At 42.0% G+C, this 288358-nt stretch overlaps 1 protein-coding gene across 3 annotated transcripts; it reads left to right on the top strand.

Moving 5' to 3' along the window:
- The first annotated feature begins 54556 nt into the window (after positions 1 to 54556).
- Positions 54557 to 274619, top strand: cacna1ib (calcium voltage-gated channel subunit alpha1 Ib). Of its 3 annotated transcripts, none has more exons than XM_084340936.1 (38): positions 54557 to 55164; positions 108749 to 109175; positions 138196 to 138307; positions 144092 to 144225; positions 161035 to 161132; positions 170592 to 170751; positions 180335 to 180677; positions 181377 to 181469; positions 190760 to 191099; positions 191192 to 191586; positions 198764 to 198915; positions 200875 to 201060; positions 202877 to 202994; positions 203361 to 203516; positions 206049 to 206136; positions 208168 to 208334; positions 211900 to 211970; positions 212206 to 212704; positions 213359 to 213459; positions 216836 to 216959; positions 217777 to 217845; positions 226160 to 226338; positions 228253 to 228379; positions 229850 to 229975; positions 230755 to 230844; positions 233490 to 233682; positions 234742 to 234893; positions 237697 to 237806; positions 241341 to 241474; positions 243590 to 243660; positions 248616 to 248694; positions 250013 to 250134; positions 252182 to 252625; positions 261155 to 261295; positions 264448 to 264582; positions 266283 to 266457; positions 268546 to 268760; positions 270709 to 274619. In XM_084340936.1, the coding sequence occupies exons 2-38, from the start codon at positions 108763 to 108765 to the stop codon at positions 271342 to 271344; spliced, it is 6948 nt and encodes a 2315-aa protein (XP_084197062.1). In that variant the 5' UTR covers positions 54557 to 55164; positions 108749 to 108762; the 3' UTR covers positions 271345 to 274619. The 3 variants fall into 3 exon arrangements, with proteins under 3 accessions (XP_084197062.1, XP_084197061.1, XP_084197063.1); XM_084340935.1 differs by having other exon boundaries at positions 216836 to 216971; XM_084340937.1 differs by lacking the exons at positions 54557 to 55164; positions 108749 to 109175; positions 138196 to 138307; ... (1 more) ...; positions 161035 to 161132; positions 170592 to 170751 and adding an exon at positions 175176 to 175246 and having other exon boundaries at positions 216836 to 216971.
- Positions 274620 to 288358: the final 13739 nt, after the last annotated feature.

The raw sequence follows: 288358 nt of genomic DNA, 5'->3' as shown, positions 1-288358 counted from the left end.
GGCCGAATTTTTCAATAGCTTCCAGGTCTTTGGACCGATTGACTCAAAATTTCTCCCAAACGTGGCCCTATACTGGCTGAACGAGACACAGCAGTCCGCATTGAATTCGGGTGGAATTTGTATTTTTGGTGAATATTTTAGTGAAAGGGGGCCATTTTTCATGAAAACCTCGGCCGATTTTTTCAATAGCTTCCAGGTCTTTGGACCGATTGACTCAAAATTTCTCCCAAACATGCCCCTATACTGGCTGAACGAGACACAGCAGTCCGCATTGAATTTGGGTGAAATTTGTATTTTTGGTGAATATTTTAGTGAAAGGGGGCCATTTTTCATGAAAACCTCGGCCGATTTTTTCAATAGCTTCCAGGTCTTTGGACCGATTGACTCAAAATTTCTCCCAAACGTGGCCCTATACTGGCAGAACGAGACACAGCAGTCCGCATTTAATTCGGGTGGAATTTGTATTTTTGGTGAATATTTTAGTGAAAGGGGGCCATTTGTCATGAAAACCTCGGCCGATTTTTTCAATAGCTTCCAGGTCTTTGGACCGATTGACTCAAAATTTCTCCCAAACTTGGCCCTATACTGGCTGAACGAGACACAGCAGTCCGCATTGAATTCGGGTGGAATTTGTATTTTTGGTGAATATTTTAGTGAAAGGGGGCCATTTTTCATGAAAACCTCTGCCGATTTTTTCAATAGCTTCCAGGTCTTTGGACCGATTGACTCAAAATTTCTCCCAAACATGCCCCTATGCTGGCTGAACGAGACACAGCAGTCCGCATTGAATTCAGGTGGAATTTGTATTTTTGGTGAATATTTTAGTGAAAGGGGGCCATTTTTCATGAAAACCTCTGCCGATTTTTTCAATAGCTTCCAGGTCTTTGGACCGATTGACTCAAAATTTCTCCCAAACGTGGCCCTATACTGGCTGAACGAGACACAGCAGTCCGCATTGAATTCGGGTGGAATTTGTATTTTTGGTGAATATTTTAGTGAAAGGGGGCCATTTTTCATGAAAACCTCTGCCGATTTTTTCAATAGCTTCCAGGTCTTTGGACCGATTGACTCAAAATTTCTCCCAAACGTGGCCCTATACTGGCTGAACGAGACACAGCAGTCCGCATTGAATTCGGGTGGAATTTGTATTTTTGGTGAATATTTTAGTGAAAGGGGGCCATTTGTCATGAAAACCTCGGCCGATTTTTTCAATAGCTTCCAGGTCTTTGGACCGATTGACTCAAAATTTCTCCCAAACGTGGCCCTATACTGGCTGAACGAGACACAGCAGTCCGCATTGAATTTGGGTGAAATTTGTATTTTTTGTGAATATTTTAGTGAAAGGGGGCCATTTGTCATGAAAACCTCGGCCGATTTTTTCAATAGCTTCCAGGTCTTTGGACCGATTGACTCAAAATTTCTCCCAAACTTGGCCCTATACTGGCTGAACGAGACACAGCAGTCCGCATTGAATTCGGGTGGAATTTGTATTTTTGGTGAATATTTTAGTGAAAGGGGGCCATTTTTCATGAAAACCTCGGCCAATTTTTTCAATAGCTTCCAGGTCTTTGGACCGATTGACTCAAAATTTCTCCCAAACGTGGCCCTATACTGGCTGAACGAGACACAGCAGTCCGCATTGAATTCTGGTGGAATTTGTATTTTTGGTGAATATTTTAGTGAAAGGGGGCCATTTGTCATGAAAACCTCGGCCGATTTTTTCAATAGCTTCCAGGTCTTTGGACCGATTGACTCAAAATTTCTCCCAAACGTGGCCCTATACTGGCTGAACGAGACACAGCAGTCCGCATTGAATTCGGGTGGAATTTGTATTTTTGGTGAATATTTTAGTGAAAGGGGGCCATTTGTCATGAAAACCTCGGCCGATTTTTTCAATAGCTTCCAGGTCTTTGGACCGATTGACTCAAAATTTCTCCCAAACGTGGCCCTATACTGGCTGAACGAGACACAGCAGTCCGCATTGAATTCGGGTGGAATTTGTATTTTTGGTGAATATTTTAGTGAAAGGGGGCCATTTTTCATGAAAACCTCGGCCGATTTTTTCAATAGCTTCCAGGTCTTTGGACCGATTGACTCAAAATTTCTCCCAAACGTGGTCCTCGGCCAATTTTTTCAATAGCTTCCAGGTCTTTGGACCGATTGACTCAAAATTTCTCCCAAACGTGGCCCTATACTGGCAGAACGAGACACAGCAGTCCGCATTTAATTCGGGTGGAATTTGTATTTTTGGTGAATATTTTAGTGAAAGGGGGCCATTTGTCATGAAAACCTCGGCCGATTTTTTCAATAGCTTCCAGGTCTTTGGACCGATTGACTCAAAATTTCTCCCAAACTTGGCCCTATACTGGCTGAACGAGACACAGCAGTCCGCATTGAATTCGGGTGGAATTTGTATTTTTGGTGAATATTTTAGTGAAAGGGGGCCATTTTTCATGAAAACCTCTGCCGATTTTTTCAATAGCTTCCAGGTCTTTGGACCGATTGACTCAAAATTTCTCCCAAACATGCCCCTATGCTGGCTGAACGAGACACAGCAGTCCGCATTGAATTCAGGTGGAATTTGTATTTTTGGTGAATATTTTAGTGAAAGGGGGCCATTTTTCATGAAAACCTCTGCCGATTTTTTCAATAGCTTCCAGGTCTTTGGACCGATTGACTCAAAATTTCTCCCAAACGTGGCCCTATACTGGCTGAACGAGACACAGCAGTCCGCATTGAATTCGGGTGGAATTTGTATTTTTGGTGAATATTTTAGTGAAAGGGGGCCATTTTTCATGAAAACCTCTGCCGATTTTTTCAATAGCTTCCAGGTCTTTGGACCGATTGACTCAAAATTTCTCCCAAACGTGGCCCTATACTGGCTGAACGAGACACAGCAGTCCGCATTGAATTCGGGTGGAATTTGTATTTTTGGTGAATATTTTAGTGAAAGGGGGCCATTTGTCATGAAAACCTCGGCCGATTTTTTCAATAGCTTCCAGGTCTTTGGACCGATTGACTCAAAATTTCTCCCAAACGTGGCCCTATACTGGCTGAACGAGACACAGCAGTCCGCATTGAATTTGGGTGAAATTTGTATTTTTTGTGAATATTTTAGTGAAAGGGGGCCATTTGTCATGAAAACCTCGGCCGATTTTTTCAATAGCTTCCAGGTCTTTGGACCGATTGACTCAAAATTTCTCCCAAACTTGGCCCTATACTGGCTGAACGAGACACAGCAGTCCGCATTGAATTCGGGTGGAATTTGTATTTTTGGTGAATATTTTAGTGAAAGTGGGCCATTTTTCATGAAAACCTCGGCCAATTTTTTCAATAGCTTCCAGGTCTTTGGACCGATTGACTCAAAATTTCTCCCAAACGTGGCCCTATACTGGCTGAACGAGACACAGCAGTCCGCATTGAATTCTGGTGGAATTTGTATTTTTGGTGAATATTTTAGTGAAAGGGGGCCATTTGTCATGAAAACCTCGGCCGATTTTTTCAATAGCTTCCAGGTCTTTGGACCGATTGACTCAAAATTTCTCCCAAACGTGGCCCTATACTGGCTGAACGAGACACAGCAGTCCGCATTGAATTCGGGTGGAATTTGTATTTTTGGTGAATATTTTAGTGAAAGGGGGCCATTTGTCATGAAAACCTCGGCCGATTTTTTCAATAGCTTCCAGGTCTTTGGACCGATTGACTCAAAATTTCTCCCAAACGTGGCCCTATACTGGCTGAACGAGACACAGCAGTCCGCATTGAATTCGGGTGGAATTTGTATTTTTGGTGAATATTTTAGTGAAAGGGGGCCATTTTTCACGAAAACCTCGGCCGATTTTTTCAATAGCTTCCAGGTCTTTGGACCGATTGACTCAAAATTTCTCCCAAACGTGGCCCTATACTGGCTGAACGAGACACAGCAGTCCGCATTGAATTCGGGTGGAATTTGTATTTTTGGTGAATATTTTAGTGAAAGGGGGCCATTTGTCATGAAAACCTCGGCCAATTTTTTCAATAGCTTCCAGGTCTTTGGACCGATTGACTCAAAATTTCTCCCAAACATGCCCCTATACTGGCTGAACGAGACACAGCAGTCCGCATTGAATTCGGGTGGAATTTGTATTTTTGGTGAATATTTTAGTGAAAGGGGGCCATTTGTCATGAAAACCTCGGCCGATTTTTTCAAAAGCTTCCAGGTCTTTGGACCGATTGACTCAAAATTTCTCCCAAACGTGGCCCTATACTGGCTGAACGAGACACAGCAGTCCGCATTGAATTCGGGTGGAATTTGTATTTTTGGTGAATATTTTAGTGAAAGGGGGCCATTTGTCATGAAAACCTCGGCCGATTTTTTCAATAGCTTCCAGGTCTTTGGACCGATTGACTCAAAATTTCTCCCAAACGTGGTCCTCGGCCAATTTTTTCAATAGCTTCCAGGTCTTTGGACCGATTGACTCAAAATTTCTCCCAAACGTGGCCCTATACTGGCTGAACGAGACACAGCAGTCCGCATTGAATTCGGGTGGAATTTGTATTTTTGGTGAATATTTTAGTGAAAGGGGGCCATTTGTCATGAAAACCTCGGCCGATTTTTTCAATAGCTTCCAGGTCTTTGGACCGATTGACTCAAAATTTCTCCCAAACGTGGTCCTCGGCCAATTTTTTCAATAGCTTCCAGGTCTTTGGACCGATTGACTCAAAATTTCTCCCAAACGTGGCCCTATACTGGCTGAACGAGACACAGCAGTCCGCATTGAATTCGGGTGGAATTTGTATTTTTGGTGAATATTTTAGTGAAAGGGGGCCATTTGTCATGAAAACCTCGGCCGATTTTTTCAATAGCTTCCAGGTCTTTGGACCGATTGACTCAAAATTTCTCCCAAACTTGGCCCTATACTGGCTGAACGAGACACAGCAGTCCGCATTGAATTCGGGTGGAATTTGTATTTTTGGTGAATATTTTAGTGAAAGGGGGCCATTTGTCATGAAAACCTCGGCCGAATTTTTCAATAGCTTCCAGGTCTTTGGACCGATTGACTCAAAATTTCTCCCAAACGTGGCCCTATACTGGCTGAACGAGACACAGCAGTCCGCATTGAATTCGGGTGGAATTTGTATTTTTGGTGAATATTTTAGTGAAAGGGGGCCATTTTTCATGAAAACCTCGGCCGATTTTTTCAATAGCTTCCAGGTCTTTGGACCGATTGACTCAAAATTTCTCCCAAACATGCCCCTATACTGGCTGAACGAGACACAGCAGTCCGCATTGAATTTGGGTGAAATTTGTATTTTTGGTGAATATTTTAGTGAAAGGGGGCCATTTTTCATGAAAACCTCGGCCGATTTTTTCAATAGCTTCCAGGTCTTTGGACCGATTGACTCAAAATTTCTCCCAAACGTGGCCCTATACTGGCTGAACGAGACACAGCAGTCCGCATTGAATTTGGGTGAAATTTGTATTTTTGGTGAATATTTTAGTGAAAGGGGGCCATTTGTCATGAAAACCTCGGCCGATTTTTTCAATAGCTTCCAGGTCTTTGGACCGATTGACTCAAAATTTCTCCCAAACTTGGCCCTATACTGGCTGAACGAGACACAGCAGTCCGCATTGAATTCGGGTGGAATTTGTATTTTTGGTGAATATTTTAGTGAAAGGGGGCCATTTTTCATGAAAACCTCTGCCGATTTTTTCAATAGCTTCCAGGTCTTTGGACCGATTGACTCAAAATTTCTCCCAAACGTGGCCCTATACTGGCTGAACGAGACACAGCAGTCCGCATTGAATTCAGGTGGAATTTGTATTTTTGGTGAATATTTTAGTGAAAGGGGGCCATTTTTCATGAAAACCTCGGCCGATTTTTTCAATAGCTTCCAGGTCTTTGGACCGATTGACTCAAAATTTCTCCCAAACGTGGCCCTATACTGGCTGAACGAGACACAGCAGTCCGCATTGAATTCGGGTGGAATTTGTATTTTTGGTGAATATTTTAGTGAAAGGGGGCCATTTGTCATGAAAACCTCGGCCGATTTTTTCAATAGCTTCCAGGTCTTTGGACCGATTGACTCAAAATTTCTCCCAAACGTGGCCCTATACTGGCTGAACGAGACACAGCAGTCCGCATTGAATTCGGGTGGAATTTGTATTTTTGGTGAATATTTTAGTGAAAGGGGGCCATTTGTCATGAAAACCTCGGCCGATTTTTTCAATAGCTTCCAGGTCTTTGGACCGATTGACTCAAAATTTCTCCCAAACGTGGCCCTATACTGGCTGAACGAGACACAGCAGTCCGCATTGAATTTGGGTGAAATTTGTATTTTTTGTGAATATTTTAGTGAAAGGGGGCCATTTGTCATGAAAACCTCGGCCAATTTTTTCAATAGCTTCCAGGTCTTTGGACCGATTGACTCAAAATTTCTCCCAAACTTGGCCCTATACTGGCTGAACGAGACACAGCAGTCCGCATTGAATTCGGGTGGAATTTGTATTTTTGGTGAATATTTTAGTGAAAGGGGGCCATTTTTCATGAAAACCTCGGCCAATTTTTTCAATAGCTTCCAGGTCTTTGGACCGATTGACTCAAAATTTCTCCCAAACGTGGCCCTATACTGGCTGAACGAGACACAGCAGTCCGCATTGAATTCTGGTGGAATTTGTATTTTTGGTGAATATTTTAGTGAAAGGGGGCCATTTGTCATGAAAACCTCGGCCGATTTTTTCAATAGCTTCCAGGTCTTTGGACCGATTGACTCAAAATTTGTGAGATTAGTGAAAGGGGGCCATTTTTCATGAAAACCTCTGCCGATTTTTTCAATAGCTTCCAGGTCTTTGGACCGATTGACTCAAAATTTCTCCCAAACGTGGCCCTATACTGGCTGAACGAGACACAGCAGTCCGCATTGAATTCGGGTGGAATTTGTATTTTTGGTGAATATTTTAGTGAAAGGGGGCCATTTTTCATGAAAACCTCGGCCAATTTTTTCAATAGCTTCCAGGTCTTTGGACCGATTGACTCAAAATTTCTCCCAAACGTGGCCCTATACTGGCTGAACGAGACACAGCAGTCCGCATTGAATTCGGGTGGAATTTGTATTTTTGGTGAATATTTTAGTGAAAGGGGGCCATTTTTCATGAAAACCTCGGCCAATTTTTTCAATAGCTTCCAGGTCTTTGGACCGATTGACTCAAAATTTCTCCCAAACTTGGCCCTATACTGGCTGAACGAGACACAGCAATCCGCATTGAATTCGGGTGGAATTTGTATTTTTGGTGAATATTTTAGTGAAAGGGGGCCATTTTTCATGAAAACCTCGGCCGATTTTTTCAATAGCTTCCAGGTCTTTGGACCGATTGACTCAAAATTTCTCCCAAACCTGGTCCTCTGCCAATTTTTTCAATAGCTTCCAGGTCTTTGGACCGATTGACTCAAAATTTCTCCCAAACATGCCCCTATACTGGCTGAACGAAACACAGCAGTCCACATTGAATTCGGGTGGAATTTGTATTTTTGGTGAATATTTTAGTGAAAGGGGGCCATTTTTCATGAAAACCTCGGCCGATTTTTTCAATAGCTTCCAGGTCTTTGGACCGATTGACTCAAAATTTCTCCCAAACGTGGTCCTCGGCCAATTTTTTCAATAGCTTCCAGGTCTTTGGACCGATTGACTCAAAATTTCTCCCAAACGTGGCCCTATACTGGCTGAACGAGACACAGCAGTCCGCATTGAATTCGGGTGGAATTTGTATTTTTGGTGAATATTTTAGTGAAAGGGGGCCATTTTTCATGAAAACCTCTGCCGATTTTTTCAATAGCTTCCAGGTCTTTGGACCGATTGACTCAAAATTTCTCACAAACGTGGCACTATACTGGCTGAACGAGACACAGCAGTCCGCATTGAATTCGGGTGGAATTTGTATTTTTGGTGAATATTTTAGTGAAAGGGGGCCATTTGTCATGAAAACCTCTGCCGATTTTTTCAATAGCTTCCAGGTCTTTGGACCGATTGACTTAAAATTTCTCCCAAACGTGGCCCTATACTGGCTGAACGAGACACAGCAGTCCGCATTGAATTCGGGTGGAATTTGTATTTTTGGTGAATATTTTGGTGAAAGGGGGCCATTTTTCATGAAAACCTCTGCCGATTTTTTCAATAGCTTCCAGGTCTTTGGACCGATTGACTCAAAATTTCTCCCAAACGTGGCCCTATACTGGCTGAATGAGACACAGCAGTCCGCATTGAATTCGGGTGGAATTTGTATTTTTGGTGAATATTTTAGTGAAAGGGGGCCATTTTTCATGAAAACCTCGGCCAATTTTTTCAATAGCTTCCAGGTCTTTGGACCGATTGACTCAAAATTTCTCCCAAACGTGGCCCTATACTGGCTGAACGAGACACAGCAGTCCGCATTGAATTTGGGTGAAATTTGTATTTTTGGTGAATATTTTAGTGAAAGGGGGCCATTTTTCATGAAAACCTCGGCCGATTTTTTCAATAGCTTCCAGGTCTTTGGACCGATTGACTCAAAATTTCTCCCAAACGTGGCCCTATACTGGCTGAACGAGACACAGCAGTCCGCATTGAATTCGGGTGGAATTTGTATTTTTGGTGAATATTTTAGTGAAAGGGGGCCATTTTTCATGAAAACCTCGGCCGATTTTTTCAATAGCTTCCAGGTCTTTGGACCGATTGACTCAAAATTTCTCCCAAACGTGGTCCTCGGCCAATTTTTTCAATAGCTTCCAGGTCTTTGGACCGATTGACTCAAAATTTCTCCCAAACGTGGCCCTATACTGGCTGAACGAGACACAGCAGTCCGCATTGAATTCGGGTGGAATTTGTATTTTTGGTGAATATTTTAGTGAAAGGGGGCCATTTTTCACGAAAACCTCGGCCGATTTTTTCAATAGCTTCCAGGTCTTTGGACCGATTGACTCAAAATTTCTCCCAAACGTGGCCCTATACTGGCTGAACGAGACACAGCAGTCCGCATTGAATTCGGGTGGAATTTGTATTTTTGGTGAATATTTTAGTGAAAGGGGGCCATTTTTCATGAAAACCTCTGCCGATTTTTTCAATAGCTTCCAGGTCTTTGGACCGATTGACTCAAAATTTCTCCCAAACGTGGCCCTATACTGGCTGAACGAGACACAGCAGTCCGCATTGAATTCGGGTGGAATTTGTATTTTTGGTGAATATTTTAGTGAAAGGGGGCCATTTGTCATGAAAACCTCGGCCAATTTTTTCAATAGCTTCCAGGTCTTTGGACCGATTGACTCAAAATTTCTCCCAAACATGCCCCTATACTGGCTGAACGAGACACAGCAGTCCGCATTGAATTCGGGTGGAATTTGTATTTTTGGTGAATATTTTAGTGAAAGGGGGCCATTTGTCATGAAAACCTCGGCCGATTTTTTCAAAAGCTTCCAGGTCTTTGGACCGATTGACTCAAAATTTCTCCCAAACGTGGCCCTATACTGGCTGAACGAGACACAGCAGTCCGCATTGAATTCGGGTGGAATTTGTATTTTTGGTGAATATTTTAGTGAAAGGGGGCCATTTGTCATGAAAACCTCGGCCGATTTTTTCAATAGCTTCCAGGTCTTTGGACCGATTGACTCAAAATTTGTGAGATTAGTGAAAGGGGGCCATTTTTCATGAAAACCTCTGCCGATTTTTTCAATAGCTTCCAGGTCTTTGGACCGATTGACTCAAAATTTCTCCCAAACGTGGCCCTATACTGGCTGAACGAGACACAGCAGTCCGCATTGAATTCGGGTGGAATTTGTATTTTTGGTGAATATTTTAGTGAAAGGGGGCCATTTTTCATGAAAACCTCGGCCAATTTTTTCAATAGCTTCCAGGTCTTTGGACCGATTGACTCAAAATTTCTCCCAAACGTGGCCCTATACTGGCTGAACGAGACACAGCAGTCCGCATTGAATTCGGGTGGAATTTGTATTTTTGGTGAATATTTTAGTGAAAGGGGGCCATTTTTCATGAAAACCTCGGCCAATTTTTTCAATAGCTTCCAGGTCTTTGGACCGATTGACTCAAAATTTCTCCCAAACTTGGCCCTATACTGGCTGAACGAGACACAGCAATCCGCATTGAATTCGGGTGGAATTTGTATTTTTGGTGAATATTTTAGTGAAAGGGGGCCATTTTTCATGAAAACCTCGGCCGATTTTTTCAATAGCTTCCAGGTCTTTGGACCGATTGACTCAAAATTTCTCCCAAACCTGGTCCTCTGCCAATTTTTTCAATAGCTTCCAGGTCTTTGGACCGATTGACTCAAAATTTCTCCCAAACATGCCCCTATACTGGCTGAACGAAACACAGCAGTCCACATTGAATTCGGGTGGAATTTGTATTTTTGGTGAATATTTTAGTGAAAGGGGGCCATTTTTCATGAAAACCTCGGCCGATTTTTTCAATAGCTTCCAGGTCTTTGGACCGATTGACTCAAAATTTCTCCCAAACGTGGTCCTCGGCCAATTTTTTCAATAGCTTCCAGGTCTTTGGACCGATTGACTCAAAATTTCTCCCAAACGTGGCCCTATACTGGCTGAACGAGACACAGCAGTCCGCATTGAATTCGGGTGGAATTTGTATTTTTGGTGAATATTTTAGTGAAAGGGGGCCATTTTTCATGAAAACCTCGGCCGATTTTTTCAATAGCTTCCAGGTCTTTGGACCGATTGACTCAAAATTTCTCCCAAACGTGGTCCTCGGCCAATTTTTTCAATAGCTTCCAGGTCTTTGGACCGATTGACTCAAAATTTCTCCCAAACGTGGCCCTATACTGGCTGAACGAGACACAGCAGTCCGCATTGAATTCGGGTGGAATTTGTATTTTTGGTGAATATTTTAGTGAAAGGGGGCCATTTTTCACGAAAACCTCGGCCGATTTTTTCAATAGCTTCCAGGTCTTTGGACCGATTGACTCAAAATTTCTCCCAAACGTGGCCCTATACTGGCTGAACGAGACACAGCAGTCCGCATTGAATTCGGGTGGAATTTGTATTTTTGGTGAATATTTTAGTGAAAGGGGGCCATTTTTCATGAAAACCTCTGCCGATTTTTTCAATAGCTTCCAGGTCTTTGGACCGATTGACTCAAAATTTCTCCCAAACGTGGCCCTATACTGGCTGAACGAGACACAGCAGTCCGCATTGAATTCGGGTGGAATTTGTATTTTTGGTGAATATTTTAGTGAAAGGGGGCCATTTGTCATGAAAACCTCGGCCAATTTTTTCAATAGCTTCCAGGTCTTTGGACCGATTGACTCAAAATTTCTCCCAAACATGCCCCTATACTGGCTGAACGAGACACAGCAGTCCGCATTGAATTCGGGTGGAATTTGTATTTTTGGTGAATATTTTAGTGAAAGGGGGCCATTTGTCATGAAAACCTCGGCCGATTTTTTCAAAAGCTTCCAGGTCTTTGGACCGATTGACTCAAAATTTCTCCCAAACGTGGCCCTATACTGGCTGAACGAGACACAGCAGTCCGCATTGAATTCGGGTGGAATTTGTATTTTTGGTGAATATTTTAGTGAAAGGGGGCCATTTGTCATGAAAACCTCGGCCGATTTTTTCAATAGCTTCCAGGTCTTTGGACCGATTGACTCAAAATTTGTGAGATTAGTGAAAGGGGGCCATTTTTCATGAAAACCTCTGCCGATTTTTTCAATAGCTTCCAGGTCTTTGGACCGATTGACTCAAAATTTCTCCCAAACGTGGCCCTATACTGGCTGAACGAGACACAGCAGTCCGCATTGAATTCGGGTGGAATTTGTATTTTTGGTGAATATTTTAGTGAAAGGGGGCCATTTTTCATGAAAACCTCGGCCAATTTTTTCAATAGCTTCCAGGTCTTTGGACCGATTGACTCAAAATTTCTCCCAAACGTGGCCCTATACTGGCTGAACGAGACACAGCAGTCCGCATTGAATTCGGGTGGAATTTGTATTTTTGGTGAATATTTTAGTGAAAGGGGGCCATTTTTCATGAAAACCTCGGCCAATTTTTTCAATAGCTTCCAGGTCTTTGGACCGATTGACTCAAAATTTCTCCCAAACTTGGCCCTATACTGGCTGAACGAGACACAGCAATCCGCATTGAATTCGGGTGGAATTTGTATTTTTGGTGAATATTTTAGTGAAAGGGGGCCATTTTTCATGAAAACCTCGGCCGATTTTTTCAATAGCTTCCAGGTCTTTGGACCGATTGACTCAAAATTTCTCCCAAACCTGGTCCTCTGCCAATTTTTTCAATAGCTTCCAGGTCTTTGGACCGATTGACTCAAAATTTCTCCCAAACATGCCCCTATACTGGCTGAACGAAACACAGCAGTCCACATTGAATTCGGGTGGAATTTGTATTTTTGGTGAATATTTTAGTGAAAGGGGGCCATTTTTCATGAAAACCTCGGCCGATTTTTTCAATAGCTTCCAGGTCTTTGGACCGATTGACTCAAAATTTCTCCCAAACGTGGTCCTCGGCCAATTTTTTCAATAGCTTCCAGGTCTTTGGACCGATTGACTCAAAATTTCTCCCAAACGTGGCCCTATACTGGCTGAACGAGACACAGCAGTCCGCATTGAATTCGGGTGGAATTTGTATTTTTGGTGAATATTTTAGTGAAAGGGGGCCATTTTTCATGAAAACCTCGGCCGATTTTTTCAATAGCTTCCAGGTCTTTGGACCGATTGACTCAAAATTTCTCACAAACGTGGCCCTATACTGGCTGAACGAGACACAGCAGTCCGCATTGAATTCGGGTGGAATTTGTATTTTTGGTGAATATTTTAGTGAAAGGGGGCCATTTGTCATGAAAACCTCTGCCGATTTTTTCAATAGCTTCCAGGTCTTTGGACCGATTGACTCAAAATTTCTCCCAAACGTGGCCCTATACTGGCTGAACGAGACACAGCAGTCCGCATTGAATTCGGGTGGAATTTGTATTTTTGGTGAATATTTTGGTGAAAGGGGGCCATTTTTCATGAAAACCTCTGCCGATTTTTTCAATAGCTTCCAGGTCTTTGGACCGATTGACTCAAAATTTCTCCCAAACGTGGCCCTATACTGGCTGAATGAGACACAGCAGTCCGCATTGAATTCGGGTGGAATTTGTATTTTTGGTGAATATTTTAGTGAAAGGGGGCCATTTTTCATGAAAACCTCGGCCAATTTTTTCAATAGCTTCCAGGTCTTTGGACCGATTGACTCAAAATTTCTCCCAAACGTGGCCCTATACTGGCTGAACGAGACACAGCAGTCCGCATTGAATTTGGGTGAAATTTGTATTTTTGGTGAATATTTTAGTGAAAGGGGGCCATTTTTCATGAAAACCTCGGCCGATTTTTTCAATAGCTTCCAGGTCTTTGGACCGATTGACTCAAAATTTCTCCCAAACGTGGTCCTCCGCCGATTTTTTCAATAGCTTCCAGGTCTTTGGACCTATTGACTCAAAAATTCTCCCAAACGTGGCCCTACACTGGCTGAACGAGACACAGCAGTCCGCATTGAATTCTGGTGGAATTTGTATTTTTGGTGAATATTTTAGTGAAAGGGGGCCATTTTTCATGAAAACCTCTGCCGATTTTTTCAATAGCTTCCAGGTCTTTGGACCGATTGACTCAAAATTTCTCCCAAACGTGGCCCTATACTGGCTGAACGAGACACAGCAGTCCGCATTGAATTTGGGTGGAATTTTTGGTGAATATTTTAGTGAAAGGGGGCCATTTGTCATGAAAACCTCGGCCGATTTTTTCAATAGCTTCCAGGTCTTTGGACCGATTGACTCAAAATTTCTCCCAAACGTGGCCCTATACTGGCTGAACGAGACACAGCAGTCCGCATTGAATTCGGGTGGAATTTGTATTTTTGGTGAATAATTTAGTGAAAGGGGGCCATTTTTCATGAAAACCTCGGCCGATTTTTTCAATAGCTTCCAGGTCTTTGGACCGATTGACTCAAAATTTCTCCCAAACATGCCCCTATACTGGCTGAACGAGACACAGCAGTCCGCATTGAATTTGGGTGGAATTTGTATTTTTGGTGAATATTTTAGTGAAAGGGGGCCATTTTTCATGAAAACCTCTGCCGATTTTTTCAATAGCTTCCAGGTCTTTGGACCGATTGACTCAAAATTTCTCCCAAACGTGGTCCTCCGCCGATTTTTTCAATAGCTTCCAGGTCTTTGGACCTATTGACTCAAAAATTCTCCCAAACGTGGCCCTACACTGGCTGAACGAGACACAGCAGTCCGCATTGAATTCTGGTGGAATTTGTATTTTTGGTGAATATTTTAGTGAAAGGGGGCCATTTTTCATGAAAACCTCTGCCGATTTTTTCAATAGCTTCCAGGTCTTTGGACCGATTGACTAAAAATTTCTCCCAAACGTGGCCCTATACTGGCTGAACGAGACACAGCAGTCCGCATTGAATTTGGGTGGAATTTTTGGTGAATATTTTAGTGAAAGGGGGCCATTTGTCATGAAAACCTCGGCCGATTTTTTCAATAGCTTCCAGGTCTTTGGACCGATTGACTCAAAATTTCTCCCAAACGTGGCCCTATACTGGCTGAACGAGACACAGCAGTCTGCATTGAATTCGGGTGGAATTTGTATTTTTGGTGAATATTTTAGTGAAAGGGGGCCATTTGTCATGAAAACCTCGGCCGATTTTTTCAATAGCTTCCATGTCTTTGGACCGATTGACTCAAAATTTCTCCCAAACGTGGCCCTATACTGGCTGAACGAGACACAGCAGTCCGCATTGAATTCGGGTGGAATTTGTATTTTTGGTGAATATTTTAGTGAAAGGGGGCCATTTGTCATGAAAACCTCGGCCGATTTTTTCAAAAGCTTCCAGGTCTTTGGACCGATTGACTCAAAATTTCTCCCAAACGTGGCCCTATACTGGCTGAACGAGACACAGCAGTCCGCATTGAATTCGGGTGGAATTTGTATTTTTGGTGAATATTTTAGTGAAAGGGGGCCATTTGTCATGAAAACCTCGGCCGATTTTTTCAATAGCTTCCAGGTCTTTGGACCGATTGACTCAAAATTTGTGAGATTAGTGAAAGGGGGCCATTTTTCATGAAAACCTCTGCCGATTTTTTCAATAGCTTCCAGGTCTTTGGACCGATTGACTCAAAATTTCTCCCAAACGTGGCCCTATACTGGCTGAACGAGACACAGCAGTCCGCATTGAATTCGGGTGGAATTTGTATTTTTGGTGAATATTTTAGTGAAAGGGGGCCATTTTTCATGAAAACCTCGGCCAATTTTTTCAATAGCTTCCAGGTCTTTGGACCGATTGACTCAAAATTTCTCCCAAACGTGGCCCTATACTGGCTGAACGAGACACAGCAGTCCGCATTGAATTCGGGTGGAATTTGTATTTTTGGTGAATATTTTAGTGAAAGGGGGCCATTTTTCATGAAAACCTCTGCCGATTTTTTCAATAGCTTCCAGGTCTTTGGACCGATTGACTCAAAATTTCTCCCAAACGTGGCCCTATACTGGCTGAACGAGACACAGCAGTCCGCATTGAATTTGGGTGAAATTTGTATTTTTGGTGAATATTTTAGTGAAAGGGGGCCATTTTTCATGAAAACCTCGGCCGATTTTTTCAATAGCTTCCAGGTCTTTGGACCGATTGACTCAAAATTTCTCCCAAACTTGGCCCTATGCTGGCTGAACGAGACACAGCAGTCCGCATTGAATTCGGGTGGAATTTGTATTTTTGGTGAATATTTTAGTGAAAGGGGGCCATTTTTCATGAAAACCTCGGCCGATTTTTTCAATAGCTTCCAGGTCTTTGGACCGATTGACTCAAAATTTCTCCCAAACGTGGTCCTCCGCCGATTTTTTCAATAGCTTCCAGGTCTTTGGACCTATTGACTCAAAAATTCTCCCAAACGTGGCCCTACACTGGCTGAACGAGACACAGCAGTCCGCATTGAATTCTGGTGGAATTTGTATTTTTGGTGAATATTTTAGTGAAAGGGGGCCATTTTTCATGAAAACCTCTGCCGATTTTTTCAATAGCTTCCAGGTCTTTGGACCGATTGACTCAAAATTTCTCCCAAACGTGGCCCTATACTGGCTGAACGAGACACAGCAGTCCGCATTGAATTTGGGTGGAATTTTTGGTGAATATTTTAGTGAAAGGGGGCCATTTGTCATGAAAACCTCGGCCGATTTTTTCAATAGCTTCCAGGTCTTTGGACCGATTGACTCAAAATTTCTCCCAAACGTGGCCCTATACTGGCTGAACGAGACACAGCAGTCCGCATTGAATTCGGGTGGAATTTGTATTTTTGGTGAATAATTTAGTGAAAGGGGGCCATTTTTCATGAAAACCTCGGCCGATTTTTTCAATAGCTTCCAGGTCTTTGGACCGATTGACTCAAAATTTCTCCCAAACATGCCCCTATACTGGCTGAACGAGACACAGCAGTCCGCATTGAATTTGGGTGGAATTTGTATTTTTGGTGAATATTTTAGTGAAAGGGGGCCATTTTTCATGAAAACCTCTGCCGATTTTTTCAATAGCTTCCAGGTCTTTGGACCGATTGACTCAAAATTTCTCCCAAACGTGGTCCTCCGCCGATTTTTTCAATAGCTTCCAGGTCTTTGGACCTATTGACTCAAAAATTCTCCCAAACGTGGCCCTACACTGGCTGAACGAGACACAGCAGTCCGCATTGAATTCTGGTGGAATTTGTATTTTTGGTGAATATTTTAGTGAAAGGGGGCCATTTTTCATGAAAACCTCTGCCGATTTTTTCAATAGCTTCCAGGTCTTTGGACCGATTGACTCAAAATTTCTCCCAAACGTGGCCCTATACTGGCTGAACGAGACACAGCAGTCCGCATTGAATTTGGGTGGAATTTTTGGTGAATATTTTAGTGAAAGGGGGCCATTTGTCATGAAAACCTCGGCCGATTTTTTCAATAGCTTCCAGGTCTTTGGACCGATTGACTCAAAATTTCTCCCAAACGTGGCCCTATACTGGCTGAACGAGACACAGCAGTCTGCATTGAATTCGGGTGGAATTTGTATTTTTGGTGAATATTTTAGTGAAAGGGGGCCATTTGTCATGAAAACCTCGGCCGATTTTTTCAATAGCTTCCAGGTCTTTGGACCGATTGACTCAAAATTTCTCCCAAACGTGGCCCTATACTGGCTGAACGAGACACAGCAGTCCGCATTGAATTCGGGTGGAATTTGTATTTTTGGTGAATATTTTAGTGAAAGGGGGCCATTTGTCATGAAAACCTCGGCCGATTTTTTCAAAAGCTTCCAGGTCTTTGGACCGATTGACTCAAAATTTCTCCCAAACGTGGCCCTATACTGGCTGAACGAGACACAGCAGTCCGCATTGAATTCGGGTGGAATTTGTATTTTTGGTGAATATTTTAGTGAAAGGGGGCCATTTGTCATGAAAACCTCGGCCGATTTTTTCAATAGCTTCCAGGTCTTTGGACCGATTGACTCAAAATTTGTGAGATTAGTGAAAGGGGGCCATTTTTCATGAAAACCTCTGCCGATTTTTTCAATAGCTTCCAGGTCTTTGGACCGATTGACTCAAAATTTCTCCCAAACGTGGCCCTATACTGGCTGAACGAGACACAGCAGTCCGCATTGAATTCGGGTGGAATTTGTATTTTTGGTGAATATTTTAGTGAAAGGGGGCCATTTTTCATGAAAACCTCGGCCAATTTTTTCAATAGCTTCCAGGTCTTTGGACCGATTGACTCAAAATTTCTCCCAAACGTGGCCCTATACTGGCTGAACGAGACACAGCAGTCCGCATTGAATTCGGGTGGAATTTGTATTTTTGGTGAATATTTTAGTGAAAGGGGGCCATTTTTCATGAAAACCTCTGCCGATTTTTTCAATAGCTTCCAGGTCTTTGGACCGATTGACTCAAAATTTCTCCCAAACGTGGCCCTATACTGGCTGAACGAGACACAGCAGTCCGCATTGAATTCGGGTGGAATTTGTATTTTTGGTGAATATTTTAGTGAAAGGGGGCCATTTTTCATGAAAACCTCGGCCGATTTTTTCAATAGCTTCCAGGTCTTTGGACCGATTGACTCAAAATTTCTCCCAAACGTGGCCCTATACTGGCTGAACGAGACACAGCAGTCCGCATTGAATTCGGGTGGAATTTGTATTTTTGGTGAATATTTTAGTGAAAGGGGGCCATTTTTCATGAAAACCCCTGCCGATTTTTTCAATAGCTTCCAGGTCTTTGGACCGATTGACTCAAAATTTCTCCCAAACGTGGCCCTATACTGGCTGAACGAGACACAGCAGTCCGCATTGAATTCGGGTGGAATTTGTATTTTTGGTGAATATTTTAGTGAAAGGGGGCCATTTGTCATGAAAACCTCGGCCAATTTTTTCAATAGCTTCCAGGTCTTTGGACCGATTGACTCAAAATTTCTCCCAAACATGCCCCTATACTGGCTGAACGAGACACAGCAGTCCGCATTGAATTCGGGTGGAATTTGTATTTTTGGTGAATATTTTAGTGAAAGGGGGCCATTTGTCATGAAAACCTCGGCCGATTTTTTCAAAAGCTTCCAGGTCTTTGGACCGATTGACTCAAAATTTCTCCCAAACGTGGCCCTATACTGGCTGAACGAGACACAGCAGTCCGCATTGAATTCGGGTGGAATTTGTATTTTTGGTGAATATTTTAGTGAAAGGGGGCCATTTGTCATGAAAACCTCGGCCGATTTTTTCAATAGCTTCCAGGTCTTTGGACCGATTGACTCAAAATTTGTGAGATTAGTGAAAGGGGGCCATTTTTCATGAAAACCTCTGCCGATTTTTTCAATAGCTTCCAGGTCTTTGGACCGATTGACTCAAAATTTCTCCCAAACGTGGCCCTATACTGGCTGAACGAGACACAGCAGTCCGCATTGAATTCGGGTGGAATTTGTATTTTTGGTGAATATTTTAGTGAAAGGGGGCCATTTTTCATGAAAACCTCGGCCAATTTTTTCAATAGCTTCCAGGTCTTTGGACCGATTGACTCAAAATTTCTCCCAAACGTGGCCCTATACTGGCTGAACGAGACACAGCAGTCCGCATTGAATTCGGGTGGAATTTGTATTTTTGGTGAATATTTTAGTGAAAGGGGGCCATTTTTCATGAAAACCTCGGCCAATTTTTTCAATAGCTTCCAGGTCTTTGGACCGATTGACTCAAAATTTCTCCCAAACTTGGCCCTATACTGGCTGAACGAGACACAGCAATCCGCATTGAATTCGGGTGGAATTTGTATTTTTGGTGAATATTTTAGTGAAAGGGGGCCATTTTTCATGAAAACCTCGGCCGATTTTTTCAATAGCTTCCAGGTCTTTGGACCGATTGACTCAAAATTTCTCCCAAACCTGGTCCTCTGCCAATTTTTTCAATAGCTTCCAGGTCTTTGGACCGATTGACTCAAAATTTCTCCCAAACATGCCCCTATACTGGCTGAACGAAACACAGCAGTCCACATTGAATTCGGGTGGAATTTGTATTTTTGGTGAATATTTTAGTGAAAGGGGGCCATTTTTCATGAAAACCTCGGCCGATTTTTTCAATAGCTTCCAGGTCTTTGGACCGATTGACTCAAAATTTCTCCCAAACGTGGTCCTCGGCCAATTTTTTCAATAGCTTCCAGGTCTTTGGACCGATTGACTCAAAATTTCTCCCAAACGTGGCCCTATACTGGCTGAACGAGACACAGCAGTCCGCATTGAATTCGGGTGGAATTTGTATTTTTGGTGAATATTTTAGTGAAAGGGGGCCATTTTTCATGAAAACCTCTGCCGATTTTTTCAATAGCTTCCAGGTCTTTGGACCGATTGACTCAAAATTTCTCACAAACGTGGCCCTATACTGGCTGAACGAGACACAGCAGTCCGCATTGAATTCGGGTGGAATTTGTATTTTTGGTGAATATTTTAGTGAAAGGGGGCCATTTTTCATGAAAACCTCTGCCGATTTTTTCAATAGCTTCCAGGTCTTTGGACCGATTGACTCAAAATTTCTCCCAAACGTGGTCCTCCGCCGATTTTTTCAATAGCTTCCAGGTCTTTGGACCTATTGACTCAAAAATTCTCCCAAACGTGGCCCTACACTGGCTGAACGAGACACAGCAGTCCGCATTGAATTCTGGTGGAATTTGTATTTTTGGTGAATATTTTAGTGAAAGGGGGCCATTTTTCATGAAAACCTCTGCCGATTTTTTCAATAGCTTCCAGGTCTTTGGACCGATTGACTCAAAATTTCTCCCAAACGTGGCCCTATACTGGCTGAACGAGACACAGCAGTCCGCATTGAATTTGGGTGGAATTTTTGGTGAATATTTTAGTGAAAGGGGGCCATTTGTCATGAAAACCTCGGCCGATTTTTTCAATAGCTTCCAGGTCTTTGGACCGATTGACTCAAAATTTCTCCCAAACGTGGCCCTATACTGGCTGAACGAGACACAGCAGTCTGCATTGAATTCGGGTGGAATTTGTATTTTTGGTGAATATTTTAGTGAAAGGGGGCCATTTGTCATGAAAACCTCGGCCGATTTTTTCAATAGCTTCCAGGTCTTTGGACCGATTGACTCAAAATTTCTCCCAAACGTGGCCCTATACTGGCTGAACGAGACACAGCAGTCCGCATTGAATTCGGGTGGAATTTGTATTTTTGGTGAATATTTTAGTGAAAGGGGGCCATTTGTCATGAAAACCTCGGCCGATTTTTTCAAAAGCTTCCAGGTCTTTGGACCGATTGACTCAAAATTTCTCCCAAACGTGGCCCTATACTGGCTGAACGAGACACAGCAGTCCGCATTGAATTCGGGTGGAATTTGTATTTTTGGTGAATATTTTAGTGAAAGGGGGCCATTTGTCATGAAAACCTCGGCCGATTTTTTCAATAGCTTCCAGGTCTTTGGACCGATTGACTCAAAATTTGTGAGATTAGTGAAAGGGGGCCATTTTTCATGAAAACCTCTGCCGATTTTTTCAATAGCTTCCAGGTCTTTGGACCGATTGACTCAAAATTTCTCCCAAACGTGGCCCTATACTGGCTGAACGAGACACAGCAGTCCGCATTGAATTCGGGTGGAATTTGTATTTTTGGTGAATATTTTAGTGAAAGGGGGCCATTTTTCATGAAAACCTCGGCCAATTTTTTCAATAGCTTCCAGGTCTTTGGACCGATTGACTCAAAATTTCTCCCAAACGTGGCCCTATACTGGCTGAACGAGACACAGCAGTCCGCATTGAATTCGGGTGGAATTTGTATTTTTGGTGAATATTTTAGTGAAAGGGGGCCATTTTTCATGAAAACCTCTGCCGATTTTTTCAATAGCTTCCAGGTCTTTGGACCGATTGACTCAAAATTTCTCCCAAACGTGGCCCTATACTGGCTGAACGAGACACAGCAGTCCGCATTGAATTTGGGTGAAATTTGTATTTTTGGTGAATATTTTAGTGAAAGGGGGCCATTTTTCATGAAAACCTCGGCCGATTTTTTCAATAGCTTCCAGGTCTTTGGACCGATTGACTCAAAATTTCTCCCAAACTTGGCCCTATGCTGGCTGAACGAGACACAGCAGTCCGCATTGAATTCGGGTGGAATTTGTATTTTTGGTGAATATTTTAGTGAAAGGGGGCCATTTTTCATGAAAACCTCGGCCGATTTTTTCAATAGCTTCCAGGTCTTTGGACCGATTGACTCAAAATTTCTCCCAAACGTGGTCCTCCGCCGATTTTTTCAATAGCTTCCAGGTCTTTGGACCTATTGACTCAAAAATTCTCCCAAACGTGGCCCTACACTGGCTGAACGAGACACAGCAGTCCGCATTGAATTCTGGTGGAATTTGTATTTTTGGTGAATATTTTAGTGAAAGGGGGCCATTTTTCATGAAAACCTCTGCCGATTTTTTCAATAGCTTCCAGGTCTTTGGACCGATTGACTCAAAATTTCTCCCAAACGTGGCCCTATACTGGCTGAACGAGACACAGCAGTCCGCATTGAATTTGGGTGGAATTTTTGGTGAATATTTTAGTGAAAGGGGGCCATTTGTCATGAAAACCTCGGCCGATTTTTTCAATAGCTTCCAGGTCTTTGGACCGATTGACTCAAAATTTCTCCCAAACGTGGCCCTATACTGGCTGAACGAGACACAGCAGTCCGCATTGAATTCGGGTGGAATTTGTATTTTTGGTGAATAATTTAGTGAAAGGGGGCCATTTTTCATGAAAACCTCGGCCGATTTTTTCAATAGCTTCCAGGTCTTTGGACCGATTGACTCAAAATTTCTCCCAAACATGCCCCTATACTGGCTGAACGAGACACAGCAGTCCGCATTGAATTTGGGTGGAATTTGTATTTTTGGTGAATATTTTAGTGAAAGGGGGCCATTTTTCATGAAAACCTCTGCCGATTTTTTCAATAGCTTCCAGGTCTTTGGACCGATTGACTCAAAATTTCTCCCAAACGTGGTCCTCCGCCGATTTTTTCAATAGCTTCCAGGTCTTTGGACCTATTGACTCAAAAATTCTCCCAAACGTGGCCCTACACTGGCTGAACGAGACACAGCAGTCCGCATTGAATTCTGGTGGAATTTGTATTTTTGGTGAATATTTTAGTGAAAGGGGGCCATTTTTCATGAAAACCTCTGCCGATTTTTTCAATAGCTTCCAGGTCTTTGGACCGATTGACTCAAAATTTCTCCCAAACGTGGCCCTATACTGGCTGAACGAGACACAGCAGTCCGCATTGAATTTGGGTGGAATTTTTGGTGAATATTTTAGTGAAAGGGGGCCATTTGTCATGAAAACCTCGGCCGATTTTTTCAATAGCTTCCAGGTCTTTGGACCGATTGACTCAAAATTTCTCCCAAACGTGGCCCTATACTGGCTGAACGAGACACAGCAGTCTGCATTGAATTCGGGTGGAATTTGTATTTTTGGTGAATATTTTAGTGAAAGGGGGCCATTTGTCATGAAAACCTCGGCCGATTTTTTCAATAGCTTCCAGGTCTTTGGACCGATTGACTCAAAATTTCTCCCAAACGTGGCCCTATACTGGCTGAACGAGACACAGCAGTCCGCATTGAATTCGGGTGGAATTTGTATTTTTGGTGAATATTTTAGTGAAAGGGGGCCATTTGTCATGAAAACCTCGGCCGATTTTTTCAAAAGCTTCCAGGTCTTTGGACCGATTGACTCAAAATTTCTCCCAAACGTGGCCCTATACTGGCTGAACGAGACACAGCAGTCCGCATTGAATTCGGGTGGAATTTGTATTTTTGGTGAATATTTTAGTGAAAGGGGGCCATTTGTCATGAAAACCTCGGCCGATTTTTTCAATAGCTTCCAGGTCTTTGGACCGATTGACTCAAAATTTGTGAGATTAGTGAAAGGGGGCCATTTTTCATGAAAACCTCTGCCGATTTTTTCAATAGCTTCCAGGTCTTTGGACCGATTGACTCAAAATTTCTCCCAAACGTGGCCCTATACTGGCTGAACGAGACACAGCAGTCCGCATTGAATTCGGGTGGAATTTGTATTTTTGGTGAATATTTTAGTGAAAGGGGGCCATTTTTCATGAAAACCTCGGCCAATTTTTTCAATAGCTTCCAGGTCTTTGGACCGATTGACTCAAAATTTCTCCCAAACGTGGCCCTATACTGGCTGAACGAGACACAGCAGTCCGCATTGAATTCGGGTGGAATTTGTATTTTTGGTGAATATTTTAGTGAAAGGGGGCCATTTTTCATGAAAACCTCTGCCGATTTTTTCAATAGCTTCCAGGTCTTTGGACCGATTGACTCAAAATTTCTCCCAAACGTGGCCCTATACTGGCTGAACGAGACACAGCAGTCCGCATTGAATTCGGGTGGAATTTGTATTTTTGGTGAATATTTTAGTGAAAGGGGGCCATTTTTCATGAAAACCTCGGCCGATTTTTTCAATAGCTTCCAGGTCTTTGGACCGATTGACTCAAAATTTCTCCCAAACGTGGCCCTATACTGGCTGAACGAGACACAGCAGTCCGCATTGAATTCGGGTGGAATTTGTATTTTTGGTGAATATTTTAGTGAAAGGGGGCCATTTTTCATGAAAACCCCTGCCGATTTTTTCAATAGCTTCCAGGTCTTTGGACCGATTGACTCAAAATTTCTCCCAAACGTGGCCCTATACTGGCTGAACGAGACACAGCAGTCCGCATTGAATTCGGGTGGAATTTGTATTTTTGGTGAATATTTTAGTGAAAGGGGGCCATTTGTCATGAAAACCTCGGCCAATTTTTTCAATAGCTTCCAGGTCTTTGGACCGATTGACTCAAAATTTCTCCCAAACATGCCCCTATACTGGCTGAACGAGACACAGCAGTCCGCATTGAATTCGGGTGGAATTTGTATTTTTGGTGAATATTTTAGTGAAAGGGGGCCATTTGTCATGAAAACCTCGGCCGATTTTTTCAAAAGCTTCCAGGTCTTTGGACCGATTGACTCAAAATTTCTCCCAAACGTGGCCCTATACTGGCTGAACGAGACACAGCAGTCCGCATTGAATTCGGGTGGAATTTGTATTTTTGGTGAATATTTTAGTGAAAGGGGGCCATTTGTCATGAAAACCTCGGCCGATTTTTTCAATAGCTTCCAGGTCTTTGGACCGATTGACTCAAAATTTGTGAGATTAGTGAAAGGGGGCCATTTTTCATGAAAACCTCTGCCGATTTTTTCAATAGCTTCCAGGTCTTTGGACCGATTGACTCAAAATTTCTCCCAAACGTGGCCCTATACTGGCTGAACGAGACACAGCAGTCCGCATTGAATTCGGGTGGAATTTGTATTTTTGGTGAATATTTTAGTGAAAGGGGGCCATTTTTCATGAAAACCTCGGCCAATTTTTTCAATAGCTTCCAGGTCTTTGGACCGATTGACTCAAAATTTCTCCCAAACGTGGCCCTATACTGGCTGAACGAGACACAGCAGTCCGCATTGAATTCGGGTGGAATTTGTATTTTTGGTGAATATTTTAGTGAAAGGGGGCCATTTTTCATGAAAACCTCGGCCAATTTTTTCAATAGCTTCCAGGTCTTTGGACCGATTGACTCAAAATTTCTCCCAAACTTGGCCCTATACTGGCTGAACGAGACACAGCAATCCGCATTGAATTCGGGTGGAATTTGTATTTTTGGTGAATATTTTAGTGAAAGGGGGCCATTTTTCATGAAAACCTCGGCCGATTTTTTCAATAGCTTCCAGGTCTTTGGACCGATTGACTCAAAATTTCTCCCAAACCTGGTCCTCTGCCAATTTTTTCAATAGCTTCCAGGTCTTTGGACCGATTGACTCAAAATTTCTCCCAAACATGCCCCTATACTGGCTGAACGAAACACAGCAGTCCACATTGAATTCGGGTGGAATTTGTATTTTTGGTGAATATTTTAGTGAAAGGGGGCCATTTTTCATGAAAACCTCGGCCGATTTTTTCAATAGCTTCCAGGTCTTTGGACCGATTGACTCAAAATTTCTCCCAAACGTGGTCCTCGGCCAATTTTTTCAATAGCTTCCAGGTCTTTGGACCGATTGACTCAAAATTTCTCCCAAACGTGGCCCTATACTGGCTGAACGAGACACAGCAGTCCGCATTGAATTCGGGTGGAATTTGTATTTTTGGTGAATATTTTAGTGAAAGGGGGCCATTTTTCATGAAAACCTCTGCCGATTTTTTCAATAGCTTCCAGGTCTTTGGACCGATTGACTCAAAATTTCTCACAAACGTGGCCCTATACTGGCTGAACGAGACACAGCAGTCCGCATTGAATTCGGGTGGAATTTGTATTTTTGGTGAATATTTTAGTGAAAGGGGGCCATTTGTCATGAAAACCTCTGCCGATTTTTTCAATAGCTTCCAGGTCTTTGGACCGATTGACTCAAAATTTCTCCCAAACGTGGCCCTATACTGGCTGAACGAGACACAGCAGTCCGCATTGAATTCGGGTGGAATTTGTATTTTTGGTGAATATTTTGGTGAAAGGGGGCCATTTTTCATGAAAACCTCTGCCGATTTTTTCAATAGCTTCCAGGTCTTTGGACCGATTGACTCAAAATTTCTCCCAAACGTGGCCCTATACTGGCTGAATGAGACACAGCAGTCCGCATTGAATTCGGGTGGAATTTGTATTTTTGGTGAATATTTTAGTGAAAGGGGGCCATTTTTCATGAAAACCTCGGCCAATTTTTTCAATAGCTTCCAGGTCTTTGGACCGATTGACTCAAAATTTCTCCCAAACGTGGCCCTATACTGGCTGAACGAGACACAGCAGTCCGCATTGAATTTGGGTGAAATTTGTATTTTTGGTGAATATTTTAGTGAAAGGGGGCCATTTTTCATGAAAACCTCGGCCGATTTTTTCAATAGCTTCCAGGTCTTTGGACCGATTGACTCAAAATTTCTCCCAAACGTGGCCCTATACTGGCTGAACGAGACACAGCAGTCCGCATTGAATTCGGGTGGAATTTGTATTTTTGGTGAATATTTTAGTGAAAGGGGGCCATTTTTCATGAAAACCTCGGCCGATTTTTTCAATAGCTTCCAGGTCTTTGGACCGATTGACTCAAAATTTCTCCCAAACGTGGTCCTCGGCCAATTTTTTCAATAGCTTCCAGGTCTTTGGACCGATTGACTCAAAATTTCTCCCAAACGTGGCCCTATACTGGCTGAACGAGACACAGCAGTCCGCATTGAATTCGGGTGGAATTTGTATTTTTGGTGAATATTTTAGTGAAAGGGGGCCATTTTTCACGAAAACCTCGGCCGATTTTTTCAATAGCTTCCAGGTCTTTGGACCGATTGACTCAAAATTTCTCCCAAACGTGGCCCTATACTGGCTGAACGAGACACAGCAGTCCGCATTGAATTCGGGTGGAATTTGTATTTTTGGTGAATATTTTAGTGAAAGGGGGCCATTTTTCATGAAAACCTCTGCCGATTTTTTCAATAGCTTCCAGGTCTTTGGACCGATTGACTCAAAATTTCTCCCAAACGTGGCCCTATACTGGCTGAACGAGACACAGCAGTCCGCATTGAATTCGGGTGGAATTTGTATTTTTGGTGAATATTTTAGTGAAAGGGGGCCATTTTTCATGAAAACCTCGGCCGATTTTTTCAATAGCTTCCAGGTCTTTGGACCGATTGACTCAAAATTTCTCCCAAACGTGGCCCTATACTGGCTGAACGAGACACAGCAGTCCGCATTGAATTCGGGTGGAATTTGTATTTTTGGTGAATATTTTAGTGAAAGGGGGCCATTTTTCATGAAAACCCCTGCCGATTTTTTCAATAGCTTCCAGGTCTTTGGACCGATTGACTCAAAATTTCTCCCAAACGTGGCCCTATACTGGCTGAACGAGACACAGCAGTCCGCATTGAATTCGGGTGGAATTTGTATTTTTGGTGAATATTTTAGTGAAAGGGGGCCATTTGTCATGAAAACCTCGGCCAATTTTTTCAATAGCTTCCAGGTCTTTGGACCGATTGACTCAAAATTTCTCCCAAACATGCCCCTATACTGGCTGAACGAGACACAGCAGTCCGCATTGAATTCGGGTGGAATTTGTATTTTTGGTGAATATTTTAGTGAAAGGGGGCCATTTGTCATGAAAACCTCGGCCGATTTTTTCAAAAGCTTCCAGGTCTTTGGACCGATTGACTCAAAATTTCTCCCAAACGTGGCCCTATACTGGCTGAACGAGACACAGCAGTCCGCATTGAATTCGGGTGGAATTTGTATTTTTGGTGAATATTTTAGTGAAAGGGGGCCATTTGTCATGAAAACCTCGGCCGATTTTTTCAATAGCTTCCAGGTCTTTGGACCGATTGACTCAAAATTTGTGAGATTAGTGAAAGGGGGCCATTTTTCATGAAAACCTCTGCCGATTTTTTCAATAGCTTCCAGGTCTTTGGACCGATTGACTCAAAATTTCTCCCAAACGTGGCCCTATACTGGCTGAACGAGACACAGCAGTCCGCATTGAATTCGGGTGGAATTTGTATTTTTGGTGAATATTTTAGTGAAAGGGGGCCATTTTTCATGAAAACCTCGGCCAATTTTTTCAATAGCTTCCAGGTCTTTGGACCGATTGACTCAAAATTTCTCCCAAACGTGGCCCTATACTGGCTGAACGAGACACAGCAGTCCGCATTGAATTCGGGTGGAATTTGTATTTTTGGTGAATATTTTAGTGAAAGGGGGCCATTTTTCATGAAAACCTCGGCCAATTTTTTCAATAGCTTCCAGGTCTTTGGACCGATTGACTCAAAATTTCTCCCAAACTTGGCCCTATACTGGCTGAACGAGACACAGCAATCCGCATTGAATTCGGGTGGAATTTGTATTTTTGGTGAATATTTTAGTGAAAGGGGGCCATTTTTCATGAAAACCTCGGCCGATTTTTTCAATAGCTTCCAGGTCTTTGGACCGATTGACTCAAAATTTCTCCCAAACCTGGTCCTCTGCCAATTTTTTCAATAGCTTCCAGGTCTTTGGACCGATTGACTCAAAATTTCTCCCAAACATGCCCCTATACTGGCTGAACGAAACACAGCAGTCCGCATTGAATTCGGGTGGAATTTGTATTTTTGGTGAATATTTTAGTGAAAGGGGGCCATTTTTCATGAAAACCTCGGCCGATTTTTTCAATAGCTTCCAGGTCTTTGGACCGATTGACTCAAAATTTCTCCCAAACGTGGCCCTATACTGGCTGAACGAGACACAGCAGTCCGCATTGAATTCGGGTGGAATTTGTATTTTTGGTGAATATTTTAGTGAAAGGGGGCCATTTGTCATGAAAACCTCTGCCGATTTTTTCAATAGCTTCCAGGTCTTTGGACCGATTGACTCAAAATTTCTCCCAAACGTGGCCCTATACTGGCTGAACGAGACACAGCAGTCCGCATTGAATTCGGGTGGAATTTGTATTTTTGGTGAATATTTTGGTGAAAGGGGGCCATTTTTCATGAAAACCTCTGCCGATTTTTTCAATAGCTTCCAGGTCTTTGGACCGATTGACTCAAAATTTCTCCCAAACGTGGCCCTATACTGGCTGAATGAGACACAGCAGTCCGCATTGAATTCGGGTGGAATTTGTATTTTTGGTGAATATTTTAGTGAAAGGGGGCCATTTTTCATGAAAACCTCGGCCAATTTTTTCAATAGCTTCCAGGTCTTTGGACCGATTGACTCAAAATTTCTCCCAAACGTGGCCCTATACTGGCTGAACGAGACACAGCAGTCCGCATTGAATTTGGGTGAAATTTGTATTTTTGGTGAATATTTTAGTGAAAGGGGGCCATTTTTCATGAAAACCTCGGCCGATTTTTTCAATAGCTTCCAGGTCTTTGGACCGATTGACTCAAAATTTCTCCCAAACGTGGTCCTCCGCCGATTTTTTCAATAGCTTCCAGGTCTTTGGACCTATTGACTCAAAAATTCTCCCAAACGTGGCCCTACACTGGCTGAACGAGACACAGCAGTCCGCATTGAATTCTGGTGGAATTTGTATTTTTGGTGAATATTTTAGTGAAAGGGGGCCATTTTTCATGAAAACCTCTGCCGATTTTTTCAATAGCTTCCAGGTCTTTGGACCGATTGACTCAAAATTTCTCCCAAACGTGGCCCTATACTGGCTGAACGAGACACAGCAGTCCGCATTGAATTTGGGTGGAATTTTTGGTGAATATTTTAGTGAAAGGGGGCCATTTGTCATGAAAACCTCGGCCGATTTTTTCAATAGCTTCCAGGTCTTTGGACCGATTGACTCAAAATTTCTCCCAAACGTGGCCCTATACTGGCTGAACGAGACACAGCAGTCCGCATTGAATTCGGGTGGAATTTGTATTTTTGGTGAATAATTTAGTGAAAGGGGGCCATTTTTCATGAAAACCTCTGCCGATTTTTTCAATAGCTTCCAGGTCTTTGGACCGATTGACTCAAAATTTCTCCCAAACATGCCCCTATACTGGCTGAACGAGACACAGCAGTCCGCATTGAATTTGGGTGGAATTTGTATTTTTGGTGAATATTTTAGTGAAAGGGGGCCATTTTTCATGAAAACCTCTGCCGATTTTTTCAATAGCTTCCAGGTCTTTGGACCGATTGACTCAAAATTTCTCCCAAACGTGGTCCTCCGCCGATTTTTTCAATAGCTTCCAGGTCTTTGGACCTATTGACTCAAAAATTCTCCCAAACGTGGCCCTACACTGGCTGAACGAGACACAGCAGTCCGCATTGAATTCTGGTGGAATTTGTATTTTTGGTGAATATTTTAGTGAAAGGGGGCCATTTTTCATGAAAACCTCTGCCGATTTTTTCAATAGCTTCCAGGTCTTTGGACCGATTGACTCAAAATTTCTCCCAAACGTGGCCCTATACTGGCTGAACGAGACACAGCAGTCCGCATTGAATTTGGGTGGAATTTTTGGTGAATATTTTAGTGAAAGGGGGCCATTTGTCATGAAAACCTCGGCCGATTTTTTCAATAGCTTCCAGGTCTTTGGACCGATTGACTCAAAATTTCTCCCAAACGTGGCCCTATACTGGCTGAACGAGACACAGCAGTCTGCATTGAATTCGGGTGGAATTTGTATTTTTGGTGAATATTTTAGTGAAAGGGGGCCATTTGTCATGAAAACCTCGGCCGATTTTTTCAATAGCTTCCAGGTCTTTGGACCGATTGACTCAAAATTTCTCCCAAACGTGGCCCTATACTGGCTGAACGAGACACAGCAGTCCGCATTGAATTCGGGTGGAATTTGTATTTTTGGTGAATATTTTAGTGAAAGGGGGCCATTTGTCATGAAAACCTCGGCCGATTTTTTCAATAGCTTCCAGGTCTTTGGACCGATTGACTCAAAATTTGTGAGATTAGTGAAAGGGGGCCATTTTTCATGAAAACCTCTGCCGATTTTTTCAATAGCTTCCAGGTCTTTGGACCGATTGACTCAAAATTTCTCCCAAACGTGGCCCTATACTGGCTGAACGAGACACAGCAGTCCGCATTGAATTCGGGTGGAATTTGTATTTTTGGTGAATATTTTAGTGAAAGGGGGCCATTTTTCATGAAAACCTCGGCCAATTTTTTCAATAGCTTCCAGGTCTTTGGACCGATTGACTCAAAATTTCTCCCAAACGTGGCCCTATACTGGCTGAACGAGACACAGCAGTCCGCATTGAATTCGGGTGGAATTTGTATTTTTGGTGAATATTTTAGTGAAAGGGGGCCATTTTTCATGAAAACCTCGGCCAATTTTTTCAATAGCTTCCAGGTCTTTGGACCGATTGACTCAAAATTTCTCCCAAACTTGGCCCTATACTGGCTGAACGAGACACAGCAATCCGCATTGAATTCGGGTGGAATTTGTATTTTTGGTGAATATTTTAGTGAAAGGGGGCCATTTTTCATGAAAACCTCTGCCAATTTTTTCAATAGCTTCCAGGTCTTTGGACCGATTGACTCAAAATTTCTCCCAAACATGCCCCTATACTGGCTGAACGAAACACAGCAGTCCACATTGAATTCGGGTGGAATTTGTATTTTTGGTGAATATTTTAGTGAAAGGGGGCCATTTTTCATGAAAACCTCGGCCGATTTTTTCAATAGCTTCCAGGTCTTTGGACCGATTGACTCAAAATTTCTCCCAAACGTGGTCCTCGGCCAATTTTTTCAATAGCTTCCAGGTCTTTGGACCGATTGACTCAAAATTTCTCCCAAACGTGGCCCTATACTGGCTGAACGAGACACAGCAGTCCGCATTGAATTCGGGTGGAATTTGTATTTTTGGTGAATATTTTAGTGAAAGGGGGCCATTTTTCATGAAAACCTCTGCCGATTTTTTCAATAGCTTCCAGGTCTTTGGACCGATTGACTCAAAATTTCTCACAAACGTGGCCCTATACTGGCTGAACGAGACACAGCAGTCCGCATTGAATTCGGGTGGAATTTGTATTTTTGGTGAATATTTTAGTGAAAGGGGGCCATTTGTCATGAAAACCTCTGCCGATTTTTTCAATAGCTTCCAGGTCTTTGGACCGATTGACTCAAAATTTCTCCCAAACGTGGCCCTATACTGGCTGAACGAGACACAGCAGTCCGCATTGAATTCTGGTGGAATTTGTATTTTTGGTGAATATTTTAGTGAAAGGGGGCCATTTTTCATGAAAACCTCTGCCGATTTTTTCAATAGCTTCCAGGTCTTTGGACCGATTGACTCAAAATTTCTCCCAAACGTGGCCCTATACTGGCTGAACGAGACACAGCAGTCCGCATTGAATTTGGGTGGAATTTTTGGTGAATATTTTAGTGAAAGGGGGCCATTTGTCATGAAAACCTCGGCCGATTTTTTCAATAGCTTCCAGGTCTTTGGACCGATTGACTCAAAATTTCTCCCAAACGTGGTCCTCCGCCGATTTTTTCAATAGCTTCCAGGTCTTTGGACCTATTGACTCAAAAATTCTCCCAAACGTGGCCCTACACTGGCTGAACGAGACACAGCAGTCCGCATTGAATTCTGGTGGAATTTGTATTTTTGGTGAATATTTTAGTGAAAGGGGGCCATTTTTCATGAAAACCTCTGCCGATTTTTTCAATAGCTTCCAGGTCTTTGGACCGATTGACTCAAAATTTCTCCCAAACGTGGCCCTATACTGGCTGAACGAGACACAGCAGTCCGCATTGAATTTGGGTGGAATTTTTGGTGAATATTTTAGTGAAAGGGGGCCATTTGTCATGAAAACCTCGGCCGATTTTTTCAATAGCTTCCAGGTCTTTGGACCGATTGACTCAAAATTTCTCCCAAACGTGGCCCTATACTGGCTGAACGAGACACAGCAGTCTGCATTGAATTCGGGTGGAATTTGTATTTTTGGTGAATATTTTAGTGAAAGGGGGCCATTTGTCATGAAAACCTTGGCCGATTTTTTCAATAGCTTCCAGGTCTTTGGACCGATTGACTCAAAATTTCTCCCAAACGTGGCCCTATACTGGCTGAACGAGACACAGCAGTCCGCATTGAATTCGGGTGGAATTTGTATTTTTGGTGAATATTTTAGTGAAAGGGGGCCATTTGTCATGAAAACCTCGGCCGATTTTTTCAATAGCTTCCAGGTCTTTGGACCGATTGACTCAAAATTTGTGAGATTAGTGAAAGGGGGCCATTTTTCATGAAAACCTCTGCCGATTTTTTCAATAGCTTCCAGGTCTTTGGACCGATTGACTCAAAATTTCTCCCAAACGTGGCCCTATACTGGCTGAACGAGACACAGCAGTCCGCATTGAATTCGGGTGGAATTTGTATTTTTGGTGAATATTTTAGTGAAAGGGGGCCATTTTTCATGAAAACCTCGGCCAATTTTTTCAATAGCTTCCAGGTCTTTGGACCGATTGACTCAAAATTTCTCCCAAACGTGGCCCTATACTGGCTGAACGAGACACAGCAGTCCGCATTGAATTCGGGTGGAATTTGTATTTTTGGTGAATATTTTAGTGAAAGGGGGCCATTTTTCATGAAAACCTCGGCCAATTTTTTCAATAGCTTCCAGGTCTTTGGACCGATTGACTCAAAATTTCTCCCAAACTTGGCCCTATACTGGCTGAACGAGACACAGCAATCCGCATTGAATTCGGGTGGAATTTGTATTTTTGGTGAATATTTTAGTGAAAGGGGGCCATTTTTCATGAAAACCTCTGCCAATTTTTTCAATAGCTTCCAGGTCTTTGGACCGATTGACTCAAAATTTCTCCCAAACATGCCCCTATACTGGCTGAACGAAACACAGCAGTCCACATTGAATTCGGGTGGAATTTGTATTTTTGGTGAATATTTTAGTGAAAGGGGGCCATTTTTCATGAAAACCTCGGCCGATTTTTTCAATAGCTTCCAGGTCTTTGGACCGATTGACTCAAAATTTCTCCCAAACGTGGTCCTCGGCCAATTTTTTCAATAGCTTCCAGGTCTTTGGACCGATTGACTCAAAATTTCTCCCAAACGTGGCCCTATACTGGCTGAACGAGACACAGCAGTCCGCATTGAATTCGGGTGGAATTTGTATTTTTGGTGAATATTTTAGTGAAAGGGGGCCATTTTTCATGAAAACCTCTGCCGATTTTTTCAATAGCTTCCAGGTCTTTGGACCGATTGACTCAAAATTTCTCACAAACGTGGCCCTATACTGGCTGAACGAGACACAGCAGTCCGCATTGAATTCGGGTGGAATTTGTATTTTTGGTGAATATTTTAGTGAAAGGGGGCCATTTGTCATGAAAACCTCTGCCGATTTTTTCAATAGCTTCCAGGTCTTTGGACCGATTGACTCAAAATTTCTCCCAAACGTGGCCCTATACTGGCTGAACGAGACACAGCAGTCCGCATTGAATTCGGGTGGAATTTGTATTTTTGGTGAATATTTTGGTGAAAGGGGGCCATTTTTCATGAAAACCTCTGCCGATTTTTTCAATAGCTTCCAGGTCTTTGGACCGATTGACTCAAAATTTCTCCCAAACGTGGCCCTATACTGGCTGAATGAGACACAGCAGTCCGCATTGAATTCGGGTGGAATTTGTATTTTTGGTGAATATTTTAGTGAAAGGGGGCCATTTTTCATGAAAACCTCAGCCAATTTTTTCAATAGCTTCCAGGTCTTTGGACCGATTGACTCAAAATTTCTCCCAAACGTGGCCCTATACTGGCTGAACGAGACACAGCAGTCCGCATTGAATTTGGGTGAAATTTGTATTTTTGGTGAATATTTTAGTGAAAGGGGGCCATTTTTCATGAAAACCTCGGCCGATTTTTTCAATAGCTTCCAGGTCTTTGGACCGATTGACTCAAAATTTCTCCCAAACTTGGCCCTATGCTGGCTGAACGAGACACAGCAGTCCGCATTGAATTCGGGTGGAATTTGTATTTTTGGTGAATATTTTAGTGAAAGGGGGCCATTTTTCATGAAAACCTCGGCCGATTTTTTCAATAGCTTCCAGGTCTTTGGACCGATTGACTCAAAATTTCTCCCAAACGTGGTCCTCCGCCGATTTTTTCAATAGCTTCCAGGTCTTTGGACCTATTGACTCAAAATTTCTCCCAAACGTGGCCCTACACTGGCTGAACGAGACACAGCAGTCCGCATTGAATTCTGGTGGAATTTGTATTTTTGGTGAATATTTTAGTGAAAGGGGGCCATTTTTCATGAAAACCTCGGCCGATTTTTTCAATAGCTTCCAGGTCTTTGGACCGATTGACTCAAAATTTGTGAGATTAGTGAAAGGGGGCCATTTTTCATGAAAACCTCTGCCGATTTTTTCAATAGCTTCCAGGTCTTTGGACCGATTGACTCAAAATTTCTCCCAAACGTGGCCCTATACTGGCTGAACGAGACACAGCAGTCCGCATTGAATTCGGGTGGAATTTGTATTTTTGGTGAATATTTTAGTGAAAGGGGGCCATTTTTCATGAAAACCTCGGCCAATTTTTTCAATAGCTTCCAGGTCTTTGGACCGATTGACTCAAAATTTCTCCCAAACGTGGCCCTATACTGGCTGAACGAGACACAGCAGTCCGCATTGAATTCGGGTGGAATTTGTATTTTTGGTGAATATTTTAGTGAAAGGGGGCCATTTTTCATGAAAACCTCGGCCAATTTTTTCAATAGCTTCCAGGTCTTTGGACCGATTGACTCAAAATTTCTCCCAAACTTGGCCCTATACTGGCTGAACGAGACACAGCAATCCGCATTGAATTCGGGTGGAATTTGTATTTTTGGTGAATATTTTAGTGAAAGGGGGCCATTTTTCATGAAAACCTCTGCCAATTTTTTCAATAGCTTCCAGGTCTTTGGACCGATTGACTCAAAATTTCTCCCAAACATGCCCCTATACTGGCTGAACGAAACACAGCAGTCCACATTGAATTCGGGTGGAATTTGTATTTTTGGTGAATATTTTAGTGAAAGGGGGCCATTTTTCATGAAAACCTCGGCCGATTTTTTCAATAGCTTCCAGGTCTTTGGACCGATTGACTCAAAATTTCTCCCAAACGTGGTCCTCGGCCAATTTTTTCAATAGCTTCCAGGTCTTTGGACCGATTGACTCAAAATTTCTCCCAAACGTGGCCCTATACTGGCTGAACGAGACACAGCAGTCCGCATTGAATTCGGGTGGAATTTGTATTTTTGGTGAATATTTTAGTGAAAGGGGGCCATTTTTCATGAAAACCTCTGCCGATTTTTTCAATAGCTTCCAGGTCTTTGGACCGATTGACTCAAAATTTCTCACAAACGTGGCCCTATACTGGCTGAACGAGACACAGCAGTCCGCATTGAATTCGGGTGGAATTTGTATTTTTGGTGAATATTTTAGTGAAAGGGGGCCATTTGTCATGAAAACCTCTGCCGATTTTTTCAATAGCTTCCAGGTCTTTGGACCGATTGACTCAAAATTTCTCCCAAACGTGGCCCTATACTGGCTGAACGAGACACAGCAGTCCGCATTGAATTCGGGTGGAATTTGTATTTTTGGTGAATATTTTGGTGAAAGGGGGCCATTTTTCATGAAAACCTCTGCCGATTTTTTCAATAGCTTCCAGGTCTTTGGACCGATTGACTCAAAATTTCTCCCAAACGTGGCCCTATACTGGCTGAATGAGACACAGCAGTCCGCATTGAATTCGGGTGGAATTTGTATTTTTGGTGAATATTTTAGTGAAAGGGGGCCATTTTTCATGAAAACCTCGGCCAATTTTTTCAATAGCTTCCAGGTCTTTGGACCGATTGACTCAAAATTTCTCCCAAACGTGGCCCTATACTGGCTGAACGAGACACAGCAGTCCGCATTGAATTTGGGTGAAATTTGTATTTTTGGTGAATATTTTAGTGAAAGGGGGCCATTTTTCATGAAAACCTCGGCCGATTTTTTCAATAGCTTCCAGGTCTTTGGACCGATTGACTCAAAATTTCTCCCAAACTTGGCCCTATGCTGGCTGAACGAGACACAGCAGTCCGCATTGAATTCGGGTGGAATTTGTATTTTTGGTGAATATTTTAGTGAAAGGGGGCCATTTTTCATGAAAACCTCGGCCGATTTTTTCAATAGCTTCCAGGTCTTTGGACCGATTGACTCAAAATTTCTCCCAAACGTGGTCCTCCGCCGATTTTTTCAATAGCTTCCAGGTCTTTGGACCTATTGACTCAAAAATTCTCCCAAACGTGGCCCTACACTGGCTGAACGAGACACAGCAGTCCGCATTGAATTCTGGTGGAATTTGTATTTTTGGTGAATATTTTAGTGAAAGGGGGCCATTTTTCATGAAAACCTCTGCCGATTTTTTCAATAGCTTCCAGGTCTTTGGACCGATTGACTCAAAATTTCTCCCAAACGTGGCCCTATACTGGCTGAACGAGACACAGCAGTCCGCATTGAATTCGGGTGGAATTTTTGGTGAATATTTTAGTGAAAGGGGGCCATTTGTCATGAAAACCTCGGCCGATTTTTTCAATAGCTTCCAGGTCTTTGGACCGATTGACTCAAAATTTCTCCCAAACGTGGCCCTATACTGGCTGAACGAGACACAGCAGTCCGCATTGAATTCGGGTGGAATTTGTATTTTTGGTGAATAATTTAGTGAAAGGGGGCCATTTTTCATGAAAACCTCGGCCGATTTTTTCAATAGCTTCCAGGTCTTTGGACCGATTGACTCAAAATTTCTCCCAAACATGCCCCTATACTGGCTGAACGAGACACAGCAGTCCGCATTGAATTTGGGTGGAATTTGTATTTTTGGTGAATATTTTAGTGAAAGGGGGCCATTTTTCATGAAAACCTCTGCCGATTTTTTCAATAGCTTCCAGGTCTTTGGACCGATTGACTCAAAATTTCTCCCAAACGTGGTCCTCCGCCGATTTTTTCAATAGCTTCCAGGTCTTTGGACCTATTGACTCAAAAATTCTCCCAAACGTGGCCCTACACTGGCTGAACGAGACACAGCAGTCCGCATTGAATTCTGGTGGAATTTGTATTTTTGGTGAATATTTTAGTGAAAGGGGGCCATTTTTCATGAAAACCTCTGCCGATTTTTTCAATAGCTTCCAGGTCTTTGGACCGATTGACTCAAAATTTCTCCCAAACGTGGCCCTATACTGGCTGAACGAGACACAGCAGTCCGCATTGAATTTGGGTGGAATTTTTGGTGAATATTTTAGTGAAAGGGGGCCATTTGTCATGAAAACCTCGGCCGATTTTTTCAATAGCTTCCAGGTCTTTGGACCGATTGACTCAAAATTTCTCCCAAACGTGGCCCTATACTGGCTGAACGAGACACAGCAGTCTGCATTGAATTCGGGTGGAATTTGTATTTTTGGTGAATATTTTAGTGAAAGGGGGCCATTTGTCATGAAAACCTCGGCCGATTTTTTCAATAGCTTCCAGGTCTTTGGACCGATTGACTCAAAATTTCTCCCAAACGTGGCCCTATACTGGCTGAACGAGACACAGCAGTCCGCATTGAATTCGGGTGGAATTTGTATTTTTGGTGAATATTTTAGTGAAAGGGGGCCATTTTTCATGAAAACCCCTGCCGATTTTTTCAATAGCTTCCAGGTCTTTGGACCGATTGACTCAAAATTTCTCCCAAACGTGGCCCTATACTGGCTGAACGAGACACAGCAGTCCGCATTGAATTCGGGTGGAATTTGTATTTTTGGTGAATAATTTAGTGAAAGGGGGCCATTTGTCATGAAAACCTCCGCCGATTTTTTCAATAGCTTCCAGGTCTTTGGACCGATTGACTCAAAATTTCTCCCAAACATGCCCCTATACTGGCTGAACGAGACACAGCAGTCCGCATTGAATTTGGGTGAAATTTGTATTTTTGGTGAATATTTTAGTGAAAGGGGGCCATTTTTCATGAAAACCTCGGCCGATTTTTTCAATAGCTTCCAGGTCTTTGGACCGATTGACTCAAAATTTCTCCCAAACGTGGCCCTATACTGGCTGAACGAGACACAGCAGTCCGCATTTAATTCGGGTGGAATTTGTATTTTTGGTGAATATTTTAGTGAAAGGGCGCCATTTGTCATGAAAACCTCGGCCGATTTTTTCAATAGCTTCCAGGTCTTTGGACCGATTGACTCAAAATTTCTCCCAAACGTGGCCCTATACTGGCTGAACGAGACACAGCAGTCCGCATTGAATTCGGGTGGAATTTGTATTTTTGGTGAATATTTTAGTGAAAGGGGGCCATTTTTCATGAAAACCTCTGCCGATTTTTTCAATAGCATCCAGGTCTTTGGACCGATTGACTCAAAATTTCTCCCAAACGTGGCCCTATACTGGCTGAACGAGACACAGCAGTCCGCATTGAATTCGGGTGGAATTTGTATTTTTGGTGAATATTTTAGTGAAAGGGGGCCATTCTTCATGAAAACCTCGGCCGATTTTTTCAATAGCTTCCAGGTCTTTGGACCGATTGACTAAAAATTTCTCCCAAACGTGGCCCTATACTGGCTGAACGAGACACAGCAGTCCGCATTGAATTCGGGTGGAATTTGTATTTTTGGTGAATATTTTAGTGAAAGGGGGGCATTTTTCATGAAAACATCGGCAGATTTTTTCAATAGCTTCCAGGTCTTTGGACCGATTGACTCAAAATTTCTCCCAAACATGCCCCTATACTGGCTGAACGAGACACAGCAGTCCGCATTGAATTTGGGTGGAATTTGTATTTTTGGTGAATATTTTAGTGAAAGGGGGCCATTTTTCATGAAAACCTCTGCCGATTTTTTCAATAGCTTCCAGGTCTTTGGACCGATTGACTCAAAATTTCTCCCAAACGTGGCCCTATACTGGCTGAACGAGACACAGCAGTCCGCATTGAATTTGGGTGGAATTTGTATTTTTGGTGAATATTTTAGTGAAAGGGGGCCATTTTTCATTAGATTTTTTCAATAGCTTCCAGGTCTTTGGACCGATTGACTCGAAATTTCTCCCAAACGTGGCCCTATACTGGCTGAACGAGACACAGCAGTCCCCATTGGATTCGTGTGGAATTTGTATTTTTGGTGAATATTTTAGTGAAAGTGGGCCATTCTTCATGAAAACCTCGGCCGATTTTTTCAATAGCTTCCAGGTCTTTGAACCAATTGACTCAAAATTTCTCCCAAACGTGGCCCTATACTGGCTGAACGAGACACAGCAGTCCGCATTGAATTTGGGTGGAATTTGTATTTTTGGTGAATATTTTAGTGAAAGGGGGCCATTTTTCATGGAAACCTCGGCCGATTTTTTCAATAGCTTCCAGGTCTTTGGACCGGTTGAGTCAAAATTTCTCCCAAACGTGGTCCTATACTGGCTGAACGAGACACAGCAGTCCCCATTGGATTCGGGTGGAATTTGTATTTTTGGTGAATATTTTAGTGAAAGGGGGCCAGTTTTCATGAAAACCTCGGCCGATTTTTTCAATAGCTTCCAGGTCTTTGGACCGATTGACTCGAAATTTCTCCCAAACGTGGCCCTATACTGGCTGAACGAGACACAGCAGTCCCCATTGGATTCGGGTGGAATTTGTATTTTTGGTGAATATTTTAGTGAAAGGGGGCCATTTTTCATGAAAACCTCGGCCGATTTTTTCAATAGCTTCCAGGTCTTTGGACCGATTGACTCGAAATTTCTCCCAAACGTGGCCCTATACTGGCTGAACGAGACACAGCAGTCCCCATTGGATTCGTGTGGAATTTGTATTTTTGGTGAATATTTTAGTGAAAGTGGGCCATTCTTCATGAAAACCTCGGCCGATTTTTTCAATAGCTTCCAGGTCTTTGAACCAATTGACTCAAAATTTCTCCCAAACGTGGCCCTATACTGGCTGAACGAGACACAGCAGTCCGCATTGAATTTGGGTGGAATTTGTATTTTTGGTGAATATTTTAGTGAAAGGTGGCCATTTTTCATTAGATTTTTTCAATAGCTTCCAGGTCTTTGGACCGATTGACTCGAAATTTCTCCCAAACGTGGCCCTATACTGGCTGAACGAGACACAGCAGTCCCCATTGGATTCGGGTGGAATTTGTATTTTTGGTGAATATTTTAGTGAAAGGGGGCCAGTTTTCATGAAAACCTCGGCCGATTTTTTCAATAGCTTCCAGGTCTTTGAACCAATTGACTCAAAATTTCTCCCAAACGTGGCCCTATACTGGCTGAACGAGACACAGCAGTCCGCATTGAATTTGGGTGGAATTTGTATTTTTGGTGAATATTTTAGTGAAAGGTGGCCATTTTTCATTAGATTTTTTCAATAGCTTCCAGGTCTTTGGACCGATTGACTCGAAATTTCTCCCAAACGTGGCCCTATACTGGCTGAACGAGACACAGCAGTCCCCATTGGATTCGGGTGGAATTTGTATTTTTGGTGAATATTTTAGTGAAAGGGGGCCAGTTTTCATGAAAACCTCGGCCGATTTTTTCAATAGCTTCCAGGTCTTTGGACCGATTGACTCAAAATTTCTCCCAAACGTGGTCCTATACTGGCTGAACGAGACACGGCAGTCCGCATTGAATTCGGGTGGAATTTGTATTTTTGGTGAATATTTTAGTGAAAGGGGGCCATTTTTCATGAAAACCTCGGCCCATTTTTTCAATAGCTTCCAGGTCTTTGGACCGGTTGACTCAAAATTTCTCCCAAACGTGGCCCTATACTGGCTGAACGAGACACAGCAGTCCCCGTTTGATTTGGGTGGAATTTGTATTTTTGGTGAATATTTTAGAAAAAAATGACCCGGTTGGCACATTTAAGGGCAGAAAGACCCACTAAACATTTTTTCGACTTGAAATTCAATGACTTTTCCTAAAGGGATCCCAGCAATAGAAAAAGTAAAATATTTCATTTGTTTATATTTCCATCAAAGCTGTACACCTGGGTACAACAGGGTACATTGGTTGTCTTAGGGTCATTTTTGACCCGCCAGTTAAAATCACCTCCAAAGTAAATTGCACACTCACACACACACACACACACTGCATTTTTCCACACTGCCAGCCAGTAGCTCAGCATTTCTGAGTGCAGAGCAACCTCACCACTTGGCCCGCCGGCATTACCGCAAAGCACCCTTTAACCGCATGTGTGTGTGAGTGTGTGTGTGTTTTGGTGCATGTGTACATTGTGTGTGCCTGCTTCCAGGTAGGCAAAGTCTGTATGTGCTGATGAGTCTGCAGTTGGCAACATGTTGTGAAACAACATGTGGCGTATATCTGTGCGGGCAACATTTAGCATCCATTAAGTTTCCATTTGAGCATCATCGTGTGTTGAGTGCATCTTGAGTCAATTTACCCATTTTATCCATCCATCCATGAAAACATGGCACACGGAGAGAAGCGGGCTAATCCACGTCGCTCATAAAAAAAACCCACAACAATTAACATACAGGGTATAAATACACAGAGGGAACACTGCAGATCCTTGACATCAGAGGAATGATTATCTGCCGTGCTGATACATTATCACATTATCATAACCGCTAAGCTGCAACGACTGAGCTCTGAAGCAGCAAAGCACTCGCTTATCAGGCCTCCTGCCTACTTTGAATGGCTGTGGAGTTTCCCCCCCGAGGAATCTGTCACAAATCACTGACAGAAATCTTTGAGCAGAGCGCACACGCACACACACACGCACATGCACACGCACACGCACACACACATACACATACACACAGGCACACACATCTTGTATCATAAGGCTCAAAACTCATAAATTTGTAATGTATTTAAACTTTACACCACTATTTTTCAGCCCACATGTACTTCAGCTGAACCTTCCTGCCTCACACCCTTCCACATCTATGGGTCAGCACAAAGGTAACGCCAGGTTGCTCCGCTGTCCTGCGTTTTAGGACATTGAAGTTCTGGAAGTTTGTTGTGCCATCGGCTGAAAATTAAGACTTTTTAATTGGTCAGTTCAATTTGATTGGCGTGAAAAGACCTGTAGATGATAATGCCCACATACAAGACAAGTGTTAGAGGTTTTCTAGTCTTTGTTATTCTATAGGGATATGGAGTTGAAAATGGAGTTTACTCTACAGCTGCAGAGGGGCTACTTTACATTACTCAGATTTTTAAATACATTTTATTGTCAGATCTCTACGGCTTTTGAAAAACCTAAAAAAATCTAAAAAAGCGTTAAATTGATCATGTAAAGACATTTAATCATTCTTTCGTAAGTTTGTTTCCATCCAGGTGAGTGCAAATGTTTGAAATCTCAGAAGACTTAGCTGAAGGTTGAATAGCGGCTGAATTTTGGTCGCAAAAACACAATGCGACCAAGTGTAATAGAAGCAGAAATAGCTGATGTATCGTGACGCGCATGAGTCCTGTGACTGAACATCACTCAAGTTTCCGCTTCAGAGATGACAAATGGCTGCGGTGAAAAATATCAGATGTGGACCGTCGAAGACTTTAGCCTTCCTGAAAATAACTCATGTAACGAACACGAATGCCACATTTTCATCATGTTTTCTTCATGATTTTCCTTTGTTTGAGGTTGGACTGGTGCTCTTTTAACTCCGTCATTTTCTTCTGCAATGGTTTCACGGCACCCTTGTGGAGAATTGGCACCACCAACTGATCATCTTCATGTGCCCAACTCAGTTATGTTGAACACATCCAATATTACACATTTTATTTTGACAATTTTCTGGAAATTTGGGGAAAAAAACCCCAACAATGTTCTGGTCTCTTCCATAGCTAAGAGTCCTCCCCTGCCGCAAGAAAGAGCAACATGGTCTCCGAAGGAACTCACAGATAGACAGATGGACAAAGAGCAGATACAAGCACACTACACACAGACCAACATGTACCATCAGGGCCTGGAGAGCACCGGAGAGCTGCATGAGTCTCACATTTAATTATCTACCTAATGATCTCACTGTAGTGCCATTAGACAGAGGAGAAGAGAGAGGGGGAGCGAGAGGGATGAAGACGAGATGGGGAAGAGATGGGTCCTCTGAGGAAGAAGGAAGGAGTTTCAAGCGTTGTGTTTAGAGACTAAAAGAGGTTAGAGAGAGTCCTCTCAATGTTCTGGTAGATGGAGTCTTCTACAGCGTCTGTCAGAGTGTTTTTATGTGGATATACAGTAGCCCATTTACTGCATTTAATGGCAGCGCTCAGCTCCGGACATGAATATTTTATTTGTTCCTAATAAATGCTATGGATGTATCTGGGCAGATGATTAGGCACTGAATACATAAAGCTGTCACACAATGCCGCGTTACATAAGAAATCGAATCAATGAAAAATGATATTATCGCTAAAAGAATAATCCATAAGAATAAACACTGTTTGTAGCCATTAATGAAATTACTGAACAGATAAAACAGCAACAACTTGAAAAATCAAACATGTAATGATCTGTCTGGGCTGCATGTATGCTATAACTAATGGAGCCTTCCTACTGAGCAGAAACATCCAAAAGACGTCTATTCAAGCCGGCAAGGATGTTGAAAAGACGTCCAGTAGAGAGCCAGAATTAAAGTTTTTTTGACGTCTTTTTTAGATGTCTTTTCAAGGTTCACAAGTGATGTCAAAGTGACTCATAAATGTTCAAAATGACAGTTTTTGCAATGTAATTTTAGACGTCTTTTTAATTAATGGTAATGTGTGAAAAAACACTACAAACAGGGAAGGAGGGAAGAGCTAATAAAGGAGATGCAGTGCAGGTGTGGATGGAGGGCAGACTACGGAAGAAGTCAGGTAACATGGCTTTGACCCTGACACCAGAAGGTGAACATCTTCCACACTGCTAACATCTTTAGCAGCTATCTTTTGTAGCAAAGGCTTACATGCACCCACACAAATACTTTTTTATGGTTGTGCTGACATCTAAACAAGACATTTCCTTTGCACAGAAAAGTTTGTTGGAGTGTTGTTTCTTTGTGTCTCACTTGCACACATCATTGTTTTTTGTTTTTATGCTTTTATATTTGATGTCTGTCATCAGCGTGGCGCTGTAAAAACCAAATACCTCTCCCTCCGTCTGTAGATCTGCGGATCTCAGCGGGTACTTTTTTTTAAAAGTGCTATCATTTCCTTTCTCGCTGCATATCGATGAGGGGATTAGAGATTAGGGAGTTGTGATGATGGGAAAAGAGGGAGAGAATGATGAAAAAGAGGTTCAGCTAGGGGCACGAAGGGGAGGATGTGGCCAAAGCATTTTCAAAGTCATAGATAATCAATAAGCTTATTAAGTGAAACTAAACTGATTTATCACACTTATGGATGACTTTCAGTCATTTTGGGTTGTTGCATTAGAGATCTTTCTTACTTAAATACTTCACTTGGAAGATGTTAATACTTTCTAATTATATGAAGGCGTTTAAGGTCAGAGAAAATCTCACATCAGTACCAACTTAAAATAACTCGGAGCTATTTTTTGGATTAAGTACTCTATCTGTCTCAATCATCTCTTTTCTCTGGTTAATTTTCCTCTTTTTTTTTCTCTCATCTCTCGCCGCCTTCTGTCTTCCACAGCTAACATAAAACAGACAGAGCAGACTGATAAAAGAAGTCAGGATGACGACTGAAACCACCGTCCCCTATAATTTCATGTCACTTTGGGTAGCTTTCATAACTCCCAACTGCTTAAGCATTACAGAAGACATTTCAGACTAAGTATCTGTCTTTCTCCTCTGTGCCAGGAATAGCACACAGCGGCGCTCCACACTGGTGGGTTGCACCGTGCAGCATTTGAGAATGATAGCTGACCTTTAAAGCACTGATGCGTGTACATAAGCTTTTGTTTTTTGGTGGGGCTTAATTGTCCTCGCGGTGGTCATCGATTTTCAGTCAAAATGGCATCGGCGAAAGAGTATTTTGGGACTGATTACTTCATAAAGCGAATCTCATTTGTAGTGCGTCAAGCAAAAAAAAAAAGTTCTCGCCGTGGTTTGGAATACAGAAATAGTCCGAGGGCGATGTGTCAAATGCCGGAAAGGTCATAATATTAAGAAGTAACTTTTTCTGGTCGATAGCTCACCTGAGCCCGTCTGAATTGTTGCCATAAACCCCTTCTCTGTGCAGTCTTCGACAACCCATGTTGTGGACCTCATTCAACCTCATTTTTTTGCTTTGTTGTGACATGATCAGGCCCATTTGTTGCAGACGCATCACTTCTACATCAAGGTCACTCCAGCTGAACCACAAGTGAGTTGAAATGGAGGAGGAACAGGCTCATCTGCAAAAGATCCCCCCTGCTGCAGGCTGCTCCACGGCCCATCAAGCCAGCTACAGCCAACATCTTTCAACATGGAGTGTGCTGCATCCTTCCAGGTAAGAAAAAAAGAAAATGCTCTCCACTTTTTCTACATTTTTCTTAGTGCCTGAGCTTCACATTGACTCTACACAGTGCAACAACATACTTAAAGACAGAAGACCTTGAATTCAGTGAATGCTTGCGTCAAAGTGCCGTTCTGAAGTGGCCTCAGCGATAAAAGCCTTGTCTAGCTGAGGTCTCAGACTGACAGAGTGTCGCAGTCACATAGTCAAAGGGTGAAAGGACGACCTAGTGGAGGACAAACTGCAGCTAGTCCTTACTTTCATGAGGACTTCTCCTCAGGGGGCCTTTCTTTATGTGTGATCAGCACTTCAACGTTCGTGACTAGAATACTGTACGCGTGTGTGCAGAGCAACGTCGAACGACATCCAGTTTTCAGATCAGGAAATAATCTCCATACATTTCTGGGATTTATAATTGTTATCATGGTGTCGTAAAAATATTGGCATGAGTGCGTCATTGTAGTCGGTGCCAAATGTCTTTCTTTTGATTCTTAAATATTAAGCTAACCTTGATTGATACTAAGCTCATTAAATTAATTAAAGCTGGCACTTATCTCGATCCAAATTAACTGGCTGGCTTTCATTATTTCCCTGAATTAAACAAACAGCTAGGAATGTTATCAGTTTTATTCACCTGACTTTTCTCAGCAGCAACTACAAACAGTGCTGCAAGAGCCAGTAAAGTGTGAGATAGAAACAGAACAAAAGAACATGACACATTTATGATGATGGTCCAAACGATATGACTATTTCTAGATATCTTGTAAAGACACCATCCATAGCTATTCCAAGATGTCCATGTGGTTACATGTGCATACTTGGATACCTCAGGTTTGCTTACATATACTATAACTTTATCAATAAGGCAAGGAAACCATGATTTATAGTCTATTTGGCTGCTTGTTTTTGCCTGAATTAATGTCCATAACTCAAATTTTTTCTCAGATGTGATTCAAATAGGTCTCATTCTGCGTTAAATGATGACTGTTGGAAAAATGACTGAGCCTGGGATACCTGTGGCAGAGCTAGAAAAATGATAACATGGATGTGTAACGGGTATGGAGTGAACCCAATTGCAGCACAAATGAACCAAGTATTAGTTTTCAAACAGTCTTTATTCAGCAGTTTAAAGCAGGCACACAGAAGACCAGAGGATGTGAGCTGGAGAGGTGAAGCTGACCAGGTGGGTCTTTTGGTGGAGCAGGGACTGGCCTGATTGGAGATGGCGAGCAGGTGAGAGCAGCAGGTGAAAGCTGTTAGACTGTTAAGGGGTGTGGCTGAGCAGCAGAGCAGGGGAGTAGCAGAGCAGACTGTGACATGATGAAATCAATTCAGAGAAACAGATTGTTGGGCAGAAATATCAACTCTTAAATGGCATTTTTCTTAATTAACATAGAAACGCATTAGGTTAACTGCTGCTTGCAACCGATACCCCAGCGTCCATGTCATCTGAAACTGAACTCGGCAAGACATATACAACACTGTCCGGAGCAAGGGAAACAAATATGGACCTGATGCCAGACTGAATATTGGCATTAAATGACACGGCAGGTACATTTTCAGGCCACTTTCTGCTCTTTTATCAAACCCTACACGCTGCTGCTAGGTCTTTTTCCTCAGCTATAGAGCTGCTTTATCATTATTCTAGTGGCACTCAGATGTTACATCTTTTCTCTGGATGTTGTAACTCAGACCTTCACAGCCTGCACTACCAGTTGCTTTTAGCTCATTCTACTATTGCTGTCCTTGTAAGTTTGCCCTGGACGAGCATGTGTGCAGAATACTTGGAATAAAAAATCAATCAGGATGTGTACTACCATGTCATGCTGCCTGCCATATTTCAGTGGGTCTACCTTCTGCTATTCCTTGTGGTCCATCACCCGTATGTATGAGGACCTGATGTGAAAAGAGACAAGTGGGCATTGAGCGGACAGCTGGAACGTGACCGAGGTGCACAACGACCTCTCTGCCTCTGGGGTGGGATTGCTCTCGAGCATCTTGGAGGCTGCTTGACCTTCCTTGTTCTGTTTGCAGTAGCGGGGGCCAAGGTGAAATCCAATAAGATTTTGATAAACCACGCTGTCACAGCCGCTGTGCTACTCTGTGTGTTTCTGTGTGTAAGATAAAGAAGAGGAGAGAGACTTGATGTGCCTGAGTGCACTAGTACTATAATGTAGGCTCATCACCTGCAATTGTGTGTTTTTTGTCCCTTCTTTGGTCTTACAGGAAAGATTCAACCATGAATTGAAGTTCCAGATTCATCCTATGTTTTAGGATACTGCCTAAATTTGAAGATCCTATGCATGATTTCCTGTCAATCATTGTATAGAGTCATATAAAAAGAAACATTACTTATGACCCACTAGAACTGTGTGGAAGTGATTTTCTGCAGAAACTCTTTCCTTATGTTTTTGTTAATGCTGCGTTCGGGACATTTCTTGGCATCAGCTGTTGGGCAGTGGTGTGTAGCCCCCAGCCAATAGCAGCAGACTGAATGTGAGGTCAGGGATCTATAAGTTAAGACAAGTCAAATGCATTTCGATGGCACATTTAGTTGACCAAAGTACCATACAAACAAAGGCAAAAGCTGTGTGTGTGTTTGACTGAGGGCGGGGCTGAGATACACACACTTACACACAGAGCAAAGAGGCAATCTATGGAGAGGATGAATTTGGATAAAATCCTGCATAGCGGCACCTTCCTGCAGGGCTGTGTGGAGGTTTAGGTATATTTATGTATTTATGGGTAACACCGCTCCCTCTCTGCCTTCACTCTCTAGCTCATTTGACCAACACTGCTCTCTGTCTTGTTGAGACGGAGACGAGTGGCCATCTTTGAATGGTTTGTTTTTTGAAACAGCATAAAACAAATTCTGTGATCAGTAGTATACTTTTTAAACAATCAATTTTCATGCTATAACATGAAAGATAAAATCAGAAATATAACACGTGGAGAAAAAAGGAAAACTTCTGAAACTGCCCCACCTTATTTCTTTTTTAATTTATACTTTTTTATGTATATCACCAGATAAAAGCGTGTATATGTGTTTGTTTTCACTTTTGTGTTGACAAAATCTTAAATAACCGTATAAATTTACGAGTAGTCCATATCTCTTCTATCACCCCCTGTTTGCCACCAGCATAGGAAATGCGACAATGGACAGATCTTTGGCACGACACCCAGACATGTCATTTGCTTTACCGTCTGTGGAGTGTAATATGTTTCAGCTGTCTGTGTTTGCTCATAACTCACTGCCCTTTACTGTCGAGCAGCTTAAAATGTAAGTAGCCAGGGGGAAAAAGATACAGAGTGTGTTGAAATGCCAAGAAGTTGGCAGTTTTGGTCCCCAAACTGAGAAAATATGTTATGAAACACACAAAAAAGTCAGCACCTGGTGAATTAACTGTTGGGTTATTGGCACATATCAAAAAAACAGACAATGAAATCCTATTTCCCCTTTAGAGTGGAAGGTTTTTAAGTATTGGATTGGATACAAACAGCTTTCAGAGTGACATGAACATGTTACTGAGGCCTTAGAGTGGATGTTATGTTTCTGACAAATAAAGAAGCTTAACTGCAGTAATTGTCTGCAGGCCAGCAGAAAGAGGGCCCAAAAAGAGAATAATAGATTTTGCTGAATAGAAATAAATAAATGTCTTCATCCTATTAGCTTGATTACATGCTATCTTTTTTTCTGCCATTGCTGCAAGAGAAGGGAATAAATGAACCAAAATGACCCAGGTCACACAGTAAAGTAAACTAGGAGAGAGGATTTTGTAAAATATAAACATTTCTATCAAAGAATTAACTGCTGCTAGTTTTTGCTGTTTGCTTCACTAGCGCTTGTTGAGCTTTGGGGCAGTGGGAATAGTGCAAACATTCGCTTTATGGGCAACAACTGCAGCGATGATGGGGCTGCTGGGCCAAGCGGTGCGTGAAGCCAAGAGGAGGCACACATTGCAAATAGTTGTAATGATGACAGATATTAAGAGGAGAAGATGACCAGCATCCAAATGCCTCAGGAGAACCATGTGCTGTTCAGTCAGCAGAGATTAGCTCCGTGTTCCCATCAGTGATCTGGATCGCAGCACAGTCACGGTGGACTTTCTTATGTTGTACATTGCACGCCGTTCCATCAATAATGGATTGGCTCTTTGTAATGTATTTGCATCTCATCTCTGTAAAATGTGCATGCAAAATGAGAATTCAGACCAGAAATAACAAAGCGTTGTCAGGATGAATCAAAATTCTGTGTTGTATTTTCATTTTAATCTGTCAAATCAAGACCCCCAAAGACTCTAGCGACTATTGAAGAACAGTTGATCTTCTGCAGACACTGGAATCAATAATCAGCTTGTCAAACTGAATTGGTCATCGATAGGACAATGTAGTGGCTGACATTTATTTACAGTCACGAGGTAAATTAATTGATTTGAACACAGCTTGCACACACTTCTATCTTTTATAGGAAGTGACACGTTACTCGTGGGATGGTACTAAACTATAGTATTTACAATTTGAACCTTAAAACATATAAAAACGACTTGACCTTTATTTGGTATTTTATCGGGTTGTTTACTCAGATTATCCCAAATGTTCCCACCAATGTTCAAACCCAGAGGACCTGCAATTTCATTCAAGGTAGCGATGAGTTTCATCTGGTCACCTGTCGCTTAACTTCCGGGTAAACGGCGGATGATTCATCAGTGACTGAGGATGGAAGTCATTGAACATGACCAAACACAGCTTATAACTTTAATGCATTACCTCGTCTGTGCACCTGATGTCTCCCTGAGTCACGTCAGATCGATTTCTTGCATCTGCAGTTGTTTACTCACCAATGAAGTCATCGACTCTCACAACGCACGCAACTACTTCTTTTGTTTTCATTGTTTTGATTCAAAGAGACCCTCGGCAGAAATTAAACACAAATTGCAACGTCCCGCTCGGTACCAAACATTTTGTCAATGAGATCAGCCCCGGTGGAGGCATTGAGAGGTGATGGATCAGTCGTTCATCCGTCTCATATTGATACATCCCAGCAAGCAAGCAATATTGGCTGATTATGGTGTACCATCAGCTGGTAGGCCGCAGGCAGAAACGAGCCAAAACCACTCTCCACGTATTGACGGGACATCACAGGACAACATGATGCTGATGTTGTGCTTATCGACTGCGCTGAAAATGTTCAAAACTCAATTAAACACAAAATCAGAGGCCTAATTAGAATGTAATGATGAAATGAAATCAATATAAAACAGGAACACCGATGACTCTCCAGTGGTCCTTCATCAGGCTGCTGAATTATCTGACTTTAATAGTTTGATGGTTTAAAAAATGTGGGCGTTCCGTGTCGGTCACGGTCTTGAAACTTTGCAGTCTTGGCTCACAACTTTCCTGGCGTACCCTGGCTGACCTCACATTGTTCTGTTCTCAGTTTTAAAAGGATTTGTCGCAGTGGATCTAGTGGGTCAGCCATGCGGTACCCATTCACCCATTTGTATCTACGCCCCACAGCATCCTGTTGGTGCCAAGACTAATTATTAAAAAAGTTATACATGGGAATGCACAGGGGAAGGAAAAATTTAAATTATTTCTGGTCCTGGTATGAAAAAAGTGGACAAGATGTTTGGCCAATAAAGTTCATTGTAGGCAGCGTCACTGTTCATCTGGTCCATCAGGTTCATCGTTTGCTTCAGGCTGTACAAGCAAACAAACCAGTGCCGGATGATTTACAAGTCATCCAGTCAGAAAACTTTGGCAACTTCCCTTTTTGCTCTATGTCTCTGCAGAATTTATCAAAAGGAGATGTAGTGAAATAGATGCTACATTTTATCTTTATTGTTTGAAGGCCTTAGTTTCATAGTTGATTGCTATTTTTTTGCTGCCCAACAAAGACTTCTAATGCCTTTTGTTTATCTACCTCTGCTCACCATCAAATTCTTAGTCTCTGATTGTTTTATGGTGTCATTATGAGACTCTAATGAGCCCAGGTTGTAGATTGCTACATTGCTATGTCTTTGTTTTCAGTCTGTCATTCCCAGCTGATGTAAATAAGTTGTTACATTAATTATATATTTTTAAAGTGAGCTTTAAATTGTGCTTGTTTACATTCATTGCAGCCTGTTTACTTGTGTATATCTGGATATTCAATGACTGTTTTTCCTGTCAGCAGCTCAGAGCTGAAGTAAGAGGGACTCGCTGTCATTGGACTGGATGGGAACAGCTCAGTGGGTTTGATCCTTCCTGAGGTTGAAGACGGCAGGCTGGTTTTTACCTGTGAAGCTGGATCTTTTCTCTAAAGTTTATGGCCGGATGAACTGGAGGGAAGTGGCTCAAGCTAAAGTACACAGCAAGAACTGAATAAGTAGAGCAAGAATACACATCATCTTTAAATGCTAAATCACAGGATTATTATTTAAATTGTTGCCTAATTGCCTGTAAAGAAGCAAAAAGAAGAAAACTTCAGGCTGAAGGCGATAATGGGTGGCTGGACTGAAAGCAGAACAGTCCTGGTTGTGACTTGTCATTTGGATTTTGCCTTGAATTCATGCTTCGATACAAAAACTGCTAAACATCTTCATCCTTTGCTGGCTTCCAGCTCTCAACTAATGAAGTACAGTATGTGTTAAATGTCAGACCACATACTGCGTTCATAATCAGATTTGTAAAGTTGCAGTTGTGTGTGAAAACACCCATATTAGTGCTAAAATTAGCCATATTTGTCCTGGCTTGTATTATGTATATTTGTACCCTTTTATCATCTTAAATTAAAATAATAATAATTATAAAAGATAATGATGTGCCTGTTTTTAATGAAGTAACATGACAGGTCTGTTGTATCTAAACTTTTCATAATGCAGCTAATTAGATGGTTGGCTATATCTGACAAAAATAAAACAATGTCTTAATTTATTCAGATAATCAGTGGGGGGAGGTGGGTGTGACTCACAGTATTTGCATAATAAAGCAGGTTGAAGCTGAAAGGAAAAGCAGAGGCTGGTTGTATTCCCCAGCAGCATGCTGACATGGGGGGCCGGTCCAGAACCGGTACACGCTGTCTGTACTCTGGGGCTGAATGTACCGAAGGTTGAGAACAGTGAATGGAAAACAAAAGTGAACCGGTGCCATCAGATCTGCTCCGCTCGCTGTCCGTGGTGCTGATCTGACAATCTGTTTTCTCTGCCCACACAGTCCAGCTCCCTCTCCCACTCTCCTTCTATCACAGATACCGTGCGTGTGTGTGTGCGTTTTTATCTCTCTCTCACTTCCTTTTTTGCTTTTTCATTCCTCTCTCCACCACTCTCACTTTGTCTTGCGCGCATTGCTCACCACGGACTCTGATGCTCTCTCTCTCACACACTCACACTCACTCACACACACACACACACACACACACACACACATATATAGCGCTCACACACGCACGCGCTCCTGTTAAAATATTTATTTCCGACACCTCAAAGGCCCCTCTTTTTCCTCCCACCTGTATCCTCCGCTGGAGACAGGTGTCCTCATGTGGAAAGTAAAACGCAAACACGTGTCATTTATCATCCCAACAGTATTTATTAAATGTAATTCTGGTCATTGATGACTTTACGACATCTTGTGTTTGTCTTTTAAAGAAACATATCGATCACACAGTGACTCACAGGCTGTCAGGCCAGTTTCAGCTTTTTTTCTCTCTCTCTCTCTCTCTCTCTCTTTCGCTTAGAGGAAATCACCCGCGGAGCCCGTCGATGTTTCGTGCGTAGGCTCAAGCAGCGACTGGGCAAACTGTTGATACAGCCCACCCTCCACCCTCCCCGCTTGGAAATGCACAGGGGACCCGCCAAACAACCGCAACAGGCAGGTGTAGTCTCCACTGCCTGGTTTTTCAATCTCCGCGAGGGTTTACCAGCTCCAGTGAGTCGCATTTGCGCATCAGTTGAGGAATTCCCCGAGTTTGGAGAGACGAGCTGCGCACGGAGACACCTAGTTTAAAACCAGCTGTCGGCGCGGGCGGTGGACGATAACCTTCAGTTTATCTGCTTTGCCTGAGATTCAACAGGGGACATCGTTTTGGAGAAACCACCTGAGGGTCGTGGGGGCATTTATTGTAAGTGGAGAGACGGGGGGGCACAGGGGGCTTGACGGGAGACACTCATGCGTGTCTTCTCCGATTATTCCCCCCTTTCTCTCTCTGACGGTTCGGCGACACCGACCTGCCATCTAGAGCCGACTGTAACCTCTTCAGACTCCGGAGCGCAGCGCGTCTCTCTGCGCTGATGGAGCGATTACTCCCCTGGTCAACTTGGATACCACTTCTGGGCCCCTCGTCGACATCAGGCCCCCTGTTTCGGTGAACATAAGAGTGGAGAGACAGACGGGAGAGGAGGAAGGACAGGGAAAGACACGTGGATTCCCGAGGCGCACCGTTCGGATCCGGTTTTTGATGCGCGCAGGTGTCCAATTCATCAGCGTCTTTTTCTGCCTCTCCGCTTGAACTGCTATCTTCTAGAGTTGTGCGTAAAAACTGAAAATGTTCAAGAGGAAGACGTTCAGCCACACAGGAATGCTCCTGCTCGGATATTTGCTTTTGGTTTAAGAGGAAATCGCTCGGATATCAAAAACCTCTCCAGCGGAGACGCAGCAGAGGCTCTGGAGTTACAGAGAGCAGGGGAGGAGAATTTGGAAAGTAGATCTTTATAATTACGGATTACCAGGCTTTTTTTCTTCTTCTTCTTCTCCTGAACTAACTGTCGACGCTCTTTGATGTCTGAAAAGGTAAAAGCAACATTTATCTCCATATTCCCCTGGCGCTTATCTAATGTTTCCCAGAACAAGCAGTGGTTGAATGTGATTTGAAGTCTGTGATGAGGAATGTTACCGTCAATACAAACAAGAATCAATAAGAAACGTTCATTTCGGGTTGTGTGAATGCAATGTCTGCTCACTTTTCAACATCAGCTTGACACCAAGCAGCTATGAAAAAAAACCCAAATGCGCCTTCAGGTGGCAAAATGAGAAGAGGCAAAGGCTTACACACACACACACACACACACACACACACACACACACACACACACACACACACACAAAAGCAAATAACAACACAACTTATTTCATGTCCAAAGACGCAAACACGACATAAACACTCTGTTGTGAGATCATTTAATTATCTCGTTAATTATTCAGGGGGCAGAGTGTGTTCAGGCTGTCACGTGAGCCTCGAATTGAAGAGAAACACAAATTAAATAAATAAATAAAAATAAAAAAATGAAGGCTGCCCATGCTATGTCAATTTCTTTTTTTTATTTTTATGTGATGGCTCTGGGTCAACAGGTCCGGGGGCGCGTCTCTCTCTCTCTCTCTCTCTCTCTCTCTCTCTATCTCTCTCTCTCTCCCCCCTCTGAAAAAAATAAAAATGAATACTGAAGAAAATATTGATCCTGATTCCTTTGGATCGGTCCAATACCGACACGGTTGTTTAGGCAAATCTTGGCTCTCCTGCCTGTATTGATTTCCAGCAGCAAGGCGATCAACAGGGGACGCTCTTTCAACTGATTTCCAGTAACCCACCGCCTTTCTCTCAAATCCATGAGGTTTTATTGCCGCAGGTTATTTCTACAAGGTATTTTTATATCCAGCTTAAAACTGCTGCACAATGGCATGGATGGATACAATAGATGCACAGATGGTGAATAGGCAGTATCAGTGTTTTTGATCTATAAACATACAGACAGGTGACAGAGGGAAAAAAAAAACATGAATAGATGAGTGAAGAAACAAATGCAGATGTGTCCATACAGGTGCACTACGCGGCACTATTAAGCAGATAACATCCAGTTATGATTTAGGCGAAGTTGATTTTAGATTTTGTATCCAGATGGCAAGAGGGAAAAAATCCAAGTGACATAGAGAGAGGATTCATGGATGGGGCACAGGTGACAGGAGCTTCACTCACAAAGGCTGCTCAACTGGCCAGTGTTTGAACAAGGAGATGTAACTAAATCAACATCTGCATTTCGATCTATGGAAACAAAATCAATAACTAGGGTCGGAAATTGTGGCGAACCCGCATATTTAATGAGTGTGATGCTTCTGCATTAGTGCCATAATGGAGGAAAACCAGAAACTCTTCCTCAGGTGACTGACTGTCAATGCAGGATGTGATCAGACCGTGCCAGCAGGAGCAGCCCGCTGACAAATCACACAGACGGGCATATTGTGACAGGGTGGCAGTGCATAACCATCTCATTACAAAGATGAGTGCACATGTTAGAGTTCAGTAGTGCAAAAATCCACCGGTTCACAGACATGTGAATAAAGGGATATGATCAGATGAGTCATCCTTCAACACATTCTCAACAAGTGGGCGAGTGCATGCGTGGCGCACAGAAAGAACAGTACAGGCCCGAATGCTTGACCCTCCAGTGAGGGAATCCACTGGCTCTGATGTGCTGTGGGGGGGCGTTCGCCACCATTGTTTGGATCCACTAGAGGGAAGGACCACTGCAAATCAATACCAGGTTGTTCTGAGTGATCGCCTTCATACTGTGATGAAACATTTTTATACTGATGGAAGTGGTCTCTTCCAGGATGACGGTACTCCCATCCATAGGGCACAAGGGGCAGGAAAATGTTGTTAAAGAGGTATTTCACTGCTGGAAGGATGGCTCTTGCATAAAATTGGGCTGTTAATACAGAGAAAGAAGGAGTGGGGTATTCCCTTTTGCTCAAAAGGTGGAAAACTTCAACCACGCTGATTGGCGACGTACTGCGAGTTGGGCGTTTTGGTTCATCGTCCGTTTTGAAACAGGAAACTGTCAACTGTATCATGTCACAGCTTAACAGAACACTAATATGTGTTTTTAACAACAGTTTAGAGGAGAAATAGACAATAAAGGGGATTGTGGTTCGCACAATACAGGAACAATACGGCAGGTGATGCTGGTTCACAAACGTTCTCAATTGCGGCTTAACATTATGCTAAAATATGTTTCTGAAAACACTTTAGGCGAGAAATATGCAGTGAAATAACACAATCTTTGGTGAGATGCTCCTCACTCGATCCAGTAGAGAGAGAGGGGAGTGGCTGGGTGCAGGCAAAATGGAGATAAGTTTACCATTGTTAATTTGCATACACTACCAACATTTTTAGTGATACATATCTGGTTGAAAATTGGCAAACTGCCCGATAATCATATGCTATGGCCTGCACAGTCACCAGATCTCAATTGAACCTCCAATCCATCTCTACTATCATCAAAACACCAAATAAAAGGGGAATATCTTTTGGAAGAATTGTGTTTTATCCGTCAAGAGCAGCAGGAACTTGTTGAATCAAGGTCGAGGTGCTGAAGCTGTCGTGGCGACACGTGGTGGCCCGATACTTTACAGAGAGCCTTTATGTTGGTATTTCCTTTTATTTGTCACACGTCTGTATATATTAAAACGGACTTGATGTGATGCATTCATTTGTGCAGTGACTGGAGTGCGTGTAAGGATTGGTATGGAGGCGGAAGGAAGGGAGAGATGGAAAGATAGATAGATACTGACTGCAGTTTGGCTCCTAATAAACAAAACACTTTGTGTATCATTGCCGCTGGAGAAATCTGATTAAAGAGTGAAGATGCAAGAGGATGAAGGCAATTAAAACCCAGAGGATGACATTTCATCTCATCGCTAAGCCTGATCAGAAGGAGGGGTGTAATTGGCTCATTACTTGTTCCCTTGTGCATGCTTGGCCTATCAAATAAGTTCAATATTTATGACAGCAGCATGACATCTCTATCTTAACCCCGATACCACTTGATACCTTTCATTTTCTTTTCTATTCCTTATAGTCACCCCTCCAAGGTCCAAGGTGGGTTTTTTGCTGACAACTCATGATCTTGATTCACATTCACATGCTTGATTTTGTAGCCTGCAGGTGAGAGTAGTGAGCTCGTGACCACAGGGCTGCCAGTTCAAAACCCCAGGAGAGATTTGTGATTGGTAGGAGAAGACTAAGACTTTCATCTTACCACTGTTGCGGTGGCCTCAAGCAAGGCACTAAATTCCCAACTGCCTCATTGGAGCTGCTGAGCTGAAACCACATTGTCCTGGGTGTCTCCCAGTCATGAATGTGTTGAAGCATATGATTTTTTTAAGCAGAGTAATATTGGAAGAATCACTGACACCGATAAAAACAAACATGTAATACAAACATAAAACTTCCCTCATTTACACGTGGGAGTTCACCCAGTATAACTGGGCCTTGGATGTGTCAATCAACTGTACTTGGTAAGTCAAATTTAATTGGTGTTACCCATTTGTCTTGATTCTTCCAGCCAGTGTGGGGATTTGAACCGGTGGCCTTGAGTCATTAATCATCACCACCTCCATCATCTAAATCCCAAAAGAAGCGGATACCTCCGTATGCCGATGACACCTCACCTTTCCCAGGATTTAATTTACCCTCAGGCTACACCAGGCTGATGTGTGCACAGCCTTGAAAAAAGCCTTCTCTTCTGAAATTAGACATTGCTCATTCATCCTAGAGGAATGAGACCTTCCTCACAGAGAAGTGATTTATTTGGCTGTTGTAATATAAAAAATAAATATTGTCATACATAAATACAGATAGGACAACATACCTGCTTGTCCCTAGTGGGGCTGCAACACTGTTCCACGTTTCCTCCTTCACTATTTTGTCTTTATAATCCACCTCTCTACGATTACACGGAGCGGGGGATGGTTTTGCACTGCACTTCTTCTTCTGTGGATGGGAAAGGCCACCGATGCCAGAGAGCTGTGAGGTCCAATCCATTGCTAAATTTATTGGCAGAGATAGTCCCTCAAGAAATTGATGTCACAACTTTTAACATCTACAGTACACTCCATTTTAAATTGAATTTTGTGGTTATTCAGAGGGGATCTCAAACACAGCTCTTGGTGCAACTGCAAACATGACTGGAATCCTGTCCCTCCACATGATGGTGGACTTGAAGGAGATGAAGGATGAAGGAGATGATTATGGCTTTCATGACAATTACGATAATTCTGATCTTCAAAAGCTCGCACTCATCACAGACTTATGCTGGCGCGACCACATCATATGCAAAGCAGAAATGCTCCCTTGCAGCAGGGACTCTTTTCTATTTCCAGATATGGTTCTGTGTGTTCGTGTCACGTGCACCTACCTTGTTTTTATGTACGTATGTTTTAAATCAAATTAAACTTCATAGAGGTGCTCCATTTCGTGTCTGTCTCTTCTAAAAACTAGAACAAACAATAAAAACCAACATTTGAATACTGATTTGGACATCTGTTATCATGGCAAGGGTAGAAGCTTTCAAGCATCGAAACATTCAGGTCAGCTCGAGAGATGATGTAGGAAACACAACCAATTGTTGACATATAAAACCAAAGATGTGTTGCAGTTCAAAGGCTGGATCCTTCAAAGGATGATGCTTTGGGGGCATTTGGGGTGAACAAAGATGTCTGGGTTGAGCCAAGGCTAATGCAAAGTGTTTTTTGGTTGCAAGCCTGCGCAATTCCCTCTGAGAATGCACACATTTTCAAATTTCATTTGAAGTTCACTGCTTGTTTAACTCCGTACAGCCCACAGTTGCAACATTACATCATCACACTTCGGCTTCGTTGGTTGTATTTCTTTGTGTGAACGCTTAAAAGTAGATTCCAACTCCATCCCACTTCCTATATGCATTAAACTCTTACTGTAAGTCTCATGTGGCTTGACGCTGTCGTAGACCTTTAGCTGGATGATCTCTGGATGCCTGGATGACACGGCTGCTGAGGGTTTAATAGAAGAATCATACGTTTAGTGTGTGAGGGAGAGAAACACAACACGTGAACACAAAATACAGTTGTAGTTGCAGGGTCCAGAATATCCATGGCTGTAAACGGAGTGACAACTTTCCGTGCATTTCAAAGACGTCCTTGATTATTGTAATTACTGTTACCAGGAGACAACTGAGAGCATTTTTATCCCTGGATTTTGTAGAGTTTTTTTGTTGCTGGAGATATTGCCTAGCTACATTGTACAAACAAAGAAAAAATGTACAGTATGCTTATTGCAGCCTGACCGCTGTCCCCAGTGTCTTAAACAAGCTGACATTGAACAGGTATGTTCAAGTGTGTGACAGTGTAACAAACATTAATCATTTTAGAAAGCGGAACAAAATGTGATGGAAAGTGTTGGTTATGGTGTTGTTGTGGAGACCAGAAAGCACATTGCGTTCTCTGACAGGCTTACAGCAGGAACAACAGGACTTCCCATTATAATACTATCCATACAGTGCAGCATGCAACAAATGGTGGGCTGTAATATCACTATAAAAACATAGACTGAGGGTTTGAGAGTGCAAGAAAAGCAAGAAAAGTGAGCACCAGAGCAAATTGACATTCCCTCAAGGTCAGGCATCCCCCCCCCCTCCTTCCAATCCAATCCCTTTATCCACTGAATTGACTTGGTCCGACACCATTTCTCTGGCCAAGGTGCTGGTGCCGCGGGGGGTGGGGGTCTGAGGCCAGTGACCATGAGCCAATCACGGTCAGTGGCTGAGTAGGTGTGCGTGACCTACAGTGCAGCGCTCGATACTGTCTTGGAGGAAGGGTGAACAGGGGTCGCCTCAGGATTGGTGGCACCTCTGCAAGTGTGTTCGTGCTCTTGTTTAGACTTTTTTTCCTCTATTGGTCACTTCTTTGCCGCAGAACATTCATTTTTTTGTGTGTGTCTGTGGTTGTGTGTCCCAAATATTTCTACAGCATTTGCTTGCTTTGTATGTACCATGCAGAGTGTCTCAGCAGTACTGGTGCTGTGGAGCAGTGTTTTGATGAATGGGTCCCCGTTTGTTTGTGTCTTAGGCTATCAAATAGAGCACATAGGTACCATCACAAGCACCTGGGTGGCACAATACATTTCATAACAAATGCAGAGGGTGGTAATGCAAAATAAAAACAAAAATCCAGTGCATGCAAGCCATTTCACATGAAGAAGCAGAAGAGAAAGAACACGACAAATCACCAAACGTAAGGATAAATGTAAGTGGAATTAATGAAGATTTGAGAGTCAATCAAATATAAGAGGATTACATGACGTCCTTTACTTTTAAACAATTACATTGCTCAACAGTTGGTGGTGTAAAGTGCCAAGACACACAAAAGACAGGAGAGAAGGTTTTAAAATCATTTAGAGATTCCTCTTTTGTGGTGTTTTTATAAGGAAATAAATACATAATGCTGGAGGATACACAAATTGTGCTTAATTGTGAGAAACACTGATGTAAACACATCTTATTCTAAAAAACAGAATGCAGAGTACCTGGAAGAATTTTTCTCTCAGCCACCATCTAAAATATTGACTTTACGTTGATTTATCTTTAATGAAATTCATGTCCTTTGACAGTATGTATAGATACTTGACATGGGGTCATAAGTGTAGGAGCTCACTGGCGTAAATGATTACATGCTGAGTGTGAAGACACAAAACACACAATAGAGTAGAAATCACACCACATTCAGCGTTCAGGAGCAACGTGCTGCAGTTTTTTCAGCAGCAGATACACAATGCACTGGATAAACATGCCATTATCTGGCTGTAGCGCGCAGAATGGAAATAAATCCTCGGGAGACAGGCCACTCTCTTCAGAACGGTGTCAATCCTCCTGAAAAGGCTGTCATACCTGTCCTGAACTATGTCAGAACATATCAGATCAGTCCTTACCAAGAAATGCTTCCAGTACGTCTGGGAGACTGAAGGAGATGGGAAATCTACTTGGCTTTTTCTTGGCCTGAGAACTTCCCATCAAGATTTAATGATGTTTGGATCTGGTTATAACAGAGTCAGGTGTTTTGACTTCATCATGCTGGTCCCGAAAGCAGTGTTGAAGTTGTTTAGCCATGTGTGCAAGGGGAAATTATTTGGAATATGGCATCGGGGAGCAGTGCTGAGTCTTTTGACCTAATGACTCCCAGGAGATTGCCGTTTCCACAATCACAGATCCATTGTTAAACACACAGTAACAGTTCACTGTGGTTGAGGAGACCCTCCGGCTTTCTGCAAACGTAAACCTGTCCAGATGAAGGGGAAAGGATGAAAGAGAATTGTATTACTTTTCGTCGCTGAAGGCTCTAGTTTTTATGCTCCCGATATGAGGTTATATGTCATTCTTGCACCAGCCTTGGATTTTTGAATGGCAGCCATGCTTTGAAGAGCAGGTTTGGGAATCTCTTCATGTAGAGTTTTTTTGTCACAGAAGTGTTGATTTGGTTCCATAATTCACATCTTGAGTTTGTACGTTCATGCTTTTAGCTATCTTCCTGTTAAAACTCCATCTGTCCCTGTCAGCGAGCTTTGACTTGTAACTCCCTTTCGCTCGTTGCCAAAGACTGTTTACTTCCGTGCCATGTTGAATAATTTAACAGTTTTTGTGACAGATTCACCTTCAGTTTTGAACACCAACTGTTTGGCTTGTTTGGACCTCGGTTCCCTCGAGGTGTTTTCAGAAATCTTGCATAAAGGTGGTGACTGTCAAATTTTATCAAAGGCTGACACATATTTCTTGTGGGTATTTCATTTAATCACAAACCTGTTTGGCAGTCCTCATACTTCTGATTTAGTTAGCGCACACGTCTTATAATGGGATTATGTCTTATCGGATTTACATCATCTCTGTGGACCTATGTAACAGTTGCACAGGGAAGCATAAAGACATGTGAGATGGAGGATTTGCTGCTTTTTTGCTGTTTTATTTACTTCCTTTGGATTTTGCATTGTTGGTCGGACAGAGTAAGCAATTTGAAGACATCGCCTTGACCTCTGGGAAATCATTATTTTTTGACATTTGCTTGACTAAACAATGAATTAATGAGAGTCCTACTGATATATCGGTCGATATTATTGGCCAATATAGGCCTATCACAGATGTAATGATGTAGATAGACGGTTTCCCACAACATTTTAGCAGAAAAGGCACTCCGCCACATGTGAAATAAAGAACACCTCCGCTAACATCAGTTTGATGAAATATTTATCACGCTCTTGAAGCTTCAGGGAAAATGAGCCGCGGAGCTACGTTCCACAGCAAAGGCTATGTGCCGAATGGGCGAGGAGATTGTTTAAATCATCATCGAGCAACCAGTTTGATAACAAGATGAGACGCCTCAGGATGCCTGCTTCTGCTCGGCAGGTGATTGATGAATCAATCGCATTGTGTATTAAGTAATTACGTAAGGCGGGACTTCTCCGACCATCTCTGCTAACCAATTTCCTGGGGCGAGCCTTGATTAAACGAAGCGTTGCGCCGTCCCAGGTTGTACACAAGACCATGCGCTACTAGAGTGCATGCACTTCGGGACAGTAGAGTAGTGTGGTGTGCTCTGTATCACCTGTGGGAGACGGACTGGGAGGTTTCAGAGAGGTTTCGGAGTTCAGTGATGGGAGCTACTCTCCACACAAACAACCCTCAATCACTGCAAGACTCACTGGGATCAATATGTTCTCATAACTCCGGGCCCCTGACCCTGACCGCAGATCATTATAGTCCCCTGGAGACGAGGCTCACACACACACACACACACACACACACACACACACACATACTGACACACAAACACACACACAGGTGTTGTCTCTGCTTTCCTGCCAACCATCCCAAAAGGCTTTAAACCTCCACAAAGGGAAGGTTGGGGCCACACACACACACACACACACACACACACACACACACACACACACACTCAGTGCAGCTCAGTGGTGCACGGAGAATTGAGTGCCGGGGGGCTGACAGGTGCAGTAGATGCAGTCAGGGAATACAACTGATGAACAGAGCAAATGACAAGGAGATTTGGGACTCCCTCGCTGTGAATATTATTTCTTTGTGTTTTCTTTTTATTGTCATCATTACCACCATTATATGAGACATTTTATAGTAGAGTAAAATACTGTAGAAACATGACAGGGTCAGAAATTAATCCGACAAATGAATCAAGAGGGTGCAGGCCAACAGCTTTATGAGACAGTAAAGTTTAAAAGGGATTTACACACATTGCTTTTCTATCCTTGTCCCTGCTATATACATAAATGTTAAACTTTGTGTCGATCAAATCAAACCAAAATATACAGTTTCTCTGCGATGCTATCTGATGTACACTGAGGAGACTATTGTTGAACTGTGAAATATCCTGCCTTCATTACAAATCTTTGTCACAAATGTCTGATAATCAAATTTGAAGGATAATTGCAAAAAATCATTACCGTTTCTCTGCGATGCTATCTGACGTGTGCCGGGGAGGCTCTGAGCGAGGAGCGCACTGGACTGCATTTGCCAGGTCAGTGAGAGCTGTCCGGCAGTTGGTGGTCAGAACTAGCTTGTCAGCCCTGGCCAGCTTTACTTTTGGCTCATCCACCTTCTCCTAAAAGTGTTTTCCAATGTGTTTAGTCACAGTAGCTCTCAACAGCGTAACATACTCGGGCACAAGGCACCCAACTAACTCTTTGAACCCCTCTACCACACCAAATACCTGCAAAACAAATTACGTTTCATCCTCAGCTGCACTTTGTGTGTAGTGGGAATTAGGAAGTGTGCACAAACTAAACTAAGATGCTAAACATGTTAAACATTGCACTGTTAAACTTTAGCATGTTATCATTGTCATTGTGACTTTTTTGCCTGCTAAATCTGGATTTACTACTTTGAAGTACTTCTTCACAGAGCCGCTGTAGCATCGCCGTAGAGCCTTTGTCTTGGTAGTTTACTAGTCCTGGAAAATAAGTTTCCAAATTTACATGGGCTAGTAACCCGGGGCTGCAGCTACCGATTCATTTATTGATTCATTTGTCAGACCAACAGTCCAGAATCCACTGATTTTCAGTTTACAGCAGTGCAGAAAGAAGAGAGTGCTTGTTTTTGCTTGATAATTGTCTTTCACGATTAATCGGTGTCAATTAACTTCATTTTGATCGATTAATTGACTGAACGACTGATTGTTTGAGCACTGCACTGAACCTGAAACCTGATTTAACAAGCATCTTTCTGTGTGGATCGGTGGCAGTTCATACATTCATTCGTTCATTCATCATTGAGATCGCGTTTTTTTCCTCTTCTTTGTTCGGGGTCTGAGTGTGAAGTGCTATTCCCGTCCTGTGTTTGGCCCGGCCTTAATAGTGTTTGTCGTGGAGTGTTTGTGCTTCTCCCCTCCATCATATCTATATTTAGGCTTCTGTCTCCCTCATTTATGAAGGCTGTGCTCCTTGGACACACAAATCGTTATGACGAGTTGACAGCAGCAGAGCACTCCCTCGACTCCCAAACTGCTCCGAGGTGGTTGGTCATTTGGAGACAAAATGCAGAGCCAACAGAGCAGGGGATTAACATTTTCCTTTTTTTTTTACAGTGACTGGTGGTTTGTGCAGCTTCTCAACTGTGTGTTACAACGCCTAAATTGAATCATTCTTACTCCACTGATTCTGTTCCTTGTACAATAGCAGTACTTTGTTACTTAAAGTGTTTCTTTTTAAACACTTTATTTTGTCCAGAGGAAATTTTCCAGTCCATATTTTTAAATTATTCTCTGGCATTCGGTGTAACTTTCCCCTTCTGGGTTGAACAGCCCCTTTTCTTGAGTCAGTCAACAAGCTGAGCCAGCACTTCCTCCGTCACTGAAACGGCCAAGTGGGGACAAAACTTGGCCATTTCAATGAATGATGAATCTTAAAACACATTACAGCATTTTCAATTGCACAGTAATGAATTAAGATGACAAAAAAACCCATTAAACTCAAAGCTACCTCATTATTAATTCTTGGTTTTATTGAACTTCTCTGTGGGGTATGTGTACAATTGTACTGCGGTACAAGTAGAGCCCCCCTAAATGTCTTTATTTCTTTATTCTTAATATTAAGGTCCTTGTAGCAAGCATGAGTTAATAGGTAACACGGCCTTTATGAGTCCTTATAACATTACTTGATGAACATGTTTATGATGCTATTATATGCACTTATATAGTCCATTAATGTTGCATCTTATGAGCGCTGATATGGGCCTTATCCTATTATCCACTGGTTGTTACAATAACCTTTATGGAAAGCGTCACCCCAGCATTTAAACCTGAGAGTTCATTCTTGACCCTTGAAATAATAGTTTGACTTATCTTAACTGATTAAATCTTACATCTTAACTGGAGGTTCGCTTTGTAGCTTATTCCAGGGCTTTAAAGCACATCTCACTGACTGATGGTGTTGAACAGACCTTACCTCCCTCATCCGTGAGAAAAACTTGTAGTTTAGTTAGTTAACTGAGGCTAAACTGGCAGTTCATCAGCAGTTTTTTTTACTATGAGAAAACTGGTGGAAACGAGGGCTGAAGCGTTTTGTTGCCGCAAGAAAAACATAATGTTGATGTGCAGGATCTTGAAAGGGATTCACTCTTCTTTAAAAATCCACTGTTGAGAGGTTGAAAAGAAAGGATTACGGTTAGTTTTGGGATTGGATGATTGGAGTTTCATGTCAGACTGTTGTTTCTAAAAAATGTCAGTTCCAGCTGAAGTGAACTGAATCTGAGAAGAGCACATATTTAAAATACGCTTGGTGTCACAATAACACAAAGAACAACACTGTCAAAAGGAGAAGCCGCACAATGAGAATCACATTAATCCAAGTGTGAGTCTGTGCATCAGATGATCATACTGACTAGATCATAACTGGTGGAGATATAAAACAGTAAAGTGCTGCAAGGAACATCTACATCTGCCCCACTGTACCATGAGAAGTGAAGCTTATTACTGATGTGGGAGTAATGCAGGTTTTTGTGTTGTTAACGTCATTACATAAACCTGAGAACAGGAAGGTGGTTTGTCCTTTTTCAAGTGTCCCTTTGTGCTTTGAGACTTTGGATAATAATGCAGCACCTCTGGTGTGTGGTGTGTGGTGGATCACACACAGACACACACACTGATGCCTGCAGCTCTGGGGATTGTGTGTGTGTGTGTGTGTGTGTGTGTGTGAGTGTGTGTGTGTGTGGTGAATATTACATTTTGTGCCTGGAATGAGATAAGAAGATAAGAAGTCATGCAAAAGCGATTAAAGTAAAGTGAAAGCCTGACATTTACGGTCCTCGAACGCAGCGGTAATCACACACACACACACACACACACACACACACAGAGGGAATAATTGACTAGTTGTCTCTGACCAGCACCTTAATCAACTGGATTGATTGGACCTTTGCATGTGTGTGTGTGTGTGTGTGTGTGTGTGTGTCTCCAGAGGACTTATGTAGGATAATTGGTGGAGAAAAAGAACAAGGAATTATGGGATACATGATAATAACATCTCCATTTCTTCTTCTCCTACACTTCCTACATCCTCTTGCTCTCGCTCACTCCTTCATTATACACTTTCACCATCTGCTTCGTTTACAGTAAGTTTGGCAAAGAAGTAACTCGGACGACATCGTTGCTCAGGCAGTTCCTGTTTTTCGAGTGCTCTTATTGTGAAAGTGGAGCGGAGGGGAAGAGGCATCTGTTCAGCTTCGTCAGTATGCGGCGAGCCTCGTTGTTTGTGCCAAACTGTAAACAAAACCTGAGCCGAGGCATCCCACCATACACCCACAAGTAGACGCCAGAACTAAGAAGTGACTTCACAGTTATATGTTGTTTTTCCCCCCCACCCAATGAAACATACTGTATTTTAATGTTTTATTTTATTTTTGGTAATTCAGAATTTTTACTCATTACTCCAGAGAACAACCAGTTGTGAACTTTTTGCTGCTCATTATTCCAATGTGGAAAACTTGAAGAACTTATCTTTGAAGTTTGGCACTTCCGCCTGATGCAACACAATGAGAACACAATGCAACACAGACAGAGTGCAGCACAAATGCAACACAAGCACAATATGAAGCACAGACATGGGACAAAGTTAGTCTAACTAACTGTCCCAAAGTATAACAATCACACATGAGGAATGACAAATTAGTTTGGACTTGGCGTGAAACAGGACACATCTAATTGTGACCCTAAAATTTATATTATTTTAAATTAGATATAATAAGACATTTTCTTGGTGAAGTAATCTCTGCTTGGAGCTTATTGTCATTGGTTCACATATTCTCACACAGTCTGACCTTTTCTGCACAGCCCTGCAGCAGAGGTGACTTGTTTTTCAGTGGAACATTTGCATGTTCGGAGGTGAGCGCTCGCATTAAAAATGGCAAAATCCCTGCAAAAGAAAAAGGGAACAGTAACCTCCAGGTTAGGGTGATTTGCATTTTTTTCAGCATGTAGGTTGCTAAGTCAGAGGTTCTTGCTGTTTTCATGATGCAGCAAAGACTTTGGGCAACTTTATCCTTCCCTCACATTATCTGCACATTCTTCAAACGGTCAGCCAATGGCTAAAACCCTCAGTCTACATCTGGTGAGTTGGGCTAGGGTTAAAATAACTTGTCACTGAGGTCAGTTTGTTGATGGTGTTTTGTTAAATATGATTTGCATGTTCATTGTGTTGCAGGGGTTATATGTAAAACCAGATGCTACATAGAGTATTATATTCCCAAGTCGGAATTGAAATGAAATGGGATGTTTCTCAAACTCAATTTCTGCTTTTGCAAACTTTTTACTCAATCAGTGGCATCTACTGAGCTCTGGCTGGAGTGTGTTATTTGCTTGTGTGTGTGTCCGCTGTGATGGGGAAGCCTATATCCTCGTTTCTCTTGTTCCACGCGCTTCCCCTCGTCCTCATATTTTTCTCCCCGTCCTCTCCTCTCTCTATTTCCTTCGTACCTGTAATTAATCCCCGCTCGCCCCCACTCTCATTTCCAACCAGCCGGCAATATCGCCGTCATTGTTTGCCGCTCCCGACGCTTCTTTTTCAAGAGTGTGTATGTGTGTGACAGCGAGTCTTATTGTTCATATCTGCTGGTGTCTTCCATTGTTTATGTTTGTAGAGGCACATGATTGCATGCATACTGTTAAGTGTGAGTGTATGTGTGTGTGTGTGTGTGTGTGTGTGTGTGTGTATGTGTGTGTGTGTGTGTCTGGGTGCAAAACTGTGTGTGCGTCCCTGTCATTCCACACCTGGCTGTCAGGAGCGGTTACTCTGTGTCGGTGGCAGCCAGCTGATAATTAAAGCAAAGCCGAGCGCAGAAAGATAGACAGAAGAGAGGGATGAGCAACGAGAGGAAACAAGGGAGCCATGAAGCAAAAGAGACACATGGCCTACAGAGACAGAGTGTGTGTGTGTGTGTGTGTGTGTGTGTGTGTGTGTGTGTGTGAGTCTAACTGTCTGTGGTTTTAATTTTCTTTAGTGATTACCACTGGAAGCATGTAATTTGTGTCCTCGAAACCCTTTTTTTTTTTTTTTCCCTGTCTATTTTATTCCTCTCGTTCTCTCCCGGTCTCCGTCTCTTCCTTTGCAAACCGAACCAAATCCACCCACCTCTCACTGGCACAATGCATCCTGTTATTTTTGCTCCCGTTTCTGAACCATCTGTAAAAGCTGTTGCATCACTTCACCTGCACGCCGTCAACAACCTCGCTGTCTCTAATCCAAGTTTTTAGGAATTCCATTTATTAGAGGGAACATAGATTCTTCTTAAAGGGTTTACGTGCACCTAAAGCAACAACTCTGGTCTAAAGGGCGACCAGTCATTCGATAGTTTGATGCAGATATCAACCTACTCCCCGCCTCCTGAGTCTGGAACTAAATATCTAAGTCAAGATCTGGAAAGGAACATCAAACTAACTAAAAAATACCTGGGGTGGTATCCCTCAAAGTCAGTTATTCCAGTTGAGAAGCCTGTTATAGAGATGCAGGAAACAGAGCTGGTCTGCAGTCTCTCCAGAAAGCTCCTCCACTTGTTGCATAGGATCCAAACCCAGCTGAACATTTGTTCTTTTGCTCATTTGCCCATTAAACTCCAGCCATCGGCCAACTATCCAAGCCAAGTTCTACCGATGGTTAACATCCAGTCACCGCAGATTAATTGGATCAACCCCTACTTTGGTCTGTTTTTGGTAGTAAAGGCTATTGTTATTGCTAGTGACATTGCTAAAAGTCTCAAATATATGAATTAATGAAACACAGCAGTCAGACGCTCCATCGTAAACATCCATCAGACTTGATGACTGACTTCCTGGTTCAGATTTTGCTCACTACTTACTTTTTTGCTGTGTACACGCACCGTTTTCCATTAAACGAGGGATTACTTCTGACATTTCAAGTTCCCTCGGGATAACATTTTTCTCTAAATAAAGTGGTTCACATAATCTGGCAAGCTTCTGGCTTCTTTACAACCTGTCCGATAGACAAACTGCTCGTGGGTTTTGCTCTGTCAATTTTCATCATGCCGTGTTCTCAGGTCTTAGCAATAAAGTTGTAAATATAATGTCGACATAAATGGTGAAAAGACAGAACTAAGAAAATAAGTTGTAAAAAACTAGAACCGTCCTTTAAGTAATGGATAAGTGCTGGTGTACGACAGCAAGCCCAGTCTTCAGAGTCAGGTTGAGGGATTGAGAGCACAGCTGGATTATTGTCGAAAAATCTAATATCTTGATTCCTATAAGAGCACAGGTGTGTGATTAAGACTTCAGACATGTGCAGTGTACCATAGTTGCGTTAGCAGTGTGAATGAATGAAAGAGAGGCTGGAAAAACGATCATTATTGCTGCTGCAGACATGAATATTCATCAGTAAATCAATGACTGCTCTCAGCACTAATCACTGCTACAGTGCTGTGTTGAGATACATCTGACAGATGGACCGAACAGATGCAACAAAAGAGAAGGAAATAAAGAACAGCAGCTTTTAGAAGTCTCAAAAATGCACATCGAATGATTGTGAAACATAAAAAATCCACTCTCTGACTATTGAGCCTGTTCTGTACCGACACTTTGAGTCAAAAATAAGCCGGCCTTGGGTCCAAACTATGCTTGTTTTTAGGGGGAGTAATGTGATTACTGAGCGGCTGCATGTAAACGCTGGCTCTCACAGTAACCAGCTTATTGCAGGTTGTGGAGGTCTCACTTGTTCTGGGATTTCCTGCTTTAACCCGATTTCTCCCAGTAACCCGTTTTCTTGTGTCCAATGTTAACAGGATCAACGGTACTGTGATGGAAATATGAAATATAAATATGAAGTAAGTCTTCAACTAGGCAGACACAGAGACACTTAACTCACTCTGACAGAGGCAGAGAGTCAAGAATGAACTATTGTTGTGTTTTTCTTTGAGAGCACTTTCAGTTCATCGTTGTGACGTCTCTCAGGTCTGAGGTCTGAGGTGATCTTTGCAGCTCAGTTGGCAGCATCACCTTTCGGGTGACGGAGGTTGTTTTCGGAGAATGGCCGAGCTGACACCGTGTGCTCAGAACAGCGGAGGTAAAAAAGCATTAACAAACTGGAGGAACGGTTGGTTGATTCACAACTCTGTGTGGCAAAAACAGAGCTTTTTCTGCATGAGATTTCATGATTATTACTTTAACCTCCTCTGTGTCCCTGCACTTTATTCTCTTCCTCCCCGCCTTCCTTCATTTGCCACGACTCTACCATCTCCTACCATCCATCACCTGCTGCAGCGTTTCACTCAGCCTCACATCCTCTCACTCCTCTCGCCTTTTGCCCTCTGCGCCTCTGTGATAACCCGTGTCAGTCAGCGATTATAGATCTCTCCCTTATCACTTCTCTGCTGGTTAAATGGATCCAGCTCGCAGGCAGAGTCATACTGCGGCTCGTGATTCACAGCCCCCAAAAAAACAGGATGGCAGAGGTCTGAGGAAGGAGTTATTTCAAACCAGGACATGAGACGTCTGTCACTGATTGAGATATGTGACAATCTGTCATATGTGACATTAAAAGGCAACAAGATGTGAGTTATAGTCATGATAGTTTACTCTGCACTTTACATTTGCAGTTAGTGTAGATTCATTTACTGTAGTTTCTTATGTTAAACTGGTGCAACCTGTGTGAATTACAGCATATACCATCATGTATTTGTAAGTTTCCCTGGCAACATGAGGACCTGTGTGATAAATAAACCACCAATACATCGGTTTCCACTTTGTTGTTATTTATTACGTCCTTAGTGAGTATATAGATACCTCGAGTCAGACTACTGTGTTATCACATTCCCCAAGTGGATATAAACACCAATGAGGGGGAAAACAAGAACATAGCAGAGAACAGTGTACGTTTGTTGTTGATTTCATTATTATAAGTATTTATTCTTATAGTATTTATGTGGCCTACCCACAGCGGCACCTGGGGAGTGTCTGGTATTAGTGGCGTTCTCACATTACTACTCTCTGGTTACATCTATGTGCACGGTGACTTCCCTGATCCTCAAAAGTTTAACAAATCGTGCCATTTTCTTTTCCCTCGTGTCACTATTGCCAACTTTGCCACTGTTTTTTCACTTCTAAGACCCTCCCGGCCTCTTTATTTCTGCTATTATTTCCATAATCAAGCACTCGTTGAGAAATTTTTAGGCAAAAATGGGAAATATACTCTGGTTCAAAAAACTGTGAAAACATTTAAGGCAAGAAATAAATCAAAGAACATAAAACAGAATCGCGATTCATATCCAATCAGCACTGCCTGACAGTTTGATCAGAGCTTCTTGAGCTTGGATGGACCTAAAGACTGAGGATGGACCTACAACCAATCGTGATGAGTGACTTTTCACTCACATTAGGTGGGAATTTGTTGGGGGACCAGACACATCTGCCAGAGCCGATAACAAACCAGCGTTCCCAAGTTTAAAAATCATACGTAATTTCCCTTTTAAGTCCTTTAAACCTTTTAAAGAAGCTTCTAGTGGCTGTTGCCAAAGTCGGACTTGTTATGCACGGTATAAAAACGCATCACGAGAGAAAGCTGGCTGCAGGTGGCTGATGACCACGGAGCGCTCTGCTGTGGCCTACGTTTCTTGGCCGACTCGCTCATTGACTAATCGCACGCTGGCTCAAGCCAACGGTTGTTAAGCGACAAAGTGAACAAGTGGACTTGAGGGAATTTGTTGAACCTGTTGCCTGCAGTCGTGAAGTGATCGTAAGTGTTGAAGCGCCTAAAATAACAAGCCAAAACTTGGGAGGTGAAACGTTGGCCTCTTGACCTCGAGACAGAAGAAAAACTGTGTGAAAACATCGCCTGCGTTTTCTTTGATCGGTCTTATTTGGCTCCCCGATGCGCCAAAAACTGCCAGCCTGCTGGAGTGCAATGACAGCGCTGCGGTACAGCGAGGCAACTATCAAACTTAAAAAGAGGAAAGTCGCCTCAAAAAAACTGGCAACAGCTCACTGTAGTCCCAAGGTGCGCCGGCTGCCAGGCAGTTGGAGAGCAGAAGCATAAGAGAGAGTTGGCTCGCCGTCGGGAGCGAGGGAGAAAGCCTGTGATTAGGATGAATGGTAGCAACAGAGGAAGAAAAAAAAGAAGAGGAGGGGGGACCGAGATGAGAGGGGATGTCACACTCCAGATGGAGGAGGTTGACCCTCTCGACCTCGTTGAGTGTGATCCATCATGCGCACACAAACGCACACACACACACCAGTAAGGGCAGCTTGCTCTGGGCTTTGGTTTTACTTTAGTATCACTGAAAACACACAGGTGCTTGTTGAGTGCCGCCGCTCGCTTTCGTGCCTCTGTTCTCCAACTTAACCTCAACCGCTGACAATCAAATGTTTCCCGTCCTCGGCGCAAATTCATCCAGATTCCCTTCTTCGCTTCCTCTCTTGTACGTCTCTCTGTGCTTGGACCAGCGCACTAGTTTTCTTCAGCTTTTTTTCGTTTCCCCCGGAGTGCAGTTATAAAGGCTGGCAGCCGGCCTAATAAGCAGCGGTTGCAAGAAGGAACATTACAAGGAAATTGGCCGTGGGGAGTCCAGCAGGCCCGGCCGGGGGGATGCGCACACCGACACACACAGACACACACAGACACAGATCCCCATTGGTATTACAGTTTGGCTCATTGGTATCCAGCTGTCATAATGGTTTCGCCCTGAAAGGAGGAGGAGAGGTGATATTTCCTCTCTTTTCCCTTCTTTGTCTTTTTAGCTTATTCAAAGCCGGACAGTGCGGAGGGTCATAATTAGCGGCGCTAGCACGCTTCTTTCTTCCTGCTCTAATTGCTGCTGTTTGCAAGTGTATTTTTATTAGCAGTCATTTTTTGTTTCTCTCGTTGTTGTTGTTGTCATCGCTCTGATTTTTATTCTCATTCATTATAATAATTTTTGCCTGGATCTATGGAAGGAGCCAGAGGCATTATGGGTATTGGTGAGTGTAATAAGCCCGTCAGCCAGTGAGAATGAAAGTTTGTCTCGTAAAGATCAAGGAAATAATTTGAATGTTTTGTCATTTTGTCTACAACATTTTGCCCCGTTGTCTTAGGAATTATCACAACCTGCCTACATGATAACTTTATTTTTGTTTTATGACAAATGTAGTCCTGTTCTAACTGAAACATCATGTCGTTTTCTATAGGCATGCACAAAGAGGACATCTGACTTCCTTTGAATAAAACAAAACTGCAAAAGCCAACTCATTTGTTCCACTTACTTTAAACACAACTCATACCAAACAATGTTTACGCACTCTAATGCCAGCGCTTCAACTATTACTTCATGTTTCTTCAGCCGTTCGCTGAAATATGAAAATACAAACACAATCCAAGATGTGCCTTTTATGTGCGCTGCCCTTTGAGTGGCCTCTCGGGCTTCCCTTAGAAGGAATTTACTCCTCTGAGTGCAGCCATCGAGGGACACGGAGCCCTTTGTTGTGTTAATTAAAGCTAGAAAAATGATGAAATGCAGATTACAAAATAGTAGCTTCGAGTCAAGGTAGGTGGGGATTGTTCCTCCATATTCAAATTTTAGCATTTGCATTCAGCGTAGTCACAGACACTGGTGTTATTAAGTGCACAATTCATCCTCTTGTTCTGCAGTTGAATCTCTGAGCTTCACTGTGCAGAAGGCTGTTTTTTTACGTTTATTGCTGAAAGTGTAGATTTCACTGAAAATCAAATTTTAAGAGGCGGGCTTACAAACCGATGGAAGCCAATCCTGGTCCAATATTCAGCCTACATAAGTGTAATGTAGAAACTTTAAAAACAACTTTGGGAAGGAATTTTTAATGAGGGCGAAGGAGTAGGCACCATTTTTTAAGGATTTCTAATGTGGTAATAATGCATTTGTATGTACGCTGTCACACGTGTGTGGAGGGGATCTCCAGGTAATATCTGACAGGTGAACACTGTGTGATATGTGGCTAATTTAATGTGATGTACAAAGCATCCGTAGGTGCTGATACCTGAATATGTTGACTGAACTGACAGGCTGCATCTCATGTTGTTCAATTATTCTCGCTCGACTTTGTATAGAATTGGTGAAGTGCAGTGATTGCAGCTCATCATTAGTTTCAGCTGCACTTGTTGTACTTGCAAACCCGGCACAATAGTTTCTAAGTAGCCACGTGAGTTAAAGCGGCCCGGCGAGCAAACTTTTATTCTGCTCTGTTCTTAGTTTTTCTTGCCACTTTAGTATCTGATGGTTTACCTCAATAATAAACTGCTCAGCTGTATCAGTACAGCAGTAGAGACCTATTATGTTTGTCTTTCTGTTTTTTTTTTTGTGAAGCAAAATATTGTTAGCACACCCACGAGGTAATCAATGGCTCCTGCGTAGCTCCACTCCCACAGACTGTTGCATCAAGCTCTAGTGGAGGCGTTTGAATGTCAGATAAGATCCAGTATGATCCAGCGCCGGGACTCGCCCGCTGCTGATGGCTCATCAGTGACATCAGATCTGTCAAAAGGTGAAACGCTTCTCACCATCATTGTAAAAAATGTGATATCTGCAGTTTGGTTTCAACAAAGCAATAGAGAACAATACAGGTTTTGTTTGCTGCATGTGTATTTCAGCTATACAGTGTTCAAGTTTAGGGAAGTTACACAGTGTTTAACCACAAGTGCATTGCACAATCAAGTTTGTTGATGAATCAGTCAAGAAATACTCATGAAAACTTTCCACTGAAGGGATAATATTTGCAGTAAAGTGTTTTTTTTCTTCTTCCTGGACTCGAAACAAGTACTAAAAATATCCCTGACAGAATATTTTGGCCTGCAGCTACAGCAGATAGCTCATGTACATTTTTCAGTTCAGTTGTTTGATTTCATTTTATGTTTGTACAGTGTCCTTCTTGAGACGAATGGCGTGTACGTGGTTCACGACTCTTTTCAAAAACAATACAGACACAGAAGTTATCATCTGTGACTCCTCCAAAATGTGTCGGTTCATCTTTACACACTTTGCCAAGTCTGTCAGGATGTTCTGGACAGCCTAGTGTTCATCTACAGCACTTGTCATCAACCACAAAGATGTTCGGATGCAGTTTTTTTCCAACACGCAGCAGCGTCTCACATGTCGAGGCCCCGGCCTCGTAAATTACATTGTGTAATTCTCGACAAGTACGGATGATTTGGTCTCCCCATGTGACGATAATTGGCCGCGTTAAGAAGCAAGTGACTCACTCTCACTTCTCAAATGTCACGAGGATATCAAGCTAATTTGTATTTCTCAGCAAAAGCCATTATCTCATTACAATTGTCAGTTGATTAGCCTGCTGCGATCACTAACTCACCAAACAGAAAAATAAGAAATCCTCGATGGTGCTGAAACATTTCGTTGTCTCACAGCAGACAGAGAAGTGAGGCTCATGTAGATGCTTTTGATCAGGTGTATCCTCTGTCTCTTTATTTTCTTGGTTTAATCAAATTGTTTTTTTTACCTTGATCGTTGGTGTCTTTTTTTATTTCTTGCTCAGCCTGTGTAATCTCCATCTGTTCGTACCCTTCACATCTACCTCCTCTCTTCTCCCTGTCATTCTCTGGCAAACACAACAACGTTTTATTGGCAGTGCGGTCCAGAATGACTTAACGCTGCCAGGGTGCTTTTTGTTATATTACAACACTCAACAGCCGTATGAAACCGGCACAGAGATGATTTATCTCGTATTTTTGGAGGAACAAACGAGAGCTAAATTTAAGAAACGTTTGAATGAACAAGTGCATGCATACAGTATATTATTGTGAACATAACAATCCATTTTACTACTCTGTTTTGAACAGTTTTGTATCCGTCTCGCTGTCTGCAGTCATTTTCTTGATATCAGTCTTCTTGGTTGTTGAATTGTTGATGTTTTTCTATAATTTCTTTCCGACTGCTGAGTTAGAATTGGTAATTTTCAGGCTGAGGGCAGTAAGATAAAGATAAATACTTCGAGGATGAGCATTCTCAGCAAAATTGACTGCAGTCTGCATTCATGCAAAGATGAAATTATTCATTAGATGGCAAAGGAAAGGGTTTATTTTGACGTTTTTGTAGACTGTAGATTCTTGAGGGCTACAGTGGAGCTATGGAGCAGCATAATGTTGACCTGAAAGTGGCACCACATGAAAGTTGAACCATCGCTGAGCTACTATAAACCTAAATCATTTCAGTCTTTATTGAAGTTAGTAAAAAAAAGAAAAAGGGAAAGGTGTACTTGAGGAGCTGGAACATATGTGCGACTGCTGGCGAGTAAAGTGAGGGAGACGGATATTGGAGCGATCCCTCTTCAAGTGGACGGCTGTTAAGTGAGAAGAGCTTCTGAAGTGCCAGAGAAAATCAAGCTTCCCTGAGGACAAAGAGATGATCGATGTGTACGGTGAGGACGTGCACGTGTGTCATGATTACTGAAAACAGAAACCAAATTGACAAAAATGGCCTCCCTGTGCTCGGACTGAATAACATAATTATCTTTATAATCAATATTCTTGTAATAAAATCTGTCAAATGTGGAAGCGGTTGGTTGCAGTGATGAGCCTCCAGAGATTTATCACCTGAATCTGCTTTATAGCTTTAAATGGTCATTTTACACATTAAAGTGTGTTTACAGGTCTTGGGGTGGACTAATATATCCAGAGAAAGCTGCATGTAATATCATAAATGGCATGCAGTGATGTCACTCAGTGACCGAGCTGCATTGTGGGTAATGTAGGCGCCTCTGGAGCCACAAAAGACTTTAAGCTACTTTTTTCAGATATACAAAAACACTCCCCTGCACCTGTAAACACACTTTAATTTGTACAATTGGTGGTGTTGACAGTGGTTCTGAGTTTTTGTGGATAGGTCCCACCAGCGCTCGCTGTTGTAAAGATCTTTGCTAGTGCGTGCCAGAGAGACCGGAGGATGGATCACGATGAGGTAATGTATTTATGTGTGATTTTATATGTGATATATGCGATTGGACCTGAGCACAGGCGTTAATAACAACTACATAAAATCAGCAGTGTTTTCGCTGATGGTCTCGTTTGCTGTTAAAGGTCATTTATAATCATCAGAGGCGTCACAAGACTGTTGCATAAACACTGAAAAGTTCCCCGTAGTCACTTTAAGTTACAGCCACCATCAAAACTGAAGAGAGATAGTTGTTACTGGATTGGTCAGCAGTATTTCCTTCCTTGCCAATTGACGATGGGGAGCTTTGGTGACCAACAGCTGCCTCTAACAACTAATGAAATGAAAAGGACCTCATGTGATTGCTTTTATGACCTTTCCCCCTCTTTGCTTAACCTTAACCATTGCTTAGCTGCCATGTGCACACATCGTAGAAAGTGGTTGATAGGGTTGATCAGAATATGGCAATAAACGGTGCAAAATATAAAAGGGTTGGAGAAAAATCACAAGAATTTTGTGGAGCAGGAATATTTTTTTCCTTTTATGTCCAATTAATCATCTTGTGAATCCCTTTAAGTGTGTTGCAACCTTTAGTAGAGGTCACAAACCCAGGTTTTGAAGGTCTATAAAGTATTGAGAGAAAAAAAAAAGTATGCACTGCTCGGCTTGCTCTGGTGCACTGAACATTGGACAGGCTTCAAAAACGGGAGCGAAAGAGAGACTACAAAATGTGAAAATCACAGGGAGGCGGTCAATGAAAGCAGAAGAAAAGAGGCAAAAACTGATAGAGGATAAACGCATCAGAATAAAAATGGGAAACTGAAAAAAGGAAGACAGTAAAGTGAAATGAAAGGCAGGAAAACAGAATTGAAAGAAGGGCGAGGAGCCATTGTGCTGCAGCTTCACAGAGCAATAAAGGCAAACGGGAACAGAGAAAATGGAAAGCAGAGAGAGAAATGGGGGGGAAATGCTGGAATAAGAGGAGTGATGAGAAGAGATGGAGGCTTTGAAAGAGAGCAGGTGAATGTGTCGCACCCTTTAATGATGGCGGAGCGTTTTAATTTAGCTGGGAACACACAAACGAATGCACGGCGAGGATATCACAGATGTTTTTTTGCTTCTTTCATGTCTTTCTTCTCTCTTCGTTTGTCAATCTGTGGCGCTGTCATCAGGGCGGGTTGCACTGCATTGTGAATTCACATTAACACAATATTGAAAGGGAAACTGATGGCAGCAGATAGTTCCTGGCTTTGAGTCTCCTCTCGTGTAACAGCCCAACCAATACCGATGTAAAAAAGCTAGTCAGTGTGCATGCATTAATGTTGCGGTAAACAATGCTATGACCTTTTAAACAAAGACAGCATTTCCTGCATGAATTAGTCACTTGAGCTTGTTTTAAGTGGTATACAGTAATGTCATGGAGCCCCTACCCCTTTGATTACTATTAGAGTTATTAGATGTAGCTGTGAGACAATGATTACGATCCAGGAAGTCAAGCTGGACTTACAGATTAATTAATTTTAAGGCGAATCAGATGCCGAAACACTGCACAATAAAATTTATATATAGTAATAGGATTCAACATCTCTGGAAAGTTATCACGGTGGCATGTATTTTATTTTTCGTACCAACGATCACGAGGTCAACAGCAGAAATATGAAGTTCACATTACAGTACCAGTGATGTTCCCTTGCATGTATTTGATTGTCCAACAAAGCACGTGTTGTTAACGTTGTCAAACTGTCACGGTTTGGATAGTTTTAGGCACAAAGATTACTCGGTTAGGTTTAGGACAGCATCCTGCTTTGTGTTAAAATAGCATTCACGTCAACTTATGCTACGCAATTTAGATAAGTTAACTCGCTTATGCAACATGACTTAAAAGGAAATCAATGTCGACGACTGGTCACACACAAGACACAAACCCCAGTCTCCTGGGAGAAAGCCCTGTCTACGATCCACCCAACCTTCCCTGACTTGGATTTCTCCTGCTCTTTAAACTACTATGCTAGAAGGATGAGCATCAAACAGACCAGGCTGCTGTATTTGAGAGTGAGAGTGAGCAGAACATAAACAAATTAGACTATTGCATCATTGAAACCTCTTCAACTACGGAGTTAAATTCATGGAATCATCTCGAATGATTTTTAAGCCATGGGAAACTCAAACTGTCTTTGTAGATGGAAGTCCAAAAGTGAAATCCTCAAAATAACTGGAAGTAAAGAGCCAAAACACAGAGTCCTTAGCTACAATATAAAAATGCCCCCTCTGAATTCTCGCTCTGTAAGGGAGATAGACTCAGGCACACACCAAGCACGCTTCGTAATTGTTTACACATGTTACCTTAGACGTCTTTTCCGGGCACAACGTCGCACAGCTTGAGCAGAAGCATCCGGCTAAATGAGAATCTGTGGTGATAGATGGTGGAGCGTCACATATTTCACTGGGAGCAGATGGAAGGAAACGCAACACCCTGCTTGGTGTAAAATGGATGATGCAATCGCTTCGCATTTTCTGCTCCATCAAACTGAAGGGGAGCATTTGAATACGCCTGTTGGTGTCAGACGGATCACTCAGAGCGTAGTACATTTCATTCATGTGGTTTTTTTTCCACGCTGTGGTTGGTGGAAAGCAGGGAAGAGCTCTCATCAGGGCTAACACGGCGGCAGATGAACACACTCGTGCGCATACCTCGAGGCGATTTTTGAAAAATCTCCAGACAATGAACGGAAATCAACACAGTGGCAACCCAGGAAATCTGTGTGAACACAAGGAAAACATGCAAACGCCACGCAAAAAGGAAGCTTCCTGCTGTGAAGCCATTCAATTCACAACACTTCCAGGAGCATCTAGTCGTGTGAAGAGATTGAAAGAATTAAGAGAAGGCACACTGTATCAGTAAATTGATTCAGGACGGCAACTGATGATTATTTTTACTCTCATTTTAAGGACATTTTCAAACCTGTGTTGTCAAGTCAGGTTGAATCAGAATCTGGTTTATTTTCCGCCCGGTAACAACTGCTCCGAGAGGACTGAACATAGCATTTGTACTCAGAGATGCCTTATAGTGAATACATACCGGGATGCAGATGAGTGAAATCAACAGCTACTTGCAGCTAGCTGGAGAAAGAATCAAGGTCTGACCTGGTTTACCGATGAAGCATGTTGCCTTTATGATATGTGGCTAGAGAGCAACTTCTTAAGGACCATCACCTTGTACTTACTTTCTTGCTCCCGCCACAGACACATCTAACCAATGAGCAGAGCGAACAGTGTCACGTGGTTTCAGTGATCCAAACTAGGGGAAAGCGCAACAGGTTTACCAACATATCAACCGAGTGCGATACAGAAAGAGAGAGTGGAGCGTACTGACTCCAGAAATTGAAAATCAATACATGGCAGCCAATGTTCATATCATGGCAGGCCGCCATGAATAAATAAATGTATGGGAAAAGCTGCATTTCATTAGGATGTTATCATTTCTTACATAGTCTGAACAGAACTTGAAAAACACAAAAGATTCATAATATCCAATAAAAAAATAAATAAGGTGACATTAGCAGACATTTAACAAAGAAGCATATCTGTAGCCCTCGACATGTGACATCATAAATGTGTTTTTCAAGATTAAATTGCACATTTTCGGAGCGGTCCTTTTCTGTGACCAATCCGAGGCACACATCATGCTGTTTAACTGGCATCTCGCCACATCTGTTACTAACAGATTCAAACAAATCTGTGAACACAATGTGAGAGAAATCAGCATTCGGTGTGCAAAGAAATCGTCTTGGAACTTTTATTTCAGCCCACGAAAATATAGATGAAAAAAACAAATGTTGCCCTTTTTTATTTTTGGCTCCGTGTTTGTCTGAGCCATTCATGCATTTTTTGCACATCCTGTATGTCCCCGTTGGAAACAAGTGGGACAGTCTTGATGAATTTGCTCTGTTGGACTACATTTCCATTTTTTTTTGTAGCTCCCTCTGTCATGGTTTCCCTTCATCTCCCTCTCTCTCTCCCTCCTCTTTACCTCAGTGCTCTGCAAACTGTCAACTCCCAGGGAGTGGGTGTGCGACACACTTACATAAAACCAGCATGTTACACAATTGTAGTGCTCTGTGTATCTGTGTATGCGCTCACACATGTGTGCGTGTTTGCATGTTGCCTCCATGTGGGCCGTGGGGCTAAAAAGTCTTGACGAAGCCCAATATAAAAGGATCCGGCCGATTATAGCTCTGCGTGTGAATGTGTGGGTTTGTGTTCATGTGCAGAGCTGGTGTGTATTTTCCTGCACTGCTTCCTCAGCTTCACGCCTAAGCAGTCTGTAGCCTGTTTAACTGTATATAGAGCATGAATCCTAATCCTCATATCTAACAGGGTGTTTCTTTTTTTTAATGAACACTGTTAGTACAGCGCTGCATAGATTCCCTCTGAGCTGACTAACACGCTGTCCCGCACTGCATGGGCGAGTGGCAGCTGCACATCACTCATCCTGCCCATTCAGGTGTCGGAGCGAGCAGATGAGACGTCTTCACGTTGAAGGTGGCGCTAGTTTCCTGTCTGCCTCACTTATTCCTTACTAATTCCTATCTTATTGTTTCTTTCTCGCCCCGTTCTCTCCTTCCCTCCCTTCTCCCTCACCTGTTTGGCTTCCTGGCCTGCTTTCTTTCTTCATCCCCAGTTTTCTTGCTTCCTAATGAACGTCTAACTGCCCTGGCTGACTTTGCTTTGACTCCCACCAGCTTTCCTCGCCTTGCTTCCTTTGTTTCCAATTTTCATCATCTGTAAATTCACCCACATCCTTTCTATCCTTCTCTTTTATCCTGACTTTCCTTGGTGCCCAAGTGTCAGTCAACAATTCCCTTTTTTCTTTGTGCACTCACCCAGTTTTCTCCGTCTTCCCTTCTTGTCCTTCCTGTCCTCATTAATTTCTTGCTGACGTCCACATGTTTGCAGCATCCTTTGACTGTGCAGATTCACTGGAATACACACTTTCCCAGTTATAATCTGGTTTTTGGATTATCGTCGTCATACACATGCACACCTTATTCCCATTTCGCATACCCGTCTATGCTATATCCCATTTTGGAGATACCCAAAGGGAACTCCACTGGTGGTTCACTTTTTAAAGGATTTTCTATGGAAATGGTGAATCATATTTTAATATAATTTTAAAATATTTTGGGATATCAAGTGGTGCAGGATTGACTAGTAAGATAAGAAAAATTGAAGAGTCAGAAGCTGGACACTGTGCAAGAAAGTATCAGGCTGGACACACTGGATGCCTGTGAGCTGCTGCTGCTCACTCACATGTTGATGTTCACATAGGGCAGGCAGGAGTCGCACTGCAGCTGCTAGCAGCCTATCTGTTTACACAGAGATTGCATTTGATAATCATCAATAAATATGATGACGTGAGTTTCCTTAACCCCCTTTGAAAGAGCGAGAAAGCAGGAGGGGGAAAGAGCGGGAGGGAGGGAAAGAAAGTTAAAAAAAAAGTGAAAGTGAAGGAAAGCAAGCGCACAGGAAAGAAAGATGCCCCTCACCTGTTGAGTGTGTGTTCGCTTCATGTCTGTGAAATCCTCTTTCAAATGACCCTTGCCTCATGAACTACAGTAATATCAACTGTTGCCAATAAGCTCATGAGTGTTGATGCGACACGTGACAAGTGACATTGTTGCGCGGTTAGATATACACTAACACAGACAATCAGGATCCTGGATGACATGGGAGGCTTACAGGGAGCTAATAATCAGGTATCTGAATGTTCCATGTGAACATCAACCAGGATGAGACATGCGTCCCCTGCTTCCCTCACCCTGCAGCTCCGCTCACTTTCCTTTCATTTGTCCCTCCCTTCCCTCCAGCTCAGATTTCGCATTTTATTCACTCTAGACCACCAGGGGCAGAACATGCACCTAGTTTATATGCTGTCTGTGGCGTATCCGCTAGCAACGGTGTACAGTTAAACATTGACAGATGATTTATAAAGTGTTTTGGCAGGATTATCGACCGTGCTTGTGTTTTTACACCAAAACAAAACATGGTATTCATCCCCCAGGCAGGTGTCAATCCATAAAATACAAAATCTTTTCTCAGCTCAGGATCTGTAAGTTTCAGGCCTACACCATCTTCCTTGATTCAGTCTGCCGTGGCTGTATCCCTGCCACCCTAACCTTCTTTGTGCCCATCTATCTCATCCCTCTCCCTCCGTCTCCCCTCTTGTTCCTCTCCCTCTTTAGTCCAGTGATGTAGTATGATGACCCTGCGCGTCTGAGTATGTTGAAGGATTAGTCGCCGTCGCGAAAGGTGCACAGATTCTCACCTGCAGGCCACTTGTGTCAATACCTGATTATCTGTCAGCAGGAGCGTAACTGCGTGTGTATGTATATGTGTGTGTGTGTGTGTGTGTGTGTGTGTGTGTGTGTGTGTGTGTGTGTGTGTGTGTGTTTGTGTGTGTGCGTGCATGCTCTTCATAACTCACCTTAGGACACCTCTTTATCTCTTTACAGTTGTTTTAGCCTCCCTGTTGCCCTCTTCATCTTCTTCTTCCTCACTTCTTCTTTTTCTCAGCCCACTTATCTCCTCTCTCTCTCTCTCTCTTCCTGTGTGTGTGTGTGTCTCAGGAGTGTGGTTGTCATCCTGTCTTCTCCCTCTGCTGGCTGGCTGGTGCCGCTCCTCCCTGCACGATTCCTTGCACCCATCTTTGCAGAGATGTAGAGCACCTACAGAAATCTACATGCACACACATATATATATATATACAGTATGTTCCACAGCTTCTGTAAAGCACACTCACCCTCACACACTCTCACAGTGAGGGCTCCCCTGTGTAATTCTAGCGATGAGTTATTTTGCCCCGAGCCCGCCGTTACTCACGAGGTATCTGTCAAATCACCCCCACGCACCCTCCCCTCTCTCCCCATCCATCATCTCACACCCCCGCCTCTCTCTCTCTCTCTCTCTCCCCCTTCATTCTCATCCTCTCGCTCTCTTTCACTCTGACATGCACACAACTCTCACGTACTCACACCCTCATCCTCTGTCATTTCATTGCTCTTGCTCTAAAGCTTTCCCCTGATCCCCGTCTTTACCCCGCCGCCGTCTCATCTGATCCCACAATTTCTGACCTTCCACACCTCACTCACCCACTTTGCCCTCTGACCTTCCTCATCAAGCGCACACTCCTCGTCGTTGCATTTGCCTCTCTGTCGATATTCGGCGGCTATTGATTCATTGGTCTCAAAGCTGTGGCCGCGAAGGTGTGTCTGACATTCCCCTCTTGTTCTCAGTGACTGATTTGAAATCAAAAGCTATTGATATGCCACTGTTATGTTTGTGTATACGTGTGTTGAAGGGATTGAATCCAAGCCATTAAAAGCCCTGAGGGGGGTGGTGACTCACTGATGTGATGAGCTGTCATTTGTTGCAGCAGAGGAGGGCCTGCTTGTTGAGTTCACAGATGGAAAAGATTGTAATTTAGAATAAATGAAGGAAGAGAAACCAATAATTATGTTTCTGTCACAGGTGAAATATACCGTTATGTCAGGTATTCTTTATTTTCTGTCTGTCAGTTGGTCGGTCCTTCACGTCGGTCTGCACAATCTTTGGTGTCTCAATACTGCTAACTAATTACGTTTCCTAGTCCTAGTGCTAAATACTACATGTTTGCTTGCCTATATGCTAAAGTAAGATGGTGAACATGGTAAACATTATACCTACTAATGATTAACATGTTAGCATTGTCGTTTTGAGCATATTAGCACGCTAAGATGAGCCTTTAGCTCCTAAGCGCTGCCGTGTTTAAGTGCAGCCTCACAGAGCTACTAGCTTGGCTGCAGGCTGAGTCTCATTAGGGTGTTTTATTGCAAAGGTTTATTCTGTGTAAGTAATCTTAAATTATTCATCTTTAAATCATGTTGGCATGAAAAAAGGCTTAACATATCACAGTGTACACCTGCTGTATTAAGCATTAAGTGTCACAGTTTCACATAATCCTTTGTCCTTTCTAAAAATTATATATTTTCTCAGTTGCAACATCTAAATGTTGTTTCCCAATTTTGCAAACCAAGAACATAAGCTACTACAACCCTTAGTATCATTAAATCAAGTATCATTTGGTAATTACCTCACACTTATTTTCGAAATTGCAGGACATTTTTCGATAATGGATGTTTTGTTATCAGATTGTTCTTCATTATACAGCAGGCAGCAGCTGACTCCATCTCATGTGTTCATTATGACTAATTATGGACCCGGACTATCTTCACACCAAACTTTTTAAATCAACCATAAAGTATTAGAGAAGGCTTTTCAGAAAGCTGCCCTTTGACATCGCTGGTAAGAAAACAAACAAGGCCATTAGAGATGATGTTTCATTGCAGTTAAATGAACAGCTCTAGTGTATTTTCAAACCAAAAATGCATTTGCATGAACAGTTTGAAACGCTAAAGCAGCAATTTGCTCTTATTTGGCCCCATTTCAGCAAATTAACATTACCATAATCTGCAAATATTTTGTGAGTCGTGTTGCATATTCAGGTTCTTATTGTTTGTTTTTTGTAAAACCTCAAATTACATTAGAAAGCCACTGAAATAAAGAGCAATAAACATATTATATATTACAATACAATTCTTTAAAAGGTCATGAATTATAGGTTTCTTTCCATTTAGTTTGGGATGATGCAAATAAAGAGTGTCATGTCATTTACAAGCCATATGTCCTGTAATTAATGTTGTTCATTCTTGCATTTAACAGATTAAACTGTGTGGCGTGTGTTGAACGTGTGTAATGAACCGAAAAAAACAGGCAAATTATAAAAATGAATCATAATTTATCTGGAATGCATTTGCATCACACTAAAACTATAATCTATAGATCCATCATGTCACTAAGTGCTGCAAGTTAATCATTATCATGAATTTATGTATTTATTTCTTGTCTTTTTCACTAACTGAAATTATATTATATATATATTACAACTCACTCCTTGATTACCTCTATAAAAGTCCCCTACTCAAATGTAAACTTTACTTTCACAGTCAACATTGTTTTGTCTAGATGCCGTTATACATGTTCCCATTGAATGTAACACAACTTCCAGACACTTTGAATGTAAAGTTGGACAAAAACGTATATAAAAAAATCTGTTGTTTATATTGTGTCTGTATAGATAGGGTCTGAAGCACTTAGACACTGGCCACATGCACTTTGAATATAGTTCTGATAGTCTGTGCAAGCAGCTTCTCACAACCTATATATTTACACTTATTGTAATGACGGGGCAAAGAAGGAAGTCGGGAGACGTAGAATGACGCTGGAGGGAGGTCAAGGTATGGATCAAACACAGGACTTTCACCCAGAGGGCTGTTGTTGATGTCCCAAAAGTCAGTTTATGTTAAGGGTTAGTTGACTTATGTAACGTACTAAGCTTCCGTCAAGTATGTAACATAAATTAATCTTACATAAATAACTTTATATAGGTAACTTAACTTAACTTACTTATTTTTAACCTAACCGAGTAGTTTTGGTACCTTAACCAAACCAAAAGTTGCACAATGTTAACATGGTCTGTGTCCAGTACAGCTGTAGCTGGTACTCTCCAACACTCACACAGTATACGTATATAGTTTTGGAGAACATGGATGTCATTGGTAAAATTACCTAATATGTCTATTAGTGCATATAAAGTCCATGATGTCCATCCGAATATCAACTATTTGTTGGCACTTTAACGCGGATATTACTTTGAGGCAATGAAAGAAATAATTTGAGGGCACAATTAAGTAATTAGATGGCACAGATTATTACAGTACATCAGGGGAGAAAATTAAGTAATTTTCGGGTGCAAATTTGCTCATTTGAAGGAGCAAATCAGTCATTTTCTTTTTCCTCCCCAGAGACTAATCAGGCTCTGTACCAAACAAACACTGTTAAAATGTTGTATTACTGAGTTCTATCATTTTGTATGTCCTCTTCCAAATCAAGAGCAGAGGTTATTTATTGTGCGTTCAGTAAGCCAAAGCCAAATTACGCCAATGACAATATCAATTTGGAGGCAGTTTTTGGAAAACACACACAGTGGCTCAGCTTAGAACAAACTCTACAAATTGGAGCTGTAACACGCTGCTCACTTCCCAGTTCTCCAAGTCGCTGACAGTGACGCATCGCTCACACTAACTAGGTTATGTATATTCTCACTGCGCCTTACAGCTCTCTTGTATATGTGGATGTTTTAACCCAGGAAGTAAAAGCGTGATTTATGGACATGGCTTCCTGTGTCCCTCAGCAGCGCAGACCGATATATGGTGTGACTACAGACAGATTGTGTTAGTACCAGCCTACAGAGCGCTACAGCTGCTTCACAGTCTATTTTTACCAGCCATAGATCCTAGTGGTCTGGTACTGTCACACCCTCACATCAAGACTAATGGCGGACACACTGAGAACCACACTGGTGATACTACGCACACACAGAGTAGGAATTGTACACACATGTAATGCAAAACATGCCAACACAGATATACACAAAAGCACACTGGATTTGCACGAACTGAAACACGTGTATTTATGGTATTCACAAGTGCCTGACTTGTGTGAGTTTGCAAAGCCGTTTTCAGCTTCTCAACTCATTTTAATGAATGTGTCATCGGCGTTCTTCAATTAAGATGAGGAAACTAAATGGTCTAAATTACATCTGCAGCACATAATCTAACCCTAAATTGTTACATTGTGTACCATTACTGAGTACTGATTGGTCCTGCATGATTTTCAACGTTGTTTTAGGGACACTATTGAAAATATATATAGCACTGATGCACACTGTCGGATGCAATACTTTCAAATTTAAACAACTTCATGGCACCTTGGTGATCATCCTCACTCACCCATTTCCTATTATGGTAGCTAGCTATGCAGTTAGTTTTGGTTTTATTAAGATATCCATCTTTGAGGCTTCTGCCTCCACCCTGATGCAATGGAAGTGATTCTCATAGCATGGAAATTATTTTATTGGCAATGCCTCTATCTCGAAATAATGGTGCTGTTTTATTGGATAAACTGCAGACCTCATGGCTTTTATTGGAGGTAACAAAGAAGTGGTCACTAATACCAATTTTCCCACTATCACCCACTAAAATCAGGCTTTTGTCTTTGTCTGAGCGTGAAAGGATACAATCGCCATTCTTTTTAAGCTCAAATGACGTATTAGTTAGGTAGTACAAGTGTGTATTTATCGACATTGATTGACAGTGATGGAAACATGACAACTGGATGGACGGACACATTCTCGCCCTTTTTCTGGTGCAATGACACGTGTTGAAGCTCCGGACACTGGCGCGTAAATTTTTTCCATTCGTCTTTGTTCAAGCAGTGCCTGACAATTGTTAAGTCAGCGTTGGGTTTGAAAGAGAAACTTAAAGTTAATGATATTTAAAAAAGTAAACACTAGGCATTGTCACTGGTCTCTTTCTACTGTTTTCAAGTGCATTTGTGATGTTGTACATGACACACCATAAAAAAAACTAAAGAAAACAGAAAGGCAAACTTACCTACTGGCAGAGAGAAAAGAGTCACTTGCCTATTTTAAGTTGGTCTACCAATGCTTAATAAAACCACATATACAACCACATTTTTGGAATAAATATGGTTCACAAAAGGTTTTGACAGCACGATCTGTGGATTATCCAGATCGGTATACGATACGATATACTTTATATCGTAGATGTAGAGACAGAGATGTTGCTTATAATGGATCTATACATTGATACTGGTATCACAAATATAATTCCATTCATCTCCATTGTTTGGGGGGTACATAACCAAAACCTGGACAATTCAATTGTCTATTGTCTCTATGCAGTGCTGAATATATGTTTATTTCTTACTTCCATGTAAGAATTTAAGAAATAGCTTCCATTGTTTAAAAAGGTCAGAATCAGTGCAACAGTATCACTGGTTAGAAAACACTCTTAAAAAGTACTTATTTAACACTGCAAACGTTTTTTATTGAACTCAAAGTTTACAATACATAGAAAGCGTAGAAGAAGAATAGTTTAGTTTAAATGGTGTGGCTCAAAACAGAAAATCATATTTTTGTTCTAGTCTAATTGAGATTCATGTTTATCTGTGATCATTTGGGAAGCTGTCATCAGCTTCATTATATCCACATAATAAAGCTGGATGATAGTGAGAGAGAAATCATAACAAAGTCCAGCTGACAGCAAGTCATGCTGCACTTACTCATTACTTACTATCTTGATTTTGTGTTTGGCTATGACCAACAAATCTGAAATTAATGGCTTCATTGGTCTTAAGTTTGTTATGCTATGAGGAAACAAACCCATTGATTATAATATCAGTCATGACCTTTGCTCTTACACCACCATCAGCCAAACCTTTGACTTTCATCAACCTCATCACTGGAGCTCTGAGTTGTGAACTCAGAACATGTGCTGCACAAATTCATACTCCCAACAGGAACAAACCTTGTGATTGCTGACGACCCCTGTGAACTCCTCTCTTGAGCCGTGACCAGGCCGACCCTCATGTAACTACTCTGTATTCCACCCAGTACAATGTTGTCTTTAAAACTAAGGCCTGCTGCCATTTGAATATTCTGTCCTGAGAGCTTTCGTATTATTAAAATCTTCGATACGTCTCTGATGGTTTTCTGCCGGAGTACACAAATCTGATACATCGGATTGGTATACAGATTGTCAATTTAGGAAACAAACAGAGCTGGTAACGGATCAGAACTTGCTATTGGCGAATACCCAGAGTTGAGGTATTGGAACGGATATTAAGAGTGACAAAGCTGGATCAGTGCATCCTTAGTTTTTTTTCTTTAATGTAAGTCATTGTTCCATGTCCTTTTATTCCTTTTGAACAAATGTAGATTTTTAATCCAGCATATTAAACTTCTGAAAGCCTATTAATATACTTACTGTCACACACGCCCACTCAACTCCAAACCATCCAAGAAATACTTCTGCTGAATAGACCCTTGTAGAAAAGTGCTGCTCTCTGTTAAATGTAGATGTTTTTTCTTCTCCACGCAGGCCAAAGAGAATATTTTGTTCCTGTCTCTGTTATCATCAGCTCACAAAGAACTAAAACAGAATAAATGCTGAAATATATCACATGTGGCAGCTGGTCAGCCTGTTTCTTTAGCGTCTGTTTTGGTCAATCTGTCGACAGCTTTGGTTCAGACGGAAAGGTCTCAAAAACTATTACGATCAAGTTCTGTGCAGACGTTCACAGTCCTGTGAGGATGAAGCTGACTGACATGTGGTGCTCTCTTGGCTTTTTGTCTCGTGTCACCAGCAGGCCAAACTTTTCACTTATTCAGTGAAGCACCTCAACTTCTATTAGCACCAAACATTGTACAGACGTTCATGGTCTGCAGAGACTGTTTCCTAAAGACTTTGATGATCCCCTGACTTTTCTTTTACTCCCGCCATGAGGCTGACATTCGTGGGCACAGAATTTGGGAATAGCATCTTTTTTTTTAACCCGGGATGCCCTGAACGCCAACAGATTCCTTAAATTTCTCTCTCTTCATGCCTTTTAGCTCTGTCATTTTTTTTCTCTCTACTTCAATTCAATCTTTCACAGTCTCTCCCTCTTGCCCTGTTCCACTTAAATTCCTCTTCTCCCTCCATCTTTAATGGACTCAGGTCAAACAAATGCTCATCTGTACTTACTGTCAGCGCTGTCATTACGTGACGACTGAATCAGTGAAAATAGTCAAGTCTGCTTCGGGCATGGAGAGACGGCCCCGGGGGAAGCTTCGGGCGTTGCAGAGAACACACAAACAGGGGCCGGCCCGGGTCAACGATGGAAGCTCAAATGAACGGCCTCGCTTCGTGGCGAGCAGGTTTTTGCCCTTGAGCAAGGCACTTAACGCTCAGCACGTTCCTGTGAAGCTTGTGGCAGGTGATGGCCGTGGGCTACCGGAAATGTTTATCTAGTTATACAATTTTTTAAATGCACATGCTGAGTCAACCTTTCTTAGATAAATCAAAGTGCAAACACGAACTCACCGAGACACGCACGTTCAGGTGTCTGTCCCCGTCAGAAGAGAACACAGACGGGCGAAAACAGTGCAGTTGAAAAAGTTGAACAAGGAGCTGAATAATTCAACAGGCCCTCAACTAGTCACCCTGTTCACCGCAGTGCTCTGTTATTGTGGAGGCCCCACTGTTTGCCCCCTGAGCAGACTGGTGCTTATGTCAGCCCCCTGTCGTGTTTGCCATGTCTCTACGCCTCGATTTGACAAGACATCTTTTTCTCTACTCATTCACGCTGTACCCCCCGACTCCTTCCTCCTTCCTGGTCTCATCCATCCTCCTCTGTCTTCTTTTTCTTCATCTTTGCCTCCTTCTTTATTCATCTCACTCCTTTTCTCTTCCTCCCTCTACCGTGTAAATGCTTCAGTCCTTTCTCTTTTCTCTCGTCAGGGCAATCAGAGTACACCGCTGTGTTTTGTAATGTCTGGCTAACTGAACGATGGCTACCTGCTGAATGAATCTGTTAATTATAGAAGCTGTAAAGAGAGCAAGAGAGTGGGTTGAGGCCATTGTAAAAACTAATTTGAGGCAATGATATGTAAATCCTTTACATAAATGTCTATTTGCTTCCCTCTGTTAGCCGTTTATTGCCACAGATTCCTTCTACGTGCTGGATTAAACGGCGTCTGTTTGACATTGTGTTTTGGGAGACAGGGAGGGATGTGTTTTGTGTATCCAGCGGTAGTTTGTTTGGAATAAACTGAAGGAAGAATGTGTAGTTAACAAATATTAACAGTACAATCCAAGCACCCTAAAACTTGAACTTTTCTTGCTTCTCTTCATGCTACTGGACTAGATAGGCGCTTCAAGAAGCGAAGATAAAGGGGAGACTACAGCTCAAACTTTGAAGTGTAGGTTGCGAACGGGCTGAAAGGTGACAGCGTGGTTGTATAGACAAGTACAGCATCTAAACCAAACAGAAACACAACTGTTACACAAACTTTACTCTCTCTTGGGGTAGTTGCTTGGAGCTGCCTGCAAAGCGACAGTGATATCACTAAACGCTGACATCATGGCCGTTTGTGTTTATGTATTTATTTCGTTTTGCTTGACAGTGCAGGCTAACGATAGCGTGGTTGATCTAAGTTGCAATTGCAATTTGATACAAATACAATGATATGCAGCACAGTGTTGACTGTAAGTCTTAAAAAGGCTCAGTGTCACACAGACGCACTCAGCTCAGTGAGATTCATGTTGGACAGACATGGGAAGCAGTGGAGGTTAATTACAGAGAAAGGGTGGGTGGTGACGACTGTGCAGATTATTAGACAGCGGATGGAGAAAGGCTGCTGGTTTGTGGATAAGAGATTGGAGTGCATAATGTAAATGACATAGTAGGTCCATACATAATAAGAGATGATAAGAGCTTTGGAAAATCCCTCTTAGTGTCTATGATCAGCCATAAAATGTCCATTCCTCACACGGCAGGGAGGAGGTGGCTTGGATGTTTGCTTCATCTATAACTCCTGTTGTTTTCTTTCAAGATACATTTGCTCAATAAACATATACAGCGTTGTCAGAAATGGCTTTTGTCAGCTGGACTTTCAAGCCACCACGATGGTGTCATTGTTCCTGTGGGACCTTTACTGCACTGCTCGGTCTTTAAGTTTGCTGCTGGTTGCAGTGCTAAATATGTTTCTTGATACTTCATATACTTTATTGCAATAAAAATGGTAATTCGGTAATGGGACTACCACTCAAAGCGCTTTACAACATCAACCCATTGATACACTGGTTGCAGAGGCTACCATGCGAGGTGCCACCTGATCACGAGGAGCGATAACCATTCATACACAATCACACACCAGTGGAGCAGCAACTGGGGTTCAGTATCTTGCCCAAGGACACTTTGACATGTTGACTGCAGGGGCTGGGGATCGAACCACCGACCCTCCGATTGATGGATGACCGCCCTACCTCCTAACGACAGCCACTCCATCGGAACAGGCACCAGTCTTTATCTCACTTTGTGTTTTAAAGAAAACTACACCTACATGGTGCTGTTTTGGAGGCTGCACACGCACGTTTTTAATGACATCTCTCGTTCCCATTAAGGTTGAATGCACTCATTGTATTGTTGCTTTGGGCAGAAGCATTTGTCATATGAATGTCATGTGTTGTAATTCACATTTGCAATTCATTACATTTCACATGCAATCACTTGTTTCTATAACTCGTTTTCTAACTCTATGACCTGTTGTCATTTGATTGCCAAATGAACAGAGGTTTTTATGCATTGTATTTACAGTATATATGAACATAAACAGTATACATGCAGACATGCCCATAAATCTAGGGTTGTGATTCATTCTTTAAGAATAATGTTTTAGTCAACTCCTTCCACTGTCTTTAGTGTGAATATGTTCTGTGTTTTTTTAGTTTTCTTGTGATAGTATCTCTGGGTCTTTTACATTTTAAGATACTACCATCCTGAAATTTTATTAATGAGCGATTAATGAACGAATCGAGAAAATGATATATGGACTCATTAATAAATGAATAATAGTTAGTTGCAGCCTTAAATCAGTCATAACTTTAGTAATGAGCTTATAAAACCTATAGTTTGAGTCGAATCTTTATAAGTAATCCTACAAATTAAAATAATTTTAACTAATGCTAATTTCTTTCTAACTTAACACAACCCAACATTGTCATATGTAATATTTTTGTTCAAAGACAAAATTAATACCTTTTTTAAGTTAAATGGGTTCATAAAAAAAAAAAACAATGCAACTTTTGTTCTCCTGATACCAAACCATCTTCCTCAGTTCAAGCTATCTGCCAATACTAACCAACCAGTGATTTGATTTCCACAAATTTTAAATCTGTGTGCAACACTGCCAATGAATCACTGGGATTGTTTATGTATGTGACACTGAAAACTCGACTGAGTGTTTGTAATTGGTGTTGGACACACTGAATTTTACTGTTACATTAGCAGGGAAACTGTAATGTGGATCCTTCAAGTCATGGCCAGAACCTGATCAGCTTAGTAAGCTCAGCATCAGTGATTCAGATCAGTGCATCAGTTATAGTCAGAACTAGGTTTTATAGGCATCTATGGTAATAAGCAACTACTATCCATTGTGAATAGAGTGGTTGAGTATACTCTAGCATGACTAATACTGCAATAACTGACTCATAAATCAATGCTAATAGTCTGTATAAGTTAATTATGTAATGCTAGTAGTAGCATATTTGCCATGGAATCGTAATGGATAGCCTAACCAGTTGATTTAGGAAACATTACAGACCTTTACGCATTTTTTGTGTGTTTGCTGGTTTTATAATTGAGGGCATGTGGAAGTGTGTGTGTTTACTGCTCGTCGCACTATATATATGAGGCAGGGGGTAAAGGGCAATAAGGAGAGTTACGGTAAGACAGCATGTGTTTCGTGTGCAGCGTGCCGTGGCAAATTGGATTCCTGTTTGTGTGTGCTTCTCTGTGTGTTGTCAACAAGCCCATTTTCGAGGTAGGTGTAAAGGTGTATTTGTAGTACGTGTGTGTGTGCGTGAGGGAAAGAGAATAGAAGTGACAACGATACAGAAAGTGTGAAAGAGAGAGACTGAATGCAAAAAAGTGGATGGCAAGAAATGCAAAAAAGGCTGTTTTCTTGGTCTGTGATGCATAAAGAATAAATAAATGGTATGGTTTGGAAATAAATTGATTTCTGTTCTTGTTGCTATCTGCTTTAACAAAAAGAAACCAGAGCACATCAACTACTAAACAGCGGCTCTGAGGAGGTGAGGTACAGCAGAACTAGAGAGGCATTGTCAGAGTAAACAATAAAGAGATTGAGGTATGAGCAGTAATGCACAGATACAACAGTCTAATGTAGGGGAATATTGATGTGAACAAGTGGAATGGAAGATGTGATATGGAAGAACAAACAAGGGGAGAAAGACAGAGATAGCATTTCTCTTCTCCTGTTGCAGATGGACATTTTAGATTATACATTTATAGGATGCAGAACTGCTCTGTTGGCAAAAGAAAGCACAGTGGTTGAGTGGTTAACCCTCGTTGAGTGAAGTGTAGGAAGAGGGTTATGTGACCGGGCATACAAATGGCAAAAACACACGACCTTGACTCTGGAGACTGGGCTTGGTTTTGTGCAACATGTGTGTCGTTTGGTTTAGGGATTGTAGTTTTGTCCAAACATTAGAAAATCTGGATATTAACCGTATTTAACCAAATGAAAGAGTTGGAATTAGATTACAGGGTTTCATTCTTTGCACCACCAACAGAGATAATATAAGCGGTGTGCTTGTTACCTTCAACTCATCACATATTTGCATTTAAACATCATTTCAAGGAGATATTATTCCCTAAAAAAAATAACTAGCTCCAGCAAATGATGCACTGTGCTAGACGGCAGTAATGCAATTTTTAACAGTACAAGGGGAAACAAGGTTTACACTGCTTGATAACATAAACCATATGCTTTAAATCTTTATCATTTCTTGCTTTTTCAGTCGGCTTCAGTTCAACTTTCACTGACAGTTATGCTTCCTGAATAGCTCCTCATAGAAATTAACATTTTTAAATAATCTCTCTCTCACCGACACCCTTCTCTCACCCCCCTGGTCGTCCTCCTCTTCTTACACTGGCAGTAAATAACATCAGCTCCACAAATTAATTCCTCCTCAGCCCCTCATTGGCCTTCTTCATTGTCTCTACCAGGTTTATGGGATAACTCCCCTATCAATTAAGGGCTAATTCTGTTAGCTGTCATGTATGGAGCACCAGGGTATTTCCTCAGCTTATGAAAATGTCAGCTCATTTTAAGAAAGTGTCATCTCTAGTACTACCTAAGCATTGTGGGAGTTAAGATATTAAATTTATAGCAAAGTTTAAAAAGATTAAGCAGATGGAAACAATCGGGTGTAAATTTAAAATCCAAATAAATGTAACAAGTGAACCTTTGCTCTGTGTCAATGCTAATCTGCTTTAAAATGCTGCCCACATGGTCTGTTTCACTATTGGACTTGAAGTAATCCATTGGTTTTATGTCAGTTTCCAGTCATAATACACTTTCAGCGCAATATTTCAGATTAATAGTTTGCATAAATGTTTTGCACGAATGGTGTTAACTGCCATGTATTGTGTTGTATGTCCTGGTATTAATCTGATTCATAATTTCTGGTCAGAAAATCAAGACCTGAGACATCAGTGTTGCTCGAAATGCATGCATGGCTACACAGAGAGAAGAAAACTGGCCTCTACAGGGGCCCTGCAGCCAGAATGGGCAACTACATCAAACCCCCAAAGGGCCAAAAGTCCCAAGTTGTCTCTTTGCATATCAGTGGTTATAATTGATGGATTTGCAAATCTGAATCCTGATGCAATTTGCCCAACTGAAGTACATCAAGCATGGCTGGCCATGCATAATTTTGTGGCTCTGTCTGGCAGAAGAGGCCTGTGTCACAATTAAAGACAAATTATTATATTGACATGGTGCATATTCTCGAATTGTGTTTAGTAAAAGCACCACAGACGTCTGATACACAGAAAACTGTGGGCCAGGATGTATTATTTCACTATCAGGTTCCTGGGTTTCTGGGCTTACAGTACTGTTTGATAAAGCTGCCAATGTGTATTCTTCTGTGTGCACTGTACTTAACAGGATCTTGGAGGCCAGTGAGTACATACAAGCAGTGTAAACAGGTACAATCTATCCAGCCATTTTCATGTGGTTGGGTAGCACTGACAGCAGGTTAGACAGGGTATTTCAGACCTCCTTCTCCTCTGAAAGGTGTTCCCAAGCCTGAGATGAGATATGTATTTCCTCCAGTGAGTTTTGGTTCTGGCCCAGGATCTCCTCCCAGTTGGTAGCATCCAGAAAGCATCCAGAGGGAAGCGTCCAGGAGGCACCCTAATTAGATGCCCAAAGCACCTCATCTAGCTCATTTAGACACAGATCAGTGGCTCCCACCAGATGTCCTAGCTCCTCAACCCATCTCTAAGGCTAATTTTGGCTGCTTATATGTGTCATCTCGTTCATCGGTCACTACCTAAAGCTCTTGACCATAGGTGAGGATTGGAGCGTAGATCGACCGGTAAATCTCAAGCTTTGCCTTCTGGCTCAGCTCCCTCTTTACCATGATGTTCCAGTCCAATGCCCGAATTACTGCTGACACCTCACCACACCGCCTGTCCAAGTCACGCTCCATTTTCCAGTAATTCGTGAACAAGACCCTGAGAAAGTCCTTCCCTTAGGGCAGGAGCTCACCAACCATTGGAGGGGGCAATCCACTGTTTTCCAGCAGAGGATCACGGCCTAAGACTTGGAGGTGCTTACTGTCATCCAGGCCACTTCAGATTTGTCTGCAAACTGCCCCAATGCCTGTTGAAGGTCACAAACTGATGAAGCCAAAAGGTCCACCTCATCTGCAAAAAGCAAAGACAGCCCCAATTGTTGACACTAGAGAAAAAATGAAGTGCTGAAGCATGGGAACAACTGAAGACAAACTGGCCAAGGGAGTTGCCAAATACAATTATCAGTGCACAGTTTAAGGAGAGCAGTGGGTGGGGGTTGGGATTGGAAAAGACATTTTTTGGGCAGAGAAGACACAGAAATACTTGCTGATGTTGAAATTGACAAAGAGAAAATTTTCCTACACACATAAACCACGTGTAGCCTCATAAAGCCTTGCCAACTGCGGACTCATCAACTCCTACAGAGCTGGCATACCTGCACACATCAGCAATACAGTCAAAATGCTTTGAGCGAATCACTGAAGCCCTAACTGGTAGTACTTACTCCCTGAAAAGCCCAGAGGCCATCACACGTGCTTCACATCTGAGTAGGAAAATGTTGCTGAGGTAGAGACGGCACAGAAATGATTTCTTTACAGCACAGCCACTGTAGCCAAACAAATACTTAGCACTCAGCAGCGTCTCTTCTGAAAGACGGAGAGATGAGATGATTGCAGTTTATGGATGGGAGCCAGCTGGCTGATGTAGTATCTACAGTGGGATATAGACATAGTGTAGTAGATATGACCAACAACACATATATATATATTCACCCACAGCCCCAATTCTGCTACAAATGGTGCAGCATCTGTGGACAGAGTACATAAGGTTGTTGTTGGGAACATCTTATTATCATTTTACTAAAGTACACTATACAGTATATTTCTAAGTGACTAGAAGGTTCTTTGTGTTTAAAAAGCACTTTAAGCATTTTAAATGTCAGCAGCTGTAATGAAAAGCTTTGAGCTGGAACTCACCGGTAAAATCACAGACGACTTTGGTTGCAACTTGCGAAAATGGCTCCTTTTAACAAGTCTTTAATGTTTTTTCCTAAGAATCCTTTTCTTCCTCTAGTAGCCTCTACCTTTAAGTAGTTTTTTCAGGGTACAATAGTTTATTTTGCTGTAAAGTATTATCTTGAGTAGATTTCCTGTGAACATCTAGCTTGTCAGCCCACAATATGAAATTAAGAGGATCAGTTTTCTAAACAGATAAACATGAGTCTTTCCCCTTTTTTAAATTATAGTGGTAGACTTGGTAGATGCTTGTGATAAGTCGATTTTCTTACTCACTTCACTATGGTCGGTACTACCACTCCCCTAGGCTCGCTAAAAAACTTGCTCGGCTAAGGAGAGGCAGCCATTTGTGTGCAAAACTTGAGTGCACATACATAAAGACACAGCCGGAGAACACTCCAGTGCAAAACTAGAACCAAAGAAACACCAATGACTCATCTTCAACCCCAAACCATTATGTGCTCAAACACCCCCCATTCACCCATTTGCATCATGAGCCTAATATTGATCCGCCATCCAGCAGCATTCGCACTCAGATTTTAATCATCCAATTAATGCTTTATGTTGTGTCTCACAGGGACTCATGACCCATCAGTTGTGACACAGTGAATTAATTTCACAGTCGGCTTATTTGGATCTTTTCATGGTTACACAGATGGATCACTGATTATAAATATTACAACTGATTGGGGAGAAACAGGTTTCTCTGTGTTCTGCTTGTTTTGTGTTTTCCAATTAAGACTGAAAGAATTTAATATTTTGAATACATGAGCCAGGCATTCATATTGCCCCTTACTGTCTGGAAACAATACATGAACAAGCAATCTCCAGCAATCTCTCGCTCTTATTGGCACTCATTTTTAAGTCAAAATAGACTCTAATTAGATTGAAAATTGCCTGTATACACTGGCACTTAGCTTTTTAAATTCAAATGGGACTTGAGTGTAATTTGTCAACAAGTAATGAGTTCTTTGGAGCACAGAGAATTTGCTTGACTATGCCACAGAGCTGTTTGTATAGCGCTAAACATTTGTATGGTTTGGATATTTAATTTGCACGTACAAGTCTCAACATGAATGATAAATCAGCTGTCAGGAACAGACAAAATCACTGCATATTCACTCAAGTGGGAGAGCAGATCATGTGAGACAAGCAACAAATCAAGTTCAAATAATCTCGTTTCTCTTTTAAGTCTCTTTACCAACTTCTGATTACTGTTAAATACTGAGGAGATGAAGATGTGCCAATCAAAATGCCACGTAAAACACATTTATTTTATTTTGTGTGGGATTTTAGTGCCTTGCTCCACCTGTACAACTCCCAAGTGAACTGAACCCCAAACTGTCAGTGCTCCTCCCTTGCTCTGCTCCTTCTTCAGTAACGTCAAAATCAATTTCTGAACCGAGCAAGTGTGCGTGTTTTGTGTGAATGGGGATAAGCGCTCGTTTGTCAGCGTTTGTTTCCTATGGGAAAGTCGATGAGCAAGTGGCTTGTGTTGTTAGCTGAGGGAAATGTCAATGGGGGGACAGTGGGAGCAGCAGCGGGCTCTACCGGGCCTGCTAAAGCCTTTGATCTAAGTTAGCCAACATCATTAAGAGCCTTCCATGTTTGCTTTTGGTGCCTGCAGTTGGATTTGTGTGCTTGTCTGAGGCTGTGTGGGTATGAGGTACAGGCTTAATGACTGTGTACGGGTCTGTTTGAGTGTGTTATTGCTCATCTGTCGACCAATGTATGTGTTATAATTCCACTGAGTTTGGTCTTGATGGGTTTGTGTATCGTAATATAATAATATTTATATCCGTGTGTGTGTGTGTGTGTGTGTGTGTGTGGATGGCTGTGTCTGAGCGAGCCTACGGACCATTAAGCCTTCAGCACGGTCTGGAGCTCGCTAATGAGGATCTGTGTCACATCAAAACACATCAACACCAGACCTAGTTAGCTAGCTGTTAGCTTCCGACACCACTAGCTTAAAGTGTGTGTGTGTGTGTATGTATAGATATGCGTGGGTACGTGGGTTGTCTCTTTGCATTTCCTCTTACAGTGCATCACTTAATTGCTGTGTTAGCCGTAGATGCTACTTGCCTCAAACTATCTGTATGTATGTGTTTGTTTGCGAACAGTCCTAACCTTTTGTCCTTTTTCCATCAGTTCTTTGCCGTGTATACATCTCGTCTCCTCAAGCCCATTCAGTCACTGATGTGCTATGAGTTGTTCAGCGTTTAGGAACATAAAGAGATGCTACAGCGCTAGCTGGACATAAGACTTCCTGCTGAGCTTATTTAGATTGCCGCTGTCCAGGAGAAGTTCACTGGATGTGGCAGATGATTGCCTTTTGAATTGAACATCAACACAAATGAGGCGAGAAATTGTTTTAAAGTAGCAACTCGTAGCACCTCCAAATATGTTGTATGCCAACTGATGTAACACAAGGGCACCACATTCAGCATTTACCCAGCCATTTCCCAGAGTGTTTTACCGTGTTAGAAAAGGTGTTTCTCAGGAGATACAATGAGTCATCAACTACAGCGGCGTATGTTGAATATAAGTATTTGGTAGGTTTGAATCACGGACGTATAAAGGAAAACTGAATACTGTTTTCAAAGATGGCACCCCATTTATTTCTACGACAGCTCCTCACTGTACGCATATGCCAAAAAAGCATCTGCAGGCTTCCTTCTCCTGCCAAGGTTATTGAGCGTGTCACGACTTCCACTGGCCAAGCCGTCTGACTACCCCACACACATGAATGGGATAAAAGGATTTAATGCTCCTCTAGGCTGGAGGCCACCATGCCAAAATCTCTCCATAGCCCATCGCCTTCCTTCAGGCTCGGTTAGAATAAGCTCTAACAGCCCCAACAGCTGGAGCTCCACCTATAAAACATAGTGACACGGATGCTGCAGAAGTTATATCCAAGACAAACAACAAAATGGTTCAGATCACACTGTATGCCCAAACAAAATTAGTTTAAAGGGCCACACCACCGATTTTACACATCGAGATCAGTTTACCAGGCCTGGACAGTGTTACTCGGTTTGTAAAGAGTTGTTTCTTTCTTTTTAGCTTGGGTTTGTGGGGAGATGTGAAAATTGAAAGATGTGGATGTTTACCAGGGGAGGTTGAATCTCTGTCCTCTGAATTCGTCAAGATGTGATACCAGATACCGGAGGGTTCCTTTAAAGCTAAAATCAGTTTTTATTGTAGTCAATTCGTCAATTTATGGTCATTTTTATTATGCTGTGGTTGGAGGCAGATCAGATTGGTCAGGTTGCACCTCAGAGATTCGGTCAATGCAGAGAAATCTCACTGCAGCATTACGACGTCTTTAATAATGGATGCTTTGTCATCTTTACTTGAGCCTGAACATGAAGTGTACATTTATGAAGAGTGCAGCTCAAAAAGGATAATAACCCCTGACATTAACGGCTCATTCACTTGTCATTGTTTAAATCTTTGTACTAAATGCTCCGATTAGTACTTTTCGATGTGAGGCTAGTTAAAATTTACAAGAAACCACTTATCCTAAGAACTTGAACTTGCAGCATCGATTATTCTACAGGCCAATTCATACAGTACATCAGGATGTGCATATAAACCCACTAAGCAAATTGCCTAAATTCTTCTAAGCATTGCCAGTAGGTTGCAAGTGTGTATGTGCAGTATACATACATACATATATAGTGTAGCTCTTATGCATTAGCCTGATTGGTGCTCAAAAAATAATAGATCAAATTTATGTGAAGAAAAACTCAATCTGTTTTTTTTTTTATTTTCTAAGAAATAAATCACTGCACAGACTAGTCTCTGTGAGTGAGTTGTGTGTCTGTGTGTGTGCACATTTCAAATCGCCCTCCCCTCTCGTGCTATCACGACAGCTTATAGTGTTCACCGTGACCGTTAGCTTTGCACAAGACTGTGATATACGAGCCGGCTGCTGACATGTGATCAGTAAAGGTCAATCCGTGCCTGACACATGCTGTTAATCACACATATACACCACTCAGAGTAAACAACACCACCTAGGATATGGCTGTGTAGTTTTTATTGCCTTTTAGCTGAGTGCCAACCCAACACACTGAAGGCAGGAAATTAGCTTTGTTGTCCGCAGAGCACAGTGGCCGGTAAATCAGCAATTTACCAGCGAAAAGCAAAATGTACTCATACATAACCATCATGCTTTGGGAGAAAATAAAAAAAAGACTGTCTAGTTTGGTTTCCTTTTCTTTGCTCGGTTTACAACTTCGTTAAAAAGCTTTACAATTCCTGAACAATCCCTTTTTTAGCTCTTGAAACTTCAGTACCACGGCTTACTTATCACTTTAAAAACAATTATTTTGTCCCACCTTTGCATAAGGTATAATTACCTTGACTCCTCACGCTGTCAAAAAGGAACGACTGTTATCCAACAGTGTGATTCACTAACATGGATCATTAGGTTAGATTTAACAAAGTGGCAGACGTGCATGCAGACCATGATGTTCTTCAAAATTGATTATTCATTTTTCAGGTCACTGGCAGTGGCAGTAATGTTGATGTGTGTGCTTTCTGTATGATTTCAGAACAAAACGGTGTTGCATAGCCTTTGACTTTTGGGAATCTAATGACATTTGTTTTGAATCAACTAATAGTACACCAAAGAGATTATTCTGTGATAATATTCATTATATATGATAATGATTCCCCCTGTTCCGACTGTTGGAAAGCCTGTTCTACCATTTAGACTGATTTTTATGTTTCATAGGGCAAAATCATTGTCATTATATCGGAGCCTGTGTTTTTATTATGTCGCTGACAGATTAATGGGAGCCATGCCCCCGTGATACATTACCTCTTTAGTGAACATCACCTCAGGGTTAATGATTGGGGAATTTGATCTTTTGACTGACCATTAAGTTTCTTGTGTTATGGATTCACTGATGCTTAAAAGTCTTCATTTTGGGAAACCTGGAGATAGAGATTTAGTTAATTTAAGCACCGCAGGAGCGACAGCATGTAGATGTGTGTCAGAATTGGATGGAAATTGAACTTTGAGACTTTCTCCCTATTTCTGAGTTTCTTATTGGATTATCGAATTTGAAACTCCGTCTTTCTTCAAATGTAAATCATTTCAATCTAACGATTGGTGGGTAAGACTATGAGATGCTTAAAAATGCACTGAATTGATGAAAAAGTACTGCTGTGTTGCTGAACCTTGATACATCGCTGGCGAATACGTCACAACTTAAAATTCCTCAGTCGTCTTCACCGATTGTGTATTATTGGCTGTTAATGGTCTGTGATCTATCAGAGGAGATAAAACCTACTGTAACAGAAGACACACTATATGTCAGTTATCATTTTCAGGTATAGACAAGTCATTGTGCACTAGTCTATGCAGCCGAATGCAGAAAACCATTATGCAGTGTATCAATACTCCACAGACTTTGGATTCACAGAGCAGTCATGCTTGATTAAGTCCCTCTGCACTAAAAAAAGTTGTGAGTGTTAACTCGGTAATAAAGGCAGAGAAACTTCTGGACACATTCACGATACAAAGCACCTCACTTGCTCCCGCTGCAAAGGACAATTCACAACAGCTGCAAACACAGCAGTGAAGCTGAAGCAGTGTGTTGCCGCAGACAGTAAACAGCAGCCAGCCTGTCCCACTGGCCCTAATGAGCACTAATGTGTCACCGAGTCCTGCACTTTGCATTTTAATAGGAAAAGGAATTTTAAAAGGAAAAGGCTGTCCGGATGCACTTTCTTTGTACTGAAGGTTTATTATCTGCCATTCTCCTGTAGCATTTTATACATGCTGAAAAACATCTTACATTTCTATATGATTATGTCTCTATGTGTCCTGCAAAGAAACTGGATTTGCAGCCTACGGACATAATGCCATGAAGACCTTATACAGTCAGTCATCATCTGTTCTGCCACATATTCCACCATTTGGCTTGTTTGGACATTACGTCCTGGCCAATTATTTTGGAAAACAATGAATACAAAGCACTTATTATATTATAACATCTGTAGGTGAATTTTTTCTGTCCGTAGCCTGGCATTAGGAGATAATGACATCTCCGCTGGTCCTTAGTCTTGAAGCAGGGCTCAAGAATGGCCTCAGAGTAAAACATGCGTGTCTGACATTTAATGCTGAATGGCGAATTTCCATATTGCAGCAATAATAATGTATTGTTGCGATATACCTTGCGACTACCATTGGCAGCACGAAGCACATTCGCTGCTTAGCATCACTGCAGCATCCAACTTCATGCTCCCCCCACCAAAGAACTTAAACGTTTAGTCCAGTATTTGGTTAAATATACCTACTTAGTATCTTTCTACGCGTTCCCTATTGGCTTGTAGACATAAGTACCCAGCAGTGATGCAGTTTGGAGTAAGGAGGAAATAGAGAGTTTAAAAGAGTCAGGGTGAATCATGTTCTTTTTAATTCATGAATACAGCAAATATCAAAGTGAAATCTTACAACGCCCTTGAAGTAGGTTCAAATCTTTATTTTTATGTCTAATTTATTCAACTGTACGAGCACAATAATCCACAAATAGATTCTTTGATTAATTGGCCTTCAATCCTGCGTCAGCACCAGCCGTTACAACGCTTTATGCAGTATGCACATCATTTTAACACCTTCTTTTCTATGAATAACATAATATTGACATAATAATCAGTTATGATGGAGCACATATTCGTTTAAATGCAAGAAAATACATTGCAGTTTACTAAACATATATAAAGTTATAAAGAACAGCCCCATAATGCACAATGGATGAGGTCCTTATAAAAAGTGTAAGCAAATATTTGTGAATACCAGAAAATCTGGTCAAAACATATAGTTGTGTAGGATAAAAAAAAAAACATCTTGCTTATAGTTTGGTGTTTAAGGAATAGTTCAACATTTTTGAAAATTAACTTTTTTGCTTTCTAGTGTCAACTTTCTCATCTAACAGCTTCCCAAGATGTCAAACTATTCCTTTATAAGTGATCGACACGTATACGACACGCGTGACAGGGATATTTCTTTTCATTTCTACTCAACACATTGCTTGTTTTTATGTTGTCCTTGTGTTCATCTTTTACTTTCCTTACAGGGGTCCTAATACTCTGCTGCTGCTGCTGCAGCAACCTAATCTCTCCACTGGGCTCTGTAAAGTTTTATCTCACCGATGACTCGACGGTTACTCGGCCAGATGCTGAGATCTGTTGCATTAGGAACTTCTTTTTCTTCAGTCCTTTCTGCGGTTTAACAATATTAACTCAGTGCTCGTCTTTTGCTAGAATGCAGTTATCCTCATTACGAGACATCCCCCTCCTCCAATTAGCTGGCTTTCCTCTTCCTGTTGAGTAGATGTAACTGTAAGCTTCCCTGGCCACGATAAATTGATTCCATATTGACCGCGTAATAAGCAAACACAAATTAAGAGTCCACCCTGAAAACCAACTGGTAATTCAAATGGACACAGTCTACTTTATGGACCTCCGGAGGCTCTCGTGTATGATGGAAGCGGACTTGAGCTTTCAGAGGCTTTTTATTACAAACTGTACGCTCAGCCCGCTCATTGGAAATCTATGGGCAGGTGCCACTCAGTCATATCAGGACTTCTGCTCCCTTCTATTCCCTCTCCAGCTACACAATATTGATTCCTCTAAACACTAAGCCGCTGACTAAACCACTGAAGTCTCCCTCCTAACACTCTCCAACCCTTTCAGCAGTTTCCCGCCCCTCTCTCTTCCTACAACCTCTCATTTGTGCTCCCGTTTCCTTTCTGCCAGCGATCAGACTTTAAAGAAACGTTTGAGAAATAATGCATGTCACACGGGTGCCTTGTTTAATTGTCTTTAAGTACAAAAACTCAAATGAAAGAGATTGGGTCGTCTGTCAGCTTGATGGTATAATCATTATGTCATTAAACCGGTCTGCCGTTTACTTTTAAAGCACTGATTTGTGTGACGGGGGAATTGTACACCATAAAAGTCTGTTAGCACGTCCGCACTAAGACGATTGAATTGGCAAAGGCATCATTTTGTCTTTTTTCAGCCCTCCGTCCAGACAAAAACAGCATTTTTCTCGCCCCAAAATTGAGCCTTTTCCGAAAAGGGTTTCAAAAGTGTGTAAATCTTGAAACACTGGCTTGGTGAAACAGAGCTTTTTGTCAAAACGGTGACACCAGCCAGCCCAGGTGAAGTTGAACCAGAACACCTCTGTGATTACTCTCTTTAATAAATGCCAATGTATCCAAATACAAAGCAGAGCCGCTGTCAGTGACATCGATTCATGCTGATGTTGACAGTGTTGCCAATCGGGTGTGAACATATATAATTCATGCGTGAAAAAGTGGAAAAAAAAAAACACAGGTAAAAGTTTCACATGCTAAAGTTTACAGTAAATTCACATGTGAAACAGGGAATATTCAACGGGCATGAGAACCAACAGATGGGTAGCTGTAGCTCATGAGGTAGAGCAGGTCATCCACTGATCGGAGGCGTTGGTGGTCACCTTGCGTGGCAGCCTCAGACACCGGTGTGATTGTGTTTTTCAGATGTGAAAAGGCAAATTTCAAACTCAAGACAAAGTTAACACATTATATGTGACCACAAGGAGCTGGAGGTGTAACCAACTGTCACTTGGCAGAGTCAGCAGCTGTGTCTGTAGCAGTCCAGTCACGACTGACTCTTACTTGTGTAACTTGTGTTGGTAAATGTAAATGTAAGCTTATAATGTTCTTCCTCATCCATGAACTGCTGCTTTTGTAACCTGAAGTCAATGAAGTGGTTTATAAATTTCAAATCGTCTCTTCCTCTCTGTTTCTCTCATCCCAGACTGTTGCGTTGCCATGACGAGCGAGGAGGAGGAGGGCCCCAGCGTTGCAACACCAACAGCAACAACATCGTCAGCGGCAGCAATCTCCAGGGTAACAACAGCCATAGCCAGGGGCGATAGCAATGATGCCGTCACTTCCTCCTCCCCCCGCCGGCCCTCCCCGCACCACCGCCTCCCACGTCCCGAGGAAAAGGAGGAGAAAGAGGTGGAGATAGAAGAGGAAGGGATTATTCAGGAAGAGAGGATCGTAAAGGAGGAGGAGGAGGTGGCAGAGTGTGAGGCGGATGATGAAGATGATGATGACGATGGCAGCAGTGATACCAGTGTGTTAGTTGTGCCCTACCCTGAGCTGGTACCTGTGGTCTTCTTCTGCCTGAAGCAGACAACCTGTCCTCGCAGCTTGTGCATCCGCATGGTCTCCAGCCCATATCCTTTAAACGCTGTGATCAGATGATTATTTGATCGTGCAGCAGTCCCCCGTTACTAGGCCATAAAGAAAACAGTAAGAAAACATCAGCATTTCTCTCTGAAGATTAATTGTCTGTTAGTGGGCGACAGATTCAGCTGTGAATCAACGTCAACTTTGGCTTTTGGATGTTTCACCTCACCCATTTCTAAGCTGGACTTCTGTTTAGCTTTATTTCACTGACCTTGCAGCGATGGCCTTTGGTTATTTGATAGACGTGTTTGGTGCATGGGAGGCTGGATCCAGATATTTAACATCAAGGTGCAGATTTACTGATACTTTTGCGTCTGTTTTTCCACCGCAGATCTGACAAATTCTGCAGAAGTTGATAATGTATTCACTCTATATGCAAATGTCATACAGTATGCAAAGGTCAGTTTGGCGGGAAAACATTTTCATCTCTGAAAAAACATTTGTAAATAAGATTTACAAAGCCACAGTGATGATTGTGGTGATGAAAATTAATTGGCTTTACCGTCTTTCGAAAGAAATCTAACTGATGCTAGAAGTCAAGTCACCACAAACATCTCCAAAGAGCAGCACTAAATCAGTCCTATTGGATTAATAATAAAAGTAGTCATGAAGGCTGTAATATTATAATTTTAACTCAAAGCAAATGTTGTATTCAAGATAACTATGTTAACACCTACACCGCCGACCTAATATTGTGTCTGTCTTCCTCTCATGCTGCTGAAAAAGCTCCGACCCATCTAGGCATGGACACGGGACCTATTAAGGGTGTCCTTTGGTATCCGGCACCTGGATTTTGGTAGCAGATCCGTTGAGTCCTGTGGGTTGCATGGAGTCCCCAATGGATCGGACTTGTTCAGGCACGTCCCACGGATGCTCGATCGTATAGGGTGCGTGTCAGGGTGGTGTCCAGGACCCAAGGTTTGCCAGCAGGCTTTTTTGGGGTGTATGTGTGCGTGAAGTGAAATAGTTTTGGGGCCTTTTGTGTGACCAAAACTGACTGATGCACTGATCTAGTTCTCTGTAGGGACCTGAACTGTGAGGACCCAGATTAGGAGGTGATCCAGTGCCAGTTGTGAGTGCTGTAGGTGCTAAATGTTTGTTTCAGGGGTCACAGTCTCCTGTTAAAAAGATTTGCTCTACTCCAGGTTATGAAATACTTGTCAGCCTCAATCTGCAGGACTCACGTCTCCATGTGTTTGTGCGGTGTTTGCGTGTTCTCCCACACCAGTGTATTCACACAAACACACACACAAGCACAAATTGTTGCTATGCCTATATAAGAAATGACAGGAGAGCTAAATTACAGTACGAGCAGTGCGCAGCATTAGCCGGCCCCGGGTTTCAGCCGACACTTATCAAGCTTCCTAAGAGCAACACTCACAGTGTAGTCATGTGTGACTCATACACTTGGGCTCAAACTCCTGAAACACAGAGTTATATATCTGTAAGTAGTAACACCGCTGAGTGTAAAGAGTGAGAATGAGTGTGTGGAAAAGCAGTGATGTGACTGACTGGGTGAAGTTCATTGAAGCAGAGATGGAAAAGGAAGGAAAGGGGAAACGGCAGAGACGGACACATAAAGGGAAACGAGATGCAGGGAGGAGGAGGGAAATGAGAGGAAGGTTGACGAGAGAAAAAGACTAAAAGTGAGATTCTCAATTGATGCAGCAAATATATACCTTTTTGTTTGTTTGCATGCGTGTGAAGAGGTGTGTGGCTCAGCCTTGATTTATGTTTTCAAAATAGGAGACGGCATTTTCTTCCCAGGGATGAAGCCAGCTGTGAGTCCAGTAATAGTCGGAAAGACTGAGATTGATAGAAACGTTGTGTTTGTAGACACTCTGCTTTCTTACCTCCATTAGGGAGGCATCACATCAGCATCTAGTCGGCCCTGACGTGAATTTATAACCAACTAGAGCGACAGAGGCAAAAGAATAATAGAGAGAGAGAGGAAAACAAGAGTTTGAGACTTGCTAAATAAGCAATCCACCCCGTCAGGCCTAAATGAATGTCTTCCTAAGGAAAATCTCTTAATTAAACGAAAAATACACTTGGCGTTGTCTACGTGTTGATCCTCTATCTTTGATTCTTCGCTCTCTCTTCTGCCGTCTCTTTCTATATCTCTATTCCAGCCCCGTCTCCTCCGTGTTACCGTGAAAAAGCTCACAAGTGAATTAAGTATAATTTACTCCACTGACTAAGCTCATGTGTCGTCAAAAGACTGACTGCCGGGAACAAACACAGGTTCTGTTACAGTCCTGTGGCGCAATTATGGTGATGGGACATTAGTAAGAGATTTATGTCAGAGAGCTGAGAATATGATCTCAGCAGTGGGGCTGTTTATCTGGACTCAAGACGTCAAGCCTGGCAAGCTTTACAGCCATGTATATGTGATATAATGCTACTTTTGTTAACTGGGGGGTGCTATGCTTGCTAATGTGATCTGAAAATCAAATGTTTGAGCAGTCTAGGTTGTTGATTTTCTTACCACTGAAATGGTAGCCTACTATTTTTTGCTCTGGTAGCAGCCCGGTCGGTTGGTTAGCTGGTTGGCTATAGCGCCAGGAGGATAAAATCCAATGATTTTCTTCATTTAATGCCACCAACAGGTCATGATATTCACTTGTTTAACACTTCAGATTCATCTAAAATATTGATTGTTGTGTTTTAATTCCCTGATAATGAGCCTTTTATATTTACGGACTGAGCGGGTCCTCTTTCATGGAGTCTGCCATGTTGCACCATCATGTTTTCTACAGTAGCCCAGAACAGACAAACCAAACAGAGGGCCTTTTTAGCAGCCGCTGTAGGGGAGGATGAGATCAGAAGTATTTCGTTCAGCCACTCTGCTAGACGCCAATAAATCCTACAAGCCAAATAAGCTGAGCCAAATACGAGCATGCCCCTCAGGCCAGGCTTTACATTTTTTTAGCACCACTACTGGTTCGGGTCTGAGGAGAGTAAAATTGTCTCAGCATTTCTTATCATACAATTCTGTGTTTTTACTGTGGTGGTGAGTGTTGTGATCCAGATGTGCCAGATGGTTTGTTTCACAAAAGCATCTGGAAAGTAGCTGCTAGAAGCTGTCTGGGAAAGGGCAGGCACTTACACAAAAAATACTTGACAGGTGATGGATGAACCAGCTGTCTATTGATGTCTATCATGGACTAACATTAACCAATCAGATCAACAGCAGGGGAGCGCTAAGGTGGAGCCGGTTGGTAAATCAAACTCTCCAGTTCTGATATAACCGATGATATATCAGCATCTATGCTGCTAACCTCTGGCTTTCTCTTGCTGTTGTCACACCTAAACTACGTCTCTGGCTTCCAGTAGTTATTCATAAGACACTCTTGGTGTTTGGACACAAGCACATCCACATATGGTGATCTTGCATAGCCAGCTGCCTCACAAGGTTAGAGTACCGCAGCCTTGTTGTGGGTCTGAAGGGGGTTGGCTGTAGCTTGTTTTGCTTCAGGAGGTACTAGGAGGTGTAAATGTGTTGTCATTCAGAGAATGAGTGCGAGTACAATGTCTGTCTTTGACAAAGCTGCTGGTTTACACTCAACATTCAATCAAATCACTGGTACTCAAGGAGGAAAATATGAGTGAATATTGGCATTTGTGCCTGTGTACTTATGTATGTGTGTGTGTGTCCTTGTTACTTTTCAGAAAATGAAAAGGCTTGTATTGACCCGGTCCACTTTCTCGTATAGTGAGTTCAGATTGAGCGGTGCTGTGGATTGATTTGCGAGTGAAATCCTCTTTGTGCGTATGAATGCATTCAATCCACTCCCTGAACTACGTGTATGTGTGTGTGTGTGTGTGAGTGTGTGAGTGTGTGTGTGTGTGTGTGTGGCTAAGCTTCATTTTACTCAGGAGGGATATTGGCAAAATTTGGGTGATGACAGAGCATAGTAGAGCACCTTTATTTGAGAATAAAAGAAAGAAATCCAATAAATAGGGATATATGCTGCTAGAATACTTAGACCTACTATGTTGTACAACTGTTTATAAATGTCTGAATGAAAGTACACTCCTTTGGTTGGTTAGACTTGAAAAAAATCATTAGAAATGTTAAATGCCCTTTGTATGATGTCTTGTGTTAAGCCACATATGCAGATTATTTTTTTGCTTTAGAGCTCCACGTCTCTCTTCAGTCTCTAGACCCGCCGACAGTCAGACGGGCGAGGTTGAGAGCGGTCAATGAATCTGTAGTGATACGGGTTGAAAATTGGAAATGTAGCTTCACAGTTGAGTGAAGCGTAGAGGCCCTGGGAGAAAAAATGTTTAGGGCCCTCGAACAAAATCAAGGAGTGTAACTTGAAAGAAGGAGTTTTTTATCAAATGGAAGTTATAAGGGCACGGTCAGAAAAAGATGGGGTTCAAGTTTAAAGAGCCGATACAAAGAGGACTGAAAGGTCTTTAAAGAAAAAAGCAGACTCAAGAGTTTTAAGGAAACAGGGGAGGCATTGTTAGCCAGTTAAGGAGTTTCTGTGATAGCTACTGGCTCAGCTCCCACCTCTATCTAATCCCTCTGTCTCCATCACTCCTCTTCACCTCCTCCCTTCTTGACAGTAAATCACTGGTAGCTTTCATTGTGTTAAATCATTTTGCAGAGGCAGAGTGAGGGCGTCGCTGAGGCATATTGGGATGGTTTTAAAAACAACACCTCTGGCTATCTGCCGTGATGGACGGATCAAACTTTTTGTCGCTCTGCACTTAATCGCTGTCTGACATGGGGTTTTTTTTCCGCTTCGCCCCCATATTTCATTTGTGTATCACTTTTCATTGTTTTGCGTGATGTGGCCGGTCAGCTTATGTGTTACTTTTTGTATGAGTGTGCATTCTCTTACTGTGTTTGTCTTCAACACTGATGCACAACAAAATGTAAATTTCACAGTTGTTTCATTCTGTTGTTGAGAAACAACAGATGTGTAATACAAAGGGCGGATACTGTGTATTGTAGTTTTAATTATACCTAATGAACTGGAAACTGAGTCGAAATCTTTCGTAGTTTGGTTCTCTGGTCTGGAAAAGGGGAAATAAAAAAGATGAATTGTTGCATTTCATTTTCCGTTCAGTTCTTGTTGTGAACATGAAGTTACACAGACTGACAGGTGATTGGATAGATTTGATGATTGACATCAGGACCCACTTTGGGAAAACCAAATTCAGGTGACTGACAAAAGTTTGTCGAGCACTGTAATGCTTCTGATGTGGATATTTATTTCTTTGGTGTCACAAAGAGCTCACAAAGAAAGTAGTGCCTTTAACATTATTAGTATTATTAGACTGCAAATCAACCACGTTATGAATAAAGACTCACAGTCTCGAAATGAAATGACACTGATGTGTTACCATCATGATTTCGAGATGCTACGCATAAATATATACATGCATTACACAGATGATTCATTATTAGACTGTGGTTGGTTTGTTTGCTTTGTTTCGCACTGATTGGAAGCGAGCCGAGAACCGCCAACAAACGTCGGCCCTCTTCCTTGTCCCACATCTGAGTGCAGTTGGTGCGTTCCCTTTGGGGCGAAATGCTCCTGGTTTCGAAAACACCTGCTTCAAGAGCCAGGTGTGAACACCAGCTTAAAACATTACAGTTCCTCTCATACATCCGCATACAGTATGTCAATGGAGTTGTATTAGTTTCAATTGTTCAAGTGCACCACATGCACTGTTATACTTCTTCAATTTTTAATGAGTCGCGCTACATTTCACCTGTATATACTTGAGAATTGTTCATGAACTCTAGGAATGTACTTCTGCTCTCCCTGACTGTAAGTGGGCACAAGTGTATAAACTTTAATTGTATTTTATATGTAAGTGGCCTTTTTTTCCAAGTCACGAAACAACAGCCCGCACAACTGGGAGCACGACGTGGCTCTAATAACAAACTATGAATAGCAAGAACATGTCTGGGTAGGTGCACGATACTCATTATCACAGGAATAATGTTACAGTAATGTTATTCAGTGCCCAATAGAAAATTGTTGTTAAGGTCCACAAAAGGAATATTTGGGATATTTTTCAAACTGTAATGAACTCAAAGGACTCTCTTTGATGTAAAGCGTTGATCCCACTGAGAACCAACAGCCTGGTCTGCGACTCCACGCTCTATTGGTTTAGTCTTCATGAATAAAACATTATAACAATAGTTTGTTAATCTTCGTGAACCTCTGGAAGTTTGTGTATATTTACGAATATCATTTCTTTAAATGAACAAAAGTTTCATACATAATTTAAGCAAAGTTTAAGTGTATGTTTTCGTGTACTTGCAAAAATATAAGTAAATAAGTTCTGACTAGTTAGCGTTCACATTAACATTCACTATTCAGTGAACATAATGTGAATGTATACACAGATACCTACAACATATTGATGGCAGGTTAAAAATGTACTTATGAGCGACAGAGGACCGACCAACCAGTTTTTGTGGTTCCAGTACAGCAGCTTTCTATCAGAGTTGTATTTCTGGCGACCTTGTAAATATAAATCTGGTATTCAGTACCTGTTGTGATCAGCTGCTGAGAAACTATTTGTATTTCTTGGCTTTCCAGATATTTAACTTCCTTCACCGACCACCAGTTACTGCCAGTGTTGCACATTTAAGATTTAAGAGCTCATTTATGCAACTGACCCGGGTTGCTTTTGTACCGTAGGGTCAGCGCCTTTGAAACTCGACTGTTAACTTGATGAAACCTGCCACTGTTGACTGTTACAATTGATTCAATTTTCTAATATCAAAAATGATCTTTAATACCATTTTAAAGACATTTTGTTTCTCTTCTAAACCAGTGAGCTGCTTGGGCGGACCTGACAAAAGGCACCATTAATTAAACTGTTGTCAGAGGAAAAGGGGCCAAATAGTTTCTTCCAGTCACAATTTCCAGGAGTTTACTTTATGTAGCTGCAACAGCAACTTAATCTTATTAAATCTCAACCATATTCCTACCCAAAGGCACTATTCCCTTTTGTATTATATTAAAAGAAGTGGTCGGAGAGCAGTAAACAATAATTTTACTGAATGTAAGAAATAGGGAAACAGGAAAAAAAGTGGTTTATAGTAGTTTTCTAGCCGTACACAGTATAATGTATTCAAACTGGGGTGCTGCCAGCAGTCCTACCATCCATGGAAAATTGCTGTTTGTTTCTTCTAAATTGTACATTTCCCATGCCGAATCAACTGCAAAGTTGCATAAGAAATGAAACGTCAAGGCAAACTTGTCACGGTCTGCGGTTTCTCTTCCTCTACTTTGTACAACAAAGCTGTTTCCAACTGGGAGTACCGTCATTGTATCCACACCTGTGTGATTCCACCGACGCCGGGCTGAAAGTAGAGAGCGGAGCCGCACATATCACGTTCACCAGCTCTCAGGCACAGCTGAGTTCATTCATTTGGAGAAGGGATAATCAGAGCGGCAGGGGTGTGGAGAATACTAGAGATCGTTTCAAAAAAAGGCTGAGATGTAAAAACGCTGCTCTCCACGTCGTACCTGGGAATTGAAAAGAAGTAAGGGCAGAGGGATACAGGTAGAGATAAAGACAGAGAGAAGAGAAGCCGGCTGTGCGGGGAGAAACAGAGCGTGTGGAGTGAATATATATTCCCCTCCAAACCAAATCTGAAAGCAGGGGAAGGTCAGATTAATAGCTTCCAATTCACTTTCAATCTCCTCTGGACCAACACATGTGGCCCTCAGTGCCACTGGCATTATTGCACACACACACACAAACTCTCACATGCAGGGATATAAATACACGCACGGTTGTATTCGGTGTGTAAATAGAGGCTTTCACAGTCGGCACCTTGAGTGTGAATATTTCTATAAGTGCATTTTTGAACTTAATGAGAGGTTCGTCAGAAAAAAAAGCTCAAGATACCTGTTTGATATTTTACCTTTAGTCCTCCACGCAGCTGCTTTCCCGGAGTGTTTACTTCTGATTTGCATCCCGCTCGTTAAACCCACTCGTCATTTAATACCTAGTCTGGCTTTGCTGATTGGTTTGGCAGTTTGACAACATCTGATGCCAGTAATGGACCATTTGGAACAAGGTCTTGCTACTAAAAATGGTGTGAGTTTCAAGTGTAGGATGCAAACGTTACATCAAGGTAATGACATTTTAATTAACGGGGTGTCTGTGCGGCGGTCCTATGTCGGCTTTTTCCGGCGCGTTGTATCAAGAAAATGAGATTCAGCTCAATAAAAGCAAAATGAACAGTTCTGAACTGAGCTGGGAAATATTTTATACAAGATGTCTGCTCAACAAAATCAGTTTAAGTGGTAGATTAATTTCCTGGCAGTGGCTGCAGGTGTCACTTTTTAAGGATGTCTGCAGGCACTTCTTGCTGAACAGTGGTTGGCAGGCAAAGCGTTCTGCCTGGTTGTGTATCATCCCCGATGAGCACCACCAGCCAACTGGTTGTGTTTCAGATTTGGTTATCGTCATTAAAGGGTCAGAGGTACCGTAGTGACATGGTTGAGGTTATGGTTCACGATCGTTGTGAAAGAGCCAGCGTTGGTGTACTGCGTAATTTGAAGGGGCGGCAGCCCGATTGGCCGTGCTGGTGTTTTCCCACTTGGCAGCAGGTAAGAACGTATGGTGTCTTTTTTTAAAAAACAAAAAAAAAACAGATGTTCTTGTTTTCTTGTATTACATAGACTCATGAAACCCTTTGAGACTGTAACTGCGGTCTATATGAACGAATTGGACTTGAGAAGACCTGGCACTGTAAGATGGCGTGGCATTGCTACTTTTCTTGGCATAAATCTAAATAACCTCCATCTGCTTTGGTTAGATGTTTTAGTTTTTTTGCATCCTGGAGGATTTTGAAGTCACATTGGAGTTGTCAAGGATGAAACATGCGTCTTTGGGCTGCATGGAGGCGTCTGTGCTTGGTGTTTATTTGGATAATGGGTGGAGAAGAGTAGCATTGACTTGTTTTTTCTTTACTTTTTCAATCAGCTTACCTAATTAGAGCCCAACTGGAGTTTTGGGTTCAATGTCGTTTCCGATATTAGGGAGTAAAAACATTCCAGTATCGATGTATTGGCTGATATTCTTATGTGCAAAGAATGAATGTACATAATGACTACGTTTGTGCAGTTATGCCCCAAACTTCTGACAAACTTACGTATGAAATGGCTCAGCGACCTATGGTTACCAGTCACACCCTTCTCTGCATTAGCCCATAGAGACGTTTGGGTACTTTCAGACATGGGGTGTTAACGCTGTGGTCTGCATTTTAAATCTACAGCAGTTGGTTGCAAAGTGGCCACTGCCGCTCAACAGAGCAGGTTGTGAGTAATTTCTACAATTAATACAGTTGCAGTTTTGCAAGTTTGTAAGTTTGCCTAATTAGTATCATAAAGGTTTCTTATTTTCCTGTAAAGTATAATCAGACTCCGAGGCTGATGCTGCTGCTGAAGATGTGTGGAAGTCAGATACAATTACGTCAGCTCCTGTATAGGTTCCCCTCGCTGTAGTGTCTGTGGTTGCCATGGTGACACAGCGAGCAAGCCGGAAAGAAAGTACAACCAGCATAAACTTTGAATGCAAGGGCAAAAAGATGTGTGTGCGTTTACAGAGAGCATCAGCCGCCCACCCGCTTGTTGCAGCTGACCACAGCCGCATAGTTTACATTGAAGACAGTGGAGGCGGCAGCAGGAACCACTCGCTGTCTGAAAGCCTGTAATGCTTCCTGCGTGTGGCTGGGCTATCCATTCCACAATGTATGTCATCTGTATTTGCTATAAACAGCAGTATGAATCCACACTGAGGCACAGTGAATGTGAGTTTGTCCTCGCAGTGTAGGATGAGGAGTTTGCATATCATATACTGCATGCGAGCCGATGGACTTGCGACAGCATAGTTTCACTATCTTCATATATCCCTTTGTATTCCCAGCAGGGAAATCTTATAAAAGACTGTAGATCAGATTCAGGTCACCCAACCTTATCCACTGATCTGATTTGGTGACCATGCGTATCATTGCTCTTCTCTGGCATTTTCAATTACACCTAACCTCCAGCCAGCAACACTTACTGGCTGGTGGTGCGGCAACATGCATGCAACAAACTTTGAGGAAGGTTGCATCTCCGACTGCTGCGTTCCAGCATTCAAAATTAAATCCTTGAAATCCCAGGGGGAAATACAATTGTTGCCTGAAAGTAAATTCTTACCAACTGAGCCAGATGATGTGTTCATCAGTTAGGAAGGGATGACATCTTAATTCTCATTGTGCCTGCTTTGTGAAAATATTGATTTCTTGCTGAGCTCCTGCCAAAAATCCTTAAATGTCTGTTTTTTTATTCTTTTAAGATATTAATGTAATTGATATTTAGCTAATATTAGGGTAACCCTCCCTTTTACAGTCCCTTCATTGACCCAGTAAATATATGGTGAAGTTATAGTATATTATTGGGTAATTAATACTGGTAGTAAGTAGGTAATTACACTACACTTATTTATAAAATGGTTTAGTAGATTTACCACAGAGACTATTGAATTGTACATCTTCATATGCTTTTTCAGAGTGTTTGTATGCAGCGGTCGTTGTTTCTACCTATAGAAATGGATCCGGGTTATGGATGTGTTGCCGTTGGGGATAAAACTGACAGCTTGTCTCCCTCTTTGGGACGTTCCTCTCTCATAACTGGACATACAGCATGGGTGAAGAGACAACTTATTTATGAAGGCATGCTGGAGTGGACAGTGCTGAAGCTGTCAACAGCTGTGATAGGGGGGAAAAAAAAGACATTGTCTGTCTTCATCCATTTCTCCACATGTGTACTTTTTCTATGCCCTCTCTCTATTGCTGTTATCTCTGGCTCTCTCTCCCATGCTTCGCCCAGCTGTGGCTCTTATGCTAATGCTGGTATTAATCATTATGCTAATGTGACTGTTAATCACTATGCTAATGTCACTGTACCTTCCTGTCAAACTGGCGGACAGGCTGCATACAAGGGACCTGTCCTTTCCTCTTCACTTTTACTCTCACCTTCCATTCATGTTTTTTAATACTCCCTCTCCTGCTTTCATGCTTCATTTCCTTTTTCCCTCACCGGACTGTTCCTCGCAGCCATTTCACCGTTTACCTTCTGCTTCTTTTATCGCTATTGTTTTCAATTTCACCGTGACTGCACAGACACAACAGTGCCGATGTGGTTCACGTGCTAAAATAGCAGCTAGAAATACTGAAAAAAAGCTTCATTCGAGTGAAAATTGACATGTTTTGACCTCTTCGCTGGACAGTTTTGCTCTGATAAGCTGGTTTACTTTTATTTTGTATTACCTTTCTCTCTCTGTCTCGATCATTGTGTATTCTCCCCCTTACTCCCCGCTCTCCCTCCTCTCCCTTTGAAATGTTTGCTGCCCTATATTGACAGAGCAGTGTGACACAGACGGGGAATAGTAGTCCTTGAGGAAATCCCACTGATGGTGTGTGTGGCAGTTTGTGTGTGTAGAAGGATGTGTGTGAATCAGATTATGTATTAAAAAAAATCGTGTGAGAGGGGCAGGGACAGTGAGAGCATTCATGTGTGGCCGTATGTGCAGCCATGCGTGTTTACATGTGTGTGTTTGTGGGAATGTGTGTGTAGCAAGTGACTGCCAGCGACAGCGGTCATCAAAACGAGGCACAACCGGTCCTGTACCAGGCTAAGAACAACAACGATGGCCAAAGTTAAAGATCCAAGGTTTTAGTTTTCACCAATTCTCAACAAAACAAAGTGTTTTTATGAAATGAGCTGATTGGTTAAAACTTATTTTCACCCAGATGTTTTGTTTCCATTCATAAAAAGCTTCTTCTGCTTTATGTTCTTCAGCTTTGAGAATGTTTAAGGTGATAAAAAAGGAAGAAAAAAGAAGGAACACGTGCAAACGAGCTGCTGAATATGCACCTGGGTAATAAAGTAACAATTAGCTCTGTTATTATGACAAAGAAACATGATATGTTTCTTAATGTTAATTGTTATTTATATTAATCATCAATCTGTCATTAGACAAGTTATTGCTTGTATTTATCATACTGGAGTTAACGTTGATTGCACGATGAAATGGATATAGAATAATGACATTATTTAGATTGTTTTCCAAGTGTTGCTGTTGCTACAGCTTTTTTGTCTGCAACTAGACATGAAATGAAGGCTGACTGGTGATCCAGTCTAGCTGGCAGCCTGGCTCAATCTCTATTTCGCGTCTCCATTAAAGACTAAATGAATGAACAGACTCACAGTTTGTCCTCTGTAGTTGGTAGCTGCTACTCTCAGGAAAACAGAAAGCAATCTGAAAGCAAGACTTTCCAACAGCGGTGCCAACAGTAATACAACTTGGAAACGTTGAAGGGAGAAAAACTGTCTGTTTCTCTTATTCTTAACTATATTAAGTGTCTTCACCCTTATTTTTACCCCGTTCAGGTAATGCTTTTGTGTTTTTTGCGCCAAGATCTGGTTTCAACCTTCATTTATTAAGGGAAGGTTCACTAAAAGCAACGCTTTCTTTTTCAGGAACCCCCTGATCACACAACTACACATTCACACCTGGAAGCTGCTCAGTACGACCACAGTCTCATGTTTTGGCCCATGTGCTGCTCCACTGGAGTGGTTGCGGTTAAGAGCCCTTGCTCAAGGGCAATTCAGTGGTAGTAGTGAGGGAGGGGCATGTGCTGCCTTTCACTTCCCCACCCTTCCCAAACCCTCTGGTCACTTGTTTGCTTGCTTCTCTGACCTTTAGGCCAACTGGCCTTTAGACAGATGTGAACCTTCACCCTCATCAATACACAACCTTTACCTTTGCCTGAAGAAATAAGTGAATTTAAGCTAATTAACTACAAAAGTAACTGCGAACCTTTAACTATGAACACATTGTATCTGCCATATATATATATTAAAGCCCAAAAAGCAACCACAGGCGCTGAACAAGTACAATGACATGGATGAGTGTCATTACTTAATAGATTAATGCAGCCTGAGGAAATAAAGACATTTATTGTGAAATCCTCCATTTACTCCTAAAATGTTTCGATTTGTCTCTACAAGATACGTCCCTGAAAAATAGCAGCATGTTTCCAGAAAGAATAATCCAGGTTTTTGAAATGAAACCTGCTGAATTAGAAAGCAGCAATTTATTTTCCAAAATGCAGATAAGTTGTTTGGGAATGAGCACCTTCATCCAATATATTCTCCAGGCTCTACACCATCTTTTATCGCAGAATTGGCGGATCCTATTTCACTGAATAGACAATTTGTTCCTTGGCAGACGCTGCATTTCATTTTAATGGCCAACCTTTCCCCATTTAACTGTTCTGTTACATCTTTAAGTCTCACTTCTTACGGCAGTTAGAGCCAGCATTGGCGATGGCGCGGACAAATGAGATTGCTTAATAAAATTTCAGAGGGGCGATGGAAGGAGCAGGAGTACTTTTCCGTTTAATTTGCTGACTCTCATTGGTGTGAGTTGGGGGGGTGACTTATGCAGGAGAGAGACAGGAAGGTAGAGATAAAAGAAATAATTTGAAATTGGTAACCTAGAATATCCTATTCTCAGTCTGCTTTCTTTAAAAGTAATGTAGCTACCTTGATTGCATTAGTTCATTAATTTTGATGGCAGCTTCTTCTTCTCTGCTGCATTTGCACATCCTGAGTCAGGGGGTTGGATTTGTTGGGATATCTGTTTGATTGCTTCGTGGCACCAGAGTATAAAAAGGTCACAGCTCTTTAACATTTAATGAAGCTACAGCTTTCATTTTTCTTGCAATGGTACTGTAGATGGTGGAAGAAGTCGAATAGGACAGAAAAATAACCTCTCTTTTTACAAAAAAAAACAGATACAGGTGAGTCGCTAAGTCAACCCCTAACCCTAACCCCAAGTCTCACCCTGTCTGTATATTCAGCAGGTCAGATAGATGGTCATAAATGTCCCCCATCATCCATGGCCCATCTGTACCTCTGCGTCTAAAAGAGCTCAGAAAAACACCTCATATCCACCTTTTTTCCCTTTGGTTTATAATTCCATCACCTCATCATGTTTTCAAAGATCAATTATTCTGTCCTATTTTTTGCCCCGGCCTCTTTGCAGTCCTTCTGCGGCGAAACTCACCCTATTGTGCTGAATGTCATCTATAATACCATTTGTTTAGAGGAAGCGGTCAATAATTCAATAGCGACATCAATAGTTCTCGACACAATCAGATGGATGGTATTGATTGAGGGTGGATAGATGTGGTTCGGCTGGATTTTTGTGTTCCTTCGGGACTGAGACGGGGCCGCAGTGGGTCACTGAGCTCTGTCTAAAAACCATTAATAGTGAACTCCTCAGGTTCTTTAAATGAACATTTCCTCTCCTGCTGTGATCAATAACAGGAGACGCACATGTGAACGAAGACTTTAAGTATAAGTTCTTGGTTGTATACTGCTTGAATGTTAGCCACACACCGAAAAAATGTCAAAAACGAGCATACAAAATCTACTTAACAGTGCGTATACCTATCTTAACATACTGCTATTTGATAATTAGACAGCTACAGACTTGTTTTACATGTCTACACTGAGCAAAACTAGTGATTTCGAGGAAAAGCACAGGTGGAACTGGGACACTTTAAGAGAATGGAGCCATCGTTAACATTATTGGTCACACCTTTGTTTTTTCTGCTTTCACAGGACAAAATGTCCGACGTGGAGAGGGACTGTTGCCTGCACTGCTGTGTTAAGCTAATTACTCACACCTGTGCTTAACTACCTAGCCTACTAGTTGTTTTAGTTCATAAAGATAGCTGCTAGCCTGTTGTTGTCACACTGGGCCGCAGGATGCTCACTTTAGCAAGTCTCACAGGCTGCTAGCTAGCAGCTCGGTATTAATGATGCTGCTTCTAAGGTTGGAGCAACATTAATGAGCAGCTGGGTGGTGAGTAAGTTTCTGTTTATAATGGTGTGTGTGTGTATGACTAAAAGACATGTTATTTGCCCTTTTTAGATAGTTGATATAGGCGAGCTAACATTAGTAAATGGCAGCTAGCTCGCAGAGCTAATATGTGGATAGAAATTGCTTTAACTGACAGTTCCCTCTTGCACCCTTTGTTTAGTTGGACAACAATATCACAATTTTCTTTTGTTTTGTCGATATGCTTCACTATATCGCTATTTTTACTTTTTTTTTTTTTTGACTTGTATTTTAGCCTCTACTGCTAGCAAGAAAGCAACAATGGTTTCTTGGTTGTCTCAAATTGGAGGCATAGTTTTACCACAGTCTATGGACTTTGGACATTATTTTGCAAATGTATGTGAAGTTGACAGTTTGACCTGATGGTTAGTTTCTGTTTCACATGACTGGCATTTGTCCTATTTCTTAAAAAAAACCCAAAAGAAGCAATGAACCTACACTCTGTCGGAACGAGGATATTGCTAACCCTTGTTTACTGGTATTGCATCCATTACGGTGTGGATGTATCATATGGCCCTTGTAGTTATGGCCCTTGTATCATAATAAGAACCTCTGAACATGGAGCTATTTATTGCACTCGGAGCACATACTTCTCCAGTCCAATGGCATAAATTTTAGCAAATCCAAACCCAGTGGCAAGTAACATAAATCATGGTCTGGAAGCAAGGGGAGGCTGCAAGACCCAATAGTCCCTCTTATGTTAATAATAAGTACACCGATATATCATTTAACAACGAAACAAACACATAACTTTAACAAGTTTAACAAATATCCTGACCCTCAAAGATTTAATTAGCGTCCTCACCCCCCCCTGCTGCAGACAGCCCTGTGCTGTTGATGCCGCTGCTCTGCTGTCATGCTGCTTGCTGCCAATACATATTATTGTCAGCTTGGCATTGCCTACTGAGCCTGCAGGTGCTGAAATAACACAGTGGATCCTGTAGAGATGGTTGGGGGGTGTGCAACACCTGTGTGTGTGTGTGTGTGTGTGTGTGTGTGTGTGTGTGTGTGTGTGAATAGGTAGAGGGGTCATCCAGGGTGAGCAGCAGCCTTCAGAGAACCGCAGACCCAGTAATTAGCGCGGCAGGTTCCTGAACGTGGGGTTGGATGTGTGTGTGTGTTTGTGTGTATCAGCATCACTCACACTCCTCTTTTGTTTCTCTCCTTCTGTTTCCTTCCTCCGATCCTTTCATCCCTCGCTTTTTGCTTTTTCCCGCACCACCTCGCAGCCGTCTGTGTCGCCATGGTGATGTATAGAAGTCAGCTGGTCTGACCCCTCGCTGGTTCCCTCAGACCTGTGTGCTTTTGTGTTTGTGTGTTATTTATAACAGCCCGTCTGGCTATCCATCCTCAAAGAGCCAAACGCCGGTGTGGAAACTTTGTTCTGATAACTTAATCCCAGCAGAAAGACTCGGTCAGAATAGTTTATGTTAAAAATGTAACATAGTAGATGTTGACAACAAGACTGTCTGAAACTGTGAAAAACACAATGTGAAAGCATTTACACATGAGTGAGTTGTGCCATTTGATGGTTGATTGGTTAAAAGAGTTTTTATATCTTTTTTACTTCATCTGGGGCAAAGAGCAGTAAATACCAAGGAGGAATTCAGTGTGAGATAAACAGTGAAAGTCTGTTTGTCTGTTAATAACAACTCACTTATAGATAAATATGCATTGCTTGGAAACTCTTGGCATTAGGTCTTCAGATGTTGTAGATAGAGCTGAATATACAGTACATCTTGTAAAAGTTTAAAACAGCTTATTGTGCAACCCTGTCTCCTTTGAACTGCATCAATATGCAATGGATAGATGAACCGACTGCTTCTATTGAAATGTGAGGCTGAACTACAGTATGCGTATTTTCATCTATTTCACCTAATTGGACCTCCTCTCAGGTCTGTGTGGGTGTGAACACACTGTGCTGTGTTGACCTCGACTCTCCTGTTAAGTTGGGAAAACTGATACTTTTTTTATTCTTATTGCTAAATAAATGATATAAAACATAACATTTCTGCAACAATGTATCTAAAGATGATTAACCGAAGATTTTACGGCTACATAATTACAATATGTACTTATGCCAAATGTTTCCAACAATGTTCAAATGCAGATAAATCTGTAATTATAAAGACACTTTTGCGTTATCACTGCCAGGTGAAGAGTCACGTAGTAATGTGTAACTTGTTTTTCCATTGTGCAAAGTTTTAAAGGGACAATAAAGTGCATCATTTTCATATTCTGAATTTGGTAACTTAAATAACAGAACAAGGTAAATATAATGCTTAGGCAAAGACACTGTGATGTGTAGATAAAAACACAGCATACAGGCACTTTTACATTTTCCTCCACACATATTTAGCTAATCCGAACTGTGAGAACATGATCGTAGCGAAGAAATATTCTTCACCTTGTGAAACTACAACACACTTGAAGTTTTCCATCATTTTAAGCAATGAAGGAACACTGCGCTACACATGGTACAGTATGTATGTGGGCAGATGAGTCTTTTGACTAATGTTTGGTAACTCAAATAAAAATTAGGATTTGTTTAATTAAGGGAACAAGTGTTCATTTTATGGAGATTTAGTTTTAGATAAGGCATCGGTAATAAACTTCCAGCCTCGACACAGAATGAAAAATTGAGATGGACCTAAATGAAGACATTCTCCCAAGTTTAGTAAATGACAGTCATTAGTCTGTCATTAACACTCGCCTCCAATGATTGCTATCTGCATGCTGTTATCTTGGGAACTGTTGACTGGCATGTGCTAATGTGTTGTGTGTGTGTGCGTGTGTGTGTGTGTACAAGGGCATGTTTGTGTACTTTTTTGTTCTGTGAACCAAAATTAGCGTCTCAATTTAGAAAAGCGTGTCGTCCCTGCTGAAAGTGATACTTGTCCCCACAGATACCACACTTTGTTCCTGTTGTCAGGATCATGAATATTAATGCATCACCTTGTTGTTTCTCAGCCAAATTATGATGATGACAAAACCAAAAAATTGTGAGACAACAGAGCATACTCAAACACTTGTTGTAACAACTCAGGACCCATTGACCCCCCGGCACAGAGATAGATGTTAGAGCGATACAGAAAGCGACGCAGAAGGAAAGAAAAAAGCAACAGATATGTGACAAAGGAGGAAGAAAATGACTATAAAGCAGCGTAGGAATGTACGTTCATTCACTCAAGTGCTGTACTTAAGCACATACTCAAGGGTCTTGTACTTCACTTGAGTATTTTTCCACTTTATGAAACTTTATACTTCTAATTCACCTCATTTGTCTGACAGCTTTCGTCACTTTTGAAAACCATGTTCTCCAGATACGTTGATTTTGAACGTCTAGTGTCAAACTGAAGGATAAATTGTTCCTTTGTGGGTTGAGAGAATTCTCCTCCTTCTTTAAAAACCCTCTTGGATTAGCTGGAAAATGCATCGTCAACGCTGAAAACAGTCTTTTTCTGACACCATGTTGACCTTTTAGAGGTACGTGGTTCTCACAGGAACGCCACGCTGCAAACATATGATCTTTAAGAATATAACACATCGCTATAGGTTCAACTGCAGTTGCAGAACTGAGTCACTGTAACACTTAGCTTTACTTGACTGCTGTTAAGATCTGAATAGCCTAGTTTTTCTTTGTGACCTGATAAAGGCAGACCCTGTATAGACTCAGACCATGAATACTGTCGCAGATTGTTAAACCTTTGCACCATAAAGACACTACTTATCAGGCTTTGAAAGGAAAAATTGATAAGCAAAATAAGACGGTGCGGTTCCGGTGCAGAATATAGCCTTGATTTCATTGTTTGAAATATAATGTAGTCATCTCAGCTCTCTCGGATGTAAGGTGAAACGTCTTCAAGAAACTGAAACAAGTCCAGTTGCACTTAGAAGTTTCTTAAACAGCTTCTTGGCCACTAGTTTCACAACGGTTGCAGTAATGAGACTAAAAAACGTAATCAGCAGCTGATAAATAATCCCGTCACAGTTTAACTGATCATTAACAGCGATATTCCCTTCGCCACTGAGATTGATCCGCCTCCAGATTAACATATATTTATCAACAGCTGCTGATATAAATCTGAGGGGAAACAGTCATTATCTCGACATAACACAAAACAACATCCTCTGTTTCATTAAGCTCTTATTCAACCAATTTGAATTCCCATCGACATTAAGATAAAAAGCTTTAACATGAGTTTTGTTGATTAATTAATGCATATATCTTACATGAGGGCAGCAGCAGGTGTGTGATATAAAACAGCATCACTGCATGAAAAATGAAAGCAGCATGTTGCCATGAAAGTACTGGAACATAAGAACTGGATCGCTCGTTCCCTTTATCATTTCCGACCCATTATAACAGTGTTGTAATGTTCTTGTACTGTTGTGGAAAACGGCCCATGTGTTGGTTACAGCTCCGACTGATTCACTGCCCATCATTCACTGCACTCACTGTGCTTATGTTCCCCTTACATTGCTTCCCTCTCCCCATATATGTCTTCTTTCCACTTTAGGTTCATGTCTATCATTTCTTCTCATTACCTTGCTCTAGTTAAGTAGCTGTGTCTTCTGTACTAAATTAAAGCAGCTCGTGTGGATTTTAGATTAAGCCATGAAAAAAAAGAGCAGATATTCACTTCTTTGCTAGATGTAAAGCAAATATATATTAATGTTTAATGCAACATATAGTAAACTTGTGTATTTGTTTCGCTGGTCCCAGTATTTTTAGCTCTATCTGTAGTTGCATTGCATAATTGGTGGTCAGTCTGTTTCTCTGATTTTCTTTTGTTGCTCTCAGTTACACAAGCCTGGCAACGCTAGAGGATTCAAATAGCATGTAACAGTGGTCGTGGGCAGGAGAGGAAAACCTACACACTTAACATTCGCATCATATTACCACCATGCTACATCACAGCAAGAGAGAGAGAGAGAGAAAGAAGAAAAAAAAAGAGACGGAAAGCACAGAAAATCCCACCAGATGGTCTGAAGGAAGACTCTGTGTGCATGTTGGAGTCTCTTCCTGTCTTACAAGCAGGCTTTCTATCTGTAATTGCTGTACCGAGTATTCCCCTGCCACCTGCATTTCCTCGTATCTCGCCATCGCTGCTGAAAGACACCTGAGTTTGCAGCTGTTAGTAAACCAGTAGAAACCTAATCCATCCCTTGCCATGCCTTCAGTACCCCCTGTTGGCTGCAGTTTATCTACTCGGTCTATTTCCAGGAGGTGATGGATTTCTAAATTTACTCATAGTACACTGATAATGTCAAAATAACCATGGATCTCGCTCTCTTGTGTGTGTGTGTGTGGCTTATAGCGGCAAATTAGTTCAGTCTTCTCCTGCGAGAAGATTAATAACACATTATTAAATCAAAATTGCAGTCCCCAGTGCAGGAATAGCAGCTAACTAAGACCTAATCTGTTATCACACTTTCACAGCATCAGCCCTCAGTCAAGATACCGACTGACGAGCTGACGTTTTTTTTGACCGGCCAGAGTGTGTGTTATACACACACAAGCCCAAAACACACAGCATCCGCCTATGCACACACAACAGAGGCTTCCTAATATTTTTGTCAGCGCTGGTTACCACAGCAACAGGGCAGAGCTTGTCTTGAGGAATCCTGTGGCAGCTGTGAACCGGCCATCTGAGAGAGAAAGAGTGGGAGACACAGACAGAGAGAAGAGTCAGAGACTCGAGGAGGTGGAAAGTTGAGTGATTCTCAAAAGAATGAATTCGAGTTTCTATGAAAACTTTATCATTTATTAAATCGGGGAGTCTTTTAAAGGATCTGTTACAGTCAGGAGAGCCAGTGAGACCTTTGAAGCAGGATGGGGCCCCATTAGAGTTCCTCCTCAATTTAAAGAGCCAGTTTCACAAGCCCAGAATCATTAAATCATCACTACCTGTACAGGCTTTCAAGGTGGCAACCTGTCCAAGGTGTACCCAACTGTTGGCTCAAACACAACTGGGATCGGCTCTGCCTCCCCACGACCCTTCTCAGCATTAATAGTTAGAGATAAAGGAGTTCCAGTTTCCTTCTCTTATTTGACTAAAGATCCTTTTCTTCTTGCTCTTCTGGAACCGTTTTAACTTGACCACACAGGATTTTCAACCAGAATGTTCTCTGCCAAGACGAAGCCCACATTTGTTCGCATCCATCCAAGTCTTTGTACATTTGTACATGTATGCAGTTACACTGGTTTTAAATTTGCGCTGCATTCAGTCTGAGTCTGAGTCCTGACCTCTAAATCTCTGTTCACGCCTCTGATTTGTTCAGTAATTCAAGAAGCGATATGTCATCTTCTTGTAGAACTTTAAGCCAACAAGATACCTGCCTACATTTATGATAAAGAGTGTCAGCAACATGGCGACAACATGGTACGACAATGTACCACCTATTTAACCAATGTCAACATTGGCAGGATGGATACCTCACCCACTCCTTATTGGTTGGGGCAAAAGAAAAGAAAATAACCCTCTTTCCAAACAAGACATTGGCTGACATATATAACGATGGACGACCCACCTCCACTACATCCCACCGTACAGACATGAAGCGAAAATATCCTGGAAACATGTGCTAACATCTCACACTGGTAACATTATTTGGAGTCTGCACAGTATTGATCCAGCGGCAGTGCCGCAGTGTTGAGTTCCCAACACACACCCTTCTGCTCAGAACCCATCTTTGGGAAATCATTTTTTAGATGTGTTTTTGTTTATAGTTTTGCCCAAGTCCCACCAAGGGGGCGATGAAGATGTTTTGGCTTCACTTTTGAGAAGTTGTCATGTCGTCCATCTTTATATGTGAATAACTGATGTGAACCTGATGTACAGCTGAATGTATGAAGGGAAAGAAAACAGCGATTTAGAAAAAGTAAGGCATCATGAAATTGAATGGAGTCTTTCCATTGAAGTAACTAGTGAGCATTTGCAGCTCCTTTTGTTTTAATCATGTTTCCGACTCGGAGGTCACTGTAGGCCTTTTTTTTCGCGGGTGAAGTAATTTACACAATCAAATCGAGGGAGATTTAAGAGACCTGCACGGTGTAGTTCACTGTAGGGCTCAATCAGCATTATACAGACTGAACAGGCTGCCAATCTTGTGAGTGACAATCTCATTTGTTAATGGTAATTATACTAATGTTGCAGAGTTAATGTGTGAATGATTCATAGTTTAAAAGCTTCGTATCGCACCTTTAACCAAACATCAGTATCAGTGTAATAAAGAGTGGAGACAGACGTCAGACACGATGATGAGGAGCAATGAGAGATTCGTAGGTTCGACAAGTAATATCTTGTTTTGTTACTGTCATCCCGACAATTATCCACGTGACCTTTACCATCACGAGTGTTTCTGAGTGTGTGCACGTGTGTGTGCGTGTGTGCACGCGCACTTCTGACCTGACAGCTTAGAGAAAAGAAGAGCTGACATGAGACGCTGTGAAGCATTACCGTGTGATATCCCATGACATTTACTGCTGTCCAACACACACACACACACACACACACACACACACACACACACACACACACACACACACACACACACACACAGACTTATACACACTCCGTCCTCCCTTTATCCAGTCAGCTGTACTGGATCGAAGAACCCCTGATGGAAAATTCCAGGAAAGAAAAAGACCTGCCAACCTCTCTGAACATACAGTGATGGAGGAGTAGATGGATGGAGGAGGAGGAGGAGGAGGAGCAGGAGGAGGAGCAGGAGGAGGGTAAAGACAGTCAGCAACTGGAAGCTACAAGGTTGAGGTAGTATAAATGTATATAGACAGAACGGAAGATGTATGTTCAAATGGTAAAGAAAAAATGTATATAGGTCAAAATCACACAAATCTTCAAAGAGAGTCTATGCATCCAATGACATAAATCTAAACTTTTAGGCCAGTGTTAACTTTCCAGGTAAACTTCCACACTCATTAAGCAATCCAGAAGAGACGTCATTCACTTTGAAGTGTGTAGTTATTAAGAAGTAAACTTGCGAGAACTAGACCTTCTTACATCCACTCGAGTCTGGACAGACACAGTCTCACAAGGTGAAAACAATACCAGCCACGCCAGCTGAGCCGCTGCATAGCTTTTGATCCTTGAGATTCTGATCCTGAGTCTGACTCTGATCCATGATCAGACCTGGCTTACAGGTCAGAGGTGCCTCGACCTGGACGCATCAGTGTAATAACGGGAAGCTGCTCCAAGTTACTGCTCGAAGCTGTTGGAGCTGTTTGCGTATACCACTCCCTAAAATTACAAATTGCAGTTTTTGCACTTCAGTTTCTTTTTGGGTTAAACACACTGTTGAACTACGGACAAAGCCGGGATTGCAACACCTCCTGACTCCAGCTCAGTCCTTAACTCATGGACGTCAGAGTTTGTTTAACTTCGATTTAACCAGAGAAAGTTGACCAGGTACACCGTCCTTCTTCACCTTCCATACAATCGAAGGAGAGCATTTTCCTCATATTGCTCTCCAAGGTACTGGTGTCTGCTATCTGAAACTCCACACCAGAATCTGAGGCACTGAGGTTTCTGGTTGGTTTTCCACAGATGATGATATTTCCACAATGCAGTGGCTCTATCTAAAATTACAAAGAGCTCCTGGTATAAACACTTATGCAGTCAGTGTTGCCTCATGACATGATGGGGTCTCACTCAAGTAAAACTAAAAAGCCCCAAACCAAAATAACTCCCCCCTCTCTCTCTCTTTACATCTTTCCATCTCTCTCTCTCTCTCCATCCTTCTGCCCTCTCTTTGTGACTATTTATTTCATTTGATAGTCGATCGGTTGCCATGGATACCGGAGGTCGTTTGCCTCCTGCGCGTCTCTTTGGATACAATAAAAACAAGAGAGGGAAGGCGAGAGAGAGAGAGAGGAAAAGGCAGAGAGACACGGAGAAAGGGTTAGAAAGAGTGACGCCACGCAGTGAGGTATTAAGAATTCATTTAGCCCCCGCTGCCACACACTTTCAGCCTCCAGCTCTTCTCCGGCTCTGTCACGCCGATGCTTTCGGCACATTCAGATCTTTTTGGGTAATGGTCTCCAGTGCCACAGAATTTTTTATCTGGCCTTTTTAAAAAATCTCGGATGTGTTTCCTGCCCAGCTGTGTGATGTAACTGAATCTGCTCCAGGAGCTTTGGGGACAGACTGCCATGACGTGGACGTCGGGTTGCCAGAAAAGTCACAGCAAAATGTGTTAGGGCTGAAATGAGTTGATTTACTAAGTGAGTCAGATCGTCAGATTTATACAAAAATTAATATATTTAAGGTTTGGAGTGTTAGTTAAACAACTTTTAGCTATTTGAATACAACAACTTTGGCTTTCAGAGATTGTGATGGCCATTTTTTCTCAATCGTTGGACATTGTTGGACTCTAAAAGAAATATTTATAGATTAATCTAAAATGAAAACCATCATTAGTTACAATGTGCTCTTCGTAGTCTCATAGTACGGCTCTTAAACAAAGTTAACTTTCCTTTACCATCGCCATACTGCAGTTGTTAATCTTGACACCTCATCTTTGTGCATCCTGCTTTTGAAAAAGAAGAAAAGTATAAAAAATGTGTTGCCAGAGTCTTTCATTCGCATCCAACATACATATAACATACCCTGCGCCTCATAGTGCTATATGTCACTCGTTTAAAATCTCTTACACCTGCCCTGCTGTCACGTTTTCATCGATATAGATTTTATAGATTGTTTATGTGTCCCAACATTACTTAAATGCTCCTTCAGATGCTGTTGACCGTGCCAATACTAGTCAAACAGAACCCTGAATACTTTACTTTTTGGCTCAAAAATGTCCATCACAAAGCTATCAGAGAGCCCGATCAGTCAAACTGTACTTCCCACTTGTATTTTAATGGAGTTGCTCAGTGGCCCATATTGAAATACTGTAGGTCTTCCTGGCAGCTTCCAGCAAGTGAGTGACAGCCGCTGCATGAGCGTGAATCAGAGCGTGCAGAAAAACAGCAACCCACTTTGCAGTCACAGGAAAAAAAATAAAAGAAGGTTAAAAAATTCCGTTCTATAAAACAATTTTTCTGTGTTTTATTCGAACAGCCTGTCTGAAACCGAAGCTTTGTGCTTTGAATTTCACCTCACTCTCCACCCAGCTGCAGTGTTGATGTGCCGTGTGTGTGCATGGGAGGAAAAAGAAGATACCGAACCTCCTCCAAGGCACCTACACTAATTGACTCATTTTTCAGAAGTGCAGAGAGACACTGACAGACACTTGCGCATTGTTAAAGGCAAATCATGTATATGCAGCGTGCATGAGAAGCTTAACTGAAGAGCTCGGCGACTCACAGAGGCTGTTTTTAAGGAATGCATTTGGCAGTGGAAATAACCCCGAGATAATCCTCATAGCGTTATAGCCCAAAGGCTGCCATCATTACTTTGACTGGGGAAATAAGAAAGCGCTGACCTGCAGTTTTTATCCAGCCAGGGCTACACACATTAAAGTGTGTATCTTCCTGGGAAGGCTGTGCTTTTTTTTTTTGGTGGTGTGTTCACTGGTGCTGCCTGGAGGGTCTCACCATGAGCTCAGTGACACCTGCGGATGATATCTGTGTCCTCATTAGAGAAGGGCCAGCTACAGAAGAACAGCTGAGCTGGCAAAATATGTGCAGCATGTGGCTGCCTGAGGAATGAAGACATCATTTGAATATTTGTATCACTTACAAGTGGCTCTTAAATTGATTTTATTACATATAAATGAAATGAAAAATGATTAGATTTTGATTTTCTAAATGTATATTGACCCACAACATTTAAACTCAACACATAAACAAGCAGTGTTCATCTAATCCCAGACAAACTTGTCTCAACTTCTGCATTTTGATATCTTATTAGGGGCATCAATGCATGAAAAACATACAGTAAATGTATCTAAACTTGAATAAAACTAGAGATGTACCAACGCCATTGTTCCCTTCCTGATACCGATCCTGATACCTGAGTGTGAGTACCTATTCGATACCAGTGCGTTAAAAAAAATCAATAAATGAATGGAAGTTCTTTGAGTTCAAGTTGTTATGTTGCTGTGAAGTAGCAGGGTGCTGTTTCTAATTAATAAATCATGTAGTATCAGATCAGTACAAAAACTCATGTACTGTAAGATTTCTATATTTTAGGTAGTATTGGAGACATTTACTGGTTTTGGTATCGGAACAACCAAAAATGATTTAATTACGATCGTAATTAAGATTAAGATCGTAATTAAACCCATGGGTTGTTTTTTATTTGCTGATGATGTTTTGATGGCAACAACATGATTGATTTATTTAACTGTGGCAAAATCTGGTTGGTTTAAACAGCTAAGCTCATCAATACACCGTTTAACACTTTTTTTCAATGTTTCCATTATTGTTTATCAGTTGCTGTTAAGTTTTCTGCACAGATATTCCCCAACAAAGGCTTTCCACTGCGTCAGTTAGTATTATTCCTCACATCTGTGGGCTTTTACATAGGAACATCTGTACTAAGTGCTGAGTTTCAGTGAGCTTGCTAACAAAGTGAATATACAGTATTTTTTTGTTGAGAGTCTCAAAACTTTAATTTCCAATGAGACATCACAGGTCATTTATATCAGTTATTCTCAAACTTTTTCACATCAAAGACCCTTTAAATGATGCAAATTACACCACCTACTCCATCAGATTTTTTTCCCAGGGTCCCCAATTAGAAGATGTATTACTTTTACAAGTGTATGAAACTCCGGTCTGATGAAATTAAAGTGTCAAGTATAAAATTAGAGCACAAAAAAACCCTATTTAATCCAATTATATAGATTCTGTCCTCACTATTATCCCGCCATTCAAACTCCTACAGGTGCAAATTACCAAAGTCTGACTGTTTTCTACACAATGATTCTGTGCACAGTACAGTATGCACAGTTTTCAGTTCATTTTGTTCGAGCATGCATTTGTCCTGCTACCCAGATTGTGTATTTTGTAGCCAAAACCTGGCAGCCACAGCTTTTTATTATTTAAAAGGTATAACCCATGAAAAATGGATCCTACAGTGTATCAGTGTGTGTGTGTGTGTGTGTGTGTGTGTGTGTGTGTGTGTGTGTGTGATGTTGGTTTGGCACATATAAGTATGAAATGACAAATCTTGCCTCTTCACCTTGTATCATGTCTACTTAACAGTTACCAGCCTGCGAGACATCAATATTAATCCTGCCTCCCTACAGTGCTGAATATGTCTCTTTAAATGATCCCCATCAGCTGACACACATTGATTTAATGTTTGAGTTAATGTGAGACTTAATGTACACAAGTGAGGGTTTGTGTGTGTGTGTGTGTGTGTGTGTGTGTGTGTGAATGTGCGCTCACGTGTGGGTGGGTGTCTGCGAGCGTTTTATGTTTTTGAACATGTTGGTCGGTTTGCACGTGCAGATCTGCGTATGTGTACTTCCCCGCTCGTGTGTGTTGATGAGTGGGTGTTTGTGTGGCTGCGTGCGATGCTCTGTCTGTGTGTTGATGTGTTTGCATGTGTTTTGCCCACTCACAGCCTATCTTTATCCATGCTGTGATATCTACAGTAGCCCCATGTCTTTCGAGGAGGGCCGAGGCAGGGCCGAGAGAAACGCGTCGAGAATTTAATCTCCTCTGGAAACTGTGGCTGTTCAAACCTGCAGCGCCGGTCGCTCAGAGAAGAACGAGGCGTCTTTAGTTTTCTGTCTCTAATTTCTCACCGAAGCTGCTTCCGTTCTGTGCTGTCGAGCCGCTGGGGGGAGAATCTTTCAGCATCCTGCGCTGCGTAGCCTCGGGGAGGGATTGGACCTCCTGGGCTATTACAGCACATCCTCCTTCACACGCTTGTTAGCCAAGCAGCGCGCTCGCTCCCTCAACACACAGAAAAATGCATATTGAATCACTCGGTCACACTCTGCTGCCTTTGCTCCTGTTGTTTTCTCTGGCATGCAGCTTCGATTTTGCATGTGTTGCTGGCCACGTTAACCTTTCCCGTGAACAATTGTTGTTGCTCTGAAAACATTTGGCAGCGTCACAGATATTGTGCGACATCTGTCCTCCAGCATTTCACTAGTCGTTCTGAGCGGTCGAGTTCAGCGGGACTCTCCTCATAGGAACCACTGAACTAGTAGGGATCCAGTGCTTTGCTCAAGGACACGCTGACAGTATGACGCTGGTGAAATTAAATTCTGGGAAATGTGGCTATTAGAGCTTGTTTAGCTTTATAATTAGGATTTCTTTGGGAGTGAATGCGTGAGTGTGGGGGGGAGTTACACAGTCTGGGAAATTGCTAGTTTAATAGTGTACACATCGTAAATGTCACTTTATGTTTTTCATCGCTGCTGCAAACAATCCGACCTCTGCTACAGCTGCTCTTAAGGCCCGCACTTTAGCGGCAACATTCAGACAGAAGTGGTCTAAGAGGAATTATGGCAGGCCCTAAAAGTCAACGCTGTACTGAAACAATGACATTTGGTGACTGAATTGGACCCTGCAGGGTTCACCTTTTCGTCGCTCTAGTTTTGTTACAGTCAGTGCAGTTTTACAGTAATGATAACTCTGAGGGGCCCTGGGTGTACGGGTGAGGAACAGGCCTGCAGGAGTGATTCGATCCTGTGGAGTAACAACAGAAGACGAGCTGTGCAGTGTCACCTACGCAGCCTCAACAGATACACTGTTGGAGTCTCTCTTCTCACTTGCCTTGATGATCAGTAGCAGCGCCGCAGTTTTTTTTAATGGTGGAAAAACTGTTGTTGTTTTTGATTTGTGTTTGAGTTTAGCGGGGAATGACTGATTGTCGACCTGGCATTCAGTTGTCGGATTGCAAAAAGAACAATATTTGCCTCCAAACTGTAGTGAACTGGAAATAAATTGAAGTACAGTACTAAACTAAATCGTACTTGTACTTGGTCTGTTAATAACTTCATCAGTTATGAAATTATGAATTACTGAATGAATACATTTTGATGACAAGTAACTGGCTTTCTGGTTTTCATATCGTGTCCTGTCCTGTGTCAATCTATGAGCTGTTCTCCTTAACATGTCCGTCCTCCTACGTGGTTCGAACGTGTGAGTATAATGGTGATCCTGTTGAACTGCATGACCCTGGGAATGTACCAGCCCTGTGAGAACATCGACTGCTCCTCAGACCGCTGCCAAATACTACAGGTACGCGCCAACACACACATACGAACGCACACGTACACATTTTTGCTGTGATCGTATTGTTGCCATTGTTACAGATCAGATTTAAAACTGCCTCCCGCAAGATGTTGCAGAAGACAAATCTGTACACATTTCTGAAAAAGCATCTCAAACCTGCCTGTACTGAGATGGTACAGTACTGTGTGAGATATCTCTAAGGCTGGTGGTTGGCTTAGAATGACTCTTATTGAAATAGGTAATCCCTTTTTTTTTCATTTACCTGAACATCAGGATGTCAACATTGCCATTGTCACCATGCTAACATTTGCATTTTACTTTAAAGTACTGTGTCGCTGCAGCCAGCTACAGCGTTGTTGGTTAGTTTGATCTGGTTTATCCATTTCCCCTCACTGTCTTCACATTTATCTTGCTTGTCTCGTAGTCTTCTCTACTTAATGTTTTTTATTGATATTTATGGGTCACCACCCTTTGGCTTATCATTTATTTACTTCACCACCACTGCCTAGAGTCCGAAACAAACTTTGGACATTAACTTTTATTTATCTTACAATTTCAGCCTTTTTCTACAATGAGCATTGCAGCTTCACGGAGCCGCTAGCGTGACTGAACACTCTTGTTTTTCTCTCCTCTGACGCCCTCTGCATCCGTTGTATCTGAGTTTACTTTCTTACACAGGGTCATGTTTATTTGATCAGAGGCTCGACACACATACGTTCACGCTGTACAAAAGCACTTACACATTTACAAACATGTAAACACTTGCACTCTCATACTCAGCCATACATATTTTATATATAAGCCCGCAAAGGGAGATGGCCTAGAAGCACACAATGACAACAGTGAATGACAACATGTGTAGGAACACATGCATCCATACAGTACACATGCATGCCCTCGCATTCTTAGAAGCAGAGAGCGAAGAGTGTGTTTTCTCAGAAGTGTGCACAATAATCCATTTATTCCTGCATTTTCGTGTCGACACATAAAGAACACACTAATTCACATGCACACACACCCTCCCGTCTGTAGTCCTTCCTCTCAGTCCTTCCTCGTCTCGCTCTCCCTCCTTGCCGTGACTCACTGCTAGCATGTGGTCTTTATGGTGCAGCGAGCATGACTTTCTCACGTACGGCACCTCGGCAGCCTCCCCCCCCCCCCCCTCCGTCATCCAGCAAGACACAGGATCCCTCCTCGCTCATATCAAAGGTGGCCTGAGTGGGTGTAACATCTGTGCGCGAGCGTGTGCACGTATGTCTTCGGTCTGTCGGTGTGAAGCGCTTGTTGAACCACCCCGGCGTCCTGTTTTTTCACATGCTCGCACAAACACACACACACACACACAGACGGCAGCGCGCTCATCATAAAAGCAGCCAACACACACAGTAGATTGATTTGGCTCCCAGGGGGATCTGGCTGGCGAGTTGGACCTAATAGAATTTCTCCTCCAAGTATCTATAGACCCTATTCAATATCAGCATGGATTTAGCGGGCTACAGCGCCGCAGTCGATACGCTCCCCTCAGAAAATCCGTTGTTCAATACCGTGATTTCAATGGCGCCTCAGCAGCACAATCTATACCTCTCCAATCTATAGGCGCTAACAAATGTGGACTTAAAGACCTCTGGAGGCTTAGCTAGATATTTACTCAGCTAGTATCCCCTCTTAGATGGACGGATGCGTGGATGAAATGGAGCAATCTGGTTCGGACGATAACCGAAGTCGGGATTCTCTATCCGATTTGCATCTCGGTTTTGTTCTGCAACAAAACTCGGAGGCTTTATCCACTTCTAACACCTCTTGGATGTGTGTTGAAACATCTTAAAGACCAAACAGGAGATCTCATTTGCATTCGGCTTCCTTCTAGCTATCCTATGACCTGGATGGGGGAGAATCTTCATAGACATCACAAGCCGTTGTGTAGACACAACAGTGCTTTTATCTAACTGAATACAAACCAATGATAAGCCTTCAGAACGAGAGCCACCATGAAATAACGTCCTTCATCACAAATTGCGGCTACAAATGAGCGCTCGAGCTCGTACACAATCTAACCCGAGATCACACTCTTGTGATCTAAAGTGTGTTTTGTAATAGTAACATTCCTTGATGTGATAGCTTGCTGAATTGGATTGAAAAATGTTTTGAAGATATGAAGGTTTTGGATCCTTTTAATGTTATAATGTTTGGCTCTGTAAATAGATTTGGAGCCATTGAATAGTCACGTAGACCAAATTCTTCCTGAGCAATGTTAAAAGCCTTCACAATGTCATAAAAAGCATTACTGAAACGGTATTATGTATTTTGAATAGACTTCGTGGACCCACGGGCCAGGACTCTATTATACTGTCCTATAGGTGTCTTTTTTTCCCGGAGAAACCTTTTTATTTTTAATCCACGAGACAGATTAGTGACATCGTGTTTGAATAATGTAGTCATGAAGTACTACTTTTTTTTTTTTCTACCCGCTGGCTTGCATGAACAGTCCTTCTCTGTGTGTGTCCTTTCATATAACATTGGTAATGTCCTTCATTTAATGAAAATGTTAAGCCCTTGTGCACCTATTCAATAATGTATGCCAGAGAAATTACAAAAAAATCTATTTGAGCTATTAGGTCCAATATTAAAATAATGTTGTAATTTGTTCTAGCTGTAAAACAGAATATTATGTATGTTTACATAAGCTTGAACCAAACAGTTTCAACAAATACATATCACACCATCCAGCCACCAATCAATCAATAAAAGCCACAAGGCTCCAAGGGTCCTCAGCCGTGTTGGGAACAAACACAAACACAGTCTCCGAGACCAACTTCGGCCAGTTTGACGACAGTGAATTTTTTACAGAGTTCAGGCCCTGTTGCACAGCTACCACTTGCTCGTTTAGTCATACAGCTAACGTTAGTGATCCTATTAGTGGACTAACCCTTGTACTGTATTTCCCATGGTCAAATTGACATTCGCCAGTCTCAGATGCTGTGACCGGCCCAACTAAAGCTGTGTTTGACGAGCCTCCTTTTCACAATCTGTTCGGGCAGAGGCAGCTACTTTGACATCTAGCAGCATCATGGTGGGGGGGATGCACACTCTGCACTAGTGCTATTAGATTTTTTAGATGACATTACAGTTGATTGAAAAATTGCAGTGAAGAAATGTCAACAATAGGGTTGAGAATCGAGAAGTTTACTTTCCTACTGCGAGGTGTCCAGCTCGTCTTGGTCCCAAGTCCAAACAAGTTTAATGGATGCTAATCAAAACTTTTCAGATACGCTGGCAGCATTTGAATGTTTCTGATGCATTGGTACAAATACTGTCATTGTGAAAATGTTAGCATGCTGACAATAACATTCAGCTAAAAGTGTTGACATGGCTGCAGACTAGTCTTGTTCAGTCATGTGATTTTTTTTATGGAAAAATGAACATAGCCAGTATATCAATATATCATTAGTATACAGTAGGTCCTAAAAAAATTACAAAACATAACAGTACTCACATACTGAGGATTTTCTTCCAGCCAAAGTACAAATACATCACAGAATGGAGACAGACAGAAGAGAAGAACAAGAAGAAAAGGAGAGAGAGATGGGTAACGACAGCCGTTAAGAGACAAAGAGACATAAAAGGGAAAAAAATGTGAGAAATAGAGAAAAAAGCAGAAAACGCAAAATTGAGTGAAAGGTGTAAGAAAGCGTCCGAGGAGAAATATTTTATGAACTTTTCAAAAGACAGCACCTCGTCCATCTTTCTGGTTTGACAAAGGTCAAGGTCGCACACGTTGGCCGTTCCTCCTCATTAGCAGGCCGGTCTGGCATCGCTTCACTCCTTCAGGACTGCTGAGTGGGATGCTGCTCCTCCAGGGGCGGGAAACTGACAAAAAACAAAGATCCACATCAATGGTTCAGCTTCAGATCATGTTGCCTACAGTACTCTCCTCTGAAAATCAAATTACAGGCAACGCCAAGCGCGTCAGTTCATCTCTAATCCCCCTGTATACACAGAAAAGAACAGCAGCTAATCTAGGCTTTTTGCTCACAACAGCAATAACACGCATTAGCAAGCTGCGATCTTTGATTTATTTGGATTTTTTTCTCTCTCTTCTTTTAATTAGATGCTTGATTAAAGCTGCGAGGGTGGTGGGGGGATGTCAGTGTGGGGCTTATCTCTGATTACTCCTCAAACAAATTATTTTCCATTACCCCAACGTTTAGGGAAAACTGCTCAGCTGAGAGGGGGGAGGTGTGGCTATAAATATAAATATAAAGGTTTATTAGAGAGAAGGAGGTTTCAGCAAGGAGATGGAGTTATTAAATGGTTAAGGAAAGAGAGAGGAAATGACGTAAGTAAAAGGAAGTAAAAGCCTGGCAGGGACGTGTGGAAGGAAACAGGGAGGAAGATTATTGAGAGGAGCCGATGAGGGAGACAGGGCAGCAAAAACGGGAGGGAAGAGAGGAGGTTTCTGACACCTGTTTGATTCAGTTGTTCTTTCAGTGTCCATTTGTAAGGATCACAGTTATCTTCAAGTTGTATTTTTGCTGGAAACAGTCCAGGGTATCACCCACCTCATCCCCAAGGTGCAATTGCATTCATGTCCAGGAAACAGTTTGGTCTGTAAAATGTCAGAAAATAGAAAACTATGTGCAGGACAAGTTTCCAGAGCTCTCCCCGGCATCTTCAGATCGCCTTTTCATGCTGACCGACAGTCCAAAACACAAAAGATGTTCATGATGAAGAAAACCATAAAAAAAAAAAAAAAACACATTTAAAAAGCTGGAACAAGTGAATGCTTTGAATTTTCAAAACGTTTTAACGTAGGAGTGGTCTTTAATAGACAAAACGTTGAAAAAGACTTTGTGGTATGCTGTAAAAAGTCTACAGGAAGTGCACTTGAGGCTCCTTACGTACTTGTGATCAGTGATCAGATTGGATTTTGCTTCGACCAACCGATGTGACGTAGGCGTCAGTAACTATGAACACTGCTGCTGCGTCTTTTTCTGAGACGGATGCGTGAGAAATTGACTTCCATCACCTCGCCCTCCTAACAGTCGGGATGTTACGTTGCCACGTTGAACCCTCAGATTTCCTCAACGACTCTGACGCACATCTAGTTTGATTTGATTGTTATTGTGGTTTCCAATTTGAGCGGCCAGGGAGTCTGGACTGACTGTAGAAATCTGACTCAATCACATTTGTTTGTTTTTCCATCCAGACTCTGTAAAATCTCACATCTCTCTTTCTCATGATAAATATGAGTCAAGCAAACTTTCCCTCCAACCTTCATGTCGTTGACAGCAGGCAGGACGGACCCACTGGCTTCAAGCTTTGACCCTGGCCACGTAGCACCAGGTGGTGTTGTGGTGTTTTTTCCACCAGCTGCTGCAGCCCTGTCATAACCCATCTATTTAAAGTGTCACAGGAACCTCCACTAACAATTACATAATACTAAATGAGACATTTTGTCTCAGTGTTTTCTCAACTCTATGCCTGTCCTTGCTTTGACCTTGTAATACAAAGAAGGTCTTCTTGCGTCCTCAGGTCACAGGATGCATGCCAACAAGTTGTGAGCTGTTCCCTCAACAAGTTAGAGACCTAGACAATTTGTATAATATTTGGAGGCCAATATATGTCGTATTTCACAGGATGAAAGCAAATATAAGAGAAAGGTCATAGATATAACAGCAGGGTGTGTTTTTTTCTCTCTTTCACTCACAATTGTTTTGAAGTCTCAGCCTACAGGTTAGAAGAAATGACTCTCTCTTCCTTTTCATGTTTGACACATTGTCTCCCTGACAGGCCTTTGATGCGTTCATCTACATCTTCTTCGCTCTGGAGATGGTTATAAAGATGGTCGCCCTGGGGATCTTTGGTCGACGCTGCTACCTTGGGGACACGTGGAACCGACTGGATTTCTTTATCGTCATGGCAGGGTGAGAACCTTCTGTTCCTTCGTTTCATCCCGTGTTGTATGTCGGGGGACTCACGTGACTGTTAACAATGACAGGTTCTGGGCCCACACATCCTGCAAAGCTGCATGATTTACAGCGCGAAATGAAGCAATTCACAGTGCAGAGTAAATCACAATGGGCAGACGCCATCATTTATAAAACTTGTGTGTTGGATTAAATGGGAACAGAAGCTCATTCATTCCCAGTTATGTATTTTCCTGTATTCTTACAGCTCCCATTTAAAGCACATTCAAATAAATTAAAAAGTTCAAATGTTTAATTATGACTTATCATGTGTCTATTTAAAGGCCAGGCTCTAAATCTCATTATCCGGCTCAGCTTTTTATTGTATACCTGACAGTTCTTGATCCACTGTGCCACCAGGCATGGCCGATCGTGTCAGAGTTGAATATGTAACATGACATGAAATATTAACGTGTTGATAGTCACCGGCTCTCACCTGGGACACGGCTGACAATAAGACAGCGATAATGTGATTCAGCTGAAGCTAATCACCGCGATGTAATTAAATGAATGAGCTGAAATTACCCTGTCATCATTTCTGCACACGGCCCTGCTGTTGCTGCTGACTTCACCGATATGAGCCGAAACCTTCGGCTGGTGAATTAAATCATTTAAACAAACTCATTTGACACTTTATGAAAGAAACAGACCAGTAAACAGAAACATAACCTCGTTTTTTTACAACAAATGTGTAGCTAGAATTTTTTTAATTAGGTCTAGCCTGATAATATGGATGCCATGTGTGTTAAATAAATGATAAGCTATTAAATATGTAACCATGCTCGTGACCCTGACCGTAAGCCTATGTGATTTCTGCTTTGTGGTTTTGTGCATTCATCTCGCACACTGTAGCTCGCACTGTCTCGTGTTACGGCCACCTGTTGCAGTCTGTTTTTACTGCAGAGCATCGCTCTCTCTGCTTTTAGTTTTTCTTTGAATGTCTTCTTTCACTTTCTTGACTGATGCTCTGCCAGCAGGAGAAGCTGAGCCTTTCATAAATCATTTTTTCAGTTCAGCTGGTCCCAACTCAGGAAAAAAAACAAACACTGTTGCCTTTTTTCGCCTGTTTGGTTCGTTCTGTGTTTACACTGACTGATTACAAGCTGTGTAATGAAGAAGTCACATTGATTGAGAAGTAACTCATTCACTGGACAGTTTTTCTGATGGCTGTCACCCTGTATCATTACCGCCATGTGGACCTACGGAGGGAAATCAATTTCTGGTGGGATGACAGCAGGCCGTGCAGCACTTGATCGCACCTCATGTGTTTATTTACCGTCTCTGGTGTCACAAATGGCTCGCGAAGACGAGACTACAACTGGACCTGATGTGATACGAGTAATGAATAATGATGTAACAGGTAAAACAGGACAAAACAAGATGATAAAGAGGTGTCTTGCATTGAATAGATGCTGATGGATCACCATACCAATCTATGTAGGACACAAGATCACACATGCTTCTCACACTGAGGTGCTGAAAGGCATGTGTACCAAACATTCGCCAGGTGGATTTAACAGTAGTTTAGCTTTCGTATTCATGCTAAAATCACTAATCTACCGCCACAAAATCCTGTGTAATCCAGGAATTAATACAAGAGCGCTGCATTCTCACAATCACCTCGCTCGGTCTTATTAGTCGGCTTTTAGTTTAACCAGCAATTTCACTGGATCTAATAAATAGAGATGGTGACAGAATAAAGAAAAGAAAAGAAAAAATAAAACTCTCTGGCAAGAAGCAGACATTTCCAAAGCTGGGCTACCACAGTATCTCTTGGCACATGATAATTAAAGTAATTAACATGATTTGATGATTCAAAACAATCAAGCTGTATCGTATCATTTTTATGTCCTCTAGTATTTTTAAGAGATAATTAGAATGCAGAGTAGAGCCCCCGACCGATCCGTAAACGATTCCTCTCTTAACGGGAGATGAAACCACCAGGTTGTCTGCGGATGCTGCGTAAATATCTGTCACATCTGTGTTTAATGTTGGCTGAAGCTTTTCTTAAAGAGGCATTCTCCGTCATGTAGGGACTTTTCCGAACATCGTAATCGACTCTGACAAGAACAATTAGTTACACCAGTATCTCTATAATGTTTCAAGGGATTTGAGTCATTATTCAAAACCTTATCAAACGAGCCAAATTTGGAAATATTTACCAGAATGCTTCAGCGGGGGCTGAGATATCCTACATTTTAGCCCCTAGCATGGTTCGAACTCTGAGAATATTGGATCCTATATTTCGTATAATATAAATTAATAGTATATTTTGTCAGATCTTTTAAACTACACTCCTGTAACAAGATATTCATGATTATCAACTGATAATCTGACCAGTAGTGGAGATGCTGTGGTTAATTTCTTTAATTTCATTAGTATGAGAGGAGACAGTATATTTCCATTTAAATTCAACCACTATAAGACACGTGACAAACTGTATGTGGTCATCAGTCTGTATGGTTTACCATGCTACTGGTACATGTGGTAATTGTGTTGACTTGCGGCACTGAGTCGTTGATTCTAGGCAATTGAACTGAGTGGCATGCTTGTCCTCATGTGCACCCTCTTTGCCCAAAACAGTGAGAGGCCTAATGACTTATTTGGTGATTGTCTGATGTGACAGCTCCTCCAGAGCCACAGAAAGACATTAAACAGCTGGTTTCACAGGCTGAGTAGAACGCCCCGTGACTGCTCGAATGTTTTTTATGTGTAAAATCAGTGGAGTTTGTAATAAGGCGACTGCATGATATTACAGCTAATGATTTAATTGGTGTGTAATGTGTGGAAACAGTGGAATGAAGTAGCCCTGTATCTTTGTTTTCGATCGCTGTCTCAGGGCTTTATTGAATACCAGACTGTAATGCCAAATTTCCAAAGAACAAACATAAGTACACCCAGGGTATGACTTTATGTTTGTACATGTGCTGCCACTACCATGGTGCAACTTCAGGCCCTCACGCCAACACAATGCTGGCGTGCACGCTAACTCAATTATGTCAAGCGTCAACAGACAAATTCTCAAATGGAAATTGGCCAGTTTATTGCTGATTTCCAAGAGGTGTTATCAACAGGTGCAAACCAAAATGCCTCTGGACGGCATTGGATAGAACTTCAAACAATCAGGGCCACAAAAACGTGTGAAGTAGCGCTGCGCTAGGTGACGTGATAGAGCTTGCACACTCTATATACACAGATGAAATGAAAGCTTGTTAGCTCCCACTGAATCATTCCAACATTAATACAACGGACAGCGTGAATCGTGGGCTGCTGCTTTGTTTGTGTTGGCGATATTATAATGTCGCTCCCAACTGCAATTACGAGCAAGCTAGCTCAAGCTCAAACCCCATTGTCCACAGAACCCTGTCCAGTCCATGGACTGTATATAAAGTCAATGAAAGTATTAGATAAACTTGTGGTCGGTTGTCTTTTTCCTGAAGCAAATTAGGTCGACTGGGGGGCAGATGCATTGTAGATTTAAATTAAGAGACAATAGCCAAATAAAACTTAAAAAATATAAAATTCCTTTAACCTCCACACACCAAGATGGTTGCCTAAACAGATCTGCCTGGAACAACCATCCACCCCCTTTCTCCTCCTCACGATGCCCTCTGCAACAACCCAGGAAGTTCAGATGAGATCCTGAAAGCATACGTTCATTTTTAATCAATATTCAAATAATTGTTTTAAATAATGCGTCAAAAGAAAATGTTTGTACATCAGATTTATATATTTCTGTTACATCTTTCTTAGATGAATTATTAACTTCCTCCTTTCTTTTGGCCCCCTGCAGCTTTTTAACTTAACTTGCATTTTTCTATCTCACACATTTTCCCCTCCTTCGCCTTTTCGTTTCCATTTTCCTCATCCTTCTCTTCGTATTTTTCCCTCAGGGGGAAGGTGAACATTTATCATTCACTTTTACTGCCCTGGTATCTCAACATTTTCCATAAATTTCAACAGTCACCAGCACATTCTTCAAGCCCTTAGGCCAGAGAAGCTACTGCTGCCACCATCTTGCGTTCTCACAGCGTTTTCTCTGGTCTGTTTCCTCGACTCTGATCTCACAGTTTCAGCTCATACATCTTTCCTCACCCTTCTTCTTCTCCTCGTCTTCGCTTCAGTCACCAACCTATAAACAGCAGCCGCAGAGCTCTGTCGCATCGTCTCTGTGCGCCAAACCTCAGTGCTCATCACGTGCGTTCCAGAGGGATACCACCGCCGCCGCCGCCACCACCAATTATTCCCCAGTCTTACATCCACCACATGCGGCGCACGTAGCTGCAAGGATGGGGGCGTGATAAAACACTGCACCCCTGGGAACTAGTGTGCTGCAAACACAAACCGTAGGCAAGCTGCAGGGAAGGGATTATGAGCAGCGTGAGTTCCACACCAGGCTCCGCTTAGCTTGCCTGTTGAGCTGAACCAGACCTCCGCACACAGATTGTGCCGAGCAGTGTGTGAGCACGATGTCTCTGTGTGTGTGGACTGTTGCAGAGAAGGCAGGTGTCCAGCATTAAACCAAGCTTGCCTTTTGAGCGGCTTCTCCTGCAGGCACAAGCCTCCGCTGAGAGCCTATTTGCATTTTTGATTTTGACAAACAAAACTCTGATTAAAAGCCTGACAGATTTTAGTCCTGGTGGTTGTGCGGATTGTAAAGTGATGTGAAAAATGTGACCTTCCCGTCTCTCTCGGTTGCCGACACAAGCCTGTGGATGATTTCTTTAAGTTGTTCGATGCTGGTTGACTGGATTTCTTTGTGTAGGACTTGGGCCGGGTTTCCCCCGACAGTCCGAAGGAGTTCCACAGAAGAAAAAGTATACAGACACAGCAAATCTCCTCACTGACGGTTTCACATCCAGTTAAAAGCTCCTTGCTTCTGCTTTAACACACACTTCAAATACATGATACAAACAGTGCGCAGCCCGGGGAAGCCAGGGAAGCCGGCAAACGTAGGTGCTGAGTTAATGATGGCAGGTCCAGTGCCATAGGACATCTGTCTCTCTGTGTTCTGATCTTCTGTGTGTTGATTATATATACAGCTGCTCTTGGCTCTCTGTCGCAGTAATAACATTACTTCTAATGAGTGACGCTGATCCAAATTGTTGGAGCGCCACGCCGCTGTGTTCGCCTGCAGCAGAGCGTACAGGGAGGAATAGAAAGAAGGAAATGACAGCGAAGCAGGCGAAGGCACGAGAAGGACTGGCTTGTTTTTTTTGTTTTTTTTTCCGCCTTTAGTCTTTTACTGTTGGCACCTTCCATTGCTCAGCATTAGGACTGTTCCCTTGCCTGCTTGAGGAGATTGGAGGTTTACTTGTAGAGACATTTTGGATGTAAAACTGCACTGGAAGCAAATTAAAAAAAATTGGCTTGGATCGTGGGTGAGCAGTGCAAGAACCAGTTTTCAAAGTCAACTGGCAATCACCAAATGAACAGATTTCCATCAAAACATGCACCAAATGAAATGCTTGCTCATAAATGACCAATGATCTTGAGAGGGAAGCAGATTATGCGTGATTTATAAATCTCTGAAATTGTGTGTTTATGCTTCTGAAGGTCAGATTTGAGAAGAAGTACCTCATCTAGACTCAGTGTTTTGATTGTGTGAGTGCATTTTTGTGTGCCCACTGTATATTTAAACGTGTGTGTGTGTGTTTTTGGGTCCCCTTTGTGATATTTTGTCATCTGGGGTTGTGCCGGGGAGGCTATCTGCGAGCGCAGGCCCAGCTTTACACCTCCTCTCCCAGGATCCATTCATTCTCTCAGCTCCGCCTCTCTCCCTTCACGCCCTCTATCTGTCTCCAACACTCAGCGGAGGAGGAGGTGAAGAGATGTGTTGAGAGAGCATGAATGAAAAATACGAGCGATATAAGGGAGACAGAAAGGACATCAAAGTGTATTAATGGTGAAAATGTCAGGGCTCATAAATTTACACAATTTGCCCTCTAAATGCATTTTTATCAAACCTATTGTACGAGTGACAGCCGTGACTGTGTCCTCTGCTGCTCAGGCTGTTGCTCGCTTACTCGACTGTTTCTCAGAGCATTAAACCGTCGTAGCAGAACCGCAGCTGTACAATGGGTGATCTGAACGAGCCAATTGCTCGCTGCAGCGCCACTATTGTTTCAGCCATAGATGCTGGATTGCGTGATTGGCTCCTGATGGGCAATGCTGCGCTAAAGTTCAGCTCCTGAGAGAGTCACCGCAGTGGCAAATGATCCTGTCTTCCACACACCATTTCTTCTCGTCAGGCTGGAAAGGCTTTTGTGCCATTAAGGGAGGGAGTACATACAGAAATTTAAATTGAGCTGATCCTTAAAGCAGGAAGGATTTATCAGCCTTTAGAGCCGCCTTAAATCTTATTACATGATTTTACATTGTGAAATTTAAACTTTATTAATTCCTGCAATAGGATTGAGTAACAATTTACAGTTTTCTGTCACAAAAGGACACAAATACTCTTTGGACAGCACAGAACATTGGACTCCCTTAAGCTCCCCTAAGGCAAAAAAAGATCGATATGAATATATAGATACATTATCTTTCTTAAATTCAGAAAATAATCAACCCACAGTTGTTGTTATTGTCATTATTTTGTTGCACCTTTGTATGATTCTTATTTAGTCAAGATTAGCATCTATCTAACGACACGCAACACGTTCTCACACCCGACTCGTCAAGTACAGCAGCTTGGTCAGTGGCCTGCCGTCATTATTCCAGGTTCAGAGCTCTGCAGTCAAGCTAACAATAACAATTATGCAATGTCCGGTTAGATTTTTTTAAATAAAGCATGCCAACAAACATTCCACCTGACATATTATGAATTTTTGGATTACTATTAACGTTGTGAAATGGTTGCAATTTTGTTTTAGGCACAAACAATACTGTAATACTGTAAATTCAGTCACGCTACTTAAGGAACTTACATTATGTAACTTAACTCACGTAATAACCGAAAAAACACTTGGTTAGGGCTAGAAAAAAATATGGTTTAGCTTGAAATACATGTTTTGGTCACCATCCGCAAAATCATGGATGGAGATGGTCCAACTTCTCATCAAAAAAAGCAGGTTTTGGTCAGCACAAAAAACAGAAATGTCTCCTTGAAAAGCCCTTTTCACGCCACAAAAACTGTTTGAAATGTCCCCAGGTTTCTTGAAAAAAACACCCTGTCTTGACACCAAATAAACAGCAGGATATATCCCCAGGTGTCCTTCAACAAATCCACTGGTGTGACTCGAACTGCGGTTAGCCATTTAGCATCATACTTAGAAGAGTAGGGCCACTGACCCGGCGGCCATATCTGACACTTTGGAGGTGAGAACATGCTGTGACTGCTGTTGCTTGTTAAGTGAAGGGCTTTGTAGTCAGTTTTAGTTGTGGGATTTATTTGTTTTTCACTCCTTCTCTCAGTTGGGATTTCCAGAAAGCCAAAAAGTGCAGCACATAATGTTGAAATGCCGTCTGATTTTAAAGTGTCATACATTTATCAAAATAAGAAAAGAAATCAGGTTTGTGGATTTGAATTGTATACATAGTAAAACAAACAAATGGAAGGATAAGATTTTAAAGGAGTTAATGATTTCGGTCGAGTCTGTGTGTGACAGTCACGTCATGTTGGAGATATCATACTTGTGTCTGAACATATAGTGTCTGTCCTTGTTTGTCATTGTGTCTTTGTGTTTGTCATTAACTGATTTTCCTTTGTTGTCCGTGCCATCTGTTTTCATGTTACACAGCTATGTACACATGCTTACATTTGTATACAGTAAGTGTGCATGTCTTCATGTATCAAACATATGCTTTCAGTATATATCTTAACCGTCTCCCCCTCATATCCTAAGCTGCCGCACTTTGTAATGCTAAGGAGAGCAGATGGGAGACCGTAATTGATCGCAATCTGCGTTGGAGGAACTATATTCACGCATATATCAAATGTTCTCCCTCTTCTTCGACAGAAATAAGTGCTGTCTGCGCTTAAACACGTAGGTTTCTGAAATAATAGATGGAGACAGGCATGTTCTTGAAGTTAAAAATAACGAGATCACACCAAGAATGACACCAATGTGTCGTCTGCAAATGTGATGATTGTGAAACACTGTGTTGGAATAAGATTCAATTTCCTTGGGAATTTTTACAAGCTACAACAGTAGAACAAAGTTTTCACAGTGAAGAAACTATCTATCTATCTATCTATCTATCTATCTATCCACCTGACTTATGATCTTTCTATGATCATATCGGGGACTCATTATAATGTGCAGTCCACATTAGCAGTGTTCAAGTGTTTGTTTTCTCTCGTGTTGACCTTCACTTGCTGCTTTTACTGCGGCGGCGTCCCTTTTCATTTAATCTCCCATCATCAAAATCAATGTGTTCTCCAGTTATGGCAACAGGGAGGCGACTAATGTAATAGAGGTGAATTCTCTTGGTAGATAAAAGGGTTTGTATCTGACTGCACCGTTAGACTTTCACAATGACAAAAACCTTTGAGTCAGTACTCCACTTTTGATTCACACAGCGCGTGCTGCAACCTCATTGTCTTTAGTGAATCCACCATCCTGTCGGCTCTGCACAGAGAGCTTGTGCTGCTGTAGTGCTGAATCAGGCACTCTATCTTCTAGTCATTACTCAGTAAAACAGAACAGTCTGCAGCCAAATCCAGAAGGTGAACACCAGCAAATTAATCCTTTCGTGCAATCGTTGAATGCTCAACAAAGGAGTTTTTGAGTTTTTGGTCGATGTCTCATCAAGTCACTGATCCCCTTGTTTTTTGGGTGTTAGCCAAGAGATGTATGAGTGAGTAGTTTAGATAACGCAGTTAACTTCCACTGGTGCAAAAGGTCCTCGGATTAACATCATATGGTGTCACACAAAATGCAGCAGCATGATTTGTGCTTGTGAGTGTGTTGTCATCATCTGCATTAACATACAGTATGATGCCAGGCTGCTTTTAGAATTCAAACTTCTTATGTGGTTTTCATTTTCAATACAATAATGGCAAAATCATTAAATAGCTAATTACTTTACCACCAATATGATACATGAGTGGTGGATGTGTGCATGTGGGTATGTCCATCCATACATTCTCAATGCAAACACTAATTTACACTGCATTTACACTGTTAATGTAATGGATGACAGACATTCAGTATTTGAAATGTTTAATCGACTGAAGCTTCGTCGTATGCGTGTGTGTGTGTGTGTGTGTGTGTGTGTGTGTGTTTGCACGGTGTGTGTTTGGGCGCACGCGTTGCCACATGCACACTTTGTAATTGCTTTAATTGCAGGATGAGGTATGAGGTTACAGAGTTAATGATCCTGAATAGTTTTGACACTAATTGTACGTAGTAAATGAAGCCTGGGGATCAGTATAGCACCGACTGTCGAAAACAGATGTGTTTGCATTATTTGCAACGCTGTAATGACATATTATAGAATAGAGTCCATACTGATAATTTATTATCAGTCAAGCAATCTGTTCAGTACTGTGACCCTTTAGAAGTTCAGGCCTATAGTGAAAAAAGCTTTCATATGTCAACTACATACTTTAACCAGTAAAAACAAACCTGGTATGGGGTTGCTGAAAAAGAAATATAAGGCTCCCAGGAACTGGATGTTATAAAAATCATCAGGAGTGAGTAGTAAAATGTATTTGTGTGAGAATGATGTGGAGTACTGCTTACAGGCTGTCCCCCTGGTAGTGAATATTTCTCTTACATCTCTTTAAATGCCCCTCGGGTGTCATACATGCACTTTGATGATGGAAGCACTTTGAGTAGAATAGCGGAGGGTTAGAGTTTCAGTTCAGACTTTAGACCGCCCACACTTAAAAGTTATATACCCACGAAATCCTCGACAAAATGAACTTAAAATAAAAATAGCCTACTGAAACAGAAATGTTAATAACATTATTTCTATGTTGTTTTTCTTCCGTGGCTAACTTGTTTAAAGAATGCTCTGCAGTTTTGGGGAAACATGATCTCCGTCTCTGAAGACAGTGAAAGTTAGACGTAAAGATTGATCATTTTAATCTCTCTCCGTTTCATTAGGAGATTGGGTTTAGCCTAGCCTAGCTTACCACACACAGTGGAAGCAGAGGGGAAAAGCCTAGTGGCTGTAGTTTGTGCACTGATGTCAACTTTTCACTTAGGGCTGGACCTGAAACTGACTGTATAGGTTGTCAGTGCAAGCAGCTTATTATGACCCAGGCTGACATTAATTTTAAGGTCCAGACCTCTAATGGCCAAAGAAATAATGAAGGGAGCAAAGGAGGAAGTCAGGTGACCTAGCATAAGGAGCGACAAAGTTGGGATGTCTTCGTGGTGGATGGGTGGGTCAAGCTGTGAATGTGCGCACCAGTGTGAACGACTTCCACTTTTTCTGCAAAGTTCACTCTCCTTTGTCCTTATTCAGGCTACTTAACGGCTTAACACAGTTGACGAGAATGTGTTTGGAAAATTGCAGGTTAATTGAGGGACATTTTGATGAACAGCAGCAGCCTAAATAATCACAGCTGATGAATGAGCTGTTTCGGAGAAACCTTTAGTAGAGCCTGGTCAGCCATTTTCCCTTGGTGCTATTGTTTGTGCTAAATAGGCTAAACACACCCCTGCTGTTTTGAATCAACAGAGATTCAATGATTGTTAATCCTTCATCTAACTCCCACAAGAAAGCATTCAAGCACATCACCTGAAATATACAATTATTACTTGAAACCTGGTTCAACCATGTTTAACGGCCTTTTCTTCATCCAGTTTACTGGTGAAGAGTCCAACCAGCCATTTCCTCTCCCACAGTGTATTTTACTTAATACTAGCGTGATATAGATTCAGATGCTTAAATATGACGAATAGGGTGTGATAGGAAGAGATGGGGGAAGACGGATGGGTAATGTGACCACGCCAGCTTCAGCAGACAGCTGGCTTCATCTTTGACAAGATATTCACATGTCCATGCATAACGCTCACACACAAAGACACACACACACACACACACGTAGGGACATGTGTATGAGCATCTGTACCCAGCTGGAGGTGTAACAGTAGCTCATTAGAGCTCTGACACCAGGCAACACACTGCAGGAATGTGAGAGTGGAAAATAACACACACAGAGAGAACGCACACACACACAGAGGACAACACAACACAGAAACAGAGGAAATAAAGAAAATGAAGATGCAAAAGGAAAAAGTGGAGAGACAATTTTGGCGATAAAGGAGGATGTTTAGGAGGGAGTGTGTGAGGGGAGAAACGGTAAAGAGGTACAGACGAGGGTTTCAGAGCTAAATGAGTGAGTGTCTTGTGTGCTAACTTCTCTGTGTGCATGTGTGTGGCCCTCTATCTTCTCTGACTTGCAAACCTCTTCTGGGACAGAAGATCTACTGCATCCATTAATCTAATTTTAATAATTGATGCCGTCTTCTCCAGAGGGAGCTCGGCCCGGACTGTTGGCATAAAATGAGACATTTAGTGCTCTCTGGTAATTGCCGTATTAGTTTATTCTCGCCTGGTAGACCAGCGCACAGCCAGCAGAGCAGCCTAAATGTATAATATCTATTTAGTTGCTTTATTTTGCTTTTCAAGGCCATCTATGACCTGCATCACCAATTAGAGAGCTCCTCGCTCATGTGTGTTGCACCTAATGTGACTGGAAACGTTAATGCTGCTGAGCTGTAATGTGTGAGTTGTAATTTTCTACATGTGTCAGCCATTTGACTTGTACATTTGAGAGAGTAGCTGCTGATTTCAAAGATTCACCATCATTAGCTACTTTTGCCTGAAGATAAGTTGATTAGGAGTTAGCTTCCTTCTCTTGTTAGCTTAAATGTCCTATTTGTAGTTGTTTTTCTAGTCCCAAAAATCAGAGAAGAGACTCAAAAATCTACTTTTCTTTCAAATAGCACCTTTAATGTAAACTTAAATGGTTAGTAACTACACTGTAGTGTACCAGCAGTGTCTCACATGTTGAAGTAATGAGTGGCTCATGTTTCTTTTACTCATCAACAACCTTATCAAATATTAATTATGGTAATTGGCAGTTGGATGGTGATTGGAAAACGTATGTGCTGCAGTTGTTGTGTCTGTAATCATGGGTCAGCAACTGAATTGACCTTTTGAGCCCATTCAAGTCCAAACAATCGTGTCCTTAAAAAGAAAAAAAAAAAAAGAGTTAATAACTGTTAAATTAAATTTTAAAAATCCACTTTTGATATGGCTTTTTTTCACTCAGCACAGATGTATTCAGGGAGCGGTACCGCAGAGTGTTTCAAATTGTTCATTATCTCTAACATCCAGAGCTTTCCCCTCCAACCAGCCGGGCAGCCCTGGAGATGATGGCTCCCTAAGAGAACATTTCATAACTTCCAACTTGTGGCAGCACCGTTCGGGGGTAAAGTAAACGGCAGAGACAGAGCTAGCTCCCAGAAGACAAAGATACACCAGAGAAGAGAGAAAAAGAAGGAGGATGTTTAAGAAGCAGATAGAAAGTCTCATTCGCTCCTCTGACGCCGCTTAGGAACACAAGTAATCTAGTTCCTCCATTCAAATATTCATGAGGCTGTTAGGCTGTAGAGCCGTCCTAACTCAAACCCAGACAGACACTAAATTTAGTTTTACTTGTTTGGCGGGAGGTGTCTGTGTGTGTTAGTGTCTGTTTGTGTGTGTGTGTGTGTGTGTGTGTGTGTGTGTGTGTGTGTGTGTGTGTGTGTGTGTGTGTGTGGTTGTGCTTATAAACAAGTGTGTGACCTCTGTCTTCTGATTTGAAGACCTTGAGCCTGGAGTCTGCCCCCAGCACTTTCCTTACTTTGTGCGTGTGTGTGTGTGTGTGTTTGTGTGCGCATGTGTCTGTGTGTGTGTGTGTGTGTGTGTGTGTGTGTGTGCATGTGACTGTATTTGTGTGTGATATTGAACTTATCCGTCTGCACATCTGCTCATTGTGTGAAAAACCGGGGTATATTGGCGTAATGCTTTTTGTGTGTGTCATTGTCCATGTGTGTAATAGACTAGACTAGTTTCTTTGCATTTGTGTGTGTGTCTGTATGTGTGTATCATTGTGTGCATAATTGTCTGTCTGTTGCATTTGTGTAACCCTGTGTGTTTGCGTGGCCAAAATGAGCTGTCTTATCTGAAATTGCTGCCGAAAATTGCTCAAAATGACGAATCCCCATTGCGTCGCCACCACAGTGGATACACACACACACACACACACACACACACACACACACACACACACACACACACACACACACACACACACACACAGACACATGCACACACACACACACACACACACACACACACACACACACACACACACACACACAAATGCACACCCAAACACCTGCCCTATCAATGCACTGCAACACAGTGAATGAAATAGCAGCTATCGAGGCCGCTCAGTACGACTGAACTTCCTCTCAGTCAATTTCATTTTGTCCTTTCCCTCCATGTACCGCGGCTGCAACTACTGATTATTTTCATCATTGATTAATCTGCCAATTATTTCGGATTAATAAGTGTATAAAGTGTCGAATTCTTGTGAAAGCTCTTCGCAGTTTCCCCACTAAGTTTCCCAAAGTGATGTCTTCAAATTGCTTCTTTTGTCAAACCAACAGTCCAAAACCCAACGACTCTTCATTTACTATCACACAGTAAATAACACATTTATAAGCCGGAACCAGCAAATGTTTGACATTTCTGCTTGAAAAAAGACTGAAACAATTTGTCATTTTTTAAAAAAAGTTGGCAGTTAATTTACTTTTGATTGTTGCAGCTCCACTGGGTCACCAAACGATGAGCACAAATCATTCCCTCTGCACGCACACAAACATTTCTGTACTACCAACAGTGTGCCGTCACCCTGTAGCTAAGTGTAGACTGCCATTTCTCCTTCAAGTGTTTTTTTTTTCACAGTATAGAAACAAATAATGCTTCTTTTCAAACAAACAACAAGAAACAAGAAAGTGAAAGAATGAGTCCTCAAATCAAAAGTTAGTTTTGCACTTTAGATTCCCTCATTTCAAAGTCAATGGGTCTTCGGTTAAATGCCTGAAATCAGGTCTGTGATCAACACAAGCTGAAGAGATTTTCATGTTTTGTTTGATGACAAAAAATGCCAAACAAGAACGCTCATCTGCCCACCAGTCTGCCTTTACTGGCCGGCTTTGGTTGCAAACTATTCCAACTTTAAGTTTAAGGAGGTGTGTACAGTGTAATAAGTCCTGCCACTGTGGTTTAGTTGTTCATTTGGTTTGTTTAGCTTTGTACTTCTAGTGATCGCATTTATGCTTCAAAAATCATAGTAGTGGTGTTCCTTTGTGAAGATGAGTCTGCTGGACAAACCCAGTAAGTATCATAAACAGCTTCTTTTCTGCAGTAATTCAAAATCAAATGGAAAAATCCCATAGACCTTTTGTCGAGGAATTAAAGGCGATGCTAACTTCCTGGTAGCCTACAAAACTATGGCGTCCCTGCAGGACTCAATACGGGACCCTGGTCGATGTCTACCAATCAAAAACACCATGTTTTTACTACAGTCTTTCTTGTTTTCTTTCAAACATGATGGTTTAGTTTTTAGTTTGGACATTTTTAATATTTTGCTGTGTTATTGTACCCGCTGCGTTCCAACTTAAACTCCCAGACGCAACATCGTTTTTCTTCATCTTATTGTGAAAGCGGATGATGGGGTTTTTCGTGGCTCGCTTCTCTACTTCACCGTTACAAAACTGCCTGTCAAATCAGATCACGATCACACGCCGAGGAACCCACCTCTGTGCTCTCTCACAGATGTGGCCGTATCCAGCTACTCTCCGAACTCCGACCTTCCTTTTTCATGGTCGGAGTGTTTTACTAGCAAGGTTTTTGTCTGATTTGTGGGGGGGGGAGCTGTAGCAGAATCAGCGCCCAGCCTGCTCCTGTCACCACCAAGGTTATGGTAATACCTTTACGAGCTGGCGAGAGGGAGAGACTCATATTTCACGGCTCGCTGAGTTAGACACACACCTTACGGATGCTTTGAAGCATGTGCACAGGCACGGTCACTGGACTGAGGGTTTGGTTGCTGGACTGCAAAGAATAAAAGCAAACTGTGCAGTGAAGGAGTTTCACCTTTGAGCTCTTGTGGAAGCACAGTAGCAGGTTTCAACTTTGGCCTGGTTGAGTCTTTCCAGCTTCTGAATGAGGTACAACTCTTGGAGCACCCGTGCTCTTACAACTTGACGTTTTATCGAAGTTGGCAGCGCTTATATTTCCTCTCCAATCCTGGCAGAATTTCGACACGGCCGAGCTTTTCTTATTTCAACTTTCCCGAGTTACATCCTTATGTAGCTTGCTCGTGTTTTCCAACTTTGCAGCTCTCTCTGGAACACCAGGAATGCAGAGGATTTCTGCGTTACTGTCTTTTCTCACTGTTTGCTGTCAGAAACCTTTTTGAGGACTCCTCTCCAGGTCGAAAAGGTCAAAAGGAAGTAAATGGCCGCGGCTTTTTAAACTCTTGAAAAATCACCTGGCAGGCTTCTCCCAGCTCTCGTTGAATTTCAGCCTGTTATAATGGAGCACCAGAAACACCTTTGTGTGAGATATCTGAAACTTCCTGCAGTTTCTTTAGCTCGTTTCTTTTTCCTGTATCATGACAACTCTCTTCTAACCCCCAGTCTGAGAGCAGCTTCCCTCTGTTGAGCCAGGTATATGCATATTGCTCTCCTCTCTCTCTCTGTCTGTTTCCTAACGCTGTAATTATCTCCAACACTTGATAAAACCCCTCAGGCTCACCCCCTCTCCCTCTCTCAATCTCGCTTTATTGCCATCGTTATATTGCACTTAATCATCCCTCCGTGCTTTACTCTCTGATCTCTCCGTCCTTATCCCACGCTTCCTCCATCTCCTGTCATCCCTCCATTTCTTCTATCCGTCCTCGCACTCTCGCGGTCTCATCCCTTTATTCCCCCCATTCTTCAGGCATAGTATGTTTTCCCCAGTAATAAGTTTGTCAGAAATAGGTCAAATAGCAAAAATACTTGTCTCTCTGCTTCCCCCGTTTCTGTCTCCATTATCCCACACCTAGTTTTACTTCAAGCTTGTTTACTCTCTCCACCTCCAAGCCGCGCTCCCTCACAAGGCTTCGGCTTTCATCTCACATGGTTGCAGGTTTAATCTCACGCCTCTCCTGCTTGAGCACACCTGCGAACGGGGATTCGCTTTGATGCTCTCGCTACATGTGCTTAAAGGGATATCCAGCTCCAGGGATGTAGGCGGTCTACTGTACTGAGGCCCTCGTACTTTGACGTCTTGCTCCATCTGGTTTAAAATTCCAGTGCACCTCTCCGTAACTTTGTGATGTAAAGTGACACAGCTGCACACATTAATATTCGTGTATAGCTACGAACTAATCAATGGTGGTGCTGTTTAAAGACAAAGAAGCGCGTTCTCTATGCGTCTGCCACTGACCCGTTTCTCCGAATGTCTCGCTTTATTAGGCACACGAACTCCAGCTCATTAATTCATATTAGCTCCGGCACAGCAAGACCCCGACTGTGTGAGGGTGTGTGTGTGTGTGTGTTTCTGTTTAGGCTTTTAAACATGAACAAATATAGAGGGTGGAGTACATTAAATCAACACAACACGTGAGTTCAGATGAAAACGCTCCTCAGTGTTGATCACTTGGGTTATAGAGGCTTTTTTTACATTTGTCTTGCTATTAATTCTCTTTAATAGTCCTTGTTTATGTTGTTAATTTGTTTTTCTGCATGTTTTGTTTGTGTTTTCCAGGATGGTTGAATACTCGCTGGACCTGCAGAACATGAACTTCACTGCCATCAGAACAGTGAGGGTACTGCGACCTCTCAAAGCAATTAACAGGGTGCCAAGTAAGTTACCACATCATATCAGCCTGGGTTTGTCTTTATTTATAGAGCTTCATTCACAAGGTTAAGGTGATTGTACAAATAATATAAAATACTGCACTGATACGTTGAAAGGCAATTAAAACAACATGATGCAAATACAAAACCAATACAGAAAGAATGAAGTTAAAAAAAACACATACAACACAATAAATCCGGTGTCTAAGGAGGACAGAGGATGTCGTTCAGTGTAAAGCCCACAGAGGCATTGTCATTCTGGTTTTGGGCTGTATAAATGAAACTGACCTCAGGTTTTAACCCGGCACATACATGAGCAGAAGCTCAGTGAGGTAGCTCGGTAAATTAAAAAATACAATTAAAATTTAAATTACAATTCTAAGTCAAAAGTAAAAGTGGACATTTACTGCCTACCCTTTATGCTGAGTTATTAGGGGGGAAAAACTATTATAAATCCAGAAATTGAAAGATGAAAGATGTTCATTCATGTAATGCCGTCTGTGGCTCTCGTTCAGCACCATGGACAGCTGCCTGCGAGAGCAGAGCCGGAGCCAGGCGGCTTGGTCGCTGTCCGAGGTGCTGAACATGAGTCACCGAGCCAGGAATACCTCAACTGTGAACGTTCATTCAGATCAGATGGAGCAAGAACAAGCTTTATTTATTATTTGGAGGGAGTCAGATTTGGCTGTGAGCTGATGAGAGACAATGATTTTTCAGCACTGCAGCGTTCAGCTTATTAAAGTTGCTCAGAGTAATTTTTGAAAACATTGTTTTCTTACAACACAGTGAGTAACACCGAGCCGTAACATAATCACATTCAGCTTAATCGGCCAAGCATCTGCTCACTTAAAGAAAAAATTACTCTGTTTTTCTCGATATACTTACATGGCAAGAGACTTAACATCCAAAAACAAGGACGACAAACAATTATAAGGAATAGACGGGACTATTTACAGACATGTATGTTAGAAAATATAACATATAAATGCATATCTTGAGAACACCAATGATCAACAACATGAATAAAATGTCTATTCACATGGCAAGTTGTCAACAATGACGAATATAAACAGGAAAAAGTCCTGAAGAGAGCAGAAGTACACTACTTAACATTGAAATGTACAGGTAAAGCAAATGTATTATTATTGTATAATATTCAAATTGCAGTATATATGACATAAAAGGCATTTAGATATATAAAAACAGTGAAATATTAAAAGAAACAATTAAGCGGGGGGAGAGGCAAAGAGAAGATGGTGTAACACCTAGAACAGGTGGACCTGTTGATGCCAAACAGGGAGAGAATTGAAAGGTGAATTTATTGATCACAAAAGGTTTTGCTGGTAGGAAGAGACGGTGAGCTGGAGCGCAGGCCGCTGGCTCCCAGGGTGGCGCAGGTGGAGACTCAGGGTGTACGCAGCAGGCTGGCTCAGGCGGTCCGGGCTGTGAGGGGTGGAAGAGGTGTGGGAGGCTGGGCGGCGAGTGGTAGAGGAGCCGGTCCCCAGGTACGGTCCGGCCACACTGGGAGAGGAGGAGAGCAGGATTAAAGTGCTGGCGAGTGAACACAAGAGAGGTTCCTAAATACATAAACTCTAGAGATGCAGACAGCGATCAAATACCACTGGAGCTGGCGACGATAATCTGGCACAGTGCAGAGGGAAGGTCCGGGTATAAGAGCAGGTGCTGATTACACTCAATGCGCTGGAGGTGTGTGGACCGGCACAGCTCAGACCAGCAGCACCAAACGCAAAGCACAGAAAACAGACCACAAAGTCCAAATCATTACAGACTAAACAGAAGAATGTCCTTCCGAGTCTTGACATTAGCGACATGAAAGGAAATCAATTAAGTCCTGAATTCTGAAAGTTTTTGATTATCTTCAAACTGCTGAATAAGTCACTCATAATTTTTTTTCAAAGCCTGCTGCTGCCTCTTTTAGTCATAACTTGAAGTAATTAGCCTAAACCTTGATCTGACGATGGTGTTCGCTGCTTCACCTCGCTCACAGATCCCTCCTTGTATTGTCAGCGACACAGCGAAATGCTGCAGTGCGGGTTGTGTTTCCCTCCAACATTCATTGTGGAGAGAATGGGCCACATGAAACCAGCACCATTGTTATTGTGGCACCGTGTGTGCCGACAGAAACCCGACCAACCAGATGCAGCCCAAACGCCTGGCTGTCTTGGCTGTAATTATATCGTTTTGATTGTGTGCCTGTTGTTTCGGTGAGCTGGCCTGGAGCTCTACAGGTGCAGATGCGCCTGTGAACAAATTGTTTTTGTCGTATGCATTTCAAACAGTGACCTGCGCAAAAATAAAGCAAATAATCACAAAGGAAAGGCCGAACAGAGAGGTCACATTTCATCTGTATTTCATCTCAATGGATTGGTTAGCTGTACAAGTAATTTCATGCTGTGCAAGAGGGAAAAAACTCTGAAGGACACCAAGTGACAGGGATATTAAAACTGCTAAAGTAATTTCATCCACCCTGAACTGTTTTAATTTTGACAAAACCTCCTCAGCACCCGAACCCATCTCCGAATCGCTGCGGAGACATCACTGAAGTGTCCTGGCCGCCCCGAGCCCGTCACTTGGACTCAGAAAGTGCTGCTCAGTCTCTGTCCTTTTTGATGAGAATAATCAGAGCTCGCCGCTCGTTGCTTTTGTGCTTTATGTGTCTCAATTGCGCCTAGCAGGCAATCATCTTAAGAAGCTATGAGTGCTCTCTAAGTCGGATATGCTGGTGCTTGAAGTTAATGTTGTTTTGCTTCCTTTATAAGTATAATTGCTAAACCTCCCACTGCTCATAATTCTGCAACATAAACTGTCCCAGCAATTTATTTTCTTTTCACTTCTCTGGAAGCAGCAGCAGAGATTTCAGTCGGTTTCAGGGGAATGTGTGTAGATTTCTATATCGGGCTCATCGTTATACAGAACATACTGTATGTGAGCATTCACACATGGAGAGCTCTTAAACATACATGTTTCTACAGGAGGACCATTGGTCTATATAGAGTCAAGGACACTTCTGTTGTGCTTTGCATGTGTGTTGTGAGTCATTGTCCACTCTATGCCTCTGACCGTCCCCCTCCTTTGTTTTTTATCCTGTCTGTCTTAATTGTCGTCTCTCTGATGAAATACTTTCAGGTGCAAAGAGAACAAAACCCATTTCTTTCTCTCTGTGATAGCTTGTTGTGTCCCTCTCTCCTCTGTCACTGCATTATCTCGTTTTTTTTTCAATTCTCTCCCCGATGGATGAGGATAAGGATTTGAAGTTATTTGCTATTTGCCTAGAAGTAAATATCAGCAGCCTGTGCCACAACGCAATTATGAAATAGACATCAGATCAATTCATGCACTTTCCACATTTCAATACTATAAGTCATCTGGGGCCAAACACTTGATGAAATTGTTAATCATACCCATATTTTTTCCCATTTCTAAGTGCTGTATCGTAGGCAGCTGGACCCAGTTAGTCAGAACTGAAGAAGCCTGAGAGGTGAAACGTCTTCAAGAAACTGAAACAAGTCCAGTTGCCTGTGACATAGAACTCAGAATTTGGTCAACCAATTTTTTTTTTGGTTTCTAACTTGCAACTTTTAAACAAGCACGTTTGTATCAATCCATCATTTTTGCTCACGCTCAGCCGCCCTCACCTAAACTCAGGAAGTCATCTAGCTTAGAATGTAAACAGGACTACATGCTCATGTCTGTTGTGTTTCACCATCCGATTGGTTGAGCCGTAACTGAACAGCACAGATCATAATATTGAGTTTTGGGTTTTACATTTGCAATCAATGAATTGTCTGCACTGGAACACAATCATTAAAGAGAGAATCAAGAAGCAACTAGGAATCATCGTTCTCGCTCCCCTAGAAGGCACCGACAGTTATCTTTTGGGTTTCGGTTGATGATTTGTTGTTTTATGTCTATTAAAGTTTCTCTGTGAGTGCGAGCGGAGTTCGGTCGGGCTCACGAGACGTCACAACTTTAACAACTAACAAAAGATAACACAACATAAAGTGTTCCGCTCTGTAAGCTTTGCATTACAGAGGTTTGTGTTTGCATTATTACATCCCTAAATGGCTGGTAATGTTTTTCGTGCAAGGTGGACTTAATGTGCCTTTGAATGGGTTATTTCGTATGGGGAGAAAACACAAACAATGTTAAGCCATTAGAGTCCAAACCATGCATACAGCTGTAATATTGCGATTCTATGAGTAGAGGTAAATTTTCCAATTACTACGCCTCCTTTTTAACATAAAAAACAGTGAATGTGCTGTACTGGCCTACAGTATATATATATACAGTATACTGTCTGTAACAGAGCTTAGAAACAAGCAGGAGCGAGGCAGAGTAAGGAAGTCACCAAACACTCAGATCCCCCAGCACAAGACTGATGCTTTCTTTGTGATTTATTCAGCAACATTTCAATAAGGACACGACATTTGGGTTAAGGAAAGGATAAAAGAGAAGAAGAAGCAGGTGAGAGGAGAGGAAAAAGAGACACAAAGAGAGACAAACGAGGGAGGGAAGAGGGGATTATCCAGCTCCATGAAGGATAGGCGAAGATGGACGAAAGGAAGAAAGGGATGATGAGAGGAGAGATGCGGGGGGGGGGGGACTCAGATGAGTAGGCTATTACGATGATAGATAGAGCCGAGGAGACAAGTGCAACGGATGGAGGGAGTCGTCGGATGAATAGAGATGAAATGAGCGAGGGACCGAGAGGATGGAGAGCGGGAGAGTCGGAGATCAGTTGGGAGAAGGGAGACGATTACTGCAGATCCTAGAGAAACAGATGAGGCGATCCAACCAAAGCATCCGTTTCTTTTTTATTTCCTGACAACGTGCAGGCGGATTGACAAGCAGCACCATCACAACACTCATTCATACACACACAAACACTCACACACACAAACACTCACACACACAAACACTCACACACACACACAATTGTGACACATTTCTCTCCTGCTTTAATGAACTGCTGTTGGTTGAGACATAAATCCCAATCTTGCAGTGTCCCTCAGACCTCCAGTCTAACAGAGATAGCGAAACACACACGCACACACACACACACTGCTCGAAGCCATAATGGTACAATGTGCTGTACCTTCAACATATTTACAGTAATTGGGTTTCAATGTGCCGGCCATCAGTGCAGACAAATCTGCAGCTCATGTTTGAGACCCTGGAGTTAAATTAATGAAAACGTCATCTCAGGTTTCACCAGCAGGTGGGGGGTTTGGGGATCGGTTCCTTGTTTAGCCATGATGGCTGTTTCATAACTGAGCTAACTAGACAGGAGCTCTCTCAGCTTGCTCATAATGCAAGTGGCGGAAGCAGTGAGCCAGTTGGCAAAAAGTACAGGTGTGGAGGTTGCAGTGGTGGATGGGCACATGCCATGGTCATCTGAGTTTCCTGTTCTGTGTAGGATCTGCGTGTTTTCACTGTGTCTGCATGTCCAGGTACTGAGGCTTCTTCATAAAGTCCAAAGACATGCAACTTAGGTTCACTGGTCACTCTAAATTGGCTCCTACAGTAGGTGTGAATAGTTGTGTCTCTATGTGTGAGACCTATGATGATCTGACAGGATGTGCCCCAGAGTGCACGCTGACAGCTGGGATTGACTCAAGACCCCCTGTGACCCTGCAAAAGATAGTCAATTATAGATAATGTATAGAAAAGTAATGTGGAAGTCTCAACAGTTAATGCTGAATGGTATGAGGACACTGGGACTATCTGATATCGCCACCTTGGCGTCGTTCCTTCCTAGAAAATCATAATTGATTACAACCAACCAATCACGCTGTTGTGATGTCATAGCTCTGCAACTTAATTATGATGTTCCAGGAACAACATGGCTACATCAGATTGTGCAAGGACACTGTGTCCTCTGTGAAGAGGACCTCTATCTTATCAGTAAAACTGAACTTGACCCTTAAACATGCTGTAGTTGCCCTGCGCAGATCATTCAAATACACTGTCATCAAACAATTGTTCAATCATCCAAAATCATCCAACATCGGCGTTTGTCTCTTGATAGAATCCATCTCAGAAAGCACACAGCTTTCTTGAACTGGCTCACTCAGACTTCATCAAATATTGACAGGACAATCATGCACATGACCAACAAATGTCAAGTTACGTTGTAAATGTCCAGCCGTGGTGACCGGAGGAACAAAAAGGTCAATTTATAACAAATGCAGTCGTGCACCGCGCCAGCACCGGCTGCCGAGAGCCGCTTATTTCACTCGACTTTATTTGTCGAATGAATAAAGAAGCAATTCACTCCTCTATTAAAGACAATTTACCACAGAGCTCATCTCAGGGGTAATTCAATCTCCATGCTGCGGGAGAGAGACACAAACACAGTCATAGAGTGCTTCACTCACGCAGACACACAAACACACCAGCATTATGCAACACACACTGTACAGGCGATAGATGCAGGGCCTATGCAAAAAGCCACAAACGCTTGCATGCACCTACTTGTAGGCACATTCAGTGGAGGATGTGTGGAGTGAACAGAAGAGTCAGTTAATGGAACGCTAATGGAAATGATCCAGGCCCGGTTCCCACTGGCCTCAGCTTAAAGGACTGGGCCTGTTTACTACATTACCCACAAGTCCCCCTGGGAAAGGATTATTAGCAGCCAAGGTAACGGTCATCAGCACTTTCTCTCCTCGCTGCCTCCCCTCTTTTCATTTATATTCTGTTTATTCTCACTGCTAATTTAATTTCCACTCTCCTCATTACTTTTTCCTTTGCTCCTGACGCTCCCCTCCCTCCATCTGCAGCTCTAAGATGACTGAAGTTGCTTTTTTATATAAGCAATCATTTGTTGTTTTAATTTGTCAACACTCGGTAATATCCCGCAATCAAATAGCCAGGCTAATTATTATTCCAATAAAGTGACTTTATTTTTATTTCCTAGAGGGAACAATTTTGGACCTTTTCATCTTTTAATCACATCTCAAACTTGAAAAAGCTGTTCTACTGTTTCCTCTGGTGCTGTTTTATTCCTGCTTTTTCTGTTTTTTCTGTCACTTTTTAAATTTTTAACATTTTGCCTTGTTCCTTCTTTTATTTCCTTGTTTTCTGAAACATAAAATAAGAAGTTTACTATTAATGATGTTGATTAATTGTTCATATTTTCACATCAGGGTGTCACGGGTGATATCGCAGCACTATCAGCTGCTACCGACTTCAAACAGACTTAATCACTGTGGAAGTAAAAAGAGACGTCTGCTTCAACTTTCTCAAAGGAAATCAGGTTCTGTCAGGCATAATAAACCACACCGACACTGCCAGTGCTGAGGCTTCAGCTCCAGTAAAGTTCACTGCAGTTTATCTGGATTCAGATCAACTAATGTGATTTGTGTATAAGCCAATAATCGCACTAATTAAAGAATCAAAAACAAGACCATTATTAGAAATTAATCAAAGTATAAATGCTTCACTCAGCACCTTTTGTAATTGTTTTTTTGCCTGACTGGCGGTGAGAGCCGACTGTTTGAGGTGTCTGAGGAATGTCATGCCTGCAAATCTTTCAATGTTTACATCCAATATCCAGACTAACCCAACACCCAGAGGTCATGTTGTCGTCTGTCTGTGTTTATACTTAAAGGATGAGAGAGGAAAGACATTTTTGTTTGTCATTTTTCCCCAAAAAGCTGAAATCTTGGTCCCTTGGAGGGGAGATTTAACCCTCATGAGAAATGTGTATTTTACAGTTGGGATTAGCCGCCTCCTGCAATGATGAAGAATATTTCCTGCAAGGAGACGAAACTAGAATACGGATTCTTTATTGTTCGCACAGAATACAAAGTGTGACTCCACTTTTTCACAGGAACGTCACATAACTAAATATATATACTGGACATCGTTCAAGTATCCAGGTATCCTGAAAGGCTGTTCAAGGCTCTCCAGCTTCCTCTTCTTCTGCTTCATCAGACTGAGGCATCTTAAATCATTATGTCATTTGGCAGGACCCCAGGGAGAAGGTCTGAGGTCCGCCTGCCCACTTACTGTTGATTAGTCAGCTAAATGCTGCATCAATCCTCGATCTATTTTACAGATATCATTTAACCCCCTGGTTTAGTTTCCTTATACAGATCAGAGCCAAAGTAATGGGCCGTGGGATCACAATTAGTGTGGAGATTAGGAATTGATTAGCTAATTATGATAATAGGACGGCTCATCATATGGAAATGCCTAATATGTTAATTTCTGCACGAGCGATAGAGTGGGAGGGACGAGCGAGGATGTGTTTGTGTGAAAGAGAGAGAGAGAGAGAGAGAGAGAGTGAGGTACGTAGGTGGAAAAGTTTTGAATTTTGAAAATGTGTTTGTGTGTGTAGTGTGTGTATTTGTGTATTTCTACCACTAGTAAGCTAAGAACAAATATAATGTTGCTCAATATTTCTGGAGTTTCGATGCTTGACTGACTCGACGTGATATGAATTCTTCGGCTGCTCTTCACACACAATAATCAAGGTGCCATTTTCTGTAAATGAACTCGATGATGACTGATCAGCTGATGTGAGTGTGGACCAGCTGTGTCTCTGTTCAGCCTGCTTCTGTCAAAGACTAAAGGTCTGATGCACTGCACATCAAGGCTGCACCGTTACAACAGCTTCTTAAAATGAAGTGGCATTATGTGGCCTGAATTTGGAGGACACACACGTAACTTTTTGCACACTAGCATCCCAGAATCTAATGGGGAATAATTAATGCTACCAATAAAACATTGCTTTGTTGGTTCCAATTTGTTTCCGTGCTTTCTAAAATCTTCGAGCCATAGATCTTGGTAAAGATCCAACACAAAAACCACAAGCATCACAATGTGCACGTGTCTCAAAAGAACAAATCAACCAAACGTGTCCATTCTTGAAGATGTTTGGCTACAAGCCATGGCAAGACAATGGAATAATCGGTCACCCTACCCCAATATAAAATAAAATAAATTACAGGGTTAGGGTTAACTTTTGCCAATATCCGATGTCCGGCTAGCTCCTGAAGCCCCAAAACATTGGTCGTTGCCCCGAAATAGTTGTCAGACGATGGCCAATTATTCCAAGATTGTCACTCTGTTGACTGTTTGAGGATAAACTTGAAAGTTTGATGAAGACCACTGTAAATGCTTTTTTGGGCCTCATGAGGATACAATGAGGAAGAGAATCTCTGGAGTAAGTTTAGTCAGTCCACTGAAGGCTACATTTTTGTGCCACGATCTTCCAGGAAAGTTGGATTTGGACAACACTGATAGATTCTGCTGGACTGACTTCTGATACAACAAGAAAAAACGTCACGACTTCAGAGTCAACCCAACTCCTGCGTTAAAATTAAGATTCAAGATGGGTCACATTCAGTTTGGGATAAGAGCCGGGGTTAGGTGTGTCATGCAGAGGGTTACGTCACATGCGTCATGATGTAAATATTTGTCTGTTCCTCTCTTCAGGCATGCGTATCCTGGTGAACCTGCTGCTGGACACTCTGCCCATGCTGGGCAACGTCCTCCTCCTCTGCTTCTTCGTCTTCTTCATCTTCGGCATCATCGGAGTGCAGCTGTGGGCGGGGCTGCTGAGGAACCGCTGCTACCCGGAGGAGAACTTCACACTGTGAGTCACCGCCTGCTCTGTGTGTGTGTGAACAAGACTGTGTGAGACAATGTGATGCTCGAGGACCTGCGATGTGTTGGTCTGTCGGCTTGAAAGTTTATCTGCCTGTCTCGAGTGGGCGTGATATCTGCACACTATCATTTCCAGCAGGCTGTGTGTGAAGGCATACGACTTGTAGCTGATGAAAAAGTAAGTATACATGTATTACAACACGCTGTGGCCACAACATGAGCTTTTACATCAGTGGACATGTGTGTGTCCACATGCGTCTGTCACCTCTCCTCTCATTACCTGCCCTCCCTCAACGTGACTCCAGAAGATTAATTACATAATCGGCTGATATCACCATTGAGGGAGATGAAGCCTCTCTCTCTCTCTCTCTCTCTCTCTCTCGCTCTCTTTGTCTCTGTCTCTTGGTCTCTCTCCGTCTCAAGTGTTAATATAATGAGGCTTATTGCAAAGCAAAATTTGCACAAAGCAAATATCATTATCTCAGTCTCTATTCTGCCACTTAATTAAGAGCTGGCTCTCTTTTTCTTTCTCCCACTTCCCCACCAAGCCCGCCAACTCCCAGTCGCAACCTCTGCTCCACTCTGTCAAATCAGTGATATTTTTTAAGCTCAGATGCAAAAAAAAGTTTGGCAAAAATGAAAGAGAAAACAAAGAAAGAAAGCAATCTGAGGGAAAACAAAGAAAGGTCAGTGAACACAACTTGTAAGCGACGTTTTATACTGGTTATTATTGGTGTGTAACTGGGGTTAACTGGCCCTATAATAGTCAAATTGCTCCCATAAAGCATCATAGCCACCAGTTTCCGCCTCAGTGTGGATCAGATTATAACCCTTTCTCAAAGCAGAGATGTGACTGAGCCATCAGCCAGCCATCAGATGGAAACAGCCGCTGTGGTGACCACAAACGAGGAGCAACTGGAAGAAGAACAACGGGATCTTTCCACTTTTTTTTTCCCACTTATTGTTTATATCAGGAAATTATTCCAAGTAACTCCCCTGCCGCCATGTCTCTGAAGCTGAAGCATCACTTGGGAGTTTCTGGTTCTCTCTATGGGGCCCAGATCCCCAACTGTGCTGTGGAGAGAAAATATTCTGGTTTAGTTTCACTGAATTCGCCCCTGTTTTCTCATTTTAGAGGACATGTTGGACCCGCTGACCTGTTGTCCCGTGTTCTTTCAAGAAAACAACGTCTTGTCTCACTGCTGCGCTCAATTGGCATCATTTCCCGTCCCGTCATTATAATCATTAGCAATTGGACACGGCAAATCATCCCCTGCCGCGCACACACGCAGTCACACTTATGCCCTTGTTCGTAAACTCTTGCAAGGACACACATTTATACATGCACACGCACACAAACACAAACTACCCCACTGATGCACACAGCAGGGTATCTTGGGCTATTGAAAAGGTCCAAGCTTAAGGGTGCTAATATTGTGAACCAGGTGTACTGTACCTTTATCTCCCTGCTACCGTTAACCTTTACAGTTTGACAATTGGATGCACTTCACTTTATTTGTATCTTTCACCTTTTCCCCGGCCCTCTTTCCTTTCTTTGGGGTGAAGTCTTACTTTGAGAGTGGGAGTGTTATTGTTGCAGTAGTATTGCATGGTATTTTCCAGGGTTGCTACTCAGGGTCTCGGTGGCTGTGGGCTGTTTATTTTGGTGGAAGTGTCAGGAATTCAATTACTCTTCTGTCATGTCTTTTCAGAAATCAGAGGAGTACACATGCTGTTGTCGATTGAAGGCAGCTACCGACACACTTTCTGCTCGTGGTCTTCGATAGCACAGCGATCATACTCGTTTCAGTGTTTATTTGTTAGACTGTGTACTGCATCTGTTTGTGTCCGGTAGCAGAAAGCAACAGCTGTCAGTCAGAAGTCAGTGTGCTTGAGCTCCTACCTGTAAAATTGTGCATCTTTCGGTGATTTCACACAGCTGAGTCTGATTTCATTCTCACCCTCCATGAATCAAACCACAGCTCCCCTTGCAAGACAGCTTGAAAGATGAGATATGATGCGACGTTCAGGCTGAATGATTTATCGTTTTTATACCACAACTTCAATTTAAAAGAGCCTAATTTTCATACGAGCATTATTAAATATAACTTAGCAAGCTTTTGCAAAAGATTCTCATCTTCAGAAAATGACATTTACGTGCTTCATTTGTTCCCTTGGGGAAACTTTCATTGGGTTCAGCATCTCTGCATTACACGACACACATCCCCAGGGGTACATGGCAACATCTTTACAATCATTCATGTATTAAAATACATAAAATAAGCCGAAGCCAATTTCAACTATAACCAATAGGCCATAAATCAATCACAATGGAGTTTTGTTTTGATTTTACATACTGATGCTGTGAGAAAGTTTCAGTATTTGACGACTTTCTTAAACTGGACCTTTTAATTGAGTTAGTGAAAGTTCCCTGTGACCATGTAAAGTGTCATCGATTCAGCATTAACTGCTGAAAAACTTATCAGAAGATGGAACAAATTAGTTTTTGAAACAGTTAAGTCGACATTTTCTAAACCGTGTGCCAAAAGGTAAAAGCTCATAGAAGGGGTACGGGCTGGATGATTCACTATTTTCTGTGCATCTCACAGCGCAGACTTTTAATTAAACTTGAGGAAACTGTGGTCCTTCCACCGTATAACCTTCAAAGCAAACTGCACAAAGATAATTGAGATTACTGTAGACTCTAATTATATTGACAGTAGATCTAATGCCACTGAATGTCATGATTATGGAAAAGGTGAGACATCAACACCAATGAGACCTTGACATTACTCAAGATCCCACAGATTTTGACCCTGGGAGGATTTCAAGAAGTGTATCTTTGCTCTATAACTGTTCAGCTTTATGCAATGCAAGATAAGCTAAACTTACAAAATAACGTATTTTTGCTTTGACATCCCACATATTTTATGTACTTTTATGCAGACAGGTTTATTATTCTGTAGTTTCCCAATACTAAAAAATAAATATGTAATATGTGAAGAATAAAAAGGTAAAATAGAGACAATTAGTTGAGTTCAGTTAGTTGTGTTGAGTTTAGTAACACTTGTTGAGGAATTTCCTTAAAGGACGTGCTACTTTGGAAAATGTCCTCCATATACTGTATGCTGAATTTCCATGTTTACTTAAAGATTGAATTTACATTTTTGCTTGACCTCCTGTGCACTGATTAAAACACTGCTTTAGCATGCTAGCTGAGCTATTAATTGGAAATTATTACTTTTAATTAGCACCTTCCAGGACCTTTTATTTCATATTTATAGTTATTAGTTTCTTTCTGGGAAATCAGTGTTACCTCTTTGGGTCATTTCACACAGTTGGTTTTGATAACGCTCTCACACCTCGTTTATCACGCCACACCCACTTGGAAAATGACTGATGAGATGAGCTCAGACAAGATGAGTAAAAACCACGTAAAATAATTTCATTCATGCACAGGCTTTGATGCATGTGACTCAGTGTGAGTGTAAATGCTCTCACCTCTCACCCGTTTGTGGGTGCAGGGCGATTCATGTGATTTTTTTTATATATGTGTATTTGCAGGCATTAATGAATCATGATGACTCTCTGCATGTCCCCTGATAACAGCTAAATAAAATAGTAGGTCTAATTTAGGAGCTGGAAGCTTAACAGGTATTGTTTGTCCCCAAATACCTCCATGATTAAGAGTACAGCTAATACCACTGTGAAAACACAGAGCTCAGACAATAACTGGGATTCAGTCGGTGGCGAGCAGGAGCCTGGGGAGACCAAATCCGCGGCGAAGCGTTTGATTAGGCCCGTTTGGCTGCACGGAGGAGTGGGCTGGACGCCGATGCGCGCTTCCGAGCCCAGAGAGAAAATAATGATCTGATGAGAGGCTTTGGGGTAGGCCATCACCATGGCAACCAATTCAGAGATGAGAAGGAGAGGGGGATGTAATCATGGGATGTCCTGACCCACCTGAGTTAATTTCAGTAATGTCATCCAATATTTGTAACACATGGACGAAAGCAGATTTTTTCCCGAGACGACACTGATGCAAACCGTCTGTGACGGCTTTAAATCAGTGTTTCCTGGAACGAGAGCACACACCTTTGGCCGGTGGCTCTGCTGTCAGGAGTCCAACGTCTCCTCATGTGTGAAATGACTGCTGTCTGTCTGATGCTGTCTGGTGGTGAACGTAATCACCCTCAGTATACAGAGACAAGCAGCCGGTGTCCAATGTGATAATGAGCTAGGCTGCGAGATCTGCTGTCGCTGGGTGTTGGCTCGGTCACGCGCGGGAGCAGAGATTAGTGGGCGAGGTGGGCGATGGGAAGATGAGTAGAACAAGTGGGCGGACGGTCACGTTTTCCTGACGTCTACTTGCTGTTCTCAGGCCGCTGTTGGCAACGAGAGAAAAATACAAATGACAGGACTCACAAGCGATCAACAGGAAATCATCTGTGAGAACACATGCAGGCACAGGATCGCTCTGATGTGTGGGTAACGAACAAATTAAACAAACTTTGCATTACTGTGAAATTAGATTATTGAGCATGTGGGGCTCAACAGGCCAACAGAGCTCGAGAGATGACTAGAGGTTTCTGATAGAGATGCATAGAGATAGAGATACCGATAATTAGCTGCTTCGTGACCAATAGTGATAAGATAACTGATAATTTCACATTTTTTTATTAAAAATAAATAAACAAATAACCCGTATTTTAATGCGCAGCTGAGAGTAACGTTGAGGCTAAGATGTAGTGAGCAAAGATGGATGAATGAATAATCTACAGCTCTAATAAGATGATAATCGTTGTGGTAAAACTCCTCTGAAACCGTAAAAAAAAAAACACACCTATACGCTGATGACATGTTAGTGTGAGTGCAACGTTCTTCTTTTTTTCCCCCTTCTTCTTCTTCATCTTCTTCTCTACGTGATTACCAACGTTCAAGGTCCCAAAAAAGGCACTTTCTGTATCAGAGTTTGTTTGCTGTGCCTGGTAAGTCAGTGAAAGGAATCTGACTTCATGTTATCAGCTCTATTTGTCGACTAGAATTTCCCAGCTACCAATAAATAGCCAATGATATTAATTCCCCAATATCGGGCAGGTAATTTATCATTCCGATATATATTTTGCACATCTGACATAGGTTCATATCAAATCGGATGATCTATTTGCTAAAACAATCATGTCTTTAAATGATAATTATAACCCAAGTATCGCATACTGTATCTCCAGCCTGGCATCATGAGCTGAAAAAGTCTCAAAAAAGAGATTTCACCTTTCTTGTTGGTAGTCAAGGGTATAATTAAAACTTTATTTGTAATCCCCTGCTAATACAAAAATAAAAAAAATGTTTGCTTGAAAGTTGCTTTTCCTGTGCGTGGGTCTTTCACTGAAGAAGATTCATGGCTGTTTACAGGGAGGAGCTCAGTTTGTCAGACTCACAAAATGGCTGTCGTTCAACTATCATAGTGCACCAAGAAGAAATATATAGCCTAACGATAATTAGTAATTAGTAGTAGAATACGGATTTATACATAAAAGCAACACATATTTGTTATGAAGGATTTTCTCCTGGCTGCTTCGGCCTCGTGTTTGTTTGAGGTACTCAGCTTTGTTGGCCAGGAAAGAAATTGGCAAGGGTGCTTGTCACCTAATTGCACCCTCAGGAGTACGAGAACTGAAAAAAAAACCCCAAAACAAATAGAAAGCGATCAGACAAAAAAACAGTCTTGTTTTACAAGTACACAATTAACGAGACACTAGACCACACTTCAGCGCTTTTCATACATTCTGCGTGATTAATTGCACAGTAAACCGAGGCTTCAGCACTTAAGGGGAAGAGAAGACGAGAGCGGTGTCACGGGCAAAAACTTGAAGTAACTGCTGGGTTCAAAAGGGGAAATCAGATTGTTGGTGATGAAGGTTTTGTAAAGAAGCTCCCAGGTAAAGCCCCTGTGTCTGTTTTTGCTTCAGACCTGTTGAATGTGGTTTTGGATGTACAGATGTGGGAGAGAGGAGCTTCTGTTGGTGCGGACTTTGATATTTTTTTACTTTTAAGATCTTTTACCTGCACGAGATCATCTGAACATTGAAGGAAAGGAGAAACCACGAGAATAGGTCTTCTCTGACCCTGAGGTGGATGTGAGTGAAATCAGTATCGTCATACACCTTCAAGCTTTCATCGGCCCACATGAGCCAATACAGCTGCAACCGAGTTGAGATGATGCAACGGAGGAGATTTTGGCCAGAATCAATTGATATGATGGGAATGAGGACTGATATGAGAAGATTAAAGATGGAGAAACAGATCCCTCGTCAGAAACACTCGCAGCGAACGTAACTGACGTAAAAAGGCTGCGGGTCTCGTCAGGTAATGGCTTCTATTCAGCGCAGAACAATACAGAGAGGCAGAGTCAGTGAAAGAGATACAAAGAGGGTGACGACGACATCGACTGAGTGAGAGGCACGCTAGTACTCACAGTGCCGCTTCCATCGAGCCCCCTCTCAAATACCAGGTCAGATGTAATTGCTAACCACCGTCTGCATTCGTCTGTATCTCTTTCTCCGGTCTGCCCTTTAAATATAGCTGCGCAGCCTCGGATTAAAGGGAGATCACACAGAGCTTTGCTGTTCTCTGTCTTTAGTGTCTACCTTGCTCTTTTTGTAATGTCAAGCCCAACACCTTTACTGTCTTTCTTCTTCTTTGCCTCACACATTATTCATGTTGGTTTTGCAAGACGAGGGTCTCGCCTTTCGCCTTTCGGTTATTGATTCAGTTATTGATTTTTTTCCTTCTTTTTATCTCTTATCTCTTTTAGTTTTTGCTTCTTTCTTGCTTCATTCCCGCCTTCCATTTTCCTACACAACATCTTTCCTCATAGCTTTCTTCCTTACTTCCGCTTAGGGATGCACAACCTGGATTCCTTCGACCGATACCGATGAGATAACGGATAATTGCACATTTTTGTATATTTTTTAAATGTTTCCAACTTGAGCTTTATGCAGAAGCCTAAGATGTATTGAGCAAAGATGGATGATTTAGCGACAGTATGCTTGGCTCTTGTGTCTTCTTATCTTTCTTCTTCTTCATGTTTATTGGTGGATTGCAAACCAATGCTTCCTAATGTATCGCTGTGCTTCTGAAGTAAATCAAAGCAATTTTGCTTCGTATTATCAGTTCTATTTATCGACTCGAATATCACTGATGCAGATTAATCGCACATAATATAACTTACCCAATATCGAGCTGATAATTTATTGCTCCAATATATATCATGCATCCCAACTTTCTTTCTTTCTTTCTTTCTTTCTTTCTTTCTTTTCATCCTTCAGTTTTCTTACTCGTGGCTGGTCTTCCTCTACAGTGTCCCTCTCTTCCTCTTCTCGTATCCTTCTCTTTTATTTTCAACATCTTTGAATGCAAAAGTTGAACTTGCGACTCTCACTGGGGCTCATTTAACGTAGTTAAGTCCAACGCTGCTTTTGGCCTATCCCTTTGTTCGTGTCTCTGTTAAAGCCCCGACACACCAAGTCGACCGCAAAGGAATATCTTCGACGAAGTCCGACTGATGAAACACTCTGTGATCCTTCCTGCTGCTTATCAGTGCTTCACCTTTTCTGTTAAAGGGTTGGACTTCAAACTGCAGCTGACCGCTGGTCGGGATGGCGTTCTGCTCTAGCTTGAGGGGGGATAAACTCGTCAGTACTCTGTTTTTGCAGTCCGAAGAATATCACAAGCTAAGAAATCATTTTCATGCCACATTTAGATCTAACAGTTTATGCTTGGGAGAAAACCATGAAGTTTTGACAGCCTGCATTTGTTAGTGGAAGAAGACAAAGGGCAGAAGCTAAACATGAGTCGATGCCACATAAATGGGTGAAATCATTGATTCATGAGGCTGAACAGTCGGTCAGACAGATCTCAGAATACCATGACTGCCGATTCAACATGATCAACTGACAACAACAAATATGTGTAGGATACGGTCAACGATGCCGGACACACCAAAAAATCCATGGGAAATGGTCATAGACGCTACGACAGCCCACGATCAGCCTGGTGTGCTTGGGTTAATGTGTTTCCATCACTGTCTCTCTGCCTCTCTCTGTCTGTGTCTGCTGTAATTTTCTTTCAATTTTCACCATTACAAACAGTCCCACTCTCACTATATCTCTCTCTCCATCCTTTCATCCACTCGCCCTCTCTGTCTGCGGCCGTCATACTTACAGTTCAGATCTCACACTGCACAAATGTTGGAAATAGCCTTGAAGGACAAGTGGGTTTCTGCTCTGTTCAAAAATCCTCATAACAAACAAGCATGACTGCACACACACACACACACACACACACACACACTCTCTCTGTGATGGCACGTCTTACTACAAACCTCTGTCTGTGCTTTTTGTGGATGTGGGTAAGAATATCAAGAGCCTTCTTGCATCAGTAGAGATATTTTTGTATCTCAGTGTTTCTGTAAATGCATCAGGAAGATTTTTCTAGTAACCAGACAGAATTACATAACTTTGTTTTAATGGCATATCTGCACAAGCCAGGCTTGAAATTGGTTTCCAAATTTTTTACTGAATACTCATCAAGCACAGTCAGTTTACACCCTGTTTCATTTTGAAGAATATCACAGAGTTTTTACGTGGTCTTCAGTACGAGTCACAAACAGGACTGTACTGCCCTCGCAGTGCGTGTCCTTATGCAGAGCTAGACAGTCAGATAACGGATAGAAGTCCTTCAAAAAAACCACAAGGCCTGACTTTTCTTGTCCTTTAATGAAGTCCTCTATTTTTCCAACTTCTCCGTAAAACTGAAAATTATTACAGAGATAGAAACACAATTTACTTAAACACTGTACAAGTAGCATTGTATGAGTACATTTCAATTAGCATCCATCAATCCACAAAATGAAAAGAGTTAGCATCTACTGAAAGCTAGCAGAGTATATTCACCGAAAACATAACTAATTAGGTCTTAACCACAAAAAATACACAATCACGTAACACTGTTCACATATAATACTTACAGATAAATATTCTCCAAGGCAAAGCGTTGAAAAACTCCACAATGTGATTTCAGCAGTCTGTTTAGCTGTCTGTGCTCACTTTTCTCACCTGAGCATGAGTACTGAGCATGCAACAGAAAAAACACAGCATAGCTGGACTTGACGAACCGAGCGCTCACTCCGACGCGGTTTCTCTGAACCAAAGAAAAGACCACTCACTCTGACGCGGTTTTCTCTGAACCAAAGAACATATACTTTTTAGACCTGCTTAATTATTAACTTATGAACTTTAACATTTTAACATTTTAACCCTTAAGGACAGTACAAGGACAAAGATGACTCGAATTTAATTACTGAAATGTCAGAAGTATACAAACAGGGCTGAACGATGTGCAAAAAAATAATTACAGTCATTACATTTTAGTCACGACTTTTTTAAAATTTATTTTCTCAAAAAATATGTAAAAAATAGTCACGGTCATTGCTGCTTTTTGCAGCTAACTCACATGTTCATTCACATCTTGAGAAAATCACAATCTTTTGTTTTGTTACTCACCACTTCCAGGGCGACAGGCATCAGCCTGCCTCGGCCGTACTACATGCCAGACGAGGACGACGAGCGACCCTTCATCTGCTCTCTGCCAGTCGACAACGGCATCATGTCCTGCACCGACGTCCCGGCCCGCCGCGAGGGAGGAAGGGCGTGCTGCCTCGATAAAGACGACGCCCTGTACCGCCAGTCGCTGGGCCTGAGCCCCGAGCCTCTGAACAATGGGACCGTCAGTGTGGCGGGACTCTGCGTCAACTGGAACCGGTACTATACCAGGTGTCATACTGGGCATAAAAACCCCCACAAAGGAGCCATCAACTTTGACAACATCGCCTACGCCTGGATTGTCATCTTCCAGGTGAGAATTGTAGTAAACTAGGTGCCTGATAACCAGATCAAGAAGTAGACCTCCAAAACTAACTTTGAACTACTTTGAATCGTTTTTCATCGATTCTAATTAATACATTATATCTAATTTATTGAACCAATACATAAACCCAGTTGTAAAAACCAGTCACTGTTTCATGATAGGTTGTGTGTTGGACCATCTCTTGACTTTGAGCAGTTGCAAGGCAACCAGCGGAGCCTCCACACAGCCCACTTAGGCCTCGTGACATAGGGCCAGGGTTTGGAGCCAGAAAAGGGGCCAGCTTCATTCATACAGTTGGCTTAGACATTGCTAGTCCATGGGCAGCCGTGTCCGAGAGATTTGGAGAACTTGTCATCTGTAAATCACTGCTGTATTTGAGCTGAGTGCCAGTAGGCTTTGTGGCCCATGACTGAGCCAGACCAATTTTTGCTATGTGGTTAAATTTATTGCTCCGAGCCAAGAAATAGTCCAGTTCACAACCAGTGGATTATATTTGTTATAAATGCCAGACTGAGCAGGCTAACTGCTTCCCTCTGTAGCCTGTTTTTATTAAGCGTACTAGCTGCCGGCTGTAGCCTCATATTTAATATACAGACATGAGAGTGATCGTCTAACTGTTGGACTGTTCCTGTAGCAGGAGACGATGGTTATTGTTCACTCACTGTCACCTTTCCCCCTCGACTCCAGGTGATCACTCTGGAGGGCTGGGTGGAGATCATGTACTACGTGATGGATGCTCATTCCTTCTACAACTTCATCTACTTCATTCTCCTGATTATTGTAAGTCACACTCAGCACACACACACACACACACACACACACACACAATGGAGTAGTTTCTGCAATAAACCAGTTAACATGCTGTTGAATCTCCTCCGAGCTACAGATGACTGCAACAAAACACTACCGCTCTCTCTCTCCCTTTCTCCCCCTCTCTCACCTACACACCTATGCACACACACGAACAGAAACACACATCACACACACACACACACACCACACACACCCACGGCCGTCGGTGTCAGAGTGAAAGCTGAGCTGAAATCCCTCAAGAATCCCCCTTTTGTTCTGATAAAACACTTTTTAATTCCAATCCTTTAGCTTCTGCCTGTGCGTGTGTGCTGCAGTGGGTGTGTATGCTTTTGTGTGTGAGCGTTGATGCATGTTCCCCTCAGTATATTTCTCTTCAGCCCGTCAGAGAGTATATGTGTGTGTCTGTGTGTGTGTGTGAAAATGTTATCATAATGCAGTTGACTGCCAGTCCTGGTTACTTCCCCGACCCAGGGGCTGTCTTGTCTCTTTATTACACTTTTAATTGCCTGCCTTTAGATTCAGGCACCAGCTCTGCCTCTCCTCTTGACTCGGCATCACTCCCTTCATTCCTCCTTCCATTACTCTCTACATCTGTCAATCTCTCGCTCCTCGCCACGCTTGTCTTTCTAACCTTTTTCCCTGCCATCTATCAACCCTTGCCTGTGCTAACACTTCCTTCCTTCCCTCTTTCCTTCCCCTCTTTCCTTTCATCTCTACCACCTCGCGGCTCCCTTCACCCACTCCCCCTCCTGCCTTCATTTCATCTCCCTCTTTCTCGCTGAGCATCACTCATGTATCTGTCGCTCTAGTCATTATTCGCCGTCGCGCTGAAACACACACATACACTTTCAAACACACCGTCAGTTATTAATACACAGTGAAATATTCTGAAAGTTGAGCGCTCTTGTGGAAGCCTGGTATTCATCAGGCGTGCTGCAGTAGTTTGTGTTACTAGTGCTACACAGTGTTTGGGCAGACATTACTTTCCCACCAACCCCACTGACCTTCTGCCTTTTTTTAAACAGAAGAAATAAAACCCATGTAGTTAATTTATGTGTTTCTGTGCCCAGGATCATAAAAAACTCTATTTCAAATTTGAAATGTACCTTAAAAAGGGAATAATCACAACCTGACATGAGGTCGCTTTCAACCCAGGTATGGTTTGGGGCACCCCGGTAGCTCAGTTGGTAGAGTGTGCCCACAGTGTCCATCGCCGCAGCAGCCCAGGGCTCATATCCAACCTGTGGCCCATGGAAAGGTCAAAAATGTAGTTATATGGAGCAATTATAAGCTTTGCCAAACAGTTGTAGGGTGTGAGAAGGTGCTAATGTGCTAATTTGTCCAAACCAAGGCTAAGTTTCCTAAAATAGGCCAGCTAACGTTAGCGTTACTTTACCACAGGTCAGAATAACTGTTAGCTAAGTACCTTTATGCTAAACCACAGGTAAGTTCAAGTTTTTTTCTGTTGCAACTTTACATGTTTATGTTCAATTTTCTATTTCTGTCTTGTCACAACACTGTGCTCATGCTCTTGTTAGGTTTAGGCACAAAAGACACTTGGCTCGGAAAACATCATTGCTAGAAACGTCCTGAGTTCTCCTTCAAACCACCCACTTCTGTCGCCACAAACATGGCTTGAGATGGCCAGACCTCCTGTCAAAAATTGGGTTCGGTCACCAAAAAGACTGGAAATGTCCCAGCTCTCCTTTAAAACATCCAGTCGCGTCATGCTTACAAATGCCGCAAGACAGACTCGAGCTGAGGTCGCCCGTTTGGCAGCCTCGTCGTTTGTGTTTGTAAGTGTTGTGTCGTCGTAACACCGGTGTTGTTCACAAGTTTATTAACCTGTAGAGAAATGTCCTTAGTGTAACACAGGAGTCTGTGCAGTCATTAATCTACTGAGCCTGATGACAGGCGACACCATTCTCTTGCCCTGACCTAATGTGTGAAACATCTGTTCTCACCAAAGCAAATAGCAGGTACTTGACTTATATCTATGTGTATATTATATCTGCTTATGCTGAACTGCCATGGCCGGCCCAAATAGCTTGGCAAACATCCAAATGCCACGGCCCACTCAGCAGTCTAGCTGCCATCCCTACTTATCTCGCTCCACTAGTCTTAAAAGTAGTGAGAAAGCAAATGTATTGACATACATGCATGGAAAAGGGATGTTTTTCCAACGCTGTTCTCCAGATTTGCTGTAAGACATTATCTCGCCTCTGATCTCTCCATGAAGCCTCCAATACTGCCTCGCTCCAGATGTGAAATAGTAGTTGCCTTTTGATGTGAAAACATCACTGAGGAGGGAGGAGGACAGGAGGGAAGGAAATTACTGAGGACAGTAATGGAGATGGAAAAAGGATGATGAAACGGAAGGGAAAATAGAGGGATGGAAGGAGATGGAGGAGAGAGGAATAACGAGGTGCAAGTGAGCTTAAGAGCGAGGGTGATGAAGAAGGAAGAAGTGGAGCAGCGATGGGAAAGGGATGGACGGATCGCCAACGAGACGAAACCAGGAGGCGATGATGATGGACTGGAGTGTCAGCATGAAATCAGAGAGAGGATTGGAGGACCAGAGAGAGGAAGCAGCTACATGTTGGTCTGCCTCTTTGATCTTAAATGAAATGTTATTAATTAGAGCGAATCCCTCAGCATGTCCTGCAGGCTCACATGGTCGGAGCAGACCCACTGATCACAGCATCGGCTTTAACAGTATGTCACACAAAATGGTTCTGTTTTGAGGGAAGTTTACATAAAATGTGCAGTGAATTTCAGAAACAACAACAGTTTGTTTCATGGTGCATTAAGCTATTAAATAGAAGAAACAGCACAAAATATTAAAATAATGATGAAGAGGGCGGAAAATTACAAAGAAAACAGAATAAACCAGAGGGGAACAGAGAGGGCTTTCATCTGAACTTAATGTCAGAGTGAACTCTGGGAATTAGTGCACTGAAAAGATCATAAACGTACCACAGTCTCCGTTTTCATCCGTTCTTATTAAGCAACCGAAGGGTTTGAATGCTGAGCAGCTGTGTCTTTACATGGTGTTTGTACAAGATCAAAAGAATCACCGGTCAGTTCATTACCAAAGTTCAGCAGCTAACATAAGCGCTTACATTCAGTTCTCAATGTAACACATAAATCTTCAAATCTTAATCTTTGAAAATGTCACAACCAGTAACTTTATTGAGAAACCTGACATCTTAAAATGCATGAGCATATTTCTGGATTTTTACCACTAGGGAGAAAAACACAAGGTTTGTCCTGAGGGTGGAAACCAAAATTATGTATTATCTGTAAGGTCCTTTTTAGGACATCCTAGACAATTTACTGTTGAGTTGGTAGCTTGTAAGGCTCAGTTGCATATTGTTCAACACTTTGCTCAGCTCTCATTCTTAACTGTACTCTCTCATCAGTGCTGTGCAAGTGTTGGACGTTGTCACTTGTTAATCTTTAGGATGTTACATTTGGCACGTTAGCCTCTAACCCTGCTAATACTCAGATATTAATGTTAAGTTCTAATCTTTTGCATTTAATGTAGTATGCAATGTTAGCATCAATCTTAACCAGGGCTCCGACTCTTTCCTACTTTTGATGCATTTTCTGATATTTGACATTTGGTTATGCAGCACTCATTTTTTTGGGCTGCGTGTGACCAGTCTTTCAGCAGTGTGTACACAAATGTGTCCTCTGCCACATTGAAGGACACTCTACTCAACTGAAGTCCTCTGCAAAACAACAAGAAGACACAACAACAGGCATGATGGATCACATGCTGCCTGATTCCCCCTTAATGCAAATGTGTTTGATCCATTAGCTATAGGTAGTCTGGACATGTGCAGTTCAAGGACTTGAGGACTTTTAAGCCTCAGAGCGTCTTCATTTGTCGATGCTTGCCTCTAAGCCGGCACGCCAGAAACTATCTCAAGGGCTCACCGTCCATCGAGGGCTGACTTTAAAGGTCCTATTTGTAAAAAACAATAATAGATTTTTGATTCTCGCTGCCAATTTCTCTAAAAACAGACGCTTTGGGATTGTAGGACGAGTCGGCTGCCAGTTTTTGATGAGATGGGAAACCCAGAGCATCATTATTTGACGAGGTGGAAACGAGACACATAAATCATCTTTTCTTACAAATAGGACCTAAAATTAAAATTAGATCAACATATGAGAGCGCTACCACCAGCGAGGACAGTTGGTAGATGTAAGCAACAAAACATTTTTCCCATCGAGAAAAGCCTTCTGCGACTGCTGGAATTACACCAAAAAGACTGCCTCATCCCTCTCCTCTGAGTGTCTACTTGAGCACAAATGCCAAACATGATCTGAATGTAGTAAATCTCCAGCGCTGAATGTATCTCAAGATGATTATGTTCTAATTCATTCTGCTTAAAACTCTTGTAGTGTTGTAGCATCATCCGTGTCGTTCTCCCCGCAGAGACCAGATCCGACAGTCAGGCTCTTGTCGGCTTTGTTGCAGCACATTTTCAAGGCTCGTCTCACAAACGGACTTACTGGAGGAAAAGTGATTTAAGCGCCACTATTCACATGTTAAAAAGTTGTGTTCTTATCCCCGCTTGTCCTCATCGACACCGACAGTAGGGGAGAGACGGGAGAGAGAGAGGTTTAGGTTGTACGTAGACGCTTTGACAATTTCGCTCACGTACGTTCATGCAGATTAAGTGTGGTAAATTGAATTGAGAGAGAGAGAGAGGGGCGAGAGCGTGATGAAGAGTGAGTGATATGAGAGAGCGCGAGGAGGGGAGCGAGATGAAAACAGTGCCGAGGGAGAGAGGGTGTGACAGATGAAAAAAGCCCGATAAAGATGGAGGGAGTTTGAGAGACGCCGTATACTGATTACCATCGCGTGGAGCAGTTTAGACCAGACGACTCGGTGGAATTAAAGGCTTTTCCGTGGAAAATAGCTTGGCCCTGTGGAATTAAGGTTTAACATCCGGAAATGCCAGCCTCAACCTGTTTTGTTACAGAGCCGCGCGGCGTGATGAGCCTTTTGATTTGACACCCTGTAAGCCGCCTTTAACCTCGTTTATACCTGGTATTAACATTCAGCCCATAGATAGATATGGATACAGACACATCATCGATCCCGTGTAATGTGCCCAACTGTTGCTGTGTTTTTGGCGTATTAGACGGAAACAAACCCACAAAGTACCTGTATGATTTAGCTGATCAATAACTATTTCTACCTTAAGTGCACAGCTGCACACAGAAAAAGACATGTGAGATACCTGATCTGTTCGACAGTAACACCCAGAGATGCTGTCATGTGACATAAGTACTGTGGTACACGTCTGATAAATGGATAATCCCCAAATTCACTTTAGACTCTAGACTTTAGATTTCCCACATTGCAGGAGTGCTTTGTAGTAAATGCTTCAAAGATGTAAATTTGAATCCAAGCTAAAATAAAGTTGTTTGCCATTAACGGTACTTCACTGGAGCTTAAATACACTGCTGAACAATCACTCACTGATGCTCAAAGATGGTGTTATGTAGTGGCCTAACTGTGTGTCAGCTTATAAGGACATTACCCTTCTTTTCATTTGATCTGTTACCCCAGTAAACAGTTTCCCAATGAGGTTATGGTCTCAATCAATCACATTACAATCCGCTCACATACGGCCAATAATAGATTGACACAGTACTTTTAAATTGCTACGAATTGTTACATAGAGCCCCTTTAAAGTGGCGTTATTTTTCTGACTTACTACTGACTGCTACTCAGGGAGCCAGCAGTGACAAAGAAAAGTACATAAACACAGACAAAGGTTTGTTTATTTCCAGCAAACAGTTGCATTTTTTACAAAAACTGCAAACGCTCATTAGCATTCATTCAGAGTCGTCGTGTTTCTGTCCATCTGATGAACTGAATCCCAATGCTGACTCTTACTTTATAGTATTGGGATCTCTATTAACTGCTGAGAACAATACCTTTCTTTAGCTGCTTCAGCTTGTCATTAAATGTGTCCATCTTGCAATCTGGTGCAGGGTAGATAGCAGTTGAAGGTGCTGAAAGATTCCCACCTTTTGTTGCCGGAAAATGGGCTCACCAGAGCGTCAAACCAAACAAAAACATGCCGTGAAACCAAAATAATGACCTAAAAGAGGCTTTAAAACACCGCAGAGTTGCGTAGCTGATGTAACTCCCTGTGTGTTTGTCACTTTCACATTCCTTGTTGAAAAAAAAATTGATTAGTGCAGCTTTGGTATTTTAAAGTCACGGTTATTCGTAGCCAAAATTGGACGCTTGGCTCGTTTTCTCCCTTTAAACTCTCTCTCTTTCACACACACACACACACACACACATATACACACACACACACACACACACACACACACACACACACACACACACACACTGCATTCATTCACTGTCATCCACACATTCTCTTCGCCTCTCACACATAGTCATTATGTCACTTTGCAGCAGACACCAAATCGGCTCACACACACACACACACACACACACACACACACACACACACACTAATCTAATTGTATTTCAGTGGCTCCAGCAGAGTGTGAGTATAAATATTTGATGGGATCAGTGAGGGTGCTGAACGGGCGCTGGGACCCACCGCCTCCCTTTTTTTTTTGGTTTCACGAGTCCACAGAAAGACCGAGCCAGACTGACCACAAATCTCTGCTTTGGATCAATGAAGAGCAGCTACACACACAAAACACACACTGACACACACACTTCTTTCCCCAGCTCGTCCTTAGTCTTTGTCACAGCGGTTTCGGTTGGAGAGCAGAAGGGGGTTATCAGCTTCGCAATCGGTATTGATCACAGCCTAGAGAGCGTTAGACTTCACCCTCCTCTCTGCCTTCTGCCTTTCTTCTCTTTTTTCTTCTCTTCTGCTTCTCCGGGTGACCTTGCCCTTTTTTCTTCTCCCTTCTTCCTCTGTCCTTTTGTATCCGTTTCAACTGCAGTCTCTTTGGAAGAGAGTGAGCCCGCAGCATGCAACACAGCAAACCTCACACCTTTATATTCATACTATTAATAAAAGTTTAAGCAATAGCTGCAAAATAAAAAATCAAGTTGGCCTTTAACCTGGTTTATTTTAGTTAACAATCAAGCACAGGATCCACTTCTAGTTAAATAAATAGAGTAGAAAGAGATGATGAATGAGGGAGTGGGTAAAAAGTAAAGACCTTTTTCCACCTCGACTTTTCGTCTTTGCACTTGTATTCTTAACTATCCCAATTATTTATTTTGCTAACAACCCTTTCATTATTAATGAAGGTAAACCAGGCTCAATGCCAAGTTTCAGTTGTCTTTCCCTTCCACAAGTCCCTCTGACTAGTTATATAAGATGGAGTTGGCCCCATGGTGGCAGGTTTGGACTCTTTCATACAAATATTAATATTAATGCACCCTTCAAATGTCACATTTTTTTAGTCCTGTGAAAGTTTGACAATCACTGTTAGAGATTCAACTTTTTTTAAGAGAGACTTGAACAAAAACGACTACACAGTACCGTCACACTATCAGCAATTACATAAAGCGAGGTCTGGCTGGCCCTAAAAACACTGTGCATGTCTTCTCCATACATCCCCTTTTTGCCCCCAATTTACACATGACTACTGTAGTTGTCTAACCTGGAGACTTGAGTAATAAGGCTGTCTCTGTTGCTAATTCACACATCGTGACTGAAACTTGGGTTTGAGCTGTCACAATACTGTTACGTAAACTTAATAAAAGCACTGTAAATATTTCTGTATTGTAAATGAAGAACTGTGGCTACAAACCAGACTGTTTTGGGGTTTTAAAGTGGTAAATACAACTATAAAAATGGTTATTTACCAAAATTACAGTGTAGCACATTGGCCGGTACAGAAAACAAAGTAGCGTAAAAATGATTTGAATATTACAATATCCCCCACTGGAATAATGTGCAGCATGTGTCTGAATTGTAAGTTGACAAATGCCCTACTACATCGCTCCAAAAAACAAGGTCATCTGATAACACTGCTGCTGTGTAAATGAGCACTAATTGATGAGATTAGTCATGAATTAAAATGTTTGAAAGTAGTGTTTTCTCAAACTCTGTGGGAGAAATATTGAGGCCTCAGAAATTACTCCGATTCTGAGAAAAATGTTTTTTTTAATGTTCAGTTTGGCCAATGACTAAGAATACCATGATATCCATGAGCCTTGGCTTCACTTGCTATGGAGAATAAGTCGGTCAGAGACGCAACTCGGATCTGTGGCTACTCCAAACACTTCTTCTTCTTACACTTTGGGATAAAAAACACACATTTATGAGGCAAATTCATCCAACATTGATCCAGAATTTAAAAGTTATTTGATGGAAACTACAGATTGTCATGTCAGTCATGTCAAAAGTGTAGTTTTTAGCGTCTGCTTACCATTAGCAGCGGATGTGCTGATATTTTAAGCTTGGTGACTGGATATTTCTTTCTGAAAGGCACAGAGCTGATTCATAACCTCACTTTGTATCACATTTCATCTTTTGTTCTGATGATTCACCTTGGTGTTTCATGCCCATACAGTCTGTGTAAGTGCTCCAGCTTTGAGTCATGTAACCTCCACACTGTGGAGAACATGAATCAGATGTTTAACTCTGAGCCAAGGCCGCTCCGAATAGCTTCCTCTACTTTGTAGCTCTATAGAAGGAAGGGATAGCGGCGGGAGCCTAGGTTACATTATGTCAGCTTTCAATGTTAAAAGAGAAAAATCCTACAGGCCTGTGAGACAAATCCTTAAATCACATGAGGTTTCATGATAATACTTCAATCTAACCTTTACCATGATCAGGAAAGAAAGAAGGAAGAGATTTAATCACAGTAGCATCAAGGAAATAAAGGTGTTATAGTCTTAAAAGAAAAGATAGGAGATACAGCTCATTATCTTCAGTGTCTCCACTGAAAACACAACAGCTTTGTGTGCAACCATATTGTACAAAGTGTTATGTTTGGACTTGTCCAGCCAAGTGGGCTAACAGTCTTGAGGTAGCAACAGCTTCACTCCACTGGCCTCAAGCCATCTTGCTGCGAGTTTTTGTATTCAGTGTGATTAGCTGGCAGAAACTGACCGCTCATAGCTCCGATTAGCTACCAGCTCTCAGACTATTTCATGCCAGTGTTTACAAATGTAGCACAGAAAACCATTTCACATTTTGTTTTTTTTCAGTTTATTAATAGTGCGATCACAAGCACGTGGGTCTTAAAAACTGTATCTTCACATATGACTCTCATCCTCCCAGGTGGGTTCCTTCTTCATGATCAACCTGTGCCTCGTGGTGATCGCCACCCAATTCTCAGAGACCAAGCAGAGGGAGCACCAGCTCATGCAGGAGCAGCGAGCGCAGTGTTCGTCCTCCTCCACTCTCGCCAGTGAACCCGGGGACTGCTACGAGGAGCTCTTCCAGCTCGTTTGCCACGTCCTCCGCAAGGCCAGGAGGCAAACCATTGCCTTTTTCAACACCCTGCGGGGGAAACCCCGGGGCTTTCGGGGCGTTGGAAGAGGTAGAGGAGGAGGAGAAGGGAGGGAGAGGAAGGCCAATGGAAGGGAAGGACGTCAGAGGAGAGGAGTGAGGAGGCACGGTATGTAACTGCATTAACATATTCAGACAGTAGTGTGAGGATGGATGCTTGACACACTGACCCTTTGACATCTTCCGTTGGCACCATTTCAGGTGCACCCTGTCCTCACCATAATAGGCCCGACCACGCCTCACCCATGGCCCTCACCGCGGCCTCTGCCACCCACGGCTGCCCTCAGTGTGCCGCTGCCCTGGCGCTCGCCGACGGAGTGGGACCGGTTCGCAGCGCAAATGACGAAGCAGAGGAGGGAGCTGTGGAGGAAACGGACAGGGAGGGGGTACAATCTGGAAATCAGGAGAACGGCAAGAAAGGCCAGAACGGGGCAGGGAGACGCGGGGGATGTAGTCCTAAGATCAGATGCAGGGAGCTGTGGCACAACACGAGGATGAAGCTGTGGGGAATCGTGGAGAGCAAGTACTTCAACAGAGGCATCATGATCGCCATCCTGATCAACACCATCAGTATGGGCATCGAGCACCACGAGCAGGTACAGACAGAGCTCATGTTGAATAACTGTCTTTTCTTTGTCTTTACGTCACAACTTTTCTCTTTCTCCACTTTCATTTGCGACATTCTCTGTTAGTCCTTCCCTTCCACAGCTTTCTGACTTTTCATCTATTCAATCTATTTTTTTTTCTAGTATTGCAAATGAATTATTACCAGCATTACCAGCCGCTGGTAAAGTTTTCACTTTGTGAGTCTGTGTGTGTGTCATCAGGATACTCCGACATGTAGCTAGGGGAATTGCACTGGATGACCCACTCAGCTACAGCCTCTGTCTGTTTGTGGACAGATTGTTGTCAATGATTTCAAAGAACTATTGAGGCAGGAAGTCAAAAGCGGCCATCGGCTCCCCACTTTAGAGTAGTAGTCAAAATGATGGCCTCCCAACCATGTAAGATGCAGTCGTGACACTGTACAGGTGTGTTTCGCAAAATGTTTTTGTGCTGGAATTCCTGTCCATGACCGGAGCATGAATGAATGATACAGCCATCAATCCAACAGAAAGAAAATAATTATGTGAGCTGATTTTGTAAGTTCTCTGCAAGAAGTTGTCTGTAAAGTTCAGTCGAAACAGTTCACAGGTTTCCGTTTTTGCTTTATAAGAAAAGAAAAACTCAATCAAAACATTTTTGCCGCTTTAATGCAATCAAGGTGTCTGTATTTGGTCTTTTCATACATTTTTCTTTAAGAAAAATATAGAATATTCAGTTTTTGTAAACATTTTCCGTGATTGGCTTATTACAGCTTTTCATTATCATCAGTTATGTGACTTAATTATATCAACAGCTCCTCAGGCCGCTGAGAGAAAAAATATATAAATAACGAGAACCCAATTAGAAACATTCTTGGCTTCTTTAACTTGCAGAGAAACAAACAACAGAAACAACACTCAGAGGAAGGATCTGTTCATTAGTGATAATGTTGGAATGAATATATTGCAGTTGTTTTATTTAATTTTGTGTGTTTATATTTGCTTTATTGCTGCTGATTCAGCATGCACTCGCAAGCTAACAATGTAAATGCATACATTTAACATCCATAGCTGTTAAAAACAAAGGATTTGCCTGTTGAGTACTCTACAGATGAGCGAGCTGCAGCCTCTCCCTCCATCTACAGTTGTTTTAGAGTGAACAGACAACCATGATGCTTGCAGTGTGACACCACAGTCTCCTCCAGTGTCACTTCCTGTCACTCAATGTCCACACTCCTCCGCAACGTAAACTATATATTCTTTCTCCTGCACATACATCCCTCTTCCTTACATGTCGTTTCCTCCCTCTGCCTTTATAATGCCTATAATATAATATGAATCTGCAGCCAACAGGAAATACATGCCTCCACTCAGGTTAGGCAGCAGGATATAGCTACAGCCACCAAAACATTATCATACCTCAGGTTGAGATAACACTCACCCAGATCCCAGAGCGAAAGAAAATGATGCTTCATGCTTTCTTTTAACTTCAGCTTATTTTGTTCCCCCCTGTTCCCTGTCGCCCTGCTTTGTACACTCTTTGTCTTTCTATCAATATTTCTCGCTCTTGCTATACCATCGCCCACTCACGCCTGCCACCGCCGCAGTGGTGGGTCGTCTCTCATCTCAGGGGCAGCTAAAAATAGAGAGAGACTGAACTAGAGAGGCAGACAGAGGCTCTGCCTTTTAATGGGGAGGAAATAGCGAGCTGGTATGTCTGTGGTTTTCAACGCCTGTTTAGCGAACCGGAGTCAAGCCTCCCTCTGTTTGAACAGCGGTATCAGAGGCTTAATGTGTCTCATCGCTCTGATCCTCATCCAGTAGAGAGGCGCTTCCACCTGTCCCGCTACACCTGTAGTGTGGGAGCAACAGATAACCAGTGTCGGAAAATCCCAGCCAAATGCTTTTTTTAAGTTTCTGGCTTGTAGCAGGTGTGATTCAGGCCAGCAGGCACTGTAACAGGCAACCAGACATAATTTGGAAAGTGTGTTTCATTCCAAAACAAACCTATTTTTTCCTGAAAGAGTGTTAGATGTTTTTTTTGGGATGTCCCCAGCACTTTTTTAAAGACACATGTTGTCATAATTGAATTAGAACTATAACAAAGCAGCTCAACAACTGACTTTCTCTGCATTCTCTAATTAAATGCTGAAATATTATAATAAATAATAAATGCTGAGGACCTCGACAATAAAGAGCAAAAGTGTAAGGAATACATTATATGTTTTAACGGCCATGTTTATTTGCTCTCACATAAGCTACAATCGTTAGTTTGCCATGCTAACTAGCATACCCATTAGTTAATTACAGATAAGGTTTAAAGAAAAGAAATACACTGTAGGTTTCCCTACTGACTACGGAGGAACAAAAGTTTGACCGTGCAGTGTTGGAAGTGCAGAAGTGACACCAACTGACAAAGACAAAGACTTAAATACAAAGGGACTAGTTAACAAATGAAATACAGGTAAACAGGAAAAAAGGTGGGAAAAAGATGAAGAAGTGTAAAGAGAGAGAACCTACAAAATAAAACTATTACTATTAAATAACTGAACCTAAAACCCATGTGTCGCCATGAAGTGCATATTAAAAACCGTTTTAACAAGATTAGTTGGGATCATTTATAAGTCAGCCAGGGACAGCATTTTCATCCCACTCATGGATCTGACCTTAATTTAATTAGCTAGCTAGCTATAGCTGATAAATCCTGCTTGTGACTTGTCAATTCAGCTCGGAAAATCAACGGCCATAAATGAGAAGCCTGCATTTGTCTCTATTTGCTTTTGTTTAAACAGTTATTACAGATTTTTGAGCTGTAAATCTGCCACCATGTTGTTGTAAACTTCATGTGCCAAGCACAAATAGAAATCTAGGGGTCTAGTCAGGGTCAGGGGGCTGGGACATTTTTGTATACACTCAGGTGTGTTCACAGAAATGATCTCATTTAATTTCATTTACATGATTACAAGGAAACTGTTCTGATACTCTGACATGGGATGTTGTGAATGTTAAGAAGTATTTTCATAGAATCAAGACAAAGTTTGAAATGATTTCCATCGGCGCCGAGAGCAAAACTCAAATTGTTCTCCACAACACAGTTATGATCATTATTCTTGGGACGCAGTTGTCACAGCGCTCAGTCATTGTCTCAGGAGGGACATTAGATGCTACAGTGGCATCATGTGTATCACTGAAAAATACAAGGCTACATCTCCCATCGAACAGGATGGATCGCTGGAATGAGAAAAACACTTCAGAGACTTCAACAGCTGTTTGGGAATTAATAATGCAACGGCGTGATGGGCACTTTGGAGATTTGACAGGGATGGATGGAGATCAAACAACACTGCTAAACGATTGTCGTTCTCTGCCAAAATATCAAGATTAAAACAGAAGGAAATTACTGTATTGATGTTGCGGGGGCAACCGTGGTTGCAGTCAAAATATTCAACACCTACGTACTTTAGTTTCTGATCTTTTTTAGGAATGGCTGTCGCATACAAATAGAAATCACAGCAGAAACCAAACATATTTGGTAATCATGAGCAGAAGTAGGTTAGAAAATTCAAAAGCAGAATCATATTTGGGTTTTGGCAGAAAATAAATTAATCCACAGAAAACAGTTAGATGTCTAAGAGTGGAAAAAGAGGGCAATACACAAGGATATACTGCAACCTTGCATCTAAGATATATGTTGTGTTAAATGTTACCTTCCAACCCTCCCTGAGGATTATTGAATTATCAATAACCAGCAGGAAAAGCCTTAATAAGATGGCTTTGTCTGCTTTAGCCAAAGTTGCTTTTGAAACATAAAACATAAAAAAGAGATTTGATAAGAAATGTTTCCTCTGAACCGGACACGAATGAGTGTACATCACTGTTTATAGCATTGGTAGAGGGAGGAACTCGGGTTTGTTATGATTTCCATTATCACATTATTGAAATTTATGCGCGATATTACAGCAGTGGCTTTGGATTGTTGACTATCACAGGAATGTTACATCAGTCAGGTGAAAAGGTGTGGCACTAACAGGGCTCAGTCTCACTGTGCATCAGATGCTAAAAGCATTGCTGAACTGAAGAGGTTCAAGAGGCTGAGCTTGTTGCAAAAAGTTGAGAAAATTGTCCAAAATATGAGATCATCACAGGAATGTCACATTATGAAACACAACACCGGTTTGTCTTTACCTTCCAAAATGACCCACTAAGCCTTTTCAAAACATGATTCATGTGAAAATCTCCCAGGAGTGTGAAGGTTTACTGGCGATCCAGTCAGGCTGGCAGCTATGGACCATTTCTATCTGCTTTCATCTCTCCATTATATATTAAAGGAATAAATAAACACATGTTTTTACCTGTGTTGCTGGTAGTTGCTACTCTGAGGAAAATGGAAAGCTATCCAAAGGCTCAATCCCAGTTCCAATTCGTATCTCTGCCCCTCATATAACAATGAAATATGTCAAAATGCAGGACTGTCTTGCACAAATCAGCTATAACAATGTTACCTCGGCTAGCTAGCTAGTCAGCTGCCGAGACATCAGCAAACTAGTAGCAATTGCTGTATGCTTGTTATAAAGAAATGGACCATAATACATTGAGTTCTCAAAACCCTCAGGGTCATGCAGCTCTTCACCCTACCCCTCTATCCCAACGGAAATCCATTTATATAATACCTCCAGGCAACAATGTGAAAAATAGAGGGTTAGGGCTAAGAGAAGGGTGTATTGGGACCAGGTGTCCCAACAATTATGCCACCTGGAAACACTGGGGAGAGAAAAGTTGTCCATTTTAAGCCACGCGTCAGAATATCAGTGACGTTTGATACTAATCAGACCAGAGCAACACAAGCGACCCTGCTCATTCTTTTGTACAGCTGCTGATGAATTGTTTTCAAATGTGCTGTTGAGACAGTAATGAAGGACTTGGTAAGCAGAATGACCTCTCTGCATCTGCATTTTAAAAACCATAGCAATGCTTATTTTGTGTCAGCCAAATTACACTTGATGGGCATTTAAGGGTTAACGCTGTTTGGAAAAGAGTTTGTTACCCTTGTGAGGTTGGCTTTCCACATTGGGCACCATTGTTTTTCCAGATGTTGGAACATTACATTGTATTTAAAGTGGGTTTTTCACATATCCCCAGTCTTCTCATGATATACCATACATCAGTCGACCGGAAAACACAGGTCTTTAGATCTGTTCCCAGGTCTGCAGTAATGAGACAGCAGTAATGGATCTCCAGGGCCTGCCGACACGATTTGGCTGGTCTGCAAACAGCGGTCAGCCGTCACATCGTTACCGACACTGGTGGGCACGCATCATTAGCCCGTGTTTTTATACAGCTAAACACTCATTAGTACCAACAAACACACACACACACACACACACAGATAGACATGTAAATGCAAAACACTGAGTTCTCATCGATTCTGGAGCCGCGAAATGTCAGAAGCGTCACCGCTGGAGTTACAGAGGAGCTCTGTGGAATAGTGATGTGCTGGAAATCATGATCGTGCCAAATTTAGCTCTTTGTGTGTGTGTGCATGTGTGTGTTCTTCCTATTATTGAGTAAAACCAGACAGAAAGAGAGAGAGGAACTCAAACGGTGACAACTGAAAGGACGGACATTGATGCACATTAACGACGCGGCACTGACAGCATGTAAAAGAAACTAAAACATGTATTGAAGGCAAAAAATAAATGCATCCAACAGTTCCTGCCAATGTTCACATGTTAACAAAGACCGAGTACTGGCAGTGTGTTCAAGTGCTATTTTTATCATTCTCACAGTAGATTAACAAATGCTTCGATGGTGTAACTTCCAGAGTTAAATGGATGCACACTGACATCAAAGCTATCAAAAGTGTCTTTCCATTGGCCTCCAGGGTGGAAGGAGTAAACTGTCGCACCTGTTTTAATGGCTCCGTATGCAACATCCATAATTGACGACAAAACGTGTCATGTTTTGTTTGCCTGCTCGTTGCTGCTGTGCTGTGAGGGAGCGGACAGTAGGGATGTGAACATGCAGAGCAGACAATGTTTGAACAACATACCGACTGCTTGTCAGTATATTTGTCGGTAATCTTCTAAGATTTCAGCTAACAAATACAGTTTCAGAGTACTCTTCACCGACATTAATGCAGCTGTGTGTGTTAAAAGCTCGTGTCCTTCTCCTTGGCCTTTCCACCATTCGATCCACGGTGAGAAAAACGGCTGATAACTACAGAAAGTGAAAGGAAAGCAAAAGAAAGAACGAAAAACTAAGACTGAACCGTGTGCGGTCTCCTTTTACTTCTCAGTTTTTGCCAGAAACATCTGCTACCGATGTGTGTGTATATTGTGTGAGTGACACTAGATGATTATTTCCTCTAACTATTGATTTACTGGGACTGCTTGTTATCTGTGGATGTATGACTAACAGGACCAAGATGTTCCTGCAGATAATGTCCACACTCACATTTTATTTCCCCCGTTTCTTTGTTGTACTACTTTTCACTTTCTGTCCCATTACCCTGCTTCCATCCTGTTCCTTCAGCTTTCAACTTTTTCTGCCTTCACTTTTTGTGTCTCATTTTTTTTTTCTAAACCAAATCCAGAGATGTTCAGTCAAATAATAATTGCACGGCTGGTACATATGCCAAAACAGTTTGATTATGCGCAGTAGTGTTTCTCCCACTGGCTCTGCCTCTGCCTCCCACCGTAGACTTTACATTGTGATGACGTCACAGATTTGGAAACCGCCTTTGTCTGCTCGAGGAACATTTTTACAAGCATAAAACCTCCATGATTCAAAAAATCAATAATATGCAGAGTCAAACTTGACATTGTTTGCAATTTGAGGTGTCCTGTCAGCAGTTTCACAGACAGCTCTACTATAATGGTGGTCACAGGGGAAGTTTTTGCTTCAATACTGCGAGTGGCCACTTGACACAAATAAATTAGAAGCAAAGCTGAGCAGCACCACTGTATCCAGGTCTAAATAATACATTCATAATTTAAAGGCATGACCGTGTCTGGCAAACTGATCAACCGCTTGGTAGGTTGTTCTGTTTGACCAGCACTTTTCATCTATTGCCAATAACAAGTCAACACTTTGCATCGTGCTTAAGTTCCTTTTTCGTTCTTATTGTGCTTCTTCTTTTCTTCTATCTGATGTCTGGTTAACTTATTTCTCTTCCTTTCTGTTCTGTCAGCCAGAGGAGCTCACAAATGTTCTGGAGATCTGCAACATCGTCTTCACCAGCATGTTCTCTTTGGAGATGATCCTCAAGATCACTGCATTCGGCTCCTTTAGTTACCTGAGAAACCCCTACAATGTCTTTGATGGAGTCATCGTCATCATAAGGTAACAATATAAATATCCTGATTAGACAGAATTTTGGCAGACTGAGGGGAAAGCAGAGAAACGGCTTTGTGGAGGACAAAAATATAACGTGTCTGAAATATTGACTGGTGAAATAGAGGTAGCATACTTTTTTGGTCTGCCAGACTGTTCTGGAAAGAGATCCCGCACTTGAATTATTTATGTCACTCTTTGTCAAATTGTCATCTGCGTTCTATGTTAGTTGAAATGTACCACCTGTATGTATTTGGATGCCAAAGCGTCAGACAGCAGCAAACAGGTTTTGTCTTTTGTTGCGTATGCCTGGAGCCTCAGGTGAGTGGCTCTGCCTTTGATCTGTTCGCGTTTTTTCCAATTCATCTGGCTGAGCGCCTTTGTCTGTGATCCCCATTATAATCCGGAGATCAAATACACATCAAAGCGAGTAAAACCGAACAAGATCAAATGTGCAGCCCGTCACAGAAGATACATATTGATTGAACATATCTATATCTGTCTTCTTATCTCTCGCTCCACCACCAATTTCCATCTCTTCATCTATCTGAATGTCCTCAGCTAGTCATTCAGAGCCGCTCCGTAAATGTGCCCCCATCCAATCTTTGCCGATGCAGAGCCGATGCTATTTTGATGTGTTGAGCGGAGTCTTTGATAAGTACCTCCATTAGAGGACACATTTCTTTAAAGCCAGGTTCTCCTGCAAGGAAGGGTTGTCCACTCATGATAAATACCTACCAGAACTCCAAAGAAAGATAAAACTTCTGTGATCCCTCTTCTGTAGTTGTTCTGCAGCAACAAACAGCAATTAAGAAGCTCATTAAGTATTTAAGCAAGCGCTTGATTTATAATGTCCAAAACGTAAGCAGCACCGTAAGGGGACACATTCATTACTGCGAGATAAGATAGACAAAGTATTCCTTAAGTTGTCCAAGAGTTTAAGTTGTTTTAGTTTTTTTTAGAAAAAGAAAAGGACTTCGAGTTCTAAATACGAATTAATGCCATGATGATTCCTTTTTACATTGACGAACAAAGACGAACATTATCACTGATGACTGTCCATCATGACAGTATGCAGTGACCATCTGTTTTGCTGTGAGCAATGATCTTAAAACCAAAATAAAATCAGCACTTCACATTCATCAGTGAGCGGTTGATGATCACTCCCTCTTTGTGGTAGATCACTCAGGACTTAATTGCTGTGGAAACTAGACTTCTACTTTCATTTCATCAGGCAGCATTATTATGTTCTCTGGTATCACAGATTACATGTGATTCAACCACTTGAACTAACCATCAACAGATGGTTTGTTACACCAAACCATCTGAGAAGACACTGCTAGAAACTGTTCAGAAAATACTTGGCAGGTGATTGGATGAACCATCCATCACCGTCATTGGTAGTAGAGAAGCACTACCAGCAGCAGAGATAGGAAGGCCTTCAGGCTATTTGCTCTTCTTTTGATTAAATAAACACTTCTCATACAGTTCTGATACAAGTGATGTTAAAGCAGCATCTGTGCTAACCTCTTGAGGAGCCACCATTGTTGTTTTCAAACCAGTAGTCGCTTCTCTCGCTGGTTGTCACATCTAAAGTCTTCAGCCAAACGCACATAGGCCTGGTTAGAATGATTAGCAAGACCACACGTTCAAATGATCTTGTGAATTAGATTAAACTAGAAAACTAATTTATGTTACTTGCTGCTGTAAAAAAATTGTCAAACTCGCTTCTTGTGGGCAATCAACATCTGGAAATGCAGCCCAGTGTCCTTGAATTACGCTCACATTGGATGAATCTGCACCTTACATGAATCTCTATGGTGTTGTATCACTTGGTGATGGAGTAAAACAGGAACTTTGAATGAACTCTTATGTAAATGTTATAGATTACTAGATAGATACTTTAAAATGTCAGAATTTAGTAGTTTTTCTCTTACATCGCTTTGTTGTACGTGTTTCTCTTCTCAGTGTGTGTGAGATCGTCGGACAGTCCGACGGCGGTTTGTCTGTGCTGAGGACCTTCAGACTGCTGAGGGTGCTGAAGCTGGTGAGGTTCATGCCAGCTTTGAGGAGACAGCTGGTGGTCCTCATGAAGACCATGGACAATGTGGCCACGTTCTGCATGCTGCTCATGCTCTTCATCTTCATCTTCAGGTAAGATTAAGCATACAGTTTAACATATGTGCTGTATAAGGACATCTATGTCTGTTGGTGTTTCTTTTGAATGCAGATCACAAATGACGAGACAATCAGTCCATACTTGAGCACTGTACTGAGGCATGGAGATTTTCTTTTAACAGTGTTTTTACATGTTTTTCTTTTTTACTTTTTTTTGTTGGCTGTTGTTTTTTCAGGGAGATGACTGAGAGAGAGGGAGATCATTGTTTCATCCAGCTTTTATCTGTGTTTATATGTGCTGGCCTTTTCTTTTTTCAAGTCCTGCACACCTGCTTAACAGCTGCCATCGAAGCGCAGAAGGTCACCGTGTTCCTTCGCAGCCATTAACCCTGGGGGCAAAATAACGAGCAGACACTTAAAGATCTGGTTAGAGTTTAACAAGCAAACACTTAAAGAACTGGAGCAACGTAACAAGCAGACATTTGAAGGCTCGCAGGCAAGACACAGCGGTGCTCTGAAGGCCTAAAAGGGTTTTCAGTGAGCGATCAATGGCCGCAGTCCTCATCGTCTTTGTTTTCCTTCCTCTAAGCTTCACTCTCCACTTGAGCCAGTTCTCGTTTTTTAGTTTTTGAAGCTGATGTGAGAAGAAGTGACCCTGAGTTCATCGAAATACACACTCAACCGATTTGTGTGTTCAGACACACACAGGGTCAAGTACAAGCACTTATTTTGATTTTTATTTGACGATGATGATTATTATTTGATGATTATTAATGTGCCTGAGGAACTATTATTATGAAATGGCTGTGTTCTTTATGTTGGTGTCACTTTTGAGGTGGTGAGTGTAAGGGTTCCTCTTTAAGTGTCCCATCCCATTAACATCTTCTCATGTCATGTTTGCTTTGTCAGTGTAACTGCTGATTACAACAGGGAGGTTTTACTACTAATGGTTTTCACATTGTAAAAAGGGTCTTGGATACCCTCGAAGGTATTATTATAAATAAGTATTGTCTATAAATGTTTTGCAATTAAGTGCACATGGAAATACCCCTTCCATTCCTTTTAAATGTTTAGTGAGGTACCTTACAGTGGCAACATAGCCATTGGAGTAAATTATATCTTATACAATCAGGTTTTAGTGTTCAGTCACAGTCAAACATTTACATTTATGTCAATTATCCCAGCAAGAAAATGTTTAGCTGCCAGGGTACAAAAATAAGTGATGACACACCGAGCTGCATATCAAAGGCAGAATTTATTCCATAAGAAGCAGTTTAGACAAAGAAAAGCCTTAAAGGGTAACTCAATTATACACTTTAAAGTGTGTTGACAGGTCTTGGTGAGTACCACTCTATATGTGAAAAAAAGAAGTAAGCCTTTTGTGGCTCCAGAGGAAGCTCAATGCAATCTGCTAAATTGCCTCCAGTGAGTTCACTCAGTGGCTAAGTTGCATTTTGGGTAGTGTAGATGCCAGGTTTGGAAGGAGAAGAAGAATGCATGAAATAAAAAAAGGCTACATCTCTGGTTCTGCTGTATTGATTTTGATCATATGTTTGTAAACTGTCCATAAAGAGTGCAATGATTGGCCAGTGGACTACTTTATAAAACCTAGTGCCTACATTACCCACAATTCAACTAGCCACCGACATCACTGGAGGACAGATGACATGCTACTCCACAAGACCCCAAAACACACTTAAATGTATACAATTTGTTTGCTAAAAATCAACCTATTCATCAAAGAGTCTGCAAAGATCCATCTTTAATTGCTACCCCAGTACGACAGATGATCCATTTTCTGTGCATACGGTATGTTAATATCATCAGAGGCTCTGCTGTTGTTGTGTTACAGTATCCTGGGGATGCACATCTTTGGCTGCAAGTTCAGTCTCAAGACAGAGACCGGTGACACAGTACCAGACAGGAAGAACTTTGACTCCTTGCTCTGGGCCATTGTAACTGTTTTCCAGGTAATCAACGTATCACAGTTTGGAGAAGCATGTAGACAAACTTACTAGCACATTTTTACACTTAGGACCTACGTGTCTCTATATACGCTGATGATGTGCACATATTCTTTATATTTAATATCTGCAGAAATTGTATACGTTGCTTGCACAGCAGTGACATTGCATTTTACTACTTGCATTAAACACCAATCTCTAATATTTTAAGTGCAACAAATGCTTTAGAAGCATACTAGAACTCTGTGGTGGAGTGATAAGGAGACTGTAAACTTCAGTAAGTTGTATTTGGTTTGATATTAGTTAATAAATTGTGTCTACTTGTGTACTATTAATGTCCCATATGTGTGTTTATCTTTGTAATTCTCTCAGATTCTGACCCAGGAGGACTGGAACGTGGTTTTGTACAACGGCATGGCAGCAACTTCACCAATTGCCGCTCTTTACTTTGTGGCCCTCATGACCTTTGGAAACTACGTCCTCTTTAACCTGCTGGTGGCCATCTTGGTTGAAGGTTTTCAGGCAGAGGTAAGGACACACATGCCACATGGCTTCAAACTGCAGGGTGCAAGCTTGTTTACCCAGTTCCATTGATGATTGAGATGGCCGGGCCAGGTTTGTTTATCTTATTCATCGCTATCCTTTTAAGAATATTAATAGGTTCAGTGTGAATCGAAAGAGGTGAACAGTACAAAGTGAAACATTCAAGATTCAAAAACAGAACTGAAAAGAAGTGCAGCAAATCAACAAGCCCTTACCTCTAACTTATTCCAAATAATTAACCTTTTTTTTTTTTTAACTAAACAACAACCTGTACATTGACAGTGTCAAACAATGCTTAAAGTTGACTGTGATTTACATAAACTTTCAAACTTTGACAGTTCTTCTATGTTTAGACTGTCTCCATCCATCCATCCTTTCATTCTGCTCACAGTGTCCTCGTCCATGGACAGCTGACATCCATCTGTCTGTGTTTCCCAAAGACTAAAGACTTTAACCTTTGCCAGTGACCTTCACAGCTAAAATAAGCCCGGGCTCTTGTGTCCTGCTGATTTTCATAATCACAGAACTGAGCAGACTGACACGCATGGAGTTACTAATAATGAAGCACTCTCAAATCCTCAAATACACCAAATGCGTATGGACTAAACCCCTAGACACTCATGTACAATGTGGTCTTTGCATTCATTATTCTTCAGTGTTTAGTTGGGAATGGCACGTCTTGTATGGGTGGGGAGTTTTTGTTAGGACAATTCAGGGCAGAAGCAAGTTATAAAAGACAATACAGAACAATTGCAATCAATGAAGTTGATTAACAACCCTCATTAGCCACAATAACACGCTGTGTTATCTTGTGTTGATTGACTGCATGTGTGCTTCAGCCAATTACACACTCAAACAGATATTCTAAAGCAGCTGCAAGGAACTGTCATGTTTTGTTGATTCTGGCAGCCCGTGTGGACAAAAGTGGTATGAATTGTAATTTCATGGTCACAATAAAATAAGGCACATAATACCCAATTGTCAAAAAAATGTTAAGTTTAGTCTATCAACTTTTTTTTACATAAAGTGAAGTTTATTTTCAGTTGTTACTCAGTCACAGTCAATGCCCAGAAAAAAGATACTGGTTATAACTTCAGACTCTAGATTATAATGCTCATATTTGGACATTTTCTTCATTATCAAAAGTAATCCAATTGGTTCATTTATGTACATTTATGGTCACAATACAATCAGGAACCTCTAGCAGCTAATGTAGCATGACTTCCCATAGCTCATATTTGCTGAAATGTAGCAAATATTTGAAGAAAATTGTTAATAATCAGGGCTCAAGTATAGCCCACAGCTACAGTGCATTACGCTTCCTGTTTACATTGCCTCAAACGTGATGAAACCACTGGTGACAAAACTCAATATCATATTCATTTCTAACAGAGATAAACAATTATTAATGACACAGTCCGTCTAGTGGTGCTCATTGCAGTGCAAACTCAGTGGTCCAACCCCACCTTAGGTTAGGGTTTGGGGCTGGACCGAGTGGTAGAGCTGGACTTTCTTTATGTCTCCCTAAGATTTCTGAATGTGTAAATGTATCTAATTATGGATCTATATATATATGATTTTTTTTTCATTGAATGGTTTTAGATCAGTAAATTGTAAATTCTGAATAATATATATGGCATGCCAGGATTGGACACATATTGAGTGAGCCATAAATACCATAAAGGGAGTGAGTTATAAGGGTATGATATCTCATTTTGTACTGTAGAAATTATAATTACAGTATTGGTAACAATTATGGTGGATAAGTCAGCAGTCAAAACATAATAATGGTGAATTAAACACAACAGTGTAATTTCTAAAGCCATCCATCTCAGTGCAAAACACCGGAAAATGATGCTGTCAATCTGCCGTCAGCTGTCAAACTCACGGATGTATCGCTGGAAAATTGCAGTGCGGTTGAGCAATTCAGTTGAGTTTTCGTACAAGGATCAAAGCATTACCATATTCATGGCGCGTGGCTGTGATGTGTGAGTTGAAGGGGGAACACTGACACAAATCACAAGGCTTTTGATTGATCTTTTTGAAATGCCAAAACGAAACACATCCATCCGTCTTTCACTCTGTCTCTCTGTCTTTCATTATCTCTCCCCCCTCTGGCTCTCTCACCTTCTTCCACTCATCCACCTTCTGTCTACTGCTGCAACACACTTTTGGGATTATTGAGCCAATTTACTCCAGATTTTCCCGTTGTGGTGACCAAAGGGGAAATTCTATTGGTTTTAACCAAACCTATGGGGTTACTGGAGCGGTGTGTCAGTAGTGTTAGGGTTTTACTGATTTAATCTGAAGATATAACACAGATCCGAGCCACCCTGATAACCTCTAATGTGTTTGACAGCCGCTGCAAGAGAGCGGAGTGTGTTGCTTTGACTGATGTCACACGGGAGATTAGAGATCCTGACTCAAAATGTGTTACTGCAGTCCCTTATAGCAAAAGCCCCGGGTAATTCCCTGTCTCTTTTTTCTCTCCGTCTCTTATCCCTTCTTTGTCTCCAGGGTGATGCCAATCGTTCTTATTCGGATGACGACCACTCCTCTTCCAACTTTGACGAGAGCGAGAAGCACGACTCCATAAAGTTGTCTGGTGAGCTGTGTCCCTCTCATCCTTGCAACAAAGTATATGTTTGTTGTATTTTAGATTTAGCCATCAGTGGCTGAAGTTAATTTAAAATTACTAGCCCATCTGCTACAGGCGGTGAGTTAATTTTTCGTAGCAAGTGCATGAAAAAACCATGGCCGAGTCTAAGTGGCAGGAAGATAAGAAAGGCAGTCCGGACGTCCCTCTCCCCAGAAACCTTTTTCCTGCTCCTTCTGGGAATCCCGAGGCCTTCCCGAGCCAGATGAGGTATATAATCTCTCCAGCGAGCTCCGGATCTACCCTGGGATCTCCTACCAAATGGACGTGCTCAGTAAACCTGCAAAGGAAGGAAAATTCTCGGGAGGCATCCTGATCAGATTCCCGAACCACCTCAACTGGTTCATTTCCACGTGAAGGAGCAGCAGCTCCACTCAGAGCTCCCTCGGGATATCTGAGTTCCTCACCTTATCTCTAAGGCTGAGCCCGGCGCCCTACGGATGACCCTCACCTGCCGCTTGTGTCTGCAATATTATTCTTTTGGTCACTACCCAAAAATGATTACAATGAGTCAGGGTGAGAGCGCAGATCAACTGGTAAATCAGAGGCTGTGAACTTCCTCTTCACTTTGATGGTCCTGTACAACGCCTGCATCAATACGACTGTCGATCTAATAAGTAAAATATCAATAGATCAGTATCATGTTAATCAATACCTGCTTTTTCATTTCTCAATACCATTTAACAACCAAATATGAAAGTACAAAATCACAGTTTGCAAATCCATATTTTTTTTAGGGCACTGACACCTATTAAAAAAACAATTCTATTTTAAATTGGTTGTTTTAAGATTTTCTAAATCCTTCGATTCTGTCTGTGTCTAAATTTTGATTCACACTAATACCACAATTCAAAACAGATTTTACCATTCATGTCAAAACCGAACAACATACTCCCAACAGTCTGCTTGCATCTCACATTCAAGCCAGTCGTCTGTGTTTTCCAGTGAGGCTTATTGAAGAAGCTAGATTTGCTCAACCCAAAAAACGAAAAAGTAAGACAGAAGTCTGCGCCAGAGGCTTACAAACTTGCAAAAACCCAGGGAATTGCCAACAGTCTTGAAATATGAATGAGCTCTATCTTTATCCAGAGCTCACAATGAACCTGTTCCAGCCTTCCTTCAACAGACCCGGTGAACAACACAGTTCAGAGAGGATTAAACATGAGTTCAGAGACTGGGAGAATCACTTCTATACAGTGTGAGTGGGCTACTGCTGCAGAGGAGATGTGATCTCTGCAGTGCAGTGTAAGCAGTCCTTCATAGATCGAAATACAACAAGGTGTTTCGCTGTCTGTCCACTTACACAGCACAGAGGTGTTAACTTTGGTTGTTTGGCTTTTCCCTTTGCGTGTGGGTAGACAGTTTTCATTCTCCAACTCTATAGATTCCTGCCTCTTATCATTTTTTTAGGCTTACGAAGTCTTGAGAGTTGATCCAAGGGTGATACTCATATCTATGTGGTGGGAAATTAAATCAGAAACAGCATTGTTCCTCTGACAAGCGTCAAAGATCTCAAGTGTTCAGACTCTCACCAAGATTAATAGCTGTCCCAAGCTTTCTTTGTGATTTCCACATTTATTTAGACTTTCTTCAGACCTCCATAAGCTTGACATTTTTCCTCCTGTCTCACTTTTTTAAAAGCCTCACTCTGCAATTGCTGCAATATCTCTCGGCACCTACATATATAACCGACAGCAGCTTGAAGCCCGTTGCCTGAGGGTTGTCAAATGTCATTCTGGAAAATGTAGGAAATCACTAGGTGTAATAGAAATAGACTCGACAGCTTTATAGAAAAGTGGTTGATCGAAACAGAGTTGCAATCCTATGACAAGGAATGAACTAAAATCTTAGATTGAAGATGCCTAACAGTGTCAAAATATGTGAGAACACTTTATTCCTTTGACACCAAATGTCTAGTAAAGGGAGATGGAAAATGGAGATGGACTCCTTTAACTGCTTTTTCTGTTCACCTTTCTCTAGACCCAAGGATCTGCACGCTGACACCCAACGGCCACCTGGAGCTGGGTGCTCTTTCGGGGTCCAGACGGTCCTACTCCTCCGAGAGGCGGAGCTTTACCATCGAGTCCAGGAAGAGCAGTGTGATGAGCCTGGGCAAGAGCAGCCTGGAGAGACGCTCCTACTCTCTAGTATGTAGTCATACTCTTACTCACTGATACACACATGTATTTGTGCACATATCAGTCACATTAAGTAAAAGTACATAACTGATCCATGTGCATCACTGCCAACCGTTTCCATCTACACTTTCTTAACCATTTTCAGGTTTTTAAGACAGATACATGAGCATTTCTTCGCTCTTTAAAGATGTTCAGTTTATGTCAGTATGGTATGAAATTCTATTGGTACAGACATTAAATTGGCATTAGATGGTAATCCTCCATTGTAAACATTTAGTTTTATTGCCTTTTATGATTTGTTTGTCAGGCAAAAGCATGATTTGCATTAGATTTAATTGGTACTGTATGTTCACAGAAAAAAAAGAACAAGAAGTTCAATTTTCTGCCGTCTCGTTTGGAAATGTTGCTGTTGAAATGTCAGACTTGTAAGCCTGCCATTTATATTTTACACACCCAGCAGCAAATAAGCATTTAACGATAATAAAACATTTAATAAAGACATGAAGATGACGGCCTGGAGCACTCATGGATTACCTACAGTATCTTGCTGCTGATAATTTTGTACCAGTGGCTGGTGAAAAAAACACATTGATTATTCTATTAAGCTTCAGTCTGCCTTGGAAAATCAATCTTGATGTCAATCAAAGGCTCTATGTATATTGTTGCTCTATAGCTAGCCTGGTCTTCTTCATTCAAATCAGATATTTGTTGTGTCTGAAACAATTCTCCAAGGTTTGTCTCTGCATCCAGTTGCCAATGCAACTTGTGTCAAGTGACTGTTTTCTCCTCCTCTGTTGAATCACAGAGAAACTGAGTGAAATAGAGAGGGGGGAACAGAGCAGAGACAGAAGGGCTGATGCAGTCACAGCAACATAGAGGGGAGTGGAAACCGGAGAGATGATAAGCTGTAGTTTAGCGACGCTCTTACCTCGGAGGGGCTAATGTCAAACACTGTGGGCGTGAAAAATCCACTTCACGGCAAAGTCTCCTCCTCTTCTCTGAGAGGGCTCTGAGTCCATTGATATCAGAAGGCACCGGTTACATCACTCGGATCTAAAGCACCACAATAATAAGCGTTAACGAAAGATGCTTATGAATAATTTCATGAGTTTTTACGACTTTCTGTTGCAGTTCTGCTGCAGCTTTATCAGCAGCTCCAAACAGCAGTTGATGAAATCACACTTTGAACTATGAATCAGTTCCATCTGTTTGCTGGATGGTTTGTTTGTTTCACTGTCTCATCACAGTGTATCAGACTCTGCTGATTGGACTCAGATTGGAGATGAAACTCGGGGCCAATGATGCATCACTCAGTTGTGTCGCAGCACAATCAAGTCTAATGGGTGTGCTGCGGGTATTTGTCCATGCGTCTGATGACATCTCGGTGATGATGTATAAAGAACTGGGAAAAAGTACACAGTGGAGTTGAAGATTTCTTTTTAAACAGTATAAAGTTAAATGAACTTAACAACAAATAAAAAGAGCAAGTCAAAATAACCTCAAAGGACAGGACAACCATTTTTTTGGCACTTACAGTATATATATTCATTAAACAGTAGGCCTACATTGCATATATTTACATATATATATTTTCTACAGCTTTTCTTAGCTTCCATAGCAGCAAACAATGCAAAGAGAGGGGATGCTCCTGATACCAGAGAAAGTATCTTCATGTCAATGTTAGAAAAGTTTTACAAACTTCTCTTATTTTTCGTTGACCATACAAAACGGGACAGGTGGAGTTTGCTTTCAGTACAGTGGTTCACCTCAGTTCAGTGTCAGCAAAAATGCACCTTGGCAAAAATCAATCGACATATAACACAATAAGCAGTATTCACTCACTGGGAAGAAAAAGCTGCATGCTCAGTTACACCCTGCATTGGTGCAGAGGTAAACAATATATCTGTAGATAAATATTTGATGTGATGATGATTAGATTAGACACAGCCACTGACATTTAAGGTGCTGTAGTTACGTTTTGTTTGGCTGCAAAGCCTACATGATGTACAGTACGTTAGTATCAGCTGTTCTCTGCGGTTTGCGCCATATAGTGTGGAACAAATTGTCTTGACGGAGGAATCACACATACACTCAGTGTTGCACTTGAGCGATCTGCAGTGCGGGTCTGTGTTGATCGAGGTGTTATTTAACAGCTAGTGTGCACGCTCCACTACAGTTTCTATAGAGATGGATGTACAGTTTCTCCGGTATATGCCACGGGCTCAAGCTGTGACTGGCAACATGTACGTTTCCATATAATTAGGTCCATCATGCTGAGAGGATTAGACATACGGAAAGAAACAGCGCTGGTAATGTTCCTCTAAGTGGAACTGGCACTCGGGTTTGTGTATTAAACTTGATGACAGACTGCTGAGTGTACTGCAGTCTCATTTGAAAAGCACGGTTTATATTTCATTTGTTCACTTATGTATTGAAAAAATATTGTTTTACAGTAGCAGTCAGGATCTTTTCCACTTACCCTATAGCTCTGTATGAACACACTAGTCCTATTCTTCTAGTGGCAGCCTCTAAGCAGCTCCACTGGAGCAGGTGGGGGACTTTACCTGCTCTTTCACACTAGTTTGGTTAATCGGGGACTTTACTCGCAACCTGCCTGATGGTCTGACCATTCATGTCTCCTGCCCAATCAGACTTTTTGGTTTGAGGTCAATTATTCTTCTATTGCCATCATTATGATGACAGATTGAGCTGAATCTCCAGTCCTTGGGCAGGTTGATGTTAAAGATGCCATGTAGGCTATGTACCTGGTGAATCCATACTCAAAACAAACAGGGGGCAGCATATCATCAGAGTGACCGCTAACTAACGGGCCGGGGCTAGCTGGTTAGCATGCTAACTTGAGTAGATAACTCTGCAAAACAATGAGTAGATTCATAATGTCAAAACTGTTATTTCTTCACATTCTGTTTTTATTTTAAAGTTAATCTTTGAATTTTTTCAACTAGAATTATTACATCTTGCACCTTTAAAGAAAAGAACAACATAATGTACATATGGATATGTACAATAACTGTTTCACAACAGCTTCTTACTACTTTTAATTACATATTCACTGGGAAATATCACATTTCTTTGCAACACAGTGAGATAGAGAGATGTAAAGATTTCAGTCCACAGGGATGGGAGGCTTCACTCTCTGCACATACATTGTGTTTGAACCATTTTTGGATAAAATTAATACAAATGGCAGGGGACCATGTTACAGTGTAGTCTTGAGTAGATTTGATTTCATCTTATTGTCAGAATCATCTTTTTTAATTTGTCTTGAGCCCCGAGACGTTTTCTGTTCCACATAAATAACAGAACACATTTAACCAAACAGACAAAACCAATACTACAACACGTTACATCAGATATTATGAATAACGGGCTGAGGTGCAATCAGTGTAATTACCTTTAATAGAGGGAGATAATAGCTTCAATGAATAATGCATTCTGGTAGACTTTGTTCTCCCTCCAGTCTCTGTCCACTGCTTTGCTTGGGTTGTTTGGATACATTTAGTTTCAGCGGATCCAGACTTCTCTACTCTTCTCTCTTCTCTACGACTTCTAGCGTCATGGTCGCAGTCCCAACTACCACAACTGGGGGCGCCCTTTACCTCCACAGTCCGCATGGAGCCGCAGGTAGATGATGAGAATTACTTTCAGCCATTGATTTCAGCCAATGAATTCTTAATACCTTCATTAAGCCTTAATTACCAACATGGAAACATCTAAGCTTTGCCATTGTTTTATGTTCTTATTAACTCCATGACTAAACTCTTAATATGTTTTGATTTCCTCCGTATTGATACATTTTAAATTGTTCATCAATATTAAAAACTTCTTAATTGTACTTCTGATCCCGTCTGTTCTGCAGGTCCAGCTCGAACAGCCTGGGCCGGAGGAGCTATGGGTTTGGCGGGGCTCCTCTGGTGGGAGGCAGCCTCCGTGTACACAGCACACGCTCCCCTCACTCCTACTCCTACGCTGCCGAGCAGGAGTCCCTTCTCTCCCACCCGTCCCTCTCCCACCATCCTCTCCACCCTCATCATCCACCTCCACCTCCGCTCTTCCTCTCCAGGCACTTTGCCGCGAGGAGGGATCGGCGGGCTCTTTCCCTGGAGCTCCCCGAGCTGCTCCGGGCAGGCGGACAGCCCCTGGGCCTGCCCCCTGTACACCCAGGCCCTGGGAGGAGGAGTGGCTCCGGGGCAGGGGGGTCCATCACTGGGGGGTCTGTGGCTGGTAGTGGTTTGGGAATGGACCACCGGGACTGCAACGGCAAGACGCCGGGTCCCCACACTCATCTGATGGCCGAGGTTTTCCCTCAAGTCAACGCACGCAAGGACAGAACAGACCTCGATGAGGAGACAGATTATGTGAGTCAGTGAGACTACTCGATAAAGAAGAAATGCAATAAGAGCAACAAATAAATGAATTAATGTATCACCTCTTTAAATGATGTAGTGACACTTTATTCTGTTAATCCTACAGGGACGAGGTGCTAAACTAGATACTTTAGCTTTAGGAGGGATGCTAAAATAGCAGTTGTGTATCTTTTTATTGATGTTGTTTATGTGTCAGAACGAGAGAGGAGCTTCAGGGCTGCTGCTAGCAGTGGATTAATGGGAAATTCTTTATTGGTTCCCAGATATGCTGAGATAATACTGAAAAAAACATAAACCATAATCATTGTGGGAGTTGGTGCAGAAATGAGGCAGCACTATTGGTTTATCTAACCTCTGCAGTGGGTTTGCAGTCGCTTTATAAAATTTCCAAGCATGCCAGAGACCTCCTTATTCAATCTGGGTGAAATTATTCAATAAATTTAATAGTATTTACATTATGGATGGAGCAGGAATCAAATAGAAGCATCTGAAATGAAGATACATTTTGTAAATACTGTAACTGTGGGTGTTGATCTATGCGACTCTTTCACAGAAAAATTCTGATGCTCAGAGCTGATGATGCTTTAACGAGCTGAGACACTGAGATCTTTTTTGCCAACCCCCGCTTCTCATTCTCTCCTCCAGAGTTTGTGTTTCCGTATCCAGAAGATGATGGAGGTGTACAAGCCAGACTGGTGCGAAACCAGAGAGGAGTGGTCCGTCTACCTGTTCTCCCCTCAGAACAAGTGAGTTCACAACTTCAGTTGAAACTACTGAAGTGCTGATAAGAAAAAGCTCTTTTGCATTTCACAGGATATATGTGGAAATATTAGCCGGGTTAGAGAGTTTCTTCCCACTGGGGGGCACATATGCAAGAGATGCAGACTCGTGACCTTTCACAATATCATCTCAAAATCCCTCATGTGGTACAGCATGGCCTGACTTATGAAACTATTTCTAGTTTCTCAAAGTGCCTTTACCTTAATAATGTTAGGTAGGACTTGTTCCTTTACTTATACAGTCATGTTTCTGTTGGCAGTTAGTTGCCATTCAGGCTTTGGTACTCAAGTCAGCTCAATGTTATTTATACAGTAAAGCCCAATATCACCTTTAAGGGGCTTCACAATCTGGAAACCATACGTAAGAGACCTCAGGAAGAGCAATGGAGGAGGGATCACTCTCCCAGGAAAGGCAGAAATATTGTAAAATTACAGTATGGACAATCATGATGACTAAATATGGATCCAGGAGAATGTCAGGCAACTTCAGAGCTCACCACACAGACCCGAACCACACAACCTCCCCTCCATCAGACAACACAACTACAGAAAACACGAAAGAGACAAAGCTCGAGCACAACACAGACACTGAGGGGGAGAGAAACAAGGACAACGTGCACACAAGGAAGGAGGAGAGGCTGAATCTCATGGAGGACAAAGATCCTGATTGAAAACCTCTGGCACAGGCACAAAAGCCTGAATGGGAAAAACAAAGAAGCCTGGGTAGCAACACACATCGTCTAAGACATCATGTAGCCGTTTATTAAATGTGTGAAAACAAACACAACCAACTGAAGTGAACCAAGAACAAGACCCAACTTAAAACACTCACAAAACTAATGTTGGGGAGAAATACTTTAGATTTGAAGTTGAGTTTTTGCGGGCCTTTAGTAGATATAGAGAGGCAGCTTCCCTCCGTCCATATGACTACACACACCATATACTCTGCTGAACTCACATGGACTCCGACCTCTTGGAAACCCATTGATCTTTATTTCAAACCTCGGTCCATGACAAGGGTCAGCGAGAATTGATCTGAACCAAAAAATGTGCAACAACAAAGGTTAACCCTCCTGTGAGAAAACCTCTCGGAAAGTGTCAGTACTTGTGAGAGTTTGCTTCAGTAAAGTTATTACACCAAGCAGCATTAAAGCTCAGAGTCGACAAGCAAGACCCGTGGACCTGAAAACAAATGTTAGAAAACTTTCCCAGCTCTGTGCTGATGATGCGGACGAACAGGGAGTCGCATCGCCCAACCATTTGTCTGTACACATCCAGAAAACTGCTGTCTGCTGGTTTCACAAATGGCTTGTTAAAGTGATGTGGCTGTGTGCTTCCTCCAGAGCGTTTGTTATTGACTGTGGGCTCCGAGTCGTGTTTGTCTGCGTTATTGTGTTTTCTCCCAGCCGTCAATGCTTCGCTGGTAGAAACGCCCCTGAAAGCACCACGAAAAGAAAAATCACTCAGTCATCCGGTCGCTCACTCACCCGATCCCCTGCGTGCTGATAGCCACTTAAGGAAAGCCGGGCCCCAGGGCTGTGTTTTGGCATCCTGGCAGGTGCCATCTGTCAAGCAAGGGCTGTGTGTGTTGGCGGTGTGAGTACTGGCTTAGCGTTAGGCTATATCTCTCATAGCGTGTGTGGATGACTTTGCATATGTGCATGTGTGAGCATATGCGCGTCAAGCCTTGTTTTAGCATCAGAGTCCTATACATGCCTGTGTGTGTGTGTGTGTGTGTGTGTGTGTGTGTGTGTGTGTGTGTGAGCATATGTGTGTGTTTTCTCTAACAAGTGAAGCTGAGGAGAATTAAAGAAGCAGACAAACAAACAGACGCAGAAACAAGCCAACAACAGAAGTTTGTGTCTCAGGAGGTATAAGTGCCTACGCCAGCGATGCCGCCGGTCACGATCGATATCCGGGGGACAGGGTTGCCAGGTTTGAATCGATAGATTAAAGGGACAGAGTTGCCAGGTCTGGAGGAAAAGCAGTCAGATTAGTGCATTGATTTCCTCACCTAGAGAGCAGGTGCAGCAGTAGGTGTATTCAGCTCCCTTTTATAGCTGGCAGATGAGCTCAGATGGTTGAGGGCTTCACTCGGGAGCTGCTCGCTGCACTGTACTGGCTCTGACATTGACGGTTTGACAGCAACACTGCGGGTGTCAGTGGATTTTGAAGTACCCACACCAGTGGGTCTTGTCACAGGATGCAAACAGTACGTCTATGCCTGGTTTTCATATTGGGGTAATTTTCCACTCAGAACTGTTTGAGGAGCCAGGAGAGGCAGCTTTTTAAATCATATCATATGTGGAACAATTTTTGGTAATGCTTTATAATAGAGTCATTGTAATAAGTGTTAGTAAATAGGTAATAAATCCCTTAAAAGATCCTATTAGATGCATAATAAATATGTTTTTCAATAGATTTTAACCACAGTCTGATCTGTTGGCCACTGAGCAGCTCCACTGGAGCAGCTGGGGTTAAGTGCCTTGCTCAGGGGCACCTCAGTGGGTGGAGCAAGTGCTGCCTTTCACTTCCCCCACAGATTAAACATTAATAAAAGCCTTATGAGTTTCTTATAATTGTTTATAATTAAGTTAGAACAGTGCTACATTTCAGTGTAACTTACTTATTGTCATTGAACCTTTATTTTACCTTGACCAAGCTTTTTTTCTTGCTTCATTACAATGATTACATACTTTATTATGCATTGATTAGCAGTTAATTATGCACTTATTAACAGTTGAGTATGCCTTTTGCAGCTACCAGATCTAAGGTGAGAACAATGCCTGATCAAATCCTTCATTATGCACTTTTTAACATTTTTTCAAAGATCCTATTTTTGTTTTTTGTCTTTAGTACAATATCAGCAGGCTGGAATCAAACCTGAGCTACTGTAGAAAGTAAGGACACAATAGGGACAAATGCTCCACCAGGTGAGCCTGAATACATATTAACTACCACTTACTACCAGGACTTTAATATAAACATTGGCAAGTTTTTTCCATAAAATGTTAAAAAATGGAATAAGATCTTCTCATCCCGTGGGGTGAAAGATGTCGGCGGCTGCCTGGGACTGAACTAACAGGATTACAGTTTGTAACACTGAGTTTTTTTATTCTCTCGGTTCATTTAATCACGTCAGGATTTCAACACATGACTCACTGCAGAATATCACCTCTCAACAGTAAATGATATTTCCTTTCACCAGTAAGCATTGTGCGATATCTTAAAAGGAGCAGTTTTCTTGGAAGGGAGCTGAAAAATCTTGAGACGCTGACATTTCTTGAATAAATCTAACATATCTTCCTCTTCCCTCTGCCCTCCTCTATTCCTCTCTTGTCAGGTTCAGGCAGCTCTGCCAGTCCATTATCGCCCATAAGCTCTTTGACTACGTCGTCCTTGCATTCATCTTTCTCAACTGCATCACGGTGGCTCTAGAGAGGCCCAAGATAATGCAAGGCAGCCTGGTAAGAAATACTGTATGTCTATTCTTATCATTCTGTAGTCGTTATAAGCTCTTGTATGATGTATTCATGGTTACCACTAGCTAACGTGTTGGACATGCAGTGTTGCTAGGCTACAATTTTACAAAACTGTGTTAATAGTGCATATTTAACTTAACTGAAGCACATTTGTGTTTTGAATTTTTGTCTTTAAACAATGTCAGAGTTAATAAGAGTTATTTGACACAACTGACCAATCCTTAAAATTTTTTACAGCTTTTGATTCTGGACTCTTTTTTTCCACCGCATTATTTCAGTGACAAACTCAAATCCAATATGAGATCAGGCTCAGTAGAAGATGCTGGTTGTCATAATTATAATGTATTATATTTCTTGTAAACAAGCCGTCTCTCCTTTAGAAGGTAATAATTTTACAAACGATTTAAAAAACAGCAATTATTTAAATTCATTACTTCATCTACTTCACAAAAATGGCAATTTTGGCTTCCTTGCTTTGAGCTCTCACTGAATTCTGGCATTAAGCCACTTCTTCCTGCAATCAAGCAGCACCAAAACATCGAACGAAAGGCGCCTCGCATTAAGTTCAAATTAAATTGTAGCAGCTCTTTGAAATTTGGCATTTAATTTGGCAATAAGATGTTATTTTTCAATTTTAAAAGCAGCCTACGGCGAGGCAGCCGAACTGATTGCGATCACACCCTGCTTTGAAGAGAAGTGTCAAATCTTTTCTCTCTAAACTGTTTCTGACACTTTGTTCTGTCTCTTTTAATTCTTCTTCTTCTCCTTTAAACTCCCTTTCATTTCTCTCCGTATGTTACAGGAGAGGGTGTTCCTCACGATTTCCAACTACATCTTCACCGCCATCTTTGTCGCGGAGATGACCGTCAAGGTAAAACAAGCTTCTCTTTACTCTCCTGTCCTCCTCGTTCCTCTTCTTCTACATTCTTTCCCTCCTGTGTTGACCTTTAAGCCCACCTCATCTCCATCTATGCCTGATATCTTCATTCTTCTAGTGGTATTATTTCTTCTCTTGTTTAAAACTCTCTGTCCTCCTCTTCTTGCTGTTGTCCCCCCCTTTTATATCTCCACCCCGTTATCCCTTCTTTCTTCTCCTCTTCTTCTTTCATCTCCAGCTGTTTTCCTTCCCTCCCCGCTCCTCTTCCTCATTTCTTGACAACTCCGCAACCGGCGGTTTAATCAGTTGCACATGTCCCATTAGCGATGGGCAGCTAGATAATGCAGTTAATTAGAAGGCTATCTCTCTTCAGCTGGCCTTTAGCTACTCCTGGACTCCCCATCGATAAACACATGCACACACACACACACACAGACACACACACACACACACACACACACACACATTCACGTACTCTTTTTAATCCACTAATCTGATGTCCAGAAGACGAGGCATCATCCATTATTAAGGGCGCTGTGTCTTCAGGCGTTTTCCGCATTGGTAGAAAAACCCTATGGTGATTTATTTATGACCGGGGATAATGAAGACATGTGTAGCACAGTGAAATGTAGATCAGCTCGGCGCTGCGGTGGTGCAGAGTTCACATATACGCACACATATGCATCCGGCCCCAGCTTGAACTTGGCCTCGGCTTGTTATTTATTCCCTCCCGTATCTTCATCTCCCGCTTTGCATCTTTATTTACCTGCGTTCCTTCGATCAGTCTTTCCGATCGCCCTCATTTTCATTTGGCTTCATCTCCTCTCCGCAGCTCATTTGATTAATTTCACATTCATCCGTCTCTTATCGTTCTCTCCGCTCTTTTGTCCCTCCATGTGTAATTTAATCAGTCGAGCTCCGTTGTTATCTGCGCCACGCTTCATTCACACTCACAAACGCGGTGCCGGCACTCTTCTGCTGCTCATCTCTCTTATCTCAAATAGTATATCAACAGCTCTGACTTCCACTCACTGTGGAATCAAAGTTGTAACTGTCGCAGTTACTCTTCAATAAAGTATTTGTCCTTTCATTGAACTGTCACAAAATCAGAGGAATAATCTTCTTCTTGAATTCACACATGAGCTGAATCAGCTGTAGTTGTATTTCATAATGCATGACATGTATTTGCTTGAGACGGCTGAAAAGACCTCATTTAGCAGCAATTTCCTCAGCAAGGAAAGTACAAGAAAAAAAAAGTTCATTTATTTACATAAGTCATGACGAGTTTGTTTGTAAAGCCCAATATCACATATAATGTTTCAGCAAGCTAACAGGCCCGTGACTTGAATGGTTCCTGGTAAACTGCTAAAAAACATCTTAACACCCACACGTAACCCTGACTCTGAAATCTCCTAGAGGCCAAAAGCCTAACCTAAAGAGGTACGCACATACACCTGCGAGCTGCCAGCTACATGTGTGTTTGTTAAGTTGGGGTAAAGTCTTTTCTTGCCTGAGCTTTTCACTGTGAGACTTTGCAGTTAAAATGATGCCTTACTGGTGCTGCAGCAGAAGTTGTTCATGTCCTAGTAGCAGCTTGCCAGCACATCTTTTAGTTACACGTTGAACCAATGTTTGGAGACATCTCTTAAGTTCTTAATAAAGCAATGACTTTCATAGCCCTACATGGTCAAGTTAATTAATGAGTGCATGAAGTACAACGCTCATGTCACCAGTGGGTCATTGGGGTTTTGTGATCAGTGCTCGTTAGTTGTTAAAACTGAAGGCAGTCTGTGCTTTGACATTGCCGTCTCTTTGGATCTCTCTCCGTTTGCTCTGAGGATCTGAGGAAACTGTTTATGCTCGCTCTGATTATTCATTTATTTATGTATTTATCATTTTGAGTCAATATATGATGTTTCCTTAGAGAAGAATGCTTACTTACTGACATACTTACTTAATAACTTACTTTTGGCCTTACTTGCTTTGCTGGCTTACTTACTTAGATAACGGCCTACTTAATTACTTTTTTACTTATTCATTCACTTATTCTTATGCTCCAATAATCAAGTAAAACTGTCAGACAGCTGTCAGACTTTTCATAAAGAGCTTTGGCAATCCCTTCACACAACCTGTTTCCTGGGATGGCGAGGGAAACTTTCAGCTCATCCAGTCATAGCGGACAAATGTTCTCGATGTTAAACCCAAGAATGAAAGGGTTAGTGCAGGGGGTTAAAGACTTAGCTATGACTGCGTGACTTCATGGCAATCCTTGGAATGAATATATCTCTTCCTTCAACTCTCTAGCTGCTCTCCTCCATAACAATTTCCACACAATTTTAAACACATGTGTTGTCTTGTTTTTTCCATTAGGTCATCTGTAATCTAAGAGCTGCACACATTTGTATGTTGAGTTGTGTGTTTGGAAACATTTCCAAGTGGGGAAGAAAGTACTCCTGCTCTTTATTATGTGGTTTAAACAACAGCAGACATTTTCTTTGAACCAATACAACAAGATTTCTGCAGCTCACCCTCCTCCTGTCCTCTCTCCTCCTCGCTTGCTGCTCTTAATCTGTTGTTCCTGGCTGGTCAGTCTGATCGCTCTCCGAGGAGCGCTAATTAAACAGAGTTTCCTTCCAGAGACACACTCCATCACAGAGGCAGCCTGCTCTCATTTCCTGTCCACACACACACACACACACACACACACACATGCACACACAGATACAGCCATACATGAGCAGTAGTGATCACTGTAAACCGTGTTACTTGCACACTGCGAGTCTGACCTTGAACATCAGTCTCTAATTAGAAACAGGGAGGGGAGTGTAGATCTGGCTATCTTCTTCACACACACACATCCAAACACGCACTCATACAAACATTATCTCATATGGAGTTGACTCAATCTTGTCATACTGTGTCTTTTGCCTGCTAAAACTGATCGGAGCGTTAAAAGATCTAAGCAGGTCCGACACATTCATTCATCACGCATTTAAGCAGCCAGCAGCTTTCTGCGCTTACACTGTCATCACACCTTATTTAGTTTTTCGTAGTAAAGAGTCTGTCAGCTCTACGGTTTCCCGTCCCGATCGGTCCATTTCTTATCTCGGCACTAGTCGTTCAGCTGTGAGTCTGTCATGAAACAGCAATTAAAGCTTGAAGCTGACGCAAAATTTCTCCAAAAAACAAGAACAGCTTCCAACACGTGGAGATGGGTCGTCAGCAGAAAATGATGTTTCCTTCAAGGCATCACGCTTTGTTTTTTATTTAAAACAGCTTCATTACACTAACTGAGGGGCCCGGTGACAGAAGAAATGCAGTGTAAATGAGTCTGAGATCTTGCTTTTTCAGCTTCATTCAAGTATCATCACTGAGATGTGTCCAGATTATAAACATGAGCACTATCAATCCCTTTTACTGAAGTGCTTTCCTAAAAGATCCCTTCCCTTAAGACTCTTCAGGTCGGACTGAAGCCTCGCCACTGAATAACTCATATTCTCCACTTCTTTAGCTTTAGCACCTTTAAGCAGGACACCAAATTCTCACACTGCTCCACCGGAGCTGCTGGGTGTTGAGACGAAACTCTGCGGTTTCACTGAGCAGCTGATATCTGCTGCAGGAGGACGGAGGACGCGTCTGAAAGAGGTGTGCCCCCCTCAGCTGATGTGCCCTAATGAAAGCCTAAAATACAATAATTAGCATTTTGCCTTTTCATTCACCAGGAAATTAGTGTGCGCCACCTGAGATACGCAAGTATATTGCTTTTTAAGTTAATGACTTAATAACAATGATAATAAAAATGAAATTAACTTTAAATGTTAATTACTAGCGACAAACATGTTTGTAATTGAAAAGGTGCCACACAAACACGCTTTATACTTACCAGGTGGCCAAAACAGTTTGACTGAACAGCAGACTGAATCCAGCATGCCTCGACTTCTTATCAGCATAATCTGCAGAGACGCCATCAGAGCCACAGAGCAAACTCGCCAAACATCCACTGACAGCTAGACGTGTAGAAAACAAAGCATGCACAGGGATGCAGGGATACTAAGGTAATATTTTCCCCATTGGTACATTTGGTATTTGAGACAAGCAACATTTCAGATGTTTCTGTATTAAGCTGAACAAATAATTTCTCGAAAGGGAAAAGGTCAGCACAGGCTATACAACTGAACAAAATGAAAAGCATCTCCGGTGCTAGGAAATTGAAAATACCAGATAAACAGAAGATTAAAGAAATGATTGTGCATTAGGAGAAGTGTTTCAACTTGTTCCACCTTTGAGACAATATATTTAAACACTTAAAGCAACAAAAACATGTTTTGCACTGTATTAAGCAGTACAATCCATTCACATACCCAACAATGGTGGAGCATCACCAGCACAACGTCCTTGACTTATCCACAACTCTCTTTCTGTGGCTGTTGTAAGTAGCTGGGGACTGATTTAAAGGATGCAGTCGGCTCTTCGGTGTTTCATTTGTGCTCGCCATAGTGCGACTGACTCGCACGCCAATCAGCTATCCTCAGCCCATGCTGCTTTAGACGTACAGCCATAGGTTTTCGGGGAGAACTCTTCGGCATTAAGTACAACGGTCTACGTACTGTGTAGTCTGTGTGTGGCTGGACTGTGACCCTCATACCGAGCCGTGACCACGGACCGTTACAGCCCCACTCATAGCCACAGGGTCAGGATGCAAACCTCAGTCTCTTTTAACATGCACCATCCACCCTACAACCTCTGCCTCTGGTGCAACAACGTTTTCTTCGGTCTCAAAGGAGTTTGAATGTATAACTTCAAGGAGATAGGATCAGCTAAATCAAACAGATTCTCAGCCCACAGTTTGCTGGCCAGGGCCAGCCCACACCCCACAGTGGGTGAAACTCAGCCACAGTTCATATAATGATTAACTAACCGGCTGCCTAAAAAGCTGGCTATAAAGATCAAAAAGAAATAATCAGACTCATTACCCAAAGACATTATAGTTGGCTACAAAGTGTTATTTGAATGTGGGAGGTGTAAAGAATAAAGTGGACGCTCATCTGTGATCTGGTCATTTTCAGGTCATTGTGCAGCGATGTGATCTCGCAATATCCAATCTTAAACATCAGATTGCAAAAATAACGCCGAAGCGACAAGTACAATCATGCTGTATTTTGTGCTAAGTGATATTGCAAATGGAGTTTGAATGTAATTTAAACTGGAATTCAATGTGACATACTGGCACTGTCTGCCAAAGGACAGCTGGTAGTGCGAGAGAAACAAGAGCAGGCTTTGATGATAGCGCTGGCACCAACCTGCTATAGATTTCCCATGCATCATGTTTTATCATGGCGATATTTGATCTGCTTAATGGAGGCCCCGCAGCATCCCGATACTCCCGAGGGGGGCTTCAGTATAGCCGGCTGCTATTAATAAAAGAGCAGATGTATTATAACTCGCTCTTCAACCTGTCAAAACATGACAAAAGACCTATCGTATAGGATGTGACAGTGACTAGCTGCTGTGCAGATCTCACCAGCGAGGACAGATGAAACATTGCCTTGCAGTGAGAGTTTCTGAACACGCTGGCTGTCACAACACGGCGGGGAGATTTTCTGTTCCTGAACAGAGCTGCATGCAATCCTGCAAACTGACTTCTTCAGTTGGTTTTCTGAGACAAAGATGTCTTTCTTCTCTCTCTTTATCCGTCTGTCTTCCGCTTTGTCTTCATTCCCAACCCATTTCTTTATATCTCAACAAGTGACACCATATATACAGTATATATAAATTTGATCAACTTACCTGTTGTTATTTCCAGCAACAGCCTACAGCGAGGCAGCCGATTGCGATCACACCGTGCTTTGAAGAGAAGTGTCAAATCTTTTCTTCCCAAACTGTGTTTCTGACACTTTGTTCTGTCTCTTTAAACTCTAAAGTGGAGCAAATCGTGAAGATTCATGTCATCTCTTACTTGGATTACAGTAGGAGACCGCGCTCGTTTTTCCTCCTCAGTTTACGTGAATATTGTCTGAAGAAGACACGTCATGACTTCACCCGCTGGTTCGTCCACTTTGCTTTTGAAGCTTCGAGTCTGACATCGTGGCCATTGCTATCTTGGTTTTTATTGGAGCCAGAAGTGACCATATTTGGAGGACAGGGCTGGTTAGGATATCCTGATTGGATCTGACTGAGAAAGCATGCCCTGCTTTATTATGTCTTTCACTCTAAATGGGACCATAACTTACAAAATAAACATCACGCTGCATTGAAGAAGTCTTTAAACCAGCCACTGAGACCGTGAACTTATGAGGAAACTGTTTACTGAGATAATAAATAGAGTAAAAAGTATGTTAATTGCTCATAAACTTACATACAATTGGACTGAAACCAGTGGAGTCACCCCCTGCTGGATATTAGAAAGAATACAGGTATACAGCACTTCCACATTGGCTTCACTTTTTAGACCTGGAAGCTTCAACCAATGTTATACAATCACATCAATTAGTTACAATTATACAGCATTTCTGATCACAGCTGATGTCACAGTGGTGACACAGTATTTAGACTTGGTATGATAAAGCCACTAAGAAACACTCCTATACAAAATACCCGCACCTGCTTTGATTTACAACAATTACAATGGATCCCAATGTTGACCCACTGACATGACAACGTGACTTGACATCACTTCTCTGCTGTATGGCCAGTATGTTCCAGAAACTCACACACAACAGAGCTAAATACACCGATACTAAGTTAGCTTCAAAACTACTGCAGTAGTGGATGGCAGCATACGGACCAACGAGTCAGAAGTGGAGTGATTTCAGGACGTTCTCAGTGGACATTTTCACAGTTTGATTCGTTTTCCAATGACATCTCTGCGACGCCACTGAAATCTATCGTAACTGGTGTGTGAATCCAAGCTGACTGCCGCTCATGAGGGAGCGTATTACACAGTTTCCAGAGCAGCCTTTCAAGCCTAAAGGTGGCACTCAGTAGATACATTTTCAGTGGCTTATTGTGTAGAAGTGTGCCGTCGGTGTGCTCGTGTGGCGTTCCCAAACAGACACACAAATCCCACCATTCTTTTTCTCTGGTGGCATTTTTGTGCCAAACGAGGCAGACGTACCCAGATGAACGCCTTTTGAAAAGTGCTGTTTCGACATGACAGCAACACCAAGTTGTTATTGTCATGAAAGCACCTGGCATGTGTCAAATGATGTCGAAACATCTGCCATGCAACTTTTTTTCCCTACAACCTCACTCACTTTTTGATTTCCAAACTTTCTATTTTTCTCTATTTTTTCCCTCTCATGCCTTTGTTCTTCCACCTCTCATTCCTCCCACTGATAGCTGTCTTGTTGTCTCCACATAAATTGTTGATCTCCCCCCATCTCACCCATCTCACCCATACCCTCCTCATACAGAATATTCTCCTCCTTCTCCTCCTTTTCTGGTTCAGTCCCCATCAGGGCTTCGCGGAGTGAGCGAGACCTCCCATCCAGCTGCAGCTCGGCGGGGACAGACTTTAAAACTAAGACAAAATAGAAAGAATATGTGCAGCTGTGATGTTTGCAGCTCCAGTCACAACAACACAGAACCTCCTCAATGTTTGTCATTTGTGGCTTGCAAGTTTAGTGCGTAAAGAGGATTTTGAGCAAGATTGCTGAGGCAGCACAGTGTCAGCAGTCCAAAATACTTTAATTTAAACAGAGTAAAGCTTTTCCTCGAATGATTCTTCTTTTAATCACAGACAGTTCCCTCAGTTAGCGTACAGTCAGCAAAACTCACCGTCAACACAAGACTTGCACAAACAAATCTGCAGAACTTTGATTTTTCATCATTCCAAAGACGATGAAGGATAAATTAAATGTGCACGTGTTCACAGACAGACCGGTGGTGGAGATTTCCACCGCTGCCTGAAAAACAACTAGACTTGGTTTTGTTTAATCGCCTTCTTTTCCTTTATTCCTCTCCTTTTGTTATTTCCTCTTCCTTTTAAACATTCGCTTTCTGGGATTTAGAGGCTGTTGCTTGTCTTTCTTCTCCTCCTTCCCTCCTTTCATCTCCTTAGAAATGTATTTGGGATTTAATACCTCTTTCTCTCAATCACATCTCCTCTCCTCTCCTCTCCTGTCATGGATGAAATGCCAGTTTCAGATGCTAAATAAGAAATCTGAATATCAAAGTGTGTGTGTGTGTGTGTGTGTGTGTGTGTGTGTGTGTGTGTGTGTGTGTGTGTGTGTGTGTGTGTGTTCACATCTGGCCACTGTTGCACTGCCTGTGTGGGATTCTTCATCTCCCTCTCCCTTCATCTCTCCAGGTGGTGTCCATGGGTCTGTACCTGGGCGAGAAAGCCTATCTCAGGAGCAGCTGGAACATTCTCGACGGCTTCCTCGTGTTCGTGTCTCTCATCGACATCGTGGTGTCGATGGCCGGCGGGGCCAAGATCCTCGGGGTTCTCCGTGTTCTCAGGTTGCTCAGGACGCTACGCCCCCTCAGGTCAGGAGATAAAAACCTGTCATGTTTGCTGTTAAAGCATGATCAGTTCAATTGTTTAGTGAAGAAATAGTTTGACATTTTTTAGGAAGAACACTTTAGATTTATTTGTTAAATATCAGTCTTGCCACTTGGCAGCCATCTTGGCAACGCCCCTGGGCAGTTATTTTGGGCTGACGGCACCAGGCCCGTGTTTGAATGAACGTTACAGTTCAACAGAGAGAGTCGTGACATAGCGCCGTCAGCTCATCCAACCAGACCTCTTGAACAAATGCGAGTTTAATGTCTAATATTTGAATAACCTCAGCTTTTTGGTTAATCCTGCGCATTAGTGTGCCATCCTCCTCCGCTCCCAACAACACAATTGGCTGATACCTTTCCCAGTCTGCCTGTCCTGTCCAGATATGTACCATACAACCATCATCTCTGGCATTACAGACTCTCTTTTATTCAAAATGCTGTGAGTGATTTGTCTCCTCTCACCTAAAACGTCTTGGCTACAGCCAGGAGAAGGTAAGTTGGAAGCAGCTAGCCTCACTCTGTTCAAAGCTAATTAAATCTGCAGCACTTCCCCAGATTTCTGATCAGTTCTGATGCAACCAGTTGGGAACCAAGTAATCAATAAACAGTCCAGCGCACAATCCTCCATGAAATCGGCGAAGTGTCATTTTCACATATTAGCTTTCATATGGATGAAACAAGTGAGATACAACATGTTAATGAGTGAGCTGATGGGCAGATATTGTTAGCGTTAGACGGAGCCAGGCTAGCTGTTTCCCTTTCTACTTTCCAGTCTAAGAGCTAATCTAATTGGCTACTCGCAGTAGCTTCATAATTTCTGTGGAGACACGAGAGTAGTACCGATCTTCTCCTATAACTCTTCATCAATGAGCGCATTTCCAAAAACTGTCAAAGCACGTCTTTAAGAGTGTCAATCAGCCAATTACTGCAGTGTGATGAAAGGAAAGTCCACGCAGGCGTATACAGAAAGCACATATGTACTCTATAGTGAGCACATGTAAATATTTTGGTCAGTCTTCCTCCTCTCTGCGGCTGCTTTTAGATTCATGATTTGATTTTACAGTATTTAATATACACGATTTAGGACAGCGTCCCCGAGCGTTTAAGGTCGGCTTGCCCCCCCCAAGATACAGGTTACATACAGCATGCTTATGAGTTACGAGCAATTCAACGAAAGAGTGTATATTTAGTTTTAAATGAATAACTTGTGACAATTCAAGAGATGAACTTGTCCGTCAATTCACAAGACCAAAAGCAACAATCAGAGAAAAAATAAACCTAATTTTGTGAACAAGGTTTTCTGCTTTCCTGTCCTGTTTTTTAAGGTTTTAATGAAAAAAGGTTATTAATAGAGTTATAATCTCGTGACCCCCCATTGCTTTAAGATATGTTTTGTCCATTTATTACCCAACATTATCCGACAGAGCAGTTAGGAGAAGAGCTGAGATGGAAGCAGCAGGTGAACTGAGGTGCAAGGAGCTCAAATTACATCCAGCTGAGGTCATTTTAGGTCTGAATGAATTCAGTCGTGCTGTATTTCATTATAAGCAGTGGGACTGTGCACAGTCTCTCCCGCTCAGACTAATCTATCTTTGCTTAAACTATTACAAATGTGTTTAAATGTAAATGCTTTATAAAACTGAACTTAATAGAGGGAATAATTTCTCTTAAAACTGTGTGCTGCATCAAAGTGAACCACACAGCTGGTCTTTTATTTTCTGCTTTTGATGATTATGACTCATATTTGTTTATATATAAAAGCAGGTCTAGACGTTTAAATTTTAACTTTTTTGCCTTTGAAGTCTGTATAACTACCACGTGCTCATCCTTCTCATTCCCCTTCTCTTTGTCTTGTATTCTTTCTCTGCCTCGCTGTATCGCTCCTCGGTCCTGCAGGGTGATCAGCAGGGCTCCGGGACTCAAGCTGGTAGTCGAGACCCTCATCACGTCCCTCAAGCCCATCGGCAACATCGTCCTCATCTGCTGTGCCTTCTTCATCATCTTTGGCATTCTCGGTGTTCAGGTAACACCATCAAATACAGATTTTTATGTTCTCAACCTTTCTCTTTCATTAATTAGAGGATCTCACAAGCCTTTTACTAATGTATAAGGACTGAGATGGTCAAACTAGTGCACATATTACATGACCTGACATACTGTAGCAACTCTTGTGCTCACCATAACCCTATTAGGTTTTTATACACATCAGAATAAAAGCAGGTCAAAATATGCTTCCCGGGGAAGCTATTATGCTCTACAGTTCAATCTAGAATAAAATCTAAAAACCACGAAATGGAAGATTAAACATGAACAGGAGAGAAAATGAGATGAGGCTGTGTGGCCCTGTTAGCACCCACAAGGAAATCACGTTCTCACAGCATGCTCGGAAGGCTAATTAGAGCAGAATCCAACACGAAGAGGTATAATGGCAACACATCGCCATGCACGAATCCAACAGTTGGGAGTTATTTTTCCAGCCGTAACGAAGCACAGGCTGAGCGTTAGAGGACCAGGTTTTGCCCTGCAGCAGATATGATCCACAGCCTTATCAGTCCTCTGCAGGTAAACGTGTTCTGTACATTTTTAGAAATGTACTTTTAATGAAGTTATGGGACTCAAAAACTCAGCTCTGAATCTTAATATCCACGCAACAAAGACTCTCAAGACACACTGAGAACCACAAGATGTAGTATACTACATCAGTGAGTACATTCACCCTGACTGAACAATGCTGGAACGCTGATTGAATGGAGACAGATGGAAAAATATTTACACGGCAACATACAGAGGTCGAAAATGTGTGTGTCCACCCGAGTGTCCTGTTTCCATCACTGCAATCTGCACTCAAGCCAGTAAACACCTGTGACTACTGCAGAGTCATTTAACCCCAGGATGAATGCCAGTTGCACCCTCTCCCACTGCGGACAAAAGCCAGATGTTAGTGTTTATTTTGTCCAGTATGAAAGAGGTATGAGTCACTGGTTGGATAAAACCACCAAAAACTGACGGGATTTACAGTATCTGCACAACAGGCTTCATCAATAGTAATTTATACTTTTTATCCTATTTACAGGTGAGTTAATAAGTCTTGCAACGTACATTTCCCCATTTTTATTTCATCAGTGCAGTCCCATATTTTCTTTTGCATCTATGTTGTCAGTCACACTCTGTTCTTCCTGGTTATTATTCTCACCACATCTTGCTGTTATGCATTTATTCCTCTCTCCCCTCTTTGATGTGTTGAATATGATTGAGAATTAAAAACATCTTCTCTCCGGTGAAATGAAAACCACACCGTTCACATCAAGTGCTGATGGATTCCTCAGTTAGGCTTCATCCGCACACTAGTTACGGATGATAATTACGGAAATTACTTCAAAAAGCCGCATGAAATTAAGCGGCTGCACACAAGTGTTGTCATGACTTCATCACAATGTGTCTTTGTTACGCCCGTCTGTCACGTCCCGCTCTCTGTGTGTGTTCTCCCTCGCAGCTCTTCAAAGGAAAGTTCTACTACTGTGTGGGTTTCGACGTGAAGAACATCACTAACAAGTCCGACTGTCTGGCTGCCAACTATCGATGGGTTCACCACAAATACAACTTTGACAACCTCGGACAGGTACAAGGAAATATATGGTGTTCTGAGCTTATTTATTCTCTTGTACAATAAACAATGGAGCACATATTCATGAAAATATAAAAGAAATGAGTAGCACACCATACATGACAGACTTTCTCCAACGACTACCTGACAGGAAGTAAACTAAACGAGTAATTCTTCTTAAAAGGAAAATTTGTCACTAAATTAATGTAAATAGACAAAGTAAGAGAGTGATACAGTAGATGAATATTCAACTACACCATTTAAAGATATGCTATGTATAACTTTTGCACAGCTTAAGATCCACAGTCCGACAAAATCAGGAAAAAGACTCTTGCATTGTCCACTTCACTCGCAATTAAGTTTCATGACAATCAGTTGCGGTGGAGGTGGACAGTGTGCGGGAGTCTTTTTCCTGAAGATATGCTGTGTAACATTTCAGCACTAATATATCTACAAACGACTAGACTGTTGTTATATACGTTGTTGAGTTGTAACCCCGAGAAATCCATATTTTTTACTCAAGATAACTTTTAATTTGTAGTTTTGTTACAACTTTGGGTAAATGTCTGCAGGTAACGTTGATATGTCGAGTGAGGAAGGAAGTTTGTGAACATGACTAAACAAAACATAAAGCTTTGACGCATGACGCTGTCTGTGAAGCAGGTAGAAAGCCTGTGTAACGTCAAATAGATTTTCAACGGCAATGACGATTTGTTTAACAATGAAGACAACAACTCCCATGATGCCGTGTGTTCGTTTAAAGTGGTTTGTGTGTGTGTGTGTTTCTCCTCCAGGCTCTGATGTCCCTGTTTGTGCTGGCCTCAAAAGACGGCTGGGTCAACATCATGTACCATGGACTGGATGCAGTGGGGATAGACCAGCAGGTAATACAACACCGGTACAAACTTGTGTAACTACACTTATGTCTAACACACAGTGTGAGTTAGCATGTGGAAAGTCTTGTACTGTTTGTTTTACCATCTCCATGGTGGCAAAAACCAAGCAGCCCACATGCTTAGATCTCATCCAGCTCTTTTCTGGGGAAGCCCACGCCTTCTTCGGCCAGATGGAATATTAAATCTGTCCTTCTGCTCACCCCGGATCTCCACCCAGCTGGACGTGCTCACAACTCCTCCACACGGAGGAATCCTGATCAGATCACCACCTCGATCAGCTCCAAGAGAGGAATACACTCTTTTCACCTTATTCTCAGAGTTGTAGCTAAAAACAAGATGATCTAGTGGTCTCAGATTCCAGCTGGCTGCCAGTTGAAAAGCTCCATAAACCTCCTCATTTCACACTTTTCTGACATCGGATTGGGGGGGTGGGGGTGGGGGCTGTCCAACAATCCAGCAATTTCTGAAACTTTCCAAAACTGACAATCTGACATTCACGCCCACTTCATGCCATGATCGTCAGCTGTGCGGAGGTGAGAAATAAGCCTTTGAACTCCTCTCTCTAGCTCTGTTTTCTATCTTTGACACAGCTGCAGATGTCACTGTTCATGCGAACAGAGAGCAACACTATGAACTTCTTCCAGGAGAGACTGCCTGAAAGTTTGCGCCTTTATCTCGTATTGTTCAAATAAGATAACGTTGAAATATCTCATGTCTATGATGGTGAACAACACATTCAATTTCCATCAACATAACCACCTGGGGAGTCATTCCTGGAAGCTTTTTGAGAAAAGGGCAGGCCATTTCAAAAAGTACTCTGCAGGTATATGATGATATGTCTATCACTGTCTGTCGAGGGCGAACTCCAACCCATCAAATCAAGAGTGAGAGAGTGCTACCAGCAGAGCCCGATGGTCAATCAAACTCTTACTGAAGTCAGTCGTGAGCAAACGCATCGTTTTCATCTAGAAAAGCCTGCAGTGTTGGTGTTTTTTGCTTGTCTTTCAGTGAAGAAACGCTCTTCTGATACAACAGATGCTATAGCAGCTTCTATGCTAACCTCGTGAGGAGCCGCAAGTGTTGTTTTCAAATGAACAGTCGCTTCTCTCGCCGCTTGCCACACGTAATCCACACTTACAGCTGCCAGTGTTTCTCAATCCATGTTGATCGGTCTGAGCCACTGGGGTTCAGCCAAAAGCGCATAGCATCGAAGCCTCGCAAGACAGAAATTAAACCTGTACGTCCATATTCATCTGTGTCTCTATTGTCTACTATCAAATAAAGGTCCAGTGAGTCCAATCACGCTGCAAAACAAAGTAAGGTTTTGATAAAAGATTGAATTAGCTCGCACTAGATGCTGCAATAACCTGTCTGGTGACATCATGCCATCATTCCTGAACAGAAGACTGATATTAAAAGGCTGATAGGTGAGAGCTACCTTGTCAAGATCCTTGGGCGAGGCTTGAGAGGAGAACTTGCAGATGAGCGTCTGCTCGCCCAGTCTCGCACAGACTCAGTCCAGCCTGCCTTTTTTTGTGGACTCACTGCAAAAAAAGCAATAATGATTTCTTGTGTTGCCTTTGGGCAACAGTTGAAAACAAAGGCCAGGGTGGACTGAAACTACTTTATTTTCATACAATGCCGTTTGTTACACAAATGTACCAGATGAAGAGCTGTTACAGAGCTTTGTCTGTGTAATGCACTGCTTCACAGAAGTTTAAAGTGTCAGTTAACTTCCCTTTAACGTCACAAACCACGCACACATTCACACACGTGACATCAGAGTCCAATGATACGATGCAAATTAGCCGTCTGAAATGCCTACAAAGTGAACAGATTCCCTTTAGAATTGGTTTTATTTGAAAATCTATTAGGGAATCTATTAAAGGGAGGGCATCGTCCTGGATGATTCAGTTTCTCCCGCCTCGGGGTGAAACCTCTCTCCAGTCCAACATGGCTTTGAATGACTAATCCCATTTGCACTCCACCCTGCGCTTTCAACACTCGACGCTCCTCCAAATTGAAAGCCTGACTCTCATCTCCGGTTTTACAGCACCTGAACTTGATTTTTTTTGTTTTGTAATGACTCCCCTGCATAACGGCCTCGACACCCAATCATCCCGGTCTTTTCTTCACATTGTCTCCCTTTTCCTCCCTTTTCCTTCTGTTCCCCTGTCATCCTTTCTTACCAGTGGCAGCTCCAGGATTATTGGACGGCACTGGCTGTGGAGTGATTTGGTTAATTGGTAGACAGTGAGAGGCTTAAAAAAAATAGTGCCCCTCACTCACTGCTTATTACATTTATAACAATGATAACCAATCCAGATATTCAAACATCTCCTTTCAGATGATGTCTGAATTTATATTTACTAAAACTTTACTAATACGTTACATCTACTCTTCTTTTTGTCTTTATTTCAACCTTTCTTACATATTCTGTCTGTTCTTTCTCTGCACATATCTTCTCCATTGTCCTCTCTATCACTTTTCTAGAGGATAATTTTCCAAAATAATATCTTTCTTCACTTTATTTCCTGAAAAAGTTCCTCACTTCCCTTCCCAGTCATTCTTAATCTGATCTCTTCCTCCTCTTGACATTCTTCCCCCCAACTCTCTCTTCCTCTCCCCTCCAGCCGGTGACCAACAACAACCCGTGGATGCTGCTCTACTTCATCTCCTTCCTCCTGATCGTCAGCTTCTTCGTCCTCAACATGTTCGTGGGCGTGGTGGTGGAGAACTTCCACAAGTGCCGCCAGCACCAGGAGGTGGAGGAGGCCCGGAGGCGAGAGGAGAAACGCCAGCGACGCATGGAGAAGAAGAGGAGAAGTAAGACCCAGGGAGGGAGGGAAATAAAGGAAAAATGGTAGAGGGAGGAGAGATGAGGTAGAGAAGAAGACGAGGATTGGTAGGGAATATCGGAGTTAAAACGCAAATGCAAATTGGGAGAGGAAAAGGAGGCGTAAGGTGGATGGATTTAAAATGTCATGGGAAATCAGGACAGATAGGAGGGAGGCACATGGACACTTAAACCTCGCGGGAGGGGGAGGAAGAGTGCAGAGACTGAGTGGAGGGAGAGATGATCGATGGAGGGATGAGAGTCCTTCAGAAAAAGAAGGAATAACCTCAGGAGGAATCGAGGGAGTCGATAAATCAGGAGTAAAATTGAACTTAAGGAAGACGGGAATAGATTACAAACACAATACACAAATATGTTAATGAAAAGACACTTAATTATCATCTCATAAATGTTTGTTTACCACCGAGAATAAGATGTAATCCAGCAAGTTAGTTAATATGCAAAAAAAATTAAAAGTAACACTTGACTCGAAGCTTTGGAAAAACTGGCAAAAAAGTGGCACGCATCCAAGACTCCTAACATGATGCTCTATATCACACATCCTTAATGATACGACTTGGAGTGAGTCATCATTTCAACTCATTTAAAACTACTTAACCTCCCTCTCACGTTTGTCAACTTTTTTCTCCTCATATTATCTCACAGTTTTATCTCCCGCTCTGTTGTTTCTTCTCTTGCTCTGCTCCTCATTTTTCACCACTTTCAGCCTAATAAATCATTCTGTTTGCACTTTCCTGGATTTTATCTACGCTGCTTTAAATCTTTAAAACCAAATATCTCTCCCGCTTTCTTTTCTATATATCGTTTTCATCGCTCTTTTCTTTACTGTTCTTCATTTCATCCCTCCTGGATTCATTTTTCCTACACTATCCACACTTTATTCAGCTTTTTCCTTGATTCTGTGCTTTCACCTCCTCCTTCTCCCCTAACATCCACATCTAAATGTTTGTTTCCTGCCTACTTAACAAACAAAATCCCATCTTGCTTTATGTCCTCTATCTCTTTCTTCTTCTACTTTCCCTCTCCAGAGGCCCAGAAGCTGCCCTACTATGCGTCATACGGTCCAGCCCGGCTGGCTATCCACACTCTGTGCACCAGCCACTACCTGGACCTGGTCATCACCTTCATCATCTGCATCAATGTCATCACCATGTCTCTGGAGCACTACAGCCAGCCACAGGTGCGTCAGTAGGGGATGGAAGGGATTGCCAGGGTGTGGGCGTAGGAGTGAGACGGATACAGCAGACTTGTTTAAGGGCGTCTGAGTAGGTGGTGATGCACCATCTGGAGTTTTTTTTTTTTGTAAAGTGGGCACTCCCAGAGTCGGGCTGCCAAGCTGCTGCTCTGAATCAGCAGCAAAAAACTGCCAACAACCACAACATTTATCCACGTGCTGGACTACAAACTATCTGGCAGATCGGTGTATTAGTTATGTAAATTGTTACTCAGATGCTCTCGAGGTCAAACAAAAAGTTGAGCTTAACGAAATAAAAACAGGCCTCTGTTAGATGGTGGAGAAACACACTGCTATATCCTGTCTGATGAGTCCGATTCTTTACTGTCCTCTTGGGAAAGTGAGTCTCAGGCTTTGCTTGAGCCCCCTGTATTAGCAGAGCTGTGCCAGCAGTTATGGTAAATCATAACGTAAGATAGAGTGGAGACATTTTCTTTCCATCCTGGATGGATGATTTCCAAATCAATGACAGTAACTTCTCAGAGCTATGTGCTGAAGGTGAGAATGCATCGCCTGCCGTCTCCATCACATCCAAAAGGAGTCATTTGTAACTTATTTCACACATAATTCATACATCCTTTGTAGGAGGAAATGAGACGGGACAAAAAGTACTGTAAGAAGTCATTGTAAAGGTGTAGGTGAAACTTTTTTTTTTTAGCTGACAATGCACTCATTGTTCCCCCAAAACTTTCTCCTTGGCTCGTATCCTCATGAAGACTAAACGTGACAATAAAGAAATTCTACTGTATCCTATTCTCTATTGTTTTGTCTGGAGGCTGCTGATCTTAAATAACACAGTGTTTGTGCCGAAGGTATGAAATATTGGCCGGCTGCAAACAGACAACCTACACAGCTCATTATCTTCAGTTTGCTTTTACCTCCTCAGTCTGTTAATGCCAGCTTTAACCAATACAGACACTCCGAGTCAACAACTGTTTGGGCTGCCAGTGACGTCTAAAGCTGCCGCCCACACATGCCAGGCTACAGTCAAAGACCAACAGGTTTTATGGCTGTATAGCTCTGGACTGAAGCCCAATGAAAACAGTCCAGTAAGATAACTAGCTTAAAAGCTATTTTGAAGGTTATCACTGTTGCTTCAAGCTTAACCTGGCTGTTCAAATGTGTGTCTGGATTTTGATTTCACACATTGAGGATTTTAAGACAGTCAATAAATAAGATTATTTTTGTCTGCCTTGAAAGAATTATTTGTAGCAGTAGACCTCTACCCCTGCAGCAATGCAACAAAAAGACTCTTATCAGATTTAAAAGTCGTAAAAAATAAACATTGCATTGCTCCGTCTCATGATTTCAATGCTTCCCCCACATCATTATTAATAATCTGTATGCCATTATTCTTTATAAATTAGGCACAGACTTTTATAAGTGCTCAAGCAGCAGTCTACCTAGTCTGAAAAGAAAAGTTCAGCATTTTGGAGATTTATGGTAATTCACCTTTTTGTCCCCAGTTAGATAGGATTTTTGATACCACGCTCACGTCTCTGCACAATATATGGAGCTACATCCGGCACTCAGTAAGCTTAGACAAGAAAGAAGTAGACTGACTTCATCCAAAAGGTAAAAATATCTCCCTGCCAGCACCTTCAAGCTCATTAATAGAGCGATACAGGGATGACATATTTTTGTAAGACAGCCTGGAAGTTGGCGTCTACCTGGTTGCCTTGACAAAGAGCCAGCTGGATTTCATAAAAATGCATTCACCAGAAGTAAAAAGCTAATGCTAAGCTTCCTACCACATTACATCGCAAACACTATAAATTGTCAAATCTACATGTTGTGACTGTGAATGCAGAGTAGCGAGTAGTTGAGTACATGAACTCAGGTTCGGCGTGATAACATTTAACGTCCCAGACAGCCTCCGTAGCCTCAATAAGTAACTTATGAGCAGTCAATTCTCATTTAAATCTCATTTGTACAAAAACCAAAATGTTTAGGGACATGCTGTACTTGACACAAAACAATTTAAGCTAAGCTAATCAGCTGCAGGCGCTAGCTTCATATTCACTGTACAGACATGAGTGGTATCAATGGATGGACTTATACTATAAATTAATACTAATCAGCCATCAGACACCACTGCAGTAATTTGTAGGGTAATGTGGTTTAATTTATGTTTTATACATATTATGGGTCCTTTGAAACTTGTTGCCTATATACAGTAAATAAACTTAATGACTTGAATCGACCGCTATATTGCTATAAATTTGCATAAACATACAGAAGCATATATTTTTCTTCTTCCTTAATTGGGCTCCAGTGGTTGATGATAATAAGGTTTAATATTTGCATTGAACATAAGCTTTTAATTCATATATTCATTTTCCTGTCTGACGCATTAATACCAGCGCGGTAGGAAAATGTTCTCTGTTCGTCCCCGGAGTCGGACGTAATTTATCTGTCTGTCTCAATTAAGCTCTTTTCTATTAAAAGAGATTAATTGGCAAGATACGTTTCTCACATCGACAGAACAGATTCACAGCTCTAATCCCTACTTGTTCTGTTATTTTCTCTCTCTGCTCGTACAAACGTCCTCTTATTGACATGACAAATGTGAAACAACAAATCTGTTTACAATATCTCACTGTGGACAAAGAAGTGGTTGTGCGGTAAACTGTGATAGAGCACAAAATGATATTTCAGTTCTCACAGTTAAGATCAGAGATGAAAACAGATGAAATAAACTGTCTATTCCTCCTGCTTTCTCTTTTGCTCCCCTGTTCCTCTCTATCAGTCTCTGGAGACCACACTGAAGTACTGCAACTACTTCTTCACCTCCACCTTTGTGATCGAGGCCTCTCTGAAGCTGGTGGCCTTCGGCTTCAGACGCTTCTTCAAGGACAGGTACAAAAGGGGCACTCAGCTCTGTGTGGATGAGTTTTATGAGCCTACCATCAAATATCTTAAAGGCGCAGTGTATACATTTTCCAAGTAATGCTCATGATTTTGATCTACTATATTAGACATTACGGTATCACTTTACAGACATATTAACCATAAACTGTTTGCTTATTAGCATGCAAATTAGTAGCATATTTTAGTCATTATAAAAGACTTATAAATGCCTTATTCTGCAGCAAGTGTAAGACCATTAACTATGAGTTTCCCCTCGATAACCTCCTTCATGGTAAATCTCCTTTACATTTCAGTCTTTGTAAGTGAGTCTGTGGTGTTGCTCATAACTAATTCACTACAGTTTTTGACACTTATTAACCCCACAGAATATACAAGTGAAATATTAAGTATGAGTATGACTATTCTTGTGGTACCACCTTTAAAGGGGCCATACTGAGCTCAACATATTAAGATTGAAATTAACATACAGCAATATCCTTATTTTCTATAAATAAGCAGGGATTTGGAGGTTATTGACTCTTTTTTAATAGTCTAGTGGTTGGAGAATATGGTCACTTATATGCATACTAATAGGCAAACAGTTTATGATAAATATGTGTACACTAATATAGTTTAATCCACACTTTTGAAAAACATAATTGCGGTCTGGAAAGTTGTCTTTAGTGGAGGTAGAGGTACATTTTGTCGTAAGTGGTCCGGGTGGATGCTGGGTGCACAAATCATTGAGTTCACACCCGTAGTCTGAAAGTTCAGGGCCACAAAAGCACTTAAATATCCGGAGAGATCACGGTTTCAGTTAATAAAGCAAACAGGTCCTGTCTCCTGCTTTAATTCACAGTTGACTTGTTATGTTTTACGCATTCAGTGCTGCGAGTGCCCTAATTGCAAGCATAAAAACGGGAGAATCGTGCTTTAGTTCCTAAGAGCAAATATTGTACTACAAGAGTAAACAATGCAGGAAAACAAATTAAATGGCTTGCCGGTGAATATTTGCAAATGCGTTCAGTATCAAAGTTTTGTGACCTTCCTCGTGCTGAAAGAAAATATGACCCAGGCGGCATGAAGCGGCCTTCAAAACTTATAATTAGTGGTCCAAAAACAAAATTATTAAAAGACAGGGGATGGTCCTTAGACGGATGGAAGGATAGGATAGTAAAAAAATGTGTTCATGAATGCACCTGGATCTCTGGTAACACCGCAGATAGTTACAGCACGATTAGAGTAACTATTGGTTTTTATAAATAAGTCAGATGAACACTGTTTTTTACTGTGTTTTAGTCTAAATGAATGACTCGAACTGAGGCGGCACAGGTGCAGAGACTTGTTTGAATTTTAATAGATTTCAATACCTACACCCAACATCTTAATAATCCAGTGAGGAGGGTCCTCTCTCTGCAGGCTTGTGGAGCAGCTGTGATGGTGCTGGTGAATATTGTTTGAGAGACCCGGCTATGTAGATTTTTTTTTATTTCAGCTTCCGACCAGTTTCTGGGATTGTGGGTGTGCTGGAGGAAATTGCTGTTGGTTATTTCTGCCCCCCCTCTTCTTTGCAAAATGATTTCTTCCGAGCTATGTTAATGCCCTTTGCCTGTCTCACTGTTCCTGTCTCTCTCTGTCTCCTCTCCTTTGTCTCTTCCTCTCCAATGTAAGCAGAAGCATCTTCAGTCATATTATTAATTCGCTCCTCTTTCCCTCTGTATCCCCCCTCCTCTTTTCGTGCCATCACACTCTTGTATGTTTTTTGGAAAGCTCTGGCTTTATTAGGCGACCCTGTTGTGTATGTGCGTGTGTGTGTGTTTACACCCTGTGAGCCAGTTGTGTGCCAGTTCTGCTGCTCTGGATCTGAGATATTATCTAGGACGAGACACATTAACTGTGGAGGAACATACCGCAGGCAGCAATTTTGCACTAAATTGAGTTTAAAAAAATGACAGAAAACTTCACTAGTTTCAAAAGAAGTGTAACTGCCTGACTTACCAAGAGGTTACACTACAGCGTGGCTTAGACGACCGACCAAGAGCAGTTTTGGCAGTTTGAGAGGTCTTTTCGTAGTCGCTGGATATATAGCCTCGGGCCAGGTGAAATCTGAGTTGCTGTTCTTTAAATTGCTGTTTTTGCAGACCGCTTGCCCTGGAATGTAAAGATGCCTGAGGTGGCTGTAATGTACAGTCGACAAGGCCAATAATAAGAGCATGATGTCTTATGTAGTACCCACTCTGCCAAATTACTGCAATCAGTAGTGGTTAGAAAATGTCAAATGATGCCACTCAGAATATATCAGATTGTCAATTAATTGTTTTTGCTCATTTAAGTCCAGTGTGTAGAATTGTCTGGCATTAAGCAGTGCGGTTGCAAATTAAAGATTAAAGCGATTAAGCTGTACTGAAAACACTATTATGAATATTATATACCATTATTACCCCTAAAGTTTACACATTGGAACATTAAAAGTACCTAATAAGGTACATGACAAACAGTATCTACATCACGACCCACTTAGATACACAAAAGTCAAAGGAGAGAACAAACAAAATACAAAATATGTAAATTGGAATCGACTTGACTTTTGGCATAAAATTATAAATTACAATCAAGTATATGGATGAAAAATGTTGGTTCATTAATATAAACCTTTGTGTGTTCTCATAGTAGGAAAAGACTGGGCCTGAATAACAGACAGATGCAGACCATTGTCATCTATTGTTAACTACTTACCAGGCCGTCCATGAAAATTAAACACATGCTGTATCTTGTCCTTCATCAGAGCAGCACCAAAAACATTTGGTGAAGTCAATAAAACATGGCCTCCTGGAGAAGAGGAGTATGGCACGTTGTAATTTTCATGGACTTTCCAGACTTTCTATGTGCATCTGTGTAGCCAAAGTGAAAAGTCCTGTCAAATACCAAACGGTGCACAGAGTAACAAAACATTGGAAGATATTCTTTGCATATGAACAGGGACCATATATTAATATCTAAAATCAGACAAAATGTGAAAGAATATGACAGTCTTGCACACTTGATCACCTTTTGGATGAGTAGAAAATTAATGTGAAAGGAAAGAAATTATTTGCTTAAAAAAAGACCCGTGTCTCAAAATAAGTGTAGCATTGAAGGTGTTATTCTAGTATGACAATGAATATTCATGACAGCAGCGGTCCTTCAGGAAAAGGTGGACTGTTACCCATTCTTCTGCCATGTTAGCTGTGGGCGAGTCATGCAAATTAAGCATTAAGCTGATGCAGATTAATATTCATAGGGAAATTAACATAGCACAGACCCCTGATGTGTGCAGCCATGAAGTCCTGAGCCACACATGGAGCCCCGACTCCAAATTCATGCTCAATCTCCTGTTTATGCCTTACCTTGGTAGATTGAAAAGTCCCTCTGTGTTTTCAGAATGACCAGAAACAGTGGTCCCCTCTTAGATAGTGGAGAAATGTAGTGCCCTGTTGGCAATATTGACGTGTATGCGTGTGTGTGTGTGTGTGTGTGTGTGTGTGTGTGTGTGTGTGTGTAAAGGTGGAACCAGCTGGACCTGGCCATTGTGCTGCTGTCAGTGATGGGCATCACCCTGGAGGAGATTGAGATCAACGCCTCCCTCCCCATCAACCCCACCATTATCAGGATCATGAGGGTACTCAGGATAGCACGAGGTACACACACACACACACACACACACACAATTTAAACACAATCACATTATACGTGTTCATCCACCCATTAAATTTTAATCTCAACTGCAGAGACATCACTGCATTTAATGCTGGTTTGTATTAGAGGCGTACCTTTTCTCTTATTTGACTTGTTTAAAAGCTTTATTTTATCATATTTTAGTGAAATATCTCTACTTTTTTGTCCTTCTTTTTTAATTTGCTGTTTATGCTGCTAATGCAAGCTCAACACTACTGTAATATTCAACAGGTATGATAAATTAAAAACAACGTGCATATTTCACTAGTAATTGAACAGATTAACAGCGACGTGTTAAATAATGAAAATACCGGCCTCTCTCCCGTACTAATTACATCGCCTATTTTATCATTCTGTGTTTAACTACTGAAACTCAGCACTTCCTGTCACTAATTATTCACATTAAAAGCTCTGCAGCAGCTCAACAGACCAACCCATCCTCAACTGTAAAAAACAGATGCATACGTTGTCTGTGCAAGCAGCTTGTAATGACCCATGTGTACGTTTATCGTTGGTTATCACTGGCAATCAAGGCATCCAGTCGTTTAGGTATGAAGACGTGTAGCAACAGATGCTATCCTGTAAGCTTTTAATGGGCAAAGCTGCTGTTCATTCTTATTTATGCAAAGACAAAGGAACTCATAAGATTAGGCTGAATGTAAATTGTGATTTTTTTGTTTTGTTTGACTAATTCCTAGTTCGTCTATCACTTTTCTTTTGCATTTTATACACTATGGGCTCATTCAAACTAATTTTACTAACTAACTTTACATCTCATACCTTGTATGCATGTGTCATTTACAGTCCTATAGTTGTCTTACTTCTCCCTTAATAAAGGTATATCCGATAATCCATTCCTATGTTTCAGTCCCTCTCCTGTTTAATATGACTCATTCGGTACCTTTGTTCTTATTATTCAGAAGAAATTACAGAACTAGCTCTCTGGACGGCACCGATTCCTCTTAACTTCACAGTGAGGAGGATAAAGGCTAATTACATCAATCTCACTTAAGCCTCGCCCTCTTACCGTCACCTTCTGCCCTCCATAATACTGCCCGGGGACCGCTGAGTGGACCCACGGGTAATATGCTGATTAAACAGCAGCAGGTGGTAATTAGCAAGCAAGTGGGGTATTTGATGATGAGTGTGAGGGCTGCCGGTGACTTATAGTCTTTCCATTCGTCTCATAACATTTTGTACCACTCTGCCTGAATGTTAACTAACCTATGTGGCTGTGGGAATGAATATTTCAATGTTTCACAATCATCAGAACTGGGTTTTTTAAATTACACTGAACAAAAAGAGATTCAACAACACTGGTTGGATAGTTTCAAAAGTAATGAGTTAGAAACAGTTTCATTTAAATTCATCTTGCTACCTTGCATTACTCGCCAGGTCAGGTGGAAATCCAAGATCCAATCTCCAAGAGTAAATAAAACATCTTCGTCTGAAACATTTGAAAAGTGAACTTCACCAACACTAAATCCAAAGAAAAAGACAACTAGCACCCTAAGAGCAGAGCTGCAACACATACACTTTCTACCGAAGATGTCACCAAGAAGGGTCTTACAGAGGCTAATACAGCGCCGGCTAATGACTTGGCGTCGCTCTAACCGGCCTCCACCTCCACTACATCCACCCCTCTCTTCACACATACACATAACCACCACCAACCACTCTGACAGCGGTCCATCTCCCAGGAGGCTTTATTGTCTGAGCGGCTGTTCCCATTTCCCATCAGACTACAACCCTGTTTTTTTTTCTCTCTCTCTGCTATCGCCACATTATCAGCCATGTTCCACCAGAAATTGGACCGCTGGGAGTTGTGTAGGGTCTCTAATGGAGAGGCGGGAACCTATTCCATTCCCATTCCTCCTCTTTCTCTGCCAACCTCTTATCCATCTTGATCGTTCCCTTTCTATCTCTGCGGTGCCTTTTGTCGTCCTGTCCTTTGTTTCACTTTCTCTCACTCAGATATCGGCTGTTGTTTATCACATCTGTCCGAAGCAGCACACAGACACACATACATGCACGCATTCATCGCTTGTGCATTGTCTGACCCTGCGTTTTCTCTACAGTGTTGAAGTTGTTGAAAATGGCAACCGGGATGAGAGCTCTGCTAGACACAGTGGTCCAGGCTCTACCTCAGGTATGTGTGTGTCTCGCTCTCTCTCACACACACACACACACCCTCCTTCGGCTTATCACAAGGACACACAGGAGTTAATTAACATTTGAGGAATGATAAACGATTGGCGGTGAAAGGAGCTCCTTGAGAATTCTGACTTTCAGGGGAGTCAGGTCATGACTAAATCCTGCCCCCAATGTTACGACACCTTGCTAACTTCCCACTGCTCTCCCCATTTATTCAGGAAATATAAAGACCTTTGGCATTAATGTAAGATCCTTAATTCCCACTGCTGTTCATGAGAAAAGAGCAGTTAAACGTTTTGCTCCCTTAGTAAATTAAAAACCCTTTTGGTCCTTTAGCCTTTGCTCGGATTCATATTCAAAGTTTTTGCTTCTCCTTGAATTTGAAGAGCTGGTAGAACAAGTGTTCTGGTCGGAAATCAATACATTAGTTGCATTAGATGATCCCTGCGGATGGATTTTACTGGAATGGACTTTTCAACATGCATGAAATGGGAAAACATATCAGCAAACTGAACCTGCTGTGAAATGGAGAGCCTTATTTCCTTCCTGCTCTTACTCTACCTCTGACTGCCTCTGCTGCCGGACATGTGTCCATCACTGTCACTTTGTCTTTGTCTGTTCAGTTATTAATTACCTGTGTTAACTATGCCTAAAGCCGGCGCTGCATTAAATGACAGAGACAGACTGAGTGTTGACCAGTTAGTGGCAGGGAGGATTTTTTTTTTTTTCATGTCAGATATGATGAATCTTGAATCTTGAATCTTTGTCACATTTGGTTTGACAAAATGCCAAACCAATTTGTCCAGTACACCCCATGAGAGATGACATACCTTTTGGTATTAATATGTATAAATGGCGGTGTGGTGCTTTTAGTCAGTGCAGTAAAGGGTACGGCTGACAATATTCTGTTTTCTTTTATTACTGTCAACAACGTCTTCAGCCTACATTTAAAGACAGGGATGGACGGGGCACATCTAATATCTAACAGAAACTGGTCCCACAAACGTGGAGCAGCCAATGCAAACGCTCTGTCGCCTTTTAGATTAAGTCATGAGCGTTGGACATATTAGATTCATATCTAAGAGACCTAGCAGCTGAGTGCCGGTGAATAAGGTCTGTGATCAAATAAAATACTGTACAGTGGCCATATTCAGACAATAATGAAGGTCTATAGCACAAAATAATAAGTTATGCCAGGCTTCATGATCAATACTTGATAGTAGGATAGATTTATTGTTGGTTTTGGTCTCATGATTTGAGAAGAATTACAGAATTTAATAACCAGAAAATTGCCAGTTTATAGTTTTGAGGCGTGACTATGAACTGTGGTGTTACCGTCCAACATCTTACACACATTAACATGAACTGCAGGCTCTGAGAGCAGAAACCATAAAATGTGCAGACAAAGACAAACGCATACATGCGCCACAACAAAATCAGTTCCATGCATCAAACTTTTTGTCAGTTAGTCTCTAAACGTTGTGCTGGAAAGGAGAGTTGGAATTAACTCTATAAAACATTTATATCTCACAAATATGCACTTAGAGTGGAGGATTTACAGAAAAGAATATATATGATTTTCGAAAAGAGATTACAAGGTGACAGGACCAAAATGTGCAAAGAAATACGTATACAAAAATTAAATTCTCTATGTTTTTGCTGCATAATAAAAAAAAAGTAGTAGCTTAACATCTGCCCCCGTTTGCCTTTTCCTAACATTATGAAAATGAAAAGAGGAACCACAGAAGATACACTTATGAGTCTGTATAGGCTGCTCTCTTTAAACCAGCTCTTTATTAAAGGCATTTGTTAAGGAGTGAACCAGTGTGTTGATTTTTCCAGGGTAGAGTTTTTCAGTTCAGCTCCCTTATCAATGCTCTGACTGGAGCCCTGTGGGAGGATTTTGGTCTCTTGGGTAGAAAATCATTTACTCAAACAGACACACAGATATACACACATTAACACGAAATAAACTCACACACTGACGCAAAATTACAGTCACAGAAATCTCCCTCGCCTCAGCTGAACCTCGAAATCAATAGTCCCTTTTTTCCGTCCACTTTAACTTGTTTTCTTTCCAGTCCCCACTCTCTCTTGGGGCAGATTTCATCGGTTTTGCTGGTCTTGTTTTTGCGGTGGATGCTTAGACCGCAGCAAAATGTACCCATCAAGATAATAGGGAGTCACTGGGGGTACAGTACTGCACTGTAGTGCTGTGAACATTAGCACACAAACACACTTCACAGGTCAGTAAGTCATTTTTCTAAATCTGATTAGAAAGACATTTTGAACATGAATAATGACACAAACAGCCTCACATAAAAATGAAATAAAATACAATGATCATGATGTCAAAGAAGACTGTAATCACCATCTGTGGGAAAAAAGTGCAGGGACAGTCTGGCCAAAAATCTTGTCTGTGATGCCGCAATAACACTGAAAATGTTTATTTTCTTTTATTATTTTTAGTAATATGAAAATCATGAGCGATTTGATTTAATCCAGCTTTACAGTATCATTCTTCCTTTTTCACAGAAACATAGTTATAAAGCAAACTTTCCGTTGTCATGGTGCCGTTGCTATAACCTATTAAGTGTAATGTTATTCTGCTAATGCCCATACAAATGTCTTTTCAACCGAGACATAGAAACGCTGTCTCCTAATCTGTAATCATGCCGAAACTTCACTGATAGCTTTGTGTTTTTAACGGACTTCATATCCTGCTGGGTTAGTTTGGTGAAAGGCCTTCAGGAACCATGATACATTTTCTTTTAGGAAAAAAAAAAAAGGAAAGGAGGATCAGGTTCAACTTGACATTTCATCAACACTTGACTTTTTCTCCAGGCTACATCCCCGCATTAAGCCACTACAAGTTAAAAGACAAGTGTATTAACCTGCAAAGTGAGCAGGAGCACTTAAGAAAGACTGATAGCCTGCGCAGCAGCGACTTTTATTCCATGGGCTGACTTTATCAGAGATGAGAAAAATGCGTAACATCGTCATATTTAGAGTTTAATTTGCAACTGAATGAGAAGTAAATAAACCGATTTTATTAAAATAATCCATAACATATCAGTAGACCCGCTTCTAAAATCCATTTTACATTAGAACATAGCAACATGTTCTCAGTCCCGACTCGTCATGTACAGCAGCTTGAAACTTTGACCTCCCACCTACCCCTCTAGCATCGGTTTTGCCAAAGTTAGCAATAATAAGTATGCAACATCTGGTTTGTTTAAGAAAAAAAAGGATTTCTAAGACTACAGTATGAACTTTTGGACTGTGGACATTCGCAGTAGGGCTTAGGCACCAAGCCAACCGACTTGGTTTCATATAGGACTCTTACCTGGACCTCCTGAGCAAAGGTCCTGTGTTTGACCCACCCGTCCACCCGAACCACCTCAGTCAAACTGAGGACAGGCTGAAAGTAGACATTTGTTTTGAAATTTAATATGTCATAAAGGTGTAAAGCATTGCCCCAGTCTTTGGACTGTACGTTAGTCCAGTGAGAAGCCGTCAAAGAACATCTCAATACTAAGGCTGCACAGTTATGCATGATAACACAATTATAACAAAGAACAAGTAGATGACTGAGTCAAGGTTTCATTAGTGTAAATGTACAAAAGAACATGTTCGGTGAAAGTTTTCAGATCCATGCAGATTTGTTTGCTATGGAAACCAAAGGTATAAATATCAAAGTCCACCTTAACAGTGTTTCTCACAAAGCTTCTGTTGCCTAGTTTCCAGCTCTAATGCTTCCATCCAACAACCTTGTTTCTTATAACCGCAGCATCCTCATCCCCGCGGCGTGCTTTCGTTCTCAGCTCCAGGGATCTAAAGACATCAGATGGGCTTAAGTTACAAGCTGCAAAAATGCTTCGGGCCAAGTCGTTGCTTTTAATATCCACCAGGAAACATAAACATGCACAACTGGGGAGAGAGAGAGAGCTCTCCCCGGGCTTTACCTTACATATCCAAATATCCCTACTTCTCCTTCCCTCATTATTTCCTCTATCTCTCTCCTGTGTCACCCTCTCCTCCAGTAAAACCTATACGTCGTATCCTTTTCCAATCTACTCTCAAAGTTTATGTGCCGATCTAATGGAAATCTACAGTCACGTATTCAAAGGCACCTCATTGCCTTCCCTGTGGCTAATGGCATTCTACTTATTGCCCGCTATTGCACCCCAGGGAGTCCTTCACTCATTTGCATTGCATATCTCTATCTGTGAATGCTCTGAGTCTCTACACGGATGGACTCATACCTTTTTAAGAAGTCGGCAAGTCAAATTTTCCCCAAACCGTGTAATAGAGTGTTTACTCGTGATTTGAGGCAGGGAGGCGTTTATGTTGCGGTTGTCTGAATTGTGTTAACCTGCAGTTTGGTTGTCTGCAACTATTTCTGTTTCCAGGATCCTGGATGTGCCCTTTTAGTTTCATGACCTTTAAAGCCCCCCCAACAAACATTCAAAACTTATGAGCATCTATTACAAAATAAGCCCGTTTTCACATTTCATGAAGAGCGTTGTCCATCCAGCTGGGTGGGCAACACAGTGAGAGACCCTTTTCACAGAAGATCTGGCAAACCTGAAACAGTTTAGCAGCTTTACTGGTTGTTCTTTGAAACATCTTCAATGAAACCTGCCTCTTGTCTCCTATTAGATCTTTAGTAATGCTGTTTACACATGCAACGAAAATGAACAAATGAGAAAAAACACTGGGATATGTTTATTTTGGGTGCACAGAACAATAACAGATGATGACTCTGGCAAGTGAAAGTTGTTCTTAGGATCAAAAGACTTCAAAACTTAGGATGGGTGCAGGAGTAGGGATGGTTAAACCACTGTATCAGTATCTACAAAATCTGACCCACCATACCTAACTGTAGAAGTACACGTGACTTGATCATCTGTTGGTGTTAACGTGCAAATGTTCCTTTGTGTGCGACAGGTGGGAAACCTCGGTCTGCTCTTCATGTTGCTGTTCTTCATCTACGCAGCTCTGGGAGTGGAGCTGTTTGGAGAGCTGGGTAAGTCTGCTCACCCGTCAGTCTGTTGCTTAAAAACACTTTAATAACTGTACCCAGAAACAAGACATGACCCGGTACTTCTTAAAAACTTTCCCTAATAATCACAGCACCATGTGGCTCAGAGTTGTGTTTGTTCAGTCGCCTTCTGTTGGGCCACACTGTTGTGTCTGAATTGAAAATTAGCTTTCCAATTTGTATTTGGCTTATCAGATAAACATAATGACTGAACTCCACTCAAGATCTTGCAGTCATTTCTACAAATCTCTAGATTAAACATAGTTTAAAATAGAAAAGGATAATCCTGGAGTCAAAGTCAGACAATGTGAAATCAAAAAATCAATCAGCCAAAGAATTAAGTGGAATAAACTCCACAATGAAAATTAATCACAAATCATTGTCCGCTGTGGTCAGTCAGGGTTACCGAGACTTGATTTGGGTTTATTTTCATTCCTCTTTGGCACCGAACTCTCTAACCTGACTGGATGACATGCTCCCAGAACTGTGTTGATACCATAGCCCCTTCCATACATGTGCTGGCTTGGCTTGCCTCAGTGCCCAGCATGGCCGAGTTTTGAATCTCCATCCCAACAAGGCTACTTGCTTGAAAATGTGTCTTTGACTGATGATACACTTGCCTTGAGATGATGACATTTATATTAAAAACAGCCCCTTGTGCAACAGTTGCTGATAGCTGGCTACTTATTATAGATGTTCAGGCTCTGTTTTGCAACTGATAAGCATTAGACACCAAGCCAAAACCATAGCGGGATGACAAAATTGATCTATAAAAAGGAGAAGGAGCTACCGTTCGTCTCTGAATGATGATACCGCAACCTGCTTCGAGGCGGCCTTGGAGCCGACTCCAGAGATGGTTCATCTCGGGCACTTCTCGGCACAACGCCGCATATTTAAAATGATCAAAACACAAATCAGTGTGGCATGGTTTGACATGGTGCAGTCATAAGTGCCAATGAAACTAGCTTGGCGACTCTATTATCTAATAGACGTGAAGTCCTGTTCAAACTAACATCCAACAGAACACGTACTCTTGAATAACTACAGCTGTCTTTGTCCATTTTGACCCAGATGAAGACGAAATGGTGTCAAAATGTTTCCATTATTAAAGGCTGTGAATCAGTGTTCCTCGGTCTGGCTCATTTCCAATATAGCAGTAAGAAGGGACACAACAAAGCAAACTTCTTCAAGACTGTTTTGACCAAAGAAACCAATTTAAAGTTGTGATCTCTTTTATAAAAGTTGGACGTTACCAATATTTCATTCTCTGTACCCTCTCTTTCCTTTCGCTATCTCCTCTCAGTGTGTAACGCTGACTACCCGTGTGAGGGAATGAGCCGACACGCCACCTTTGAAAACTTTGGGATGGCCTTCCTCACACTCTTTCAGGTTTCCACCGGTGACAATTGGAACGGCATCATGAAGGTACTTCAGTTTACAGCTGCATTACAACAAGTTCATATTACACTTATCACTTGACATTTGCCACTTGGACCGGGAGATGTAATTGACAAAGCCGATCGCTTCTCACTTTTCTGCACCGTCACCTCATCTCCTACTTTACAGGCAGCACAAATTTTCGGAAATGAAGTTCAGTCAGAAAAGGTGGCTGCACTTAACTGTCTAGACATATGTACAAGCATCTATTTTTTGAGCTACCCGCACCTATTTTACACCAATCTCAGCCCAGACAGAAGTCAAGAAGAATTGTAATTGAAGGTCTTCAGTTCAGATCCCAGGAGCAGATGATATTTAGGCGGGGGTAATGAGCGCGTCCTTTCGTAAAGGTGGTGCTGGCAAAATAAATGTGCACTTCCATGCATGAATAAAGATTAACATTTCCACTCACAAAAATCTGATCCATATTTGATCCCCGTCTTCATTCTCTCATCTCTCACACTCTAATCACACCCAAGTACCTTGAGATCTTAAAAATTTCATCACAGCCCATTGTCAGAGAGAAAGTTAATCAGCACTGATTAGGCTCATTTAAAAGAGTGACTGACTGTTGACGAAGGCAAGACAGACGGGAACAATTGTAGTCCTCCAGCTTTCAACAGGCCTGATTGCGAGAGTTTGACAATCTCTGAAGATGTTACAAATTGCTCCAATGTTCACTCTGAGTGAGTCACTATTGATTTAACATGAAGGAAGTACCCATCAAAATGTTCCCTTCAAATAACGTTCAGATTCTGATAAAACAAACACACTAATGTCAGTTTAAACCCTTTTACGAGTTGTAACCATCGCTTTACGATTTATTTATTTTAGCTCTGAATAATAATGAGTTTATTAATTGTTTAGTTTCTGGGCAGAATTTAGTGTGTCATATTTTGTATGGCGCATACTAGTTGAGTTGTTGTGCATGTTGGACCACCATCACACCGTCATGACTTTTCCCAGGATAGTTCAGGCACGACCCGCCCTACTCTGCCTCTGATTTTCTCAACCTGTTATTACCGTCGTAACTCAAACAACAGTGAATCTGTTATCTTCACGTTGGTGTTGTTCCTGAAAGATAATACATGTTCAAGGACCAATCATCACAACTGACCAATCATGCTGTCACAGTTTTGTACCTTGTAATGATGATGTTTCTGGATCATCAAAATCAATGTTGCTCCAAGAGGGTGAAAAACACTGCTTTTACAGGAAGCCGTCATGGCTGACTGGGTCATTTATAGGAATCTCACTGAGGAGACGAGGGTTGGTTTCCCAGTTGAAGCATATGTTTATATTATTTATATTATTTTTACAGTAAGGGGTTCAACGGGTAATTCACTGAAAGTACATATTATTTTTGGTTTCTTTAAAGTTTTCTGACATTGATTGTTTGGGTTTCGACAACAAACATACTTGGTTAGGTTTAGGAAAACATGGTCTGGGTTAAAAAAAGACCCTTTCACAACATTAAACAAGTGTTTGAAAGGACAACGTCTCCTGCGTGCATGTTTTTCAGTCAGTTTCAATGCAACATTAATTATGATGTTCCACAAACGGCACCAAAGTGGAGATATCAGATCGTACATGTAACTAATCATCGGTCCTCGTGACTAAACCTAACAAACCCAACCTCTGAATGCAACAAGCACAAGCCAACACCTCCAGTCACCGTTCCCTCTCATCAGTAGTCACCTCACCCTCAGCCCTTCAGCACTTTAACTTTCTGAACCAAAATAAAAAGGTGCAAGACATACAACTCTGCACTTTAATTGCTGATTAAAATAGAGCCCATTGTGTTTTTGTGAGTAGCGCTGAATGTAAACATCACTTTGTCCACAGGGCACCTTCAGTCTGTGATGAACATAATTAGTTTCAGCTGCTCTCTGTTCACTTACGATAAACTCTTCAACTAATTGATCTCTCTGTCCTTTCCTCCACCTTCCCCTCCTGTTTCCTCTTTCTGTTCTTCTGTCCGACCCATCCATTGTTCCTCGCCACTAAACATCCCCAATACGCCACCACCCACCAGGACACACTGAGGGAATGCCCACCTGATCACGGCAGCGACTACGGCTGCCACGCCGGACTACAGTTCATCTCCCCGATGTATTTCGTGTCCTTCGTGCTCACGGCTCAGTTTGTCCTGATAAACGTGGTGGTGGCCGTGCTCATGAAGCACCTGGACGATTCCAACAAGGAGGCGCAGGAGGACGCCGAGATGGACGCGGAGATCGAGCTGGAGCTGGCTCAGGGAGGCCTCTGCTGTATGGGGGGCATCGGCGCCATCGCAGGGGCCACAGGTGCCGCTGCGAGTGGGGCCGGAGTGGGCGGAGGAGCGGCTGGTGCAATTACAGCGGGGACTGTCAGCGGTCCGAGTGGCGGGGTGATTGCACCGCTGCGAGATGGAGGAGGAGGCGGTGCAGCTCATGAGGGACACACACACCATCGATGTCGGCTCTACTCTCCTGCACAGGTAAGTGAACTTTCAGACTTTCAAGAGAGTAATTACTGCTGATACAGACCCACTTCTACTTTAATAATTCACATAAACAGCACAACAATGGCATACAATGTCAAAAACCCACTCAGCCCAGTTCAGAGAGGCCTATTATTTAAATCTATGGAGATTAGGCTTTTCCCAGAGTGAACCCCTCTGCACCTCAGTGCTCCTACCTGCACCCAGAGGGCAGGAGGGTAAGGTGGTGATTGAGTGGGTGTGTGATGTCCTGTGCTGTCGAGGTTACAGTACATGCAAAAGACTTATTTTGTATCTCAGTGAGGTAAGTTATGGGGATACCAGTTGTTCTGGCAGCAGTGTTTAGTTGGTATTTAATGGTTATCGTACCTGACATTCGCTTTTTTCAGTCCGTCTTCCACTCCAATCCTTCAATAAACTCACATGAGGTATTTGTGACATATATATGTTTTATATGTTTTCATCTTTATTTAGCTTTACTGTATGTACCTCTAATGACAGTAAATGAGTACTGTAGTAAAGTTGAGTAACATGATGATCATCTAAATGGAGATTTCAAAACGCTCCCAAACATCAATGATTAGGTTACACTAAGAAGACACTGAGAAAAAAAACTGGGGAAACTTGTTGTGCGCTTGCGGAGGCGAGCCCTGGCATTTGAATGGTTAAAATACACGCAAAAGTAAATAAAAGTTGCTAATTTGCTTACATTCATACTGTTAGCATCCAGGTCAAGGTAACTTTTCAGCATATACATGTATGTTGCTAGCCTGGAGGTTGCAGCAACAAGGATGTTGAAAGCGCTAACACACAGATAGTGAAAGGGGGAGGAGGAGAATGGCCACTAAAATAGGTGGCCAAAGGCAGGCTATACCCGCAGTCTGCATCCGGTGAGTTAGAATAACCAAAGTGTGAAGCAGAAAAGCACGGCCACTTCTCACCAGAAGCTAATCATGTGGGATCCTGAGTGATGAGCTGATGAGATCTGAGGCTGCTGATTTCCCAACTGCAAACTCCCCTGCAGCAAAGAAAGCCTGTCTGAATCCAGATGACAGTGTCAGGCTGATGAATCGTTGGTCATTCAACAATATAATCACAAATTCACCGATCTAATCGTTGATAGTGACAGTCCGAGAGGTGTTGTTTCGTCCCCTGCCAGACACTGCTGTCTCACCCACAGTTGAAATCATGAAAATCAACCACTGAGTGCAGAAATGATTCATCTATTAACCAGAAGGTCAGTCTGAAGAAGAATCAGATGGCTTCTGCTTCTCATGTGTGAGGATTTGCTGTTTTTGCCATTTGTTTTAGCTGATTTCAGACAAAACAAGTGATGCAGATGTCAACTTGGACTCATTTCTTCACTATTTTCTGATAGAAATTAATCAAGAGATTAATCTAAAATGAAAATACTTGCAGCAATAGGATAACAAAACATTGGACCTCGCGCAAAAACAACAGATTTGTGATGATTTAAAGAGAATTCATGACATTCACGAGTTTTCTCATATTTACAGTTTTTCTCTCCGGTACAAACAGAACTGTGATCCAGACTCACTGTATGAGTCACGAGTCTCCTCCACAGTGGAAAAAACAACTGTTTGACTCATGAATAATAATGCGTCAGTCTGTATGACTTTGGAGATTTAACTGAAATAAACTACAATGAAAATGCATAACTGAAATAAACTTAATGCAAAATTAATTATCTTGCCTTTTTTTCTGTATTTTGTTGTTATTTTATGATCTGTGCGATAGTTTTGGATAATTGTAGACTACAGATCTGCAATTAGGAAAACTCTTTCACTACTTCAGTGTCTCTCTGCTGTCAGTGCAAACATCTTCTGCTGTACTAGACGGTGTAATATCACCTGGCGTACAGCCTGTTATCTTTCCCTGTCAGTCACGCTCCCTCAACCAACCCTCCCATCTAGATCAGGGAGCACTTTTTCTTAAGAGAAACGTTTCATAGCATCTAACTTTATATTAAACCGCTCTTTTTTCTCTCTCTTCTCGCTCTGACATGTTGTTAGCCTCTGAATTCATATTTCCATTTTGTTTCGGGTCCCCCAATACCTCCGCTGACACCGCTACATCTGTTACGTTTTCATCTGCCGACTTACAAAAGCACTATTTGAAGCTCGGTGATGTAAAACTCTGCTTTTTACTCTTAGCTGACATTTTGTGAATGAAGCAGAGCGCATATATAGAAGTGTAGGTGGGCGTAGACTATGCAAAAGATCATATTTCACGAGCGCGCACCAGCTCGTGAAGAGGCAGCATACATCAGTTTGAAAGGAGAAAGTTTTTGCAGTTAACACATTCGTTTGCATGTTTTGAGCCCGATGCGACATGACTGGGCGTGTTTTGGATGATGTTGTCACTTTGGAGACATGCAACTGAAGAAATGCATTGTTATTCGTTAAAGGAACAGACAAAGGCAGTAATTTCCAATGAAAGCCAAAGTCTTAAGCTCTTAGGGTTTTGTATTTGCTCCAGAAATAAAGCTTTCAGTGAACCCTCAGGTTTGAGGAGGTGTTTTCAAACAATGTCTTAGGCTTTAGAAAGCATTTTTAACATGCACCCTAGGTCAAGGGTAAGAGTTTGCATGTTTAGCATGTTTGTCCTGATTATTTCAAGGATTCATTACTCATTTTTCACTTCATAAAACAGTCGGTGCTGCACATCCAGCCAGGCTGTGCAGATCAGCATCTGGAGTTATTTTCTATTCATGACGTACTGCAGCCCCTACTGCATACATGCATTAGAACATACGACACGCCACTAAACTTCTGCAGAGCAACAGACACACACATGCGAAGATATTAAATGGCCGCTGTCTCCACCGTTCTAAAAATACCACGAGTGGGGGCAGCGGTGGTGGTGGTGGCGGCGGCGGCGGCGGCCCTCATTCTTCAGCTCCCTGATTGCTGCAACTCAAAGCAAGTCAGTGCAAGCTACATGTATAATCACACTCACCTAAAAAAAATTATAGCACCTGCAGATGAGAACAGGTATTTTTAGATGTACGCTCGCCGAGGTGGAAAGAAAAAAAACAAGTAAATAAACAAACAGAGGCAGAAACAAAGGGAGAGGTGGGGGAACGAGGGAAGTCAGGAAATGGAGAGAGGGAAAATAGAACAAATATAAATGACAACAGAAGGAGAGAGAGAGAGAATTAGATGAGGGCAAGTAACTGACTGCTGCAGCAAGTCACTGAGCAGGTGGCTGACTGAGTGACTCAGTGACCGACGGCTGTGATTTAACTTTTTGACTTACCGGGAGTGACTGAAGGTGTGTTTGCACCGGGCGACTCTACGCTGGAGTGTTTACTCCTTAGCTTTAATGCGTTTGGGCAGGTGACAGCAGTGCTGAGTAAACTGCAAGGTGGCTCATTAGAAATGACCCCGTAAACACAAACACTGATTAGCAGAGGGAGCCGGGTGTCGGCATCTGATTGCCGGCTGTGCCTTACACCAAGAAAGCCACAACGACAATGAGGCGGCCTGGGTTAATGCTCAATAATTCTTCATATGGTTGGAAATGTTCTGCAGATAAAGTTCATCAGTCATGTTAAAGATGGGAACAGACCGTTTGTTGTGTAAACGTTTGAAGCCAAGACACCCTGAACATGCACCAAGAGAAACAAATGGAACGAACTCAGTAAATACAAGACACAATGAAGCCGAGAAAACATCAAGCAAGAGCAATTTTAATCGAAACATTGAGGAAAAATGCTCATTGATGCGGTTGTGGATTTAGAGACGCTGGAAACGAGGACTGTAAACTGCACTGAAAAAGCTGGAGGTGGATGACATGTTTATGATGAAGTAAGGCGAAGCGAAAACCACCATTTTGGATTGTTTTCATTGGCTACGGGAACCTTCCTCAGGGACTAGGAACCTTTGGAGGAACTAGGTGGATTTCCCCCACAGGGACCAGGGTCTGAATCAAGCTCCGGGGACATAATTTTACTCCTGCATAGGGGGTAAAAAAAGTATGGGAGCTTCGGGGGTTGCTGCTTGTAGCTACAAACCAAACCAGTTTTTTGTTAATCGTGCTACAACACATCCACATGAAGGTACAGAAGACAGCATACAACAAATGGACTGATGATGACGTTGCTGTACAGTTGCAGGTCTTCAGACTGCAGGCATCCTGAAGTAGCTTACGTCCTTGAAATGTAGCTCCCTGGGATGAGAAGTTAGGGGTACTTCAGGTGGAAACGCAGCTTTTAAGTTGTCACAGATGTCTCAAACTTCTTCGCAATCAAGTCAGCATGATGCTCATTCAGTAAATTATGGTCCTTGTGACTGACAAAGTCGCGAGCATGGCCAGTGTCCTCGGGTTCTCAATGAGGATATCCTCCCCAGCTCCACCCTCTGGTCCAAATATGGTCACTTCTGTCCCCAATAAAACAAAATGGTGACAGCTGTCGTGCAAAACTCAACCTCAAAACTGTAGTGCCCAAACCAATGATTGGCATCAAGGTGGGTTAACACAAGTGGCTGAAAAAGTCATTACTGACTCAGACTGTATGAATTTGTCTCCCACCAACGACACCATCTGGCCGGACTGAAATAGACTCAGACTTTTTTCCGATCACTTGTCATACTATCATAACTATAATCAACCCAACACTTATGATCCTAATGTCCACCCTTTGAGCTAAAATTATCTGGACTTGAGTCTGATTTCTTACGGACCCTGGGATGTTTATAAATTTGCAAGTGAACCGAATGAACCCCAAGTCATCTTTTTTACTTTAGTTCAGACCAAAAGGAAATTAATACTGTCATCCATCTTAAAGAATGACACCAAATCAGTGGGTGAGCGAGGAGGGAGGAGAGAACGGAGAGAGAGGCTCGCTGTGGAAGACACTGGGAGATTGTGAGTGGGTGGCAGGCTCCGCCACAGTCTCATTGTGCTTATACCTCATTGTCTGTCAGCCTACTGGTATTTTTAACCAGGAGAGGAGTTAAAAAAGAGAGAGAGAGAGAGATGAGAACGAGGAGGGACTCTTCACACGTGTCTTCTTATATTCATTGTATTTTAAATCTCAATTCTGATTAGCCAGCAGATGGGCTTTGTCGGGGATATGAGCACAGTGTTCGGCCTATTTTTGTGAGCATTCATATTGAGATTAAGATGTTTTTCTCCCAAGGAGCACTTAGCCAACAAAAAACAGAATCAAGACAAACACGATGGCTGAAGGAAAATAAGTATAAAAAGACAAATACAAGTTAACACAACTGACAGGGGATGTAAAAACTTCACATAGAGGTACTTAAGCACACCGACGTCCAGCATAATGGACCAAATTTGAAATATCACAGGAGAGGGATTACATCTTCTCGTTGTTACAGTCTTTGGTTAAAAGTTCGACTCAAACATAAATTCCAGCCTCTCTGCAGCGTGATCAATCCAGAGGCATTAGAGCACTTATCTACTTCTCGTCTCAGGGACAAGTGAAAATAACAAGTTGAGAGCGCAAACAACAAAGTGCCTCGCAACCGAAAGAACAAATCAAGCAGTAATCAGAGCTGTATGTACTTATAGATGCTGCTTCCTCATATAACAGGGTGCAAGGGGAAGAGCGCGAACAAGCCAATAGAACAGGATGCTCATTATAACAACTCATTTCAGTCTTATTACTGTATACGTACTGTATCTCTCTGCAGAAAGTCAATACGTTTCCACAGTTCTCTGGGATCATTAGGACTCCCTGTGGAGACTTTCTGAAGTCCATAGAAGTTCATAAATAAGTTCCCAACAGAATCAATGCAGTTACGTCTTTGCTGTATTATGCTAATAACGAAAAGATCAGAGCCCATGGTGTAGGATCACACTTTTAAATCAGTACTTCAAGTTTTGCAAAATTGGATAACCTGAAAAGAAGGTGCGAACGATCTGGAACAAGTGAATTCTGAATAAAACTATGTAACGCAGCCAAACCAATGTTATTCAGGTTGCCGTTGAATAGCTCACGCTCCTGGAAAAGCACTTAACTTGCTAATGAGTCCAGCAGTAGATGACTGTGGCGATGAATGAACAAAAGATGAGTGGAAAAAAAAGCCAATCGAATGTCTTTGAGTGGACACTCACTGGACGTAATTATGAAGGTCACAAAAAAAAGCTCACAAAAGAAGGAGACAAAACAAGAGAGAGACATACCTTTCAGGAGAGAGGTAAACAATAACTGCCTCGTCATCTTTAACTGTAGTCAGCTTGACAACTGCATATATATTTATACATACACATATATACACCTATACATGCATGCATATATATATATATATATATATATATATATATATATATATATATATATACACACATATACATATACACATATAGGTACATACATTTATATATGCATATACATACACATATACATACACAAACATACACACACACACACATATATCATTGTCTTTAAATGATGATATATTGGATGTGAGGAAAAGAAAAACATAAAAAATTAATTAATAAATAAACTGGACGCTCCACAGTGTGGGATTCAGACTGGATTAGACCATTTCCTGATGGGAGGAACCAGATGGCAGTGCAGTGAATCAAACAAGGTCATGGGCTCCATTTACCACAACCAAGGCCCCCGGCTTAGCCAATCAATCAGGCCGCCTCGCCCCTCGCTGTGCATCTCCCCACACTTGAAACAATGTGTGTGTGTGTATGTGTGTGTGTGTGTGTGTATAGTACCCCAGTGGGTGCTGCCAAGGTCCGACTATCGACTGGGTGCCCTCTTCACCTCACACCCTTTGCAGAAGCTCTCACATGGAGAGAAATATTAGACAAGAGCAGAAACTGGAGGGAACAAGCAGTTTAAACTTTAAACATGGCAGCAGGAAAAGGTGAGCTGACCTGGAAACAGTTGACTTATACAAGTTGAGAGACAGAAAGAGAATAGTGAGAAAAAAACAACTTTATTTTGATCAAAAACAGGAATAAAAACAGAGACATCCATCTATGTTGTGGCTCCTTGGCTTCGAAGTGAAATTTAACAGCTAATTAGCTACAAAGACACTAAAATGATACCCAGAATACCAATGTTAGGCTTTGTACTTGACCTTTACATGCTTCCAACCGCCTTTCCTCTCATTTAAGATGATAAATATAGCAAGCATCTTGCCAAATAATGAATCATCTGAAGAGTAAACAGTACAACACAGTTTTGGGCCAACTCTCTGTCCAACTTTATCATTCGAATGCAAAAGAATGTAAGCCGGAAAAGGGCAGTTCTAGGTTAGTACAATATGGTCAGGTTAATTGCCAAGATCTGTGGAAAAGTTACTGTAAAGACATGTGATGGGCAACGAAGAATGAGAACACAGAGTGTAAATTTCCTGGATGATGAAAAATCGAGATCCAAAACTACAAGAAAGAGGCACCAAGGGGAGACAGAAGGAGGTCCCAGGACGGCTGAGGGTCGACTCAGAGGGAATTCAAGCTGTCTAAAGTAGACCGGTGTAGGATTTATTTATTTATTTATTTTTTAAAAAAGGGACCATGCAATTAATCTTACAACATTGACATTCACATCTGCCCCACTGGCTCAGCTTTAAGCAGGCTAAAGTCATCGATATCTGTCTTACACCTGCCGGCAGCAGCTGAAAATAACACCAGCTCCAACAGATTGCTGTTAATTAAACAACACAAGGTGTAGTGTGTAGTGCAGATGTTGTACAAAAGACGGGGGGAGGAAGGAGTCAGATGAAGGGAGAGAGAGGAGAGGAGGGGGTGTTGCAAGTAGATTGGAAAGACAGACATGACATCTGTCAAGAAGTCTGTGTGAGCACTTAGCTTAGCAATGAAGACTGGGAACGATGGGAATGTTATTATATATTTGTTTAGTCTGTACGGACACAAACAGTTAACAGACTATTTCTTGGCTGGGACCAGTAACTTCCTGGACTCTCTGCACTGGGTTAGCAAGAAATAATGTGCCGGTGACGTGATTAGCCTAGTTTAGCATAAAGACTGGAAGCGAAGGGAAACAGCTACCCTGGGTAAAACTAAATGCCTCTAAATCTCACTAATTAACTTAATCTTTTTTTTGTTTGTTTGTTTAATCTATGATCTGCTTTTAAAGAAATGTGAAAGTGAAAGTTTGTGGTGTTTGGCACGTCCATTAATCTTCACATCTCGCTCTCTGCGTCTGCGTGTTCCCCAGAATCTCCAACTGTTCCCTAAAATAACGTGTTTGCAGAAGTTTTTATTGCATTTGTGTAACTGATAATAAAAGCGAAGAAAAACAAAAGGTGCAAAGTTTGTGCTAAAGTCGGCTGAACAGTATGTATCTGACTTTACTGCTTTAATTGGACTAATAACTATGATGTGCATCCGTAGCACGTTATAGCTGTCAACCACAACTGTACAATGTCTTCTCTTGAGTTCTAATGTCAGATGCTGTACTTTATGCTAATTACAAAAAACGTCAAGAAAAGTCAATGCAGTGTGTGTGTGTGTGTGTGTGTGTGTGTGTGTGTGTGTGTGTGTGTGTTGCAGGAGAGCCAGTGGCTGGACAGTGTGTCTCTCCTGATTAAGGACTCGTTAGAGGGGGACATGATCGACAACCTCTCCGGTTCAGTTTTCCACCACTACTGCTCTCCTCCCGTCTGCAAGGACTGTAAGGGCCACTCACAAGAGGTTAGTGGGATCACACAAACAAACACACAAACAAACAAATAAACAAACACACAAACAAACACACACACTTTCCCTCTGTTTCTTTCATTCAAGCCGGAAAGCTCATGTTTTTAGTCCAGTAGCCATGCTAATAAAGGTGCATTGTGCATTAATTTCCTTCTCTTTTTACAATATTCGCCCACACATTAGATGTAGCAGATTTATTTTTCACTAGTGCTACGGCAGTTGTTTTTTAACTGTCTAGATTTACATACCTTTGTTCTCACCTTTTTAACTCGCAGTAATCAGATAACAGCGGGTGGGATTCACCTGAAGCAGATCCAAGCTGTCAATCATACAAAACTGCTTCATCTAAGGAGGTGCAGTTGTTTTTCTGTGTATGTGAATACACACAGACAAAGAAACGGCAATGTTGAAGGCAGGAATCTGCAATTTCTCCACGTTTACATGATCTGTTGCCTCCACTCAACCCACATATAAAACATACAACGTATGCAGCACACGTACAAGCCCCAGATATGATATAGGAGTCATTAAAGATATTGTAGCACAATAATCGAGGCCTCAGAGATCTGGTTCCATGCCTAGTAGTAGTAGAAGTAGTATCAGTAGTAGCAGTAGCAGTAGTAGTAGTAGTAGTAGTAGTAGTAGTAGTAGTAGTATCAGTAGTAGTAGCAGTAGTAGTAGCAGTAGTAATAGTAATAGAAGTATTTTGTAGAACTAAAATGAATATAGTGGTTTGAAAGTACATTTGAGGTATGTTTATAATGACTAACTTGAATAACAAAGGGTACTCCTGTGTACTTGTGTAGTTCACTGCTCCACTGACGAGCTTTGAAGGCCAGAAGATTAGAGTTTTATACTCCAGAATAAACAGCAGTGCTCCACCATGTTGTGCAGTTCAGCACTGAGAGAGAGAGAGACGGGGGAAGAAATGTCTGTCTATCCCATAAATGTACTGTATATGGCTATACCATATCACATTAGCCACGGTTTGTGTGTGAGTTAGCAGATGGAAAGAAAACGCTCACATGACTAACTCTCATGAGCTCTGCCAGACCATACCAGCACAAACAACTGAGACGTGGAGAGACTGTGTCGATCCCACGAATGCATACATCTGTATCCCCCAGTCACTGTAACATCAAACATCTCAGTGAGCCAGCATCTTCCTCCATTTCCCATGCTGTTCACACAGTTCACTAGTAAATGACATCTATTTTTATATCAGTGTATCTATCCCCCTGATGTAACACCAGGGTATTCAAAAGACGCAACACATACATATCAAGAGCCGTAAATAATCCCTCACATGTTCAAAACCTTTGGGACTTCCTGTATTTTGTTACATACCATATTATATATTGTTGTTTTGTCATGCCAGCGTTACAGCTAAAAATACCGTCCTGCTGTGTTACTTTTTTCCTGAGCCATATGCTGCTCCTGCTGTGGTAATTTTAGCTCCATGAAAATCCAAATAAATTATTCAAATAAGCCATCTCACCACGAGGTGTAATGATTTCAAAATTAAGTTTGCAGCAAAAATCCTTCTTGTGCGATCCATAATGCCCGAGATTGAGGGAGCATTCTGCTCGGATGAATGTGAAATACATCCCCTGAAACCATTTTCCCCCCGAAAAATCCCAGCAAGGTGAGAAGAAGGTCTCCTTTATGTCTCTGCAATAGACATGCAGATGCGCAATGAATTGCAATCAAGGCACTGTACAGTGTTGTAATGTTATTTTCATAGCTGTGGTGCAGTGTCCTTGTTTTCAATGACACTGTGCGATACGTGTGCTACCTCCATCTATGAATGTTGCAGTCATGACAGCACTGAGGGAAAGATGCTGACAACCAGCTGACGAAATCAATTTATCCCTCAAAGGTATAGAAGAAGTGAGGTTTCATCATATATACACTGTACATGGTACTTTTATAATCTGATCATTGTGTTTTGCACAATTTCATTTCATTCAAAATTAAATCAGATACAGTAAATACCCAGTATGTATTCTTTATAAAGATGGAAATAGCTTTACCCAATATTGTCGGGCCCACCTGTAAAATGTCAGCCTCTTCATGATTGTACGAGACGTTTTCTGTCTCATACAATCATGAGACTTCTCTCTAAGGTCCAATCATGAGCCATTTACACTCCAAACCCGTTTACTGAAGCTGTGCATTCGGTCATGACGCACACAGACATGTGAATACATCAATCACTCCTGAGAACTAAAGCTCAGTTTCAGCTCAGAGCAGAGGTGGTTCCATGATTTCAACCTGATATGCAGATTGCACACTTCAATCTGTAGCTGTGTAGTTATTTATGTGTGGGCGGGTCATTGTGTGAGTCACAGCAGCTCACTGTCGACGTGGTTGAGATATCAGGATACACGTGCACAGTGTGACCTCCCTGAGCAGCTCTTTTTCTCCTGACATTAAATAACCACCTCTGTTGATATAATCGCTTACTTTACTTTACTGTTCTCTCTGTAGACGACAAGGTATTGAAATGCTTGTATAATGTGTCCTTCATTTCATACAGTACATTTATCTTTATCCTCCTCACCTCTCCTCTCCTCTCCTTACTTCAGTTTTCTTCTTTATTCCTTTTCCCTCATCATCAAGTATTTATGTCACATGATCTGTAACGCTGACTCTGTAGTGTTGATTGATTGTTGATTGAGTGGCGTCCATGATTTTACAGATATACGAATATACGACATGAACTGATTGAACAACACAGCCACGATGTGTATTTTGAGGAAACATTTAAAACATTTCATATGTGACATTTCCATACCTGCAATCATTTAAATGTTGTTGATGTCACTTTGTAAAGTTTTAAATGTTAAACCTCCTGATTTCCAACATTTTTGTGGAAAACATTTATTTTTCTTTTAAAACTAATAGTGCAGCATAAATATATTGTTATTATAACCTCGGTTTAGGGACGCTTTGTTAAACTGAGTTTGCCTTTCTTCTCGAGATGTACTTTGAGTCATGCATCGTGCATTTTGGTTATTTAAGACAGTGTGCAATCTCTTTTTTTGTTTGGACATCTAAAACCAGACTTCTCTCTATTCAGCTGCAAGGTGTGGTGACATCACCACCTGTCGATCAGTCGTGTGTCCTGTGTGCTTGTCTGACAGATCAAACTGGCCGAGGTGGAGCAGGCGTCTCTGATGTCAGAGCAGCTGTCAGACAAGTCATCGTCTCTGGCGCTGCCTGACGACCTCAGCCTGGACGAACACAGCAGCTACCAGCTGCTGGTCAGAGACAGCCAGGTATTCACACACACATTCACTGTCATTTCACACTTATGGATTCACTCTTATATACACATGCCTCCTGACAACACACACACAGGGCTGAGGTGTGCTGGAGCACAAGGATTTAGGCACCAAACTTGATTAGGACGAGGACTAACGTTTCAAACACCATGTGTGTCTTCGTCAGAGTCAAATCCTCTTAAATAACCTCTGCTAATCAGGACCTCAACCAGCACAGGCTGGATAAAAGGGGAGGGGGCAATCAACTGCATGTGGGCAGGGCTCATAATTTGAACAGCAAACATGTAAATAGTCAATTCCATGTAAAATGACTATAAATAACAACAATAAATACAAATACCAAAGTTATAGAGAGGCTCACATCCTTAGATAAGTTTAGATAAATATCTAAGTTACATAGGTTTATTGCCTCCTCCTCTTGTTCCCAGCCCGTGCTGGATTAGGTCCTGATTAGAGGAGGTTATTTAAGAGGATGTGAGTCTCTGTGTTGTTTGATTCTGATGAAGGTGCACATGGGTTTGAACTGTCAGTCCTTTCATAAAGTTTGGTGCCTGAATCAGTGTGTGATGTGTAAATGTGTTGCCAGAAGGGAAGTGTTACTCCTGTTGTAGCATGGCGCTGCCTCCGTGCACAAAGCCAGGTCTGTAAAAAAAATATTATTTTCCCAGTTTGGTTTGGAAGAACTCGACTGGCGCTGCACAGAGGTGCGACCCCAACACCTCTGGGATGAACTGGCACGCTGACTGTGAGTCATGTGGCTGAACGGGAGCAAAACTGTGCAGCCGTGTCCAGAAGTCTTTTGGAAAGCCTGAAACAAGAAAAGTGGAGGCTGGCATACGATAGCAGCATACCGATGCCCATATACTTATAGCGTATGTACAGGGAAGCAAATGATGTGTATCTGCAGGCCAGAATTTACCAATGAATATTTCAGTATCTTTAAACTGTTTTTATTTTAGCCAGCCAAGCATTAAATGTGCTTTTCTATGAGAAAACCCTGATGTGTAACATTAAACGTAATAATCACTCACACACTAACGGGTACACGTCCTTGGGGCTTTCGGGAGTCGCACCTCATGTCATCACACCCGTTCCATCTTGCTTATCATCATTAATTACTATTTACACGCTTTACTGTCTGATTAAAACACCTGCCTCCCTCCGTGCTCTTGATATGGACATGCAGGGATGTGCGTGCGTGTGTGTGTGTGTGTGTGTGTGTGTGTGTGCGTGCACCTCTTTCATATCTCCATCTTCCCATGAACACTTCTCTGTCGGCTCACAGCGGTTCCACCTGGCCCGTTTCATCGCTGCGTTATTGAAGGCCAGTTCATTTGATCCAGTTTACGACCAACAACAACAGCTGAGCAATTTGAAGCTTTGAAGCCCGCTGTTACTTTCTTTTTTTTTTTTTTTTTTTTACCACATCCAGTTTTAATCAGACTTGTATAGATGGATAAAGGAAGGGACATGAAAAGGGAGCCTTTTTGAAATTGGAAACAAATTGTTCTCAGATTTCCATTATGACAAGGGGAAATGAAAGGCTTGAGTTTGATATCGTCCTCACTCCGTCGAACATCAGTGCACCTGGATATCACGCTTATTCTCTCCGCATCTCTTTGTCTCTCTCTTCCACTCGCTCCTCTTATCTTCAATTTGTCTCTTGCTTTTCCCATCATGCATCACGTTGTCAGAGGGGCAGCAGTGACTCCCATAGTTCGGAGGAGTTGCCCACCCAGGGGGGCTACAGAGGGCTTCGTCCCTCCACCTCAGGAAGCGAGGAGGGGGTCCAGGACTTATGTGAGGTCGGAGTCCATCCTCAGTTGAACACTCCCTCGCTGGAGCAGCTGAGTGCGGCACATTGCACAGGTACCAGAGTACACATGGTGGTGGCGCAGCATAACATACTGTAAGTACATCCATGTCATCCATTGTTAATGAATCAGTGGCCAGTTATGAAATAAACAGTGACAGTTTTCTCAACAATATGAGAACATTACTATACTTAATGGTTTGCTACTGATAATAAACAATTTAAGTTATTTGAACAATCGACCGATGCTTTTCTTCTTCCTGTGAGGTGTTTTTCTTTTTTAGATACCCACAAACACCAGATGGCTAAGTTAGTTTTTGGTGGATGAATGTATTTTTAAAACCGACTGGATACATTTATATTGCAGAATAACACAAGACTTTTAGTTAGATTAATTAGTTTTCTTCATCTTCTTTCTCAGTGGCATTGATGGATGATCACAAATTGCCTCAGGAAACCTAACTGATATATACTGAATGTGTTAGAAATGTATTTTGCCCCTGAAAATATTCATGGAAACAATTTTCTCTCTGCTTTTTGGGCATTGGCAGGTGTGCCAAACAAAAAACCCTATCAGACTTGGGCAAGCATAGAACGATAAAGTCCAGGAGCCTCATTACAGAAACTGCTTGTTGAATCTTAAGTTTCAAAGACGGGATTCTTCCGATCTTCCAATTACAAAGGCATCTTATCTCAGGCCGCATATCTCAACTGAAGAGATCCTAACCAGAACTGTAAACTTGATTCTTTGATCAGCACTCATGTCATCACACCTGTATCTGGGTTTAAAATATACAAAAAACTGTCTGTATCCATTACAATGGCTGTCTCGCTTTACTTGCCACTGGCAAACGAGGGTTTGAGTTCTGAAATGTGTTTATTTTTGGATGAAATGTTCAAAACTGTTCAATATGTGGTTGCAGAACTAGTCGCATATTGGTGGAAAAGGGAAATATGTGACTTGGTAACAAACACAAAAACATAACAAAAAATTCACTAGGAATCTCCTCAAAGTTGTTTTATTATAACACAGAAACGTTTCCTTTCTTGGTGATTTACTTTTTGTAGTTGTTACTGAATCTGAAGCTTTTTTACTACAATATTTTATTTAAATAATAAATATGTAAATGAAAATCTGAGTATTTTTCCTTTCTGTCAAACCTGCTTCTTGTAGATAGTTGTTTTTAATCCAACAGTGGCAAAATGGTCCAAATGAATCCAATCATATTAAAATAATCCTTTCAGGGTTACCTTTCATCAGCGCTCCTTATTATCGTCATCAGTGTTGTGTGACCCTCGCTGGTATTTAACCACCACGATTTCATTAAGCCGTGACTTTGGCATGACATTGATAGTATCGTTTAAATAAGACGAGGCTGTTTCTGAACGTCTCTGGAGCCGACACAGACACACAAGGACGTGTCTCATATCCCACACAGTTGATTGACTTCCACTGCAATTAGAGCCGTGATAGATGAGGCCAGCGGCAACACAGACACACAGATGTTGATGAATGACGTGTTATGGCACGCTGATGGCTCACCGCATCCCAGTAACATGGCCGTCATCACTGGAACAGATGGAGCCATTCAAGGCAAAGTCAGCTGCAGGGGGACGGTTCAACTGCAAACAACATCGCAGTTGTTGTAGACACGTTGTCACCAACAACATGGAGGAGTTACCTGCATGGTATGCTTCAAAATGTCAACTCTTATCAAAGATTAATTTCTGATTTAGTGATCATTTTCTCAATTTACAAGATGACAACGGGACCATCAGGTAAGGCAGATGTAGAGTGAGGTGTCATCTGCATAGCAATGGAAGCCATTATCGTGTTTGTGGATGGTAATGGCTGGAAGAGCAGACGGACAAGAATGAGGCCTGGGACTCCTTGAGGTTAAGAGCTCCTCAGGGGAAACAAAGTTGTCTCTTTAGGTAAGACGTAAATGAGTCTAGTACAGTACCCCATTTTTCTAGCCTTTCTACAGAGGCTTTAAAGAGATCACGATCATCGGTTTCGAATCATGATACTGTTGAGTAAGAGTTGGATCATCTTGCATTGAGGTGCTTAAAAGCATTTTTTGCTGAAATGACAAATGACAACTCAAATGACAAAGCTGTATTAAACTATAACCTCTTTTCAGATGGAGATGGAGGAAGTTGCAGCGGAGGCGGTGGCGGGTCTTCACCCGTTTTCCACCTACCAGCAGATTTCTTCCACCCAGCTGCCGCGGCTCATCCAGGCAGTCCCGGGAACAGTGTTGGCCCAGGAGACAGAGGGCCGTCCAGGTTGGCTTCCCCTGCCTCCTGGGCCTCCCTCCGCTCACCCGGAGCCAACAGCAGGCCCCTGAGCTCGCAGGTATTATGGACAAATGAGCGGATTCATGTGTGTCTGTGTGCATGGATGGATGGATGGATAGACGAAGAAGGACCTGACATCAGTCTCTCTGTGCAACACATGAGAGACATGATGGAACAGAGTAAATACATGATTTCCTAAGAGGACGTTCAGTGAACCAAAGTTGTCATCCGTCAAAAACACTTCAGGCCGTCAGATGGGATTTGCCAAATGAGGTATAAGAACGAGCATGTGAGTGCAAATATGGTGATCTGGGAGCTTGATTCTGTAATATGCCTTCATATATAGGTAACAACGATGCTAATCATTGACAAAAAATGTGGATTTGTTACAATCTGTCTGCATTAAGTGAGCTGCAACGTCTTCCTGCAAAAGGTGACAGTGCTCAGAAATCAACACGTCACTGCGGAGAGGTTTGATATAGATCTTAAACAGGAACTTCTGCGGTTCATCTTTCAGAAGCTAAAGACATCACAATGACTTCTAATCCTGCTAATCAGAACTGAGAATACACAAATCATTGTGTTACCAAATGTTGAACAAACGTATGACACCCTGACACGTCCTCCATTGATGTCCTCCTGCAGTGTGAAATCATTTAGTATTAATTATAGTCAGGATCACAATCTAACACCTCCCCTCTGTTGGCTCGAGCATGAAACAAACAAGAGTGAAAAGACCCTTATTTTAGTTCTGGTTCCTGGGTAACCATGGAGACGGATCTTTCTTTCCCTCTCCTCTACCTGTTTGGTTTGTTTAGCTCGTGTCTGAGTGCCTCTGTGATCCTCAGCTGCTACAGTAATGCTCTGCAGCACTCAGCTAATTAGCCCGGCCAGCCCTGAGCCTGATACCGTCTCTGTGCACACTGTCATTCCTGGCTCACGTTGTTCAGTCTCTCCCGACCCTATTCTTGTATTTCCTTCTCTTAAGGTTTTTCTCTGGTGTACTTTTCTCTCCGTCCACCTATCTTTTGGTTCTTTTTTCAGCCAATCTCTCAATGTCTCCTTTTTCATAATATCTTACTCTGCCCTCTGGTCTTGTACACCCTCCTGACCCTCCTGACCATGTAACATTTTCTATTAAACAATGCTATATGACACATTGGATGGGTTGCAGGTTAAACTTTGGTTTATTTTACATTTCTGTTGCACCAATACCTTTTTAAACCGTATTTTAATTGAACGGGCTATGTTTTAAATCTTTTCTTTTATCTCTAAACCCAGATTAAAGTCTGCCCTTTTGCTTGATGTTTAGAAATTCAATTAAAACTCCCATCTCTGTTTAACTTTAATCTGTTAAGGTGCTCTTTAAAAAAAACTTTTACAATGGTTGCATTGACAGGCTGCAGGGATGGCAAAAAAATTAGCAGTCTCCAGAAAATATGTCTGAAAAGAGGTCTAATCAGCCAGAATAAGTAAAGGCATGAGTGTACAGGGCCTAGAAGTTACCAACTCAGTTGAAATCATCTGTCGTACTGTATTTTATGATGGTTTATAGTAATGTACAACTTTGGTTTCTTATCGTCGCTAAAACCTAAAATGCTAAACTTTTGTCTCCCCCTTTCTGGCAGTGAAAGTAATGACACAAACACTGATGTGCTTATGGCGCCATATGCTCCGCCGTACTTGTACTCGCTGTAGTCTACTCCATTTGCTTCCCCCTTCAGCCCTGAAAAAAACAATATTTGCTGGTGGTTGTAAAATTGTAAAATGCATCGCTACCGGTGCTTCATCCAGGAGAGCCACAATACACTCAAGATTTAATAGAATGAGGTTTAAAGAGACTTATGTTGTGGTGATAGCATTAGCTTTGTGTGACGGATGTTCATTTATCTATAAAAGTCCTGCAATGCAAGTTTAAGATTTCCTGTTGCTGAAAACCACCAATAATCTTTAAAGAGTAATTGCTTGTTTTCATTTTCTTTCCAACACCTCCCTCCTCTGTGCAGCACCCGTCCCACAGTGACTCCTCCCTGGCCACAGGTAGTTCAGAGGGCAGTCTGCAGACCACTCTGGAGGAAGGGCTCAGCTTCAGTGTCTCCCCACCTCGAGATCTCGATCTCCCCATGCCACTCCTCTGCCCCCTCCCCAGCCACCCCTTACACCCCAAGGAACAGGCCCCCGGAGACGAGGACCACCCTTTACTAAAGAGACGAAGTACTACTTTTAACCTCCAAGCCACCAGGGGGCACCAGAGAAGTCAAAGCAGCTGCGGTGGCGGCAGCACCAGCCCTGGCTGCCCCCGGCAGGACTCCATGGACCCCTCAGATGAGGACGTGGGCACAGGGGCGGGTGGGGATGGCTGTCGCCAGAGCCTGAACAGCGAACACTTGTCGGAAACACTGAACAGCCTCTCACTGACATCGCTGCTCACCCCAGGCTCTCTGGCACCCCCGCTGGTAAAGAAATGTAACAGCACGGGCTCACTGGACCAAACCAATCTCTCTGCCCGGAGTAGAGACGGACGCCACTTCCACGGCATAGATGCTCACGGTTACTTGTCCACACCCTGGACGGAGGGAAGAGCGAGAGGTGAGGAGGAGGACAGTGACATCACAGACACAAGCTCCAGGAAAAATAGATGAAACACTTGTTGCCTCTCTTCTGTAGTTGAACTCTTAACATTTGCATTTCTGGACCTTGAACAGAACAGCGAGAGACTTTTAATACAGTACTTGTCCTGTGAACCCCGATTCTGAAATCCTCTCTCGTCTTTGAATCGTCTGTTCTCGCTCTATCCTCCGCGGATCTGGCTGCTTGGGATCAGTCATTTCTTAAAAGATCACAGTTGCGTCTGAGTTATGACATCCTCTCTTTTCCACAGGATATGTGTTCGCTTTTTGAAATGACTTAAAATGACAAGGGGCTACGCCTTTTAGGATAACCAGGATTCAGCCTTGAAAGGTGTGGCAGTCCTGTGCTTTACTTTTTGAGCCATCCTGAAATACAAAATATTTGGAAATCTGTCACAGAACCAGGCCTGATAATTACAGTGACCGATGAACATTTATAAAGGCGATGTTACTTAAATGAAACTGCTGTTAAAATAATACAAAAATCTATTTCAGAAACAGAACTTGCTTGACCCGACGTGCCCTCAACCTCTGTGCAAAAACAGTGTCATCAATATTGGACCGATGGCAAAAACTCTGAAGCTTCTTTTGAAGGAAGATCTGAACTTTGTACAGGTTTGTTTTGTTTCGTTTTTTTGTAATAACCATCGCTTACAGTAGCATCGAACAACCTTTTTCCTCCTTAGCAGATTCGTTGGGTAACAGAAAATTGAAAGGTTGTATATTTTCTGTGTTCTTTTTCAGCTTCAATGTGTTGGAGTTGTGTGAATGTAGACATGTTTGTCTCCGTTTGTGGGGGAGAGGGAGACCAAGACCAAGCAAAGGAGCCTGACTAGTCTAAAAATCGTCAAGGGTTTCTTTGAATACAAGAATGGATATTAGACTGCTGCTGAGAATACATGTGGGTTGTCATTGGACACGTTGGCTACTTTCAGAGTGGACTCTGTGTTTTCTACATACTCATGAAAGGGCTAAAATGTATTGAGTGCAGACCTGGGCCAAATTTGTAAAAAAAGAAAAGCTTTTTATCCCCAAAATACTGTTCAAAAATATCTTTAAGGTACATCCATTACTTTCAAAGACTTTTCTGAAGGTAATAACACATGCATATAAGACAGATCTGTCACTGAAAGGAACATTGAGTTGAAAACATTGAAATAAAGAGCTGAATTCAACAGAAAAGACTTTAAGCACCTGCACATTTACTCAAATGTTAAGTGGGTTGCAGTGATTCATACAGGTCAAAAGTTTACTTGTCAAGGCAGAGGGTAAACAAATATTATTTAAAAAAAAATATGTAAAAATTTATATTAAAAAAACAGAAGAAGGCAGTTTGATGTCATCTGGTGATCTGAGTTCTCTGAGTTGCAACATGCCAACAGAGTCTCTGCTTCAAAGAGCTGCTGGTGTCTGATAGTTTAATGTATGAAGGTTAGCCTGAAAACTGAGAACGAACGACTCAATGAATCATTGGCAATGACAAAAAGTGTAGCTCAAAGATGAATTTTTTTTAGCATGCTAACTACCCAGTTATTGGTCCTAATGCAGGACCCTCCTTTAGTCATGATAGCAGCACTGCTCAAGAGATGGCATTGTCAGTATGCTGACCAGTGCAAATTTTGAGCATTGAGATTCTCCAGCACCACCAGCAAATCAAAGTTTTCACTCCACATACGCTACATGGATTGGCACAAAACTTTGCACAGATATTCATGTCCCCCTTGGCATGAGTTGCAATAATAACTTTTGTGTCCCCGTTCATTTTTCCTCCAGTGCCATCGTTGTGTCAACATATCACTAAGTCCGATACTTTGGTTTATGAACAAATAACAAACAAACAAATAACCACAAATCTAATTTAATTTCCATCAGCCTCAACGGTTCTTTGTGTTTAGTGCTAATTAGCAAATGTTAGCATGCTTACATGCAAAACTAAGATAGTTGAACTAGATACAATTTATACCTGCTTAACATCAGCATTGTGAGCATGTTGCCATACTAGCGTCAGCATTTAGCGCAAAGCATTGCGCTGCACAGAATTGCTAGCATGGCTTAATCTTTCCTGTTGTCACCACAATAACACTGGACCTGTGAATCAAAGTCCAAGATAGCTGCAGAGGACATAATTCAATTCAAACTGGCTACAGTACAGTCCAGCTAAATCCACTGTTGCCAGTCAACAGTGGCTAACATTAGCCTCATAACTTGTATTTTGAACAAACGAGGCTCTGATTTGGTAGCTTTGACATAAAAAGAGTGGACACTGACATACGTGTGCTGCCCTGTCAGACCAGTCTGCAGAATGAGGCCGAGCTAGACGACATCAAACTGCCTTTGTAACCCTCTGCCTTCATTAAATAGCCCATAATACACTTTGACAGCAGTTAATATTCTTCAGGTTGCCCTGCCCAGTTTTCTTAAATGTTCAGATTTCTAAGAAATCCGAATATTCACAGGTTTTGTTTGCTGCATTAAACCCAAATGATTATTTGACTCAGGTCTGCTTGAGTGTAGCAAGAAGAGTTTAGAAGAGACCTTATTCTATGGCAAGCCGTGTGGTCCAAAATAGTATAACTTGTATCTTTGAGCACTTGTTTGTCAGACATTTTTGACAAATTGTGATGACCCCTCATATAATAATATTAGTCGTGTCACAAATATTTGAAATCCAGAGCAGGCAGACCTCAGGTGGACCTATATGCACTCTCACACACACAGCATCACACACACACTGCAGCACATACAACACACGCACACAAACACTCATACATATCATACAAAGATGTCAATGTCACAACACTGCAGGATGTTTCTGTAGTTGTTTGAGATGAGACAGAAGAAACCTCAGTCTTTATCTCTTCCTCTACTTTGTCTTCATTCCCTCCTTATTCTCATTCAATTGTATTATCTCCCTTCCACAGGGAAGACGGAGTATTAAATGACTATTCCCCCCCTCCTCTATTCGAGATATGCAATATGCTACAGTAGATGTACAGTTAGATGTATGAGACTCGTATAGATATACTATATGGTGAGAGAAGATTATATTTATGAATTCATGTATTAGAATAAAAATGTCACCGAGACTCAAAGGTCACTGAAAGGATGATGATGTATTCATGTATTCCAGCGCGTTGGAGAGTGTGTTTTCTCTTTTTCCCTCCATCACCACGGCCCGTTTTTTATTTATTTCTTTCCCTCCAAGATGCATGTGTTTTGTTTTTTTTTTGTTTTCTGTTTTCTTAAATGTCATTCTAGTGTCATATAAAAGTGAAATAGCTTTTCAACCTCTGGCTCCTGGAGTTTTTCTTTCACAACAAAGGTTTTTACTTGCCAAAGCTGAATGTCGTTCCTTCTTTATTCACTGTACAAAAACTAATCTGTCTTATTAAACAGTATCCCTGATGGAATGGCTACATACAAAAATAACTAGTGATATCTTGCTAAATTAAATTGAGCTAATGAATAATTAGACTGAGGATTTAACTTTTACAGAAAATTAACTCTTTACTTTACACATTAAGTAACTTGTAAGCGTTGCATGTTTTTGCCTTGAAGCAGTGTGTTGTTGTTTCTGTCCTCTTTTCCACAGTTGATGAAGTTCCTCCGACAGCACTTTCAGTCGTTTTAATAGGCCGTCTACCTTGAAGCAGAATAGAGCTCAATCTTAAACTAAGTGGCATTCATACGGCCGACAAATGCTGAGAGCAAGAAGAGCAAACAAACATTTATACAAGTGTCTTTAAAATTCACTCAAACCAGTCTTTTCTTCTTAATGTTTGATTTGTTTTTCTTTTCTTACAGCTTTTCTTTTTACTGCACATTGACTATTCATGGTGCAGTTATAAAATTGTTGTCTTAAATGTGCCGAGAAGATTTAAGAGGCGTCTGATCTTGACAGTGAATTGCAAAAAATACATGTTGTATGAACTTTTTGCGCCTCTTTGCTGACTTGGATTTATGTTTTGTAATGAAACAAACGATAACCTGTGAATGGGATATTGCATCTGCCATTCCTGTTGTTATTATCAGCCTGCAGGGTTACAGATTATGGTAGAATATGCTATTCAAAGTCAGTGGAGTCAAATTTAAGGGAAGATGTTCAGCCTCTGGACAATATGAGCAGTAATATGAGTTTTCCTGGGTTTTCATTCGTGGTACTCATTTCTCAGTAGGCAACACTGTACTGTGAAACACTGTGGCACCTGACTAAATGAGACCGACATCACCGTATTTTTTAGTAACTAACGAGGACGGGACTTTGGATCGGTTGCTTGAGTAGCAGCTTCCTGTTTCTTATGCACAGAATAACTGACTGCAGGTGAAAGCATCTCCACATTACTGTTTGGCATCTTTTTCCCCCATCTTTCCCCAGATAAGTGTCTAATAGCCGATTGTGGTTTCAACAAAATGTCCCCAGGTGTCCTTAAAAATAGCCAACGATGAGTCTCAAACTGCTGTTGGCCTTGTTGTCCAAACCTTGGACGTATCTGTGGTTCGCAGTACGTTAACTGCCAACATTGCATCCTGGCAGCTGGGCTGGTTTGACTGCTTGTCTGTACCTTCCTGCTATTTTGCCTTTAAATGGGGGCCACACTAAAACACTGTCAACTGTCTACCACAGATTTCGTCTCTGGGCTGGATCAAAGCTGAGAAAGCAGTTCAGTAACTGCGGATTAAAAGTGTGACTTGTAATTTTGGAGACATTTATTGATCCCAAGCAATTACTGTCTGCAGTAAGTAACACAAACTTCTGATTCTTTGATACAAAACTCCTCTCACTAGATTAAAAATGAAACCACTTTGAAGAAGAGTCCGTTTTTTTACCTCCGGCGTTGTTTGGTTTCAGCTCAGCAAACAGATGCCTCAGCTGGCATTGTACTGTCACAGCGGCCACACACAATATGAAATCTCTGCAGTCTTTTTTCTGATGTGCTCAGTCTAAGGGAATCCTGGGAAATAATCTCCCTGTCAAATATTTGTACATTGTCAACAATAGATTTTGGGCTCTGCTTCATATTTAATCCTTTTTTTTTTCCACCCAGAAAAACTGTGGTTGCTTTGTAGAACTGCTGGGTTTTTTAAAGCCCCTGTGGCTTGTTTTGGCTGTTAGATGAAGGGAAGGAGACTGTTTTTAGGAATGTTTTAAATCATTTTATTTCAGAAGCATAAAAGCTTTGACCCAGGCAATATTTATCACAAAGGAGGCTGTGAGAGTGACCCTTTATAATACTACTCATTTGATTAGTCTTTGATCTGGTTGTTACCAGGGAATTTCAAATACCAAAAATTCTCTCTGGCTCTGCACGCATGATGTTAATTCGATTATTCTCTCATATCTTCAAAGCGATATAATTGTTATGTGGAATGAGATTTGACAAGAAAAACTATTTTTACTTTTTTGTAAGCTGTTTGTGGTCATGCTTGTTTAATGACTCCATGTTGAAATGACCATGCTGGGGCTGTCAGGTGGACGATCTGTTCGCGGCCTTTGGTCCAGGCGTTATTATCTGAGCACCCCCTGACATTTGCATCATCTCCAGAGGATGAACCTGACTAACTTTGGAGATCCCCTTATTTGTTCCTTTAAAACCACCATGAGGTTGACAATCGGCGTTTAAAATGAAATGTCTCAACTACAGACATTCATGTCCTTCAGAGGATGAATAGTGACAACTGAGTCAATCCAGTTATTTCATCATCAGTTCAAAAGTTTAATTCCACTACTTCAGTTTATGACTAAATGGCTGCAACACTACTCACACTCCCATCAGCCTCATCCGCACTTTGTTTTTAGTGCTAATTAGACATGGTAAGCATGCTAGCGTCGCTGAGCAAAGGTGAAAATTGCAAAAAATTGTGCCCTCGCCAATCGCCAGGTATTTTGTCACAAATATGCTGAAACTTTTCAACTTTAAAAGTGTTATCCATAATATTGAGCCACTGCCAATGCATTCACGCTACAACTCTGCTGTTATATGTTCTGGTTAGGTTTAGGCACGTAAAACCACTTGGTTAGGGTTAGAAAAAGATGAAGTTTTGGCTTACAGTACCTGGTTCCATCACCACAAACACAGCTGGAAAGAAACCTGATGTCTTGTCAAAAACATCTGGTTTCGTTGCCTCTAATACAGCTTTAAAACCTCTCTGTCAAGGCTGCACATTTAATTTCACTTACAGTATATAAGGAAATCATCCCCGTGCTCTTCCTCCTGTGTTACTTCCACGCATTTATTCTCTTCTCTGTCTTTTTTTCCTATTTAACCCTCCTTCCATCCATCGCCCGTTAGACTCAAATCCACATTAAGCGCCTCCACTCTTCCCTCTGATGCCACTCGCTCCCTTTCATCTCTTATTTCCCTCTCTGATCTCACCCAGGCCTGGGCCATTACAGTGAGGAGCTGCCAACTCCGAAAGAAACGTCATTAGCGAAATATATTTGACACAGCTTTCCTATCACATAAAACCCCCATAGAAATTAATTCTAACTCTATTTTCTGCTCATTTCCTGGTGCTGGATAACAAAGCAGTAAAACTTTTCTCATAAATCCTCCAGCAGACATGTGGCACCAACAAGGCATATATATATGGAAATTATTATAAATCACATCAGCGAACTAAATGATGTGGTCACACCTATATAGTTTCTGTATTTGGTCCGAACGAGAACGCATTTACATTTGTAAGCATGGCTGGATTTAAACAGCAGGGACCCCGAGGCAGAAATGAGCTGTGGTTCAATCCCTCTGTGCTCTGTGCATTGTGTATTTTCCATGTCGCCTTCAAGTACCCATCAAGTGCAGTGCACACAGCAGACAACACAACGCAGTTTAATTATGTGTTGCATAAAGCTCCAGAAACCAAACTCTACTCCTATAATACCTGCTTCCAGGTCATGTTGCTCAATCCATCCAATAGTTGTTGAGATGTTTCAGTGTCGACCAGTGCACGGACCAACATGGCCACCTCTTGAGCCCTCCTTACACACCGGCCTGGTCTCACTGTCAAGTACAGATGTTTTGTCCTTTGGCATCTCATACAGGTGCAGAAGGTGCCCTTTACCATGAACGGCACTTCCACCCAAGAGACCACGGTTTGTGTTCTGTCAACAATCATTGTTCCTAACCCTAACCAATTAGCTTTTGTGCCTTAACTTAACCAAGCTGTCGCTTCACATGAACCACATGTTAGGAAGGCTTTATGGCAGGGAGGCTTTGCAAGTCACACACATTCGCTCAAAGGTTTCTTTATGCTCGAAGCTATAGACGGAGCCCTCTGTCTGTACTCTGGGTTCATTTCCTCTGTATTTCTGCACATTTTCTGAAAGCTTATGGATACAGACCAACGGCGCAGCACCTGCAGTAGTCGTGGGGGGCTGTTTAGTCATGTAGCCAGTAGTTAAAGTGAGACAAGACCATGGGGAACAGGAGATTTGACGGTGGCAAAGGAAAAGTGGAGGTCCATGCAAGATTTTTTTTTACTCTAAGCGATGCCCTCTAGTGGTTGCATTACTAAACATCCATGAAGGATGCATTGAAGTACGTGGGATAAAAACACCCTCCTCCAGTTTTGTTCTGTAAAGCAACCCATCAGGGCTTTTAGTTAGTTTTGTTGTTTACCAGAGCCGGCTCACAACAGACAATGATGAGTGGAGGCTAGTTCCAGTGCCACTCTGCTCAGGGACGGGCCTTTTTCTGCTGTTGAGCACTAATTTGTTTTATAAATGTTTTCTTGGGTCAGCCTTGGGTCAAACTTCCATGCTACTATTTTATTAGCATAACTTAGCAGATGAAGGCTGCTGTGATAAGCCGACATGCAGCGGTGTCCTCTGCATGAGCTCTATGCACTTTAGGTGCATCCCTCATGACACTCACTTGTTAAGCATGTTTTCTGTGTTATATATTTTGTTGAGTTGTGTACTTAATTTAGTAGTAGTAGTTTAGTTTAATGAAAGGGAGTGAAGATAAATCCAATTGTTTAATCCCAAAAATTAAAAAGGTGATGGCGGTTCACCTACAGCCAGCTGTCCTGCACTGACAGACATATATCTGGTTGTAGGACATGAAAAAGACTTGGCGCTGGTTGAGTGAAGTCAAAAATTCTGTCAGCAAAGCCAATCCTGTTATGCATGTAGAACAAGCTTCTGCATGCACACACATACACAGACACACACTACTACTTGAGTTTGTGCCAAGCCATCCTACAGCTCAGAATTAGCATAAAGCAGCCCCTCACACCTGAGACTCACACACCTGAGCATCTCCTGGGACATCTACTGTATCCTCCAATCAAAGGCAACATGGTCTCAAACAGCAGGCTCGCAGGTATGGGTGTCCAACTTGATTTAGCAGTCTGTAATGAGAGGCTGATCAACTGGAAAATGACCAGGAATGTGACTAAGAGCCGCTGGCAGAGTGATTGGACATCTGACAGATGTGTAGCAATAAAGCTGGTGAGGATGGATGGTTGATGGATGGAGGCAGGTGGAATGGACCTGTCAATTCTTTGCTTAATGAGGGAAAGAGGGATCAATGGCTTAATTGATAGATGCATGCATAATGGATGGATGTAAAATGGGTAGACCAATAATATCAGTGAAAACAAGAAGACAAGTATTTTCTGGTTTGTATTGGAGATATACCTCACTGCAATGGAAGATTTTTTTTTCTTCCTGTATGTTTTCAAAAAACAAAACCTTTAAGGGCTTATGATGGTCAAAATTACTTGGTAACGTGTATAGTTTTTGTAATGTGTTGGCTAACACACAGCAAAGATTTTCATTAAATCAAACATTTTTACATTTTGTATTTTGTTGAGTTATGTGCTTACATTATCCAACAGTGTTCAAACTCAGAGAAATCCACAAGTTACTCAGGGCTGATTAACAGGAGTGAAGATAAATCACACTTTTAATCTCCAAAGTTGAAAAACAATCTCTGAGCTCTCCTCCCGTCGGTGAACAGCTCCAGATCAAATGGTGTTTATTCCTCCAGAAGGTCCGGCTCTACAGTACACCTGACTTTCACCAGCTGAGCAACAGCTATACCTGAGCTCCACCCAGCCCTCCACACAAAACACTGTGCAAATGTGTTTTTGTTTTGTTTTGATAGAGAGCCCCCTAGAGGCAGAGATTATATCTTGTGCATTTAAACTATTAGGGAATTAAATTAGCTGATTTTTTTCTTTTTAATTGATGATTTCGTGATAAGCAGAAGTTGTTCTGCCAATACTGATTACAACTTCAATAAAAAAAGTGAGCCTTTCATTCCTCCGGATGTCAACACTAATTTAGGAACAACTGATGTGTGACCTTTACTGCAGTTCTGCCTTGTCTTCCATATCTTTGACAGCGCAGACAAACATTTAAATAAATATGTTGAGTCAGCTCAAGAATAAACAACTGAGATAAAACACGAGTCGTCTCTCCAAAATGTTCAAACAGACACCGCAAAACCGTGACACTGACAGACGGAGATAAAAAGCCAGCCGCCAGCTGCTGCAGGTTGTCAGGTGTTGCCCGGCTGTGATGTCTTCAGGAGCTTCATCTACTCCTTTACTGCCATGTGCGTATGCATGAGTGTGTTTGCAGACTTCACAGCATATATCAAAAGCCTCCATCAGCAGCTTTGTACCTGCCACATCAGGAGAGCCCACCTGTCGTCAGCTTCAGCACCTCCTAATTGGGAACTTCAGCGAGGTTATGTTCATCAAATGTTCACCATTAAACGTTAAATGCCACGCAGCTTCAGCAACAAGCGATCAGACTTAAATGTCCCTCTACACTGACTTCACTTCTAATTCATTGACTCAAGTTGGGCTGGTCACTTGAGCAAACAGCTGAACTTCATAATGAGGATGATTTGTCTCGGATGCCTCCTTGAAAATGTTTTTCCTCTGAAGAATAATTTAAAATAAAGAATCCAACACACAAGCTCATTTACAAAAACCAGCTCCGATCCCGACCATCTGTGACTTTGTCGCTCCAACAGTGGATTGGAACATAATGTGATAACCACAAAATTAGCCCCTTTAGAAAAATGTGGCGGTCTTACACATAGATTAGTAATAAGAGTATAATCAAAGATTTAATTTGTTTTTTTTCCAAAGGCTTCAGTTTGTGTATAAAAGTGGCAAAATGAGAAGGAGGGACGGGGTTCAGGAGCGACACTCGCTGCTGTAACGTCTTTGGAGAAATATCGTTTTACTCGTGCTGTAATCGGACTGAACACACATCCCTGACAAACCATGTGTGACCACTTGATAGAATTTACAGTGCAGTAACAAGATAAGAGCGCTCTCCATTTAATTCGGATCCCCATTAAAAGAACATAATCAGGCCACGGAGAGTGAACTAGTGGGCTGTAGATAGCCAATTAATCAGAGAAATGGCCATACGTGTGTTTCCTCTCCGTGCCGCACAATAAGAGGCCACCGAGGGCAGGAAAAAAGGTGGAGGCTGCACAGCACGACATGCAATTACCACCCCTTACCTCCCCCCTATCTCAGCTGAGGCTTAACGTAAAGCTCAAACGCCGACATCCAGCACAGAGCGGGAGGAAGACAATGGGAGAAAGTGCTTAAAGATGAGCTGTGGTGGAGCATGTGCGCCATCTGGCAAACCAACGTCTTCCCTCTTCAGCCAATGGGGACTGAGAGACAATACAAGAGTGATGGCCTCTTTCACAAATGGACCGACATCTTCTAAGTGTTTGTAGAGACATCTCTGCAGGCATATGCATCTGTTAGAGATTGTTTCCTACACGTACTGAACTCCTCTAACATCTTCACTGGCTAATTGGGAATCTCTTGCTTAACTATAAATCTTTGAGCTGAGCTGAATGAAATACTAGTCGGCAGGTAATTCATAATCATCCACCTCGAGCATCTGTTTCTCTGCTTGTCAACACATCCAGTGTATGCCTACAGTATGTGGGCAGATGCATTCAGCTCTGTTAGGATCAGGTCGCACCATAAAGTGTGAAAACAGCAAGGATTTCACCAGATGCAGCGTTCGTTAGTGTCTTACAGTAAGTGGATGTGTTTATCATGCTCACCGCAGCGCCTCTGGACAAAACCACTGACTCACAACTTTGTGGGAAGTGGGAAGAAATGCATTGCAGATTTGATTAGAAGATTCTTACTGTCTATACTTACCATCCCTCAACATTAAAGCATGAACAAACAACTTCCCACAAGCGATCCTCTGTGTTATAAAGACAAAGTAGTAGTACGAGACGGCACGAGCTGCGGCTAGCCGGTTAGCATGCTAGCTTAGACATCTCTGCACAACTGCACCACATAGGCGTCTTTGACATAATGCCAACACTGTTTCTTCACTCTGTGTGTATAATTTTTTCTATTTCAAGTGATTGAGGACTAAGTTTAGCAACATTCCTAAAACCAGAACATATTAAACTCAATTTTGGAAAGTAAAATTTACAGACAACGTCACCGAAAACCCAACTGAATAAAAACATGAATTTTAGGAACCTTCTCAGGAGGCTTGAGGGTGTTAGCAGACGTGTATCTGTCTGAAATAGCATTAGCTAAAACAAGCTGTCTCCATTTTGGACATTTGGGCACACGATCATCTCCCCATTAGAGCTCAACACCACCAACATTTCCTCGCGGTGTCTACGGTGCAAATTTGATGTGACAGACTTTAGCTAAAATTACTCAACCCAGCAGTTACCAGAGATCTGCTGTGTCTCCACAAGTGATATTTCTGACTGCGACAGTTCCACTCAATTGAATTAATTTAATTTTGGTGCAAAGGTTTGCTGTCAAACGCTAACCATATGCATATGTATTAAGTGCCGGTGTGACTGTATATTAAAGCACGTATGTAGGTGTAAGAGAGGTAGAGGCAGATCGAAAATGAAGCATGTTGTTACAGCAATGACTCTGCAGGCACTCGAGTGGAACGACCGGAGGTGTGTGTGTGTGTGTGTGTGTGTGTGTGCATGCCTGCCTGTGCACATCAGTGTGATTGAGCGTTGAGGGAATCGCTGTGTAAATCCGATCACATAATTTGTAATTCCAGCTAAATAGTAATTCCCAGGCTAAATGACTTGACAGAGGCATAATGAGAGGAGGAGGAGGAGGATGAAGAGGAGAAGAGCGCTGGTTGGCCGGTGTCGCAGTAACCCAGTTGCATTCTAATATAAAAAGACAAAAAGGCATCAACCCGGGGGACTCGAGCCCAGTGCAGCGCAATGAGAAAAGAAGGTCAGTAGGTTGGTCTTCTGTCTGGCCTCTCTTCCTATCTACATGATAATGACTCCCACAGCGCAGCGTGATAACATCTCGACATCCCTGTCACTTTTCCTTTCACGGACAAATCGAATATGTTTGCGTGTATGTGTTTGTGCGCATATGGAGGCGGAGGAGGGTCTCTGACGAGCGTTACAGTGCAATCATAATCCCACTGTGTCACATGCAGCCTATATCAGCCTACGTATCTGCTTGTACTGTATGTCACAGCTCACATCTGTACGTATAATCGCATAAATGCTTGTTTACAGAATGTAGATCATTTTCTGCTCTCTGTATTTAGTGTGTGTTGAGGGTTATTAAAGGGCTAAAATGTGCCGAGCGCAGACCCGAGCCGTAGTTTTCTTATAAACTTCTTTCTGAAAGATTCTTTAAGGCACCTCCATTACTTTCAAGGACTCTTCTGAGGCTGATACTACTGAAGTATTTACCCTGCAAGACTGTGGGTCTGTGTGACCTGAGAACATTAAAGATTTCCCCAAAGCTGTACTTAATGGATTGAAAGTGAATAAAAGGTGATCGAATCCAGCACATGAAAAGAATATTTCATAATCTACTCCCTCTACTTACGAGTTAGACGATTAATGGCGTCACCCACAGGTCGAAGTATACCGTAGGCGCAAACATTTTGAAAAACTTTTCAGTATAAAACACAGTAGGGTTTACCAAGACAGAAAACATATTGACATAGCAACAACAATTGCGGCAGCTTTTACTTGGACCTGCAGATTTGGATACTATATCTACAGGCAAGTCAATGTCCTGCCGGTGTTACGTTTTACACTGAAGCTTTTCAATTAGATCATTTTCCACAAGGACACGCTGTTCTCTTTTTCTTCGCCTGTGGGTGTACCAAAGTGATATTACAAAATGATCAGGTTTTGTGAGTGATCATCTTCCTGCACTAGCAGCACCATGAGGGGATAACTCAACGGCTTACATTTTTTCCACTAACTTTCTTCAACCCAGTATTTCCCACTTTGTTCCTCCAGGTTAGCAAGCTAATTAGAGCATTGCACAACGACGTGATGCTCGTGTGCTCTCCTTCACTGCAATGCTTATAGCTGCCCTCTGACTTTCAGCAGGAAGGGGAAAAAGCCTTTTACTGTATCTAATCTTCAAGCTTTACAGATGTGTGAATAGATAAGGAGAAAATGATGGATTCCGGTTTGGATTTCTTGTTATTTACTTTTTATCTGCCTGTCTTATCTTCTCCTTCATGAGCTGCTCCATTTTCATTAGCTCGGTAGGAGCACTCCAGCAGAAAAATCTTCTGAATGATAAAGAACCAAGCACGTGTACCAGCGCAACCAAATGGAAATTAACTGGTGTCTTTGTGTGTGAAGGACTGTTTAAAGGCTGCTTCCTCTCACACTGTTGGGAACTAATTTACTGACGCCTAAACACACAAATATAACTTCTCACCTAAAGCTTGACATGTTGGAATCAGATTCAATACGACGCCCTCAAGGCAGTTTACTCATAGGCTGTGTTTCCTTGTGAATTTGAATGTTTTTGGAAGAAGTAGCACTGTGAACTCTTTAACTTTGCTCGGGTTTGTTGGATTTATTGATCAGCAGTGCCAAACTGCCACATTGTCTTTCTTCTGATGACAGCACGTCCGTGAAATTGGAGAGCCTGAGAGCAATGACTGCTTAGATCCAACCAGACATCCCCTTTTAATCTCTTGAAGACGAGGTTTAGCTCATCAGCCTACAGCACTTGTTTTTCTTCACCTGTTGGCCTCCCTCGCCCACACTCCTTCATGTTGTTTTTGGTGCTGATTGAGCGACACGTCACGGGTTGAATTCGGAGAGCCCGGCGAATAGGTTTATCTCTCGTTGAGCCGGCTAATTGGCCGCGGTGCTTTCGCCCTGACCTCTCTGTAGCACGGACAGCGGACCCACAGATGTATTTCCAATGCACCAACCCCCTCGGGGTCCAGCACACAGAGCCCTCCAACTTTTTTTTCCTCTGGCACCCAGTGAGATGGCAGCCGCGAACACCATCAAGCTCTCGACCTCTACATCTGCCACATCAGCTTGTTAATTAACAGCAAACATCTGCTGGCCTGGTGGAGAGGAGTGAAGAGTGTGAATCTGCTGAGGAAAGAGGCAAAGAGCGACGGAATTAACCCGGAGCTCTGAAGCCCTCGACGGACAGATGGATCGACGGAGAGTCCTTCACTGAACACTGCAGCACCCGAACATTAATGAGTGGAGGGACAGTAGGGAGGGAGCAGTTAATAAAATGTATGTATGTTTTAGAGTTTTAGAGTTGGATAAATTAATCTGTAGAGCACATAACTCAGTGCATGATTTCTTCCCCATGCTCATATGCCAACATTATATCCATTTGAATTGGAGAGTGATAATAGAAATTATGCAATTCTGAGCTTTACAAATCCTGAAGCATGGTTTTATAAACCACTGTGTAGCGTTTCCTTGTCTGAGAAGCCTTCGGACTCAAGATGTTTTACTAAAATTGGAATTTTTTTATTATATTTCATCTTCTTACCTGCATTTATATTGGTATTTTCAGTCTGAACACCTGCTCAAGCTGCTGATCCACACATGCTGATTCTTACATGCAAAATGAAATGCAAGCTTAGAGAAAGGGGTGATGGCCTGAGGACAGTTAAAGACAGTAATCATTTTATTGCCTCTCCATCTGCATTGTCTCTGTCCTATTTCACTTAGGAACCACCATTTGAATCTATTAACCTAAATATGGTCAAACTGACAGCCTCACTGCGTAAGCATTGATTTTGCTGAGAGCTGGTGAATACGGAGGGACGGCATTAACATGGAAGAAGCACGGAAAAGAGGGAAAACCGAGAGAGGAGTCCATCCTCAATCAGACGTAATTTGTGCTCAGACCAGTGAACATGGTATTGTGGGATGAGAGTGGACAGCTTCTGTCTCTGAACCAATTAAATCAGTGAACCGTGAGTTCACCGCATCTCCTCGAACCCCCCTATTCTGTGTGATATCATCTTATTGACTCACAGACTACAGGTCACTTCGGTCCCTCGGTCCGCTCCAAGGTCACATATATGTTATGGTTCGATTGTCCATTGTGGGTTTTTTCAAACAGCGTTTTGTGAGTCCGGTGTGTGTGCGTGACCAGCATCAGTAAAGGCAGGTGTATTTTTGTTACGGACAACCGAGCTCGCCCCGGGTTGTTCTTGTAATCTTTGATGCGAGGGACATCTTGAGTGTTCTCTGACATTTTGCTATTACCTGCCTGTTGTTGTGTTTCTGTATCATACAACGTAATACGTCCTTTTTAATCCAATGTTTTCCCTTGAAAGGGTAGACGGACAGAAGCTGAACTTTGATCATATCTCATCCTGCACAGTGTCAGAATAAAAACCCGGTCAGATTGTGGTTCTCATGAGCGCGACTCAGAATTTCAGATGGTCTTCAGACGGGGAATAAGACTGTCATCTTGCTCAAATTGTTACTGCCGTCGACCGCCAGCAGCCAATCAGATTTTGCCAGGTTTGGCTATTTCAGTCTTTGCTTTGCAACTAGAGATGGATGAAATGGATGGATGAATTACTGCCATTCAAAAAAAACTCCATTGCCCTTTTTAACCAGCAATAGAAGAGAGCAAGAAGTCTTAAAATGATGGCAAGTTGTTGGTCGATTCATGCAACCTGTTGGCCTTTAGCAGCTTACTGTGTATGTGAAGCATTTCAAAATCATGTGACCTGTTAAAACACGAAAAAATATGTTGTACAGTAGCTTGCGGCAGATGTTGGTACCTCACACTGAAGAAAAACAGCAAGAATCAGATCGGACCTTCAACGGTGATTTTTCAATTCCGTGATATTCACTCATTTCTGGAGGTCGGTGTAATAAGCAATTGGAAACATCAGAAACTTTTGATTGGGACATAAAAGAGCTCTTTCTAAATTGGATTTTTCAGAATTAGCTGTGAAAACGACACACTGATGATTATCAAAATGAAAATTTTACTGGTGCTGCCAGCTTTCTCTGTCGTGACTGAGGAAAAACTTGATTAAACAGGACAAATCAGCTTAAGGAGCCAGAAATATTTGGTGCATTTCTTCCTTTGAGAAACAGAGATATGTAAATAGGCAGAAGAAATTATAACAAATAAAGTATACAAACACCAAAAAGCCACGATTGTTTACTTTGTGGCTTTGTCAATGGGTGTTTGTGTGTGGGTGCATTCAGTAGAAAAAAGAGCAGTAAATGAAAAGAAAAGTACTCCGGCCATCTAAGCTACAGTACGCACGTTTTGTGGGAATGGATATCCCCCGAATGTGAGTCCATGACATCACATTATTCAGAAGGTATAAGCTGCTAAACACTTCAAGAGCAGTCGGTGGGTGGGTGTGGGTGAAGTTTCACAGCTGGACCTATTGAGAGAGGACTAAGTACCCAACCCTGCGTGCAGATTCACCACATACGTCCACATTAATTTCACACATGAGAGTGATTTAAGTGAGAGAACCCAGGAAGTGTGATTATCTCAGTCTAACGCCTTGAACCCTACATGTCACGTGACTTACAGTGACGCTTTTAAGGCCGAGGTTTGTGTTCACTGCCAGCCTCCATCTAGTCAGCTGGAGTCAGGAGTTGGTGATAGTCAGTGGAGTTGAACAGACTTTTTTTTGGCTGCTTGAGACTCATCTGACCAATGGGTGGAGTGAATAAATAGTAAGGAAGTAGCTGTGTTGTTGTGTAGGGACGGCTGGGGGGAGCAAAGGAGCGTAGCTGCT

The sequence above is a fragment of the Pagrus pagrus genome, assembly GCF_965226575.1.
Source record: "Pagrus pagrus genome assembly, chromosome: 2".
In the NCBI taxonomy this organism is placed as follows: domain Eukaryota; kingdom Metazoa; phylum Chordata; class Actinopteri; order Spariformes; family Sparidae; genus Pagrus; species Pagrus pagrus.
Note: the sequence above shows the minus strand (reverse complement) of the source record. Positions and strands in the feature narration are given on the sequence as shown.

Coding starts and splice junctions, on each gene's coding strand:
- cacna1ib (XM_084340935.1), top strand. CDS start 108,763: ATGACGAGCGAGGAGGAGGAGGGCCCCAGCGTTGCAACACCAACAGCA. Junction 252,626..261,154: donor GGCTCTACTCTCCTGCACAG/GTAAGTGAACTT, acceptor TGTGTGTTGCAG/GAGAGCCAGTGGCTGGACAG. Junction 264,583..266,282: donor TGCTGGTCAGAGACAGCCAG/GTATTCACACAC, acceptor TCACGTTGTCAG/AGGGGCAGCAGTGACTCCCA.